The 288,358-nt window shown below is 41.3% G+C and overlaps 3 protein-coding genes, 1 long non-coding RNA gene and 1 pseudogene across 4 annotated transcripts; 2 read left to right on the top strand and 3 right to left on the bottom strand.

Annotated features, from left to right (window-relative positions):
- Window positions 1-45,976: 45,976 nt before the first annotated feature.
- Window positions 45,977-74,116, bottom strand: LOC117822148. Its single transcript, XM_034696817.1, has 28 exons — window positions 74,088-74,116; window positions 73,903-74,007; window positions 73,715-73,819; window positions 73,529-73,633; window positions 73,341-73,445; window positions 72,193-72,297; window positions 72,005-72,109; window positions 71,819-71,923; window positions 71,631-71,735; window positions 70,298-70,402; window positions 70,104-70,208; window positions 69,919-70,023; window positions 68,585-68,689; window positions 68,392-68,496; window positions 68,207-68,311; window positions 68,022-68,126; window positions 67,673-67,740; window positions 66,037-66,726; window positions 65,103-65,732; window positions 64,244-64,873; window positions 63,385-64,014; window positions 60,794-61,429; window positions 59,607-60,341; window positions 54,398-56,198; window positions 52,472-52,648; window positions 48,557-48,733; window positions 48,371-48,417; window positions 45,977-48,216 (listed from the first exon to the last, which is right to left on the bottom strand). The coding sequence occupies exons 18-28, from the start codon at window positions 66,614-66,616 to the stop codon at window positions 47,558-47,560; spliced, it is 6,702 nt and encodes a 2,233-aa protein (XP_034552708.1). The 5' UTR covers window positions 66,617-66,726; window positions 67,673-67,740; window positions 68,022-68,126; window positions 68,207-68,311; window positions 68,392-68,496; window positions 68,585-68,689; window positions 69,919-70,023; window positions 70,104-70,208; window positions 70,298-70,402; window positions 71,631-71,735; window positions 71,819-71,923; window positions 72,005-72,109; window positions 72,193-72,297; window positions 73,341-73,445; window positions 73,529-73,633; window positions 73,715-73,819; window positions 73,903-74,007; window positions 74,088-74,116; the 3' UTR covers window positions 45,977-47,557.
- Window positions 74,117-74,744: 628 nt separating this feature from the next.
- On the bottom strand, window positions 74,745-77,959 carry LOC117822106 (vegetative cell wall protein gp1-like). The gene is made up of 11 exons (XM_034696746.1): window positions 77,944-77,959; window positions 77,511-77,544; window positions 77,326-77,430; window positions 77,138-77,242; window positions 76,952-77,056; window positions 76,764-76,868; window positions 75,430-75,534; window positions 75,236-75,340; window positions 75,051-75,155; window positions 74,857-74,960; window positions 74,745-74,755 (listed from the first exon to the last, which is right to left on the bottom strand). The coding sequence occupies exons 1-11, from the start codon at window positions 77,957-77,959 to the stop codon at window positions 74,745-74,747; spliced, it is 900 nt and encodes a 299-aa protein (XP_034552637.1).
- Window positions 77,960-78,472: 513 nt separating this feature from the next.
- LOC117822149 lies at window positions 78,473-80,217 on the bottom strand. Its single transcript, XR_004633132.1, has 4 exons — window positions 80,185-80,217; window positions 78,852-78,956; window positions 78,658-78,762; window positions 78,473-78,577 (listed from the first exon to the last, which is right to left on the bottom strand). It is a non-coding gene; the product is annotated as an uncharacterized LOC117822149 (long non-coding RNA).
- Window positions 80,218-149,959: 69,742 nt separating this feature from the next.
- sema3bl (sema domain, immunoglobulin domain (Ig), short basic domain, secreted, (semaphorin) 3bl) lies at window positions 149,960-287,311 on the top strand. Its single transcript, XM_034696071.1, has 16 exons — window positions 149,960-150,288; window positions 182,725-182,885; window positions 200,196-200,258; window positions 223,595-223,714; window positions 246,072-246,162; window positions 250,708-250,824; window positions 253,438-253,580; window positions 259,411-259,525; window positions 259,650-259,719; window positions 259,940-260,084; window positions 270,304-270,535; window positions 270,657-270,748; window positions 270,974-271,015; window positions 271,107-271,332; window positions 279,183-279,313; window positions 285,765-287,311. Exons 1-16 carry the CDS (start codon window positions 150,183-150,185, stop codon window positions 286,275-286,277), a joined length of 2,367 nt encoding a protein of 788 aa, XP_034551962.1. The 5' UTR covers window positions 149,960-150,182; the 3' UTR covers window positions 286,278-287,311.
- On the top strand, window positions 247,134-247,264 carry LOC117822182 (annotated as a pseudogene).
- Window positions 287,312-288,358: the final 1,047 nt, after the last annotated feature.

Here is a 288,358-nt window from a genome sequence, read left to right as displayed (position 1 = left end):
AAGACTTTGGGTCACTTAGTGAGGGGAATGGGCAGGGTGTTGTTTGTGTTGCACTACATTTTGTGTTGTGATGTTGTGCGCATGCGCGACTCCTGCAGGTAAGCGTCTCTCGCTGTAGTACTTATGCGCATGCGCACCCACTGCAGGTTAAAACACTTTCACCTGAACCATCGTCAGGAGCACATAGCCCGTTGGTAAGTCACAGCACTGCCTAATAATGTCCGGATATGTGTGTACCTTAGTGTTGCCACGCGGTGTTAGTGTGGGTTGCTGCATTGAAGGGTACCAGCTTGTAATCTATAACTTGTAGCGTCCGGCTAATGACGTTAGCCGGGCGGAGCACTTGTTTAACACTGGCAGCTGGCAGTGATGACAGCAGATGTCTTTGTACAGTCCACTGCAGTGCCAGGTTGATGTTGGTTATAGGTTCTTTTGTGTATAATGCCTTGTTTGAGCAACACATGTAGAGTATGAGCACTGTTTACGTGTAGGCTATCGTAGCAGCAGAGAGCTGCTCTGCGCACGCTCAGTGAGAGTTAAGCACCCTGGGTGATGTAGTCCACTGTGGTTATTCATGTCAGCTCTGCTACACTTTTGGGCTTTAAAGGCTTCTTTTCAGTTTGTTGTTTGCGTGATGTGTGAGAGTAACATATTGTAATACTTTATGCATTTATTGTTTTCAGGTTTTTGACCTGTGGTCAATTAGTTTAGAAATAAAAATCAAATATAGACAAAACACGAGTCGAAACATTGTGTGCTTCCTGGCATGCCTGTTCGGAGGGCAGAATAGTAAAACATCCGAACAGTTCTGCCTTTTTGCTGCAAAAATAACTCCATAATTTTTGTCATTTGAAACATAACTACATATTACCTTTAGGTCAGGCTGTTCAATTGGTTGCATGGGGGCCACCTTTCAGTGGCCCCAGCCCAACCTGCTTACATGAATTCAACATATTAAAAATAATTGAACAGAACAAACAATGTGCATATAAGAAGCTTGCAAGTGAACCATCTTGCTTCATTCCTATCTTTGAGAGTTGAACATGCCCAGTACCAGTCTGAACAGAGATTCACAGAGGTAGTCATTTACAAAAACTATGAAGGGTTAAACAGGCTTGGTTTCAAAAATGTTGCTTCTTACACGCAGAACTTAAATAAGTCAGCGAAAAACCTGCTGCATAATATTTATTTGTTTACTGCAAACTCCAAACGCAAAACCAACATGCATTATTAAAGAATATAACATCGGTCTCGATCTTAATCCCTCACAATACATTCTCCTTAATGAAATTGTTATTATTACTCGCAAGAAGGTGTATTCTGTTTCAGTGGATTAAAGACAGACCACCAACAGGAACACAGTGGTACAGAGAACTATACAAGCTGAAAGCCTCTCTGCGAAGTTACAAGGGAACAACAGATATTTTTTTTAAATCTTGCAACCAGTCTTTGTTAATTTACCTTATGCAATGACAGACTTGTTACAGAAAAGGTGGATTGCCTCTCAATTTGAACCTTATTTCATAAACATTGGGCTCAATTGGATTCTTCTCTCCCCTTCTTCTGCTTTTGCAGGATATCTTTTGCTCTCTCCTTCTCTTAGGAGGGTTTGTGGCATGGTGCCAGATATCTGTTGATCTCTTTCCCAATGTGTTATACTACTTTAGCAGCATATGCTATGATATGTTGTTATCTGGTTGTGAGTCATGATCTGGTCAGGTCATTATATTCTTTTTTTTTCAAGGGGGGTTTTGTTACTTATTTTAATGTTTTGTCTTTGTCTTTTTGTCTTGCACTGATTTGTACTGGTTTTTTTTTGTTGATGTACACTTTGAAAAATTAATAAAAAATATATATACAAAAGAATATAACATCAGGAGGCATCATTTTCAGAAAGAGGATGAACACAGATGTACAACAGTTGTGCTGTCCTGCACGGCTAAACAGGGGGTCACAGCAGTTCCTTACGATGTGTCACGGTTCTTGGAAAAGATGAGGTGGCCATTCACAGATTCTAACATAGTAGAGTGCGTGTTGGCTGCTGTGGATGAAGTGTTGATGGTAATATTAAAGTCAGTGTGGTATCTGCTATTAAAACTGTCTCCTTGTGGGGCGCTGGTGGCCTAGCAATCTAAGCGCCCCACTAACAGGCGCTATATTCCTCGTTGCAGGGGTCGCCGGTTCGACTCCTGGCCGCGACCATGCTCTGTATGTCTTCCCCCGTTCTCTGCTCCCCACATTTACTGTCTGTCTTCAGCTGTCCTGTCAACACAAAAAAAAATGTAACCAAAAAATAAATGAAAAAAATGTAACCAAAAAAAACCCCCAAAAACTGTCCCCTTGTCTCTCAGTATATGAGGGGTCCTGCCTGTGGTTTTGTGGGTAGTCCTGGGTACCAGACAGGGTACTAGCTTAATTTGAGAAGGTCAATCATGTCCTGTTCCTTCTCCAGCCTGTGTCAAATATCCAGTCCAATATTTCAGTGTGAAAATCTGAACTTTGAAAATGATCATTTATTAAATCCAGATGTTCAGAAGGAGATTGTATTAGTTGCGGCTGGCCAATAGAGGGGGCTAGGGTGCCGCCCCACCACCCACCTTTACCTTCAATAAGACATAAAAAAAAATAATTAAAATGAAATAAAATAATATTCTGAACTATATGTATGTGTATTTTTAGATGAGCAAGATAAATACTAAATAGTTCATGATGAGTAAAGTTGTTTCGTTCATCTGTGTTGTCTGATTGGTGATGTGTTTTCGCCCTGGGCACAAAAATCTTTGGCCCTAGACTCTGGTTAAAAGTTGTACGTGCGCAGTAGCTCCTCTTCAATACAAGAGATAGGACCATGTCTGGGTGCACCTTCCCTGCACCTAGAGCTGAATGCAGCTGGATTTAGATATGACCACCCTCCCGCCATGGGGCCGACGTCACAGCCGTCTGTCATAAAGTGCAGCTGATTGAAGCTGCAGGAATTGGAGATGATCAGACAGAGATGTGGAATGGAGAAAGAGAAATTAAATAATTCAGTGAAATCACTTCAGACATCACCTTTAGAGAGGAGAACGTACCAGGAGAAACTCCATGTGAAAGAGCGCGGACCTGATCATCCAAACATCACCATTAATCAGCAGTCCAAAGACAGAGGGAGACAATACACCCGGTCTTTTTCCAGGACCTGGTCTAGCAACAAGGCTTATATGTCTATTTTGGAGTTATAGCCCCACCTGGAGAAAACTCCACCAGCCGTCACTGGATTGTGTGACCTGGAGCTCCACAGTTTTAAACAGGAATGAAGAGAAATGACTTGCTACAGCAGTAGAAGGATGAGAAGCTCCTCAGTGACACCTTGCTTGCTCTGTATTAAACAATAAAGGAGGAAACATCCAGTTTGACACAGATTTCTAAACATCAAAGAGGAAATACTGCCTGGTGCTAACAAATAAACTGATGATGACCCCAAAAAGGAGAGACCATAAATACAGACACTAACATACACACACACACACACACAAATAGACAAAGACACCACACATGCATAGAACGTGTACTCCACTTCCTGATGTTAGAAGTCTTAATCACAACTCAATGGAGCGGTCAGAGTGAAAGAGGCTGCTTGGTGTGCACAGCAGTGAGGCTGACACACAGTTTTCTACAATTCAGCCCACAAAACTCAGTCTACTAGTGGGCTCTGCAGACTCCCCGAGGACTTGCAGATTAGCCTTGGCCAAAGCCACTAATCCCCTCACATAGCACACACACACACACACACACACACACACACACACACACACACACACACACACACACACACACACAGACTTACAAAGGTGACCCAAACCCGGCCTCAATACTTCTACCCCCTGTGCTGGCCACATGCAGACTTATTCAAACAAGTCACTGAAAGGCGAGGGGATCTACTCTAGAGTGGTCTTCTGCACGTAAATACACAAACACACATACACGTACACACACACACACACACACACACACACAAAGAAGAAATGAGGGATAGAAACTGGGTGAAAGAGGTGAAGGGGCTTGTCTCCAGAGGGTTTACTGAAACCACTCTACCTTTCTAACCTTTTTAACCTTTCTGCCCTTTCCAACATCCACAGGAGCTCATGTGAGGAACCAATGGGGACCTTCGAATGCTGTCTGAATTTGTTGGAGTCTGAAGCATCAAGAAAACCAATGGTCCCTCAAGGTTTAAGGAGGGAATATATGGAAAGAGAATTGTTTTGCTGCAATACTTGTGCTTAAAAGTCATATCCAGTTTCTAAGATTCGTATGCAAAGTATATATATATAGGCGTCTTTTTGTGCATTCTGCTCCTGTTGAGAGAAATCCAGGTTATTTCTTGTGCAGAAAAGTTACCACACCCGAAAAATTCCTGCAGAGCTGTCTTTGTTACTAGAGCGTCCCAGTGTTAAGAAAAAAAAACGTCTGCATGCGGTAACCTGTGCAAAATCAACTTCAGACCAATTGGAGGCACTTAGGTGGTTAAACGACACACAATCGCTCCCAAGCTACAACTTTACCACAAGTATCTGATTGTTTCACAGCGGCTAAGCTAACCGTGCCGTAACTAAGACAAGGTCATGAGGTCAAAGGTTAAAACCACACTGGCTCCTACTGGGAGATTTGGTTTCCTAAGGTGTGTGTGTGTGTGTGTGTGTATGTTTGTGTGTGTGTGTGTGTGTGTGTGTGTGTGTGTGTGTGCGTGCCCCTTTTTCCCACTCTAGCCACTCCAGCTCACTGTAACAATCCATCTCCTCCCGCTGACCACGACTCAATATCCTGTGTGATTTCAGGATGTTGGTTCAGAGATGTTGGCTCTTTTTTCTTCTGTTTTTTTTCCTATGTACTTAATCATTCTTTCACTCCTCTCTTATTACTTTCAGCGTATCCCTCAGAACTCCTCTATCCTCGCTTCTTTGTGTCTTGTTTCCTGTATAACCATCCAGTCTCCCTCTATTCTCTGTCTTCACTTGCATTGTGTCGGTTTCTTTCTTGCTTTCTACTTCTGTTGCTTTCCTTTCTTTACAATAGGTCTTTCAGTTCATCCACTTATGCACTCAATCCATCATCCAGACCTGCCATCAGATCCCCAGATGCCTGTTGGGTTATAAACCCAGCACCAAACTAAAAGCAGATTACACTTCCTTCTTAAAACGGGGAGATGAAGAGCGAGAGAACAAGAGCTGGTCCACTTTTAAAGGATTATTGGTTTTAGCCCCTAAAGAAAGAAAGGGATACCCTTCCAATTTTAAAGGATTACCTTTCTGTCTTGAAAACTGGACAATGCCCTGAAAAAGAAGAGAAAAATGTGCCCTGTGGGTCAGGTTTTACTAACAAGACTCTGTGCATAGTGCGGGAGGATTATCATTGCATTACACCTCTTTAGCCGCCTGTTGGTGGTCTGTTTTAAAACTTGAACCCAACTCAATCACACTCTCCAAATAAATTGTTCTGCAGACCTGCCAAATTACTCAGGAAATTACACGTAGTGCTTGTTTAACAGGGAAACACCACTTACATTCAAGTACAACCAACCTGCACAACAAGATGGTCCACAGTCTTTAAGACTGACAAGACTGACATGTTCAGAAAACCTTCTTTTACTACTACAACAACCAAACGTTTCACTAAATCAACTGTGTATTTAGAAAATACTTTGGGTTCATTAAATTTAAAAATGAGCTAAAAGGCATTTTGTTCCAGTCCCAGAAAAGTTTGCAACAAATAATCGGAGCAGAATGAGAACATGTTGACAGGAAATCATAAAATGTCATCTCCCAAAACAAAAATAACTGCTTTTTAACAAGTCTGCAGCAAATGACTGAGCGTTTGAATAACTAATGACTGGTCAACCATTGAAATAACCAACTAATCAGATAATAGATCCGATGGAGAACTCAACGCTTCCAAACTCAACTTGCCCCAAATCTCTCCACCCCCACTCTGCATCCCCCAAGGCCAGGGAGTTTTTCACAGATGACCTGCATCCCACAACCGATCTGGTGGAAGTCCTGTGTAACTGTCTACCTTTGTGAACATGATAAACTTGTAACTAACCGAAAACCATACCCTTCTCATTACCCGGCTACTTACTTAACCCTCCTGTTATGTTCGTGTCTCAGGGACAGCAATAATGTTCCTGGGTCAACTTGACCCGGGGCATATTTAATTATTCAAAAGTGTCAAAACCCCCAAAAATCCCAATAAACATTTTTAAAGTCTCATTATTAACTCCATTACTAACAATGTAAATCAATATTGAGTGCAATGGTGTTCTTTAATTTGCACAGATCATGGTTCAATGAAGATAACTCACTTGTTTTTTTATGAACACAGTCACAAAGTAACATTTAGTATCGATGTAATACAAACATGCAGTGGGGGTTGTAAATGTGTGAAATTAACTATTTTTATTTGATATGTTGATTACGCTAATTAAGCCAAGCAGAAGAAGTTTCATACTGAACAAATACTTCATATAATCAACTTTTTAAAAAAATGTTTTGAACTTTAAAAAGGGTCAATTTGACCCGCAACATAACAGGAGGGTAAATATACAAACACATTGTTAAAAACATTGATTAAAGATGATTTTATTGATTCAAAGTGATTTACAGTTTTTAAAAATAGTCCCAGTGATTCCTCGTCAGTGATCGTTCCATGGTGATGGATTCTTCTCTGCCTGTTGTGGTGGATTGAACATGAAACTGTCCTCATTCAGCTCTCCTTCTTCTCTGAGCTCTGCGGTTCACACACCTTTAAAAAGAAACTAATGTCACAACTTTGAACCCTGCTGCTAACATCACCACCGCTCATGGTTTAACTTTCTTTGTAGAGATCACTAACCTAAAGTTTCTCTCATCTGCTCCGCTCCTTCATCATATTGATGGACAGGATCCAATATGGAAACATCTGTAGCCTGCTGATTTAGCATTCTAACCAAAGCTAACGTTTTAGCCACATTGTTTTGATGCTAACGGAAGCTAACAGTTTTACCTCACCTTACGGTCTATGGTGTCAACAAGCAGAAGCTATATGTGTCTGAACTCTTTTCTGTGGATTGATTTGACATGATGTGTGATCAGTTTGTCTCTGGTGTTGCTCATGTTGGTGAAAGTTAATAACCATCATCAAGGTGTTGTCGAGGGGTTTGGACCAATCATAATCAAGCATCTTACCCAACCAGAAGATCAGTAAGACAGCTGGTCCCTGTAACTTCACTGTCGGTTAGGGTTGCAAAGGGGTGGAAAGTTTCCGGTAAATTTCCAATCGGGAGTTAAGCTGGGGAATTTTGGAAATATTCCAAATTGGAAACTTTTCATGGGAATTTATGGGAATTAACTGGGAATTGAGGGTAATTTAATGGGAAGGTATGATATCCAAGTCAAAATATTTGTTTTGTTATAAGCAGAAATCCATCCAAAATAATACGATTCAAACTGATTTATTTGTAAGTAGAACTTTATCAAGTGTTAAATATTTTATTGAACAATCAATTCTTTCATTGAAGAACAAAAACAAGAATGATGAGTTAAATATTACTCTTCCCCCTGACCCAACCCATTCAAAAATTAACAAAAAATGCTATCCCAACAAAGTCCCATTCAAAATGTTAAATGAAAACAGCCGCTCTCCCTCCAACAAAGTCCCATTCAACATGCAATTTAAAAAGCATCTTTCCTCAAGCTTCTCAAGCCTAGCCTCTGCAGGATTCTAGAAATCAACTGTGCATGTGATGGAGGAATGCTTAGTGCCTGTAGGGGGCGTGGTCTCAATAGCTCTGCAGTAAGCAGTGTGCTATGAGCATGTGGTTGAGGAATAGCAGAGATATTCAACTGTATACTGTCATGAAATCTAGTTGTTTTAGTTAGAATTATGCTAAAATATATTTTCCCCAACTATATTTAAAGCTGCTGTGAGGAACTTTTGTTTTGTATCGATTCTGGCGCCCCCTTGTGGACAAAGTGATACCTCTTATCTCTTGCCCTATACATGAAAAAATAGTGTTTTCAACAAAAATCTCATCCTGTTGTCTTTTAACAGTCAACTTTATCAGGCAATGCAATTATTTTCCATGAAAACAGTCAAATAAAGGCTGTTTCTGAAGCGAGATGTCCATCAGCTGGTCTGACACCTATCCCCTCAGAGCAGTTTCCGGCATTAGAAATGACAACAGAGAAGGTGTCAGCGTTGTTACTGATGGACTTGTTTGCTATTGAAGGTCATAAAGAGGCATCAGTATCATTTTCAGTCTTTTTCTCAGCCAGTTCAAAACTCCTCACAGGGCCTTTAAAGCTGGGGTTGGCAGTCTCGGAAGACTAGCATGAATTTGAATGTAGCATGTCCTCATGACTCCGTCTAACCCCTCCCCTCCTCCCTCGGAGCTCCTCCAAAACCACGCCCCCCAGCTCACATGCACGAGCGCCGCTGACTTGCGACCATATGATGGTGACTGATTCAAAACCGGTCCTCACCAAAACATTCTCATAGTGAAAGTTAAAAACACAAACAAACATGGCTGCTGTTAGTACTCACAACTGTCATGCTAGCATTATCCAGTTGTACTGGTGACACGATATCAGGAGAAAAGTTCTAACACATATATAATACTGTAACAGCTCTACTGTTTGTTAAACGTGTTCAGTGTAGATGCTCTTAATTCCTACAGTGTTGACAGTCAGTGAAGGCATCAGGAGAGGTGTAGAGTGTGTGAGCTGGAGAGGGGAGAGACAAGAGGAGAAGTTCTTCATTAATTCAAACTTTGATTGTTGTTTTGTTGGTTGGCGTGATCACGGCCGACAGTGACCGGTTATTAAAACTCAACGTGTTCACGAATCGGCTCGTCATCACTACAGCGTCCGGACAGACGCTACAGTACATCTACATTTTCTGTAGGACTTACTAGATGTCATTCATTCTTCTGCTTGTCAGAGCCCCCGTGGTGAGAGCTTTTTAGACTCTGATCCGGACTACAGTCCTGAGCAAAGCACCTCATCGGGTCAGAGGGGACAGGCCCGAGGTCGAGTGAGAGGGGCAGTCAGTAGTGTCAGGGGAAGCAGAGGCAGGAGACGGGGACTCAGAGTGCACGCCGGGGAAATGTACGCGCAGGAGGTGGGCAGAACGGCAGGACGGGATTTGAATGGTTTAAAATTTTTGGGTCCCAAAAAACAGTGATTGGTTGGTGTTTTCCCAGGTTTACTCCGGCTGTAGATAGCAGCTTTTCTTCGCTCTTTTTTAAGAACACATTATGTATTGATTACCATCAGGACATAAAGATCATTTTAACCAGTATAGCAAAAAGTGTATCTAAATCTGATTACCAACCCCAGCTTTAAGTTTCCTATTAAGAGCCAACCTTCAATTCAGTAAATAATAAATAAATTCCCGTTAATTCCCATTGAAAGTTCCCAACTTTGAAAATTCTCAGAATTTTGCAACCCTACTGTCGGTTGATTGTTGCCACTGAGTGTCTGCTCTCTGAACCTGCTTGCAGTAACTTCTATTCTAGAACTAATGATGTCAACTGTTGTGATTATTTGTGCAGCTGTGACTTTCTGGAGCTTCTACTGGCTCCATGTCAACTTGACCTGAAGTCTATACGCTAAGCCAGCTGGTATCTAAATGAAGTTCTTGTTGCTGCATCCTCATGAGACTTGTATAACATCCTAACTTTCAACGAGAGTATTTGCAAACGTCATTGCTCTGATGTTTTATCATGTAAATCTATCATCATGCAAACATCCTGTAGTATTTGTTCAGTTTTTAAGTTCTGGACTTTTGAGCGACCACTACTCCTTGCAACCAGTGAGGTCCTTCTTTTTAGAAACATAACAGCATGACAGCGAGGATCAAAACCACTCAGGCTCATATTGCTTTACTGTGCAATGACTGTGTCCCACAGCATGGAGATGATAATAGTGGACTCCATGATCCTGGGACAAAAGGAGAGAGGAAAATAAACAGCAGGAGGTCCAGACAAAAGTTACAAAGTAAAGAAATGATCATACACAGCAATGAGGGAAGAGTTAGGATCTGGGTGGGAGGCAGAGAAGTAAAGGAGCAGAACGTCAAAAGGATGAAGAAAGAAGAATAATGGTAGAGGAGCAAAGAAGGATGGGAAAGGAGGATATAAAGACAGTGGGAGGGCTCTCGGTATCCATGGAGGTAAATAATGAGAATCTCATGACATGGGGCCTCCAGGAAAGCGTCCCACTTCTCTCTATCCTCCTCCCTTTCTCTCAGTTGTTTTTATCCGTGCCCTTCTTAGCCAACTCCCCTTTCTCCACTAAAATCCTTGCTGCCTTTTCCTCACAACCGGTATAAATTAATCTCGGTTTGATTTACATAAGATGAGAAAAGACCCAGAGTTTAATTCCTCGTGGAGCAGATGCGAGACGGTCATTAATGATTGAACAGAGATTACTGACGCGCCTGCCTTTTGACTCTCTGCTGTCTGGAATGTCATGAATAAAAAGCGAATCTGTGACACAGAACAGCTTTGCAGATATCTGAGCCTCACAGGAAGAATTTAAATGCTGGTTCCCCCTGTTTGACCTTTTACTGATTTTTATTAAAGGTGACATATCATGCAAAATGGACTTTTTAATGGTTCTTTACCTGAAATATGTGTCCCTGGCATGTCTACAAACCCCCCGAGAATGAAAAAAACCCATTCTGCCCCTGTTCTGATTTCTCCACCTTTCTGTAAATGTGTGTGAAACGAGTCGTTTCAGACTTCCGTGTTTTTGTTACGTAACAACAATATCCGGTCTGTCACGGAGTCAGAGCTCAGAGCTTGTTCAGCCCATAGACTGTATAAAATAATACTGAATCCCCCCTCCGTTTTTGGTAACAAGGAGCTTAGGAGGGAGGCATGCTAGTTGTAGGCTGTCTTAATAAACACAATGGTCGGTTTTACTCCCCACGTCTGCAGATTTGAAGATCTAGTGGATGATTTTTATTTATCATGGATGTTGCTGGGGAAACCTGTCCTCTCTTCCCTGTTCGCCCCTACAAAGACCCACAAAGCCGTGTCCTACGTCCCAAAGAGGGGGAAAACATCCTCCTCATTGGCACCAAACACAGGTTGCCGGCCATGAGCGACGGGGACAAAAATGAAACCACTGATCATCCAAGACTACAACCACTGTAAGGGCAGTGTGGATAATCTGGACAGGTATGTGATAAATAGAATTTCAAAAAAAAAAAAAAAAAAAAAGGCTATTTTACTATTTTAAATTTCGAATTATGTCCATGTCTTAGATATTTACTGTTCAATATTTATTGCATCTGTATCAGTGTACCATGAGAAAATATTTGATTCATATTCCCCTCTGTGTTTTATGTAAGTGTTGCAGGTTGTCGGCACCTATAGCTGCTGCATAAAACAAACAGGTGGCCGCAGGTGTTATTCTACAACATCATTACAGCATCGCCTCTGTCTCCTGCCCAGGGACTACAGATGTAAATTAGCTGCTAGCTAACTCTGGTACAACTAAATGGCTGTACACTATCCCTGTTGAAATAAACAAATAAAATAAATAAATCATTGATGTGAGCTCATTCGATGCGTTCATCCTGTGGACATCAGTCGACCAAACATGACAGCTAGGGAAGAGCTACAGGAGGAAGCTTTTTGTTGAGCGTATATTTTACGTTGAAATGCTCAAGTGTGCGTTAAAATCGAAAGGCCGCCGAGGATTTAGTCTGCAGAAATATGAACACACTTTGGCATCGTAAAGGCTGCATCAGAAAGCTCATGCACTTAGCACTGTGACTGGGGGATAATCATGAAGCACTCACACTTAGCAGAAGCATGCCTCAAAGTCCATGCTTCTGTGAGTGCAGAGTTGAGGATTGGGCAGCTGTAGGTGCTCTTTATGGCAAGTGGTCACACCTGTGGGCCCAGAGAATTGGAAGGTTCAAGTTGTACCTGCAGCTGCTGAAGACTTTGGCTGTTTTCGAAACTGCCTGCTGCATACTACTTCTGCATTTGAATTTAGTCTGTAGTCTGTTCTGTTTGATCTGGGCTGCTGGATGCTGGGCCAGACGTCACTGAATTTCCGGTTTTGGAAAGTGGAAGTAAGCAAAGACCAAGCTGATAGAGAAACTGCTTCTTTAGCATCACTTATGATTTAAAAAATTAATAAGTGGTTTATATGAAATTTAATAATTTTCACAAGCACCTAAAAACTGTGTTTCCCCCATCAAAAAAAGAAGAGAAATTAAAAAGCGGAAAGAGCGCTGTGCATTATGGGAAACAGTACATGAGGCAGACTGGTCCGATGCATACTGTAACATTTTCCCAGATCAGTACAACATCCAGGGAGTTTTGGCATACTGCAGATTTTGCTCTTGTTCACATACTACTTACTGAATTTCCCAAATCAGTACATACTGCTAGTATAGAAGGAGGTTTCAAAAACAGCCGTTGTTCTTTCTAATGACATGCACTCTAGCTGCTAACCCCACAGCAGCTTCCTCTAGGTTAACACATGGTTACACCCTTTACATCCCTTGCACCATCTTCACTCATTTATTTCCCACAACAGTGAATTTTGTTAAATTGGTCGAATTTTTTTATGTTGGTGTTTTTCTGCCTCTGCATCGTCAGGGAAACGACACACACACACATTCCTGTTAAAGGCTTTTTCCCGTGTGTGTTTCTATCAGCAGCTCTGCCAAAGAGGACGTCTCCAAGCATGTCCAGCAGTGTGACAACAAGCATTATCCTCCCACCACGCTACCATGTGCTACTGTCACCACGCATTACAAGCTACATATGCACACACACTCTGGGATAAACACACACACACACACACACACACACACACACACACAATGTTCATCTATGCCAGAAAATATAATCACTCTCAGTAAATGCATTCACAGATACTTGACCTGTCATTTGATGTTTGAAACACATGCACCCATCCTGAGAAAGTGTCCCATCACAACCTGCAGCTCACACTCAATCCCCCCTTTGTCTCTCATCACCTTCAGAACTAGCACCATCTTTGTTCAGTGTGTGTGTGTGTATGTGTGTTTTAAACATACTCTCCCCTGCTGAGTGACTAATCTCCCTGCCAAAGAGGCAATCCATCAAGCACACATACACACAGACACAGACACAGACACACTCTTTTACACACAGGCTAACAGTGTGTTATGAAGATTCAATATCACTGTAGCCTCACACGATCCAAACGGATTCTGGTCTTGAATTATTTTATGAACCTGTAGTCGATACACGGATCACAGCAGGAACACGTTTTTAAAGAGATCCAGACCGGAGCTATTCGTACTGTTCTCACACGGTAAAACACACATACTCTTGCACATGCTAACACACATACACATTCTAAAGTTGGAACAGAGCTGAACCTGATTTGGTCTGCTCAGCAGGGAGTCTGTTGTGACTGTGAGGTTTCCCATGGCCAGACTTTAAAGCGAAGGTCCACGTAGAAGTAGTTCACTTCCTCTGGAACAGGGGCGAACACTGAGTCTTACATACCGCCTGGCACGGACGGAAAAAATGCTGAAAGCATGCAATGTATGCCAAACATGGCTGTTCATGGTTCACATGTAGATGTAAAAGGCTGATTCCTCCTGGCCTCGCTGTGAGGACTCAGGACAGCTGGTTAGGATGAAAAGTGGAGGTGGATGGGGGATGTGGATGGGGATGGCATCGATCAAACATCAAATTGTTGCTGTCATGTTTCAAAATAGTTTCTTCCATAATATTCTCTTCTGTCTGTGTGACTGTGGGAGCTATCTGTAGAAGCGACCATTGTTCCTTGTTTAACCGAGAGCCAGATTGGTAATGCTGAACTCAACCAAACTTCTGTCGAACTAGTGTGAGCTAGAGACAAGCCTACGAAACTCATCTCTTACTCCAAAATACGTTAATGATCTACTTATGAATGTTACGAGAGACAACACTGATGAAGTGATAAAGGTTTGAAGGTTTTCACAGGAAAAACGTTTGAAACGGAGTGACAGTAAAAGTCAGGCACGACAAACAAATAGGTTATGGCGCAAATATATATGGTTGGCATTTATTTACTAAAAATAATGTGTAATACATTTATTTATTATATTTGATTATTGTGACAAAATACGCTGTTGAGTATAATAAGTATAATATTAGTTATCAATGAAATCCATGTCGTTTTACAGTGTTTGAGAAAAAGAATAACTGTAAATCCTAGTGATGTGTCGGTCGCAAACGATCCGGCTCTAAGAGCCGGCTCTTTGAAGTGAACGAAGGGAGCCGGCTCCTGACTGGGAGCCGTGTTTTTTTTTCTATTATTATTCTCGTCTTTTTCTGTTAAAGCCTCACGTGATTGGTCAAGACATGGTGGCGTTTTGACCAATCACGTGTCTACATTGAGCAGAACGGGGAGGGGAGGGGTTGCAGACACACAGCACAGTGAGCACACCAACAGGAGGGAGACGGGAGTGAGAACATGCGCAACAGACAGAATACACTAGAAAGGTGAGAAAACGAGTGACTGTGTAACCGGTGGGAATCTGCGTTGTGTTTTGTTGAAGTTGACTGACGACCAACACCAGGACTTCGTTTGTTCTGCGTTTATTCTCTGTTAATCACAGACAAGAACCTCTGAGTATATGAAGTATGCAGCCCGCCTCCACTCCTCTCCCCAAGGGATAACATACAAAAGGCCGGCGTAACAAGCATAAACATTACACTCACATAAAGGATATAAAACACAATAATCATACCTGTTAATCACAGACAAGAACCTCTGAGTATATGAAGTATGCAGCCCGCCTCCACTCCTGCACAGATGAAAGCACATTTCGACTAGCTTAAACCTTCAGTGCACGTAAACCAGCACGTGCATGTTCAGTTAGTCTGCTTAACCATGACTTTAAAAAGGAATAAAAGTAAACTCTGTTTAATATACACATAGGAACACTATACAGGACAAAAGCACACATAGAATAAGTAAATATATGGAAACATATGTGGAAACATAAAAGTAAAGTGACGGACACCTACCTCTCCCCAAGGGATAACATACAAAAGGGGAGAGGGAAGGCGGCAAATCAAATATAAAGGTCAAGATACCAATGAAGAAGAAAATGACCGGAAGACAAGGCTGCACTTCAAAATACTTTTAGAAAAAGAAATATACAAAGAGGCTCTACACACACACACAGGTATACTTTGTGTAATTATAAAGAAATAATAATTAACATTGCATTTAAACCCTGTTACAACTGCAGGAAACACAGTAAACTTCAGACACACTTCAACGGTAGAGAATGTTCAAAGGCAGAGTGGAGACTGTGCAAGGTGAAAATGTCATCAATCAGTGTCCACAAATAAACCTGAAAAGGCACATTAAGACTGTCTTTGAAGGATCTCAGTCATCCAGGTCATGGACATTAGAACTGTTTATTCATCAGTGCAGTTGGAAGAATAAAGACAGTGAAGGGAACCTGCTGTTAATGAAGGTGTGTATGAAAAGTTTATAAATAATACACATACAATCAGAGATTGGAGCTCTCTTCTAATAGAGATGAGTCTTGTTTTTGTACTTAATAATTATTATTTTTTAGAACTCTGCTCCATGTTGAGTATATAAATAAAGCCTTTTGAATAATGAACATTTGATATAATGTATGTTTTTAACATTTGTTACTCATTTTACATATAGGCCTAATTTTACATTATTTTAGGTCATACAATAATTCAAACAAGAAAAAATCTGAGGAGCCACTCAGGAGCTGAAAGAGCCGACTCTCTGTAGTGAGCCGAGCCAAAAGAACTTGCTCTCTAAAAAGAGCCAGAGTTCCCATCACTAGTAAATCCCCAGCCATCCATGAGCGACGTCTTCGTTGTGCGACAGTGATTACGTCACTGTCAGCAGCCGTCCAGAGAGCGAGTAGTGGCTGAAATGTTTTGATTTTTCTGAGTGAATGCACTATAAAGTCAACTACATCTAATTCACTATATAGTGAGTAGGGAGTAGGGAATGAGTGGGTGATTTCGGACACAGCCTTCCTCTCTGTTGTTGCCGTGATTCACCATGAGAACCTTTGATCTTCCGGCTCATTTGTCTACATGTTCATCCATAAAGTGCTTTACATTGACCGTATATGGTTGAATGTGTGCGTGAAAAGGGTGGAACACAAGGCTGAACTACGTGCGCATATCTCAAGGTGGTTTGTGATTTACAAACGGAACATTGCGTAAAGTTTGCGTGCAAACGGTTTTATAAATCAGAATTATTTTTGGCGCACGCCATTTCCGGGTTTTCAGAGTACGTACTCTTTTAGTAGGGATTCTACGCCCTGTTTTATAAATGAGACCCCTGAATGAATGACTTCTATGAGTCAGGTGACATGCTTTGTTGCAAATTCTGCCAACATACTCTTGACTGGAAACGTAGAAATACGTGTGATGACCACTTGTTGTGCAAAAGCCATGTGAAAAACAGAGTGTTGCATCAATAAATTTAAGAATTTTTGCATTTCATTAACGCACATTTTATTCACTGACACAAAAAGCACACACTTTACGGTGGTGAAATAAGTGCAAAGGGTAAAAAACAGGAAAAAATGGAATTTGGAAAAAAATAAAAGGATTTCATAGGGCCCTATTAGTCCTTGTTCTCTGCTCTTTATTTGCATTATCTGCACAAATCATTTGTGTCACATCTCTCTTTTAACATGCTTCTTTCAAAGGAAGTGACTGTGACAATCTGCAGGATCATTTTCTGAGATTCAGTCTTTGAATTAAAAGTTCTGCCAAAGTCAGAAGTTCTGATGTAAAGTCCCCCACAGAGACAGTCTGGTATTCAGCATCAGCAGAGCAGCTCCAGGTTAAACATCTTAATGACATTACATTTTTCCGCTCCTGTCCTCTGGCTTGTGGCTTTGGGAAGGAATTGTTCACGTTCACAGAAGGAGGGTAAGGGCTCTGTCCCAGAGACCACAAAACAACAAATTACAAAGCTGGCATGCGCTTGTATATAAGTTCAGCTTGTATTTGCCTCCAAGCTAAAACCAGCATTTAAATATACAAAAGTGCAGAAAGGCAGAAACCTCCCTGAGAGTTTATTTGTGTTGGAGAGGAGCAGCAGAGTCTCACGCTCACTTTATAAGCTCCGTTGATTCTATTGAGGTTCTGATTTTACACAAAAACAGAAAACCTATTCACTGTAATCTCTCCATCACTGTCCAGCTCAGAAGAACCAGACCGTGTGTGTTTTCTCTCTCTGAGGATGTAAATGGAAATAACTGCTCTTCAGCCAGCAGGTATGTCAGGCAGTGAATGGGAGTGATTTGCAGTGTGTGTTTGAACATCTTGAACATTAATCACACTCAGTAACATGATAATATTTCCCTGGGTACGTTGGTCTGTCCTGGGGGGAATTTGTAAAGCCTCTTGTGGGATTTAACTCCTGCATACCAGATCAGTGATTAGTTTAACTGATTTACATCCTCAGAGACAGAAAAGTGATGTTGAACATATGAACCTGCTGCTGCTGCCGTTCCAGATTTCCTTGGCTTCCAGGGGTTTTGTGTTGGTAAACTTTGATTTAAATCTTTGCATTTGAACCTCTTCACTTTGTACTTGGATTTATTTGATTAATAATAATAGCTGTATTTATTGTAAATGTCCTGTTTTATTGTAAGTTAAGTTATCTGTCTCTAAATTACTGAAAACCTACCTTTTTTTTTTTTTTACCTTGGAATAATCTTAAGTTGTTAAGCTTTGAAAAAGCATAAATATCAAGTTGTTTGTGCATCCATGGAAAGTTCTCTTCAACTTTTAACTGTCACAGTTCAGGGGCAGGCAAAAAAAAGATGCAGGTCCCAAAATGCATATTCAAAAAATAAAAAGGATTTAACAAACTAAAACTGACATACAACAAAACTTACTTCAAACAAAAAAAGCCTGGAAACAGGAGCTCAGGGCAAGATTAGGTATGACACATCACAATGAACTGACACAGAAGGGAGGAAACACAGAGACTGTCATGAGACGATGTTTAGTTCAGTTTTTCCTTGTTTTTCAATCCTTGGTTCCTCCCCATGTTTCTTCTGTTAGTTATTCTTTGTGTCTCTGATGTCTTGAGTGATCCATGTCTCTTGTTGTGTTTTATTAGTCTAGTCTTGTGTTCTTTGTTTTATAGTTCTGATCCCTGTGTTTCCAGGTTAGTTATTTCCTGCCCTTGTGTGTTTCCCTCCTTTGTGATTACCCTCATTAGTTTCACCTGTGTCCTGTGTTCACACCTGTGTTGATTACTCTGTGTATTTAGTTCCTCTGTTTCCCCTGTCCCTGGTTGGATCATTCTGTCACACTTAGGGAGCACTTGAAATGGTCCTCCTGGCCATTACGTGTCAAACACAAGGCCCACGGGCCAAATGTTGCCCGCCACCTCATTTTATGTGGCCCGCGAGAGCTTAAAGCTTTATGACTCTTTATTAAAAAAAATTACAATCTGCACTAAAGCGTGCAATGACCTCAAACTACATCTCCAACAATTAATTTTGATTATGTTAGCCGCGAAATGACGGCATCCCGCCAGGAGAGTGCAGCGTACTCCACAGTGGTGTTTACTACAGTGACTACAGGTTGAGTCTGTAGAAGTGTAATACAAATGACCCCAAAATGTCCAGGAAGACAAAAGATGATTCAGATGGCAGTTTCAAGAGTCAGGAAGGGGAGTACATGTTTGTGCTTCAAGGTGAAAAACCAGTGTGTCCTCTGTGTCATGAGGCAGTGTGGTTGTCAAAGAGTACAATCTACATCTGCATTTTGTCTTACGGTTACAACCAGTGTTAATTTCGTTAACGGAATTCTGACGATAAATGTTCTTCAACGACTCATTTGTTCATGATGAAAACAAAATTCTGACGATCTAAAGTGCATCACTGATAATAAAAACTCTGACAAACATATGTTTTGATTTAGTTGACGAGACGATGGCGACGACATTAGTGGCCGAGCGTCGGAAATTTAGAATTCATATTTCCCCTGCTGTGCGTCTAATCTTTAAAGATAGAAGGGATGAATTCCTGTGACAGGCTGAGTTTTTATCTGAGTGTTAGCTTGGTCTCTACCTGCAGCAGGTGTGCTTTATGAACCAGCTCTCCTCACCTCCATGCATATGTCCCATCTTCATTGATGAGTTTTACCCCTGGTGTGCGTTAGTGACAAAGACACAACCGGGGGAGGTCTATTTAATAGTTGATGTTTGCCGTTTTTGCCGCTATCAACTAGTGGTGCAACGGATCATCATTGATCCGTGATCCGTACGGATGCCTCTCTCGGTTCGGCATGGACGTGGTCCCCGGAATGGTTGATGAGAAAAAAAAAAGTTGCGTGTGTCCACTAGGGGTGCAACGATACACAAAATTCACTGTTCGGTTTGATACGTTTTTGCCACGGTTCGATACGTTGTCAATACAGAAAGAGAAATTTCCATACCTTTTTTTACTTGTAGTTTGTTGAAGTTACCAACATTTGTTTCAGCTCAAAAGCACAGTTTTTAAATTAAATGTATCATGTATCATGCATGGGGGGGTTGCATGTGTGTGTGTGTGTGTGTGTATGTGTGTGAGTGTGAGTGTTTGTGAGTGTATGTGTGTCTGTCTGCATGCGCATCTGCCATGCGCGATACAGAGAGCAGAGGAGAATTGTGAACGTGCGACCATGTAGAGACAGAAATTACATCCCTTCATGTAAATAAGATAAATAACATGATGCTACTTAGTCTGTTAAATAAAATAACATGGTATAGACCTGATCTATGAGAGAGGGAACCTTAAACCACTTCTGCTTTGACTTCCAAGGGTATATAACGGCAGGGAAAACACTGTCTGATATCAGGCTGAAGTCTTACACAGCATACAGTATAAGACCACAAGTAATGCATATACACACTTTAAAAACATATCATCCAGTCTAGCATCACTACAGGACCACGGAACAACTCTGCTCTGCAACCAAAGAGGACACTCGTGCCTCCCTCTCTGGCGGGCGCGCTCACACACATACATGAACATATTAACCCAGCAGACCGTCGTATGGTAAAATATATATTTCCATATGAAGCACAGTTAAAACAAATGTGACCAGCTTGGACTGAATGAATGTCGGAGGAGCGCACAGTTCAGTGGACCTGTGCTCCACAATGCAGCCCGGAGGAGCAGATTCACTGGACTTTCAGCACAGAGCGCCTCGTCAGAAGTTGATCAAATAAATATAAAAATGCATATCGTCTGGTTCATAGGGCGTACCGAACCGTGACCACTGCATCGAACGGTTCGTGATGACCGCATGTTCAATCCACACTCACTCATCAAGTGCAGCAGTAGTCATGGAGAGAGTGAAGGAGCAGAGGGACTTGAAAAACCTCCTGCATCTTGTAAGTCACATGTATGGGAGCATTTTGGTTTTCCTGTGAAATACAGTGAATGCTGAATGTGCTTGAGCCACGTCATGAAATTCCTTTGCACACCCACTAGACCAGATTTGTGGCCCCTGAATTGTTATTCCTTCACTCTGTGTTTTGGTACATAATTAAATTATGTACAATTTACAATTAACAACAAATTCAAATATGTACAGTTATTAGCTGAGCAGGAAGTGCTGCTGGGCTGGATAGGATGCCACAATAAAGACCCTGGTGTCTTCTGTTTGTCAGTGGGACATCGTTTGGAGGTGCATGCCTCCACTGCCCACCACATCGTCCATCAACTGGGTTTGCAGAGCTGACTTGATCGACGGCTGCCATGTCACTAAGAATGTTTTAAAAAAAGAGGCAAGAATGAAACAGTGCAAACAAAACTACTTCACAACCTCTTATTAAGATAGAAGAAATCCCTCCACAAACATTTCAACAATCAACGCTGTTTACAGAACACTTTAAATAGGAATAACAGCTTAAAAGTTATTTTACTTGCCCACTAAAGATAGTCGTGGTCAGGGTTGACCTCCTCCAGGGAAGACACCTCTGCAGTCAGCTGGTCCCGCCATGGAGCACCAATGACTGCCTCCAACTCATTCTCCCCCTCATCCTCCGGCATGTCATCCTGCAGCTCATCCTCTGGGGCCATGATGTCACCTGCCCCCAGGCAGATGTTGTGCAGGACTGCACATGCTGTTATGACCTGAGATAAAAAGAAATAATTCATTAATTTTGATTTACTCTTCTTCAGTATTAAAGATAAATCATGCTGAGTGATGACGTACCTGAGGCACAAAGGTGTGGTGCACCTCCAGCGCTTCCAGGAAGATGGAGCGAAACCTGGTCTTCATCATTCCAAAGGCACACTCAATGATAGAGCGTGCCCTGGAATGATGGCTGTTGAAGCGCTGGGCTCCCACACCTTGCACCGGCCGCTTGTAGGGAGTGATGAGGGGGAGTGGTCGTTGGAGGCAGGGGTATCCACCATCTGCGAGGATGAAGTGCCCTGGAGGAGGGTAGATTGCCCGCCTGTACAGTGTGCTGTGACGGAGTACTCTGGAGTGGTGCACCGACCCCGGACAGCCCACATAAGTGTCGACAAAGCGGCCCTGATGGTCATAAACTGCCTGAATGATTATGGAGGAAAACAGTTTTCTGTTCTTGTAACAGTGACCATCAGGGCCACTTGGTGGCTTGATCCTGACATAGCAGCCGTCGATTGCTCCTGCAGCTTTCCTGAAGGCTGCATGTCTTGTCAGTCCTGCAAACCCATGAGTTACTGCCGCCAGATCTTCAGCGGTCTTTGGGAGGCAGATGACCTTGTGGCGAACGGCCACCACCTCCGCAGTAACTCGATGAACGATGCAGTGGACAGTGCAGCGAGGCATCCCAAACACCCTTGAGACCACCCTGTACGATGCCACACTCGCCAGCCAGAATAGGAAAACCAAGGTCTCGATTGTGGCACCCCATCCATGTCTGCGCTCCTGTTGGAGGAGGTCCAGCAGCACTGCCAGAGACTCTCTGCTCAGCCGGAAGTCTGGCCTGGCGTCACCCTGGCCGAAAAACCTCTCCAGCACAGGAACCGCCAGGTTTATCCTGCAGTACAGGTGTCTGGTCTGGATTAAGAGAGGAGGGGATAACAGGAGAAGGGAAATGGTTCATTAAACAATAGCTGCATACCTGAAGTTAAGTGAATTATATAATTCTTTAATTCTATATATTTTATCGAATATATTATTTTTATATATTTATATTTTATAATTTTAGAGCTACACATGATCATTTATGAGTCGTTGTGTTTAAGCTGCGACACCTGTGCTTCAAATGTGTTGAAGTTTTGCTACCTGTGCTTACCATTATGCAACACAAGTGCATCACAGTGCAACATGGATCACAGATATGTGGATGTTTGTAGCTTACATCCATAATCGATGAGTATTTCTGATCTAAACGATCTTTAAACGGTCAGGAGTCCGTATATGATGTTTTATTTTGAGATTGGCAGATGTTGCATGCAATCCTCGTGCCTGACTTCCTGTCCAGGTCGTTCTTTTCTGTGCATATTGACGCATCCTGGGCGCGGGCTCCGTTGAAAATAGACTTGAAGCGTATCACTGGTGGAGCGGTGCGGGGGCACGCTCCTGAGACGGAGCTGAGACGCGCCGCTGTGCGCCCTGTGGACCCTGGAGCATTGACTAGAAAGGGAACGTATAGGCTGCGCCGTCACGTAACCCCACGCACCCTGTGGATCCGAGGCTTGATTCAGGAACATGTCTCAGTCTGCAGCAGACCAGTCTCCCTCACGTACTGTTTCCCACAATGCAAAGCACTAATCGCTATCTGAAACCAGAAATCCAGCAACACCTGACCCAGCATCCTGTAGACCAGATCCAACAGAACAGACAGACTACAGAGTGACTTCAAATGCAGTAAGCAGTACGTACTGAATACTACATTTGCTGGTAGTACGTAGCAGGCAGTTTCTAAAACAGCCATAGTCTCTTGCTGTTTTCGAAACGGCCTGTATTTGCAGTGAATTTACAGATAATGCAGATGTTGCGTCTTTTGTACCTTGTGTTTTTAATTTGCAGTTTGTTCCTGCTATTTCATTTGTTCTGGATGAATGCATATTTAGAAATTTGTTAGAGTTTCAGAATTTACTGTACATCTTTCAATGAAGACTTTCTGAGTTGTTGCAGATCAGATCGCCTTGTCAACCACTGCAGATAGTACTTACTAAAACCAGTTTTCCCAATAAATTGGTTTTTCAAAAAATAATCACATTAACTCAATGCAGTGGCGTTTTCTCTTCTTCCATGATGATCAGCACTTCTTTAAAAGTAGGCGTGCAAAGGAAGCCAACTCCAGCTGATCCATACAGATAGTGAAGCTGGTTTTTAATATGCCTCAATGTCCTACTCCTAGATTTTCTTACAATACTGCTTTGTGAAAGAGCTTGTGTTGATTTTGGCCTTCTCTTGCACTTTACTGTCCGTCAAAGTCTTGTTGGAACGTGCTGAGCCTGAAGAAAGTCTTATCCTACAGATCTTTATAATTTAATCAAACCTTATATTTCCAAGGAACTGGTCTTCAGCTGTCAGGTGTTTGACCTCTGCATCAACCTGTTTTATTCAGAACCAAACCAGCTGAAGAAAGAGAAAAATACACTTTGACACACAAAAAAGACACAGGCAGAGTGATGTCAATTGAATCCTGAGGTCCCAAAGGGAGTCATAAAAAGGTTGGCTCCCAAGGCGCTGACCCGCAAACCTGTTCTTCCACACCGCCTCACTTCCTCTGATTTATAACCACATCATCCATTTTTTCCACTGCAGAGGAGAAGAAGGGAGGAAACAGTGAAATATTACTGGAGAAAGTAAAATGGAAGAAAGACGGGTGAGGGAGGAGGTCAGGAGAAATGATCAGGAGTGAAGAACGAGGGTGCAATCAAACAATCGAGCACGAAGACAGAAAAGCACGGGATGCTTCTCTGTGTACGGTTGTTAGTTGTTGCCTCTCAAAGCTCGACTGAAGAACTCTGGGTGTGGATTCTGGCGCCCCCTGTGGACAGAGCAGTAACTCTTACCTCTCTGCTGATTTTGCCCTGTAAACATGCAACAGTCAAAGAGTCGCTCATTCTGCATCTTTGCTGTGGAAATTGAAACTGAGGCTGTTCCTGCTGTAACTCACTTTGTCTGATACCTCCCCAGGCAGTAGTTACAGGCATCAAATATAACTTCAAAGAAATGATCAGTTTTGTCGCTGATGGTCTTGTTCTGGGCTGTTTTATACCAACTTTGAAGAAAGGTTCAGGAGGATGATGAAAACGTGGGTTAGGAAAATTGACAAAGGAAAGAGAAATCCACACAAGGGGACAAAAAGGAAAAGACAGGGATGAAAAGAAACGTGGGCAGCGCTGGGGGAAGAGCAGCCGTTTCAGCGGTGATGAATGTTGTTTTGACACATGTGTATCCACAGGTCAGAGGGTCACAGTATAACAGAAGGAACGGAGGTCAGTTTGATGTCTGGGTCAAGACAAATATGATTCCCTGAGAGACGGGTGTGGAATTTAAATTTATGGTACAGAAAAGCACCGTCAGTGGAGCATGGCAGGAGAGGAACGCAGTGAAGGGACATCCAATAAAAGTATGTGGAAACAAAGGAGATAGGAGAGAAACCTTTTTATTGTTCCCTTATATCACAGATTAAATCGCTCTGATTTCCTACACTTTGCACAGAAGCAGTGTTAATTTTGGCAGCTATTTTAGATGAAAATGCCAGTTAGTTTTAGTCACATTTTAGTCTTTTCAGCCCATTATAGTTTTAGTCGACAGAAACTCAAAACATTTTAGTCTTTGAGTTTTGACGAAACATCTTCCCTCTTTAAATAATCCATGTAGTCGATCAGATATCGATATCAGGGTTATACTTAGTGTGACAATCGTCAACATTTCACTCTTAACCATAGACCTTTCTGGAGTCCCTGAGCTCCATTGTCTCGTAGATTCCTCTGAGCTGCCGTAGACGTCCTCCTGCTGCGGACGATCTGGACTCCAGCTGATACGGACGTGCTGGACTCCAGCGGCAACAGCTTCTACGACTCATCTCATCACTATCACTTCTCTCTCTTACTCCCCTCTATCTGTCTTTCCAGACCCAACTCGGTCGAGGCATGATGGCTGTCTAACATGAGTCTGGTTCTGCCTGAGGTTTCTGCCTGTTAAAAGGAAGTTTTTCCTCACCACTGTAACTAGCTAAATACTGCGATGTGCAATGCTCATGATGGATTAAGGTGGGGTCAGACTGAGTCTTATCCTGTCTTGGTGTTGGGTCTCTGTTCATAATTTGACATAGAGTGGTCTAGACCTCCTATGTTTGTAAAAGCGTCTTGAGATAACGTTTGTTGTGATTTGGCGCTATACAAATAAAGATTGATTGATTGATTGACTCTTAACACTTTTGTGTAATATCTTCAGTGAAATAATTTAGCATGCCCCTGCTAAGAAGTCAAAAGAAAACATTCTTGATGTGACCACTGGGACTGTATTTTGATTCTCTTGATTCACAGAAATGCCATGAAAGGACTGTATGGCACTTTTACGACGGTCCTTGAATGTTCCTGCAGTGACAGGCGCACTGGACAGACAGTCAGTTCACAGCACTCTGAAATGCATCTGCATCTTTGATGACAAGAAGTTAATCAAAACTTACTAAATGTGTCTGATGTATCACCAAACTGGATTAAATCAAGCTGTAGACAGGAGCTTTTAGGGTAATGGCAGCAAAAACGTCAAACATCAAATAGTCCTAAAACAGAAACAGACGTCCCCTTGTTGTGTCTTTGTCACTGACGCACACCGGGGGTAAAAATCCTCAATGAATATGAGACAGATGCATGGGGGTGAGGAGAGCTGGTTCATAAAGCACACCTGCTGCAGGTAGAGACCAAGCTAACACTGCTAACACTCAAATAATAACTCAGCCTGTCACAGGAATTCCTAACTTTAATCTTTAAAGACGCACAGCGGGGGAAACATGGATTTTCAATGTCCGGCGGTCCGCTACTAATGCTTTTGTCTCGTCATCATCTCGTCAACAAAATCTAAACATACGTTCGTCAGAGTTTTTATTACCAGTGATGCACTTTAACTTGTCATAGTCTCGTTTTCGTAATGAAAAAATGAGTTGTTGACGAAATTAACACTGCACAGAAGACATGAGGATGAAAACGCATCATGGCGCTGCAAGACGGACAGAAACAGAGAAAACGAGCGATAAGCAGTAAGGCACTGCGGCCAAATAAAGGACCTTTTCTTTCAGCTGATTTGACTCCCAGCCTCCATTACAACCGTGTTAATTCAACACTAACAATTCTGCACTTTTGACCAGCAGAAACAGACACCAGCACACACACACACCCACACACACAATCTGGAACCCATTACTCTATACCTGCAGGCTGCAGGCGACCCTCATCGAACATGCTGTGTTTAGACATGGGTAATCAACACTAGGCCGTGTGTGTGTGTGTGTGTGTGGGTTTGTGTGTGTGTGTGTGTGTGTGTGTGTGTGTGTGTGTGTGTGTGTGCGTGCGTGTGTGAGAGAGAGAGAGAGACTTTCTGCGTGGGAGAAAGAGAAAAAGAAGGCAGAGTTTCCACATAGAGCAACAGTGGAAGGACTGTAATTGTTAAATCTGATGTAAGCTACTTGCAAAAAGAGGACAGTGTTGATTTCTCATCACAAACTGTCCTGACCTTGACTCTTTGCAATATGTCTTATATGTGTTGTGTTTATGTATGAAGGTTCATATCATGTCTGACCCCAGGGGAGCTGAGATGTATCACGGGTACTGAACGCACGCTATGGGACTCTGAGACCGGTGCAGAATGTCAGCTCCTCAAACATGCAGACATTTCTTTGACTCAGATCGTTTCTGGGCTCTTGACTTATATTTTAATCAACTGCTAATGCAAACAATCTCCTATCACAACATTTTGGTCCATTTTAGATGTTTGACTTTAAATGGATTTAAATCTATCCGCCCTTTATTTTGGGTTCTGCGCTGCATGTCCTGACCTTGGCGGCTGAATTTCAGTCTCTAACATCCTCTGATCTATCAGACAAGATCAGGGAATAACTATTCCACAATCAGGAGTATCATAATATTATTAATTCAGACTACTTTTCAAGGTTATTGCAGTTTAAAAAACCCACGTAGTAAACTATGACTCAATATTCACAGCAGGTTTCACATAATTAAGGCCAAACCTGGTCCGCAGCAGGTGAACGTCATCACTGTACATTTGTGTTGTTTAGGAAAACATGCAGCATATGTCTTTCCTCACAGCTTTTCTCCTCAGTGACAGAGACATAACTTCATAGTGAGCCCCTCCCAGGGTTTCCTGTCCTGGGCTGCGTCTGTCCCCGAGAGACGTCTATGAGGGTCAGTTTGTCAGTGAGAGAGATCAGGATGAAGCGAGTCCAGGCAGTAAAAGGATAATCAAACAAGCTGAGAACACAAAAACAAAATATCTGTAGACATGTCATACTTTTTCCCAAAGTGCTATGCCTCTGAGGCTCATCATTGTTTTCTGTTATCGCCATCTTTAGTGAAGATTTCATTGTGCCTTATAAATAAACCGTTGTTTTGTTAACCTGCTCTCGACACAGGATCTGAAAACTCCTCTTCTCCTGAACCTCACAGTCGTTACTCTATAGACAGATATCTCGCATAAGAGCTCGGAATTTGTAGGCAAATTCAAACCTTGAAGATGCAGGAGTGGGAAAAAAAACTCCTCAAAGATCAAATGCAGCCCCTAAAGTTTGGACGTTCAAGGCTCTTTCATACCTTTGCATGATGATAAAGTCCACTACTGTCTGCATATGCGGCAAACGCTACCCTCTGCCACGCCAAACAATTTCTCTGCCACGCTGGGATGCAGCCACCGGGAAGGTGAGAGGGACGGATGGAGGGCTAGAGTGTGCACGGCAACGCCCAGTTATCAGCGCTATCCTGAAGCTGGCACGGTGCCATGCAGTGGCAGGGAGTGAGAGCCAACCAAGCGGCAACCTCCAGTCTCAAAATATGAAGCCCATGTGGAATTGTTGTAAACTGCAGTTCATTGAGTGTCCACTTGAGGCTGGCTGCAGAAACACCAGAAACCACATACACACCCATTCACAGAAGATGATCTTTACAGTAGAAATAAACATGTTTACAGCCTGGTTAAAAGAACGGCTTGGCGGGCGCAGACTTGGCCTACTGGTTAAGTTGTGCGCCCATGTAGCGGGCGGCCCGGGTTCAAATCCAGCCTGTACTGACGTAGCTGATTTCTCTATCGGCACACACTGTACAGGGGTGAATTTATTTCTAACGCAACGATTCAGAAGATATTAAGATTACGAGTTTTTGCACAAATAAGGGCACCACTGACTTGATTGACAGGCGGGAACACATAGCTGTTGGCTAGGAGGCTCAGACCCCACTTCTTTACCTCCCACTACGTTTAGTTGAGTCCAGCATCTTCAATATGGCTGTCGCCGACGATTGGCTTCAAAACAGCGCTCAGGAACAGATGGGTGACATCACAGATACTACGTCCATTATTTATACAGTCTATGGAGCCAACCCACCGCCACGCTTGTCTTTCACAGAGATTCAGAACGTATTATGTTCATTTAGACCTGATACATGTTGCTCTTTATCATACAGCAATGATAAAGAGAAGAAGAATAGAGAGGAGATGTTGGAAGAGATGAAATGCACGGCTGATGGATGGTGATTCCATTAGTGCTGTAAATGCAGGAAATACAACACCGTCGATCAGACCAATCACAGAGCTTGTGGCCCGTGTAGCTGCACTTCTGAGGAGGTGCGGGTCGGCTACCTTGGTAGGCCTCTGTGTAAGTAGGGGGCTACAAAGACCTACGGCGTAGGCTACTGCGTTGATCCTTTGGGAAGTATAAATCAGGTTTTAGTCCTCCAGAGTCCGTGATTAGAGCTGCATTTCAAGTTGTGTTCTTCATAACAACAGTTTGATATCAAGAAATAAATGACCACAGGGCGTTGGTTTGGTCGAGTGGTTAAGTCGTGCACCCCATGTACAGAGGCTATATGTGACAGTAGTAAACTAGTAGTGTTTACTAGGACCCAAAAGCAAGCGGAAGCTGAGGAAGCAGTTGAAGTGATTTTATTCTTTATAAAGGTGAGGTGGAGGATGACTGATCCAGAATCCGAGGTGAGTGTGAGATCCAAGAGAAGCAGGAGTGAAGCGTGAGGCTCGGGGTGAAGGCAGGTGAGTGTCCGGAGGGAGAGCGTGGCAGAGATAGGGTGGAGTTGCAGGAGGCTCGAGGAGGCACTGGAGGAAAAGGGAGGACAGCAGCAGCAGTTTGTCAAAAGATAATCACACAAAATATTAAGAAACTTGCAATACTTAGAAGTGCTGGCGAGCCGGCCGATGTACCACTGTAGAAGCAGGAATACACTGGCACCCGGCTCCTCTTTCCACAGAGCTTAAAGTGCAGTGTCCTGATGAGCGTGATGGGGAACAGGTGTGAAGGTGCAGGAGCAGCCGGAGCAGGAGAGAGCCAGTGTGGAGAAGAGCACCGCCCAACACTCTGTGGGGGAGACCGGGGAAAACTCCACACAGGCAAAACACAGTGATCACCAAACTATAGTCCTCATCCAGGCAGCCCCGGTTCAATGTAAACCTGCAGCCCCTTTCCTCCATGACACACCCCACTCTCTGTTTCCTGCTCTATCCACTGTCCTATCCTTTCAAAATAAAGGCATAAAAATATTGTCATTTTACACCATATAATCTTCAAATTTCACAAAGCACTTCTTAAAGCATGTTGGAAGATTTTCATTGAAGCAAAATAGCGCAGGTGAAGTGTGTGTGTGTGTGTGTGTGCGTGTGTGTGTGTGTGTGTGTGTGTGTGTGTGTTTCAAACAGTGAGTTTGTGGGATTTCCCGAGAAACATGGGTATAAATCCTTCAACACTCCTCACCGCTCTTCTCCCTCCTGACTGTCTGCACTATGTCTCTTAGCAAGTGTGCGTGTGTGTGTGTGTGTGTGTGTGTGTGTGTGTGTGTGTGTGTTAGGGACACACAGAGAGACAATAAACAGGCCGCTGGTGGATCATAAATAAAAGGTCACTGCTGTGTGTTTTTAGCGTGCACTAGACATGAAACGAGGAGCAGCTACATGGAAACACATGTTGGCTCTGTGATAACCTCACTCTGAGACTGAAAGAGAAAAGAGGACACCAGAGAAGAAAGGAAGGGGAGAGTGAGAGAGACAAGAGAGCAGATGCAGCTGTTGTGTTATGACTCAATCAGAATGTATGTCTGTACAGACATTAGATTTGTGTGATGAGTCTATAAAAATCAAGTGGATCATATAACAAACAGACAGAGACCAATCCACCACTCATTTGTTTGACAGGGTAATTGAATACACGGAGTATACTAAATCTGAAGCTTTTAGTAGAATAATATGTAACGTAATAGATTTTAATAAAAACAGACGGGGAATAGAGATGATTTATTTGCTCCTTTAAATCCTCTGACCGTTTAAGTGCTTCTCTGACTTCAACCTAAAAGTGTCAGCCATGCAGAGTTCATCCTTTTATCTGTGCACCAGGATTTACTGGTCTTAAGAATGTACCTTTTGGATGAAATATATAACACGACATTAGCTCAATTCTAGTGGATCTGCATATTTTGCACACTCAATAATAGCTTGCTGTTTAGTCTTTTGAGATCACAATGCTGGGAGTACAGCTGCTTTTGTGAAACAGAAGCTAGTGAAGGTTGTTGTGGTTACAATGCCTCCAGGTTGCTCCCTGTGGAAGTGAGTTTCATAACTTTTGTCCTAGCTGATGGGGTTTATGTTCCAATATTTTACTATGCTACCACCAGTGGTGGACAGTACCAAAGTGAATTTACTTAAATACATTGTTTGAGAAGTGTTATAAACTGCAGTTCATTGAGTGTCCACTTGAGGCTGGCTGCAGAAACACCAGAAACCACATACACACCCATTCAAAGAAGACGATCTTTACAGCAGAAATAAACATGTTTACAGCCTGGTTCAAAAAACAGTTTAGATCTGAGTAGGTCATTTCTCTTTTAGCACACACTGTACAGGATGAATTTTTCTCTAACTCTATATTTTCAAAGATGTTAAACTTATGAGTTTTGCCCAAATAAGGACATGGCTGACTTGATTGACAGGCGGGAACACTGTAGCTTTTAGCGAGGAGGCTCAAAGCCCGCCTCTTTACCTGGACAGCTGGACAGAAGTTATGTTAAGTTCAGCATTTCCAATACGGCTCTTGCCAACGATCTGCTTCCAGAACAGCGCTTCAGAAGCAGATGGGTGATGTCAGAGATACCACTTCCATTTATTATACGCATAGTTAAGGCCCTAGGTCTGCCATGAACAAGTTTTAATGCATCAAAAACACAATTAGGAAGTGATACACTGTATTCTTATTATTTATGAAAAGTGATGCTCAATTTTGTTGAAAATACTTCTGTACAGCATGTTGACTCCCCAGGTCATCACATACCACCTCTTTGTTTTCTCTCACTTACTCCCTTTGATTTTGTGCCCTTTGTCCCGTGATGAATCTCTGGTGATGTTGAGAAGTCTTAGTGAAGTTCCATCAGCGGCAGCATCCAGCCAATCAGTGATATCCAATAACGGCCAAATTCCATCAGATCCGTGTCCAGTCCATCTCAGATCGGTCACAGCACCGGATCTGATAGGTTTCTATTCTAGTCAATGTGTTAACTTCCACTGGATCCACTCCGCTGTGTTCCGGCTGCATCTCTGATCCAGCAGGTCGGAGCCCTGCGGATCAGATAACCAAGACTTCTATGTTTGCCGGATGCAGGAGCACGACGCATCGATCTCAACAGAGCAGATGGAGCGGGACAGGAATCAGGCACCAAAACAAAATGAAAACATCCGGTTAATTTTCAGAATAAAACACTCTGTGTTATCACCAGATCGTATTTCACTTAACTACAACAACAAACCGTCATGATGAGCGGAGCCAGGCCTGGAGTCAACAGGTCAGAGGTTTTCAGAGGACCAGAAAGACAACATGGATGAGGAGAGGAGGAGGAGAATCCTTGATTCACTGATTACTGCGGGAAAACCTCGGTCACATGACGGACGAGAGAGCATGGAGCTGGACCGTGTAACAGTCAGAATATAAGTATTGTAATACCTGGTAGAACCACAAGTGGTGCTACCAGGTATTACAATACTTTTATTCTGACTGTCACAACCGCAGCAGATTGGAGATGGACTGGACATGGAGCTGGTGGAGGTCCAGTGTAAGGGGGCGTGTTCAGCTGAAAAAGACTTCTGGAGAGGCTGCTCTCATGTATCTTCACTCAGATTTCCCTCCTTCCTACTCAAAGCATAAACACAAGATTAGGAACAGTCCTCAAGATAGCCGGTCTGGAGCTCCTTCCGGTTCAAGCAGGGATACAGGAAATATCAAATGAGAGACTTGGGATGTCCCTGCTATGTTTTTGAGTGTGCTCTTTAATGTCAAACTTTATGAGGACAGATTTAAGGAGGATGATCATCTCAGAGTATCTGTTGAGGTGAGAGTTTGGTTTTAGGGTTAAGTAGTGAGGAAGGTTGAGGGTTAAGAGTTTGTGTCTAGCTTTATGTTAGGCAATGCATTATGCTGTTCAGGTTTCTCAGAAGTATGTACCAGTGGCTCTGTGAGTGTGAACACACACATAAAAAAACATACAAATGCTCTTTTCCTCTCGCTGTCTTTCTCTCTTTATCCCTATCAGCTCTCATCTCATCACTGAAGTACCAAAGGGGGGTGACCTCATCACCCCAGCACCATGGTAACGCCCTACAGCCATGCACCCTGGGTCCCTGGGATCCTGGGAAGGTGGAGGAATGTGGAATGTGATTGGTCTGTGAGAGGCAGAGTGGACATGCAGGGAGAGGGGCAACTTGAGGATGCATGGATTAAATGACAGCTGAGACACACACACACACACAGACACACACACACACACACACACACACACACACACACACACACACACACACACACACACACACACACACACAGTCACACAAATAATTTGAAAAACTTGCAGTATCTGCAATGCTGCTATCAGAGTGTAATTCACTTTGTCTGTGCAGGCTGCAGGGCAGAGGTAAGGATAGGTGAGAGTGAAGGGTGCTGAAAGCTCTCATTTCTTTCGTTCTCAGAGTGAAAGTATTTCAGGTTGCACTCATTTTACTGCAGCTTACTAAATCACTGTACCATCTCTTCTTCCTGTCTTACTGTTTAAGCAGTCCATATGTGCCAATAGACGTAAATCCAGCACAATTTACTCAGCTGACCTCACTGGTGAATGAGATCCATGTCAGGGAACTAAACAGTAAAAAGAGTCCAATAGACAGAAAGGTCACAAATCACTGATCTGAATGAATGTCAAAGTTAACATTTAGAGACACTTAGAGTTCAAATATTTAGCAGTGACTTTAACGGCTGAAGAGAAGTCAAGGAGAGGAAGTCATCCTTGGAGGAGAATTCTGTGCATCTCTGTCAGAGGTGCAGTGATTTCACTCTTCTATTTTTGTCAGACCGTTGAGGTAAACGAGAGAGAACATGCAGGTGCAGCTCAAATGACTGAGACTATTGTGAAAAAGTTCAGTGTTTTCCATCAGTTATTTATTAAAGAAATAGGATATATCTGGACTCCACATGTAAACTAAGTGTTTTTTTTAATTTAATCTTGATAGTTGTGGCCTACAGCTAAAAAAAATAATTCAAAAGTTGTATCTATGAAGGTAAATATGTTGCAAAATGCACAAGCTTGTAGACTTGATGTGAGAATCTGCGGAATACAATTTGAGTACTTGTGGATAAAAAATCTGAACTTGTATTTTTCATTTTTCACTTGTAAAAACAATTCACACGCATGTGAACTGAATTTGAAGCTACAAAAACATAATTAAAGCTGCAAGCGGCGATGAACAGGGCCTCGCACACCTGCAGCCGCCGCCTATGCGAGCCACCGCCACATGTAAACCGCCGCCTGATATTTGCCATCACATGATGCAAAAGCAAGATCTGAGACTATATACTGCCTTAGGTGGTGCAAATGTTCCAAGTTTTTGGCAGATTGCCAAGAAAACCTCCAAACTTGACAGCGTGCCTCGGCCACAATTTTAGTCTGAACAGAATTCCTTTAACAATAATTTAATCTTCAATATGTCTACTGTAGAATGTGCCTTGTTTGGACTGAATCAGAGAAAAACTCTAGGAGGAGCTCTCAAAAGTATGCACCCTTATTTGGCGTCATTCTTCACATTCAAAGCTGTATGTGCGTTTGATGCCCCGCCTCAACGCCTGCCACGCCCACATTTTTTGTCTGATCAAAATTTGTTCTGATAATTTTTTCTCGTCAAGGTGTCTACTATAGGTTGCCCTTGGTTTGGACTGAATCGGGGAAAAGCTCTAGAAGTTAATAGCGAAAGTATGCACCCTTATTTTGGCCCCGTTTTTCATGTTCAAAGCTAGGTGGCGCTCTTGCTGTTGAGTTTGGGATATGGGTGCAAGAGGCTTTTTTGTGCGTCCTGATGCCATGAATATGGGTAAAATTTTTCAAGCATGTAGCTCAAAATAACCCCTATGGGGAGGGGTTTTTGAAAACTGTAGGGGGCGCTAGTGAGCACATTTTTTCGACTTTTTTTGCAAAACCCATAAAATGTCGCAAATTTCCCAAGGACTGATGAGTGTGTTGGATGAGGTGAGATTACGTGCATTTTAAAGTCACAAAAATCCATTTTCCGACGTTTTTTTTTTTATGCCCCGCCCCAAAGTCTGACACGCCAACATCTTTCGTCTAAACGAAATGCCTTTACTTTGTATTAATCGTCAATGGGTTTGCTATAGAATGTGCCTTGTTTGGACTGAATCAGAGAAAAGCTCTAGGAGAAATTAGCAAGTATGCACCCTTGTAGGGACCCATTTTGGCCCATTTTTTCATGTTCAAAGCTAGGTGTCACTCTTCCTGTTGAGTTTCAAATATGGGTGCAAGAGGTTTTTTTGTGCGTCCCTATGCCATGAATATGTGTAGGACTTTTCATGCAAGTAGCTCAAAAAAACTCTATGCGTAGCATGTTATTTTTACCTCTAGGGGGCGCTACTGAAATTTTTTTATGCGAGACCTATAATAACTTGCAAATTTCACCAGACCCGATGAGTGTGCAAAAATATCCACGCTTTCATTCACGTTCAGGGGTCCAAAAATGCGTTTTAAGTGGCCGAAGAAAGAACAATCCCTAGGGTTACAATAGGGCCTTCGCCACCAGCGGTGCTTGGGCCCTAATAACTAGATGGAAGCTTGTGGAAAAAATGTGAACTTGTATTTTGAAAATGTTCACTTGTACAAAATATTCATACAACCGTGTTCTGAATGTGAAGTCACACAAAAAATGTGTAGATTAATATTTACAACCACAACTCTGTGATTACAACCTCTCGAATCCGTCCCTGTACCTTCACAAATGTGCTTTCTCTCATTTCAAAATAACAAATCTGCATGCTTGACTTTTGCAACACTTGTTGCAATAATGTGTTGCAAAACAAGTTTGCACTTGTAGCTGTGGGGGGGGGCTTTTGTGTGATTTCACATTCAGAACAGCTCCAATATAGATATTTTTTTTCTGTAACTTCAAATTCAGCTCACATGTGTGAATTTTTTTTACAGTTAAAAAATGAAACATACAAGTTCGGATTTTTGAGCCACATGTTCTCCAATCGTATTCTGCAGGTTCTCATATCAAGACTACAAGCTCGTGCATTTTGCAACCTATTTCCCTTTATATATGTCTCACAAAATCTGTATATTTCTGTGGTGATGCGATGTGGTGCTGGCTCAGCTGCAGGGGAAGGTAGGGAGGGAGTGGTTTGTTGGAGCAGTGTCAGGGCTAATTTTGCTGGAACTGGCTCAGAGGGACACAGACAGCCAGAGGAGCAGGGCTGTACTCTTCTTGAGAACAGTTTTAGTTGGACAGTCATGACAAGAGTTAATTTTAGGAAGACTATTAACAGTGCTAGTGTTAAGGGCTGGTACACGTCGAAGCATTGCGTCTTGTTGTGCTGAGGTGAACCCTTGAGGACAGTCTCACAATTTAATTTGGAGTTTGATTAAATCACTATTTAAACAGAATATAACTCCATATACAGTGGATACCAAAAGTCTACACACCCCTGTTAAAATCTCAGGTGTTGTGATGTAAAAAAATGAGACAAAGATAAATCATGTCAGAACTTGTTCCACTTTTAATGTGATCTATAACATGAACAATTCAATTGGAAAAAAAAAAATCAATTATTTTAGGGGGAAGAAATAAAAAAATAAAAAAATATGGTTGCATAAGTGGACACACCCTCTTATAACTGGATGTGGCTGTGTTCAAAATAAACCATCACATTCAAACTCATGACAAATAGTAGTCAGTATCCACCTGTCATAATTTAAAGTGACTTTGATTAATCACAATAAAGATCAGCTGTTCTAGGAGGATTTTCATCACATTTCCTCAGTTCATCTTACAGCAAAAGCCATGGTCCACAGAGAGCTTCCAAAGCATCAGAGGGATCTCATTGTTGAAAGGTATCAGTCAGGAGAAGGGTACAAACATGTTCCAAGGCATTAGATATACCATGGACCACAGTGAAGACCGTCATCATCAAGTGGAGAAAATATGGCATAAATATTACCACGTCAAGATGTGCCATGCTAATAGACTCCTACAAAAAAACAGAGTGCTGTAATAAAATCAAAAGGTGCTTCAAACTATTATTAGTTAAAGGTGTGTACATTTATGCAACCACATTATTTTATTTTTTATTTTTTTATTCTTCCCCCTAAAAGATTTCCTTTTTTTTTTTTATTGAATTGTTCATGTTATAGGTCACATTAAAGGTGGAAAAAGTTCATGTTTCATCTTGGTCTCATTTTTTTACTTCACAAAACCTGGCATTTTAACAAGGGTGTGTACTGTAGACTTTTGTTATCCACTGTATATCACCCAGCAGGCCCAGCTGCACTGTAGTGTGCCAAAGCCAGATCTGCCCTCTTCTTATTCCCCCGCTGGCCTGCACTCACATTGCTCCTGAGCACAATCAGGTCTACCTCTTGAACACATGTCACCACCTAATAAACCTGTAGCAGAACCAGACTCTGTTGGGAAAGCCATCTGCTGCCACTGATGGGCCTAGAAAGTGTGAAAGAGGGAAAGAGAGAGATGCAGGATTTAAGAGGAACAGGAATGTTGAGAGGGTAATGTTAGATCAGTGTTGTGCAAGTTCACACTGAAAATGAAAGAGCTCAAAGTTCAGTTCACATGGATTAAAATGACCTGCTTCATGTTCAAATGTAATAATATCAAGTTTTGAGATCACGGTCCAAAAAATGAACTAGTTCAAAGATTGTTTTGGCTGCACCCAGCTTTCCTCTTTTAGTGAAGCCTCTGACGCTTCAGCTTGTAACCTTTAATCTTTGACATTTACTAAACTAACTGAATTACTGTGTGCTACCATAGAATCACAACTTTAGGTTTAAAAAACAATAAAATCCCATACACACTCCCAGTCAAAAGTTTGGACACACCTTCTCATTCAATGGTTTTTATTTATTTTAATTATTTTCAACATTGTAGATTAATACTGAAGACATCAAAACTATGAAATAATCTGGTTTTGCCATAATCTGGATTACAACAGTAGTCAAATAGGGCTATCCATTGTGTACTAACCCTACCTCTGAACAACACTGCTGATGGTCTCAAACACATTAAGAAGGCAAGTCATTCTACAAATGAACTCTTGGCTCATCTTAATTAGAAACCATTCCAGGAGACCACTTCATGAAGCAGACTGAGAGAATACCAAGAGTGTGCAAAGCTGTCATGAAGGAAAAAGGGGGCTACTTTACAGAATCTAAAATATAAAACATATTCTGCTTTGTTTAACACTTTTTGGTTCATTCAATAATTCCATATATGTTCTTTCATAGTTTTGATGTCTTCAGTATTAATCTACAGTGTTTACAATCATTAACATAAATACAAACCCTTGAATGAGAAGGTGTCTACAAACTTTTGACTGGTTGTGTATGTGTATGTTTTAACACCAAAACAATGTGCCAAAAAGCAGCATTACCTAGTAGAATAACTCACCAGGAGCAACACACAAGTGGTCTGCTTTTGTAGAAGACTTTTTAATATGCATGGCAGAGAGCAGGCTGCCTGTGGGGCTCTCACCATGGTGGATCAGGCTCCCTCATTCTTCATTACATTTTAATCAAACATTTACTCTTATTAAACTAATTCATCAAGCCAATCAGAAACTATAATCACAATACTACCAAGTGTTAAAACCATTGACAGTATAAATAATGGACGTAGTATCACCGTAGTATGACGTCACCCATCTGTTTCTGAAGCGCTTTTGAAGGAGATCATCGGCTGGAGCCATACTGGAAATGCTGAAGTCAACCTAACGTCTGTTGAGTTGAGTTAGTGTGAGGTAAAGAGGCGTGCCATTAGCCTCCTCGCTAACAGCTACAGTGTTCCCACCTGTCAATCAAGTCAGCTGTGCATCTCGTTATGGAAAACTCGTAATCTTATCATTCTAAACTGCTGAGTTATGAAAAAATTCACCCTGTACAGTGTGTGCCGATCAAGGGAGAGGTTTCCGGTGGCTGGTGGTGAGGCTTTCAGCAGTGTGACTGCCCCCTGGTGGCTGGCTGCAGTATAGGTCAAAAAATCCATCTCCCCCATTCATTTGAATGAAGCAAACTTTAAAAAATAAATACACGTCGTACGAATGTTTCTCACATCCGTATGCTGTGGTGATATGTAGTTAGTATTTGACTGTTTTGTGTTCAAGGCCTCTTTTTCCTGAAAAGTTTCTTTTTCGTTAGTTATTAGAGTTTAAAAAACGGGGTTTTACTTCCGGGTTTCCTTTGATTCACAGCCGCCGTGGAGTGAAACTTCAAAGGGCACACAGCGTCTTGTGACGTCATGCTGTAGGGCGGAGCTTATTACAGTGGCTTCACAGGCTCTGGCTGCACAATGGCGGCGCCCAGGACGGGGGATTTTTTGGCTTCAGAACTGTAAAACGGGAAGAGGCGGAGCAACGCTGTCCATTTTTATTTACAGTCTATGGTGACGATAGAGAAATTACCTATTTAGACTAAACTCATTTTTTTGTACCAGGCTGTAAACATGTTTATTTCTGCTGTAAAGTTCGGCTTTTTGAATTGGTGTGTATGTGGTTTCCAGTACTTCCAGAGCCAGCCTCAAGTGGACACTCGAGGAACTGCAGTTTTTGGCACTTCCTCATTGGCTCCATTTCTCACAGCCTGAGGTTGCTGCTTGGTTTCAACCAGTAACACTGACTCTCTCAACACTTTCACTCGGGTAGTGTGATTCCTTTCCTTGGTTGAACAATTTTGCCTGGACTCTTCCACCAATGTGATACTGCTGTGCTGTCCCTGCTGATCTACCAAGTTAGGAAAGCATATCAGTCACAGATTAGAGTTATAACATAGAGAAATAACCTTGACTTACAGATCTATCTGAATGATACAAATTCTCACAGGTCAAACCATTTAACCAACCACTTCATGCTTTAAAACAGATCTGACATCCAGAAAGTTCTTAAGTTTGAAAACAGTGACATTCACAAACACACAAAGACTATTGTGTTCATTCAGCAAACCCACACCAACCTATATTCATTCAACTCCTTGCTTGCACAGACAGCTCACTAATCACAACAGAGGCAGAGAGGCAGAAAGCACAAGGGGCGCTCTCAATGTGTTGTCAATTAGCAACAGCAGATCAATGGTACGGAGGAAAGAAGCCGCAGTAGGAAAGATCCTGAATCTATCTACTGATCTGTTGTTTGAAGGTCCTCTGATGTGGACCCAGAACTAAATCCTCAACGGAGAGTTCTTCAGCCTCTTCAAAGACTTGTTCAAGAATTAGGTTTTTAGAAACAATGGGGCGGATTGAGCAAAGAGTCTTTACGTTAGCTGGTTCCTACATTGTCCTGAACGTTTCCTTTCAGTGCTCCCCTCCTTTTCCTCTTTTCACTCTGAAGATTTCATTCAAGCCTGTTTTTCACGGGTGTAATTCATTACCGCCTACATTCAGATGCTCACACACATGCATAAAGCCTTGCACATACATGCCGGCATGCCAAAGAGGGACATTTAGTGTGTAACTAATGCTTAGAAATCTGTGTGTGTGTGTGTGACCATGTGTAGTTATGACTACTTTTGTGATCTGTTGTATGAAAATGTCCTTTTGTCTTGTGTCTCTTTCAACAATGTATTTTTGGGTCAGTGTTTGAATTGGGCAGGGACCAAAGTGTTCATTTGTGGAGCTGAAATAATTCAAAAGTCAGGATATTCAAGATATTTGACATTCTGTTTGATTTGGAGAGCGACCAGTTAGCTGTGGGAAGGCCAAAATTGGTTCCCAAATGAGTCAGAGGAAGCCTGAGTCACTTTTGTCGGTTGTGTTGTGTAACCGCAGCGGTCCTGAAGATGACAGTAGACTGGATGGAGAAACAAATCCAGATCTGCAGGATGATTACTGCAGCTTTAATCAGTCTATCATTTATTTCTATTCATTGAGCGGGATACCAAACACACACAGTATCCTTTCATTCAGAAGGAGACAGAGGAAAAATGAATGGATCATGGCTGGCAGCTGTGTGACTACTCAAAAATGGAGAGCGAGAGAGAGAGAAATAAAAACATAGGAGAAACTGAAGACAGAGGAGCGAGCATAGACTGTATAGAAAAGGACAGCATGTCTCCAGCTCCTTCCACTGCATACAATTTGAAACCAAAACACTCCTCCACAAGGTGCTAACGTCATGCACATACAGCCAGATTCAAAAAGATCAAAAAGCAGCACAAATGACATAACATACAATACAATACTGAAATACATAATTCTGATTCTGTAAAAATATTCTGTACACTAGAGTTCAGCAGACACACAAACACTTTGGCATAAATCAGCGTGATAAGATGAGACACAACAGTGTTAACTGGTCCCTTCATGTTTTCAGTCCCGACCTGTGGTCTGTTGGAGCGTCACAGCACTGCACTCCTAAAACGACTACATGAGCACACTCTGCAGTCACACACATCACCACACACTTTATGAATGATAGGTCAGAGGATATTTTTTTTTTTGGTTTGTCATTATTTATAGAAAATATCTTATTTACAGTTTTTTACCTTTCATTACTACTGATGGGGGGTTCTCATCAAAAATCATTCAATTACATGTAAAGACGCAGGTAGTGGTCTGGAGGCGAGTATTCGTTCCAACGCCACACCAGACTGATATACTTTTATTCTTAAGAAATCCAACAGCATCTTTCATGGAAGTCTCAAATCTCATTTCCAAATTCTCAAAAATATCAGACTACTCAATAAACTGGTCGAAAATGGAGCGCCGCCTGCAAGCTAGTTCAGGCGGACAACTCGAGCTGCGCTCATTCATACTGACACGTCATCATCCTCCCTATCAGCTGATCTCAACATCCTCATTTGGCGGTCTATTTAAGCTGCAAGTCTCCCCGTCTCTGCCTCTGCTTTGCAAGTGCTCCTGCTGTCCTGCTCAGTGCTGTGTGCAAACTTTGTCCCCACCTCCTCCCCGGCATCCACCTGCGGGCTCCGAGGGGGTTAGTCCTATCTCATTGCTCCTAATGTCTGCATTTAAATAATCTATGCTGAGTAATGAGGTTTGCAGCCCATACGCCAAACACAATACTGTATGCTGCAATAAACTCAATAAAATCTTAAGTAAACGTGTGTTGTCATACTGAACTGACAATTTTGTCACTCTGTGGGGATGACTGGAAGGCTGCAACAAAACAACCTTTAAAATAACAGTAGCAAACATTAAGTGTCTTGGCATAAACATTTCCACCAAGCTGTCAGAGTTATTCCCCCTTAATTTTAGAACACCTCATCCGCTGAAACAACCTACCAATCTCATTATTAGGCAGAACAGCCGTAGTAAAATTGACCATACTCCCCAAAATAAACTACCTCTTCTCAATGACCCCAGTTCAACACACAACACATTGACTCTATCATCAATACATTTTACTGGAAAAATAAACCACCTAGAATTAAATTAACAACTCTACAAAACCTCAAAATGTAGGAGGCTTAGCTGCCCCAAACTTCAGATAATGTCATTTTACAAACCACCTTCAATGCATCATAAAATGGCAACAAAACCTTAATCAATCACAGCACCAATGGATTGATTTCGAAGAGCATGAATGCCAAGAACTCTCACTGGCAGAATTACCATTTCTATCTCCATCACTCAAAAACACAATTGCTTCAAGAACAGCAACTGGTGGAAACTTAAAGGTGACATATCACGCTTTTTTCATCAATATATATTGGTCTAAGAGGTCCCCAAAACATGTCTTTAAAGTTTATGCTCAAAAAAACACCTTGAAATCAGATTTTGGCATGCCTGAAAAACACTCTTCTTCAGTCCTGTTCAGAACGGTCTGTTTTCTCTCTGACCACGCCCCCTCAGGAAGTGGATGTGGCCTCGGCTCTCCAGCACGTTGATCTAATGTTTACATGTTGGCTGAACATACACGGCTGCTCAGAGATCATGTTACTTCAACCCTCTGAATCTGATCCAGAATCTGATCCTGACGGAGAGGCGCCTGTAGCAGGACCTTTCTGAATGATTGGTCACAGATTTAGTGTTTCTTGTTGTTTTATTTATCAGTATATCGACATGTGTCTTGGTACACAGCTATAAACATGTAGCTATGTGGCTATGCTAACTAGCGCTAGCACTTATCAATGATAAATAAAAATCATCCACTAGATCTTCAAATCTGCAGACGTGGGGAGTAAAACCGACCTTTGTGTTTATTAAGACAGCCTACAACTAACATGCCTCCCTCCTAAGCTCCTTGTTAGCACACATGTGTGCAGGTAATGAAAAACAGATGGGGATTCAGTATTATTTTATACAGTCTATGGGCTGAACAAGCTCTGAGCTCTGACTCCGTGACAGACCGGATATTGTTGTTACGTAACAAAAACACGGAAGTCTGAAACGGCTCGTTTCACACACATTTACAGAAAGGTGGAGAAATCAGAACAGGGGCAGAATGGATTTCTTTCATTTTCGGGGGGTTTGTAGACATGCCAGGGAAACATATTTCAGGTAGAGAACCATTAAAAAGTCCATTTTGCATGATGTGTCACCTAATGACTGGACAACCAATGTCTCCAAACAAATTCACCCCAATATGACATAATCCAGACTTCCTTATCCATAACAAACCAATAATATTCAGCAAATGGAAAAATCTCAGCATTACACATCTAGAGCACATATTCGAAAGTAACTCAATAATACAGTTTCAAGCCCTTAAAGACAGTTATAATATCGGTGGCAGCAGCTTCCTACAATACTCTCAACTAAAACAGTGTCTCAAAGATACAATCAGCCTGCAAGATAACACTCTGGATTGAATGCACAGCTCAAACAATTCATTAAAGAAATAAAATAAAATCTCCAAAATTTACAAGATCATATTACAAATCGACAAGATAACTCTACTAACCACACACTGGGAAAATTACCTAGCTAGGCAAATCTGCAGTAACACTTTCTCAATGTCCTCCAATTCCAATTTACAGCTTATACAGTACAAAACCTTACACAGAATACACTACACACAACAGAAAATGTTCAAAATGGGTTTTATTGACAACAGCAGCACATGCAAATACTGTATCTTCAACACAACTGATAATTACTTTCATGCCACCTGGCTCTGTCCACCCGTCCAGCAGTTCTGGAAAATGGTCACTACACAATTCTCCTCCACATTAAGCTGCAGCCTTCCAGTTGAACTGCCACCTGAGGACATACAGTCAACTTGGATCGCCTTAATAATCACCAAGAAAACAATCCTACTCATCTGGAAAACAGGCCTAACCTTTCCTTATCTCACTGGCTCAACAGATCTTTGCTTTGTTAACTCAAAACAAGCTTGTTTGTTTTTTCAATTCAAAACTTCCAGGATCATGTCAATATATAGATGAAGTATCAACCGCATGTTATCTACCCTCTTTAAAATGCTTTCTCATTATTTTGACATTTTATGGAGTCTATCTCCTATCGTACTGCTTGTGTTAACTTGGTTCTGACTTCATATGGTTTATTTCATTCAGGAGGCGAGTGCTTTAACATGTTTCAGTAATCTTACACTCAGTGGTGGACAGTAACAAAGTACATTTACTTAAGTACATGTTTTGAGTATCTGTACTTTACTTGAGTATTATTTTTGGGGGGAACAAATCTCATCCTTTTGACTCCTCTACATTTCTATCAGTGCTCTAGTTACTCACTACTTTATCTTTGAAGTCAGGTGATGAATCTTTTTTTCTGAAATCAGATCCCAAAGACCGTAAACTGTTGGTGTCCTTGTGTTTGGTTTGTATCAGTGGTGTAGCCGTACCTGGGTTGAGCGTAGATCAAACGTTCTTCAGATCAGTGCGTTCATTTAGTCGTGGTGATGATGGCTATGACTGAGAAGGATGATGATTCTCTACCTGAGCACCACGGCCATATTTTAAACCCACGTTTGAGGTTTTGAAATAAAGAGTGATTGTTTGTATTGTTGTAAATCTCTGATCTGTTTACCACACAAACTTCATCACAGCAACAAAACATTAAAAAAAAAAGTAGCTTGTTCAGTGACAGACTTCTTCACCTGCGGTGTCTCACGGAGAAATACCGCAGGTCTTTTCTTCCTGCAGTGGTCAGACTATATATACTATATACTATATATATATATATGTGTGTGTGTTGTAAGATATGCTTATTTTTTACCTCTTTAATTTTAATTATAATTGCTAATAACTTTTTAATAATTGTTACTTTATAGTCTCGTTTGATTTATTTATTTATTTATTTTGCACTGTCTACTTTGCTACTGTGACACTTGAATTTCCCCATTGTGAGATGAGTAAAGGACTATCTTATCTTATCGTATCTTATCTTATCAGCATCTAACCTGAGGAAGCATGTGGAGGTCTGGAGCTAACACACTGCTTTGATTCCAGAGGAACATTGTAAACTTGTCTGTGCTTGTAGTAACTTAGTTTATATTTCATGGTAGACTTTGTAGATATGAAATCATGTTTTCTAGATAAACAGAACGGCGCAGAATGTTCACCCATGCATTCTTGATTGACCTCATGCTTTGTGAAAATATGTTTAGAGATATTTTAAAAAGTACTTTGAATACTTCAGTATTTTTAAAAACAAGTACTCCAGGACTTTAACTCAAGTCAGAATCTGACTGAACAACTTTCACTTGTATTGGAGTAATGTTTGACCAGGAGGATCTATACTTTGACTTCAGTCATGAAGACGTGGACTTTGTCCACCACTGATTATTTGACATTTCAAAATATCACATCTCAGGCTTTCTGTCACGTTTGGGGTGCAGATTTTAAATAAAAAGATTTTAATCAACAAAACGTACTTAAATGTCCAAAAACGAAATCCAAACAGTAAACGCTGGAAACACACAGAACACAGGAGAGACGAACAATGATCCAACCCAGGACAGGGGAAACAGAGGAACTAAATACACAGAGTAATCAACACAGGTGTGAACACAGGACACGTGAGACTAATGAAATTAGGGAAACACACAAGGTCAGGAAGTAAAACTAAAGTGGAAACAGGGATCAAGAACTATAAAATAAAACCACAACAGATGAGACAAAGAAACACAAGAAAATACAACAAGAGACATGGATCGCTAAAGACACAAGGAAGACAAAGGACAACTAATGCAGAATAAACACGGGGAGGAACCAAGGCATGAAACACAAGGAAAACTAAATATCAACTCATGACTTTTATTAGAAATGTTAACATCTGAACAACTTCAAGAGCTTATATATTTAAACATACAGCAAATATTTCTCATTTTTAGAATGCCCTACATATAAACAAAAAATGATACCTTTAGATACACCATGTGGTCAGTTATGAAGTGTCAAACATGACATGTTTAAACATCGATGACAGTTGGATGAGTTTTTGCAGCACTGACATTTGTGGTCAAAATGAACAACATTTGCAAACACAATTCACATCTATTACTTAACAAGACTTTGATGTAATGGTACTAAAAATGACACATTCATAGATACTGATTATTATATGTTTCAAATTGTGTTAGGATCAGTCAAACAATGAGCTTCCAGTAGCCTAAACATTTTCAGTTTCACAAAATGGGTGTTTGGACAATACTCCTGAAACCAGAAGAGTCGTGCATGTGTGTGTGTGTGTGTGTGTGTGTGTGTGTGTGTGTTATAAATGTAATGCTCAAACAACCTTTGCACTAGAGAGACCATTACCTTGTAAATGGTAAATGGACTTGTACTTCTATATCTCTTTTCTCTCTGAGCACTCAAAGCTCTTTTACACTACTCGTCACATTCACCCATTCACACCACATTCACTCACTGATGGTAGAGGCTGCTATAGTAAGGGACCATCAGTGTTAGATAATCTCATTCATGCACATTCACACACCACTGAACAACAGAGGGAGCAGTTTTGCGTTCAGTATCTTGACACTTCAGCATGTGACTGCAGGAGCTGGGATCAAACCGCCTTCCGATAGGTAGACAACCGACTCTACCCTCTGAGCCACAGCCGCCCTGCTTGTGTGGTGAAAAGTGAGGAGCGTATTTCACAGGTGCTCATACATCTGGTAAGTCCACTTATCTCAAAGGTCCAACTCCAAGAACAAAAATCACTCCTGGCAATTTAGGCAATAAAAGATGATGCTATTGCACCCAAAGGGGGCTACAGGTAACATTAAAACAATAGACTGTATAAAATATAGACGTAGCATCCATGACGTCTCCCATCTGTTTCTGAAGTGCTGTTTTGAGGCCAATCGGCGGCGGCAGCCATATTGCTGCTTTCAAGCGATTGTGAGGTAAAGAGGCGGGCTTTGAGCCTCCTAGCCAACAGCTTATGTGTTCCTGCCTGTCAATCAAGTCAGCTGTGCCTCTCATTGGAAGACTCGTAGAAAAAAGACTCGCATTAGAAAAAAATCCCCCCCCCCCCCGTACAGTGTGTGCCGATCGAGAAATGAGCTATCCATACTACACTCGTCTTTTGAACCAAGGTTGTAAACATGTTTATTTCTGCTGTAAAGATCGGCTTTTTTGAATTGGTGTGTAGGTTGTGCTCCAGGATTTAGAAAACTGTAGAAACAAACTGCAGACATCGGAGGCTGTAGTGGTATCAGTGGAGGGAGCAGATGTTCACATCCTCCAGCTCTAACAATACTGTTTCTTCAGGAATTGTCATGTTATGTTTTAAGTAATAGTAATGAGATGAAGCAGGTTAACAGATGGGGGCCTTGAATGCAGTGAGATCTTCCTGCGGCTTGAAAGGTATTCACTGTTTTTGGGGGCTAGTGGTCACTTGAGGAACTGCAGGTTTTGAAACTTTGGGTCTGAGTTTTCTTGTTGGCTTCTTTTTCACCTCTGGATGTTGAGCCTTGACTTCACTCCACCGAAGAGGGGTTTCGTCAATCTCACAGAGAGTTACAGAGCCTCTCTTAAACCAGAAGCCTGGGTAGACAGGTTCTGTTCTGAACTGTGCTTTGAAGGTGTGTATGAGACTCAGCTCCCCTGATTTGTCACAGTAGTAAGAAAGAGTGCCGGCTTCACAATCCAGATACACTGCTATCTTTTGGGAAAATGGCTCTGTAATATGTTTTTTTGTCTTTCCATGTATGGCAGTGTATCCATCCTGTGAGCAGAGCAGACTCCAGGAATTGTCATTGCACCCTAAGCCACTCTTACTGTCCCATTTTCGACCCACTCCTCTGTATGCCACTGCTATGCCAACGGTCCCTTTCCACTCCACCTCCCAGTAACACAGACCTTTCTGGCCCTCTTTACAAGACACTTGAGACCTCTTGAACCTGTCCGCATTTTCTTCACGTTGCACCTTCTCCTCCACCTTCTTTACAGTTCTCACTTTCTTGTTACCATCAGACAGGACAAGCCTTCTGCTTGCTGTATTTTCATCAAGCGTCAGAACTCCATCATCTGAGGGAGAATCAGAAAACATCGTTCCACATTCAGTAAATGTGCATGTCAGAAAATAAGCCTCACATCATCACACTGAGATACATTTAAATCTTTATCCGGCCTGATATACTGAAGTGATTCTCTATCAGGAACACCCTCGGGATAGACTCACATTTCTTTATCCCTGGCTTTAAACGATGCTCTCCACAGTGGTCCAAGCTGTACAAAAGGGAAGGAGTGTGAATTAGTTTTTTCCTGAGAGGGAAGCTTGACTAAAGAGCTTTTTCGACACAATTTAAATTCCAAACAATTAAAAAAATGTAAACTTAAAAGCACACAACATAACATCATCACCCACCAGAGTGTTTTCAAGCTCATCTTTGGATCCTCAACTATAGCAGAGAGCTTCGCTGCCCCTTTGGCTCCCGGATGGTTGTAACTTAGATCCAGCTGTTTCAGGGAGGAGGCCGTGTTGGACCTGAGTGCTGAGGCCAACGACAAGCATCCTTCCTCTGTCACCTGACAGCCTGACAATCTGCAGACCAAACACGTACAAACAGACACGTACAGACATAGACATGAACACAGGTGAGAGGTATGATGTTCCAGTAGAAGTAGGAGTGCTGGGATCGGGGTCATTGTCCTACACTTCCTCTGCAGCCATCTGTTAGGTTGTTTTAACTAATCTAAACTTTTCTTTAGCCTTACACTCTGACTATGCCATGGTTTAAATGCCAAAATTTGTTCATCATAGTGCCCCCTACCTGCAATCATAATCTTGATAACATAAACCTACCAGTCCTTGGTATCATACAATCGACAAACTGTATGATACCATCTTAGATCTTATTTGAACAGAATATGTTTGAGGAGGGATCCCTCTGGTGAGATTACTAGGCTGCCCTGTCAAAAGCACACAGGAAAGTGTCCTTGATGCATTCACAGAAAAAGTCCTTACCCGGGTAGTCCACTTCCCAACTTAGTCTGTTTACATCCAGTGCGATAGTTTCTATGGTACATCATTTCATACCAGCGGCTTATGGCCTAGCCTCCAGCCTGACTCCAAACCCCCAGGCAACCTGTGAGCCAGCTCTTTAGTGAGCTGAGCCTATCAAACGTCACAGCTTTGTGAGCCTGCAGCCTTCATATCATGATTTTGTAAGCCTTCCTGTGACCCTGTGGCCTAGCTCTGCAAAAGTTATGCCCTAAGTTAGGGTGTAAAGTCCAAACTAGATAATACGTTGAAAGGAGTTACTTTGTAACTTAAGTTCTGTCATCATTTGGTTTTCCCACGGAGCTGTAAGGTTCATCTGAACTAGTAGACCGTAATGTCCAAACTAATCTAAACATTGTTGTAGATATGACGTTTTCACTCAGTTTGAACAATCAGTGAACAGCTTTTTTCTCATTGCCTCTAAACAAGCTAATGGCTAATCATATGTGAACTACAACATACGGTACATTAATATAATGGTACTCTAATGTTGTGCATGTTGTGTACAGCGTCCGCATCACTGCTGATGCTGCCCCGATCCATTTGTCAATCTCGCGCTCCCTCTTCCCCTCAATTGTGAACAAGACCCCAAGATACTTAAACTCCTCAGCTTGGGGTAAAGACTTTCCTCTGACCTGGAGCGAGCAAGCCACCCTTTAACGACTGAGCACCATGGCCTCAGACTTGGAGGTGCTGATCCTCATCCCCGCTGCTTCACACTCAGCTGCAAACTGTCCCAGTGCGAGCTGGAGGTCACTGCTCGATAAAACCAATAGGACCACATCATCTGCAAAGAGCAGAGATGGGATCATAAGGCCACTGAACTGGACACCCTCCGCCACTTGGCTGCACCTAGAAATTCTGTCCATAAAAGTTATGAACAGAACCGGTGACAAAGTGCAGCCCTGGCAGAGTCCAACCCCAACTGGGAACAGATTTGACTTACTGCCGGCAATTTGAACCAAACTCTGGCTCTAACAATACAGAGACTGAATGGCCCGTAGCAACAGGCCATCCACTACATATTTCTGTAGCACCTCTGACAGGATACCTCCGGGGACACAGTCATAAGCCTTCTCCAAGTCCACAAAGCTCATGTGGACTGGTTGGGCAAACTCCCACGCCCCCTCCAGCACCCTCACAAGGGTATAGAGCTGGTCCAGTGTTCCACGATCAGGACGAAAACCGCATTGTTCCTCTTGCATCTGAGGTTTGACCAACAGCCTGACTCTCCTCTCCAGTACCCAGTATTCCTTCCACCGCGCGACTACACTCTCAGTCGTAGTCAGCAGCTCCCCATCCACACTGTAAACAGTGCGAACACAGGGCCGCTTCCCCTTTCTAAGCCATCGGACAGTTTGCTAGAATTTCTCCGAGGCAGACTGAATGTCTTGTTCCATAGCCTCACCAAACTTCTCCCACGCCCGAGTTTTTGCCTCTGTGACTGCCAAGGCTGCGGATCTCTTGGTCCACCAGTAGCTGTCAGCTGCTTCCGGTGTCCCACGACCTGTAGGACTCCTTCTTCAGCTTGACGGCACCCTTTACCACGACTAACAGCAGCAACCTTGCGTCCGCAGCTCCGGACAGCAGCCTCAGCAATGACGGCGTTGAACCGGGTCCATTCCGACTCCATGTCTACCGCCACCCTCGGGACATGGTCAAAACTCTGCCGGAGGTGGGAGATGGAAATCAGCCTGACAGGGTCCTCCGCTTGACGTACCCAGCAAACCCTCACTGTCCGTTTAGGTCTGCCAGGTCTGTCAGGCATCCTCCCCTGCCACCTGATCCAACCAGGTAGTGATCAGTTGACAGCTCTGCTCCTCTCTTCACTTGAGTGTCCACAACATGCAGCCGCAGATCAGCAGATACAACTACAAATTCGATCAGTGACCTGCGACCTAGGGTGTCCTGGTGCCACGTGCACTTATGAACACCATTATGTTCAAACAGGCAGGCCGTTCTTCCCAATCATGCCCCTCCAGGTTACGCTGTTATTGCCCACGTGAGTGTTGAAGTCCCCCAGTAGGACAAAGGAGTCCCCAGTTTGGGCGCCTTCAAGCACCCGTCCCAAGGACTCCAAAAAGAGTGGGTACTCTGCACTGCTGTTTGGTGCATAAGCACAAACAACAGTTAGGACCCGTTCCCCGACCTGAAGGCGCAGGGAAACAACCCTTTCGTCAACCGGGGAAAACTCCAACACAGGCAGAGAGCTGAGGAGCTATGAGCAAGCCCACCCCCGCCCTCCGCCTCTCCCCTGGTGCAACTCCAGCAGAGAAGAGAGTCCAACCCCTTGCCAGAAGGCTGGTTCCAGAACCCGAGCGGTGCGTAGAGGTGAGCCTGACTATATCTAGCCGGTATCTCTCAACCTCCCGCAGCAGCTTAGGTTCCTTCCCCACCATGTCCCAAAAGCTAGTTTCTGTAACCAGGGATCAGACCACCAAGGCCTTTGGCTGCTGCCCAATCCCTGTTGCACCCGAACCCTGTGACTCCCCTGCGGGTGACGAGCCCATGGGAAGATGAACCCATGTCACCCATTCGGCTGGGCCACATGGGTGAATGCTCGGCCACGAGGCGCTCGCTTGTGGGCCCCAACCCCAGGCTTGGCTCCAAGGTGAGGCTCTGGTGGCCCTCCGGACAGGGTACACTCGTTTGTGGTGTTGTTCATCATCAGGTGTCTCGGGCTGCACTTTGTCTGACCCATCACCTAGGACCTGTTTGCCCTGGGAGACCATACCAGGGACAATTGACCCCGACAACATAGCTCCTAGGATCAATAGGGCACTCAAACCCCTCCACCACATTGCAGTGTTGACCCATGGAGGACCCATCTCTGCTTCTCCTCATCCTTCAAATGATCCCGTCTTTGAAAACAGTGCACCATGACAACCAATCTGTTACAAATGACTTTACTCAGACCTAGGTGTAAAATTTAAGATGCAAATTATTTCTACCTGGTAACTATCGCAGCTGATACAACGCACAAAATGTTAGTAGAGTGTAAACTCCATCCTAAATTAGAAATTACGTTCAAACTAGGCTACGTTTGAATTTACACACAGCTGGTGCAACCCAGTGCTGGTCTCTAGTCAAAGGCCCAGCTGGCGTATGACCCCAGTTCCCAGCTGCTGGAATTGAACCAAGAGGGCTAGAATAAGATTAACCCTAATCCATCACCATCTCCAATCAGTATTTAAAGTTGGGGTTTTTTTGCACTTTGGAATACCTTAACATAAAAGCCCCACACCCTGTTGTGGGACAGTAAATGTAATGCACACTTACCTGAGAATCTCCAGCTTGCAGTGTAAACTGCTCAGGCCTTCAGCAAGATGCTTCACACCTGCATCCAGCAGGTCATTATGACTCAGGTCCAGCTGGGTGAGGTTACAGGATGCAGAGGTGAGGATTGAGGATTTGAGACCCTCACAAGATTCTGTAGAGAGCTCACACCAACTTAGCCTGTGAAAACATCTATAATCAGAAGCTCCACCAAAAACAGCCACAGTGGAAAAGTCACCAGTAAAGCGTCAACAAAGGGATCCCTTAATGCAAGCACATTTAATCCAGAACGGCCAAAGTTAGAAACTAAACATCAAATGCTGTTGCACTGGTGACTGTATCTCCTGCTTTGTCCCCTGGCTAAGGGAATGTGGAAGGACATTGAGAGATCATGCATTTGTTGCTACTCTCCCATCCCATTGGATGTGGTGCAGTCTATCATAAAATTGTTCCTTGCTAAAGTTGACAGATGAGGACAGGGCTGAGTGCAAATGTTAACAGACAGCTGCTGCACAGGCTAAGTCAAAATCCTAACAATGACAGGCAAAAAACAGATGTGGGGAGAGCCACAGAGCCCCGAGGCTCCATGAAAAAAGTAAAATGCTCCAGATCTTTGAAAGATATATTTATCTTTATAACAAGCTAACAAAGTTGAATAAGAGGCTTAAAGGGATTTTCTAAGTGGGATCGTATGATTTACAGTACGCTATTGCTCCTGGTAGCCACAATGAGTGCCAGTGAGCTCTTCCCCTTTAATGAGAAAATTCCCTGAGGACGGGCCGGCAAGCTAGGCTACAATTCTCTGTGGACGGGGCCGCATATTTCACGTAATTTCGCCAAAGTTAAGAAAATATGGTCCAGGCACTCATCACGGTGCAAATGCATGTACCAGTAGAACAAATTGGAGCTATTCAGTTTGCCGTCAGAAACCTCCTTTGTTTTGGCACTATTTTCAGACGCACCTCGCAGACTGGTGCATGAGCACGGATACACGCCAATCAGCTGCTTGGATCAACAAGCACGTAGCATTTTTAGCAGACACTTTTAGAGTGAACAAAAACTACAAACTGCAAAAATGAGTGATTCTGACAGCGACGATGACATGTCATTTACTGTGGACACAAGAGGATTTCTCTATGAACCAGAGTTTACAGAGGAAGAACTCCAGATGCAGACCCAACATACCAACAAAGAATAGAGGGGAGAAAGTTCTGTGCTAACGAGTGAGCAGGAGAGATCCCACGTTACCTGGTGGTGCCGGTGTGTAAACTGTGAGCTCATGCCAATGAACCCAGAGAGCTTCTGCTGTCAGGAGAGGGACTTAGTGACAACAATACTTCAGGACCTTTCTGAATCAGAGGACACCAGCGGCTCACATACGGCTCCAGTCTGCATCACTCATCATCCAGAGTTCCCTGCCTTACAGGAGGTTTGCTTGTTTGAACAGCCGGGATAAAGACAGGAATGTACCATCTTTTAAAATAGCAGAAAAGTGAGTTTAATTCACTCTGAAGACCGATACCGCGATTTGATCCTGCTACGTGCTTGTTCATCCAAACACCTGATCGGTGTGTATCCGTACTCATGGAGAACACCGGTCTGCGAGCTGCGTCCGAAAATAGTGCCAAAACAAAGAGGGTTTCTGACAGCAAATTTTTTGCTACTGGTGCATGCATTTGCACCGTGATGACTTCCTGGACCATATTTTCTTAACTTTGGCGAAATTAGGTGAAATAGGAGGCCCCGTCCACAGAGAATTGTAGCCTAGCTTGCCGGCCGGTCCTCAGGGAATTTTCTCATTAAAGGGGAAGAGCTCACTGGCACTCATTGTGGCTAACAGGAGCAATAGTGTACTGTAACTCATACGACCCCACTTCAAAAAAACTGAAATATCCCTTTAATTATGAGAGAGAATTAAAAAGTACTTACTGTGCAGTTTTGGCGACTTTGACCACTGGCATCATTCCTAGAAGTACTTGCTCTGATTTCCGGTACTTTTTCAGATCAAACACATCAAGGTTTTCATCTGAAGTCAGCAGCACAAAGGTCAGAGCTGACCACTGGGATGTGGAGAAGTTTTCAAATGTGGCAGAATCTGAGTGCAGGTACTTTTTGACTTCATCTACAAGGGTCTGGTCATTCAGCTCATTCAGACAGTGGAAAAAATTGAAATTCTGATCAGCATCACTCTTTTCTTCTCTGATCTTTTCTTTGATGTATCTAATCGTTTCCTCATTGATCTCTTTGTTATTTTCTGTCTTCTTCAGCAGCTCTCGAAGAAGTTTCTGATTTGTCTCCAAAGACAGGCCGAGCAGGAAGCGGAGAAACAGATCCCAGTCTCCATTTTTGCTACCAAGGGCCTTGTCCACCGCTGTCTTGTAGAATTCTGATCCAGGCAAGTCTGCGACCGTTGAAGGAGGCTCAGTGAGCAGGTTTTCACTTCTGTCATTGAATGTGTGAAACACATAAAACGATGCCAGGAACTCTTGAATACTCAAATGAACAAAGCAGAACAATTTCTGTTGGCACAACCCTAAGCCTTCTCGTTTAATCTGAGTGAACATGCCTGAAAAGACTGCAGCCTTGGTGATGTCAACACCACTCCCTGTCAAGGTTTCTTCAGTGAAGACAAGGTCTCCCGTCTGTAGCCCTTCAAAAGCCAACTTCCCAAGAGAAACAACTGTGCTCTTGTTCCTCGTGTTCCAGCATGAGTCATTCTCACAAGTTTCATTCTCCACACTTGTCTCATCTGTGCCATACTTCACATTGGCCTGCCGGCATTGTAACAGAAGGAAGTGTATGTACATGTCAGTCAGAGTGCTGGGCATCTTACCTTCTTCTTTTCTTTCCACAAAGTCCTCCAGCACTTTTGACGTGAGCCAACAGAAGACAGGGAGGTGACACATGATATAAATAGTCCTCGAATTCTTGACATGTGACAAGATTTTCTCAGCCAAATCCTTGTCATCAAATCTCTTCTTAAAGTACTCCTCCTTCTGCTCGTCATTGAATCCTCGCACCTCTGTAACCCGGTCAACTTTATCAGCAGGGATACTGTTGGATGCTGCAGGTCGGGAGGTGATCCAGATTTGAGCTTTAGAAAGCAGATTGCCTTGGATGAGGTTTGCAAGCAGAACCTTCACTGAGGTTTCCTGTTTCATATCTTTGCATCTGTCGCTTTCATTGAAGACGAGATCCAGGCGACATTCATCAAAACCATCCAGGACAATCAGGATCTTATACTTGTCGTAGTCTTTTATTTCTGATGTTATCATTCCTGGAAAGAAACTGTGGAGAAGTCCTTCCAAGCTGTGTGTTTCTTCTTTTCTCAAATTCAGCTCCCGGAAAGAGAGTGGAAACATGAAGAAGATGTCCGTGTGGGAACTGTCCTCAGCCCAGTCTAGCATGTATTTCATCGTGGCAAATGACTTTCCAATGCCTGCCATTCCTGTCGTCAGCACCGATCTAATGTGTTTATCTAGTGATCCAGGTTCGAAGATGGCGTGATACTTGATGGATGTTTCTTGTGGCTTGAACTTTGCTCCTTCAATCTGCCTGGCCTCATGCTGAAGTTCCACCTCTCCTCTCTCGCCCTCTATGATGTAGAGGTCTGTGTAGATGTCATTGAGAAGAGTAGAGGTTTTCTGCATGTCTATCCCCAGTGCCACATGGGTAAACTGCTCCTTCAGCTGATCTTTGAGTGCCCACTTACTTGCAAGATCAGTCTTATCTGTAAAACAAATATTACAGGGAAAACAAGCCAATTAATGTTTTAACAGGAGAGGGATAATTAAAGTGCAGTTTATAAAGTACAATCCACCATCCAGCATCCAGATTATTTTGTAGTTTGTGTTTTAAGCATGGCTTCTGTTTTACTTAGCTAGTGTGAGATAAAAGACACGAGAAGTCAGTGTAAAAAAAGGCTGAACAATCACTCAGGCCATTTGAAATAGAAATGTGATTTCTCTACCTTTTCATTCTGCTTTGATTTCATAGCAGCTGTTTATTTGGGACATGTGGATAATTTATTTAATCCCTCTTGATAATACATTAACCTTCTCTGCTGACTGTCAGCGACTGAATAAATGCGTTATATGTTACATGCTGTGCTGTGTGTTTGTTTTGTTGCCAGTCTCTCTCAGGTGCTAAACACCTGAAGCCACTGATCAGGACCAGAGGGCTTTGGGCAGCGTGTGTGAGTGCATGGTGGACATCACTCTTTCATTGAACGGGGGCGTTATCATAGTGTTGTAGTTTAAAAGTGTTTGGATTTTGTTCAAGAAAGACCAGCTTCTTCTTTGTTCATGCTTTTGACAGAAGCTTTGTTTTGAATAAATGCTTAGAGTTTGCTCAAACTCAGTTCCCTCCTTCTCTTCCTGGGTTTGATTCTTATTTACCGCCCTTCATCCCCTAACATCTTTGAGGAAGATAACATTGTGGAAATAATTGGCATGAGAGAGGATCAGAGGATGATGGCTCTTTCTTGAAATAAATGAAATGCAATTCTGATCCAATTGTTGCTTTACTGCAGTTGTGAATCTCTGTTTTATGACTATATATATACATATATATATATATATATATATATATATATATATATATATATATATATATATATATATATATATATATAAGCCGTTCAGGAAATAATATATGGAAATGGAAATAATATATGGAATGAAGTCTGAATATATTGCATGAAACTCGATATATATATGGAATGAAAGTCTGAATATATTGAATGAAACCCGATATATATGGAATGAAAGTCTGAATATATGGAATGAAAGTCTGAATATATGAAATGAAGTCTGAATATATGGAATGAAAGTCTGAATATATGGAATGAAAGTCTGAATATATGGAATGAAACTTGATATATATGGAATGAAGTCTGAATATATGGAATGAAAGTCTGAATATATTGAATGAAACTTGATATATATGGAATGAAGTCTGAATATATGGAATGAAAGTCTGAATATATTGAATGAAACCCGATATATATGGAATGAAGTCGGAATATATTGAATGAAAGTCTGAATATATTGAATGAAACTTGATATATATGGAATGAAGTCTGAATATATTGAATGAAAGTCTGAATATATTGAATGAAACTTGATATATATGGAATGAAGTCTGAATATATGGAATGAAAGTCTGAATATATGGAATGAAAGCTAAAATAAGTTATCTGAATACACCACTTATAATCGTATTGTGTCATTGTAATCAAAGAGGCAGTCAGATGATGCACACAGGTATGAGCTCCACCTGTTAACATTAAACAGGAAGCTACATTATCACAATTCATAACAAAAGTTAGTTAGCGAGCCAGAGCACTGAACCACCTGAATAAATAAGGGGCACTATCTTTAGCTTCTGTAGAAGTGTGTAACCTGTGATATTTAATATTTTCACATGTTCATTGGCTTACTACCCTGCTAAATGCTTCTGCAGCCCACTGCTCCGTGTTCCTTTTGTCTGTCTGTGCAGACGGTCCGATCATCATATTTGAATGAAACCAACTTAATAGAGAGGAGGTGTGGGTTTCTTTTCCTATACAGATTAACTAAACAGCACATGCATTACCCAAGGGGTTGATAACCCCTTCTTTAAATAAAATTTAAAACATCTTGTGCCTCCCTCATGGTTGCATTACTAAAAGCAACGTCTAACCGGAAACCTGCATCACATCCCAGGAACACAAGATGGTGCAGGCCAAACATTACGTCTTTTTTCATTCAATATATTCAGACTTTCATTCCATATATTCCCAGTTTTATTCAATATCTTCAGACTTCATTCAATATACATTAATTTCCTGAACGGCTTGCCATAATACATATATATATACACGCACATATATATATATATATATATATATATATATATATATATATATATATATATATTTATATATATATTAGGGGTGCAACGATACACTAAATCCACAGTTCGGTTCGGTTCGATACGTTTTTGTCACGGTTCGATACGTTTTCGATACAGAAAAAGAGAAATTTCCATGACTTTTTTTTTACTTGTAGTTTATTGAAATTACCAATATTTGTTTCAGCTCAAAAGCACAGTTTTTAAATTAAATTAAATGTATCAGGGGCAGCTATACCTGACACATGTTCTGCTGTGCATGGGGGGGTTGCGCGCGCGTGTGTGTGTCTGTCTGTCTGCGTGCGCGATAGAGAGCAGAGGAGAATTGTGAAAGCGCGACCATGTAGAGACAGAAATGACATCCCGTCATGTAAATAAGATAAATAACATGATGATATTTAGTCTGTTACATAAAAGAACAAGGTATAGACCTGATCTATGAGAGAGGGGACCTTAAATCACTTCTGCTTTGACTTCCAAGGGGGGGGGGGGGCGGGACCCGACGGGTGCGCCCCCGATGTAACGGCAGGAAAACACTGTCCGGTATCAGGCTGAAGTCTACAGAGCATACAGTATAAGACCACAAGTAATGCATAAACGCACTTTAAAAACATATCATCCAGACTAGCATCACTAGAGGACCATGGAACAACTCTGCTCTGCAACCAAAGCGGATCACTCGTGCTTCCCTCTCGTGCGGGCGGGCGCTCACACACACATACGTGAACATATGAACCCAGCAGACCGTTGTGTGGTGAAATATATATTTCCATATGAAGCACAGTTAAAACAAACGTGAGCAGCTTGGACTGAATGAATGTGGGAGGAGCGCGCAGTTCAGTGGACCTGCGCTCCACAATGCAGCCCGGAGGAGTCGAGCGCAGATCCACTGAACTTTCAGCACAGAGCGCCTCGTCAGAAGTTGATCAAATAAATATAAAATTGCGTATCATTCGGTTCATAGGGTGTACCGAACCGTGACCACTGTATCGAACGGTTCGATACAGATACATGTATTGTTGCACCCCTAATATATATATATATATATATATATATATATATAATTAAAGGTGCTCTCCCATTTAGCGGGGACCAGTGGAACAGACGTACCTCAGCTGGCCTTTATATATATATATATATATATATACATATATATATATATATATATATATATATATATATATATATATATATATATTTACACACACACAGATATACTGGAAAATGGAATGCGTGGTTAGCTTACATCTTATTTCCGTCCTCCTGTTCACACAGGTAACAGGAAGCTGATGGACAGCTGGTGGTCTGGAGGTGATCCAGAGCCGGGCAGAAGGAAGCAGGGTTCCTTTGATGAGGCTCGTCAGTATCACGCTCACTGAAGCTGGCTCTCTGACATCAGTCACTGCGTCATTGTTGTCAAAGTCAAGAGCAGGTTCAAAAGCATCCAGTCCATCCAGGACAAACAGAACTCTGAGCTGTTCATAGTTCGAGATCACTATTTGTTTAGTTTCCATGAAGAAATGATTGAGTAACCCCAACAGGCTGACCTTTTCTTCTTTCCTCAAATTAAGCTCATAGAGGTTCAGCGGAAAAAGAACTGCATTTTCATCTGTGCCTCCTTCCCAAAAAGACATCACTCTATCTCTTAACCGAGTATAAAGTGACCCTTCGTTAGCCCACTCTTTGATGAATCTATTCACATGGAACGATTTTCCAATACCAGTCACTCCAACAGTCAGCACATTCCTTATTTTTGTTCCACTTTTCTCTTTGAAGATATCAGATACCGCATTCACTTGAGTCACTGATGTTACCACTGTACTCTTGTCTTTCTCTTCATCATTGGTTTCACTGCTCTTCTCCTCCTTCATGATGTGTTCTGTGTCTTTTTGGTTGGAATGAGTGATGTCTCCATCTTGAATGGTTTCTCTAAATCTTTGTCTGAGGGTTGATATCAGCTTCTTCCGGCGCTCTGAGGTCTCTGATAATGAATATGAAGTTCAGCATTAATAGAGGATGCAACATGTATACACTTCTTCATCACAAACAATTACCTACTTGCTAAGTAATACCAGAACCAAAAGTAATGTTTCAAATAGTTCAGTTTTGTGGAAATGATTTACTGTATATGAAAAATAGATGACACCTCTCTAACTCCTCCTGTTGTTCATGAATAAAGCTAACAGACCCGTACCACAGGTGTTCACATTTCAGGAGTCAGAGTCTGCTCCGAATGTTTTGGCGTCACATTTTCAGACTTGTAATGTCATCTGTGTTTTTATACTGTCTGATTGAAACGGATTTCTACTTCTATGAAGCCCAGTACAGTTTGTTTTCACTTTTCAAAACTAAATATATAGTATATATAAATACCAAGAATGAAAGGGGACACAGATCACTAGCATGAATGTTCGATACGTCATACTTTCATACCTCGACACTCTGTCACTTTCAGGATATGTTCAGGAGGAATCTTCTGGGCTCCTGAGGGTTGAGTGATGATCCAGATAACAGCAGAGGGAAGCAGCTTCCCTCTGATCAGGTTTGTGAGCAGCACATCCATGGGGGCCGGCTTTTCCACATCATTCAGGTCCTCATTCTTTTCAAAACTCAGAGGAAGTTCACATTTTTCCAAACCATCGAGGACAAAGAGTATTTTGCACTTGTCATAATCGCAAACTCCAGAGATTTTCTCTGGGTTCAGAGAATGCTGAAGCAGATCTCTCATGCTCTGATCTTTATCGCTCTTTGATTTCAGCTCAGGGAAATGAAATGGCACAATAAAGTCTATGTCTTTGTTGGATCTTCCTTTGGCCCAGTCCACCATGTGCCTCATTGTTTGGTGTGTTTTGCCAACACCAGGGACTCCCTTCATTAGCACTGTTCGGACCCTCTTCTTCTTTGAATGATGAAATAAAGCATCCATAGAATGTACTTTATCTTCTTTGTTATTGGACGCATCAGTCACGTAGAGTTCTGTTTCAGTTTTCTGTTCTTCCAGTTTGCTCTTGTGCTGATGGAGGAGTCTTCTCTTCAGGTCTGCTGTGAGTCGTTGTTTGACTACTCTGTCTAAAGAAAAGACAAAGACAATGCAGAGAAATTAGAATACTTTCATTCAAATTATTTTTACTCATTTAAAAAAAACCGGCAACTGCATGAATTTTTACAACCTCATTCAGATTTTTTTTTCTGTGTTCTTGTTGCTCTTATGGCATGAAAACTCAAGATTTAAACTTTTCTTTTTTAAATAATTTTTTTTCAAAGAGATTTTCATATGTCCACTGGAGTGGACACCATGCGTTCTGGTTTACGACTGAAAATACCCTGTATCAATAATAATAATAATAATAATAATAATAATAATAATAATATTACAGTAATAACACAGTGTTACTACAGCATTCTGTAATAACACAGTGTTAAAGTGTTATTTGTGTAAACATTATATACAATTTTATGAAATGTCATGAAAACTATAAAATACATACGAAATAAAACTGTGGATTCATAAGATTTCGCTCCCAACCCATCACTGCCCCAGCACTTGACCCCACACTAGAAGTTTGACTTTACTTTTTACTTTTAGCTGTACTGTAAATACTCTAACTTTGCCCCAATATCAATACAAAGAGTACACACACCACTGGCTTCAGTTGAATCTGTCCATGAGAGCCTATGAACTGAGGGTAGGGTAACAAAAGGATCCTGTCGTGTCCAGACAAAACGTTTAGTGGTGTGCAATATGAGGGTAATATTACCTGTCCCTCAGATGTTTGTAACTCTCACCCTTCTTTACATTAGTAGTACTGTATGACTTGTTCGGGCATTCATGTCACTATCAAGCCAAGTCCTTCCTGTGGGAATACACACTGAATTATTCTCCAGCTCACCATTCATCAATGTGAGCACCTATCAATGTATAAACTTAATTTCAACTAGATTTATGTAATGGCTGTTAACTGTCAAGGTACGCTAGTATCAATGTTACTCTTTGTGTGAAGCTTCAAAAGACATTACTATCCTGTATGAAAACTTAACAAGCACCCAGGGCACAAAGCTGCAAGACACTTTATGCAGATGTACCCCGTTTTTCAGCTGCACGCAGCATCATGCACCTGTTTGCATTTGGCTGAGGGTACAGAGGGTCCCCTCAGCTCCCTCATCCTCAGCATCCTTGCCTTCACTGTCACTACTGCTAGAATCAGTTCATCCTTCTTTTTCTGGCAGCCATTCCTCCTCACTGCCACTAGCATCATCCTCACTTGACTTAGAAGGTATTTACTCCACTATCCTGTACACCTTTCTATCACACTCTGCTATTGAGCAATACAAAATATAAAGATTTACACATGACTGCAAATGATGTTTTAACAACAGCAATACATTAACCTTTGGCCAAAAAGAGTGACTGATGTATTATTTTGAAGAGCATCAGTTACAGTAATGGTACGAGTTGGAGCTGAAATATAGCCAGTGATACATGATGTCCACTTTAGTGGACAGATGATTGATCAGAATTTCCTAACAATCTAAAATCAATACTTAAGATATTTAAAAATGACATGGCTCCTTATATGGGACTTGATGCTTCAATATTTTTTTTACCTGCAAGGCTCTCCTAAAAAAGAAGGATTGAACAGATAATCAGGCGGAACTTGGCATTTCTGACTGGTAGTCGCCCATCTTGGTTTGAGGGGAAAAAATGCACATAGATGTGGCTTGTCACAAGGTGACATTGTGTAGAATGATGCTCTAGTATCCACCATAGTGACTGATGTGCAACTTTACCATCAAAACCCATGCATATGCAAGGAAATGGCTTTTGAATAGCTGTCCACTGTAGTTACCGCAATGCATGAAATGGTTAAATTTACACTGCTCTATGTTTCTGTATATGCTGTTTGCAGCACATATAAAAAAACTTTTGTTCAAACTTTTGAAAATGAAATTCAACAGGAACGAAACAGGATAAAGATCAAAGGCATGGATATTAGCTATCAAATGTGACTGTAAGAGTTTCATACTTTGACACTCTGTCACTTTCAGGATATGTTCAGGAGGAATCTTCTGGGCTCCTGAGGGTTGAGTGATGATCCAGATAACAGCAGAGGGAAGCAGATTCCCTTTGATCAGGTTTGTGAGCAGCACATCCATGGGGGCCGGCTTTTCCACATCATTCAGGTCCTCATTGTTTTCAAAACTCAGAGGAAGTTCACATTTTTCCAAACCATCGAGGACAAAGAGTATTTTGCACTTGTCATAATGAAGAACTCCACTGATTTCCTCGGGGTTCAGAGAATGCTGAAGCAGATCTCTCATGCTCTGATCGCGCTTCGAATTCAGCTCAGGGAAATGAAATGGCACAATAAAGTCTATGTCTTTGTTGGATCTTCCATTGGCCCAGTCCACCATGTGCCTCATTGTTTGGTGTGTTTTGCCAACACCAGGGACTCCCTTCATTAGCACTGTTCGGACCCTCTTCTTCTTTGAATCAAGAAATAAAGCATCCATAGAAGGTACCTTATCTTCTTTGTTATTGGACGCATCAGTCACGTAGAGTTCTGTTTCAGTTTCTTGTTCTTCCAGTTTGCTCTTGTGCTGATCGAGGAGTCTGATCTTCAGATCATCTGTGAGACGTTGTTTGAGTCCTTTGGCTTAATAAGAGATGAAGACAATGCAGAGAAATTAGAATACTTTCATTCAAATTATTTTGACTCATTTAAAAAAATGTAAAGGCAACTTTAATTTACAGTGTTCTATGTTTATGTACGTGCTGTAAACTTTTGTTTTAACTTTTCAAAATGAAATTCAACAGGAACGAAACAGGATAAAGATCAGAGGCATGGATATTAGCTATCAAATGTGACTGTAAGAGTTTCATACTTTGACACTCTGTCACTTTCAGGATATGTTCAGGAGGAATCTTCTGGGCTCCTGATGGTTGAGTGATGATCCAGATTACAGCAGAGGGAAGCAGATTCCCTTTGATCAGGTTTGTGAGCAGCACATCCATGGGGGCCGGCTTTTCCACATCATTCAGGTCCTCATTGTTTTCAAAACTCAGAGGAAGTTCACATTTTTCCAAACCATCGAGGACAAAGAGTATTTTGCACTTGTCATAATGAAGAACTCCACTGATTTCCTCGGGGTTCAGAGAATGCTGAAGCAGATCTCTCATGCTCTGATCGCGCTTCGAATTCAGCTCAGGGAAATGAAATGGCACAATAAAGTCTATGTCTTTGTTGGATCTTCCATTGGCCCAGTCCACCATGTGCCTCATTGTTTGGTGTGTTTTGCCAACACCAGGGACTCCCTTCATTAGCACTGTTCGGACCCTCTTCTTCTTTGAATCAAGAAATAAAGCATCCATAGAAGGTACCTTATCTTCTTTGTTATTGGACGCATCAGTCACGTAGAGTTCTGTTTCAGTTTCTTGTTCTTCCAGTTTGCTCTTGTGCTGATCGAGGAGTCTGATCTTCAGATCATCTGTGAGACGTTGTTTGAGTCCTTTGGCTTAATAAGAGATGGAGACAATGCAGAGAAATTAGAATACTTTCATTCAAATTATTTTGACTCATTTAAAAAAATGTAAAGGCAACTTTAATTTACAGTGTTCTATGTTTATGTACGTGCTGTAAACTTTTGTTTTAACTTTTCAAAATGAAATTCAACAGGAACGAAACAGGATAAAGATCAGAGGCATGGATATTAGCTATCAAATGTGACTGTAAGAGTTTCATACTTTGACACTCTGTCACTTTCAGGATATGTTCAGGAGGAATCTTCTGGGCTCCTGATGGTTGAGTGATGATCCAGATTACAGCAGAGGGAAGCAGATTCCCTTTGATCAGGTTTGTGAGCAGCACATCCATGGGGGCCGGCTTCTCCACATCATTCAGGTCCTCATTCTTTTCAAAACTCAGAGGAAGTTCACATTTTTCCAAACCATCGAGGACAAAGAGTATTTTGCACTTGTCATAATGAAGAACTCCACTGATTTCCTCGGGGTTCAGAGAATGCTGAAGCAGATCTCTCATGCTCTGATCGCGCTTTGAATTCAGCTCAGGGAAATGAAATGGCACAATAAAGTCTATGTCTTTGTTGGATCCTCCATTGGCCCAGTCCACCATGTGCCTCATTGTTTGGTGTGTTTTGCCAACACCAGGGACTCCCTTCATTAGCACTGTTCGGACCCTCTTCTTCTTTGAATCAAGAAATAAAGCATCCATAGAAGGTACCTTATCTTCTTTGTTATTGGATGCATCAGTCACGTAGAGTTCTGTTTCAGTTTTTTGTTTCTTCAGTTTATTCTCATGCTGATGGAGGAGTCTGCTCTTCAGATCATCTGTGAGACGTTGTCTGAATCCTTTGTCTTAAGAAGAGATGAAGACAATGCAGAGATACAGTCATTAAAATTGTTTTGTCCCTTTTAAAAATGTCAATGGCATCAAGAAATTACAATATATTGTGATTTCAAAGTAAAAGCACAGCCAAATAGCAGAAGATTGACACCTAGTACCAACTTTTGAACTGTGAGATTCTCCTTTAAACACAGAAACTTTATTTTAAAACAATAGTTAGTATTTTGATCACTTGTTGGCTTTACTTTTGGGTTTTGTTGCACCCATATTGAGACTGCTTTCTCTGACTGCTTTAATTTGCACCCATACACTTACATCTTATTTCTGTCCTCCTGTTCACATAGATGTCAGGCAGCTGATCGACAGCTGATGGTCTGGAGGTGATCCAGAGCCGGGCAGAAGGAAGCAGGGTTCCTTTGATGAGGCTCGTCAGTATCACGCTCACTGAAGCCTGCTCTCTGACATCAGTCACTGTGTCGTTTTTGTCAAAGTCAAGAGCAGGTTTAAAAGCATCCAGTCCATCCAGGACAAAGGTAACCTTGAACTTTTCAAAGTTAGAGATTTCACATTGTTCTGTCTCTTTGAAGAAATGATGAAGAAGTCCTTCCAAAGAGACCTTTTCATCTTTAAAAGAATTAAGCTTGGAGAGGTCAAGTGGAATGATGACCCCTTCATCTTTGGGATTGCTCCACATTGACTTAAATTTACCTGTCACTTTATTCAAAAGTGACTGGTCAGCCCACTCTTTGATGAAACTCTCCACATGGAAAGATTTCCCAATGTCAGCTTTACCAACAGTCAACACAGTTCTGATGGTTTTTCCTCCTGAATCTTTGAAGATGTCAGATGCTGCTTTAACCGGAGTAAATTTCTCACTTCCTGTGTCTTCTTTCATGACGTGTTCTGTGTTTTTCTGGTTACGATGATTTTGGTCTTCTTTTTTAAATTTTTTTTTTAAACTTTCTTTGAGGGTTGATATCAGCTTCTTCCATTCCTCCAAGTTTCCTGAATTAACAAAATAGCAAATCAGCACATCAATTATTATAGTACAACAAAGAACATATAGAACTAGATTATCCCTTATTTAAAACAAGTATGAACTAAATTCCATGTACATATTCTAACGTGATGTTTTTCTTTCTAAAAGTTCAACTTTAGACCAAATAATGTTCCTCAAAGTAAAATTGCAAAGAATTTGGGGATTTCATCATCTACAACATAACACCATCATAAGAAGAATAATCTGGAGAAATCTCTTGTCCTCTAAGGGGGACAAGGCCAAAAACAAAAACTGCATGGCCTTGATCTTTGAAACAGACATAACTCCGCAGTGGAAATCAATGCATGGGCACCTACAATCACCACCAAATATCTTTTGTCTGCCACAAATGTGGATTACAACGGTACAATGCAAAAGGAAACCATGTATAAACATCCAGAAACAGCAGTCGTTTCTCTGGGCCTGAGCTAACACTGAACAAATATATAAACGCAACACATTGTTTTTGCTCCCATTTTTCATGAGCTGAACTCAAAGATCTAAGCCTTTTTCTGCGTACATGAAAGGCCTATTTCTCTCAAATATCGTTTACAATTTTGTCTAAATCTGTGTTAGTGAGCACTTCTCCTTTGCCCTGATAATCCATCCACCTCACAGGTGTGGCATATCAAGATGCTGATCATGATACGTTGTCTTGGGGTTGTAAAAACCCAATCAGGACTCCGGAGCCAAACCAGGGATTCACCAAGATAGACCGACCCTCTTGATCAGGCAAAGCTCCTGAATGGCATCCAATCAAATCTAATCCACACCAACATTCAAAATAAGGTTAGATTGGATATCATGAGGACCAATTGATAGATAGGGACTCTTATTCATAACTGACTTTCTTTAAATCTGACTCTTGAAGTCAAAACTTCTTACAAAGTGTGTTTTGTTGAAATGACTTACCAGCATGTTGCTCTCCTTTGACATTTGGAGGTTCAACCCGAGATCGGTCTCCTTTCCTTGAAATGGTGCTGTTCAGGAAGAATCAGGTCTTTCTTTCAGAAGCGGTCTTTTTCTTTTACATTATTTCTTTCTATGTCTTATAATATACAAATGACCAATATCTAATCCCACTCTGCATTACATAAAGTTAAGAGGGTCATCCTCTGACCTATAACATTGTATGGAAACATCACTCAATGGAGGAGAGTCTGGGCTTCCGGACTAAAAGTGACCGTACACATAAAACAGTTGGAATGATTTTCTTTCAGTTTTCTATTATTGAGGAATAAAATATGATCAGATATCTTACCCTGATTGTCCTTTACTAAAGTTCAGAGGATCATCCTTGGAGAGGTCACTTTTTAAGGAAACGCCACTTGGTGAAGGAGAGTCTGGTCTTTCTGGCACCAGTGGTCTTAAACAAAGAATCATTTTAGTTAATTATATTTTTAAAATGTTCCTTCATGAAGAATAAAACATGATCACATATCTTACCCCAGGCCGTCTTTTCTAAAGTTAAGAGGATCATCCTTAGAGTGGTCACTTTTTAAGGAAACGCCACTGGGTGAAGGAGAGTCCGGTCTTTCTGGCACCAGTGGTCTTAAACAAAGAATCATTTTGGTTAATTATATTTTCATAAAATTCCTTCATGAAGAATAAAACATGATCAGATATCTTACCCTGATTTTCCTTTACTAAAGTTCAGAGGATCATCCTTTGAGTGGTCACTTTTTAAGGAAACGCCACTGGGTGAAGGAGAGTCTGGTCTTTCTGGTATCAGGGGTCTTTAACACAGAACCACAACAATAATTGTATTTTCCTTTTTTTCCCTCCTTTTTTCTTTATTAGCAAGAACATGATCACATATCTTACCCCAGGCCGCCTTTACTGAAGTTAAGAGGATCATCCTTAGAGTGGTCACTTTTTAAGGAAACGCCACTCGGGGAAGGAGAATCCGGTCTTTCTGGCACCAGTGGTCTTAAAGAAAGAATTGTGTGATTAATTTCATTTTCTATGAACTGAATTATCCTAGATTGTTATACACCAAAACATCTAATCCAAGTCATTCTTTATTTAAGTTTAGGAAGTTATCCTGGTACCGGTTACTGTGTGTTTTTTATCTATTTATTTAATTAAGAAAAAAACATGATCAGATATCTTATCCTGATGAGTAAAGTTAAAAGGGTCATCCTTGGAGAGGTCACTTCTTAAGGAAATCCCACTGGGTGAGGGAGAGTCTGGTCTTCCTGGCACCAGTGGTCTTAAACAAAGAATCAACTTAGTGTTTTATTTTATTTTTTCTTAATTATTTAATTAAATAATGAAACATCTAAATTAGGGGTGACCTGTAACACTCAGGGATTCGACTATTCGATTAGGATGACCCTGATTCGACTATGAACCTCATAGTTGAATGTTGTTGTGTAACCAAGATCGTACCATTCTGACTACATGGGGGTGCCCAAGGCTGCTAAGTATTAATTGTTACATAGAATGTCTTTGTTTTTGTTATAGCCTATTGTGAAACAAAATCAGCCTCATTTCTGTTGTAAAAAATTGAAAAGACGAGTGCATTTAAACAATGGGCCTCTTTCTTACTACGCATTAATAAATCACCCACTGCAGTTGCACAATCCAAAAGAGCGGAGGTGAGCACGACAGGACCGTCAGCATCTACCGGTGTATTGGCTCATGATGGCTACTAAAAAAACATCCAAAGTGTGGGAGTATTTTGAAAAGGATAAAGATGACCCCAAGAAAGTAAAGTGCAAGTTATGTCACCAACTTCTTACATATCACTCGATAACAACCAACATGACGCATCATTTAAAACGGGTCAGGCGAATTAAATTAAACAACAAACAAACAAACAAACAAAGATCAGTTCTGCCACTCTTTTGTCAATGCTGGCCTGAGATTAAAAAAAACTTGATTTGAGACCACCACTTTCAAAGAAGAGAAAAACGGAAATTACTGAAAAAATTGCATTGTTTGTGGCGCTTGATATGAGACCCATGCGTCCTTTACTAAAGTTCAGAGGATCATCCTTTGAGTGGTCACTTTTTAAGGAAACGCCACTGGGTGAAGGAGAGTCTGGTCTTTCTGGTATCAGGGGTCTTTAACACAGAACTACAACAATAATTGCATTTTCCTTTTTTTCCCTCCTTTTTTTTCTTTATTAGCAAGAACATGATCACATATCTTACCCCAGGCCGTCTTTTCTGAAGTTAAGAGGATCATCCTTTGAGTGGTCACTTTTTAAGGAAACGCCACTGGGTGAAGGAGAGTCCGGTCTTTCTGGCACCAGTGGTCTTAAACAAAGAATCATTTTGGTTAATTATATTTTCATAAAATTCCTTCATGAAGAATAAAACATGATCAGATATCTTACCCTGATTTTCCTTTACTAAAGTTCAGAGGATCATCCTTAGAGTGGTCACTTTTTAAGGAAACGCCACTGGGTGAAGGAGAGTCTGGTCTTTCTGGTATCAGGGGTCTTTAACACAGAACCACAACAATAATTGTATTTTCCTTTTTTTCTCCCCTTTTTTTCTTTATTAGCAAGAACATGATCACATATCTTACCCCAGGCTGCCTTTACTGAAGTTAAGAGGATCATCCTTAGAGTGGTCACTTTTTAAGGAAACGCCACTTGGTGAAGGAGAGTCCGGTCTTTCTGGCACCAGTGGTCTTAAAGAAAGAATTGTGTGATTAATTTCATTTTCTATGAACTGAATTATCCTAGATTGTTATACACCAAAACATCTAATCCAAGTCATTCTTTATTTAAGTTTAGGAAGTTATCTTGGGACCGGTTACTGTGTGTTTTTTATCTATTTATTTAATTAAGAAAAAAACATGATCAGATATCTTATCCTGATGAGTAAAGTTAAAAGGGTCATCCTTGGAGAGGTCACTTCTTAAGGAAATCCCACGGGGTGAGGGAGAGTCTGGTCTTCCTGGCACCAGTGGTCTTAAACAAAGAATCAACTTAGTGTTTTATTTTATTTTTTCTTAATTATTTAATTAAATAATGAAACATCTAAATTAGGGGTGACCTGTAACACTCAGGGATTCGACTATTCGATTAGGATGACCCTGATTCGACTATGAACCTCATAGTTGAATGTTGTTGTGTAACCAAGATCGTACCATTCTGACTACATGGGGGTGCCCAAGGCTGCTAAGTATTAATTGTTACATAGAATGTCTTTGTTTTTGTTATAGCCTATTGTGAAACAAAATCAGCCTCATTTCTGTTGTAAAAAATTGAAAAGACGTGTGCATTTAAACAATGGGCCTCTTTCTTACTACGCATTAATAAATCACCCACTGCAGTTGCACAATCCAAAAGAGCGGAGGTGAGCACGACAGGACCGTCAGCATCTACCGGTGTATTGGCTCATGATGGCTACTAAAAAAACATCCAAAGTGTGGGAGTATTTTGAAAAGGATAAAGATGACCCCAAGAAAGTAAAGTGCAAGTTATGTCACCAACTTCTTACATATCACTCGATAACAACCAACATGACGCATCATTTAAAACGGGTCAGGCGAATTAAATTAAACAACAAACAAACAAACAAACAAAGATCAGTTCTGCCACTCTTTTGTCAATGCTGGCCTGAGATTAAAAAAACTTGATTTGAGACCACCACTTTCAAAGAAGAGAAAAACGGAAATTACTGAAAAAATTGCATTGTTTGTGGCGCTTGATATGAGACCCATGCGTCCTTTACTAAAGTTCAGAGGATCATCCTTTGAGTGGTCACTTTTTAAGGAAACGCCACTGGGTGAAGGAGAGTCTGGTCTTTCTGGTATCAGGGGTCTTTAACACAGAACTACAACAATAATTGCATTTTCCTTTTTTTCCCTCCTTTTTTTTCTTTATTAGCAAGAACATGATCACATATCTTACCCCAGGCCGTCTTTTCTGAAGTTAAGAGGATCATCCTTTGAGTGGTCACTTTTTAAGGAAACGCCACTGGGTGAAGGAGAGTCCGGTCTTTCTGGCACCAGTGGTCTTTAACACAGAACCATAATTGTATTTTCCTTTTTTTCTCCCCTTTTTTTCTTTATTAGCAAGAACATGATCAGATATCTTACCCCAGGCCGTCTTTACTGAAGTTAAGAGGATCATCCTTTGAGTGGTCACTTTTTAAGGAAACGCCACTTGGTGAAGGAGAGTCCGGTCTTTCTGGCACCAGTGGTCTTAAACAAAGAATCATTTTAGTTAATTATATTTTTTAAAATGTTCCTTCATGAAGAATAAAACATGATCACATATCTTACCCCAGGCCGCCTTTTCTGAAGTTAAGAGGATCATCCTTAGAGTGGTCACTTTTTAAGGAAACGCCACTTGGTGAAGGAGAGTCCGGTCTTTCTGGCACCAGTGGTCTTTAACACAGAACCATAATTGTATTTTCCTTTTTTTCTCCCCTTTTTTTCTTCATTAGCAAGAACATGATCACATATCTTACCCCAGGCCGCCTTTACTGAAGTTAAGAGGATCATCCTTCGAGTGGTCACTTTTTAAGGAAACGCCACTGGGTGAAGGAGAGTCCGGTCTTTCTGGCACCAGTGGTCTTAAAGAAAGAATCATTTTAGTTAATTATATTTTTAAAAATTTCTTTCATGAAGAATAAAACATGATCAGATATCTTACCCCAGGCCGTATTTTCTGAAGTTCAGAGGATCATCTTAGTGTTTTATTTTATTTTTTCTTAATTATTTAATTAAATAATGAAACATCTAAATTAGGGGTGACCTGTAACACTCAGGGATTCGACTATTCGATTAGGATGACCCTGATTCGACTATGAACCTCATAGTTGAATGTTGTTGTGTAACCAAGATCGTACCATTCTGACTACATGGGGGTGCCCAAGGCTGCTAAGTATTAATTGTTACATAGAATGTCTTTGTTTTTGTTATAGCCTATTGTGAAACAAAATCAGCCTCATTTCTGTTGTAAAAAATTGAAAAGACGAGTGCATTTAAACAATGGGCCTCTTTCTTACTACGCATTAATAAATCACCCACTGCAGTTGCACAATCCAAAAGAGCGGAGGTGAGCACGACAGGACCGTCAGCATCTACCGGTGTATTGGCTCATGATGGCTACTAAAAAAACATCCAAAGTGTGGGAGTATTTTGAAAAGGATAAAGATGACCCCAAGAAAGTAAAGTGCAAGTTATGTCACCAACTTCTTACATATCACTCGATAACAACCAACATGACGCATCATTTAAAACGGGTCAGGCGAATTAAATTAAACAACAAACAAACAAACAAACAAAGATCAGTTCTGCCACTCTTTTGTCAATGCTGGCCTGAGATTAAAAAAAACTTGATTTGAGACCACCACTTTCAAAGAAGAGAAAAACGGAAATTACTGAAAAAATTGCATTGTTTGTGGCGCTTGATATGAGACCCATGCGTCCTTTACTAAAGTTCAGAGGATCATCCTTTGAGTGGTCACTTTTTAAGGAAACGCCACTGGGTGAAGGAGAGTCTGGTCTTTCTGGTATCAGGGGTCTTTAACACAGAACTACAACAATAATTGCATTTTCCTTTTTTTCCCTCCTTTTTTTTCTTTATTAGCAAGAACATGATCACATATCTTACCCCAGGCCGTCTTTTCTGAAGTTAAGAGGATCATCCTTTGAGTGGTCACTTTTTAAGGAAACGCCACTGGGTGAAGGAGAGTCCGGTCTTTCTGGCACCAGTGGTCTTTAACACAGAACCATAATTGTATTTTCCTTTTTTTCTCCCCTTTTTTTCTTTATTAGCAAGAACATGATCAGATATCTTACCCCAGGCCGTCTTTACTGAAGTTAAGAGGATCATCCTTTGAGTGGTCACTTTTTAAGGAAACGCCACTTGGTGAAGGAGAGTCCGGTCTTTCTGGCACCAGTGGTCTTAAACAAAGAATCATTTTAGTTAATTATATTTTTTAAAATGTTCCTTCATGAAGAATAAAACATGATCACATATCTTACCCCAGGCCGCCTTTTCTGAAGTTAAGAGGATCATCCTTAGAGTGGTCACTTTTTAAGGAAACGCCACTTGGTGAAGGAGAGTCCGGTCTTTCTGGCACCAGTGGTCTTTAACACAGAACCATAATTGTATTTTCCTTTTTTTCTCCCCTTTTTTTCTTCATTAGCAAGAACATGATCACATATCTTACCCCAGGCCGCCTTTACTGAAGTTAAGAGGATCATCCTTCGAGTGGTCACTTTTTAAGGAAACGCCACTGGGTGAAGGAGAGTCCGGTCTTTCTGGCACCAGTGGTCTTAAAGAAAGAATCATTTTAGTTAATTATATTTTTAAAAATTTCTTTCATGAAGAATAAAACATGATCAGATATCTTACCCCAGGCCGTCTTTTCTGAAGTTCAGAGGATCATCTTAGTGTTTTATTTTATTTTTTCTTAATTATTTAATTAAATAATGAAACATCTAAATTAGGGGTGACCTGTAACACTCAGGGATTCGACTATTCGATTAGGATGACCCTGATTCGACTATGAACCTCATAGTTGAATGTTGTTGTGTAACCAAGATCGTACCATTCTGACTACATGGGGGTGCCCAAGGCTGCTAAGTATTAATTGTTACATAGAATGTCTTTGTTTTTGTTATAGCCTATTGTGAAACAAAATCAGCCTCATTTCTGTTGTAAAAAATTGAAAAGACGAGTGCATTTAAACAATGGGCCTCTTTCTTACTACGCATTAATAAATCACCCACTGCAGTTGCACAATCCAAAAGAGCGGAGGTGAGCACGACAGGACCGTCAGCATCTACCGGTGTATTGGCTCATGATGGCTACTAAAAAAACATCCAAAGTGTGGGAGTATTTTGAAAAGGATAAAGATGACCCCAAGAAAGTAAAGTGCAAGTTATGTCACCAACTTCTTACATATCACTCGATAACAACCAACATGACGCATCATTTAAAACGGGTCAGGCGAATTAAATTAAACAACAAACAAACAAACAAACAAAGATCAGTTCTGCCACTCTTTTGTCAATGCTGGCCTGAGATTAAAAAAAACTTGATTTGAGACCACCACTTTCAAAGAAGAGAAAAACGGAAATTACTGAAAAAATTGCATTGTTTGTGGCGCTTGATATGAGACCCATGCGTCCTTTACTAAAGTTCAGAGGATCATCCTTTGAGTGGTCACTTTTTAAGGAAACGCCACTGGGTGAAGGAGAGTCTGGTCTTTCTGGTATCAGGGGTCTTTAACACAGAACTACAACAATAATTGCATTTTCCTTTTTTTCCCTCCTTTTTTTTCTTTATTAGCAAGAACATGATCACATATCTTACCCCAGGCCGTCTTTTCTGAAGTTAAGAGGATCATCCTTTGAGTGGTCACTTTTTAAGGAAACGCCACTGGGTGAAGGAGAGTCCGGTCTTTCTGGCACCAGTGGTCTTAAACAAAGAATCATTTTGGTTAATTATATTTTCATAAAATTCCTTCATGAAGAATAAAACATGATCAGATATCTTACCCTGATTTTCCTTTACTAAAGTTCAGAGGATCATCCTTAGAGTGGTCACTTTTTAAGGAAACGCCACTGGGTGAAGGAGAGTCTGGTCTTTCTGGTATCAGGGGTCTTTAACACAGAACCACAACAATAATTGTATTTTCCTTTTTTTCTCCCCTTTTTTTCTTTATTAGCAAGAACATGATCACATATCTTACCCCAGGCTGCCTTTACTGAAGTTAAGAGGATCATCCTTAGAGTGGTCACTTTTTAAGGAAACGCCACTTGGTGAAGGAGAGTCCGGTCTTTCTGGCACCAGTGGTCTTAAAGAAAGAATTGTGTGATTAATTTCATTTTCTATGAACTGAATTATCCTAGATTGTTATACACCAAAACATCTAATCCAAGTCATTCTTTATTTAAGTTTAGGAAGTTATCTTGGGACCGGTTACTGTGTGTTTTTTATCTATTTATTTAATTAAGAAAAAAACATGATCAGATATCTTATCCTGATGAGTAAAGTTAAAAGGGTCATCCTTGGAGAGGTCACTTCTTAAGGAAATCCCACTGGGTGAGGGAGAGTCTGGTCTTCCTGGCACCAGTGGTCTTAAACAAAGAATCAACTTAGTGTTTTATTTTATTTTTTCTTAATTATTTAATTAAATAATGAAACATCTAAATTAGGGGTGACCTGTAACACTCAGGGATTCGACTATTCGATTAGGATGACCCTGATTCGACTATGAACCTCATAGTTGAATGTTGTTGTGTAACCAAGATCGTACCATTCTGACTACATGGGGGTGCCCAAGGCTGCTAAGTATTAATTGTTACATAGAATGTCTTTGTTTTTGTTATAGCCTATTGTGAAACAAAATCAGCCTCATTTCTGTTGTAAAAAATTGAAAAGACGTGTGCATTTAAACAATGGGCCTCTTTCTTACTACGCATTAATAAATCACCCACTGCAGTTGCACAATCCAAAAGAGCGGAGGTGAGCACGACAGGACCGTCAGCATCTACCGGTGTATTGGCTCATGATGGCTACTAAAAAAACATCCAAAGTGTGGGAGTATTTTGAAAAGGATAAAGATGACCCCAAGAAAGTAAAGTGCAAGTTATGTCACCAACTTCTTACATATCACTCGATAACAACCAACATGACGCATCATTTAAAACGGGTCAGGCGAATTAAATTAAACAACAAACAAACAAACAAACAAAGATCAGTTCTGCCACTCTTTTGTCAATGCTGGCCTGAGATTAAAAAAAACTTGATTTGAGACCACCACTTTCAAAGAAGAGAAAAACGGAAATTACTGAAAAAATTGCATTGTTTGTGGCGCTTGATATGAGACCCATGCGTCCTTTACTAAAGTTCAGAGGATCATCCTTTGAGTGGTCACTTTTTAAGGAAACGCCACTGGGTGAAGGAGAGTCTGGTCTTTCTGGTATCAGGGGTCTTTAACACAGAACTACAACAATAATTGCATTTTCCTTTTTTTCCCTCCTTTTTTTTCTTTATTAGCAAGAACATGATCACATATCTTACCCCAGGCCGTCTTTTCTGAAGTTAAGAGGATCATCCTTTGAGTGGTCACTTTTTAAGGAAACGCCACTGGGTGAAGGAGAGTCCGGTCTTTCTGGCACCAGTGGTCTTTAACACAGAACCATAATTGTATTTTCCTTTTTTTCTCCCCTTTTTTTCTTTATTAGCAAGAACATGATCAGATATCTTACCCCAGGCCGTCTTTACTGAAGTTAAGAGGATCATCCTTTGAGTGGTCACTTTTTAAGGAAACGCCACTTGGTGAAGGAGAGTCCGGTCTTTCTGGCACCAGTGGTCTTAAACAAAGAATCATTTTAGTTAATTATATTTTTTAAAATGTTCCTTCATGAAGAATAAAACATGATCACATATCTTACCCCAGGCCGCCTTTTCTGAAGTTAAGAGGATCATCCTTAGAGTGGTCACTTTTTAAGGAAACGCCACTTGGTGAAGGAGAGTCCGGTCTTTCTGGCACCAGTGGTCTTTAACACAGAACCATAATTGTATTTTCCTTTTTTTCTCCCCTTTTTTTCTTCATTAGCAAGAACATGATCACATATCTTACCCCAGGCCGCCTTTACTGAAGTTAAGAGGATCATCCTTCGAGTGGTCACTTTTTAAGGAAACGCCACTGGGTGAAGGAGAGTCCGGTCTTTCTGGCACCAGTGGTCTTAAAGAAAGAATCATTTTAGTTAATTATATTTTTAAAAATTTCTTTCATGAAGAATAAAACATGATCAGATATCTTACCCCAGGCCGTCTTTTCTGAAGTTCAGAGGATCATCTTAGTGTTTTATTTTATTTTTTCTTAATTATTTAATTAAATAATGAAACATCTAAATTAGGGGTGACCTGTAACACTCAGGGATTCGACTATTCGATTAGGATGACCCTGATTCGACTATGAACCTCATAGTTGAATGTTGTTGTGTAACCAAGATCGTACCATTCTGACTACATGGGGGTGCCCAAGGCTGCTAAGTATTAATTGTTACATAGAATGTCTTTGTTTTTGTTATAGCCTATTGTGAAACAAAATCAGCCTCATTTCTGTTGTAAAAAATTGAAAAGACGAGTGCATTTAAACAATGGGCCTCTTTCTTACTACGCATTAATAAATCACCCACTGCAGTTGCACAATCCAAAGAGCGGAGGTGAGCACGACAGGACCGTCAGCATCTACCGGTGTATTGGCTCATGATGGCTACTAAAAAAACATCCAAAGTGTGGGAGTATTTTGAAAAGGATAAAGATGACCCCAAGAAAGTAAAGTGCAAGTTATGTCACCAACTTCTTACATATCACTCGATAACAACCAACATGACGCATCATTTAAAACGGGTCAGGCGAATTAAATTAAACAACAAACAAACAAACAAACAAAGATCAGTTCTGCCACTCTTTTGTCAATGCTGGCCTGAGATTAAAAAAAACTTGATTTGAGACCACCACTTTCAAAGAAGAGAAAAACGGAAATTACTGAAAAAATTGCATTGTTTGTGGCGCTTGATATGAGACCCATGCGTCCTTTACTAAAGTTCAGAGGATCATCCTTTGAGTGGTCACTTTTTAAGGAAACGCCACTGGGTGAAGGAGAGTCTGGTCTTTCTGGTATCAGGGGTCTTTAACACAGAACTACAACAATAATTGCATTTTCCTTTTTTTCCCTCCTTTTTTTTCTTTATTAGCAAGAACATGATCACATATCTTACCCCAGGCCGTCTTTTCTGAAGTTAAGAGGATCATCCTTTGAGTGGTCACTTTTTAAGGAAACGCCACTGGGTGAAGGAGAGTCCGGTCTTTCTGGCACCAGTGGTCTTAAACAAAGAATCATTTTGGTTAATTATATTTTCATAAAATTCCTTCATGAAGAATAAAACATGATCAGATATCTTACCCTGATTTTCCTTTACTAAAGTTCAGAGGATCATCCTTAGAGTGGTCACTTTTTAAGGAAACGCCACTGGGTGAAGGAGAGTCTGGTCTTTCTGGTATCAGGGGTCTTTAACACAGAACCACAACAATAATTGTATTTTCCTTTTTTTCTCCCCTTTTTTTCTTTATTAGCAAGAACATGATCACATATCTTACCCCAGGCTGCCTTTACTGAAGTTAAGAGGATCATCCTTAGAGTGGTCACTTTTTAAGGAAACGCCACTTGGTGAAGGAGAGTCCGGTCTTTCTGGCACCAGTGGTCTTAAAGAAAGAATTGTGTGATTAATTTCATTTTCTATGAACTGAATTATCCTAGATTGTTATACACCAAAACATCTAATCCAAGTCATTCTTTATTTAAGTTTAGGAAGTTATCTTGGGACCGGTTACTGTGTGTTTTTTATCTATTTATTTAATTAAGAAAAAACATGATCAGATATCTTATCCTGATGAGTAAAGTTAAAAGGGTCATCCTTGGAGAGGTCACTTCTTAAGGAAATCCCACTGGGTGAGGGAGAGTCTGGTCTTCCTGGCACCAGTGGTCTTAAACAAAGAATCAACTTAGTGTTTTATTTTATTTTTTCTTAATTATTTAATTAAATAATGAAACATCTAAATTAGGGGTGACCTGTAACACTCAGGGATTCGACTATTCGATTAGGATGACCCTGATTCGACTATGAACCTCATAGTTGAATGTTGTTGTGTAACCAAGATCGTACCATTCTGACTACATGGGGGTGCCCAAGGCTGCTAAGTATTAATTGTTACATAGAATGTCTTTGTTTTTGTTATAGCCTATTGTGAAACAAAATCAGCCTCATTTCTGTTGTAAAAAATTGAAAAGACGTGTGCATTTAAACAATGGGCCTCTTTCTTACTACGCATTAATAAATCACCCACTGCAGTTGCACAATCCAAAAGAGCGGAGGTGAGCACGACAGGACCGTCAGCATCTACCGGTGTATTGGCTCATGATGGCTACTAAAAAAACATCCAAAGTGTGGGAGTATTTTGAAAAGGATAAAGATGACCCCAAGAAAGTAAAGTGCAAGTTATGTCACCAACTTCTTACATATCACTCGATAACAACCAACATGACGCATCATTTAAAACGGGTCAGGCGAATTAAATTAAACAACAAACAAACAAACAAACAAAGATCAGTTCTGCCACTCTTTTGTCAATGCTGGCCTGAGATTAAAAAAAACTTGATTTGAGACCACCACTTTCAAAGAAGAGAAAAACGGAAATTACTGAAAAAATTGCATTGTTTGTGGCGCTTGATATGAGACCCATGCGTCCTTTACTAAAGTTCAGAGGATCATCCTTTGAGTGGTCACTTTTTAAGGAAACGCCACTGGGTGAAGGAGAGTCTGGTCTTTCTGGTATCAGGGGTCTTTAACACAGAACTACAACAATAATTGCATTTTCCTTTTTTTCCCTCCTTTTTTTTCTTTATTAGCAAGAACATGATCACATATCTTACCCCAGGCCGTCTTTTCTGAAGTTAAGAGGATCATCCTTTGAGTGGTCACTTTTTAAGGAACGCCACTGGGTGAAGGAGAGTCCGGTCTTTCTGGCACCAGTGGTCTTTAACACAGAACCATAATTGTATTTTCCTTTTTTTCTCCCCTTTTTTTCTTTATTAGCAAGAACATGATCAGATATCTTACCCCAGGCCGTCTTTACTGAAGTTAAGAGGATCATCCTTTGAGTGGTCACTTTTTAAGGAAACGCCACTTGGTGAAGGAGAGTCCGGTCTTTCTGGCACCAGTGGTCTTAAACAAAGAATCATTTTAGTTAATTATATTTTTTAAAATGTTCCTTCATGAAGAATAAAACATGATCACATATCTTACCCCAGGCCGCCTTTTCTGAAGTTAAGAGGATCATCCTTAGAGTGGTCACTTTTTAAGGAAACGCCACTTGGTGAAGGAGAGTCCGGTCTTTCTGGCACCAGTGGTCTTTAACACAGAACCATAATTGTATTTTCCTTTTTTTCTCCCCTTTTTTTCTTCATTAGCAAGAACATGATCACATATCTTACCCCAGGCCGCCTTTACTGAAGTTAAGAGGATCATCCTTCGAGTGGTCACTTTTTAAGGAAACGCCACTGGGTGAAGGAGAGTCCGGTCTTTCTGGCACCAGTGGTCTTAAAGAAAGAATCATTTTAGTTAATTATATTTTTAAAAATTTCTTTCATGAAGAATAAAACATGATCAGATATCTTACCCCAGGCCGTCTTTTCTGAAGTTCAGAGGATCATCCTTAGAGTGGTCACTTTTTAAGGAAACGCCACTTGGTGAAGGAGAGTCTGGTCTTTCTGGTATCAGGGGTCTTAAACAAAGAATTGTGTGATTAATTTAATTTTCTATGAACTGAATTATCCTAGATTTTTATACACCAAAACATCTAATCCAAGTCATTCTTTATTAAAGTTTAGGAAGTTATCCTGGTACCGGTTACTGTGTGTTTTTTATCTATTTATTTAATTAAGAAAAAAACATGATCAGATATCTTATCCTGATTTTCCTTGAGTAAAGTTAAAAGGGTCATCCTTTGAGAGGTCACTTCTTAAGGAAATCCCACGGGGTGAGGGAGAGTCTGGTCTTTCTGGCACCAGTGGTCTGAAAACAGAATCACTGCGTGTTTTGTTTATTCAGTTATTTTTATATTTCTTTTGCCCTTAAAGGAAACATGTCCTTTTATCTTACCCTGATTGTTCTGAAGTTCAGACAGCCATCTTAGGAAAGACTTCTATAAACTATCTGGTATGTGAATTTATTATTTATGTTTTTTTCTTTTTGTTCATATCTGTTTTTTTTGGGGGGGGGGGGGTTGAGCTTTTGAGTACAAAATGAGTAAAAAGAACATTTATATTCTTGCAGATGACCCTTTTACCTCTTCTGGCGTAACCATCAATGAGAACGTTCAGTTTAATGTTAATAACAGAAAATAAGCAGGCTAGAAATGTTCCCACAGAAGTTCTGTTACCCTATCTAGAACAATCTATAATGGAAATGTTCAGTTAAATTATTATTATATATGTAGGGATGTCTCGACAAGCTTTTTTGGGTCCCGATCTCAGAGTCCTGATTTGATCCTTGTGTTTGCCTAGATAAAAGTTGCAAAGAAATAAGAGAGTTGAGCTGCACAAAAGTTTTTTTCCTTTTAAAAAATAACTTAAATATGTCTTGTGTTTATTTCATTTAACTTAATCCAACTAGCATTGTTATAAAACTCACAATCTGTTTTACAAGCTCTGCTGTATGAGACCCACCAAACTGGTGTGCTTCATTACAGCACGCTTAAATCTGAGGCTGCTCTGAACCCAACTCTCACAAGACAGTATGTGATTCACAATGGCAGCATCCAGTTGTGAGATGGAGAACGCAAATACTGGGAGTGACAGCGAGATCATAACACGCCCAGTTGCATTCCACGAGCGATGGAGCAACAAGCTGGTATACAGAACGGTAGCTGCTGTTAGTTAAGGAGTGACATGCTGGTATAGAGAACGGTAGCTGCTGCTACTTTAGGAGTGACATGCTGGTATAAAGAACGGTAGCTTCTGCTAGTTAAGGAGTGACATTTCTGGTATAGAGAACGGTAGCTGCAGCTAGTTAAGGAGTGACATTTCTGGTATAGAGAACGGTAGCTGCAGCTAGTTAAGGAGTGACATGCTGGTATAAAGAACGGTAGCTGCTGCTAGTTTAGGAGTGACATGCTGGTATAGAGAACGGTAGCTGCAGCTAGTTAAGGAGTGACATGCTGGTATAAAGAACGGTAGCTGCTGCTAGTTTAGGAGTGACATGCTGGTATAAAGAACGGTATCTGCTGCTAGTTTAGGAGTGACATGCTGGTATAGAGAACGGTAGCTGCTGCTAGTTTAGGAGTGACATGCTGGTATAGAGAACGGTAGCTGCTGCTAGTTTAGGAGTGACAGGCTGATATAGAGAACAGTAGCTGCTTTTAGTTTAGGAGTGATATGCTGGTATAGAGAACTGTAGCTGCTGCTAGTTTAGGAGTGACATGCTGGTATAGAGAACGGTAGCTGCTGTTAGTTTAGGAGTGACATGTTGGTATAAAGAACGGTAGCTGCTGCTAGTTTAGGAGTGACATGCTGGTATAGAGAACGGTAGCTGCAGCTAGTTCAGGAGTGACATGCTGGTATGAAGAACTGTAGCTGCTGCTAGTTTAGGATTGACATGCTGGTATAGAGAACGGTAGCTGCTGTTAGTTTAGGAGTGACATGCTGGTATAAAGAACGGTATCTGCTGCTAGTTTAGGAGTGACATGCTTGTATAGAGAACGGTAGCTGTTGTTAGTTTAGGAGTGACATGCTGGTATAGAGAACGGTAGCTGCTGCTAGTTTAGGAGTGACATGCTGATATAGAGAACAGTAGCTGCTTGTAGTTTAGGAGTGATATGCTGGTATAGAGAACGGTAGCTTCTGTTAGTTTAGGAGTGACATGCTGGTATAGAGAACGGTAGCTGCTGTTAGTTTAGGAGTGACATGCTGGTATAGAGAACGGTAGCTGCTGCTAGTTTAGGAGTGACATGCTTGTATAGAGAACGGTAGCTGCTGCTAGTTTAGGAGTGACATGCTTGTATAGAGAACGGTAGCTGCTGCTAGTTTAGGAGTGACATGCTGGTATAAAGAACGGTAGCTGCTGCTAGTTTAGGAGTGACATGCTGGTATAGAGAACGGTAGCTGCTGCTAGTTAAGGAGTGACATGCTGGTATAAAGAACTGTAGCTGCTGCTAGTTAAGGCGTGACATGCTGGTATAGAGAATGTTAGCTGCGGCTAGTTTAGGAGTGACATGCTGGTATAAAGAACGGTAGCTTCTGCTAGTTAAGGAGTGACATTTCTGGTATAGAGAACGGTAGCTGCAGCTAGTTTAGGAGTGACATGCTGGTATAAAGAACGGTAGCTGCTGCTAGTTTAGGAGTGACATGCTGGTATAGAGAACGGTAGCTGTAGCTAGTTTAGGAGTGACATGCTGGTATAGAGAACGGTAGCTGCAGCTAGTTTAGGAGTGACATGCTGGTATAATGAACGGTAGCTTCTGCTAGTTAAGGAGTGACATTTCTGGTATAGAGAACGGTAGCTGCAGATAGTTAAGGAGTGACATGCTGGTATAAAGAACGGTAGCTGCTGCTAGTTTAGGAGTGACATGCTGGTATAAAGAACTGTAGCTGCTGTTAGTTTAGGAGTGACATGCTGGTATAGACAACGGTAGCTGCTGCTAGTTTAGGAGTGACATGCTGGTATAAAGAACTGTAGCTGCTGTTAGTTTAGGAGTGACATGCTGGTATAGAGAACGGTAGCTGTAGCTAGTTTAGGAGTGACATGCTGGTATAGAGAACGGTAGCTGCTGTTAGTTTAGGAGTGACATGCTGGTATAGAGAACGGTAGCTGCTGCTAGTTTAGGAGTGACATGCTTGTATAGAGAACGGTAGCTGCTGCTAGTTTAGGAGTGACATGCTTGTATAGAGAACGGTAGCTGCTGCTAGTTTAGGAGTGACATGCTTGTATAGAGAACGGTAGCTGCTGCTAGTTTAGGAGTGACATGCTGGTATAAAGAACGGTAGCTGCTGCTAGTTTAGGAGTGACATGCTGGTATAGAGAACGGTAGCTGCTGCTAGTTAAGGAGTGACATGCTGGTATAAAGAACTGTAGCTGCTGCTAGTTAAGGCGTGACATGCTGGTATAGAGAATGTTAGCTGCGGCTAGTTTAGGAGTGACATGCTGGTATAAAGAACGGTAGCTTCTGCTAGTTAAGGAGTGACATTTCTGGTATAGAGAACGGTAGCTGCAGCTAGTTTAGGAGTGACATGCTGGTATAAAGAACGGTAGCTGCTGCTAGTTTAGGAGTGACATGCTGGTATAGAGAACGGTAGCTGTAGCTAGTTTAGGAGTGACATGCTGGTATAGAGAACGGTAGCTGCAGCTAGTTTAGGAGTGACATGCTGGTATAATGAACGGTAGCTTCTGCTAGTTAAGGAGTGACATTTCTGGTATAGAGAACGGTAGCTGCAGATAGTTAAGGAGTGACATGCTGGTATAAAGAACGGTAGCTGCTGCTAGTTTAGGAGTGACATGCTGGTATAAAGAACTGTAGCTGCTGTTAGTTTAGGAGTGACATGCTGGTATAGACAACGGTAGCTGCTGCTAGTTTAGGAGTGACATGCTGGTATAAAGAACTGTAGCTGCTGTTAGTTTAGGAGTGACATGCTGGTATAGAGAACAGTAGCTGCTGTTAGTTAAGAGTGACATGCTGGTATAGAGAACGGTAGCTGCTGTTAGTTTAGGAGTGACATGCTGGTATAAAGAACGGTAGCTGCTGCTAGTTTAGGAGTGACATGCTGGTATAGAGATCGGTAGCTTCTGCTAGTTAAGGGCTGACATGCTGGTATAGAGAACGGTAGCTGCTGTTAGTTTAGGAGTGACATGCTGGTATAAAGAACGGTATCTGCTGCTAGTTTAGGAGTGACATGCTTGTATAGAGAACGGTAGCTGCTGTTAGTTTAGGAGTGACATGCTGGTATAGAGAACGGTAGCTGCTGCTAGTTTAGGAGTGACATGCTGATATAGAGAACAGTAGCTGCTTGTAGTTTAGGAGTGATATGCTGGTATAGAGAACGGTAGCTTCTGTTAGTTTAGGAGTGACATGCTGGTATAGAGAACGGTAGCTGCTGTTAGTTTAGGAGTGACATGCTGGTATAGAGAACGGTAGCTGCTGCTAGTTTAGGAGTGACATGCTTGTATAGAGAACGGTAGCTGCTGCTAGTTTAGGAGTGACATGCTTGTATAGAGAACGGTAGCTGCTGCTAGTTTAGGAGTGACATGCTGGTATAAAGAACGGTAGCTGCTGCTAGTTTAGGAGTGACATGCTGGTATAGAGAACGGTAGCTGCTGCTAGTTAAGGAGTGACATGCTGGTATAAAGAACTGTAGCTGCTGCTAGTTAAGGCGTGACATGCTGGTATAGAGAATGTTAGCTGCGGCTAGTTTAGGAGTGACATGCTGGTATAAAGAACGGTAGCTTCTGCTAGTTAAGGAGTGACATTTCTGGTATAGAGAACGGTAGCTGCAGCTAGTTTAGGAGTGACATGCTGGTATAGAGAACGGTAGCTGCTGCTAGTTTAGGAGTGACATGCTGGTATAGAGAACGGTAGCTGTAGCTAGTTTAGGAGTGACATGCTGGTATAGAGAACGGTAGCTGCAGCTAGTTTAGGAGTGACATGCTGGTATAATGAACGGTAGCTTCTGCTAGTTAAGGAGTGACATTTCTGGTATAGAGAACGGTAGCTGCAGATAGTTAAGGAGTGACATGCTGGTATAAAGAACGGTAGCTGCTGCTAGTTTAGGAGTGACATGCTGGTATAGAGAACGGTAGCTGTAGCTAGTTTAGGAGTGACATGCTGGTATAGAGAACGGTAGCTGCTGCTAGTTTAGGAGTGACATGCTGGTATAAAGAACTGTAGCTGCTGTTAGTTTAGGAGTGACATGCTGGTATAGAGAACAGTAGCTGCTGTTAGTTAAGAGTGACATGCTGGTATAGAGAACGGTAGCTGCTGTTAGTTTAGGAGTGACATGCTGGTATAAAGAACGGTAGCTGCTGCTAGTTTAGGAGTGACATGCTGGTATAGAGATCGGTAGCTTCTGCTAGTTAAGGGCTGACATGCTGGTATAGAGAACGGTAGCTGCTGTTAGTTTAGGAGTGACATGCTGGTATAAAGAACGGTATCTGCTGCTAGTTTAGGAGTGACATGCTTGTATAGAGAACGGTAGCTGCTGTTAGTTTAGGAGTGACATGCTGGTATAGAGAACGGTAGCTGCTGCTAGTTTAGGAGTGACATGCTGGTATAGAGAACAGTAGCTGCTTGTAGTTTAGGAGTGATATGCTGGTATAGAGAACGGTAGCTTCTGTTAGTTTAGGAGTGACATTCTGGTATAGAGAACGGTAGCTGCTGTTAGTTTAGGAGTGACATGCTGGTATAGAGAACGGTAGCTGCTGCTAGTTTAGGAGTGACATGCTTGTATAGAGAACGGTAGCTGCTGCTAGTTTAGGAGTGACATGCTTGTATAGAGAACGGTAGCTGCTGCTAGTTTAGGAGTGACATGCTGGTATAAAGAACGGTAGCTGCTGCTAGTTTAGGAGTGACATGCTGGTATAGAGAACGGTAGCTGCTGCTAGTTAAGGAGTGACATGCTGGTATAAAGAACTGTAGCTGCTGCTAGTTAAGGCGTGACATGCTGGTATAGAGAATGTTAGCTGCGGCTAGTTTAGGAGTGACATGCTGGTATAAAGAACGGTAGCTTCTGCTAGTTTAGGAGTGACATGCTGGTATAGAGAACGTTAGCTGTAGCTAGTTTAGGAGTGACATGCTGGTATAGAGAACGGTAGCTGCAGCTAGTTTAGGAGTGACATGCTGGTATAAAGAACGGTAGCTGCTGCTAGTTTAGGAGTGACATGCTGGTATAGAGAACGTTAGCTGTAGCTAGTTTAGGAGTGACATGCTGGTATAGAGAACGGTAGCTGCAGCTAGTTTAGGAGTGACATGCTGGTATAATGAACGGTAGCTTCTGCTAGTTAAGGAGTGACATTTCTGGTATAGAGAACGGTAGCTGCAGATAGTTAAGGAGTGACATGCTGGTATAAAGAACGGTAGCTGCTGCTAGTTTAGGAGTGACATGCTGGTATAGACAACGGTAGCTGCTGCTAGTTTAGGAGTGACATGCTGGTATAAAGAACTGTAGCTGCTGTTAGTTTAGGAGTGACATGCTGGTATAGAGAACAGTAGCTGCTGTTAGTTAAGAGTGACATGCTGGTATAGAGAACGGTAGCTGCTGTTAGTTTAGGAGTGACATGCTGGTATAGAGAACGGTAGCTGCTGCTAGTTTAGGAGTGACATGCTGGTATAGAGATCGGTAGCTTCTGCTAGTTAAGGGCTGACATTTCTGGTATAGAGAACGGTAGCTGCAGCTAGTTAAGGAGTGACATGCTGGTAAGGAGAACGGTAGCTGCTGCTAGTTTAGGAGTGACATGCTGGTATAGAGAACGGTAGCTGCTGCTAGTTTAGGAGTGACATGCTGGTATAGAGAACAGTAGCTGCTGCTAGTTTAGGAGTGACATGCTGGTATAAAGAACGGTAGCTGCTGCTAGTTTAGGAGTGACATGCTGGTATAGAGAACGGTAGCTGTGCTAGTTAAGGAGTGACATGCTGGTATAAAGAACTGTAGTTGCTGCTAGTTAAGGAGTGACATGCTGGTATAGAGAACGGTAGCTGTGCTAGTTAAGGAGTGACATGCTGGTATAAAGAACTGTAGTTGCTGCTAGTTAAGGAGTGACATGCTGGTATAAAGAACTGTAGTTGCTGCTAGTTAAGGAGTGACATGCTGGTATAAAGAACGGTAGCTGTGCTAGTTAAGGAGTGACATGCTGGTATAAAGAACTGTAGTTGCTGCTAGTTTAGGAGTGACATGCTGGTATAGAGAACGGTAGCTGCTGCTAGTTTAGGAGTGACATGCTGGTATAGAGAACGGTAGCTGCTGCTAGTTTAGGAGCGTCCATGGGGTGCGTAGAGCAGATGTTTTTTCTGTGTCTGGCGGTGATTTCTATAATTAAATGTAAATCACTGCTTTAATGTTAGGGGATTACTGACTTCAGATTTTTTCAGATCGACTCATCTGTCAATAATGTCTAAGTCGAGTCGACAAGTAGTATGATGACGTCATCACACTGACAGCAAGGAACAACACAGACATGTAGCAGTTCAACAATGAACAACTTGTGTTAAAGTGCACTGTAACATGAACAATGTAAAGTAAAGTGCAGAAAGTAAGTTGCACCAAAACAAAACAAAGGCTAACACCTTGAATTTTCTTTTAAAGTAAAGCCTTCAGAACGGCAAACCGGCATCACTCAGAAACAACTTCAGCTTGCAATTAAAATAAAATAAAATTCAAAACTCACCAGCCTCTAAAACAAAACGGAAAATAAATGAATCCTTCTTGCAGTAATATTCTTAGATCAAAATTAGCGATTCTGATTGTTAAGAAATTACTCGAAACATGCATTTTTGTTATCAATTTTCCGTCACGTGGAACAAACATCATGTGGTCTCATATTACATTCAGCTATCAGGGAGGTGATTTAAGTTTAAAGCATGTTTCGATGTGAATCAGTTGTTAAAGGTGTTGCTCACAGCGGAGATGCTCAGCTGGGGTCTGCGGCTGTGCGTCAGGTCTCCACGAGCGCTTTTTAAAAGAGGATCAATGCACAACTGCTGCCAACAACAACACAGACACGAAGGTTCACAACTTTAAACAGGACATTTCCCCACCTTTGGATACACAGCCAACAGATTGGTGGGGATTGCTCGTACGCTATGTTTGCAGAGCAGCAACATCAGAGCCGTCTGAGCTTTTCTGCAGCTGGACTGATTATGACCCGGTTGCGCTCCTGGCTGACACCTGACTGAATACACATGTATTGGACACTGTGAGTCTGAAGTACTTTTCTGTTAGTATTATGAGCCTTCACTTTATAAGATTATGTCCACGGATAATATTTTTATGAGCCTGATCATTGATAATCAGCATTTTAAACATGTTGTGCCTGTATTCAATCCCGTCGGTTATATGCATTTTGTTGCTATAGAAAATATAATTTAGGAGGAAAAACGTATTTAACATAAGAATAATGTTTTTTTTATTGATTAATCAATAATTGATCGTCAACATTTCCAAAAATCGATCATGGAAAATACCTAAAATGTACATTCCTAATCAAAATCAATGTAGTTATCCTCTGGGTCATTTTCTTCCTTCATAGTCTTGGCCTTGCGCTCCATGTTTTCATGCAGAAAGATGAGAGTGTCGACATGCACTGGATAAAGGCTTGCGCGCTGTCGGGTGATGGGTTTACGCGCCAAGTAACGTTACCTCCCTTTTTATGAAGTGACTAATACTATTGGTTAAATCAATGATTAGATATCTGCTTAAGCCAATCAGAGGCAGAGTCTTCACTGACTTCACAACTGCATAGAGGGAGGGAGGGAGGGAGAGAGATAATAACACATGACTTGTCGACCACAGATACCTCCAAAGTTACGTCGACTTGTGCCACAGATGTCGACACATCGACAAACCGGCTTTTCTGTTAATGCCCTAGCGGATGTAAATGATCAGATGAGATGATCGGCTCAAATGCAGATCACCGATAAATTAAAAATCGTCCATATCGGCTCTGATCTGATAGCTGAGACCGGGATTGGGACATGTCTATGTATTAGCATGCTAATATTTGAGCTTGAGCTTTAACTTAGATGTTAAGCTAAATGATTGTCTTGCTGCAAGAAGGAGGATGAGAATCCGTAACCATTGCAGCGTTACCAACTTTGGAGGGAGGGACTTCTTTTTTTATCTGTACACATATTATTTTTAAAGTAATAAAATTGTCTGTATATCAGTGTTTATTGTTATATTTGTGACCTTAATCGGTAGCCAGGGAATAAGCAGAGTAATGTATAGTTAGCCCGTGGTTACACAAATATAATCCTGACAGGATGACACCAGAACCACCAGCGAACTACATATTATCACTTACACATTTCACTTTGGGGCATGTTAGTTATATGTATTTGTAATGCAACTGAAAAAAAACAATATTTACTTACCTGAGCCTTGATGAGTCTCCACTCTGATCCCCAGACATGATGATTTTGGCACCAGTTTATTCCTTTTAGCAGAAGGACATGATCGCCAGCTTCTTGTCTTTTACCACCAGGCTGCTGCAGAGTCTCTTTGCTCGTCACATTAAAAACTGCTTTCTTTCGACACAGAGGTTGTCCATCAACTCTTGTAAAGCATGATTAAAGCAGGGTCATTCACACATCTGCATAACCAGATGATCACACATATCTCTTTAAAAACGTTGCACTTGACTGAGACACTGGGCTAAGAGGACTCACATTATAAGCCTTTAAAATGAGCAAACCAGCCCCTAACCAGAGCAGAATCCTCCTGGAAATGAGAAAAATCCTTTCGTTACGTTGACTAATGTTTATTGGAGCAATCTGAGCAAAGTCTAACAAGGACTTTTATCAAGTTATTGTGGAGGGAAGAAGTCACTGGTTAAATATTCATAGAAAAACGTTAGGGACCTTGGCCTTATGTGTTGTTTAGTACTAGAAGGTGATATATCTTTAAATTATATCACGATATTTCAAGAACATTTGCAATTACTTTTATGACAACATTGTAGTGTTCTGCTTATTGATGGTATTAGACAAACTGGTGAGCCTAACACACACATATACACTACCAGTCAAAAGTTTGGACACACCTTCTCATTCAATGGGTTTTATTTATTTTAATTATTTTCAACATTGTAGATTAATACTGAAGACATCAAAACTATGAAATAATCTGGTTTTGCCATAATCTGGATTACAACAGTAGTCAAATAGGACTATTCATTGTGTACTAACCTTACCTCTGAACAACACAACTGATGGTCTCAAACACATTAAGAAGGCAAGTCATTCTACAAATGAACTCTTGACAAGACTCATGTTAATTAGAAACCATTCCAGGAGACCACTTCATGAAGCAGACTGAGATAATACCAAGAGTGTGCAAAGCTGTCATGAAGGAAAAAGGGGGCTACTTTACAGAATCTAAAATATAAAACATATTCTGCTTTGTTTAACACTTTATTGTTCATTCAATAATTCCATATATGTTCCTTCATAGTTTTGATGTCTTCAGTATTAATCTACAGTGTTAACAATCATTACAATAAATGGATTAAATGACAGGCCTACAGCCTCTCACATATCCCTTGTCTCACTCTCACACATTTACTGACATTAGGGAAAAGCAGTAGCTGCCATAACATTAGTCTTAATTACTTGAACATTCTGTAACTAAACTCATGGTAGAAAACACCATAAAGCCAATCCGTTTCAATATTTTCTATCAAAGCTTTAATTTTTTGTCTCTGTGGCTTGTGGATTCTGATACCTATGAGCTACTTACTCTATTTATTATTCATTTATCTACTGACTGTTTTTTTAACCAACAATATTGTGTAACAGTGTATAATAAGTGTTTGACTCACTGAAACGATGGTCAGCAGTAAGCTGTAAAACCCTTTCTGTCGTTTGTAGTTCTGTTGTCCATTTCCTCTGCAGGTTTGATTCTTGTAAATCTACAAGGGAGTGGTGAGCTCTGAAGCACTTACTTTCATTTTCAGTCAAGAGCCCTCCCTCCTCCACGATGGCTGTGTTTCGGGTGGCGCAAATGAATAAACACATGGTAAAAATAAATGCAGAGTTTGACAAAATATATTTAGTGTAACTGCCTCTCATTTTCATTACATTGTAAGTTTTGGTTGTCCGTCTCATCATCATTACATTGTAAGTTTTGGTTGTCCGTCTCATCATCATTACATTGTAAGTTTTAGTTGGCCATCTGTTTGTTTGTTGTATGAAGTCGCACTGAAGCGGAACTAATGTGCGCTGATTAGTTTCAGACGGACTCTACAATTAGAACACCTCTGATGAGCGCGCTACTGGGGGTGCGTCTCAAAGCTCTAAACGTCCATCCTCGCGTCTCTTCCTCGCGTCTTAGTCCCGTCCACCAGAGATGCGAGGAAATGAAACCAGAGGAGAGAGGAGATTTGTATTTAGAGAAATGAGACGTCCTCTCCTCCGGAGTGTCACGCGAAGCGACGTCGGTTTGTGATCACGGCTTTAACAGCTGTTTGTGTCTGCACACATGTTCACTGTAATAACTCTGATTAATATAAACAGTAACAGAGCTCTGTCTCTGTGTTTACCTGTTTAACACACACTTGCACATGAAGAGAATCTGCTCTCTGTTTATTCTGTCCTGAAGCATCACGGATTGATTCATCAGTAAAATGCCTCATTATTCAATTATTTATTACTTTAAGTGAAAATGCAACTCTTTTCAAACCCTGTGCTCATTAATGATCAGCCTCGTATGAAACTTTATTAACCTGACAGGAAATATAACAAGTGTTTTTACTAACAGACAAACTTTACTGTCAGACTTCTCTTCATGAAGAAAACGAGAACAAATGGGGAAACTAACAGGAGGAATAACTGATCATTAATATATATTCTATCAATGATGTTAGACTATATTACTCTATTTCATTAGACAGTGAATCTGACAAAAACAATCAGATATAACATAATCCATCCTCTGTTATATTGAATTTATGATTTTGCGATCAGTATTTTGTTTTTAAAATTCACATCAAACACTTTTCAATCTCAGCTCATCACACACAGACTGTTTAGAAACCGACGGATGTTTATGATCTGTTTCAGGGCACCCTTAATGACTGTTTTAAGGTCCATCTTTTCTCTGTTATTAAACTCAGCTGATGTTAAGTTTCGGTTAAGTCCGAGCCGCTGCAGCGTCCAATCGGTGAGTGATATTCGATAAGGGGGCGTGTCTGTCAGAGAAAATGAGTGCATCATCTGGGAGAGACAGAGGGTTTTGCCGGTAGTGATGTTCGATACCACCGATTTCCTTTCCGATCCGATACTGTGTAAAATTCAGGCTGGTATCGGCGACACCGATCCGATACCGATACTTTGTGCAAATGCACCTATTGTATCTGGTAAATCTAAAAAAAGTAGTGTATTTCTGAGTTATTTTTTTATTTATTTTAAACTTGTAAGTATATCGAGGTAGCGGCCTCATTTACGATATAGTCGAGCTGATACAACAACAGAAAAAACAAACAGAGGACACAATCATATGAAATATGTGAAAATGGTGTTTTAAACACAAACAAAAAAGAATATAAGTAAAACAATAAAACAATTACAATAAATAATTGTTTTATTATTAAGAACTAGAACTAGTAGTTCCCACCAACCGCGTATCATTTAGACAAGATCTCAATGGTTTAGTTACTTTCCACTGTGTTCCTGTTAATGATATACACTGTCTCAAATGATTGAAATATCACAAGTATTGATATTTTGATTTAAGAATCGATTTTAGAGCATAAAGACCTGGTATCGGAAGTATCGATATTTCAGTATCGATCCGCACATCACTATTTGCCGGTCTCTGAAGACCCTTGCTCTCCTCAGTGACCCTCGTACAATCTGCGCTCCCAGCTCTACGAGGTTGTCCAAAAATGGGCATGCCATCTTCATAGTGAATAGATTGGTCAGTTGGCGGTCTTTTCATAAGCACTGATCTCTTATCCTGAACCTAACCTGCTGTGGAGCAGGTTAGGCGTTCAGCATGAGTAACCATGGTGATCTATCCAGGTAAGAACTGAGCCACCTTCGTAGTACGGAAAAAACGGAGTTAACCCTGAAGTTACCTCGATAACCGCAAATCTGGCTTCGTAGTATACCCCTCTGGCTTTGAGAAACCGAAAAACCGGAGTTTCCTTCATTTAAGGGTTTACTAACTTGGGATTTTCACTTAACCTGCTTTCTGAAATGGGCCCCAGGTCTAAGAGCTCAAGCCCAGAATGTACCAAGTCAGAGGCATCCAGAGGGTACTTTTTTACATTTTGTAATAATAATAATAATAATAATAATAATAGTTTCATTTATAGAGGGCTTTCAATCAAAGTGCTTCACAAAGCTTAAAAACAAATAACAAAGACACAACACACCATAAGAAACATCAACAGTAAACAGCAGTAAACAGGTGTCTTCAGCTTTACTTTAAATACATCAATGGAACATGCTAACCTAATGTCGACAGGGAGACTTGTACATTTGAGGGGCCTCCAGAGGACACTTCTTCATGCATTTTCCACTGAAAGGGCACCAGAGAAGGCAATTTTCAATGTTTTATCTACCCACAGCAGAATCCAAGAGGGCACTTTCGCTTGGTTTCTTTTAGAGATGAGGGCACCACTGAGCAAAATACAAAGCCTTAAGCATCCTCGTTAACAGCTACGGTGTGACCCTCTGTCAGTCGTGCCTCTAATTATGCAAAACTCGTAACTTCAATGTCTTTTAAAATATGAACTTATAACATAATTCACCCCCGTACAGTGTGTGGTTCAGAAAGTAGCTAATCAGACCAAAATTGTTTTCTGTACCATGCTGGAAAACATGTTTGGTTTTGCTGCAAAAGGACCTGCAGTTTTTAGCACTTTTTTTTCTTTTAGTACAATATTTTTTCAAAGGTTGGTAGGTTAAGCAGGCTTGTTTTTAAAGGAGTATTGGCTCAGGATGGCATGCATGATTTCAGAAATCACCCTTTTGGTTTCCTCAGACAAGGAGTGTTGTGTGATCATTTCTTTCAATCTGTATTATACAGACATCACAAGCTGGATGTCCAGTTACTTTTAAAGCTGGTCCAGGTGAGGTCTTCTGTGATGTGCACACCCAGGAACTTGGTGCTGCTCATCCTCTCCACAGCAGCACTGTTGATGGTCAAAGGAGCGTGCTGGATGCATGTTCTCCTGAAGTCCACAACAATCTCCTTTGTCTTCTCCACGTTCAGAGAGAGATTATGATATTCATATAATCAATGATGATAAAGGTTAATGGTTAGATCCAGCTAAAAGGATATCCTGTTCCTATTGCATGACTGTGTGGTATTCATAGTTTACAGTGAACCTTTGAAGCAGCTTACATTTGGTAAACAGAGCACAGCAACACAAATAAGATTACAAATTTACTTAGCTTTGGTCTATGTTCACTTCAGGTTAAGGTGAGGTTCAGACTAAGGGCTGGCACCAGGTGTGATGTTGTGTTGGGCAGGCTGTGGACTGGAGGCTGAGGAAGTCTAGAAACCTCAGTCCTCACAGGTATAGCTGTCTAAATGTTTGCTTTCCTGTGTTTGCATGATGGGTGCAGTGTGATGAGTCCTCTATCCTTTCTCTGAAGATGAGGTTAACTCTCACTGACCCAAAACTGAAGACTGATCCATTAAAGACACACGCACGCGCACACACACGCATGCGCACACGCACACACACACAAACATACACAGGAGGGGGAGGTAATTGAGAGAAAGGGAAATCAGATGAAAATGTGCATCAGGGAGAGGAATATTGCTGAGGTAAGAAAAAAAAGGGAGTAAGCTTCCAAGTTTTCTATCTTTCACTCCTCCCTTTCCCCTTCTCCCATTTTTTTGTACTGCAGCGGATTGGAACCCAGCTGCTAATGGTTATCAGAGATCAGATATGAGAAGGTGCTTGGCTGGGGATCTGGATGTCCAGACTAAATATTTGGCTCTAGATGATAAGGAGAAAGAAAGGAAATTGCTAGAAGGGACTGGAAGTGGTGCGTGTGTGTAAACATGCAGTGCAGAATAAAGTTAGGCTCTAGGAAACAGAGGACAAATTACCTCATTATAATAAGAAGGTAAGACAAAAACAGATGACTGATGGAGAAACCAGTTAAAGGAATAAAAGGAACTCCTTTGACTGTAAAGACATGCATGAGCAGCTTTTTGGACAAGATGGGAAGTAGATCCCTGATCCTTTGATTCACGTCACTGCTTTCAAAGAGAACCAGTATAATGACGTAAGGTGAATGAACAAGATCCAAACATGGTGGACCTTATTGCTGAACAAGAACACATTCTAATCTGAGATTAATCTATGGCTTTGTAATAGACTGGGCGACGACAGCGTTCTTCATCCTACAGTCCTCTGAGGCTGAAAATAGTAAAATAATTGATTGATTGATTGATTGATTGATTGGTGATGATCTGTTTGCAAGTGACAAGAATAATGAAAAACAATTAGTCAGTGCAGAATTTGGAAAATTAGTTACATCGGTTTATAAGATACAGTCCGTTTTAGGGGTCTCTTAGAGGGAATGAGGTTTTAACTGTCCTTGTGACGGAGCGGCACCGTCACTGAATGGAGCGCAGTGTGCGCAGAGACACACTGGCACACAAGCCGACAAACACACACACACACACACACACACACACACACACGCCAAACTTTCCCTCCCGTCAGTTTCCCTCCTCTCACCCACTCCTGCAGCCCGCTGTCCCTCTCCGTTATGTAGCGTCGCCGGGGGTGCACACCTGAAGGCCTATTGTTAGTGATGTTACGAGATGTGCCGAGGCTTCGAAGCGTGTGTCGAGTAACGGAGGGGGCGTTTCCGTGAAGCGCGTATCGAGGCTTGCTTCATTGAGGGGAGGAGCTGAAAATGATGACGTCCGAAGCCTCGCTGCCCAGCTGTACCACGTGACTGCTTCGGCAAGTGGTTCAGATTTTGCTGCGAGGTTTGACAGCAATATAAACCCCTCAGGCTCCGTTCAAAATCTGGGTGTTTGATGGAGAGTTGCGGTCAGTTCAGACTTCGGATAGAGTTTTGATAGTTTGGACACTAGAGTTTGGACAGCGTTTATATAGTTTGGAGAGTTTAGAGAGAGAGAGAGATGGTTTGAAGATTTAGGAGTGAAAAGAGGACAGGTAAGACGGAGCCAGCTAGAAAGAGGGGAGTTAGGTGCGGACCTGTTGTGACTCTGGTGTGGTCTTGGCCTAATGGTTAAGTTGCACGCCTATGATATAATTGGCCTGGGTTCTAGCCCAGCCTGCAGCTTTTTAATCGCATTTTTCACCCACTCTCTCCCAGTTTCTACACTGTCCTCTCCTCTATAAATAAAATGAGTCAAAGCCCAAAAAATATAACTTAAAAAATAAAGAAAGAGGAGGATTTCCCCTGTGTGGTAACATTTTGATTTAATAACTCCTAATAACACAAGCATATTCAGTGCCCTCTTCCTAGTTCCACAATCACTTTCACTGTCCTCTGTCTGCTTAAGCCAATTCCATTTTCCTAAAGTGACAGAAAAATATAATTACACAACCTGCCATATCATATGATAATAGCATTTTGGGAAAATGTACACACACAGAATACATTCAAAAATATTTTATCATACACATGTATGATAATTTATGTACAGAAATTATTTGGTCATACATTTTTTTGTAATTCATAGTCATTACCATAACAGAAACAAAAATGCAATGCATCACACATTATGTGTTTAAGATCCAGCAGCATGTAATGATAAACCTGGCCAGTAGGTGGTTTCGTGTGCACATGAAGCTTCGAGAAATTAACCCTTTCTCGAACCAATTGGCTCAAGTGGTTCGAAGCCTCATGAGGCTTCATCTCACCATCACTACCTATTGTTTTATTACGCATACATTCAGCACTCAAACACCACAGCACACATTGCATCACCTACCGCCTGTGTGCGGGGAATCCGCGGAAACGGAGCGTCCCGTTTCCGCGTATTAAGTAGGGTCTATGGGGGGCGAAAAGTGCCACATGGGTGTGGAAATAAATTGTTTGTTTGTTGGTATATTTTAAAAGTAGTTAAGGGTAAGGTAAAGTACTGCCAAGGATTGTGGTAAATATTTTGTTGTTGGGGTTTGTATTATTGTTTTTTTTACAGTTGTATTAATTGTTAGAAAGTAATTTTTGTAGAAATCCTTTGGTAATTAGTAGTGATGGTGAGATGAAGCCTCATGAGGCTTCGAACCACTTGAGCCAATTGGTTCGAGAAAGGGTTCATTACTCGAAGCTTCATGTGCACACGAAACCACCTACTGGCCAGGTTTATCATTACATGCTGCTGGATCTTAACCACATAATGTGTGATGCATTGAATTTTTGTGTCTGTTATGGGAATGACTAAATTACAAAAAATGTATGACCAAATCATTTCTGTACATAAATTATCATATATGTGTATGATACAATATTTTTGAATGTATTCTGTGTGTGTAAATTTTCCCAAAATGGTAGTATCATATGATATGGCAGGTTGTGTAATTATATTTTTCTGTCACTTTAGGAAAATGGAATTGGCTTAAGCAGCCAGGAGGACAGTAAAAGGGATTGTGGAACTAGGAAGAGGGCACTGAATATGCTTGTGTTATTAGGAGTTATTAAATCAAAATGTTACCACACAGGGGAAATCCTCCTCTTTCTTTCTTGTTAAAGTTATATTTTTGGGCTTTGACTCATTTTATTTATAGAGGAGAGGACAGTGTAGAAACTGGAAGAAAGTGTGAAAAAAACGTGATTAATAAGCTGCAGACTGGACTCGAACCCTGGCCAAATATTGCATGGACGTGCTATTCACCATTAGGCCAAGTCTGTAACAGATTAGCAAGACGTCTGCACCTAATTCCCCTCTTTCTAGTTGGCTCTGTCTTACTGTCTTACCTGTCCTCTTTTCACTCCTAAATCTTCAAACCATCTCTCTCTCTCTCTCTCTCTCTCTCTCTCTCTCTCTCTCTCTCTCTCTCTCTCTCTCTCTAAACTATATAAACGCTATCCAAACTCTAGTATCCAAACTATCAAAACTCTATCCGAACTCTGAACTGACCGCAGCTCTCCATCAAACACCCACATTATGAATGGGGCCTGAGGGGTTTATATTGCTGTCAAACCATCAAACCTCGCAGCAAAATCTGAACCATTTGCCGAAGCAGTCACGTGGTACAGCCGGGCAGCGAGGCTGCGGACGTCATCATTTTCGGCTCCTCCCCTCAATGAAGCGAGCCTCGATACGCGCTTCACGGAAACGCCCCCTCCATTACTCGACACACGCTTCGAAGCCTCGGCACATCTCGTAACATCACTAGTAATTAGTGACGCCCAGTGGGAGGAGTCAACAAGATATAAGAGGGCTGTGTTGAGTTCCCTCAGGGAAGTTTGTCTTTCGCCTGGTAAGAGAAGGAGGTGGCTTCTTGAGCAGTGTCTGTCCACTGACCCTGTTTTTGATTGTTTCTTTTGTAAATCGTCTTTTGAGTTTTTTGTTCTTTGTAAATATATTGCACTGAGGCTGGCACCAATAAATAATCACTTCAATTTTCCGACTACGCCTATGAGTTTTTCAAAACGTGAGTTAATGAGAAGAGAACCTCGCTACAGTCCTCCTATGTGACTATTCCCATTTTATCCTGTGAAGTCCATGAGAGCAGTTTCTGTGCATCTGTGTAGCTCTTTGTATTACCATCTATTTTCACTATTTGGCATAACCTTATGAACTTTCAATATGGCTGTTCATTTTAAAGACAATAATCAAAACTCTTAGCTTCCATTAAACTCAGTTTTCTTTAATATTGGCATTGTCAGTAATGCAGACCTGTGGCAGTAGACGGCATCAACACTGAGGTGGGCAGTGGGCTATATGTTGGTGGCTCTATGAGCCAGCTCTCATTGGCCAAAATGGTATGATAAGGAGCCTGCTGGGAGCTGAAAGGGAGGTTCATACCAAGCCAAATGATCTGGATCTCTAAAAAGGAGCTAGAATGCCCATCACTAGGATCGTATACGCTGAGATAGTTTATCTGAGAGAGAGAGAGAAGAAGGATCCAAACCTGCTCTTACTGTAAGGTGGGTTGCAAAATAAACTAGATCTGATGGCCTTTGTAGATATAAAGTTTGCAAGCATTAGGTTTTTAGATCTACAGTGAACCACAGTCTGCTGGGAAAAACATGCATCTAATGCATTTTTTCTTTCCTTTATTCTGAACAGACTGTAAACTCATGTTGAAACAGATGATGCCTTCATATTGTAGAACTTCTTAAGCATAATAGCTGGACGTATACATAAATAGTTTGGCTGGCTGTGGAGTTTTTTTTTCACGCATATGGAGAGTGGTTTTGATCTTTATGTTTAATGTGCGTGTGTTTTTGTTCTGCCAGGCGAACACTGACTTCAACACACACAGGGATTAAACAGGCTTTACTCAAAGGCTGTGAGTTATGTTGGCAGTGCTAAGCCAGTCCTAAAGGTGAGGTTGTTGGGGGGTTTGTGAGGGATTAAAATGATGGTCTGTGCTTCATCAGGAGAAGCAGGATCAGACACTGAAGAGGTGTCAGACCTTCAAAAAAGAACAAACGAATAATATCGTTATGAAACCTGCCATTAAACTGTATTTATGTTTATGTGAGTAAAGCTGCTCATTAAAGCACACACTCATATTTAATGATGGTTTAACTCATCTTAGCATAACAGTGGAGCTGATTTTGTTAGACACAACCATTAAAACCCTCTCATCTGGTTTTATAGGGGTTTAAAATCACCAATTAACTTTTAAAGGCACTCTGTATCAGAGGCTGCCATCAAAGTAGAAATAACCCAGATAGTTTTTCCCAAATCTGTTGTTTACCAAGTTTAAGGTAATTACACTTTCCAGTCACATTGTGGTACTGGATCAAAGACTGGTGTGACTACATGCAGCTTTGATTTTAACAGTGTTCACTGTAATGATCAAGCCCCCAAAGTCTGTGATAAATCTCCTTTCCTTTAGGAGAACGAACGAGTGGGAAAACAAGACAAAGTGGGTTAACACATTTGGTGTGATTCAAACTTGTATCTTCAGGGATACAGCAATGAAAAAAAGAAAACTCTGGTGTATTTGTGGAAGTGCAGATGCAGACCTTAGCCTCTTTCACAGATGCACTCGGCCCCCGTGTGTTACTTGTTCACATATGTCTCCCACAACGTGAAGCCTTCCCTGTTGGATGGAGGCAGGAGTCTTGGGAATGCAGGCTTACACATCAGAAGCTACAGTATAATAATTACAACATGATGGTGGATGACAGTGGTCTGTGTAAAATGGGAGGATGTGTACGAATCTTCTATGTTCTCGCCTTGAAGATGAATATCTGTCTCTAACCTTGTTTGGTTTTATTCATCCTGTTTTGCATACAGTTGCTCAGTGATTGTATAATACAGTATTCCCCGAGACTTCCACCAGATCTGTGTCCGTCTCCAATCCGTCTGCGTGCTCTCTCACCCCTCAACACCCAATGGTTGTGTTTTCAGAACGCAGCACGGAGCAGGCCTGCCTGACAGCTGGAGTCATGTGACCGAGGTTTTCCCGCAGTAATCCCTGAATCAAGGATTCTCCTCCTCCTCTCCTCATCCATGTTGTCTTTCTGGTCCTCTGAAAACCTCTGACCTGTTGACTCCAGGCCTGGCTCCGCTCATCATGACGGTTTGTTGTTGTAGTTAAGTGAAATACGATCTGGTGATAACACAGAGTGTTTTATTCTGAAAATTAACCGGATGTTTTCATTTTGTTTGACTTCCTGTCCCGCTCCATCTGCTCTGTTGAGATTGATCCAGTGGAAGTTAACACATTGACTAAAATAGAAATCTATCAGATCTGGTGCTGTGACGGATCGGAGACGGACGAAACATGGATCCGGCCGGTAAGATCATCACCCCTCCCACTTCCAGGAGATTTTTTTCCAATATTTCCTGCTGCATTTTCACATCACCTCCACTCGACACCACACAGAAACTCTACTCTGAGGCTGGCAGGAAAAAGTCCAGGTGCTGCCAGGAGTAAGTTCTTCTGCTCAGTGGAGATTAAACAACGCCAAGTTTTAAGTTGAACTTCAAGTTTACACTTTTACCTCTGATCATAAGTTTTTAGAATGGATTCAAACTAATTTTGAGTCTTTTAAAGTTGTTTCTACTTTGAGAGCAGCATTGAGACAAAATCTCTAAAAGCAGAGGAAGAATTCCACATGCTCCTTTTTTATACATCCCACCTTCATCACCTCTTTATTACACTGCTCTCATCTCTTTTTACACATTAACTTATCTTTCCTTGCATTTCCTCATCCTCTCACAGCCTCGCAACAGGACTTCCACCCTCATGACTCTTACTCTCTGTTGCTCCATCCATCTCTTTCCCTTCCTCTACTATTACCTACATTCATCTTTACTCCTATGTGCCTTTGCACTGCAGTTCCATCCCCCTTCCCTCTTTACCTCAAGCTATAAACCTTGTGACCTGGGTCTCTCAGGTGTAGAGAGAGGGGCGGTGTGTGTTTAAGGAGTGTGAGTGTGTATTTGCATGTGTGTGAGTGAGAGAGAGAGAGAGGGGGGGAGCATTGAGGTAATTGGACTGGACACCTATTGTAAATCACTGAGAGTTTAAGGTTCTCATAATGGGAGTGTATTTCTTTTTTATCATCTCACTTTCAAAGCTGATAGGTGTGAAAGAACACACACACACACACACACACACACACACACACACACACAATCACACACACTGGTGTTGTATTTCTTAGAGTTTAAGTGGATTGGTAACACATGTCAAAGATAAGTTACTTATTTAAGTGTAAAAATAGAAAAACAGACAGAAACACAACAGATACAGATCTCTGACAATAGAAACAGGAGGTTTTAGGAAAACACAACAAAGAGAGGAAACAAATATCCAACCTGTGTTCTGCTCGACAACAGATGTGTTGACAACCAACAAAAAAACAAAGTTATGGTGCATTTCAACAAAGAGTTCCAGGGTCTTTTAGCCCCAAGAACTAATTTACCCTGAACTAAAATGTTCCTGTGCCTCCATTGTTCTCTGTGTTTTGACCGCGGGCTAAAGTCTCGAGTAGATTGTGCAAATCAGGCCAGTGACGTATGGAGAAAAAAAGTAAATACACTACACCACCAGACCAGTAGAGGGCAGTAAAACAAAGAGGAATGCCATTCATCAAAGATGACACCATAGAAGCAGACGGACAGGCAGGTATCATTATGAGCAACACAACAGTTAGCCTGTTAGCATGAAGAGACTCAGCTGGTCTGTTTTAGATGGTGCTATATTTCATCACAGATGGATTCACTGAATCAACACGTGAGAGGAGATAAGCGCGAGTAGCAAAGACGTTTCAACACGGCTTTAAAATCCTTTTGAACTCAAAAAGCCGTGGCAGAGATCGGCCTGTGTTTTGGTTTAAACAGCGACCCTGTTAACTGGAGACTCACAGCCGGATGCATCCCTCATAAACGTCTTTAGACGATCATTAAATATCTGATGAGGATATTTTGAAATCTTAATAAAAACTAAACTAGTTTGCATTCCAAGGAACTCCCTCTGTGTTTCAACAGCTGTGTAAACTCCACAAACACTGACACGTTCAGCTGAAGGTCTCCAGTTTACAGGGTCACTTTTAAAACCGTAACACCGGGAGAGACGCATTCACGGTGGGCTGAGAGAAGACTACTGTTACAAGCTGCTAAATCAAGAGAATCACAGCTTCTTCTTTTGAAAAGTACACACACATACAGAAAAGATAGAACAAATAAAAACTAATGAAAGAAAGAGAAATCAAGTGAATCACAGATGTGTGTGATGTTATTGTGGACGGCGGGCGGAATAAAAACACTGCAGTTAATCTACCAATCAGACACGTTCAGCATTGCAGGCCCTGACCCCCCGAAAGTCCCGGGACCTTTGAAAAGTACTACCCCCCTAGCAGAGGCTTTTTAGGGGGGAAATTAACTACCCCTGAACTAAATTTAGACCCTGGTTCCTCCAGTCGTAACGCACGTAGTTCCGGGGTAAAGTTCCTGCGGTCGAAAAACGCCTTAAATGTAGATGCTGGACTAGAATGAAATGATGGATAACATTACTAGAAAAAATCAACAATAACAGAATCAAATCTTAATTTGAAAATAAAAAACATACAATCATGTTCACTTTTTTGGAGTGCCTCCCTTTAAAGTCTTGAGCACAAGTGTAAAAAGGAGCCATGTAACTTTTTATAGACACTCTTGGGCGGACAAGTGCAGGTTAATGTGAAAACCAAATGCTTCCACATGTTTTATACCCTAGTGTGCAGAGTGTGTATGGATAAATGTATCCAGACAGGTAGACTGAGCTGGTGGACGTTACACAGAGAGGGGGGATACTTTGAGACAGACCAGTAAGAGCACAAAAAAGGACAGAGTGGAGATTAAAGAACAAGGGGAGGGACAGACAGAGGAAGGAAGGAAATACTGACGACATCAGAGAGCCGGCTGGTGATGAAAGGAGAGTGGGAAGAGAGAGATGGATGGGGTCACACTGGGGCTAGCAGAGACAAAGAGAGACACACAGAAGGACAGAGAAAAGGGTTGTTTAAGGGAATGAAAAAGGAGACAGTGTGAGATAGAGAAGATAAACTTTCATTCTCAGAAAAGATCAGAAAAGATGAGTAGAGAAAGAGTGACATAGAGAGAGAGTGACAGAGAGAGAGAGAGAGAGAGAGAGAGAGAGAGAGAGAGAGAGAGAGAGAGCATGTAAGTGAATAAGGAGCAGAGAAGAAAGCTATACTTTGACTTGTAATCCAAACAGCAATCTTACAATTTGTTGATCACCCAAGCGGCAACCTCCGGTCTCAAAATATGAAGCCCATGCTGAAGTGTTATAAACTGCATTTCATTGAGAATCCGCTTGACACTGGCTGCAAACAAGTATACTTCCCTAATTAAGAGAGCCAAATCAGATTATTACATTTCTGAAACTACTAAAAATCTAAACGACCCAAAGAAATTTTGGAAAAATGTAAAGTCCTCTTCTGGTCATGTGTCCACAAGTGATCTTCCAGACTCCTTAGTTAAAGACTCTTGTACCCTGACTCATAAAACAGCCATGCTAAATTATTTCAATGAACACTTTACTTCGGCAGGCTTCCTGTTTGATTCTTTACACCCTGACTGACTAACAGTCAAACAGTCACTCCGGCATCTCTGGATGTCAGTAGACCCAGTCATAGTCTTTTTCATTGTATGCCTGTGTCTGCCATCAAGGTCCAAAGAGCATTAAAAAAGTTGGACTCTAAAAAAGCAGCTGGTCCTGATAAACTTTGTCCGTTCTTTATCAAACTAGCTGCTGATTTTATTGCTGAGCCACTATCGCACATTTTCAATCTGAGTCTTGTTAGTAATGAGATCCCTAAAGTCTGGAAATCTGCATTTGTCGTTCCCCTGTTAAAGGGAGGCGACCCCTCAGATGTCAATAATTACAGGCCGATCTCAAAACTGCGTATCCTGGCAAAGGTGTTTGAAAGGATAGTCAGCGACCAGTTAAAGGACTTTCTAGACCTAAATAACATTTTATCCAAATATCAATCTGGTTTTAGAAAACAACACAGCACTATTACAGCAGCATTCAGGTTTTAAACGATGTAACGGAGGCTCTTGACAGTAAAAAACACTGTATAGCTCTTTTTATTGATTTGTCACAGACACATTTGACACAGTGGACCATGGGTTACTGATTAACGCCCTCCAACGCATTGGCATACCAAGTTGTGCAGCATCCTGGTTTGCCAACTACCTGTCAAACAGAACACAATGTGTACAGGTAGCTGGATCCAGCTCTTCTTCTCTAGAGCTCTTAAAGGGTGTGCCCCAAGGTTAAGCTGTTATGCCGACGACATCCAGCTTTACATTTAATAATAATAATAATAATAATAATACCTAAGTTTTATATAGCGCTTTTAAATAACTCAAAGACGCTTTACAAATAAATAAATAAATACAAATAAAGACATACAAGACAAGCAGACGACAAGGGAAGAGGTGGAAAAATTAATGTGTGGGGAATGCCTGTTTGAAAAGGTAAGTTTTTAACTGTTTCTTAAATGAAAGGAGTGAGTCAGAAGCACGGATGTGTGGGGGGAGAGAGTTCCAGAGGGTGGGGGCGGCTATGGCAAAGGCCCGGTCCCCCAAGGTACGGTGCTTGGATTTAGTGATGGGAGTGAGGAGGTTGGAGTCAGAGGATCGGAGACGGCGGGAGGGGTGGTAGTACCGGAGAAGGTCAGTGAGGTATGGGGGGGCCAGGTTATTGAGGGATTTGTACGTGGTGAGCAGGATCTTGAAATGGATGTGCTGTTTTACGGGGAGCCAGTGGAGCTGTTGAAGGACAGGGGTGATGTGGTCTCTGGAGCGGGAGTAGGTGAGTAGCCGGGCAGCAGAGTTCTGTACGTATTGTAGTTTTTGTAGATGGGAGGAGGGAAGACCATACAGGAGGCTATTGCAGTAGTCGAGTCGTGAGGATATAAAAGCATGAATTAGGGTTTCAGCAGCGGATTTGGAGAGAGTGGGACGGAGGCGGGCGATGTTGCGGAGGTGAAAGAAGGCATTTCAACCACATCCACCACCGCTGCTTCCCACACCACCCTCACAAACTGCCTCACTGAAATAAACTCCTGGATGCAAACAAACTTTCTCAAACTCAATTGTAATAAATCCGAAATTCTTATCATAGGCCCAAAATCCCTCACTTCCACCTGCCCAGACTTCTCACTCACTATTGATAATTCCACTGTTTCAGCATCCACCCACATCCGTAACCTTGGCATCATTTGTGATCAGTCACTCAACTTTCAACAACACATTTACAATATTTCAAAAAACGCTTTCTTCCACCTCAAAAACATCGCCCGTCTCCGCCCCTCCCTTTCCTTCACTGCTGCTGAAACACTCATCCACGCCTTCATCACCTCAAGACTCCATTATTGCAATAGCATCCTCTACGGTACACCCAACACCCTCCTCAACAAATTACAATACATACAAAACACAGCTGCACGCCTCCTCACTCACTCCCGCTCCAGAGACCACATCACCCCAGTCCTCCAGAACCTCCATTGGCTTCCCATCCCCTCAAGAATTCAGTACAAGATCCTCCTCATCACCTACAAAGCCCTCCACAATCTAGCTCCCTCCTACCTCACCGACCTTCTGCAGCCATATAATCCCTCCCGCAACCTCCGCTCCACCAACGCCAACCTCCTCACCCCTCTCACCAAACCCAAGCACCGAACCTGGGGGGACAGGGCCTTCTCTGTCGCTGCCCCCACCCTCTGGAACTCTCTCCCCCAACACCTCAGATTCTCTCCCTCACTCACCAAATTCAAATCCGGACTCAAAACACACCTTTTTACAAAGGCTTTTAAACTATAATTGATTGATTTTTTTCTTGTTTTGTTTTATTTTGCTGCCTTGCTCTTCTTTGCACTGTTTTCCTTTGCTTTTCTATTGTATAATTTTATCTTATTTTTCTGTAAAGCGCTTGGAGAATCTTTTAAAGCGCTTTTATAAATAAAATGTATTATTATTATTATTATTATTATTATTATTATTATTATTATTATTAAGGTTCCTTTTTAGGACCTATTTTATTTTCAATTTATGTAAATGATCTGTGCGATAACTTATCAAATGCCTGGTATCACTTGTATGCTGATGATACCATTATTTACTGTTGTTTGTCATCAATTACTCAGGCTTTTGAGTTGTTACAGTCTGCCTTTGATGTTATTCAGTCTCGTCTGCTGAAACTAAAACTAGTCCTGAATGCAGACAAAACCAAACTGATGCTTTTCTCTACTTCAAGCTAGTCCCAAGAAAACGTCCCCTTGATCGTAACCTCACAAGGGAAACCCATAGAACTTGTCGCTAATTACAAATACTTGGGTTTTATTTTCGATCGGGAGCTTTCATTTAAAACTCATATAGCCAGCCTGGTCTCCAAACTTAGGGTGAAACTTGGTTTCTTCTTCAGGAATAAATCCTGTTTTTCCCTCAGAGCGAGGAAACTTTTAGTCTCTGCAACAATCCTGCCTCTTATTGATTATGGTGACGTTTTGTACTTGGGAGCCTCGGCTAAATGTTTGTTGTCTTTAAATAGTGTGTATCACTCTGCTCTGAGGTTTGTCACAGGTTGCACATGCCTCACTCACCATTGTGAACTCTACATCAGAACTGACTGGCCATCCCTGAGTGTGCACAGGCATACACATTCACTATGTCTAATTTATAAATGTCTTCTTGGCTTGGTCCCAATGTATTTATGTGTTTATCTTCAGAGATCAAAAAGCCACTATGCCTTGTGCTTCTGCGACACTTTACAAATGTGTGTTCCCCGTGTTTGGACAGAGTTCGGTAAGACAGTGTTCAGTTTTGCTGCTCCTACTCCTTGGATTAAACTCCAGAAGGACTTGAATCTGTCGGATCTCATCTCACTGGAAACCTTTAGGTCCATCTTAAATGAAAGACAGACCCCAGAACAGTGCCTGTGTTTTTAAATGCTGTTTTGTATTCACAAATTACACTTTACTTGAAAATAAGTTGCACTTTTAATTATTGATTGCTTCTACATACTGTCTGTATATATACTCCATGTTGTTGAGTTGTGCTATTTATTTTGACGTGTGCTGCTGACCTCTTGGCCAGGTCACCCTTGTAAATGAGGTCTTGATCTCAATGGGACTCATCTTGTTAAATCAAGGTTAAATAAAAAAAATACAAAAATAATGTTTGCTTGAGTTGGTTCTGGTTCTGTCCGCTTGAGTTTGATGCTGGTTCTGTTTGCTTGATTTGGTTCTGGTTCTGTTTGTTTGAGTTTGATGCTGGTTCTGTTTGCTTGAGTTTGATGCTGGTTCTGTTTGCTTGATTTGGTTCTGGTTCTGTTTGCTTGAGTTTGATGCTGGTTCAGTTTGCTTGAGTTGGATCTGGTTCTGTCAGCTTGAGTTTGGTTCTGGTTCTGTTTGCTTGAGTTGGTTCTGGTTCTGTCAGCTTGAGTTTGGTTCTGGTTCTGTTTGCTGGAGTTGGTTCTGGTTCTGTTTGCTTGAGTTTGATGCTGGTTCTGTTTGCTTGAGTTTGATGCTGGTTCTGTTTGCTTGATTTGGTTCTGGTTCTGTTTGCTTGAGTTTGATGCTGGTTCAGTTTGCTTGAGTTGGATCTGGTTCTGTCAGCTTGAGTTTGGTTCTGGTTCTGTTTGCTGGAGTTGGATCTGGTTCTGTCAGCTTGAGTTTGGTTCTGGTTCTGTTTGCTGGAGTTGGTTCTGGTTCTGTCTGCTTGAGTTTGATGCTGGTTCTGTTTGCTTGAGTTGGTTCTGGTTCTGTCTGCTTGAGTTTGATGCTGGTTTTGTTTGCTTGAGTTGGTTCTGGTTCTGTCTGCTTGAGTTTGATGCTGGTTTTGTTTGCTTGAGTTGGTTCTGGTTCTGTCTGCTTGAGTTTGATGCTGGTTTTGTTTGCGTGAGTTGGTTCTGGTTCTGTTTGCTTGAGTTTGATGCTGGTTCTGTTTGCTTGAGTTTGATGCTGGTTCTGTTTGCTTGAGTTGGTTCTGGTTCTGTCTGCTTGAGTTTGATGCTGGTTTTGTTTGCTTGAGTTGGTTCTGGTTCTGTTTGCTTGAGTTTGATGCTGGTTCTGTTTGCTTGAGTTGTTTCTGGTTCTGTCTGCTTGAGTTTGATGCTGGTTCTGTTTGCTTAAGTTGGTTCTGGTTCTGTCTGCTTGAGTTTGATGCTGGTTCTGTTTGCGTGAGTTGGTTCTGGTTCTGTCTGCTTGAGTTTGATGCTGGTTCTGTTTGCTTGAGTTGGTTCTGGTTCTGCCTGCTTGAGTTTGATGCTGGTTCTGTCTGCTTGAGTTTGATGCTGGCTCTGTTTGCTTGAGTTGGTTCTGGTTCTGTCTGCTTGAGTTTGATGCTGGTTCTGTTTGCTTCAGTTGGTTCTGGTTCTGTTTGCTTGAGTTGGTTCTGGTTCTGTTTGCTTGAGTTGGTTCTGGTTCTGTCTGCTTGAGTTTGATGCTGGTTCTGTCCGCTTGAGTTTGATGCTGGCTCTGTTTGCTTGAGTTGGTTCTGGTTCTGTCTGCTTGAGTTTGATGCTGGTTCTGTTTGCTTCAGTTGGTTCTGGTTCTGTTTGCTTGAGTTGGTTCTGGTTCTGTTTGCTTGAGTTGGTTCTGGTTCTGTCTGCTTGAGTTTGATGCTGGTTCTGTTTGCTTGAGTTGGTTCTGGTTCTGTCTGCTTGAGTTTGATGCTGGTTCTGTCTGCTTGAGTTGGTTCTGGTTCTCTCTGCTTGAGTTTGATGCTGGTTCTGTTTGCTTGAGTTGGTTCTGGTTCTGTTTGCTTGAGTTTGATGCTGGTTCTGTTTGCTTGAGTTTAATGCTGGTTCTCTCTGCTTGAGTTTGATGCTGGTTCTGTTTGCTTGAGTTGGTTCTGGTTCTGTCTGCTTGAGTTTGATGCTGGTTCTGTCTGCTTGAGTTGGTTCTGGTTCTCTCTGCTTGAGTTTGATGCTGGTTCTGTTTGCTTGAGTTTAATGCTGGTTCTGTTTGCTTGAGTTTGATGCTGGTTCTGTTTGCTTGAGTTTGGTTCTGGTTCTGTTTGCTTGAGTTTGGTTCTGGTTCTGTGGATATGTTTGCAGTTTTTTGTTAATTTGTGCAATTAAAAAGTTGGATTCATATACTAAACAAAAGTAAAAATGGTTTTGTAACAGAATAAATGCACAAAATTAGGCAATTATAAGGCTTCTCATAAAAACACTGTACTTAAAAGGGTTTTCAACACACAAACCATTCGTTTTTGCAAAGTTAAGGTAAAATATACGGCTACAAAAGATCCTAAATTAAGAGCCGTTCGGGTGTCGAAGAGCCGGCTCTTCTTTGGGAGCCGAGTCAAAAGATCCGGCTCTCTGAAAAGAGCCGGACTTCCCATTACTATTGGTCACATCTTACTTTAATTTTAGTCACAGATTAAAAAAACTGCCAAAAGTTTAGAAGCACACCTACACCTTTAAAGCCTCTCAGTAGGACAAATGCTGCGCTCTGAAAAGACACCAAAATAAGTTATCTTCACTTTAAGCTGCTGTTCCTTGGCTCCTCATCTGTTTTCAAAAACGTGTCTTTAAACATAACTGTGATCAAAGAATAATCTGGTCAGACATTCTTCAAATGTAGTTTCCTTTGGGGACCATTGCTAAATATTGCCAGCCTCGAGACAGTCTCACATCAGATTTCCCAACTTGTCTGCTGTAACCTTTTCCCTGAGACTGTTTGAACAGAGGAGAGGATTCATTTTTTATTCCCTGCTGGGAAAAAGTGCCAAAATGCAGGAAAAAGGTAATTTTGGCAGGACAGTCTAAGATGACGAATTTGAGCTAAGCTACACTGAACTCAAAAACAGAAACTGTTCTCATTGTATTGTTTTAAGTGATGCTGTGATCTGCCAGACAGAAACCATTGGGGGCTGTAATCTGGCTCCACTGGGCATGCTCTGAAGCACTGTCTGGGTTGGTGTGTTCACTTTAAGAGAAGGGGCTTCAGTGAGTGTCAGACTTTCAAGGGGGAAAGAGGTGAAGGAAGGTGGAAAGGGGAATATGAGATGGACTTTTAGATAACCATGAGGGTTTTTTTTCAGAGCATAAAAAGTATCTTTAAGCCAGTGAACAAACAACCTGCTAATCAAAAAGAGGGTCAAAATGAACGGACAAAAGTCAGAAGGAGTACGATTGACAGTGTTAAATTCCTTCAGTATCACAAGGGAGTATAAAGAATGTTGCTTTCACAAATTTTCTCTGTGTTATCAAAATGTACATGGGATCAAGACATGTCAAATGCATTTGATTGCCGCACTTTAAGGACAGTTCAGCAGCAAACGCTGGGAGTGTTGCAAAATGTAGTCAATGCACAGATGCTAAACACTGCAGTACCTGAAGTGTCCACTGGAGGCTGGCTCCAAAAGCTCAGGATATCCCAGTAACATCCATGTTAAAATACCAATTTTTACAGCAAAATTAAACATGTTTACAGCCTGGTGTAAAAACTGGTCTTGGTCTGAATAGATTATTTCTCTATTCATACACGTTTTAGGTGGTACATTTTTTTTATTATATGTTATATGGAAAAATGTTTTAAGACAAAAAGTTATGCAGAGATCTGTTATTAGAGGTGTGGCTGAGCTGACTTAAGGCTCATTTATACTTCTGTGTCTCCCCTATGTAGCAGGGGCTGACACAGACATGAGCGTCGTTGTATTCGTGTAAGCGCAGCAATTCTCCCCCGAAACACTTGAGGGCAGTGCGGTCTCTCTGATAGCCGGTCCCCTGCTTCCGGCCCCGCTACGATCTCTGTTTACGTTTCCACAGAGATTCAGAGCGTGTTATGTTAATCTACAGCTGATACATGTTGCTGTTTATCATACAGACATGATTACATGAAGAATAGAGAGGAGGAGATGAAATCAGGGCCCATGAGCGGGGATCCCAAAGTGCTGTAAACGCGGGAAATACAATACCGCCGAGCGGACCAATCACAGGGATTGCGGTCCGAGTCGATTCTAGGCTTAGTTACATTTTGGAGGAGGTGCACGTAAGCTACGTGCGTAAGCCTCTGTGTAGGCACGGGAGCTTTAGGACCTCCGGCGTAGGCCACACTGTCGATTCGATGCAGAAGTATAAATCAGGCTTAACAGCTGGGTGCATTGTAATTCTTTGCCATGAGGCTTAAAGCCCACCTCAGCTCCAACTCTTTATCTGTGTCTTGGCTGACTGAAAGTAAGGCAGAGATTGCTCCAAATCAGGGGAAATCAGACACACACACACACACACACACACGCACACACACACACACACACACACACACACACACACACACACACACACACACACACACACGCACACACCTGATTCTGCTCTGGGATGATTCTTTCCAAAATGAGTACCCCTCACACATCACAAATATGGGGTACTTTTAAAATAATAAGATCAGAGATGGGGAACAAAAAAGCTCAGATTATCACACATGAAACCCATACTATCTTCTTACAAACACACAGAGACATTAGTGTTTTGAAGCATGTGTTGACTGAAACAGGAGTAGAAAATTTTAGAAAGAAAGAAAGGTACTTTATTGATCCCCAGGGGGGAAATTCAATTTTTTCACTCATGCTATTTTGGACATGCTACACATACAGTTTTTTTGGTATATACACACAAATGCACACACATGCAGTGAACATGCTTAGGGAGAGATGTCAGAGTGAGGATACTGCTGTCAACCAGCGCACCCCGAGCAGTTGGGGGTTCGGTGCCTTGCTCAAGGGCACCTCGGCAGTGCCCAGGCAAGTGAACCAGCACCTCTCCAGCCACCAGTCTACTTGCCAAACTTCGTCCATGCTGGGACTCGAACCGGCGAACCTTCGGTTCCCAAGCCAAGTCCCTATGGACTGAGCTACTGCCCCCCCCCAAAATGTTTGAATGTTTATTTTTTAATTGAGAATAGAGATTAAGAGATAAAGAGAACTTAACCAGAACAACAAGAAGTATTTTTACCCAAAAAAGGAAAGAGAGTCATGGGCGTCAGACGTTTATGATCTCACACACACATTCCTCTTTCTTGTTCCTCAGCCGGGACACTGGTTAAGTTGTTTTACAGGCCCAGTGATTATTTTGATAAGCCTTAATGATGATGGATTGACTGAGATTTAATGGAAAGAAATGTGATGTCTCATTAATTTTAAGGTGGCACCTTGTTTCCTCTGGATTCAGAGGTTTGAAAACCATTACACGGTGAGGGTTATGGGACATTTAACAGCCAACCTTTAGAAGCCTGGAGCAGGACCGCAGCAGCACGGCTGGTGTTCATCATCTACTAGCTGAATTAGAAAAAATGTTAAAAAATTGGCCCCTTGATTTTCATTTGATCTTAAGTAGAGTCATTTTTAAAGTTAGTGTTTTCATTTGTCTAACACTCTGCAAGTTTGATTAAGTTGGCCGGCAACCCGAAGTGGTGTGCTGTGTCTGGAGTGTGTGGTTTTCACATTCTGCAGGTCAAGCTCTGAAGAATGTGATCTGCATCTCTGGGACAGATTATTCGAGTCAGTCCACTTAAACTGTTTCTGGAAATGTGACTTCCAGACAGGCGGAAATATACCGGCAGGGTAGAGGGTGACATCACTGCTCATTAACAACCGAGACAGTGCTGGTAGCAGACTGATCATTAAACTATTAACACCATTTTACTTACTATACCAAAATAAACCTCAAGGTAATCATGGAGACATATTGTTGGCCTCATGTTGGTAACAAATTAAGATGTTACACTACAGTTAAAGGAAGCAAATACAACCACACTCATTATCAACTGGCTTCAAAACTCTTGTTTACATCTTAACACAAACAAAACTGTATGCATGTTTTCTGTTACAGGTCAGCAGAGGGCCAAAAGCAACCACGTGTTTTGATAAACAGAGACAGACTTGATGTGGTGGAACAGTTCAAGTTATCTTGGTGTAGTTTTTGACTCCAATCTCACCTGCAAGGAACACATTAAACAAATCTCAAATATCATAAAGTTCAACCTCTCAAATTTCCGTCATATAAGACATTTCCTCATTTCAAGGTCAGCAAACGCCTAAATGCATGTAATGATATTTTCTCACATCACTTCTTGTTTTACAACTTGGTCGCACACAACAGCCAGCACGGTAAAACCATAGACTGTAAAAAATATGTATGTAGTATCGTGACGTCACCCATCTGTTTCTGAAGAGCTGTATTGAGACCAATCTGCTGCGGCAGCCATATTGCTTCTGTCGAGCCAGTGTGACGTAAAGAGGCGGGCTTTGAGCCTCCTAGCCAACAGCTGCAGTGTTCCCACTGGCATCTGTGCCTCTCATTGGAAGAATAGTAATCTCAATATCTTCGAAATTGCCAAATTAGAAAAAAATTCACCCCCCTCACAGTGAGAGGACATCGAGAAATGAGCTATTCAAACTACACTCATCTTTTGTACCAGACTGTAAACATGTTTATTTCTGCTGTAAAGATCGGCTTTTTCCCATTCATGTGTATGTGACTTCCGGTACTTCCAGAGCCAGCCTCAAGCGGATCCTCGATGAACTGCAGCTTTTAACACTTCCACATTGACTCATATTTTTAGACCGGAGGTTGCCGCTTGGGTAAAACCCATGAAGTCTCTCTTTAAGAAGACTGTCAAAATCTTAGACAGGAAACCTCTCCATTTCCATTATTGCAACATAGTCAGGTAGTTTTTTTTAAACATTGAACATTTTCATATCTACACTGACATCTGTCTTGTTTTTAAAGTTTTAAACGGGCTTGCCCCTCCATCATTGATCAAATTTATCATAAAAAAAAACACAATATGATAAATACTAGAGCACAAACAAGAGGAGACTGTGATGTTTTTGCTATTTTTGTTCCTGTGTGTCCGGAGATCCTGCGTGTATCCATGGTAACATTGTTTACATACGACATCAGCTGTTAGCAGCCCGTAGCATGTTGATGCTAAACGATGCTAGGCCCAATGTTCCCTGCGAGCTGGGGAGAAGGAGGCAAGGATGACGCTTGTACTAAGGTGCAAGCTATAAAAGACGACATCGACCGGTCCTTATGGGGAATGTAAGATCTATCTATGATAAGGTGGACAAGCTAACCCAGCACCAGAGTAGCATCACGCTAACAGAGATAACACCGGACACGCACGCCACATTGGAAGGATTTCACCTGCTGTGGGCGGACAGGATACAGGAGAGCAAAACTGAACTAACTGGTGAAGAAGGCCAGCTCAGTCCTGGACCCTGTGGAGGTGGTGGCTGACAGCAGAATTATGGCCAAGCTGTCGTCTTTGATGAACATTTCTTTCCTATATATATTCTGGTTAATATTCTTGTACTGTACACCTTTTTGTTTGCTGCTGTAACTCCATGAATTTCCCCGTTGTGGGACAAATAAAGGAGTATCCTATCTTATCTTATGAATAATCAGTTTCCTCATTTGATGCCTGTTCTCGGGGGCTTTGGCCTCACCTTCCGTTTTTATAAAGTCACAAAAGTTTAACTTTTGTATGTAAAATTGTTTTTTAAGTCAGTCCATGTAATGTCCTGTTAACTGTCCTGGGACTTCCTGTAATTTTAAAACTTGTTTTCTGTTATTACCTGCCTTACGACTACGGATTACATTTAGCTATTGTGCTAATTCCTGCATATTTACATTGAGGCATACTGCTATAAAACATAAAATGTTGATTAATGTGCATTGTCCTAGTCAAATAATCTCACATTAGTTGCTCTGACCAAAGACGAAATATCATTGTGCAGTTTACTGTGTACAGCTTTAATGTGTTAAGCCTGAATTATGCGTTTCAAGGTGAATGTAAGACTAAAAACAGAATTGGTCCCTGTGCCGTAACAAAACATGATGACGGTTGCATTCTGCTGCTGGTGTGTAAAGTTTTGCTGGTTTGTTTGGGTGCAACTCATTTGTTACAGCAGTAACAATACAGCTCATAGTGCCCTATTACCCCTCTAGAACACTACGCTCCCAACATGCAGGCCTGCTGGTTGTCCCTAAAGTCTTTAAAAGTAGTATGGGAGGTAGAACCTTCAGTTATCAGACCCCTCTCCTTTGGAATCATCTACCAGTCAGGGTCCGGGAGGCAGACACCCTCTCTACTTTTAAGAGTAGGCTTCAAACTTTCCTTTTTGATAAAGCTTATAGTTAGAGCTGGATCAGGCTCGGACCAGTTCTTAGTTATGCTGCTATAGGCTTAGACTGCCGGGGGAACTGACACTGAGATCCTATACTAATACAGATTGATTGATTGATTCCCTTGTTCTCTTGGTAAGCCTTGATTTTACTGTGTGGGATTTTGGACTTTGCTTTTGTATTTTTTAACGACATCCTTAGTAATGAACTTTGCATTCGATTACACAAACCATTTGTTAATTCTGTCTCCAAGCCTGCACTTCAGTCCTTGTTTTTGATTCAGTATTAACAGTAGGCCTTCTTAGATTATACCTGATTGCATAAGAAATGGTGTCCCGCAAGGGTCCATATTGGGTCCTATCTTATTCGTCATCTATATCAATAATTTATGTAAAAATGTAATGGATGCAAAGTTTCATTTTTATGCGGATGACACCGTTTTGTACTCTTCAGCGTCGTCCGTATCTAGTGCAATTAGCAAACTGCAAGCTGCATTCAACACAGCACAAATGAATCTTTGTGAAGTAAGGCTGGTTTTAAATGCCGACAAGACTAAGGTGATGTATTTCTCCAAGTCCAAGAAGACGGTGAAAAATGAGTCTAAGATTTTCACCTCCACAAATGAGGAAATCGAATGTGTCTCAACATTTAAATACTTTGGTTTTCTCTTAGATGAAAATCTTTCTTTTAATTGTCATATTGAGAGTCTTACTAAAAAACTGAGGGTGAAGTTGGGTTTCTTTTATAGAAACAGACGCTGTTTTTCCTTTGCTGCGCGTAAAAAGCTCATTCTAGCAACCTTTGTATCTGTTACTGACTCTGGTGATGTTCTGTATATGCATGCTTCCTCAGCCTCTCTGAAAATGTTGGACTCTGTGTACCATGCTGCATTGCGGTTTGTTTCTTGTTTAGGTTTCCGCACACATCACTGTATCTTGTATGAGAAGGTGGGCTTGTCTTCCTTATACAACAGAAGAATGGAGCATTGGTATATCTTTCTTTATAAAGCCATACTCCAGGAGCTGCCGTCTTATTTATGCTCCTTATTGACTCCTAAAGTTGTCAGTGGCTGTCATCTTCGGTCCCATGGACAATTTCTTTTTGTCATTCCTCGGACTCACTCTGTCTTTGGTAAAAGTGCTTTTCATGTCTTTGCTCCCTCTTCTTGGTTTGAGCTTCAGGGTCGCTTGAAACTGGACTGTTTAATTCGATTGGAGGATTTCAAAACTAGGATAAAGGATGATCTGATCAGCTTGTGCACATGTTTTAAAGCTTAACACTGCTAATATATAAATCAATGTAATAGTTACTTGCCACTGTATGTTTTGTCCTGTTCTATTTGTGAAACTTTTTATGCTGCTGTCTTGGCCAGGACTCCCTTGAAAAAGAGACTTTGTATCTCAATGGGACTATTCCTGATAAAATAAAGGTTAAATAAAAATAAAAAATAAGCTGTACTCTTTCTACAAAAACACTCAGTTCAGTCTAGCTTTCACAATCCTCCCAGTTGCTGACCTCAATGTATTTGAATAGTTGTGAGTGAAGCCACAAACACTGAGTATCGGTTTCAAAATGATACTGTCAGGATGGTGGGAAGTGGGACGCAATTACATCTTAAAGTTATCCCAGAGGGACGACCACAAAAAATGTGAGCCATTTGATGGGAGAGAAGAAGGACCACAATAACAAAAACAAGCTTCCGTACTAAATCACGTTTAGACAAGGGGAAGCCAAACCACTGCTGCTGAGTAGAACTTCACTTTAAGGGAGACATAGGAAACAATACTGAACTAAACACAATGACAGTCTGGGATAAAACAAATGAATTCACACAGACAGGATGTTGTGGCTTTTGCACCAGTGGACTCACACATCTCTACACAACAAGAAGAAACACTGAATGAACCTCTCAAAACCTCTGATGGTGAGATGCTACATACTACCCACGAATGTAGTGTGCAGATGTAGATGTATGTAGAATGACTGCTCTGTTCTGGATTTCCAGTTTCAGAAAGTGGAAGTAAACAACGACCAAGCTGATAGATAAACTGCTTCTTTAGCATCACTTATGATTTAAAAAGTTAAAAAGTGGTGTATATGTAATTTAATAATTTTCACAGCACATAAAAACTGAGTGCCCCTGTCATGAAGTTAGCACTGTGCATTGTGGCAAAGTACGTGAGGGAGACTGGTCCGATGCAGGCTGAGACATGTTCCTGAATCAGTACGACATCCGGGTAGTTTTGGCATACTGCAGATTTTGCTCTTGTTCACATACTACATACTGAATTTAGACCAAATCAGTACGTACTGCTAGTATAGTAGGAGGTTTTGAAAACAGCCAATGAGTCTGCACAGAGCAGGCAAACCTGGGGGTTTATATAAGCTCTCCACACCTGGTTTTAATCAGGGCTAGACTGGTCAATCAGTGCCCCCCTGTGCAGTGTGTAAAAATGACAACACTATCAGGACACTACAAGACTCCTGCATGGATTTATTTATATTACAATAGCCTGCATTCTTTATTTATTTAAGATTTATAAAAGACAGTAAAACATGAATGTTAATCCTTTGTGAATAATATTAAAACTCTACAAATATGAAATGATTGACAGCAGAAGTGATTCAGCTATATGTGGTACACTTTTGTTACAAATTTACTTATTTTATGCTTCACATTTTCCAGTTTTCATCTAATCTTTCTACAATAAACACGTTTGTTTACAATGAGTTTAAGGTAAAATCATAGACTGTATAAATAATGGTAGTATCCGTGACGTCACCCATCTGTTTCTGAAGCCCTGTTTTGAGGCCAATCGTCAGCGACAGCCATATTGGAAATGTGGAATTCAACATAACTTCTGTCGAGCTAGTGTGGCGCGCTTTGAGCCTCCTCGCCAACAGCTACAGTGTTCCCGCCTGTCAATCAAGTCAGCTGTGACTCTCATTTTGGAAAACTCGTAATCTTAATATATTCGAAATTGCTGCATTATGAAAAACAGTGGGTGCCGATCTAGAAAATGAGCTATCCAGACTACACTTGTTTTTTTAACCAGGCTGTAAACATGTTTCTTTCTGCTGTAAAAATCGGCTTTTTTGAATTGGTTTGTATGTGGTTTCAAGTACTTCTGGAGCCAGCCTCAAGTGGACACTCGATGAACTGCAGTTTTTAACACTTCCGCTTGGGTAAGAATCACATCCTTGATGTCATCAGTGATGACATGACCCCTCAGTGAGTCCAGCAGTTCAATCTGCAGCAGTGTACAGATCAAAGCAGCACAGCTGTACAAGCATGCACTGTTATTTCAAATGTCTTATTGTGTCACAGTGTGTTGCCAAGCCTCCTAGACTACGATGAAGCCTGTTGCGCCTTTGATAAACTGAGCCTTAAAAAATGATGCATGAAAAACCCAGGAGCTGGCATCACTGTCACAAGCTGAAGCAGCACAAATTGCTCAGTTTGATGACTTTATACAATTCTTGTACCAGAAACTGTTTTTTTAAGGCTTGCAAAACTTAGTACTGGAAATTTCATGCAAAATTTCCTCAGAAAATATTGTGAAAAGAACACTAGGGGCACTGCCAGTGGTAATTGTATAATTGTACATGGTAAGACCTCTCTGAGGAGGTCAGCTTTGTTTTAGTATTCAAGAAAGTTTGCACACACAAGGAACTTGACGTGGTGATTGTAACACCGGTACTTGACAACAAGACAGTAAGGACACAACAAGACAGTAACGACAAGAAATACAGAAAACTAAAATCTAATCTAAATAAAAAATAAAAATACTATCTGTACAAAGAAAGGTATAGAAGTACTTTTAAAGACATGAAATAAAGGATGGCTAAAGCAGAATCAGATGTGAGCATTTTTATATTCTAATTCTAAGTATCTAAAACAGTTTGTTGTAATTGTATGTAACCCTAATGCAAATATTAAACCTTTGGACCTCCTTTCTTTCAGTTGTTATTGAATGCATGTTGTATTATGTTATCTTTATATCTATGTTTTAACGTACTAAAAGTACAAAATGTATGAAATCAACGATCCCTTCACGGCAGTTAGAAAAACCTTGCTATTCAAATAACTGAAAATTGCAGTGTAATTAGTGCAGAGTCTTAAAGTGCTGTGCTTGTGTGTAAACCTGACCTAAACACACGCTCCAGATTAGTCCAAGTTTTTCATTCATCATCGGGGACTGGTAAAAGTTTGTGAGGAGTGTGTGTTGAGCCTTTTAGGAGGGTGTACACACTTTATTAGTGTATATGTGTGCTTTCCTCTGGGAATAGTAAAGATGGCACTGCTACATGAAATCAGGACATGCTATAATTATTCTTAAAGGTGCTGTGAGGAACTTTTGTTTTGTATCGATTCTGGCGCCCCCCTTGTGGACAAAGTGATACCTCTTATCTATTGTCCTACACATGCAAAAGTAGTGTTTTCAACAAAAGCCTCATCCTGTTGTGTTCAACAGTCAACTTTATCAGGCACTGTGATTATTTTCCATGAAAACAGTCAATAAAGGCTGTTTCTGAAGCAAGATGTCCATCACCTGGTCTGACACCTACCCCCCCCAGGGCGGTTTCAGGCATTAAAAATTACAACAGAGAAGGTGCCATTGTTGCTGCTGATGGACTTGTTTGCTATTGAAGGTTATAAAGAGGCATCAGTATAATTTTCAGTCTGTTTCTCAGCCAGTTCAAAACTCCTCACAGGGCCTTTAAATACAATAAGAGCCCAAACGTCTTCTCTTTAGGGCATTCGTTGACATGATACACTCACTGTTACTTAATGTGACCTGATTAATAAAGCTTTGAAAAAAAGCTTTAACACTAGAGCGACCACCCATGTCACCTCCTAAACTTTATTAGAGCTAAATATTGACACACAGCATTTCACTCTGCACCCATAATGCAACAGTCACACTCAAACACATAAACACACACTCCTGCTCTGCTCTGACAGTGATGATGGATGTCCTAAAGGATGGAGGGAATCAACAAATAAACATCTGGCACGGTGATCTACGGGTCAGGAGGTGATGGACCATGGCCGTTATGCGTGTGAGCGTGCGTTTGTTTGTGTGTGTGTGTATGCGTGAGTGGTAATGACACCATCATACTGATCAACCACATTAAGAGATCGTAACCTTAAGTGCAGGGTCACGACCTCGATGTGCTGCAGGAACCACACAACAGTCATCACTTTGTCCTCACAGAGTGGATGCACACGCCTGGGCTGTTTGCTTTAATTGAATGATTATTTAAGTCTCCTCTGCTTTAGTGATGACTGACAGGACAAACTGGAACCACTGGGAGAACAGCCAAATGAAATTGTAGGGTTAAAAAAAAGGCATGGTGTGATTTATCCGTCATGCAGCAGCAACAGCTGTGGACTTAATCAAACAGAGAGCTTGTTCGAGAGGGGAAATCATGCAATGGGAAAAGAGGGATCATTAAAACAGCTGATCATCGTTCCAAACAGCATACAAGATCTTGGTTGGGATTTAAAAGTTTGCCATGTCTATAAAAAGTGTATATTTATTGGATTAATACAGTGGATGTATTTAATTTAAAGTTTAGCAGGGTAAAATATTCAAAACTAGATCCCAGGATAAAGAAAGAATAATATAAAACAGCACTTATGGCAACTTTTTGTTGGAATAAAAATCTCATACTTCAGATTTTTTGTTGTTGCAGCAGAGACATTAAAACACCCAAGAAATAGTGTCACTGAGTTGAGTCTTCAAAGATGGCGGGCCTGAAAAGATGGTCTTGAAATGTGAGCATGTTCCAAAAAATGGATTCAAGGTCTTCCCGTCCATCTATCCATCTGGTAGACTGCAGGTTATATTTTTTACTTGGTGTAAAATGTATGGTGTTCATACACTGATACATGAGTGCTTCATTTACACATATGATCATGTTTTATTCCATTTAAACGTGTCCCTTAAAAAAACACAAAAGACTTGACAAAGAAACACCAGAAAATAATAATATACAATGGAATACAACAGAAGACACGGGTCACTAATAACACAAGGAAGACATAGGATAACTAATAACTATTACTGAAAACAGACAGGGAGGAAACAAAGGCATGAAACACAAGGACAACGTCCAAAAGTAAAGACCAACTCATTACTCTTGAAAAGGGGGTCGTCTTTTAATCAGGGTCATCCTTTATTTGGGACAAAACGGTAGTTATCTTTAAGCCTGAAAAAGCTGCCGACAAGTCCCTGATATTGAATTGCCTTGTTATGTTTTTTTAAATGTGTATCTCTTAAAGCTGGGGTTGGTAGTGAGATGTAGATCCACTTTTTGTTATACTGGTTAAAATGATCTTTATGTCCTGATGGTAATCAATACATAATGTGTTCTTAAAAAAAAGTGAAAAAAGCTGCTATCTACAGCCGGAGTAAACGTGGGAAAACACCAACCAATCATCGTTTTTGGGTCCCAAAATTTTAAACCAATCAAATCCCGTCCTGCCGTTCTGCCCGCCTCCTGTGCGTACATTTCCCTGGCGTGCACTCCGTCCCCGTCTCCTGCCTCTGCTTCCCCTGTCTCTATTTACTGCCCCTCTCGCTCGACCTCGGGCCTGTCCCCTCTGACCCGATGAGGTGCTTTGCTCAGGACTGTAGTCTGGATCAGAGTCTAAAAAGCTCTCACCACGGGGGCTCTGACAAGCAAAATAATTAATGACATTTAGTAAGTCCTACAGAAATGTATATGTATTGTAGCGTCCGGATACACGCTGTAGGGATGACGAGCCGGTTCGTGAACACGTTGAGCTTTAATAACCGGTCACTGTCTGTATGTATGTATGTATTATAACCAAGCGGCAACCTCCAATCTCAAACGATGAAGCCCATGCTGAAGTGCTATAAACTGCAATACATCGAGAATCCTCTTGAGGCTGGCTGCAGAAACACCGGAAACCACATAGACATGAATGGGAAAAAGATGATCTTTGCAGCATTAATAAACATGTTTACAGCCTGGTTCAAAAAACGGCTTGGCCCTACGAAGCTAATCTCTCTAATGGCACACACTGTACGGAGGGTGAATTTTTTCTAACGTGACGGTTCAGAAGATATTAAGAGTACAAGTTTTTGCCCAAATAAGGACATGACTGACTTGACTCCCGGTCAGGAACACATAGCTAATGGCTAGGAGGCTCACACTACGTCACACTCTGCCTGGTTGAGTTCAACATTTCCAATATGGCTGCCACCGTCGATTGGCTTCAAAACAGCCCTCAGGAACAGATGGGTGACGTCACGGATACTACGTTCATATTTGATACAGTCTATGATTATAACTTTTCTCCTGATATCGTGTCACCAGTACAACTGGATAATGCTAGCATGACAGTTGTGAGTGCTAACAGCAGCCATGTTTGTTTGTGTTTTTAACTTTCACTATGAGAATGTTTTGGTAAGGACCGGTTTTGAATCAGTCACCATCATATGGTCTTGTATCAGTGGCACTCATGCATGTGAGCGGGGGCGCCGTTTTGGAGGAGGTCCGGGGGGAAGGAGGGGAGGGGTTAGACGGTGTCCTGATGAAATGCTACATTCAAATTCATGCTAGTTTTCCGTGACTACCAACCCTAGCTTTAAAGGAGTGGCAGGGGGTGGGGGAGTTGTAGGTTGACTTTAAAGTGTTGTACTTTTGCCCCTAAAAATATTTATCTAATTTTGAAAAAAAAAAACACATTAGGAAAAACTAAAAACATTTTTAATCTGGCCTTTAACTTTTAGTAATTTCCCTTTAGCCCTAGACTGCATTATTACCATTATGACCATTGTTTTAGCATCATTTTTCTTTATCTTATTTAATTGTATGTTATTCTATCTTTTTTATTTTATCTATTTATTAATTCTGGTATTTATCTGATTGTATTTATTTTATGTATTCTATTTAATTTTATTTTTGAATATCTTATTTTTAAGTAATTTATTTCATTTACTTTTTAAAGTATTTTATTTCATTTTACTTTTCAGTATTTTATTTCTAAGTATTTCATATCACATTCTTCTATCTTGCTTTAGTCTTGTATCATCTTACCTATTAATGTTGTTTTTTGTCTCTGTTCTTTAGTGAAGCACTTTGGGCTCCATGCTTGAATGTATGAAAGCTGCTATAAAAATAGAAATGAGTTGAGAAATAATAAAAATACAAAACTACATTATTGTTCTTATTTTTTTATCAGTGCCATGGAAAACCACTCTCTTTCAGTAAGTCTGCTATCAATTACTGTCAGCTATAATGCTTGTATCCCTACAATGCATTCTGGGAATTGAGATTGAAATCCTAGAGAACAATGGAATGCTAAGTACAGGAAAACTTATCCCAACAAGCTGTTTAGGGAATCTATGTTGGCATGCCTGCTGATAATGTAGACATTGGAAGTTTTCCTCCTCGCTGCCTGTTTTATACATTTAGCTGAAAACCAACTGAGGGCTCAGTGCAGGGGAGAGAGGGAGAGAGGGAGAGCTGGATGATTTAGAAGAGGAGGAGGAGGGTGACGAAAGGAGAGGCAGCTTGGACGATGTTCACTGTAAGATAAAGCTATCTGTGTACGTGTGTGTGTGCAACCCTTGCATCCTTACAAGAACCAAGTGTCTCACAGCTGAAGTCAGACATGGACACTGAGTCAGATAATTTATGGTCCTAACATAAAGTGTTATTGGGGATGGGACATTCTTCTGCATGTGTCTCTGTGAGCGTGTAGGTGTTTGGCAGCAGAATAAAGATTTTGTTCATCATTGTTGACCAGACTTTGTTCCTCCTCCCACCGTAGGACACACCACCTGCAGTGAATTAGACATTAAATCAAGACAATTATGTCCCACGAAGAAGGTGAGAGGAAGTTCAGGTTTCTTTTAGTGTTGTGGTGGAACGCCACAAGAGCAAAAATGCACACGTGCATAATAAAACATCTGTTAGATTATTGGACTTTATCCCTAACCCTAACCTTCAGGCTTTCTTGCAGTCTATCACCTCACCCAAACCCTAACCACTCGGACTTCATGCCTAACCCTGACTGTCAGTATTTTTCATTGTACTTTATGCCTAACCCTAACCCTTAGTGTTTGTCAGTTGACTTTATTCCTAACCCGAACCATCAGTGGACTTCATCCCTAACCCTGACTCTTAGTATTTGTCAGTGGACTTTTTTCCTAAACCTAACCCTTGGTAATGATCAGTGGATTGTTTCTAACCCAAATATCAATTTAGACTCATGTTTTGAACATATTTGTAACACCACGCAGCCCAAAGCCTCATGTTTTAAATGATCATTTCACTTTGTAGTGGAGTTTGACATCTGCAGAAGATTATTTACACACTTTTTCTCCCTAATATTGAGCAACAACAGAATCAATCAATCACAAAATGCACGAAACAGAAACTTCTGTGGTGATGAAGTTTGTAAGAAAATGATCACGCTCTATACTGGATTGATGTTTAAATTATGTGTAAATTTGTATTTTTAAAAAGAATTGACATGATCCACGGAGAAAGACTCACACAGGAGCAACAGTGAGTGATACACCATCAGTCAAAAGTTTAGAAACACCTTCTCATTCAAGGGTTTGTATTTATTGTAATGATTGTAAACACTGTAGACTAATACTGAAGACATCAAAACTATGAAAGAACATATATGGAATTATTGAATGAACAAAAAAGTGTTAAACAAAGCAGAATATGTTTCATATTTTAGATTCTGGAAAGTAGCCCCCTTTTTCCTTCATGACAGCTTTGCACACTCTTGGTATTCTCTCAGTCTGCTTCATGAAGTGGTCTCCTGGAATGGTTTCTAATTAACATGAGCCTTGTCAAGAGTTCATTTGTAGAATGACTTGCCTTCTTAATGTGTTTGAGACCATCAGTTGTGTTGTTCAGAGGTAGGGTTAGTACACAATGGATAGCCCTATTTGACTACTGTTGTAATCCAGATTATGGTAAAACCAGATGATGTCATAGTTTTGATGTCTTCAGTATTAATCTACAATGTTGGAAATAGTTAAATTAAATAAAAAACATTGATTGAGAAGTTGTGTCCAAACTTTTGACTGGAAGTGTGCATGTTCCAGAGAGAAAGACTCACACAGAAGCAACAGTGAGCAATATAAATATAAAAATCTAACTTGGAATTTATTTAATTTTATGACAACAAATGTTAAATAGGCGTTTCATAGGTGCAAATGTTATTTTAAGAAACGTCTGATGCCGTAACAAACTGAAAGCAGACAGAGTCTGTGCAGATTAAGAAGCCTTTAATGACTTCCTCATGCAGTTCCACAGCTTAAGTTTTTCTGTTCCCCTCAATAAAAGAAGTCTCCATGTGGTCTGTCCGGTACGTCATCTGTGGAGTGTTTAGTGTCTGGTGGTCAGTGGCAGGGTCACAGCTTAATCTGGACAGACAGGAGCCCTGTGTGTTTGAATGTGTGTGTGTGCGTGCGTGTGTGTGTTTGAGTTCACTGCTAAGGTCAGGCTTTAATCAGTTTAAATTGAGACCTGGAGCAACACAGCGGTCCTAAGAGAGTCTCGCATTGTGAGTGGATGTGGACGTCAATGTGTTCACTTGCAGAAAGGTCCCAAACCACTCCAAATGAAATGTCCCCCATTACTCCACGATCGCCTGCATTTGTGTGTTTGTGTGTGTCCTTACATTCATTTTCCTCTCTTTCTTTTCTCTTTTTCTCCACTGTCTTTGTCTTCATCCATTCTTTCAGAAATCAGAATCAGACATACTTTATTTATCCCAGGGAGGGAAATTCGGTCATTACATAGCTCTTATAAACAGTATGTAAGAAAGTCAAAATATTAATAGAAGGAATAAAACAAAATATAAATGTAAAGTAAAGTAAAGCAAAGTAAAATAAAGTAAAGTAAAGTAAAGTAAAGTAAAGTAAAGTAAAATAAAGTAAAGTAAAGTAAAGTAAAATAAAGTAAAGTAAAGTAAAGTAAAGTAAAGTAAAATAAAGTAAAATAAAGTAAAGTAAAGTAAAGTAAAGTAAAATAAAGTAAAGTAAAGTAAAGTAAAGTAAAATAAAGTAAAGTAAAGTAAAATAAAGTAAAGCAAAGTAAAGTAAAGTAAAATAAAGTAAAATAAAATAAAGTAAAATATAATAAAATAAGCTGAAATAAAGTAAAATAAAAATAAAATAAGATAAGATAAAATAATACAAAATTAAATATAATAAAATTAAATAGGACAAAATAAAATAAAGTAAAGTAAAATAAAATAAAGTAAAGTAAAATAAAATAAAATAAAGTAAAATATAATAAAATAAGCTGAAATAAAGTAAAATAAAAATAAAATAAAATAAAATAAGATAAGGTAAAATAAAATAATACAAAATAATACAAAATAAAATATAATAAAATTAAATAGGACAAAATAAAATAAAGTAAAGTAAAGCAAAGTACAATATAATAAAATAAAGTAAAGTAAAATAAAGTAAAATAAAATAAAGTAAAATATAATAAAATAAGCTGAAATAAAGTAGAGAAAAATAAAATAAAATAAGATAAGATAAAATAAAATAATACAAAATAATACAAAATTAAATATAATAAAATTAAATAGGACAAAATAAAATAAAGTAAATAAAGCAAAGTAAAGTAAAATAAAATAAAGTAAAGTAAAATAAAATAAAGTAAAGTAAAATAAAATAAAGTAAAATAAAATAAAGTAAAATATAATAAAATAAGCTGAAATAAAGTAAAAGAAAAATAAAATAAAATAAGATAAGATAAAATAAAATAATACAAAATTAAATCTAATAAAATTAAATAGGACAAAATAAAATAAAGTAAAGCAAAGTAAAATTAAAATAAATAAAATAAATAAAATAAATAAAATAAATAAAATTCAATTAAATAAAATTCAATTAAATAATAGCAAAGTATATACAGAAGCGCAGAATAATTAGAATTACTTATCTACAAAAACACTGGGAATGAAACTGATACTACATGTTTATGCTTTTCTCAAACCAGTCTTTTCCCACACCCTTCATCTCACATAGAGGCTTTGCCACAAGGGTATCATCTAAAACCACTAAGTAGAGAGGGAGTGGGTTTTTGAAACCCCCTAACAGCTGTCTATGCAGATCCTAACTTAGTGTAACATGGCAAGAAAGTAGTGAGATATGTCAGTACAAACAAATTGCATTAGAATAAGAAACATTTGATTCGCTCAGATGTCCTTTTTTAATGTTTTCTTTGTATTTATGCTCTGATAAACCCTGTTCTAGGCTAAAGAAAGGTTCATGCCTTACTGTTATATTCTGAAGTGTTGTTTGTTGTTTTGGGTTTTCTTCTTCCCTGTTGTCCCTTTCCTTTCTCGGTGTTCCTTCTGTCATCCCTCCTAATCACACAACTCGTTCATCTGGGGACAGTTGGAGTGTTGCAACACAATGACTCACGGAAGAAGGCTCTCAAACTTCAGAGTTTCTTTAATCAATGAGATCCATATTTCCTTGAGTACACAGTTTGTTAAAATGTTGTTAAAAAATATAAATGCCAATGCATCATCACTACTATCACACTCCAACTTTCAGACCTGATATTACCATTGAAACAGAGGTTTTTAGAAACGTTATTTTTATTTAATCTTGCAGGAAAATGTTTGTTTCCATGTGGTCATTGGTTACTCAGAAGCTAAAATGAAGTACAGCTGAGGGTGGGATGATTTGGCTAGCCAATGGTTGTGACATTGAACAAACTCAAAAGACTTAAACCGTCTGATGAAACCAGAGAAAAGGTCTGGAGATTACTGAACTAGAGTAAATGGGATTCATCCTCTGGGGACAATGAATGTGCAAACCAAACTTCAGGGTAATCTAGTTAATATTGTCAGAGAAGTTTCAGAATGAGCCAGATGTCTGATCAACATCAGCCACTTTACCTGTTCTCAGTTAAATCATCAAATATGGATGTTTTATCCTGCTCCCTCATGTTTCATACAGACAAACTTTACAAGGTATAAGGCCATCAGGTAAATCAGATGTGAACCCTTCTGTGGTCATAACAGAGGCCCAGAACAATTTCCCTGATTTATGAAGGATACACATATTTTGCGCCTGCCTGACTGTCCACATTTAAACCTGTGTAAATGAGACAGGAGGAAACAGTCTCATCATGCATTTCTAACTGAGTGTCTCTATGCTCTGTTGCTTTTGTAAGTATCTTAATCAGTCATCATACATTCATTTAGATGGATCTTTCTGGGGTCCCTGAGCTCCCTTGTCTCGTAGGTTCCTCTGGATCTCTGCTGCTGTGGACATGGCAGACTCCAGCTGCTACACCTACTACTATCTGTCTCACCACTATCATCTCTCTGTCTCTATCCCTCTCTCCAACACAGTCTCAGTAGATGTGTGTCTAACATGAGTCTGGTCCTGAGATGGGACTGGATCTTATCCTGTCTTGATGTTGGGTCTTTGTTAATTATAGAACACAGAGGGCCCGATCTACTAAAGGTTTGCGTGTATAAAAACACGTGCAAACTTGATAGCGCGCGCAAAGCTGACGTACTAACCGGGAGCACCGAGGATTGCGTCTTTCAAATGAGCAAAATAGCACTCGCAAATCATTTAGCGTGTTTGCCTTCATGAATATGCAGAATACATGTAGATCATCAGGACGCGCAAAATACTGGGAGGAGGAGATGCAAATGTAATCATTTAGCACACGCAATGTGATCTATCAAACCTGAAGCAGATAGCGCGCGCTGTATTTGCGTCTATATTTAGCACGTTTGAAAGGCAGGTGCAAACTGGCACAGCGTTACGCACACATGGCTGCGGTCACTGTAAAGCTCATCATAACATCGCTTTACAACATGCCCGCAAAAGCTGGGCTTACAAGCATTACTAAATGTTTTAGTCAATCAAACCAAGAGAACAAAATAATAATAATAAAACAACACAAATTCAAAGCAGTTCAGCACCACGGATAGCGACCGCATCATTCTGACACCCACTTTAACTTTTTCATATAATGAGAGCACAGTAGGTCACTGTATCAACAGATATAAAGTTTAGTCAAATTGGCACAGCGGCCCACATCTTCACATACAAACACAAAATCAATATGAAGTACTCGGCCTACTCACCACTGTTTGGACGAGCCTTAAGCTCCGCGGACTTGTCCACGATGCGCTGTATGTCCATTTTCTTTGATCTGTCATTCTCAATAAATAACATGACATGTCCACTCAGTCTATTCTGTCCCATCGTGCTCATCGAGGGGTTTTTAGTTAGTTTTAACTTGGAGAATGAGCGCTCACTGAGCTGCGCCAGGCAGCTCTGCGTAACTCCTCATCTCGTGCTTGCAGCAGTGTGTTGGGGTGAATTGACTCAAACATGTTCCCAGTTCCATTTAAGCTGGTGAATCTTTGGGACAGTTGCTGGATGATGATATCAGGCATTGAAAACGTTCACCGGAAAGTTGCTCCCTGGGACAGTGAGGCGACTGTCTTCATCCAAGTGACGCCTAACTTTTCTAGAGCAAGAGTGGCAGACTAAGCCTCATCAAATCGCTCTCTAAACTCCATCAAAACACTGATTGCGTTTTGGAGAAGAGTAGATGCGTTTATTTCATCGGCAGATCTTCTGTTTTTTCTCACATCATTCACCTTTTCACAGATGGCCTCCCAAATCGTGTTTCTAACGCTGAGATGTCTCTGCTGGAGTTCACCGATGTGTTTATTTCCCTCCTCCACTAAAACCTCCAACTCCATGTCTTCAAACTTCATTTATCGCTTAAGACCACTCTGCTCTCTCAAACTCTCCATGGTGACAGCCGATAGCACACGCAAAATCCTCATTTAAGGGCGGTCCGCACCACCTTTGCACTCGTTATCATTTGCGCACGCAGTCTTAGTAGATCCCCTGCAACACGCCCAGAAATAACACGTGCAAAATCATTATTTGCACACGCAAATTAGCGCTCGTTATTTGGGATCTTAGTAGATCAGGCCCAGAGTACGGTCTAGACCTGCTCTGTTTGGAAAGAATAGAATAATTTAGAATAGCCTTTATTTGTCATTGTCAGGTGTACAATGAAATTAGAAGCGCTGCTCCTGAAGGTGCATGTGATAAGTACAAATAAAATAAAAACAGGTAGAAAATATGTATAAAAGACAATATAAATACAGTAATAATATAAAACAAATGTCAAATATATACAGTCAGGTAGAGAGAAGAGGTATTTTGATTAAGATATTGCACATTATATGAAAGTTTGCACAGTTCCCGGTATTGCACTTGACATGAATATTATTGCACAGTTATGAATATAAATATTGCACATGAGGGGATTGTTTAAGTCAGCTGTTTGTGGGTGTTTAGTGTTGTGCTGGCTCTCGGGAAGAAACTGTCTCTGAGTCAGAACGAAAACAGTATAAATACTAAGAAAAAAGTGCACCAAGCGGGAGAGCTAAGAGCTGCTGCTACTGTGCGCGCTGCCATCTTACATCTCAAAGAGTCTGAGGATAACGTTTGTTGGGATTTTGTGCTGTATTAATAATAATTAATTGATTGATTGATTTGATTTAGGATAGAATTTGCCCCTTTTGCAAATAAGTACAGTTCAAACTCTGTATAACTGAATATAGGTTTTCCATAAATACAGTCCGTAATGTAATAATTACTTTGACATTCAGGGTCAAATCAGTCCGGGTCTGTCTGGGGCTAAACTTTGGCACATATTTAAACACTTTTCCAGAGAGCACATAAAAACAGCCTGGAGCCCACAGGACGGGGTTGAGAGTTGCTTCTCCTGGCTTGTTCCAGGGAAGAAACTTTTATAAGCGATGAAACTTGTATCACATCTGTTGAGACTCGACTTTACAAATAACTGTTACAATGTGTGCCTTCCCCTTTGCAGCCTCTGCAGCTCTGTGCTGCAAACAGAGAGGAGTTTGAAACGGTTCATCTCCTGAATCAAACACAGAGTGGGACTCCTTTTCGGCTGTTTGTGCTTAAATATTATCAGTTCAATAAGATTTGTAAAATTGGACCTTGACATGAAGCAGAAAACGATGGCAATAGATGCACAATGTGGTGCTATTAGCTGTAAACCATTCAGAGTCGAGTGGCCCATGAGTCTGGTGGCAGCTGGAGGCCATGGATCAGCCAAACTAGTCCATCCAGGAGCCTGACACGGGACTTCCACCAGATCCGTGTCCAGTCCATCTCTGATCCACTACCATCTGGCTCCGCTCTCTCTCGTCCGTCAACACTCAACGGTTGCGTTTTCGGAACGCAGCATGGAGCAGGACTGCCGGACAGCTGGAGTCATGTGACCGAGGTTTTCTTGCTGTAATCACTGAATCAAGGATTCTCCTCCTCATCTCCTCATCCATGTTGTCTTTCTGGTCCTCTGAAAACCTCTGACCTGTTGACTCCAGGCCTGGCTCCGCTCATCATGATGGTTTGTTGTTGTAGTTAAGTGAAATACGATCTGGTGATAACACAGAGTGTTTTATTCTGGTAAAACTAGAAGTCTTGTGTATCTGTTCCGGAGGACTCCGACCTGCCGGATCAAAGAAGCAGCTGGAACGCAATTGAGCGGATCCAGGGGAAGTTAACACACTAACTAGAATAGAAACCTATCAGATCTGGGGCTGTGACGGATCAGAGATGGACCAGATACGGATCTGGTGGAAATTGGCCCTGAGTGTGTAGTTTGCTGTTAAGCAATCCTGAGTTATCATTCTACTCTTCACCAGGATATTTTACTCTATTTAATCATTTTGTTTACATGTAAATAACTAAAACTGACAAAATAGACCATTTAATCTTCACCACTTGTTAAACAGGATGAAAACAGTCACAAAATAGCGTCTTTGTTTGTGTGACAGGGTCAGAAATGAGGATTGTTTCTGTGTTTTTGTACTTGTGTTTTCATGTATGTTTTAGTAATAGTTTAATGGATTGCTGTGTTTTTATGCATTTCAGTCAGACAACTCACGTTTCATATTATTCATGTTTGGCGCCCAGGCTCCGGCCTCATCACTCCCTGCAGATAAGTTTACATGCAGACACTGAGGAGTGATGAGCAAAACATACTAAACACCCCCCGGAGCCTGCAGGTGGATGCTGGGGAGGCGGTGGGGAAGAAGAAAATTTCAGAAATAGGCATGCAGCAGCAGAGGCGTTGACAGGCAGAGGGAGAGATGAGAGATTTTCCCAGTTTAAATAGACCGCCAATTTGAGAGGCAGAGGGCAGGATTGGATGATGGTTATGAGAGTGGGACATGTGATGTGTACGGCATTGCAGCTCGAGTTGTCTGCCTGAACTAGCTCGCAGGCATCGCTCCATTTGTGTAATGTTTTTATGAACTGATTTTATTATGTTTTAGATGTTTTAATCAGTTGACTGTTTCTAGAAGACACTGAACTGGGACCTGGTGAGTCACACCTACATCTTTAATTAGGTCATCAGTAGCAGGTGAGGCAGAGGCTGCGGACAGGAGGAGAACAATATTAAAGGAGCTTCCACTCAGCCACAAAGTGGAATGAAACAGGACGCTGGTTGCTAAGCAAGAGACGGTGCAAACTGAGAGAAGAACGAGACACAACAGGTTCACAACGACGCTGAAAAGGAAACAGGCGACGGCGTGTGGAGACAGAGATCCATGTGATCGGCAGCCGGCTCACAAGAAGAAACGCAGCAGAGATGAGGGAGTCGGAAAACTCCAACTTAGGAAAAGTGTCTCTTTAAAGGAGTCAACGTGAGGCGCGCCGCGTTGAGCAGCATGTGAGCTGCATGGGAGCAGCCAGAGAAAGCAGTAAATAAATTAGATCATTGTGTATATTAGTTTCCTGTCTGGTTTTAAACTCTGCTCCCCCTGACTATAAGAACCTGTGTTTTTTAGAGAGTCCTATAGGACTCTTGTCGTGTCTTAACAGCCCGTGATGTGCAGATGTAGAATGAACCTCGTGACACTGCATCGCGACTGCTTGGAGGACGACCGGGCCAGATAAAGTCGCCTCTCTTCTGTTTCCACGTTCTGGCTTAAATACTATGAAGGTGTACTCAAATTAGAATGAGGGTGTCCTTCAAACATACAGTCATGGCCAAGAGTTTTGAGAATGACACAAATATTACATTTTCACAAAGTCTGCTGCTTCAGGGTTTTTAGGTGTTTTTGTCAGATGTTTCTATGGTATAATGAAATACAATTAGAAGCATTTCATAAGTATCAAAAGCTTTTATTGAGAATTACACAGAATTCATGCAATAAGTCAATATTTGCAGTGTTGACCCTTCTTTTTCAAGACCTCTGCAATTCTCCCTGGCATGCTGTCAATCAACTTCTGGACCAAATCCTGACTGATGGCAGTCCATTCTTGCATAATCAATGCTTGGAGTTTGTCAGAATTTGTGGGTTTTTGATTGTCCACCCGCCTCTTGAGGATTGACCACAAGTTCTCAATGGGATTAAGATCTGGGGAGTTTCCTGGCCAAGGGCCCAAAATCTTAATGTTTTGTTCCCCGAGCCATTTTGTTCTGACTTTTGCTTTATGGCAAGGTGCTCCATCATGCTGGAAAAGGCATTCTTCATCACCAAACTGCCCTTGGATGGTTGGGAGAAGTTGCTCTCGGAGGACGTTCTGGTACCATTCTTTATTCATGGCTGTGTTTTTAGGCAAGATTGTGAGAGAGCCCACTTCCTTGACCGAAAAGCAACCCCACACATGAATGGTCTCAGGATGCTTCACTGTTGGCAAGAGACAGGACTGATGGTAGCGCTCACCTCGTCTTCTCCGAACAAGCCTTCCTCCAGATGCCCCAAACAATCGGAAAGGGGATTCATCAGAGAAAATGACTTTACCCCAGTCCTCAGCAGTCCAGTCCCTGTACCTTCTGCAGAATATCAGTCTGTCCCTGATGTTTTTACTGGAGAGAAGTGGCTTCTTTGCTGCCCTCCTTGACACCAGGCCTTCCTCCAAAAGTCTTCGCCTCACTGTGCGTGCAGATGCACTCACACCTGCCTGCTGCCATTCCTGAGCAAGCTCTGCACTGGTGGTGGCCCGATCCCGCAGCTGTAACACCTTCCGGAGACGGTCCTGGCGCTTGCTGGACTTTCTTGGGTGCCCTGGAGCCTGTTTGGCAACAATTGAACCTCTCTCCTTGAAGTTCTTGATAATTGGATAGACGGTTGACTGAGGTGTAATCTTACTCGCTGCTATAAACTTCCCTGTTAGGCCCTTTTTGTGCAATGCAATGATGGCTGCACGTGTTTCCTTGCAGGTAACCATGGCTAACAGATGAGGAACAATGGTGTCATGCACCATCTTCCTTTTAAAGTGTCCAGTCACTCAATCATGACAGATTGATCGCCAGCCTTGTCCTCATCAACACCCACACCTGTGTTAATGTGTGTGACACCTGTGTGTCATTGAAATTATGTTAGCTGGTCCTTTTGTGGCAGGGCTGAAATGCAGTGGAAATGTGTTTATGGTGATAAAGTTCATTTTCAAGGCAAAGAGGGACTTTGCAATGAATTGCAGTTGAGCTGATCACTCCTCATAACATTCTGGAGTATATGCAAATTGCCATTATAAAAACTGAAACAGCAGACTTTGTGAAAATTAATAGTTGTGTCATTCTCAAAACTTTTGGCCATGACTGTACACAAATATGGACTCTTCAACACAAGTTTCACATTAGCTGCTATTTGACTCCATTTATGGACGCCTTGTTCTAAGTATTGACATTTTTTTTTTTGTTAGGCCCTTCCTAGAGACTTCTGGAGCCTACTATTGTAACTCATTCTTGTGGGTCCCTGGACTTATTTTAAACAACACAGACTAGCAACATATACTTAATCTTATGTGGTTGAATCAGATACTTCACGCTCTAAAACACACAGGTTCTGCTCGACATTTTAAATCCTAGGTGGCGTTGTTGGCATCTTTTATTATTATCAGCACTTTTAAATTTAAAAATTATTAGCCCGGCCACAAATGCTTCGAGACACCTCCACAAAGCAGATTTTTGAAGACTGGGATGAGAATGTGATGGCCACCTTGAGGCATCATTACAATGCTGAGCCTTTAAAATTCCTCACTGGTGTGCAAATTCAGCATGAGCGGCCTCAGCTCCTCCAGGAGTTAAGTTATAGCCTCTTGTTCTTTTCCTCAGCTTCAGAGATTGAGGAGTGAATTATTACAGCTGTGTTTGCAGAAGGATTTCTTAAATTTTATGATCCATCCCTGACAGCGCATAAAGTTCTTGAAAGGCTAGATAATCCACGGAGGGACATGATGGAGGTCTTTAGTCCATAGGGTGTGTAACCTTACCTACACACATGTGCACTGCTAACATCAAATCTGGTAGAATCATCGTTGGCTTGTTAGCTTCAATATTCCATCACATTGAAATAGCCATCTGTGCAGCCTGCTGCTTGGCTTCTGGAGAGCATTATTTCAACATGATGTTTTCTGTGACTTCAGCCAAATCAAATTGAAAAGATAATAAAGCAGAACACAAGTTAATTATGCTTAAAATCACATTAATATTTTCATTAAGGATAAAAACATCACAAATAAACAAATAAAGCCATAGAGATAACAACACAGAGTCCAAGATAGACTGTTGTGTCTCAAGTATGTGGCCAAGCATGTAGAGCTGCGTGGAAACTGGGTCAGTGCATGCCCCGGCTCACAGAAGCAGCAGCTGTTGGAGAAGTATTTCTCTCAATTGATTTTTATTTCTTTGATTGAGGGATAATCATTTCAAAGCTTGAAGGTCAGTTGGATTTTAAAAAGATCTGACAGTAACTTCAAAAAGAGTTCACAGAGTTTATAAACAGACTGATAGAAAATTGTGTTCATTTCTCTCAGAACTTATTCAGTTCTAAGAAAAGTTCAAAACTCATCACCCAGCTGTTTTAATACTTGACTCTGATTGGTCGAAACCGTTTAACAGCACTTATTTATTCTCAATACCAAAAGGAACACCATGGACCTCCTGATCACTGACATATCAAAGCAATGAGCAGAAAGGAGTCTGGAACATTTCACCTCTGCTTTCTGACACTAAAACAAAAATGTTTGTGTCCTCCTCAGCTGGTCTTAAAACTGGACACGGATCCACCAGATCTGTGTCCGGTCCCTCTCCGATCCGTCACAGCACCGGTTTGATAGATTTCGATTCTAGTCAATGTGTTAACTTCCACTGGATCCGCTCCATTGTGTTCCGTCTGCGTCTCTGATCCGGCACCAAAACAAAATGAAAACATCCGGTTAATTTTCAATTTAATTTTGAAATCTTTAATTAGAATTTTTGACACTCTGAGGTTAGAGGGAAGAGGTTCAAGGAACCCAGATACAATGGTCACTGTTTAGATGTTAAATTTAGTTCAAAGTAAGAGAGGAAGGGTTTCCAGACCTCCAGAAAAAATACTTCAGCTGAGCCCTTAATGGAGTATCTGAGTTTTTCAAGTTTGAGATGGGCCATCACACTTGCTGCCCATTTACTGTGTGATGGTGGTTCTGTGGATTTCCAGTTAGTCAAAATTAGATGTTGGGCCAGTAGCGACAAAAAGGCTAAAGCGTCACCCTGTGCGCCTGTAAGTGCGAAAACTCTGGGAACAACTCCAAACAATGCAATGATTAGGTCAGGATGATTCTCCTTTCTACAAATAGTGGAGAATGTCACAAAGATGGCCGACCAGAATGGCATAAGACTGGGGCAGCTCCAAAAAGAGTGGTACAATAATAATAATAATAATAATAATAATAATAATAATAATAATAATAATAATAATAATAATAATAATAATAATAATAATAATACATTTTATTTAAAGCACCTTTCCAAACGCTCAAGATCACTTTACATAGAGGATAAAACACAATAAAAACAACACGATAAAATAAATAAAAACAACAAGCAGAGTAACACCAAGTTAAAATGAGGCAGTGAAGTTAAACAGAGAATGTGGATTGAACAGATGTGTTTTGAGTTTTGATTTGAATAGGGGAAGTGAATCAGTGTTACGGATGTATGGTGGGAGTGAGTTCCAGAGTCGGGGAACAGAGAGACTGAAGGCTCTGCTCCCCATGGTGCTGAAACAGGCAGGGGGCACAGAGAGGTGGAGGGAGGAGGAAGACCTGAGGGAGCGAGAGGGGGTGACAATGTGGAGGAGGTCAGACAGATACAGGGGGGTGAGGTTGTGGATGGCCTTAAAAGTATACAGGAGGATTTTGAAGTTGATTCTGGACATGACCGGGAGCCAGAGGAGCTGCTGGAGGACGGGGGTAATGTGGTGAAAGGAGGGGGTTCTGGTAATGATGCGGGCTGCAGAGTTCTGGACCAGTTGAAGTTTATGGAGGGATTTGTGAGGGACACCGAAGAGGAGTGAATTACAATAATCAATACGGGAGGTGACGAGACTGTGGACCAGGATAGCAGTGGTGTGAGGGGTGAGAGACGGTTGATGTTGCGGAGATGGAAGTATGCAGACCGGGTTATGTTATTGATATGAGAGTGGAAAGAAAGTGAGCTGTCGAGGATGACACCCAGACTCTTTACCTGAGGAGAGGGGGAAACTATTGAACTGTCTTTGGTGAGGGAGAAACTGTCGGCTTTGGATAGGGTGGATTTAGTGCCTATGAGGAGGAGTTCTGTTTTATTGCTGTTGAGTTGAAGGAAGTTGGAGGTGAACCAGGATTTGATCTCAGAGAGGCAGAGGGTGAGGGAGGAGGGTGGGAGAGTGGAGTCGGGCTTACTAGAAAGGTAGAGCTGGGTGTCATCCGTGAAGCAGTGGAAGTGAATGCCAAATTTACGAAAAATATTGCCAAGTGGGAGAAGGTAGATGATGAAGAGGAGGGGCCCCAGGACAGAGCCCTGGGGCACACCTACAAAGTGGCTTCATCCTGGTGGCAGCGGGAGCAGGTCTTATCTAATCCCTTATCTTTGCCACTCTGCTCCTACTGAAGTGCAGTCTATGTATGACCTTAAACTGTAATAGGCTGTGTCTGATGCATATGGATGTAGAGTGGATTCTTGAAATTGCAGACTGCCATATTTCATCAGCAATGTCAGTCCCAAGGTCTTCAGCCCACCTCTCCCTAAGGTGGTTCAGAGAAGGGGTTGCCATTTCTTGAATTGAGCTGTATAGTTTGGATATCAGGCCTGGCTGTAGAGGGTCCAAAGCAATAAAATCATCTATCTGACCCTGTATTGGGGAAGATGGGAAGGGCACAAACAGCTTCTTGACAAAATTATGTACTTTAAGGTATCTATAGAAGTGTGAATGTGAATGCAATACTGTCGTGTCATTTTTTAAAATGGAATAAAATGATTGGCTTGATAGAGGTCATTCACACATCTTGGCCTTTTTTAGACCACAGCTGAAAGGCGGAGCCTAAGAGAGATGGTGGGAACAGGACGTTACCTGTAATAGGCATCAGAGGCAGTGCCTCAGTAAACTTAACCCATTAATTTTCAGAATAAAACAATCTGTGTTATCACCAGATCGCATTTCATTTAACTACAACATCAAACCGTCATGATGAGCGGAGCCAGGCCAGGAGTCAACAGGTCAGAGGTTTTCAGAGGACCAGAAAGACAACATGGATGAGGAGAGGAGGAGGAGAATCCTTGATTCAGGGATTACTGCGGGAAAACCTCTGTCACATGACTCCAGCCATGTAGCGGACCACTAGACGGCTCTGGACCTGCTCCGGACCTGCTCTGGACCTGCTCCGTGCTGCGTTCTGAAAACACAACCGATGGGTGTTGACGGACAAGAGAGCACAGAGCCAGACGGCAGCAGATCGGAGACAGACCGACACAGATCTGGTGGAAGTCCCATGTTATAGAGGCCATCAGTGAGCACTTTGAACCCTTTGACCACTCCTGTTACAGTTACAGTTTGAGTGTTTGTTGCTTTCTACCCTGACCTCTCTAAAATGATTCTTTCTTTCCTGAGACACTTTGTCCTTTTCTGTGTCATCAGGTTTCTGCCGCCTTCATTGCTGAGGAAGATGAAACATTTATGAACCCTCAGGCACACACACACACACACACACAAACACACACACACACACACACACACACACACACACACACACACACACACACACACACACACACACACACACACACACACACACACACACACACTCCAGCTGTCTCCTTGCCTTGCTCTTGAAAATAACTCTCCATCCTGTATCCTGCCCTTTACCTCCCACATTGTGAATTCATGAACTTCTGCCCTGCCATACCCAATCACCACTCAATGAGCACAGCTCTGATTTGTCAAAGTGACGCAATGTCAAGATGTTTGTAAGAGGTTTTAAGTTTCATCCTCACTGACGGTCTGTGCAGTATAATGCGGTCCCGGGAGGATTCTCTGAGGCGCAGAGAAGGTCCCTCCGTCAGACCCAACAATTCAATCAGACAATGGGTCGTGGTTGTTAAACAGAGGGGAAGTGGAGAAGCATGATGTTCCTGACAGAGTGAATTAGATTCTTCAGAGTTTGGATGGTGAGACTGAAACACAAAGACTTCCTTTAAGGGGTTTCTAAGAAAAAGTATCAAGTCTGAAAGCCACGTGAGTGTTTTCTGTGATTGGTTGTGACATTGAGGTTTTAGGTTTGAGACAGGAGAAGTCAAATATTTCAAAGGCAGGAAGTTCATCTTCTTTAATCAGTGCAGATCCTCTTGTCTTACTAAATGTGGCTTTAAACCCACAGTTTGTCTCTAAAGTCACTTAGTGGTTCAGAACGGGGCACATCAAACTCAGACTATGATGAGAGACCTGCAGCTTTTTTTTTTTTTTTTTTTTTTTTTTTTTACAAATTCATTGATTCAGCTGAAAGCCTGAACCATCAAATAATTGCCAGAAAATTCTAATTATTTGAAAATGGGGTGTTTTTTGGACCTTCTGACAAAAAAAAAAAAAAAAAAAAAAAAAAAAATGAAATAGCAATATGAGTTTTAATTTGTATCATATGTGATACATCAGGCATTTTGGTGCAGAAGTTTCTTCTTTTTAAAACAAACTAAAACTTAAAAACAATGTTTTTAGCCTATCAAACTTTGTGTTTGCTTCAAATTTTTCCCAAGTAATTTCAAACCTAGAAACTTTTTTTTTTCCATATTTCACGACAATGTCATACATATTTTGTAGCAAAAAAAAAGGAATTTATTTTATATTTCTTCTCTGAATTATTCAATTTTTTAGGCGAGATCAATGATCAAAAGACAATTATTTACTAGGGAGCCATGGCAACATTCAACCAGTCATCAATCATCATGATACAGCAGGTTACATATATAAAAATACAATATACATTATAAATATCCCAATTTCTACTCTAAATATACCTGATTATGTCATTTAAACATGTTCTTAAATAATAAAAAGACTGTATGTTGCTTTATGGACTGAATAATGTATGAAATTTAATACAATTATGATTGACAGGTCTGTAAATAAATGTCCTTATATACCTGCTAATACACACATTTTTCAACACGACTTGACGATAAATTAAGTCATGAAATATTAATTATTTTTACATTGCATCAATCCAGTAACTATTCCTCTTAAAGTTTCAGGAACAATTTGAAAGTTTTTTTCATCCAAACTTTTTCAAACTTGGTAAAAATATCCTGATAAACCTCGAGTGGGTCTCTGATCCAGAGCTGACATTTTGGATGTCTCAAGTGACGTCCTTCTGGTGCATGAATTACTCACACCTGGTGGATTATCCGTGCACTGCATGTATCTGATTGTATACATCAGGTTTCTACTGAAATAATATATCACACTGAAGATGTAGAGGTCTCAAAAACTGATGTATCAAATATGATACTCTTGGCGTTATAGGGTTAAACACTCGCTGCCTGTTGCCTCTCGAGCTGCTTTCCCACGTCTGTTTGTCCTTCAAAAAGACTCTGCATTTGGACAAGTGTCGTCCAATCAGGAGCCACTCACAGCTGAGAGCCCTTCACTCCCACAGACACACGGATCAGAAGCTCTTCAATCACAGGTGGGCACCAGCTCACTGAAATCAGTGGGTGCTGTTCTCATTTTGATTTCATTAGTGGGACCAACTCTAGCTTTTGTTTGTATAAATGGTAAATGCTCACTTCATTTGCAACTATGCTGACAACATACATGCAAGTTGTTTTGGGGGATTACCCCCTGCTTCAAATCACTGAGAATAATTCTTAATCACGTTTTTACAACATATTTTTTATTCATGCTTTTACAACAAAGAGCCGGCATGAGGCCACATACGGTTATTTGATTTGTTTAAAGCATGCGATATCAACAAAATAATGCAACACAGACAACATTTGTTGTGAAACGTCATGAAAACTTGAAGGTTGCAGAGATAATCAGTTCTTTGTTTTGAAATGACTAAACTTCCATTTAAAGCATTTCAGCAAGTCTTTAAATCATCTCTAATAATGCAAAACATGTATCACTGGGAGTATTTGGCACTTAAGTAACAAACAACACATTAACAGGACACTGGTTCTGATTTGGAAGAAATCTGCTTCATGGCACTCTAACGATTATCAATCAGAGATTCCGTGATGATACAAAATGAAACTGGGGAACCCCAGATGGGGAAACTCTTAAAAACATGTTTGTCCTCCAAAAGATACAAAAACATGAGCCTGAAGGGAAGAACAAGCAGCAACATCTTTGTTCCATCAGGAAGCATCAGTGTTTACAGGAAACGTTATCCTAATTTCAAGAAGCGCAATACCACTGGAATGAAACTGAGGCGAACCGTCGGTGGTGTCGTGATTTCATTTGTCCACAGTAATTATACAAAACTATTTTCATTACTCTTTGATTGAAACAGTCATGTTGACTTCTGATTGCACTGACTACTATGTTTTCCTACCATAATGGAGACCAGTAAGACAGCTGGAAGAGATCACTACTACATAGGTTTCCTTTTTTTAGTGTCTCTTCAGATAAAACATGCACTCCGTTTGTACAGGCCTGATCCAGGTTTGTGTGCAGATGCTGTATCAGTTCATTCTCACTTCCAATATGTTACTGCAGCTGGGTTAGTGGCTCCATGCTTCAATATATGACTCTGAGGAAGTGTTGTAGTACTGAAATCAAGAACTAGAGTTGCACTCTGACTTTGGTCCGACTCAAGTACTGATTTTCTCAAATTACCCCCAATTTACACAGGATGCGCCGTGTTGCGTTACGGCTGTGCAGCGTGTTTGCTCTGTCCAACAGCTTGCACCCTGCTACACAGGATGCGTGTTTGGAGTGTAGTGCTAGCTCAGAGCATCCAGGATCAGCTGGGTCCAGCATAGAGAGAACTACATACAAAAAACAGGTCACAGAGCCTTTCTGTGGTTGAATTTCTGCTCATTTGGAGAGTATTCCATTACTTTTGTGCTTTAATCATCACTGAGTATGCTGCAGGACTATAAAGTTTTGTTTTTGCAGGTTTAGATGAGTTTAAAATTAATAATTCAGCTCTATTTTGTTGTCCTGTTACCTTCTGACACAGTGATCATCTTAAAGTCCTGTTACCTTCTGACACAGTGATCATCTTAAAGTCCTGTTACCTTCTGACACAGTGATCATCTTAAAGTCCTGTTACCTTCTGACACAGAGATCATCTTCAGTCCTGTTACCTTCTGACAGTGATCTTATCTTAAAGTCCTGTTACCTTCTGACACAGAGATCATCTTCAGTCCTGTTACCTTCTGACAGTGATCTTATCTTAAAGTCCTGTTACCTTCTGACACAGAGATCATCTTCAGTCCTGTTACCTTCTGACAGTGATCTTATCTTAAAGTCCTGTTACCTTCTGACACAGAGATCATCTTCAGTCCTGTTACCTTCTGACAGTGATCTTATCTTAAAGTCCTGTTACCTTCTGACACAGAGATCATCTTCAGTCCTGTTACCTTCTGACACAGTGATCATCTTAAAGTCCTGTTATCTTCTGACACAGTGATCATCTTAAAGTCCTGTTACCTTCTGACACAGTGATCTTATCTTAAAGTCCTGTTACCTTCAGAAACAGTTATCATCTTTAGTCCTGTTACCTTCTGACACAGTGATCATCTTAAAGTCCTGTTACCTTCTGACACAGAGATCATCTTAAAGTCCTGTTACCTTCTGACACAGAGATCATCTTAAAGTCCTGTTACCTTCTGACACAGTGATCATCGTAAAGTCCTGTTACCTTCTGACACAGTGATCATCTTAAAGTCCTGTTACCTTCTGACAGTGATCATCTTAAAGTCCTGTTACCTTCTGACACAGTGATCATCTTAAAGTCCTGTTACCTTCTGACAGTGATCATCTTAAAGTCCTGTTACCTTCTGACTCAGTGATCATCTTAAAGTCCTGTTACCTTCTGACACAGAGATCATCTTAAAGTCCTGTTACCTTCTGACAGTGATCATCTTAAAGTCCTGTTACCTTCTGACACAGTGATCATCTTAAAGTCCTGTTACCTTCTGACAGTGATCATCTTAAAGTCCTGTTACCTTCTGACACAGTGATCATCTTAAAGTCCTGTTACCTTCTGACACAGTGATCATCTTAAAGTCCTGTTACCTTCTGACAGTGATCATCTTAAAGTCCTGTTACCTTCTGACTCAGTGATCATCTTAAAGTCCTGTTACCTTCTGACAGTGATAATCTTAAAGTCCTGTTACCTTCTGACTCAGTGATCATCTCAAAGTCCTGTTGTAGTCGACCTGGATCACATATATGTGGCTGTTGTAGCTTATATCCATAATCGATGAGTATTTCTGATCCAAACGGTCTTTAAACGGTTGGGAGTCGTATATGGTGTTTTATTTTGAAATTGAAATTCTGTGCAGATTGAAGCGTGCTGGGTGTGGGCTCCTTCAAAACTTGACTCAAAGCGTATCTCTGTTGGAGGGGCGCGGGGGCACGCTCCCGAGGCGGAGCTGAGTCGCGCCGTGGCTCTCAGTTCAAACATGACCATTGACTAGAATGGGAACGTATTGGCTGCAAAGTGTGTCCGTAATGCTTCACTGCGCATCCTGTATAAATTGGGGATTACGACTCGACTTGGACTGGAGCACTGTTGACTCATACTTGAACTCAGACTTCAGCATTGACTGCATCAGATCTTTGAAGATGGAGAGGAGGACTAAAGATTTTTTATTGTTTTGTTTTGTGTGTAATCCACTCTCCTCGTGCCCCGTGCCGGTTTTGATTTCAGTTTTTGATTTTTGTAAAGTTGGCAAAGTCAAATAGCCACTACGAGTGTGATAGGTCAAAACATTGCAACAGATGTCTGATTTAATAAAAGACAGAACAATAATGAAGAGCCGTTCGGGAGCCAAAAGAGCCGGGACTTATTACTGTGGTGAGCCAAATGATCCAGATCACTAGAAAGAGCCGCTTCCTTCACTGGAAACAACGTGTGCATCGCCCAAATAAGGAGAAATTAAAGGGCAGAAAATAGAGAGCTCCAATGCCCTTTATGCACAACACACAGCCCTATAACTTTATTACTAAATGAATCTCCAGACATGCAACGCCATCGGTCTAATGTTGATAGATGAAATGTGTTTACTACAGAACAGACAGGCCCCTCACAGTCTCTCCAGGTTCATACAGGGAAAAGTTATATAAACACGAATAAATTATCACAAACAATAATAAATTCACATAAAAGATGGTAATGATCATAATGAGGACTCTCCTATGGCCTTGATGTTCTGTTTATGTGGTGAGGTAGAATGAGCAGCACTCAATGTGGCAGCCACAAAAATATGTCTTTATCACGCAGTTTGTGTTTTTGATTTATCTGTGTAACAAAGTTATGCGTGCACTTTCAAAGTTGGTGACATCTTATTAAGTTACGTAACGTAATGTTATTTATTCTTGTTATTAGTTTTCATTATTTACATAACTTTCATGACTGAATACGTATCCAAGTGCTTATCAAAACATTTTCATCTTCCAAAACCTGACACAGTAATTTCATTACTTGAAAATGAGGAACTTGTTCTTTTTAACCATAACCAACTGAGATCTTTCACAATGTTTACAACGTTTCTGTTGTTCCATGTCTTAAAATAATAAAATGGGAAATTTGTTCTCAGGTGGTTTATTTGGAAGTCTTATGGGTGCTTCTTTTTAAAAACTATTACCGGTAAATGCACACGTAACATGTTTGAAGACCAATCTGCTACCTTGACAATCAAGAGTATTGACCCTGTCTACACTACTTTATGTCAAGGGTTTGGGAATTTTTTTTATTAACAAAAAACTGAGCTTGCTGAAGTCAAAAAGAAAATCCAAAATGTTGCCGAGAAAGGCAGGCCTGGTGAAAAACATTGAACTCAAACTAACATCTGGCGAGCAAGTGTGATGCAAAGAGGCGGGCCTATGTGTTTCCGCTTGTCAATCAAGTCAGGTATGTCCCTATTTGGGCAAAACTTGTAATCTTAATATCTTCTGAACTGTTGCGTTAGAAAAAAATTCTAAATTTCTAAAATTCAAATATTTTTGAACCATGCTGTAAACATGTTTATTTCTGCTGTAAAGATCGGCTCTATGAATGGGTGTGTATGTGGTTTCTGGTGTTTCTGCTGCCAGCCTCTAGTGGATGCTTGATGAATTGCAGTGTATAACACTTCAGCATGGGTTTCATAATTTAAGACTGCAGGATGCGGCTTGGCTGCAAATGAAGAAAACACACAGGTGGTCAGGCAAAAAATCTGACACCCTGAAAAACCTTCTAGCTAAATACTTGATGTTGTAGTAAAGGTCAAAGGGGTCAAAGGAATAACCAGGCAGGAGGACCAGGTATATGTAGAGGCACTGATGAGCAGATTGCTGACAGGTGTGCAGCAGCAGGGAGCCACAACTACACCACACACACACACACACACACACACACACACACACACACACACACACACACACACACACACACACACACACACACACACACACAGGAAGGAGGGGGCAAGGGCAAAGAGGAAGGGTGAAAAAAACAAACAAGGAAAAGGAGAATAAGCACCGGCACAACCTGAGTCGTGTCAATTTTCAATTAAACATTGGTTTTCTTAGATTTGCAAACCATTAAATCTGTTTTTATCAACATTTTACAGCCTCCAGCTTTTCTGGAATTGTTTGTACATGTCCAAGTCTGATTACTTAACTTACTTAATGTTTGCTAAAAATCAGTTTCATCACTGAAAGTTTTGAAATATTAAAGCAAGGGTATCCACAATCTGGTGCTTTTGAGATAATGTGGCAAAAGCTAAAAAACAAAGTATTCTAAGCATCCTAAAGAGTCTTTGTGTCACTCTGTGGATCTGCCAGGATATGACAAGTCCTTCATGAAACCTGAACTTGAAGCCCATCCCTGGCACAAACAAACCCTCGGCACAGCTTCAAGACCCTCTGTCATCTGAAGCACCCAGCATTCCTGCAATCACTCCAAGCACTCTTCTTTTCCCCTGCATGCTTTCGGCTTTTCAGTCCATGAAACATGTATGACACTCTGCATCTCCGCACAAACAAGTGTTCCCAAAAGGCTCTGGGTTGGAGTATTCCGTATCCTAACACATTGAATGGCTCCTCTTCACCCTGCAGTGACCCCTGTGTTCACATGAGGGCTGGTCTGTGAATAGATGCAAACAGGAGGGGGTTTTGAGAAGGCAACCCACAACTTAATTAAACTACAGAACACGTTCCATCAGCGCTGGAAGGGTTAAGAAAGGCCAAGTATGCACAGGAGGAACACAGCTGAGAAATAAGTGGAGATAGAGAGGGATGTTTAATTTTTATTTTGGCTGTGCCGTTTGATTCATCTGTCGTGCATGAATCAAAGCTTGGACGTGTTCCTTATCTTGAAGAAGTCAGCTGGTGCACATTTTGAGACAGTTTTTTATCAGCATGGAATTTCCCTTTCAACACAGCCATAACCAAGTCTGTAAGAAGTCTGTGTTATGAAACAGAATCATGTAATCCTTGTTCATGTTGATCTTTTAATGGCTTTACTTCTTGTAGTCCTGTTATTTTAACTTCCATAACATAAATTATTTCAAATTTTAAGTTTTCTGATGTTTCCAAAAACTTTTACTTGATCTTGAATTAAAAAATAGTCTGTATATACAACTTCAAAGCTCATGCTCCATTCAAAACATTTGAAGAGTTGAAAAAACAGATAACTCAGTTTTTTATAAAATTTCAAAAACGATCAATGTGCGTATTTAATAAAGTTACATTTTAAAGATACCTCTAAATATTAATGTCATTTTGACCAAGTCAAAGCCACACAACTCCATTTGATTGATAATACCTAAAGCTATAGAAAGAAATATGTTTTTGAAACGTTGTAAAGCTGCTGTTGGTAGTCGTGATACAAACATCAGTTCAGAGAGAGGTTTTGTCAACATTACCCCTCCCCACCAGATTTCCCCTACTTCTCATGCGGGTTATATGAGGAAGTATTGCTGGCTTCACAGCCAATCAGGACGACCTAGCATAGGCCACCACTCAACCAATCAGGACAGAGGGTCGGATAGTAGCTCTGATTGGTCCGTGATAACGGGAACAAGGCGAATAATAACATTGCTTGATACAAAGGCTTTGAAAAACACAGAGATTTGGCCATAATGTCAAATTAATTCACTTACAGATCAGTACCAATTGGTATTATTACTATTTTTCGAAACCCAGCACAAAAAAAGTATAGTTTTTTACCCCATTCCTACCAACTACACCTTTAAGTTTTTATGTGTTTTTGCAAACGAACTCTTCGTTTTTAAATTGCTTATTCATCCAGCAGCAGGGGGGCTAAAGTAAAGTCAATTTAGGTACTTAATAGAATGACTTTTATAGCCTTATAGTAAATGTGTGTAAAAGTCACATAGCATGTTACTGAAAGCACTCATTTGATGTTGAAACTGCGCTATGAATCACCCGAAGGAGCGTGCCTCTGAGTGCGCCTCACTTCGAGAGTCTGTTGTGCGTAAAGGAGGGGCAGCTCCATTGGAGCGCTACTGCGAGCCTCCTCTCTCTCTCTCTCGCTCGCCCTCTCTCTCTTCCTCCCTCTCTGCTGTGAATGCGCCACTCTCTCTCTCTTTCCCTCTCTTGCTGGAGCAGACTTCTGTTGGGCAGCTGTTCTGGAGGAGCGGAGTCTGTGAATCAGCTCATCATTCCGGGCAGAACGACAGTCACTCCGCGCAGAGGACACCCAGCTGCTCGGGCAAGAGTTACATCAAAACTTCAATGTTGTCGTGAGATTTAAGATCCCCCCCTCTTAATTTCCCTCTGGAGTACTCGGAGTGATTATTGGCAGACACCTTGAATTGATCAGTGAGAAGCCAGAGGACATCTCCAGGCAGAATGGAGGGATTAACACCTTTCTTCAACATGATGCTGGTTCTGCTACTTGCCGCCGCTGCATCAGCGACCAAGTTAAATGTGCCTCGGCTGAGACTGTCATACAAAGGTAATTGATTGATCAATAATCTATTACCTTATATTCACGCTGACGCTGTCTATCTTTACGTCTCTGTGAGCGCGCACAGGTGGCATCCATCGGTGATCTCTGGAGTCCTCTCTCTTTTTCTCTTGCAGCCTTTTATTCTGTTAACATTTAAACTGAACTCCCTCATTCTCACAAAGCTTGAAGGCTTGTGTCTTTTTTTTTAATCACGCATTTATTTCACACCACGCACTCTCTTCACGGTGGTCTGAGCTGGAAGCGTGAAATACTAGTCCATGTTTTGGCTACTGTTCTGGAGGTTTGTGTGTTTAAGAAGTCACACATATGTTAATATGCTAGTTTCCAGGTTAGAACCGCTGTGCAGAGCAGGCAGGGATCCAGCCAGAGGAGATTTTGGCGGAGGTTCATCATTCTGCGGTGGGATACACCGGGGTGTGATCTCCTCATTATAGTCGTTTAGGAGGAACGGCAACCGCAGAGACATACCTAGGAAGGTTAATACAATTACTGCTTGGCATGTTTGTTTATTAGCATTGGCCTGTGACATTAAACAGAAGAGACTCTGGGACAGCAGAGTTCATTAAGAAAGCACCATAAAGACTATACATTGAGTTATTCTTTGTCCTGCAGAGGGAGACTTTTTCATCTCAAAGGACGTCCAAACTTTGATTTTGACCTTTCACCTTCACAGAAAACATGAAGCAGTTTCTCCTGCTATTCAAGGGATGGAAATATAATGAAAAGTTTGTATGAGTTGCAGGCTTGATTACAAGAGTTGAGCTGTTCAGATACTGAATGATAAAAATGTTAAATATCTAACATCTACATCTGCTGTACCTCTCTCTCCTCTCCACCTCTCTGATCGAAACCCTGTTGTTAGCCATGACTCAAGCAGTTTTAATGATCACAAGGCGGAAAACGACCCAGTAGGTGTGCGTGTGTGTGTGTGTGTGTGTGTGTGTGTGTGTGTGTGTTTAATTGCGTTTGACTGTGTTGTTGCTTGGCTGTTCTCATTGTTTCGTTTAACTCAGGCCAGAGAGGGTCTGCAATCATCATCAGCGATATCATACAGGATTTCCTCCAGTTCAACCCAGTGTTTCATGAGAAAAAGCCCCTTTTGAGTGTACTGCTCTTCCTGTTGGCTGGACTGGAAATAAAGAGGGAGAGACAAAGAGAAAGAGAGAAAGAGAGAGGGGGAGAGATGATAAAGAGGGCAAAGCTTTTTTATTCTACAATATATTAGCTGAAGACTCTTGAATGTCAGGTTTTGGTATTTCTGTGGCTTTTACAAAATCGGCTGCTGCTTTTATTATCTTTACCAAGAATTGAAAAGTTGTGTGGTTTTAAATGTACACTGTTGAGACTCCGTCATGTTCATGATCTGCAGAGGATGAACCCTTATACTTGTATTGACATCTAACCTTTCTTTTAGTAACACCATCAAGGCAAAATCATCTTTTGCATTATCCATATAAAAATTAGAGGTGTCACAAGAAGCATTAATTGCTATGTGATTGAGGTACGAAGTTAACACTTTTTTAAGTATGGCATGCTATTCTGTCCTCTTCAGTAGGTGCATTTTGACCAAGAGTTCCAGGGTCTTTTAGAAGTACTTTCCCCAGAACTAAGAGGTTCCTGTGCCCCCATTGTTGTCTGTGTTGCGACTGCGGGCTGAAGTCCTGGGTAGTTTGTGCAAATCAGACCAGTGATGTATGGAGAAGAAAAAAGTAAATGCACTACACCACCAGACCAGTAGAGGGCAGTAAAACAAAGAGGAATGCCATTCATCACAGATGACACCATAGAAGCAGACGGACAGGCAGGTATCATTATGAGCAACACAACAGTTAGCCTATTAGCATGAAGAGACTCAGCTGGCGCTGTTTTAGATGGTGCTATATTTCATCACAGATGGATTCACTGAATCAACACGTGAGAGGAGATAAGCGCGAGTAGCAAAGACGTTTCAACACGGCTTTAAAATCCTTTTGAACTCAAAAAGCCGTGGCAGAGATCGGCCGGTGTTTTGGTTTAAACAGCGACCCTGTTAACTGGAGACTTTCAGCCAGATGCATCCCTCATAAACGTCTTTAGACCATCATTAAATATCTGATGAGATATTTTGAAATTGCAGAAATTTATGTCGCTTAAAAAAAATCTAGGAAAAGAGGAGACTTAGTTTACTCAATCTTATATTTCATAGAAAATGTATTCAAGGGGAATCCTCCAACATAACAGAGAGGAAGATGCGATGAGGAGAAGAGATTTGCTATTAAACAAACAGACTCATGCTCCATGCAAACACTTGGAAAAAACACTGCCAAAGATTTTGAGTCACAGCTACGTAGAGCCCGTCTTTAAAAGTATCACACAGACCCAATTTAACTTTGGTCTCTTAATAAAAAACACAAAATAAAAACACTTTTCCTTTTTTACTCTCCTCTGAGAAACACGGATCTCTCTTTGCAGGTACCAAAAAAAGTGTGGGAAGAAAGTCGCTCAAGATTTTCATTAGTGTCCAACTACTTTCAGACTTCCTGCCTCTTTGACCCCTAATTTGATCCCACAGTTTGACCTGTTTTACTGAATATCACTTTCATTCTTTCTCTAAACATATATCAGAAAATCATTGTCTCAGGATGACCCATCTTTATGTTCTTTTGCCTAATGTCTCACACCTCTGTCACACTAAATGGTCCTTCTTTCTCCTCTGTTTGTGTGTCTCTTCCTCCATCAGCCCTTTTTCTCATTACAACCCGGAAAAGCCCAGAGGGTGTTTGTATTCCCAGGAGGATGTGACGGTAATTTGGCGACAGGAAAAGCCATCATTATCTCATTTCAATCAATTAGTGGGCAGAAGTTCAAGCAGGAAGAGGGCGGTTTTTACCTCCAAATTAAATACCCCCTCCTCTCTTTAGGTTCATGTCAGGCATCCCAGTCCACAGAGGTCGTCCAGACCTGGTATTAACATGGATTCAGGGTGATCCAATCTCAAAGTTTTGAATACAAGTGTTCACACTTTGCACAATCATGGCTCTCCAGTGACTGCTTGTGATCGGATCTCTCCTTCCTGCTCAGTATGCAAATAAACACAGAGCCTCATTCACCTTCACTGGACTTTAAAAAAACACAACATTACAGAAACCTGTGATGCAAGGAGAGGAAGACAGCTGCACAGAGAAATATTAAATCAGTCACATATGACAATGAGGTGGTCTGATACGCCACATGATCATTTCCTTGGACACAAAGCGGGAGGTCCATAATGTAGCCCAGGACTCATGAGCGTACTGCCAGACCACTGTGAACAAATGAGTCCCACACCACCTCAGTATGAGGTCTGAGAGATCGGATCCTCACTGAGGTCGCATTGAGATGTGTTTGTATCTGTAGTGAAGGCTGTTCACTTGTGATCACTCAGGACAGATGATAGTATGAGGTGTAAACAGATTCTTGGTGATCTCCTGGAATATTTAAATCCAGTATAGCTTTGTGAAATGTACTTTAATCAAATTTTGTTGAAGCGTCTACTTTTGCGGTCAGATACAGCATTCAAGTAAGATTTTTCAAAGCTTTCAAAGCTTTTTATGTCAATTTTCACTGTATATACGAGACATACAGGAAAAACGAGATGCTGTTTCTCTCTTCTAGCTTTTAAATATCTAAAATTTAAATATAAAATACAATAAAATACAGTTTTATAAAAACAGCCTATGTACACAGTGCAGTGACAGTTTAAAAATGGGCAATGAAAATAGATATAGGTAGCTGAGGTAGAGTCCTTGTATGTAGTGTGTGCGTGTGTGTGTGTGCGTGTGTGTGTGTGTGTGTGTGTGTGTGTGTGTGTGTGTGTGTGTGTGTTACAGTCCAGGGGGCAGAGGGGGGAGGTAGTGAGTGGTACATAAATTCAAAGTCAAGTATTCAGGTTTTAATTCACTCAGTTTAAACGTACAGTACCAGTCAAAAGTTTGGACACACCTCATTCAATGTTTTTTATTTATTTTAATTATTTCAACATTGTAGATTAATACTGAAGACATCAAAACTATGAAATAATCTGGTTTTGCCATAATCTGGATTACAACAGTAGTCAAATAGAGCTATCCATTGTGTACTAACCCTACCTCTGAACAACACAACTGATGGTCTCAAACACATTAAGAAGGCAAGTCATTCTACAAATGAACTCTTGACAAGGCTCATGTTCATTAGAAACCATTCCAGGAGACCACTTCATGAAGCAGACTGAGAGAATACCAAGAGTGTGCAAAGCTGTCATGAAGGAAAAAGGGGGCTACTTTAGAGAATCTAAAATATAAAACAGATTCTGCTTTGTTTAACACTTTTTTGTTCATTCAATAATTCCATATATGTTCTTTCATAGTTTTGATGTCTACAGTGTTAATCTACAGTGTTTACAATCATTACAATAAATACAAACCCTTGAATGAGAAGGTTTCCAAACTTTTGACTGGTAGTGTACATGCCTGACTACTTCCTATATGTTATTTACCTCATATCATTTTCTCATCAAAGGTCTCTGTAGTTTTCAAACATAGGCTGTGTTTCTCATGCAGGACATTTTCCCCAGGGACTTGGTACTTTTGGGGGCTCTTGGTAGGTTTCCACTGCATGGACAAGGACTAAATAAAGTTCCAGGAACTCTATTCAACTCCCAAAAGGTCACTGCTCTCAAAAGGGCAAGGAGTTTTAGGGTGGGTCTTGCAGCAATGAATATTTGTGATTGATCGGGTTCTCACAGTATTCACAAAACAAGCAGAAAGTAGATTGACCATCTAGGGGAGTTGTAAGATCATGCCTGAATATTTACGATCCTAATACGCTAGGAAATAACTTAAAAAATGACATAGGTGTTCAAGAAGTGTGGCTTTCAAACGTCAGATGAGTAATCTGATTAATCCTTGTGTGTTTTGGGGAACAATGGGCTGATTAAAACCTTTAGTTCCTTGAAAAGAGAAGCTCCTGGGACTTCAAGTTCTGGGTACTTTTGATGGAAATGCAGCTTTTAATATGTTTGGTGAACATCCTAGTTCATCATTTTTTAACAACTCAATTTGCAATTCAAGCTCTCAACTTCAAATAAAAGACTGTGTGAGTCTCTGGAGGTGACACTGAAGCACTGGCATACGTGATGTGTGGTTGGCTGGACTCCAGGCCCTTTACCCAACTCCCATCATGCATTTCTTCCTGCCACTCTTTTTCAGCACTGCATGTCTTTCATTTGTCTTCCTCTGCCTTCAATCTGCCGCCTTCACTTATTCATTTGAATTCCCTGTGTGTATATTTGTGTGCGAGACGCACTGACTTTACTCACTCAGTCTTAAACAATATTCACTTTGTCTGGCTGCAGGCAGGGGGGCTCTTGAAAATGCCAACGCACACATCAGCGTCCCTTTTTTGATCAGATTGCATTAGCTCTCAGAGTGAAGGCTTCTGTTTGTTTTCACTCACAGCCTGTGAATTAATGAGTTTGTTTTCTCCACTGGCGTCGCCCACATGCACACATAAAGACGGGTGTTGCTTGTTCAGAGGCAGAGGGGGTAATCTTTCACCGGGACTCTGTTGGAGGCTTTGGCACTGCTGGAATGTAGGGCGTCTCTCATCCTTTCATCTTTCAAACTTTCTTCCCTTCCTTCTCCATACTGTTTCATCTATCTTTCCACTTTGGATCCATCAGTCCATCACTCCCTCCCTGCTTCATGTATTAGCTTGTTCATTCCAATTTTCCTCTCTGCTGCTTTTCCAGAGTTTAGTTTAAGTGCTCCCAGACCTCTGGAGCGATGTACTAAATGAAGCAAAAGAGAAAAGGAGGAAACAAAAGAGAGCAAATTGAAGGTTCGGTAACCTCGCCAACTGGCTTGTCAGGCGTGTTGTTTTACTGGGCTGTATATAAACTCCAGCTCTGAGGAATATTTTAAAGAATGAAGAGTTTCAGAGGTTTGAACGTTTTAGTAACGGTCGACATATTTATATTTATAAAGATTGTGCAAGTTCTTATCATGTTGTCAAGAAGGTTCAAAGCTACAGGAAAATAGCCAACATTTAAGTTTACAGTTCATGAACAACAGTCCAAATGTTTGGTCCAAAAAATAGAAAGTAGAGAAGGAATGCAACGGTCTAAAATGAAATCAAGGTCAAGGGGAATATTGTAATCTTGAACTGATTTTAGCTGGAAAACCCACAATATCTCCATCAAGACAGCCCATGTGTCTGTAAAAGAGAGTCCTCGAGTACACTTAAATGTTGAGCAAACGGCTATGGACATGCCAGCGGCTGCAACTACGACTATCCATCTCACCACTATCATCTATCTCTTTTCATCTCACTCTATCTCTCTTTCCAACTCTGTCTCAGCAGATGTGTGTCTAACATGAGTCTGGTCCTGCTGGAGGTTTCTGCCTGTTAAAGGAAGTTTGTCCTTGCCACTGTAACTTGCTAAATGCTGCAAAGTGCTCTGCTCATGGTGGATTAAGATGAGATCAGACTGAGTCCTGACTGTAAGATGGGACTGGATCTGATCCTGTCTTGATGTTGGGTCTTTGTTAATAATAGAACATAGAGTACGGTCTAGACCTGCTCTGTTTGGAAAGAGTCTGAGGAGAACATTTGTTGGGATTTGGCGCTTTATAAATAAAGATTGATGGATTGAGATCACTGCTCTTTAAAGGTGACATATCACGCTTTTTTCATCAATATATATTGGTCTAAGAGGTCCCAAAACATGTCTTTAAAGTTTATGCTCAAAAAAACACTTTGAAATCAGATTTTGGCATGCCTGAAAAACCCTCTTCTTCAGTCCTCCTCAGAACACTCTGTTTTCTCTCTGACCACGCCCCCTCAGGAAGTGGATGTGCCTCGGCTCTCCAGCACGTTGATCTAATGTTTACATGTTGGCTGAATATACACGGCTGCTCAGAGATCGCGTTACTTCACCCCTCTGAATCTGGTCCAGAATCTGATCCTGATGGAGAGGCGCCTGTAGCAGGACCTTTCTGAACGATTGGTCACAGATTTAGTGTTTCTTGTTGTTTTATTTATCAGTATGTTGACGTGTGTCTTGGTACACAGCTACGAACATGTAGCTATGTGGCTATGCTAACTAGCGCTAGCACTTATCCATGATGAATAAAAATCATCCACTAGATCTTCAAATCTGCAGACGTGTGGAGTAAAACCGACCTCTACCAGAAAGGCAGCAGGACCTTTCTGAAGGATTGGTCACAGATTTAGTGTTTCTTGTTGTTTTATTTGTCAGTATGTCGACGTGTGTCTTGGTACACAGCTACAGCTACAGCTATGAACATGTAGCTATGTGGCTATGCTAACTAGCGCTAGCACTTATCCATGACAAATAAAAATCATCGACTAGATCTTCAAATCTGCAGACGTGGGGAGTAAAACCGACCTCTGCCAGAAAGGCAGCGGTACTTTTTCTGAAGGATTGGTCACAGATTCTGTGTTTCTTGTTGTTTTATTTGTCAGTATGTTGACGTGTGTCTTGGTACACAGCTACAGCTACGACATGTAGCTATGTAGCTATGCTAACTAGCGCTAGCACTTATCCATGATAAATGAAAATCATCCACTAGATCTTCAAATCTGCAGACGTGGGGAGTAAAACCGACCTTTGTGTTTATTAAGACAGCCTACAACTAGCATGTCTCCCTCCTAAGCTCCTTGTTAGCACACATTTGTGCAGGTAATGAAAAACGGAGGGGGGATTCAGTATTATTTTAAACAGTCTATGGGCTGAACAAGCTCCGAGCTCTGACTCCGTGACAGACCGGATATTGTTGTTACGTAACAAAAACACGGAAGTCTGAAACGGCTGGTTTCAGCACACATTTACAGAAAGGTGGAGAAATCAAAACAGGGGCAGAATGGATTTTTTTCATTCTCGGGGGGTCTGTAGACATGCCAGGGACACATATTTCAGGTAAAGAACCATTAAAAAGTCCATTTTGCATGATATGTCACCTTTAAGGACAAAAGCACTAAACAATGCACATATATAAGTTCTGACATTTATTAGGACACCATAGCAAACTTTATCTTCTTGTTTTTACTTATGTATGTAGTTGGTGTCCTTGGATCCATGAATGAATGAATAATTTTTTAACTTAACTTGACATTTTGAACGTCATTTTTTTTGTGTAACACCCTACATACTGTAATAACAGCAGAACAAGGAGTTGCTTTGTCGAGTCCATGAAAAAAAAAAGTCACCCATATTTATTTTGGAGGCTGTAGAGCCACTGTAGAAAGGTTTTCGTTCTGGTATGTGGACCTGCTGACAGAGGGAACACATTACATGTTTCTGACACCGCCTGCATGATGTGAGGGGTGAAGAGCAAGTGTGTGTGTGTGTGTGTGTGTGTGTGTGTGTGTGTGTGTGTGTGTGTGTGTGTGTGAGGCACATGTGAGTTTGTAGGATATTGATTGCTTTGGTGTGCAGATGTTTGTTTTCTAACCATTTGTGTTGTTGTGTAAGCTTCACTGTGCAGGTGTGTATGAAGTGCTTCTCAAGTAGACATCTGTGTGCAGTTAACTATTCAAAGTTAGTGTGTGTGTGTGTGTGTGTGTGTGTGTGTGTGTGTGTGTGTGTGTGTCTGTTTGACGTTCACTGTGTGATTGTGTGTCTGCACCAAAGAGAGAGAGAGCCATTGCATCTGATGTAGACATCTGTGTGTCTGAGGGTGTCACTTGTGTGTCGTGTCAACAGCACGTCTCTTGTGACATCCCTCAGATGTCGGCTTGGCGAGATCACAGACGACACACAGAAGGAGGAATCAGAGATAGTGGGAGAGGGAACTGACTCTGTCAAGCCTTTTTCCTGCTCTCTGTCTCTCAAGTTGTCTGACACAGATCAGAGAGGGACAGATGGAGCGGAAGCTTCTGGGATGTTTGAGGGAAAAGACAAAGGAGAGATTGAGTAAAGAAAGAAGAGAGGAACACTAATGAGTAAATTCACATGTCGGAAAGAGGCTGAGAGAAGTTTCAATACTGTGGCTAAATGAGGTTTGTTGAGAGAAAACTTCTGTTCCTTTTTTACTGGGACTGAAACAAAAGTTGTTTTTCTATTAAAAAATGATCCTATGGCTGTCCGCTCACACTGCTTCTTCTGGAGAAGGTAAAGTGAGATTTAATTCATTTGTGGGCAGAAAATTTGTGAAATGCACCTGAATCAGACTTACAAACCCAATTTATGTCGCAATCAACATACACAACCAATCAAAAGTTTGGAAACACCTCCTCATTCAAGGGTTTGTATTTTTTTAATTATTGTAAACACTGTAGATGAATACCAAAGACATCAAAACTATGGAAGAACATATATGGAATTATTGAATGAACCAAAAAGTGTTAAACAAAGCAGAATCTGTTTTATATTTTAGATTCTGTAAAGTAGCCCCCTTTTTCCTTCATGACAGCTTTGCACACTCTTGGTATTCTCTCAGTCTGCTTCATGAAGTGGTCTCCTGGAATGGTTTCTAATTAACATGAGCCTTGTCAAGAGTTCATTTGTAGAATGACTTGCCTTCTTAATGTGTTTGAGACCATCAGTTGTGTTGTTCAGAGGTAGAGTTAGTACACAATGGATAGCCCTATTTGACTACTGTTGTAATCCAGATTATGGCAAAACCAGATTATTTCATAGTTTTGATGTCTTCAGTATTAATCTACAATGTTGAAAATAATCAAAATAAATAAAAGCCATTGAATAAGAAGGTGTGTCCAAACTTTTGACTGGTAGTGTATATACATTATACATGTAAACTGCGTTTCTTGTGAGGAGTTCACTGTTGATTTCAGTCTGTCTCATATTCAGTTAAAAACTCCTCACAGCACCTTTAATGGTTGCTGAAATCTACAGTGCTCAGCTGTTTTGCACACAAATTAGTCTTTTCAGATTTGGGTTTAAGCACCAGAGACAACCATAGAGGACACCAATGATGGGCCAAAATGGCTTACACCAGTGCTGTCCTGTGGGGCCCTTCTGGATAACCAACATGGGGATCCAGCCAATTTTCGTATTTTTCGTGGAGGCCCCACAGAGGTTTGTCCAGATTGGTTAATGAAGTACCCATACAGACTATAATGTATGAATGTAGCCCACTTGGAACTCATCCAGGGTTCATGTTTGCTTTCTAAATGGTATGCCCAATTCTCGCCCATGCATTGCCTATGTGTTCCCAAACACCCACCCACATATATCCTCATTCTGAGTGCATCCTCAGTTCAAGGCCAAGTAAGACTCATGTGGCACCAAGTTTGACATGTTGGCTGGGGAGGAGGGGAAGCTGAAAGTACTGAGATCATAGATGGTACCAAACATGGGTGTACTCTCAAAGACACCACCCATTTGGGTGTAGTCTCAGTGACATCACCCTTTGGTTTCTGGGGCAGAGTTTTGAAACCCAGAGATGGAGGTCGCCATATTGGGGATGTTGACGCGACCTAACTTTCAGTTAACCCAGCAAGAAGCAAAGAGGCAGATTTCAGGCAACCATCAATCAATCAATCAATCAATCAATCAATCAATCAATCAATCAATCAATCAATCAATCAATCAATCTTTATTTGTATAGCGCCAAATCACAACAAACGTTATCCTAAGACGCTTTTACAAACAGAGCAGGTCTAGACCACTCTATGTTAAATTATGAACAAAGACCCAACACCAAGACAGGATAAGACTCAGTCTGACCCCACCTTAATCCACCATGAGCATTGCACCTTGCAGTATTTAGCTAGTTACAGTGGAGAGGACAAACTTCCTTTAACAGGCAGAAACCTCGAGCAGAACCAGACTCATGTTAGACAGACATCTGCCTGGGTCTGGAAAGAGGGATAGAAGAGAATAAGAGAGAGAGAGCGAGGTGATAGTAATGAGACGAGTAGTAGAAGCTGTTGCCGCTGGAGTCCAGCATGTCCGTATCAGCTGGAGTCTGGAACGTCCACAGCAGGAGGACGTCTACAGCAGCTCAGAGGAACCTACGAGACAAGGGAGCTCAGGGACTCCAGAAAGGTCTATGGTTAGTAACTTTAATGGGACAGGGAGATTTAAAGTAAGTGATGAAGGGGTTGGGGGGAAGGGGGTGAGATAGGATCCCAGTGTGTCAGTGTGCCAGTTCCTCCTGGCAGTAGCGTAGTGTTCTAGATGGGTAATAGGGCACTATGAGCTCTTACAAAGATGTCTGATCATTAAGAGCTTTGTAGGTCAAAAAAAGGATTTTAAATTCTAGTCTAGATTTTATTTGAAGTCAGTGAAGAGAAGCTAACACTGGAGAGATGTGCTCTCTCCTCCTAGTTCTAGTCAGTACTCGAGCTGCAGCGTTTTGAACTAGCTGAAGAGTCTTTAGTGACTTATTAGGGCAGCCTGATAAAAGGGAATTACAGTAATCTAACACGGAGGTAACAACCTTAAGCCTCCTGCCAACAGGTATAATACCTGACATGCCTTATAATGCAAAACTTGTAGCCTTAATATCTTCTAAATGAATGAGTTATACAAAAACCCCAGACCCCATACGGTGTGTACGAATAAAGAAATGGCCGACTCAGACGAAAACCCCTTTTTTATTCTTAAAACACATTTATTTCTACCTTAAAAATGTGCATTTTAAAACAAGAGTAATATCCTTAGGTATCCTTGTCTTTTGGGGGCAGTTTCAAGTGGATACTTAAGGAATACGTAAGGAACATTTGATACAGCTGAGGTCTGAGCTTGTCCACTGTACACAGTTAATATAAGGCTGGATAAATCTTACAACCCATTATGTTAAAGTCCAAGAATGGTCTGGTACTCCCTTGGTTGATTTAAACAGCTTTGCTTTGCTGCAAAAACATGTCAAGATAAACCGTGCATTAAACCTCTCAGAGGTCACAGGCCCCCATAAAGCCCAACTGCCTGAACCAGGACCGAACTGTGAACTAAAACATGTGCCCCTAATGCTGGCATGAATCAGTGGGCTGAGAGATGAATGGAAGGAGGGAATGTGTGAAAGAGAAGAAACCTCAATGAAATTCAAATAACAGAGAAAGAAAAGGACAGAGGACAAGACCGGGGAAGCGATGAATAAAAGATCAGGAGCAGAGACAAACGAATGATGGAGCCGTGAGTGAATTTAAAGGAAATGGAAGAGGATAAGCGAGAATTAGGAGGACATGGAAATTCCAGAGTAAGCCAGATAAAGAGAGGTCATGCTACCGTGGTGGAGGGAGACAAATGGATGAAGAAAAGAAAGAGAGGGGCCGAGATAAAAACAGTCAAAGTGGAGAGAGATGAGGGAGATGGAAGAAAATGAGATAGGTGGATAAAAAGAAGAGAAAAGCTAACCTGAAGACAGACACTGGCCCCTTTGAGAGGCAAAGGTTGAGGGTTCAGGTCCCAACAATGTGGCTTTGACCATCTGTCATGTAGATTACTGAGCACTCCGCTTACAATGATACGCACACATCTCCAATAACTCCTGTGTGTAAGTGTGTGTCCTGGGTGCATGGCGGTAGTATCCTGTATCTCTCCCCTTTGTTCAATCTTTATCCCTTTTCTCTATCTTTATACAATGACCATGTGTGTGTGTGTGTGTATGTGTGTGTGTGGTGTGTGTGTGTGTTGTGTGTATGAGTGTGCGTATGTGGGTGTAGGAGTACTTGTCTGCACTTAGTGGCAAGCCAAAACCTACCCCAGTGTTGACAGCGATGGCCGTTGTTTAAGCATGACCGCTACAAATCTCAGCGGTGGACGCTCACCGGGGGAGGGGGGGGTTCAAGTCCTGAAAAACTATTTATCTAAACTGTCTCCAGTCTCCCACACCCTGAAGACTGAGTTCACACTCCTCCCTGCTGCACTCAAGAGGTCTGACCCAAACGTCTGCTGTGTATGATCTGAATTGTTCTGTTTTGGTCTTTTCATGTTATTTTTGTTTCCCAGCAAGAGATTTGATTTCTTGATATTTGATGGTTACTATGTTCTTTATCTTATTATAGCATGATGATTTTTCTTTGCTAATGAACACCAAGTGGAACTGAGGCTGATAGAAGAGTTGTTAGTTTTGAAGAATGGTCATCACAAGTCCAAATTTGGACTTGATGATATTAAAAGTGTAAAATGTCTCTTCAGTAACGAGCTGTGTCCACTAACAGCATTGACTGTGCTGGCAGCACCCATAACCTAATTTTCAGACTGCTTCTCACTCGGGGTCAGCGTTGAGAAGAAGTGATAACCTCCGGTCTTAAAATATGAACTGCAGTTCATCGAGTGTCCACTTGAGGCTTGCTGCAGAAACACCAGAAACCAAACCATCGATCCCAAATTTTGGACAACCCAAAGGGGATGGAGTTAGGGCAGGCTTTCTTTTGCCCCCTGTCAAACAGCAACAACACACCTGACTGTCAGTCAAATCAGTCATGCCTCTAAAATACAAATCAATGCATTAGCCTTAGTCTTAGAAAAGTAAAACAAGTATTTGGAAGAATCAGGAAATGAACTGTGTTTTGTAACGGGCTATAAACATGTTTCATCCTGCTGTAAAATTAGGAATTTTAACCAAGAAACCTCCCTTTGTGCTAAAAACTGCAGTTCATTGAATGCCACTTGAGGCTGGCTGCAGAAACACCAGAAACCACATACACACCAATTCAAAGAAGACGATCTTTACAGCAGAAATAAACATGTTTACAGCCTGGTTTAAAAAACAGTTTAGGTCTGAAGAGCTCATTTCTCATCAGCACACACTGTACTGGGTGAATTTTTCTATAACTCTGTATTTTTGAAGATATCAAACTCACAGGTTTAACTAAATAAGGGCATTGCTGATGTGTTTGACAGGCGGGAACACTGTAGCTGTTAGCGAAAAGGCTGAAGGCCTGCCTCTTTACCTCACACTAGCGGACAAAGTTAGATTGAGTTCAGCATTTCCAATATTTCCAAACCCTACTTCAGAGAAAAAAGAACTCTAAAGTGTGTTCTCAAATGCTTTACATCCGGGCTGTCAAACTCATTTCAGTTCAGGGGCCACATACAGCCCAAGTTGATCTGAAGAGGGCCGGACCAGTAAAATCATAATAACATAATAACCTATAGAGAAGGACAACTCCGAATTTTTCCCTTTGTTTTAGTGCAAAAAAGTACATTCTGAAAATGTCCACATTACATGAACTATCTTTTTACAAAAACAGCTGTTGTATTTTTTCGCCATGATGAGTCTCATAGTGGGGCCCGAATATGATATTCTTTGACCCCTGAAACCTGCTGCAAACACACCAAACACACAGGTTACCCATTCACCTGACACACAGAGTGTAATGGTTACAGTAAAAGAAAAGATAGATTATAATAATGAACAAGGTAAAATTGACTATTTTGGAACCCCCTAGCTCCAGCATGAACAGTTTGCTTGCTGGACAGTGTTGTATGCAGGGGTCCAAAAAGTCTGAATTTCTGCCGATTATGCAAACTGCAAATATTCTTTTTCCTCACTTTGAAAAAAAAAGTTTCTTAGTGCCGTTCAGGTGCCCTCTGTCAGCTGTTTGATTGTAGGACAAATTTGAAATAGTAGGTACTTTTATTGAAAAATTGCAGTTAATGAAGTCATCCTCGGGCCGGATTGGAACCTCTGGCGGGCTGGATTTGGCCCGTGGGCCATATGTTTGACACCCCTGCTTTACATGCTTCATATTAGCTTTGTTTCAGGGGAAATTACAAAGTAAAGGTAAAAATATAATTGACAGAAATTGTGTCATGGCATTATCATTATTTTTTTTAGAAATCCAACCCCTTCTTGATTTTGAGTGGTTGATCATGGAAAACTACCATTGTGGAGCATGATTGTGTTCTAAAAGTTGGGCTATCTTTTTGGGTTTGTCATTTCAAGCCAAAATACTATTTGATAATAATTGGAATCTATTCCACGATTATTCGTCTGGCGGGAATATCGTATAACAACCAGGCACCAGTAAAAATAATGAAAAATTGTACTTTTAAAATTAGAAAATATTCAAAGTAACTCTTCAATTTTTACAAAGTGAACAGAAATTTGAATATTTGAAAATCATTGCCCATCCCTATTATTTTTAACTGAGAGTGCAGGGACCAAAATATTCTGTAAGCCAAGGGCATTTAGCTCTTGGGATACTTAGCACTGAAACACTGAACTGCATTGGTTTTGTGTAAAATTAGGTGCTGCTGGCACATCAAAAAAGAATGCTGCTATTGGACACAGGCCCTAATTATTACCACTTATTGTTGGAGAGGCCAAAATGACTGAACCAAATCCAATGGCAACCAGTTAAATAGGCTTAAGTTAATGCAATATAACATGTGCTCATGGTGGAGCTAGAGAAAAGTCAGGGGATCATGCATATAACTTATATTTTTCATCTTGTAGCTTTAAATCTATTAAAAAAGTTAATGTAAGTGTAGAAGTCCACAGCATATTGGTTTGTATGAATGTGGTTAGCGTTTGAAAAGTTGACTCATGGGCTTTAATTGCTGACACTTAACACTGTTACACTAATTCCATTGAATCAAGCTGGAGGAAATCATTGCGATTCCATCTTTGAGCCAAACGATGTAAATACTGGAGCACATTCAATCAAATTTACATGCAAACTGAAACTTTCCAAATGACATCATTGTCTTATTGGCTATATCACTGATATGATTCACTTGTCAAGACAAAAAGCTTAAATGAAATACGGGCAGTGCTTTGTTAAAGTGTGTATGTGCTTCAGCGCCTCTGACCTGCCAACAAACTTTTGGATGATGTAATGTCTCCATATTTAAAATCCGGTGCAAACACAGTTTTAAAATGAGAGTTGATTTAAGTTACGTATGTGTCTACTGCACATGTCAACCCAAAGCTGTTAATACTTTCAACAGATCACTCTCACAATAACAGCTAATGAAAACTTTGTGCTCACTTAGACTAATGTTGAACTTGGCCTCCTCCTGTGCATCACGGTTGGCCAAGTGCATGCTGGGTCGTGGTGTTGGAATGACAGATTCCTTGCCAGTGTTTTATAGTAAGTGTTATTGTTCCAACCTGAGACAGAAACAATCCTCCAGAACCCTCTCCCTATGAGATAGATAAACATCCTCAGCTCTGCTTGTGTATTTTTTTTTACTGGAGACGTTTAAGAATTATGAGGCATTCCTCACAGAGCAGCTGGGTCTTCCTGCAGAGAGCAGCAGGCATGCAAGAAACGAAAAAGAGGGAGAACAAACCTACTGGGATGATTACAAACACACACATACACACACAAACACTCGCCAACCCAAGCAAACACAAAGGGGGTTCTTCTTGTCTTTTCATGTCAGTTCAGTGTCCTACTATTTGGCACATTGGCGCAGAGCCAATGCAAAGTGATAGAAAAAAAGGTCAGAGGTGATGGGAACCCTCTTTAATGCAGAATGGGAGACATTACATGTAACACACACTGAGGTGATGCACCCCCTGCCTTTGAAACAAACGCCCCCTCTCTGGCAGCAATCATTCAGTTCCACCGGAGCTGCTGACAAGAAGAGCTGAGCACAAGGGCCCACTGTGGACTGATGGATCTATTAGACAGCAGCTGACAAACATGAACTGATTCCAGTAGACAGGCTGTGGATGTGCACCTACTTGGGTGCATCTTTGGGTTTGTAAATCACCTGACAAAGAGTGCAAATTTGTGCAGAGCTGTCACATAAATTGAAAACTGCAGTTCATTGAGTGTCCACTTAAGGCTGGCTCCGGGGGTACTGGAAACCACATATACCCCTTTTGGACCAACACCAACCGGGTTGTATTTCTAGGCTGGTGTTGGCGCTGGTTCGTAGCTGGTTGAACTCGCGAACCAAAACGGCACCCGTTTGTTTTCCACCCACTCGAGCACGTGGAAGAGGCATGTCATGATGTCAGATTTACGTGGCCGCTTTTCACAGCAGCACTAGCACAAACTTTCCCTCGCAATAACAACAATAGTGGACAACGTAGCATGCTTGTTGGTGTTGCTCCTGGCTTTTTCATAATCAGATGAGGTCCCGAAGAGAACTTACCCAACTTTACCAACACTTCTGTGCTACTCGTCATGCTTTACATGGATGGTGAATTCATATGAGAAGAAAGGTCATGAGATCCCGCCCCCACGCCCCTGGGGTTCACGGTTCTAGACCAGCAAAGAGTTGGAGCCACTCTGGAACCGGTTTTCCCGGTCAGGAGCTGTTTTACTCACAGTCAATTGAGCGCCGGCTCCGACCCAGCCCTGAAACTGCCTCAGTGGAAAAGGGCAAATACACAAATTTTAAAAAAGACGTTCTTTACTGCAGAAATAAACATGTTTACAACCTGGTACAAAAGACAAGTGTAGTCTGGAAAGCTTATTTCTCTATCAGCACACACTGTACGAAGGGTGAATTTTTTCATAATGATGCAATTCGAAGATACTGAGATTGGAGTTTTCCATTATGAGAGGCACAGCTGACTTGATTGACAGATGGGAACACTGTAGCTGTTGGTGAAGAGGCTCAAAGTCCGCCTCTTTACGTCACACTCACTCAACAGCAGTTATGTTGAGTTCAGCATTTCCATTATGGCTGCCGCGAATGATTAGCTTCAAAACAGCAGTTCAGCAACAGATGGGTGACGTCACGGATACTACGTCCATTAGACGTCCTTGCAGTCTATGGTTTACCTTTACAGCCTATTCAAAGTCTAAAGCTGTTGAGTACTGATGCTTTGACAAAGCCCTTAATGTCTCATAAGCACCTTTCACACATTCCCAGCATTCCTCAGAAAAATTCTACAAAATGTCCTGGAGGGGAATGTAAACCGCAAAATCAGTTTAGCCCGACTTGTTGCAGATTTTGATCTACTTGCCCTGCAGCAACTTGTTACTAGCCCCTCCTAAGAACAATCCGGCATGAAGCTGGGATGAGCTGAGGTCAAATGCAGCAGATAAATGCTTAAGAGTCTGATAGTGAGCTCGCTGCTGGAGAGTGAGATGGTGAATAGTTGGATGAGAAACAAAAATACAAAGAATGAAGTCGAGGGATCGACTGCTTGGAAGAAAAAGGGCAAGTTTGTCCTCAGAGAGAAATATCTGGTAGTATGTGTAGGATGGATGAAGTGAAACAGAGTAAGAAGGAGGGAGAAGTGAGGAGGGAGGATGACAGATTTCTGAGAAATGGGGAGGAAGGCTGAGATCAAGAAAGAAGAGAAGCACATGTGAGGGAAAGGACTGAGGAAGAAAGAGTGTGTGTAAAGAGAAGTTGAGTTTGTCATGGATCATTCTGGATGAAAGATAAAACAAGAGAGAGAGATATGTGTGGTACAGATGATTAATGGAGTTACATCAATACATCAAAAAAGGAGGAAAAAAAGATGAAAGTGAGCGAAAGAGAAAGAAGGATCAGGGAAGCAACCGGCTTCATTGGAGGGGGGGGGGGGGGGGGGGGGGGGATGACGAAATGAGGAAGGAAGGGGAGGCAGAGGAAAGTGAGGGCTGATGAGAATCAAGGGTGATGAGGTAACACCCAGTGCTGTGTTTTGATTGGCCGGCAGGGACAACCGTGTAACAGGGTCTCTGATAGGCATCCTGGGACAGCTGGGAGGGAAGAGGCCTTGAGTTTGTCAGTGAGTGTGTGTTCGTGTGTGTGTGTGCACTTTATCTTTGAGGCTTCTATCAGTTCTCATGGTGTTATCACACGACCAAGTGTGTAAAAGATGAGCTGGCTGTAGAACATGACATGGACAGTGAGGAGCAGTAACAGGTTGGCAGGAAATCCCTGGATTTACTCCGTCATGACTGATCAGTTCTGTGGTATCTCTGCCAACATTAATCTCCTTGAGTTTGAAACACGTTGAAGCATCTAATAATTGATTTTACTCTAATATAGAAGAACATAAACACCTGAAAATACTGTCTTTCTTTCCATTAGTTGGACTATTGTGTTATTGCACTCTCAATGGCCCTGTCGCACCTTGACAATTTAGCCAACATATCAAAATGCCTCTAAAATGCTGACATAAACTCATGTTTTTATCAGTGTTGGGCATCTACATATCATATTCATAGGGGTGCAACGGATCAAAAAACTCACGGTTCGGATCAGATCACGGTTTTGAGTCACGGATTGGATCATTTTTCGGATCAGCAAAAAAAAAAAGGAAAAGAAAAAAAAGAAGACAAGACAAATATAACTTTGTCCTCCATTTATTTTGTAAAACACTTTGCCCATTAAATAAAAACAACATTCAACTCAAAATGTACTGCATGTGCAAAGCACCCTATCTGTGGGCCCAGTCCTGCCTCATTCACTGCATTTCATGTCATGGCAAGTGAAGGAGCAGAGGAACTTCTAAAGTTTCACTCTATTCTTCTTTCAATCGCTGATTTTCACTGTCCACTTTTCTTTGAGCTGCAAACTTGGAACACACGTTTTATGCTAGGGTCCTACATCTGGCAAAGTGCAAACATGTGAACTGCTCAATAAACTAAAGTGAAAGCTAAAAATTGCACTCGCAGCAGTGGACTCTAAGTGACCCAGTAACAGCATGTCTGCGTATCGTTGGCATGGAGAAAAGTCCCGGTAAACACGGGGTGACCAGACCAAAACACAGAGTGAGTAACAGTTCGGGGACCACATATCGGCGGCCGGATGCGGTCCGCGGGCCGCGTATTGACGGCCTCTGGTGTTGTGGTTGCGCAACGGAATTTCATAACGTGGCTCAAGCACATTCAGTATTCACTGTATTTCACAGGAAAACACAAAATGATCCCATACATGTGACTTAAGAGATGCAGGAGGTTTTTCAAGTTCCTCTGCTCCTTCACTTGCCATGACTACCGCTGCGCTTGACGAGTGAGTGTGGATTGAACATGCAGTCATCACGTGAACATGCGCAACTTTTTTCATCAACCGATCCGCGGACCACGTCCGGGCCGAACCGTGGAGAGGCATCCGTACGGATCACGGATCAACGATGATCCGTTGCACCACTACATATTCATAACTTATGCCCAACTATAGTCCACTTGTGCAAAGTGCTTGGTAGCATAATAACACAGACAAAGTGTATAAAGGCTGCTGTTCGTTAATGACGATGTATACGTTTTAAAATGAGATGCTCTTCATTGGTGATTAAAAAAGGTGTGTGTTATTAAAAACTCTGCAGTCTCTCTTTGTAAGAACATGATGAGCCGTGGAGAGTGTCAGAGGAGTGAAACCAGCAGGAACACAGCCTCTCCTCTTTACAACAAGTTACACTTATCGACTGCAGTGCTTTCAAAAACATCACATCTTGAACTTTATTTAAAGCTGCTGTTGGTAGTCGTGATATAAACATCAGTTCTGAGAGAGAATGTCAACACAGATTGTTGTGCGTGTTCAATGAGGAAGTAGTTGCTTCCCAGCCAATCAGGGCGACGTAGTGGGACCACCACTCGACCAATCAGGAAAAAGGGTCGGGGAGTAGCTCTGATTGGTCCGTGATAGCAGGAACGAGGGGAATAATAACATTGCTTGATACAAAGGCATTGGAAAACACAGAGATTTTGTAATTATCTCAAATGACTTCACGTATGGATGAGTACAGATGGGTATTATGACCTTTTCTCCAAACCCAGCAGAAAAAAAGTACAGTTTTTGACACCATTCCTACCAACAGCAGCTTTAATTCAACAACAGCAGCTTTATCATTGAACACCAGCAGACTCCAACATGCTGGCTGCAGCTTCTGTTTCAGAGGCTCTGCTGTTTGACACTGAGTGAGGGCTCCAAGGCTTCTCACACTCACACACATGCAGACACACAGCTCTACGTGTGTGAACGTGTGTCAACCATCGCAGAACTTACCTACAACTTATGGCAGGCGTATGCCGGACGTATGATCCATCCGCTGCACACTCGCCGTACTATGACGTATGCCAGCGTGCTTCAGCATGCTCTTAACTTATACAAAACGTACCAATAACTTATGCAACGTACGCCAGGGTACTCGCCAATTCTTTTATACCCCGGCATACGCTGGCTAAATCGTCATGTTGTGACAGGGCCATTACAGAAAGGAAATTTGGAAAATAGTTGCAAAGCGTTGATAATTTGTCCAGTTCTGATATAAATCTTGTAAAAGTTCTCCAAGGAGTCACAAAATAGAGGATGCGAAGGAATACGAGACCTAGGAGAGACGGATGAAGAGAAGGAGGAATGGGAGTGGTGAGGAGGAGAAGAAGCGCTCTGAGATTACTTTTTGTGCATGCAGCAGATTCCAGAAATACTTGGCACACTGTAAAAATATACACCCAGATCTAATGATACCCTGAGAAGCCTGTCAGGGGTGTAATAAGTCTAATGAGTCTGTGTTTGCTTGTACGTGTGTGTGTGTTTGTGTGTCAGAGCTCATAAAAAGCAGATTCTTTAGAGCAATATTTAGAGATAGAGTGTGACAGCAAGTTTGGGATTTGGTGGGATTGAATCAGGGACTTATTGATTCATGATGGTGCATACGTGTGTGCGAGCTTGTGCAATAATTGTATGCATTTTGCAGCACAGGGGGATCTAATATGCTTCAGATGTGTCCCCCACTTCCACAGCCAACAGTAAAATAGACACAATTGCGTGTGTGTGTCGTGCCTGCATGCATCACTGGGCGTATGTGTGTGCAGCTTAACATAGCTTAAACTCTGCCTGTGCTCAATTTGTACATCAGAGATGTAAGCATGAGATATGGAGGTGAAGTTTTTTCATCCTCACCTCAGTCTCTCACCTCTTGAACCCTCGTTTCCAGACCTGTCATTGCAAATCTATTCAAAACACTCTGTTGTACTTTTGTCTGTTATCACAAAACGCAAGTATGCAGTCATGAATTCACACTGCCCTGTTTTTCGTCACCAGATATTTTCTTTGTATCTTAAATCAGAAGTTTGATTACATTGCATTGGACCATGGGTGATGAAAGACGGGTGCAAGCTCCCAGATCAAACAAAAATATGCAAATAAGTAAATGTTCTTCCAACAGCAGCAGGAAATTAAACCCCACAGTCTACATGTGGGGCGCTCAGGCTTGACTGACAGTGGGGCATTCCTCATCCTCACTGAGCGGAACATTGACAATGCACACAAACCTCAGAATAGATTATTGCATACGTATCTTTGAAGTGGTTGACACTGCATCATGGGATAGCTGGGGTTTGACACATACAGTGAAACCAGATGCTCATTCGCGTGTCGCTTTGGTTTGGCTGGCAGCCTTTAGGGAAACAAGACACATTAGAGACAGATGTAAACGTTTCCCTATGGATGCTGGAAGGACTTTGGTCGATGTATAGGGTCGGAGCATTGGCTGCGTGAAGAATAGAAGTAGTCATGAGAATGTCACAAAAAGGTTTGTCAAGTGTCCTTGTGCAGCCAAAGTTTTCTACCATCACCACATTCGTCTCTGGAGCCATAGTTAACATTTTTAATTGATGCACAACCCTCATTAGCAGAAACATGCAGCTAATTCTGAAACAATTGAGTTAAAAAACGTATGCAGTACAAAACAAAAAACACCAGAGATGTGCTGCATCTCCACTGAGCACACATTCAGGTTTGCACTACCTACTTTGACATGTCTCAGTTTGCAGCATTTTGCAGTTTTTCAATATGTCTCTGAATTGCATTGTTTCTGTATTTGCTGCATGTTTCACCCTAATAAAGATCAGGCTGTAAACTTCTGTAATTGTGCTGCATATAGGACCTAAAGGTGCATTTGGACCAAGAGCTCCAAGGTCTTTTAGCCCCCAGAACTACTTTACCCTGATTTAAAAGGTTCCTGTGCCCCATTGTTGTCTGCGTTGCGACAGTGGGCTGAAGTCCCGGGTAGATTGTGCAAATCAGGCCAGTGACGTATGGAGAAAGAAAAAAGTAAATCACTACACCACCAGACCAGTAGAGGGCAGTAAAACAAAGAGGAATGCCATTCATCACAGATGACTCCATAGAAGCAGACGGACAGGCAGGTATCATTATGAGCAACACAACAGTTAGCCTGTTAGCATGAAGAGACTCAGCTGGTGCTGTTTTAGATGGTGCTATATTTCATCACAGATGGATTCACTGAATCAACACGTGAGAGGAGATAAGCGCGAGTAGCAAAGACGTTTCAACACGGCTTTAAAATCCTTTTGAACTCAAAAAGCCGTGGCAGAGATCGGCCGGTGTTTTGGTTTGAACAGCGACCCTGTTAACTGGAGACTTTCAGCTGGATGCATCCCTCATAAACGTCTTTAGACGATCATTAAATATCTGATGAGGATATTTTGAAATCTTAATAAAAACTAAACTAGTTTGCATTCCCAGGAACTCCCTCTGTGTTTCAACAGCTGTGTAAACTCCACAAACACTGACACGTTCAGCTGAAGGTCTCCAGTTTACAGGGTCACTTTTAAAACCGTAACACCGGGAGAGACGCATTCATGGTGGGCTGAGAGAAGACTACTGTTACAAGCTGCTAAATCAAGAGAATCACAGCTTCTTCTTTTGAAAAGTACACACACATACAAAAAAGATAGAACAAATGAAAACTAATGAAAGAAAGAGAAATCAAGTGAATCACAGATGTGTGTGATGTTATTGTGGACGGTGGGAGGAATAAAAACACTGCGGTTAATCTACCAATCAGACACGTTCAGCATTGCAGGCCCCGCCCCCCGAAAGTCGCGGGACCTTTGAAAAGTACTACCCCCACTAGCACTATTTAGACCCTGGGTCCACCGGTCGAAACGCACGTAGTTCAGGGGTAAATTTCCTGCTGTCGAAAAACGCCTTAATACGGATCAGCTCACTTTGGGCAACAGAATATGAAATATCCATGCTGGCTTCATTTTTCTGACCCAGAGTGTTGGCTATAAGACACTCAATGGATGAAAACAGATGACAGAAATTTCAGGTAGCAAAGAGGAGTGAGACAAGAAGACGGATGGATAGGCATGTGAGATGAAAGTGAAGACACCTTTAGAAGTGACTTAGAGAGAGGTAAAATAACACCAGAGAGGAAGTCAAGTATGGATGGACTGAAGAGACTGAGTGTGATGGAAAGAGGAGGGATGTTAAATTGATGGATGGAAGAGAAGTGAAGATAGATAGGCAGCAGGAGAGAGATGTCGTTGAGAGGTGAGACAGTGGTGTGGTTTCCACAGTGAGGCGATGAGCTGTTAGAGTGATAACAAGCTGCAGATGGAAGCTGTTAGCTCACCTTTCCCCTCTGTTCCAGTGTGTACGTGTGTATATGTGTGTGTGTGTGTGTGTGTGTGTGTGTGTGTGTGTGTGTGTGTGTGTTGTGGTATTTATGTTCTACATTTTTCCTGTAACGTTGCAGAGATTTGTGTATTCTTCTGAGTGATTAATGGGACTGAAAGGTGGAGACATCAGGAGTCTGCCTTCCAGCTGGAGTGTGTTTGTGAGTTTGTGTTTACAGCATGAAGGGGTGAAACAGGGTACACAACGCAAACAGGTCATGAGCTTGACATGGATAATTGTTCTATTTCAAGGATGAAAGTCCAGGAAACAGGATCTTTGACGCCATTTTCCACAGCATAGAAAAGTGATCAAAGAGCTTGTCAGAATGCACGGAGAGACACCTTCAGCTGCCAAACAAACACTGACGGAGATGAGATGATGTCACTGTGCATCTAAAGCAACTAGTCATCATTGTTTAGAACAAAGAACTTTAAGAACTTTTGTTTTCAAACTTTAAACAGGATAGGCGTGTGCACATAAATCTCCCAAAGAGGAACACGAGCACTGACTGTACCTGTATTTTTAAAGCCATGCTACAGTCTTTCTTTCAATTGTGTCCAGACTGGAATGATATTGAAAAGAAAAGATTGCAATGAACTTCTGTACTAAGTGAATTTTTGAACCTTGGAGTTGGCCGTCACTAGTCAATGCTTGTGCTTCCACAGGAATCCCCACAGTGCGTCACAAATCCGTCCCAATAGCGTCTCTCTATTCCGCTTCACTAAAGATCAGACTGTATAATTAATGGACATAGTATCTGTGACGTCACCCGTTTATTCCTGAGCGCTGTTTTGAAGCCAATCGTTGGATGAGAACGAAGAGACTGGAGTAAAGACCCGCCCAACGTCAAGAGAACAATTTTCTTATAAGAACAAGAGGGAGAGGGCAAAGTGCTGGAGAGGTTTTTGTGAAGCTTAGGCAACAAACAAGAGAACATGCAAGAGATCCACTCAGTAACTCAGAGGGAGAGCTAATGAGTCAGCACAGAGAGTCCAAGAGTATTCAGACTGGACTATTGCAACAGCATTCTCTACAGCCTCCCCTCCACTGACCTCAAAAAACTTCAGTATGTCCAAAATTCAGCTGCCCGTTTACTCACCCACTCCCGCTCCAGAGCCCACATCACACCCATCCTTCAGCACCTCCACTGGCTTCCCATTCAGCACCGAATCCACTTCAAGATCCTGCTCATCACCTACAAAGCCCTCAACAACCTCGCCCCCTCTTACCTGACCGACCTTCTCAAACGCCACTCCCCATCTCACCGCCTCAGATCATCAGATGCCAACCTCCTGTCCCCTATCACCAAGTCCAAGCACCGCACCTTGGGGGACAGAGCCTTTGCCATCGCTGCCCCCGCTCTCTGGAACTCTCGCCCTCCACACATCCGTAACTCTGACTCTCTCCTCTCTTTCAAAAACCACCTCAAGACCTACCTGTTCCAAAAAGCATACCACACATGACCTCTCCCCCCGCCCCACCTCTGTCCCTGTTTTGTTTGTTTTTATTTATGTGTTTTATTTTCTTTCTTTAGTTTTCATCTTATGTAAAGCGACTTTGAGCACTAAGAAAAGCGCTATATAAATTCTATCAATTATTATTATTATTATTATTAGTATAAACTTCCCCCACCTGCTCCAAATCAGGAGCAATCAGACGCTTTGGGATAATTCCTTAACTAAACTCTCTGGCTGTTTTTGAAACCTCCTACTATACTAGCAGTACGTACTGATTTGGTCTAAATTCAGTATGTAGTATGCGAACAAGGGTAAAATCTGCAGTATGCAACAACTACCTGGATGTCGTCCTGATTCAGGAACATGTCTCAGTCTGCATTGGACCAGTCTCCCTCACGTACTGTTTCCCACAATGCACAGCGCTAACGTTCTCCTTCTTCTTTCTCAATATATGATGGTGCACTCAGTTTTTAGATGCTTTGAAAATTATTAAATTCCATATGAACCACTTCTTAACTTTTAAATCATAAGTGATGCTAAAGAAGCAGTTTATCTATCAGCTTTGTCGTTGTTTACTTCCACTTTCCGAAACCGGAAATCCAGAGATGCCTGAGCCAGAATCCTGCAGACCAGATCCAACAGAGCAGTCAGACTACAGACTAAATTTAAACGCATTATGTACTGCATAATACATTCGTAAGTAGTATGGAGCAGGCCGTTTCGAAAACAGCCTATGAGTGGCCAGACTGAGCAACCCTATTTAATCACAATAACCGGAGCTATCATTTAACTTTCTACCCAGAACCATCTATGTGTTTTTGTTTTATATTTGGTAGCATTCGCCCACATTTTTTTGGCTAAGTACAACAATGTTTATAATAATAATAATAATAATAATACATTTTATTTATAAAAGCGCTTTAAAAGATTCTCCAAGCGCTTTACAGGAAAATTAATTATACAATAGAAAAGCAAAGGAAAACAGTGCAAAGAAGAGCAAGGCAGCAAAATAAAACAAAACAAGAAAAAAATCAATCAATTCTAGTTTAAAAGCCTTTGTAAAAAGGTGTGTTTTGAGTCCGGATTTGAATTTAGTGAGTGAGGGAGAGAATCTGAGGTGTTGGGGGAGAGAGTTCCAGAGGGTGGGGGCAGCAACAGAGAAGGCCCTGTCCCCCCAGGTTTGGTGCTTGGGTTTGGTGAGAGGGGTGGGGAGGTTGGCGTTGGTGGAGCGGAGGTTGCGGGAGGGATTATATGGCTGCAGAAGGTCGGTGAGATAGGAGGGAGCTAGATTATGGAGGGCTTTGTAGGTGATGAGGAGGATCTTGTACTGTATTCTGGAGGGGATGGGAAGCCAATGGAGGTTCTGGAGGACTGGGGTGATGTGGTCTCTGGAGCGGGAGTGGGTGAGGAGGCGTGCAGCTGAGTTTTGTATGTATTGTAATTTGTTGAGGAGGGTGTTGGGTGTACAGTAGAGGATGCTATTGCAATACTGTACAATATGTACAATACTACTAATACTGCAAATAAGTAATTTAAGATTCATGTTAGCATGCCAATGTTGGCATTAATCTCAATCCTGTCAGGAGTTATAGTGCAGGGAGCAGTATATTTGTGTCATTGACGTGACTGTCCTGAAACACCAATGTTTACCCACCTCTGTGCATTTTTGATTTAATCTTAAAAGACATATTATTCTTATTGTATTGTGTTGAAAGACATACAAACATTTAATGCAGAAATAGAGGAAGAGAAGTAAAAAATGCAGCAAAAGTGATGAATTGAATCTGGGAAATTGCCATCGAGTGAAATGCGTTCTAACCCCCTACACCACCTGACACTGCAAAGTTTAGAAAGTTAAACTTAAGTCTTTTTCTCCCCTTTTTCTTCTCTTCATATTTTACTACATTTGTGATTTGTACAGAAATACATACAAGTTCCAAAACTCAACTGAGCTTTATTTATATAGCACCGTTCATACATATAAACATGCAGCCCAAAGTGCTTCACAAAATAACACAGACAGAAAACAACACAAATGGTAAAATTATAAAAAGCGTGATTATAAATAAAATACTTCAATAAATAAAATGAAATCAATACAGTTAAATTAATAAATTAAGTAAGAGTAGAAAGAAAAGTTAAAACAAGATCAGATGAATACAATAAATAAATCGGCATTGCTAAAAATAAATTACTCCGAATTAAAAAGAAGATTAAAAAGGTAAGCCTTAAGTTTACTTTTAAAAAAGAGGAAAAAGAATGCCCTACTTCTCTAATGGAAATCATCTTCTGCAATCTTTCATGTCCAAATAAGGAGGTGTGGTGTGAACACCATAATACAGTGATATCTGTAACAGGTCTCAGCACACACCTCCAGTTTCTCTTCATCACTCACTCTGCAGCTCGAGGTCATCTCTGGGCTCGCTGCGACGTGGAAAGAGTTGAACTTGTGGTGACAGACAGTCAGGGTCTGACAGCGTGTTGAGCTGCAGCGTGTTCGGCTGATAAACTGTCAGGAGAGTGACGGATGCAATTAGAGCGTCCTGCTGAGGCGTCTACATGTTTGTGCTGCTGACTGAAAATAATGAGAAATCAATGAGGAAAAAAAACCACTACTTTTAAAAAACAGAACAAAGAAGATATAAAACATATGGAGTGCATATCATACAATCTCTAGTATCTACAGCTATCTTCTCCTCCGTCTCCTCATCACATTTTTCAGCTTACAGAAGTCAATCCTAATAAATCCATCATCCATCACTGCAACCTCTGTCTGTCTTGTGGTTTACTCTGTCTGTCTCTCTGCCTGCTCATTATTTTCTGACTCTAACCAGCTGCTAAAAGCCACAACCTAACCCTCCCTCCTCCCCCCTCCGACTTTATCTATCAGTCTGTAACTCCCTCAGACTCCCTGCAGTTCATCCCTCAGCTTCTCCTGCTCGAGTGTCGTCTCATTAGTCCCATCCAGCAGCTTTTATATCAAGTTTTATTACAAAAATTCTCCTTGTGACTGTCTGCAGATAATCTTTGAGGTAACTTTTGACAGGCTTCACTCTACAAGTGCTCTGCTTCTCTCTACATCACAGTAAATTGGATCTCTCTGGGTTTTTGGGATACAGAATACGTACAGAAAGTGATTCTAGCACCCAGCACAACTAGAGTTTGAAGATTTCGATACGATACGATGTCATACGATGTCCTTTATTGTCCCCGTAGAGAAATGTGTCTTTGACATCAGTGCTTCACGTTACCTGCTCTTTAAAAAAAAAAACACAATGACAACAAGAACACACGTAAGCAATACAATAAATAATACACAGTCGTACATCACACAGCACACTCTTAAAGAGCACCATAACACTGTCCTAACCGTAACAGGCGATTTACTATTTCAAATTCGAATAGAGATTGGCAAAAGAATACGTTTTTAAAACAATTCAGTTTACATTTGGGGACTCTGTACCTTCTTCCAGATGGTAAAAGTTCATACTCAGAGTAAAGGATGTGGCTCTGAAAGTACTCTCTGAGCCTGCCCAAGAGCAGACTGCTCATAAATGGCCTGTAGGAAAGGGTTGCCAGTCTTTCCAATGACCTTCATGGCAGTCTGCACGAGGCGAGAGAGCTTGGTTTTAAGCTGAACAGAGAGGTTACCATACCATGCTGTCATCCCATACCTGATAATACTCTCCAGAACAGCCTGATAAAACAATAACATAGCCTGTTGATTAACGCCAAACACCCTGAGCCGATGTAAAAAGTACAATGTTTGCTGGACGTGGGAACACAGCTTATCAATGTGGGTCTCCAAGCTGAACTTAATATCTAGGTGGACACCTAAATATTTGTAGGAGCCCACCTGACAGATGCTTTTGTTGTGAATATGGACTTAAGTGTGATCACCCACAGAGCGGGCGTCAAACACCATCTCCTGTGTCTTTTTCACATTGATTAAAAGGTTGCTATCATCGCACCACTGAGCAAAGGTCTGAACCTCAGAGAAGTAGGATGAAAGATTCATTAGTGAAGAGTGTAAAGAGGACAGGGGAACTCACTCACCCTTGAGGTGCTCCTGTACTATTAGATTTAGTGTCAGAGAGGGTTTGGTTTATTTTGACATTTTGGGATGCATTTGTTAGATTAGAATAAAACTATTTAGTAATGATTTACTGTCATCTGAGACTATTTCTTTATCAACAGATGAGGCTGCGAGGTGTTAAAAGCAGAGCTAAAATCAATAAATAAAAGACGTGCATAAGCTTTAGGGTCTTCAATGGGCTTTAAAGTTAAAGCTAGGGTTGGTAGTCACAGAAAACTAGCATGAATTTGAATGTAGCATTTCCTCAGGACTCCGTCTAACCCCTCCCCCCCTCCCCTCGGAGCTCCTCCAAAACGACGCCCCCGCTCACATGCACGAGCGCCGCTGACTCAAAACCATAATGATCTTGACTGATTCAAAACCCGTCCTCATCACATTGTTTGTGTTTTACACTACATCAACTCATGTCTCACTCAGCGGTAAGAAAACACCAAAACATTCTCATAGTGAAAGTTAAAAACACAAACAAACATGGCTGCTGTTAGTACTCACAACTTTCATGCTAGCATTATCCATTTGTACTGGTGACACGATATCAGGAGAAAAGTTATAACACATGTAATACTGTAACAACTCTACTGTTTGTTAATCGTGTTCAGTGTAGATGTTCTTAATTCCTACAGTGTTGACAGTCAGTGAAGGCATCAGGAGAGGTGTAGAGTGTGTGAGCTGGAGAGAGGAGAGACAAGAGGAGAAGTTCTTCATTCATTCAAACATTGATTGTTGCTTTGTTGGTTGGAGTGATCATGGCCGACAGTGACCGGTTAGTAACGACTGGCTCGTCATCCCTACAGCGTCCGGACGGATGCTACAGCACATCTACATTTTCTGTAGGACTTACTAAATGTCATATATTCTTCTGCTTGTCAGAGCCCCGTGGTGAGAGCTTTTTAGACTCTGATCCGGACTACAGTCCTGAGCAAAGCACCTCATCGGGTCAGAGGGGACAGGCCCGAGGTCGAGTGAGAGGGGCAGTAAATAGAGTCAGGGGAAGAAGAGGCAGGAGACGGGGAGTGCACGCCGGGGAAATGTACGGGCAGGAGGCGGGCAAAACGACAGGACAGGATTTGATTGGTTTCATCATTTGGCTCCTGATGGCAGGGATTGGTTGGTGTTTTCCCAGGTTTACTGTATTGATTGCCATCGGGACATAAAGATCATTTTAACCAGTATAACAAAAAGTGTATCTAAATCTGATTACCAACCCCAGCTTTAAATGAGTGATGCTATTAATTGCATCATTAGTGCCTTGTCTTTGTTGGTAGGCAAACTGAAATTGATCAAGTAGACAATTAACCTCAGATTTCAGTATCGACACAATATACTTCTCAAAACATTTCATTACAATTGAAGTCAAAGCCACCGATCTGTAATCATTATTCTCAGAAGGACATGGTTTCTTAGTTACAGGTATGATTGTGGATTTTTTCCAAAGGTCAGGTACAGTGTGTTTATCCACAGACAGCTGAAAAACAGGGCCCCAAGCTGGAGTAAGTTCCTCTGCGCAGGTCTTAAGTAGCACTGCAGAAATGCCATCTGGGCCTGCAGAATTAGTCTGTGTGCATGTGAGCTTGTGAGTTTCTGAAACTGAGATCTCGTGTGTGTTTTTTTATGTGTCTGCAAGGCCCCAGTGATGGACAAGGTGTCACTGGTACGTGAGGCCCAAGTGCTTCACTCCGTCAATGCCCTCGTTGAGCGGTGACTGACTGACTGAGCCTACTTTCTTACCATATATGTATGTTTTCTGTGTGTGTGTGTGTGTGTGTGTGTGTGTGTGTGTGTGTGTGTGTGTGTGTGTGTGTGTGTGCAGGTAAGAGTGTGTGTTAAGAGCAGAAGAGTGAGGAATAACGGGTGTGACAGTGGAGTGATGAGAGGTAGACAGAGGCCGACAGAGACTACTCCACTGAGAGTTTGGCATACCAAGTAGGTCTTCTCACACATACATAATTCCCTCCTCATCTCGTTACAGAGAGGGGGAGAGAGAAAGAGAGGTGATAGAGGAGAAAAGTCAGGTTAAAAAAAGAAAGGTAAAAGAGGCAGATAGAAGAGGTGTTTGAGTGAGAGAGTGAAATATTTTGAGAAGTGAGAGAAGAGACGGTGGTGCCTCATGAACTTAAACTCAGCCTGATCTCTGCCGCTCCTGCAGAGTGGTTGCATCAACCTTTTGACTTTGAAGTTGCTGCCAGATCAGAGAGGAGAGCCAGGTGCAAACAGCTATGTTCAGTCTGCTCTCTCACTGATGCATGTTTACTTGTATCAGGTGTGTGTGTGATCTCACAAAGTCAGGCACGCTTGAATTTGTATTTTAGCCTAGCTTGATCCAAATCTAGTGGTTACCCTTAAATGACACATTGACTAACGTGGGACTTCCACCAGATCTTGGCCGTTAGTCTGTCTCAACTTTTATGTTTTATTCTGTCTCGATTGTACGTTAGGATGCTTTCTTTAAAATTAAAAACTGCCTAGAATCTAAACTCCTTCCTCACACCATCCTTTCCCCTCCATTCCCATCTCCCTATCCTGTCATATTTACTTTTTCCATCTCTCTGGAGATTGTTTTCGTAAAGCAGCACTGCTAATTCTTTCCTTTCCTCTCCCCGTAGACCTGCAGTCCACCAACAGGTCGTCCATCTTCAGCGGTCATCACGGCCAGCTCTCACTCACCGCAGTCTTCCTTGATGAGTACCGTGACCGCCTCTTCCTGGGAGGGAAAGACGTCCTGTACTCTCTCCTGCTGGGACCCACCAGCAGCGAGTCCAAAGAGGTAAGAGTGTTTAAAACCGTCTCAGTTTAAGGATTGTAATGTAGTCTGCTTTCCCCTGATGATGGAAGCTAGATTCATTGTTCTATCTTCATGTAGGTTGATGGTTTCAATCTGCCCAATATGATGAACAGCTTATGTTGTAGATGTTGTAAAATGTTGTCTGTTTTTCAGACTTCCCTTAGAACATCTGTCAAAACACTCATGTAATAAATCAACCTTGAGAGTTGAAAACAAACCTGGACAGCCTGTTTTTTATACCACTGAAAAAGTAAGGTACTGAAAATATTAATCCAAGCTTAGAGAAAGCTCAGTTAGAAATATAAAGAATTAAAATGAACAGTATCACGCCTGTTCTTCAGATAATGATCTATGATCCTTTAATTCTATGTTCTATTTTGGGGGTTTGATTTCACCTCTCCCTCTTTCTTTAAGCTTAACAATCAAAATCCACGTCTTCTTTTGTCAAAACATGTCTCTGAACTCTTGCCCTTCCTGTGGAGAACACCTGTAAAAGAGCAGCTGGTCATAAATCAAACCATATCTCTCCGTCTATGTCGCTCTTCATCAGCACAATCATTTGTCAGTAGGGCTTGTCAAACAAAGGGGATGTGCTGTGACAGATTCTCTGGCTGACTAGAAGACATGAGCATGAATTATGACCCACAAGGCAGGACTATTAATATGTTGCAGGTTTTCATGTCTCATTGTGTCTGATGTGTTTATGAAATGTGTGTCAGGATAAATCCCTACTTCAAGATTAAATCTACTAATGTGTAAATAAGGTTCCCTGAACATCATTAAAACCAGAGTTTTACAAACAGAGAGGGGGAAAGAGCTGGAATAATGCTGCTGTGATTTTAAGCTTAGTTTTTTCTTTTATAAAATGTAGTCAATATGTAGAAAATGTTTATTTGGGGAGACTAAATGAGTATTGAATGCATCATTAATCCAGTACTTCTACATAAGGTGGACACATAAGGGATAATTTATAATAAAGGTTGTTATGCAAATTAGACAAAATCAGGCTATTGCCTGGATTGCCTGACACTCCACTTTTCTCCATCAGAGAAAAAATAAAAAATAAATAAAATAAAATGAACAGACACAAAAAAAAAAAAAAAAAGTGAACTTAGGGGAAGTGGAGGGACTTCCGGGTGAAGGGAAGAGGCAGAGATGATGATGGTTAAGGTTAATGTGTAAATGATACTAAGAATTATGATTAGTACTATGGATATTATTACCATTAGTATTATCATGACTATGATTATTTACTATTTAGTTATAAGATTTTTACTTATTGGTTTATTTATTTATTTTTAATTGTTATTAAATCAAACTAATTCCTATTCCTATTATTATTATTATTATTACTATTAATACTATTATTAGTATTATTATTACTATTAATACTATTATTATTAGCATTGTTAGTAGTAGTATTTGTAGTATTATAGCCCTTTATTTTTATCAACTCAACTTATTACTTGCCCACTGAACTAGTTCACCCCCCTTCTATTTGTATTTTATTTATATTTATTTTGTTTCATTTTTTTTTTTAATTGTGTTTATCTATTATTATAATTATTTATTTTTTGATATCCTCCCCCAGCCCCCCTCCCCCGAATTGCCTTCTCTACCCTCTCCCACCCAGCTTATCTCAAACTACTGTCCTATTTCGATACAATTATACATTCAAAGAGACAAACGCCCACACCCACACATGTGCGCACGCACACACACTCGCACATTAATTTCTGTAATGTTCACTTGTTGTCTTGTCTTTCACTTTTTGTATATTGTGTATGGTATTGTAATGTCTCTCACCCGTCTTGTATCATTAAGCAACACTTTAATAAAAAAAAAATAGTATTAGTATTAGTATTAGTATTAGTATTAGTAGTGTAGTGTCTTTAAACAATATTGAAATCAGAGACGGGTTATAAATGAATTGGTAAAGTTTATAAGATGTTGCAGAAATCATATTCTGTTGAAACCATGTTGCAAACTAGAATACATTCATGGAACCAAGATTTAGGGAGGAAGGATATTAAGTAGAGATGGAAACACTGTTGGAATTTAACAAGAGATATCACAGTCAACAAAAATTTGCCTTTGATCCAATATTAAATAATGTACAGAATTTACTGTACAAGGGATGAAATCAAACAGTATGATCAAAATGCTTCAGAGAACTGTCTAAAATGCAGACTCACAGATTCATTGATTCATGCATTTTGGAAAGTTTGGCATTAAATAGAGCGTTGGTTGTCTGAGGTTTTGGGAGTGGAAATACATTTCAATATTTCAATTAGCATCTTTCAAGATGTCTCACATGTAAGAGTCAGGTATCCACAAAGCTGGGTTATTCTTTTTTCCTCTGTTGTGTTTAAGAAAGTTCTTTTAAAACACTGGAAAGCTACATATCGTCCCTCACTGTAACACTGGAGTAACGCACTGGGATATTATTTGAAACTGGAAAAATCCTTAGCCCTTGAAAAGAACAAATAATAAAGAAACATTTTATTTATAAAAGCGCTTTAAAAGTTTCTCTAAGACACTTTACAAAAAAAAAAAAAAATACAAAGGAAAGCAAAGCAAAAAAAACAAACAAACAAAAAAAACCCAATCAATTATGGGTTAAAAGCCTTTCTAAATAGGTGGATTTTGAGTCCTGATTTGAAGGTGGTGAGTGAGGGAGAGAGTCTGAGGTGTTGGGGGAGAGAGTTCCAGAGGGTGGGGCCAGACAGAGAAGGCCCTGTCCCCCCAGGTTTGGTACTTGGGTTTGGTGAGACGGGTGAGGAGGTTGGCATTGGTGGAACGAAAGTTGCGGCTGGGATTTTATGGCTGCAGAATGTCAGTGAGGTAGGAGGGAGCTAGATTATGGAGGGCTTTGTAGGTGATGAGGAGGATCTTGTATTTTGGAGGTGATGGGAAGCCAATGGAGGTTCTGGAGGACTGGGGTGATGTGGTCACTGGAGCAGATGTGAGTGAGAAGGTGGTCAGCTGAGTTTTGTATGTATTGTAATTTCTTGAGGAGGGTGTTGGGTGTACCGTAGAAGACAAAGTATTTCATTGCAGTATTACATGCACTTAGCTCATACATTTTAGTGAGAGTATTAGTAGTGTCTGTTTAAGTCCTTTTTTTGTTTGTTTGCTTGTAGATCTTGATTGTTTGTTGTTTTGGGTTACTGTTAACTTAATTGTCCCCTGTGGTTTATTGTTTTTTTTGTTTGTTTGTTCTGGTGTTCATGTGTATAATGTCAAATGAGAATAAAAAAAATTATAAAAAAAAAAAAAAAGGAAATAATGACAGACAAAGACCAGCCTGAGACCAAAGCTAGCTTTTTGCATCAAGTTTACAAATTACAGTGGTAGCAGATATTAACATATTTGCCACAGGGTCAACAGACAGTGGTGAAATATTCTAGACTCCTTTCTGCTGATTTGTTTGATACAGCATGTCACGCATGTTGTCCCTACTGTCACTTTTGTTGTTGAGGATTAATCCCTGTCATAATGGGGTTGTGACCAATCAGAAACAAGTATTTAAAAGAGCTGGATAATTGCGTTATTTCACAATCCTTCAAGTGTTTTATCATTATTATTAATTATGTAAAAATACACTACTAGTCAAAAGTCTGGACACACCTTCTCATGCAATAGTTTGTAATTATTTTACTTATTTTCAACATTGTAGATTAATACTGAAGACATCTAAACTATGACATAATCTGTTTTTGCCATAATCTGGATTACAACAGTAGTCAAATAGGGCTATCCATTGTGTACTAACCCTACCTCTGAACAACACAACTGATGGTCTCAAACACATTAAGAAGGCAAGTCATTCTACAAATGAACTCTTGACAAGGCTCATGTTCATTAGAAACCATTCCAGGAGACCACTTCATGAAGCAGACTGAGAGAATACCAAGAGTGTGCAAAACTGTCATGAAGGAAAAAGGGGGCTACTTTACAGAATCTAAAATATAAAACAGATTCTGCTTTGTTTAACACTTTTTTGTTCATTCAATAATTCCATATATGTTCTTTCATAGTTTTGATGTCTTCAGTATTAATCTACAGTGTTTACAATCATTAACATAAATACAAACCCTTGAATGAGAAGGTGTTTCTAAACTCTTGACTGCAGTGTATGTACTGCATATGGGAAGATGATTGTCATTTCTTCAGATTAAAGTCAAAGATATGCGTTTTGCTGTGATTTTGTAGTTACTTTATTCTCATCAGTGTTTAAGGTTTAATTGGAAGGCTTTTTTCACAAGGGAAATAAACTTATTTAGAATTTAAGTGGGATTTCATCCTCTCTCCTTGGAACTGTGTAGGAGTAGTTTATGGGAAATATGCAGCCTTGTCATATTTGTCCTCAATATTATCCACAGTAATATGCTCCAATAACTGAGTTTTTTTTCTAAGCCAAACAGAACCCAAAAAGAAAACCTCAGTATGCTTAAATAGTAGCTGAGAGCAGCAGAGTGTACATGTGAATCTCTGATATGGGTCAAATTGAATGGATGCTCAGGGAATTTATGTTCACAGAGAGCCAGTTATCGCCCACCTTATCCACCCTGTGCTTCCTCTCTCAGCCTCCTCTCATCGCTCTTTGTCTCTGGCTCATAGCAGCGCATGAAGCTTGCTGATACTCTCAGATGCTTCAGGGTGTTGAAAGCCAGCCGATGTGAATTCTATCAGTGACGCCAGTTCAGTTTAACAAATATTTGTAACACGGCATGGGCCTGCCAAGCACATCACAAACCAACGGTCTTCAGAACTGAATGAACATGAACAGTTTCAGCCTCCAAAAGGAGAGATTATCACTCCAAGAGAACATGGGCATGTTGAATCAATGTTGCTTTGACATTAGTGTGGAAACCTTCAGGGCCCTGTACATGAACTGAGGCCAGGGGTTGATCAGCCTAGCTTAGCAGTTGCAAGAGAAAAAAAGCTTGTTAGGTTAAATCCCCGACAGGATCTCAAGGCGCAGCCGGGGGGAGGAGGGTCTCCAGTTCGGGGAGCTTGGAATCTCATCTCTGCTTTTTGCAGACGATGTGGTTCTGTTGGCTTCCTCGAGCGGGGACCTCCAGCGGGCATTGGGGCGGTTTGCAGCTTAGTGCGAAGCGGCCGGGGTGAGAGTTAGCACCTCCAAGTCTGAGGCCATGGTTCTCTGCCGGAAAACGGTGGATTGCTCTCTCTCGGTGGGGAGTGAGACTTTGCTCCAAGTGGGGGAGTTTAAGTATCTCGGGGTCTTGTTCGCGAGTGGGGGTAAAATGGAGCGTAAGTTTCACAGGCGGATTGGTGCGGCGTCAGCAGTTATGCGGACGTTGTATCGGACCATTATGGTGAAGAGGGAGCTGAGCCGGAAGGTAAAGCTTTCGATTTACCAGTCGGTCTACGTTCCAACCCTCACCTATGGTCATGAGCTGTGGGTCATGACCGAAAGGATAAGATCGCGGATACAAGCGGATGAAATGAGTTTCCTGCGAAGGGTGTCTGGGCTCGGCCTTAGAGATAGGGTCAGGAGCTCGGACATCCGGAGGGAGCTCGGAGTAGAGCCGCTGCTCCTCCGCGTCGAAAGGAGTCAGCTGAGGTGGTTCGGGCATCTGATAAGGATGCCTCCCGGACGCCTCCCTTTAGAGGTGTTCCGGGCACGTCCAACTGGGAGAAGGCCCCGGGGTAGACCCAGAACGCGGTGGAGGGATTATATCTCCCGCCTGGTCTGGGAACGCCTCGGGATTCCCCAGGAGGAGCTGGAAAGTGTCGCCGGGGAGAGGGATGTCTGGGTCAATTTGCTTGGACTGCTACCCCCGCGACCCGACCCCGGATAAGCGGAAGAAAATGGATGGATGGATGGAAGGTTAAATCCCTGTTCAATAAAGTTAATTTTGTATCTATAGGAAACATTTTTCTAAGTTTGAAGTTCTTGGCAGAATTTGAACCTTGGTTCTCAATTGAGGCTATCTATGTTTCCGTCCAGTTCCGAACTTATTATTCATGAAATGAGAAACTTGGTCTCTTCAGCACACTGTTGGAGGAAAAATGAACAAGTGTGTGTTTCACAAATGCCAGGGTGATAGGAAGTAGAACACAATTGTTTTAAATTTTCCTAGAGGGTGAACCACAAAAATTATAAGCAATTCAATGAGGACAGGGAAAATAAAATAAGCTGAACACGAGCTTCCTTCACTAAACAAAGTTTGGATAAGGGGAACAAAACTACTGAACAGCTGACCAGAAACTAAACCTCCCCAGCACCAACAAACCACACTGATGCCAGTGTTAGACTTTACATCTTATGGCCCTGTCACACCTTGACGATTTAGCCAGCGTTTTCCCGTGTTTCAAAATGCCTCTAAAACGCTGACATACACTGAATTACTGATGTTGTTTTCAATTTTGGGCGTATACATATCATATTCATGACTTAGGCCCAACTATAGTCCACTTGTGCACAGTGCACGGCAGCGTAATAATGCAGACGAAGTGTATAAAAAGGCCGCCGCTCATTAATGACGATGTATACGTTTTGAAATGAGATGCTCTTCATTGGTGATTAAAAAAGGTGTGTGTTATTAAAACCTCTGCAGTCTCTCTTTGTAAGAACATGATGAGCCGTGGAGAGTGTCAGAGGAGTGAAACCAGCAGGAACACAGCCTCTGCTCTTTACAGGAAGTTACACTTATTGACTGCAGTGCTTTCAAAAACGTCACATTTTGAACTTGATTGAATTTAACAACAGCAGCTTTATCGTTGAACACCAGCAGACTCCGACATGCTGGCTGCAGCTTCTGTTTCAGAGGCTCTGCTGTTTGACACTGAGTGAGGGCTCCAAGGCTTCTCACACTCACACACATGCAGACACACAGCTCTACGTGTGTGAACATGTCAACCATTGCAGAACTTACCTACAACTTATGGCAGGCGTATGCCGGACGTATGATCCATACGATGCATACTTACTCACCGTACTACGACGTATACCAGCGTGCTTCAGCGTGCTCTTAACTTAGACAAAACGTACCCATAACTCATAGTGATGTGTCGGTCGCGACGAGAGGAAGAACATGCGCGACACAGAGAACGCGCTGGAAAGGTGAGAAAACGAGTGACTGCAGGAAACGCAGTAAACTGTGGACGTATTTCAATGGCAGAGATAGTTCAAAGGCAGAGTGTAGACTGTGTGAGATGAAAATGTCATCAATTAGGTTCTACAAAAAACCTGCAAAGGCACATTAGATCTGTCTGTGAAGGTTCTCAGTCATCCAGGTCATGGACATTACAACTGTTTCTCCATCAGTGCAGTTGGAAGAATAAAGACAGTGAAGGGAACCTGCTGTTAATGAAGGTGTTTAAAAGTTTATAAATAATACACATACAATCAGAGATTGGACCTTTTTGTCTAATTGAGATGAGTCTTGTTTGTACTTTATAATTTAATTTCTGTAACACTCTCCTCCATGTTGAGAATAAAAATAAAGTCTTTTAAATGATTAAAATTTTATATAAATGTATGTTTTTTTACATTAGTAATTCATTTGACATATAATTTAACATTATTTTAGGTAATACAGTCATTCAAACAAGAAAAAATCTGAGGAGCCACTTGGGAGCCGAAAGAGCCGGCTCTTTGTAGTGAGCAAAGCCAAAAGAACCGGCTCTCTAAAAAGATTTTTTTTAAAGAAATTTTTTTTATACGCCGGCATACACTGGCTAAATCGTCAAGGTGTGAGAGGGCCATTAAGCACAATTAAAGCCCAATTTTGCAGATTTAAGATGTTGGGACTCGTCAGCGTAATGTGCTGTATTGAATGACAATCAAGGCCCCATCTGGGATGCATTACAGCCTCCTGACAGAAAGTCTAACAGGTTGGATTTTTGTCTCTGCCTTCTTCGATTGGTTCTGTTGCGTCAGTGAGGTTTACCAATGGGTGCACAGAGAGCTCTGCACGTGCAAAACATTCCAAGTGTACAAAAACAAAAAAGGAAAAAGTATGATGAAGTTGGGGTTGGGAGATGGACAGAAGAAACTTTCTTTTGTTTGTTTAGACCCATGGCTCTGTGATCGCCTATCTAACAGACAAAGATGGTGTAGTCTGACCTTGAGAAACAGAAAGGGTGAGGAAGCACACAGAAAGATTCATGTGGTGTTTTTTAGACTCACACACCTCCAACAATAAGAGAAAACACTAAAAACAACCTCTCCTTACCTCTGATGGTGAGATCATGACTCAGCAGAGTGCGCTCCACACCTGGTCTTTATTAGGGTGATTAGAGACACACCTGACCTTGATCTGAGATGATTACATCAGCATCTCACTGAGTGGCAGCTTGAGTGCTTTTTTGAAGTGTTTATAACAATGACGGATTATGTCTTTTTTAAGATGTGTGTGATTAGTTTGAATGCAGGATCAAAGGCTCCTTTTTATAGGTTATAGATTTATAGTTTAAACTCTGCCCACATGACCTCACAGTCTGCTGTTTGGCAGAACAAATATAATATTCCATCCAAGGTGTAACCTCCGGCCATGAGACATGAAGCCAATGTGGAAGTGCTAAAAACTGCAGTTCCTCGAGTGTCCACTTGAGGCTGGAAGTACAGGAAACCACATTCACACTCATTCAATAAAGCCGATCTTTACAATAAATTAAACATGTCTACAGCCTGGTTCAAAGAACTATTTCAGTCTAGTTAGCTAATATCTCTAACATCACACACTGAACAGATTTATTGTTTAATAAATCTGTAGTTATTAAGATATTAAGATTACACGTTTCTCATAATAAGAGTCTTGGCTTGCTGGACTGACAGGCGAGCACACTGTAGCAGTTAGTAGGGAGGCTAAAGGCCCGCCTCCTTGCTTTATTCTAAGACAACCGAACTTTAGGATGAGGTAGCATTTCCAACATGGCAACAGCTGACGATAGGCTTCAAACAACAACCTCTGGTCTCAAAATATGAAGTCCATTCGGAAGTGTTATAAACTGCAGATCATCGAGTGTCCACTTGAGGCTGGCTGCAGAAACACCAGAAACCACATACACACCCATTCAAAGAAGACGATCTTTACAGCAGAAATAAACATGCTTACAGCGTGGTTACAAAAACATCTTGGGTCTGCCTCACTACACACTGTACTGGGGTGACTTTTTTTATAACGTCATAGGTTCAGAAGATATTAAGATTGCGAGTTTTTGCCCAAATATTGACACATAGCCATTGGCTAGGAGGCTCAAAGCCCGCCTCTTTACCTCACACTAAGGCTGTTTTTGAAAAACTACCTCCTAACCTACTATACTAGCAGTACGTACTGATTTGGCCTAAATTCAGTATGTAGTATGTGAAAAAGAGCAAAATCTGCAGTATGCCAAAACTCCCTGGACTTTGTACTGATTTGGGAAAATTTCACAGTATGCCTCGGACCAGTCTCCCTCGCATACTGTTTCCCATAATGCACAGCGCTAACGTTCCCCTTCTTCTTTTTTCTTCTTTTCTGACAGGGGGAACTCAGTTTTTAGGTTCTGTGAAAACTATTAAATTCCATTTAAACCACTTCTTAACTTTTTAAATCATAAGTGATGCTGAAGAAGCAGTTTATCTATCGGCTTTGTCGTTTTTTACTTCCGCTTTTCAAAACCAGAAATCCAGAGGCCTCTGGCTCAGCATCCTGCAACACAGATCGAACAGAACAGACAGACTACATACTAAATTCAATCGCAGTATGTACTGTATACTACATTCGTAGGTAGTAAGTAGCAGGCCGTTTTGAAAACAGCCTAAGTTTGGTTGAATTCAGCATTTCCATTATGGCTTCCGCTGCAGTTGGCTTCATAACAGCGCCCAGGAACAGATGGGTCACGTCACGGATGCTATGTCCATTATTTACACAGTCTATGGCTTCAAAACTCTGCTTCAGAATCAAATGAGTGACATCACGGAGACTACGTCCATATATTATACAGTCTATGATTTCACCCTTTCCACTTCAACTATCACTGACAGGGTGGTGAATGGTGAAATGGGATTAAGGTGAAATTCTAAGCTCAAGCTTTTGGGCGAAAAAATGTCAGACGACATTAAATCAGTGCAGCCAAAGAATTTCTTACTAAACTTGATCCAGTTCTTACTGAATCAGTGTTGATTAACAACAAAATATACTGGTTTACTTTAATGTAAATGTTCCCTGCGAAGGAGCACACTTTCACTTGATACTTAAACATAAACAGGTCTGTAACTTGTATTGTTTGAATCGGGTATGTGGTCGGTACCAAGAACTACTCATGGTCCGCTAAGAGCACTGGTTTACTCTGCTGTGTTCGCTGACACACATCAAGTATCGAGTGTTGCTGTTCTTCTTTGCCAGCCAAGACCAGCTTTATTCCAGCGTATCCCTTCTGCCTCATAACAGAATAAGGTTTAAGTGTTGATAAAACAGATGTTTTGAAATACAAACCGTCTCCCCACAGGCTTCATTCTTTGTCCAGTGTTATTTGTAAGATTAAGAGTGCAAAGACCCTACAATGTTATATTGTTTCAATAAGGCAACTCAGGACTTTCTGCATCCTGATGAAGTCAGAAGTAAACTCATCATCCTGTGATTCCAGCCTCCTGCCTCTGCCAAATGTTGCTTTGGCTCAGTGACACCAAGCTGACAGGAAGACAGATGGTTCTCTGCGTGGATTTACAACTGAGCTCACCCAAACTGAAAAAGTGTCCACTTATATCAGTATGTAGCTGCATGATGTCGCTGCATCTGGTAGCTTGCATCCCTACTTCTTCACTGCTTTTAATAAGAAACAGAATCACATATCCACAAAAATATGTTGACAGGTAATCTTTATTTTACGATTCAATGAAAAAATGATACAAGTAATGAATTCCTCAGTGGTTAAAACACTAATTGGAATTGTTTGGTAGAGAAAATAAGTACAGTCAGCACAGAAAATGCTGAAAGTGGACACAGGCTCTAACTCAGCTTCTACACATTTCAAATCTAGTGTACATAGAGTCAGCTGGATCCTTTTTAATAAAACTCTGTCTTCTTTTTATTTTTTTGTGAGGTTTTTTTTCTGATTTGAAATGTATTCATTTTTACAAACACTTCAAGACACACAAATAATGATACTGTACAAAAAGAGACAAAAATGTAACGAAACAAAACAAAAAAACGAACAAAAAAAACAAAATATCAATTAAAAATAAATGAATTAAAAAGGGGGGAATAAAACAAAATACAATCCAAAATATATATATAAAAAACTAAATAAAATTATTTTAAAAAATCCCAAAACAAGCAGACAAAAAGAATAGAATTTACAGTGTTAACATAATCAATCAGAGTAGCATCATGCTAACAAAGCTAACACCGGACACGAACGCCACAATGGAAGGATTTCACCTGCTGTGGGTGGACAGGATACAGGACAGCAAGACTGAACACACTGGTGAAGAAGGCCAGCTCAGTCCTGGACCCTGTGGAGGTGGTGGCTGACAGGAGGATTATGGCCAATCTGTCGTCTTTGATGGACTTTTTTTTCTATATATATTCTTGTTGAAATTCTTGTTCTGTACACCTTTTTGTTTGCTGCTGTAACTCCATGAATTTCCCTGTTGTGGGACGAATAAAGGAGTATCTTATCTTATCTTATCTTAATCAATCAATCTTTATTTGTATAGCGCCAAATCACAACAAACATTATCTCAAGACACTTTTCCAAACAGAGCAGGTCTAGACCAATCTATGTTAAATTATGAACAGAGACCCAACACCAAGACAGGATAAGACTCAGTCTGTTTCAAACATGTTTTTGTGACACCATTTAGTTTCTATCAGCAGCTGCCGTCAGTTTCTGGCAGTAAAAGTTTGGAATCTTATTGTGAGTGCTGACATTTTTCACTTGTATTGAACTCTATCTTTACCAAATTCCCTGTTTAGTGTCTACTATTTTTAAATCAGCTCCTCACAAGATGAACATCCAACACAAGTTCACACAAAGAAAAAAAGGACATCAGTGGATTAATGAAAGCATTGAATCAATCAATCTTTATTTGTATAGCGCCAAATCACAACAAACGTTATCTCAAGACTCTTTTACAAACAGAGCAGGTCTAGACCACTCTATGTTAAATTATGAACAGAGACCCAACACCAAGACAGGATAAGACTCAGTCTGATCCCACCTTAATCCATCATGACCATTGCACCTCACAGTATTAGCTAGTTACAGCGGAGAGGACAAACTTCCTTTAACAGGCAGAAACCTCGAGCAGAACCAGACTCATGTTTGACAGACATCTGCCTCGACCGAGTTGGGTCTGGTAAGAGGGATAGAGGAGAATAAGAGAGAGGGAGCGGTGATAGTGATGGGACGAGTAGTGGTAGCTGTTGCTGCTGGAGTCCAGCAGGTCCGTATCAGCTGGAGGCTGGAACGTCCACAGCAGGAGGACGTCTACGGCAGCTCAGAGGAACCTACGAGACAAGGGAGCTCAGGGACTCCAGAAAGGTCTATGGTTAGTAACTTTAATGGGACAGGGAGAGTTAAAGTAAGTGATGAGGGGGTTGGGGGGAAGGGGGTGAGATAGGATCCCAGTGTGTCAGTTCCCCCAGCAGTCTAGGCCTATAGCAGCATAACTAAGAGCTGGTCCAAGCCTGATCCAGCTCTAACTATAAGCTTTATCAAAAAGGAAAGTTTGAAGCCTACTCTTAAAAGTAGAGAGGGTGTCTGCCTACTACTTTAAGAGACTTTAGGTAGGACCAGCAGGCCTGCATGTTGGGAGCGTAGTATTCTAGAGGGGTGATAGTGCACTATGAGCTCTCTAAGATATGAAGGTGTCTGATCGAGCTGCAGCGTTTTGAACTAGCTGAAGAGTCTTGAGAGAAAAATATACACATAAAAGTCTATCTTCTAAAATACAAATGCTCACTTTTGAGATATTTTGGTCAGGACTGGGTCGGTTAAATTCAATGCGAGTAGCCTCTTTGCTCTGTTTCAAACATTTTGAGGGTTTTGTTCTTTTGCATGTTGATGGAACACGAACAAAGACCCCAACCCATAACTTCTATCTTTATTAATGATTTTGGATGACTTGTAAATGACTGTGCTCAAAGTTACTGACATATTTTAAGATCCTGTCTAGTCTCCAGATTTCAAAACGAAATGGTCATAACTTTTGATCGGTCTTAAAGGCAGCCAGTGTTCAGCACCTTTCTCCCTGGCCTGCTTGTCTCACACATATTCTTTTGCAGTTAAAATAAACACAATTTCAAAGTCCTGAGATCAAACACTTCAGAACTTTGAATTATGTTTGAGGGTGAATTAAAGAGTAGAGGAAGGATCACAGTGAAGGAGTGTGAAGAAACCGTCAAACAGAGGAAGAAACATTATGATGGATGGAGGTCAGCCATGTTTCCTTGAGCATGCAGAGAGAGACTCTTGGACAATGGATGAAACATTTCTGACTCACATCATTGCCAGCCAGGTCTACGGCTGGGCCTGATTTCACAGTATATCATTATCAGTGAGACACGCGATTAGACTGTTAGAGGTCAGAATGTGTGTATGAGCCAGGCCTTTCCACAGGCACGCTCTCATATCAGCCCAGCCTGCTGCCAAAGAAACCTGCTGAGCCAAGTCTTAGACCGGTCCTCATGTATACAATCACTTCTTTGATGCATGAAATAAAAACACTTTCTTTCTGATGGATTCCCACTAATGAAAACCAGCTTAAGACAAAGGCAGGCTGGGTGTCAGGCTAACCCACCAATCAGATGGTGTGACGGTGGAGAGGTCAATCAAAAGCAGGGTTGCATGTAAAGCTGAGATAAAAATCCTCATTCCATTATGTAGGGATATTTCTGTGGCTTGGAACAGTTGTCAGGCAATCAAATGAGAAATAGCTGGGTTTATTAAATGCCCTTTAAAAAGACCAATTGTCGTATTTTACAGTTGTGGTTTTGAATTAAATAAAAACTATGACTAGCCAACTGGTAACTGGCTTCATATGTTACACACAAATAAGAATGCTGTCAGGCTTCTTATCTAACTCCTGACAAGAAAGTAAAGCAGATGTTGTTGGTTGAAATGATTGTTGTGTTTTTTTCAGATTTTCAAAAAATATTAAGTTAAAGTGTTGGCAATTGATACTAAAAGTGGGCAAAGTTTTAAATTGTGAGGTGATGGTGTGTTGCTGTAATCCCCCAATGAGACCACAGGCTGCTCTGAGTGGCTTGTTCAAAAAGTCACACAAGACTTCAGTGAGTTCACCCCAAGATGTGCTCAAATGGTGACATCACCTGTTGGTTAATGTCCTTTAAAGGGCAAATTCGTAATTTTAAAAAAGGAAACACAACTGTGTTACATGGCAACATGGGGTGGTGTTCCAACAAATTGAGCAAGGGGGTTGTACTTGGGAAGCTGAGAGGTGAAAATACTTGTCTGCATAGTTTGGTAAAAAAAAAAATAGGCACTGCCAGCACAGATCCTAACTCAGTTTCATCAAATTTTAAATATAGTGTTCATAGAGTCAGCTGGATCCTTTGTAGCAAAAGTCTATCTACTTTTTTTTATGAGTTTTTTTTGTTTCTGAGTTGAAATGTATTAGTTTTTACAAACACTCAAGACACGCAATTAATGACTATACGATACAAAAAAGAAACAGACAAAAATTTAACAAAACTAAATAAAATAAAGGATTAAGAAAATCATAATAATAATTGAAAATAAATTAAGAAATAAATTAAAAACATAGAAAGTAATAAAATGAAAAATAATATTATAGAATGTATAAAATATGAAATAAAAATAAAATCAATAATGAAAATAAAAAACCCAAAACAAACAGACAAAATATAGAACTGACAGATAATATACAGTAAGGACCAATTTACATAGAGTCAGCTGGATCCTTAATAATAAAAGTCTATCTTTTTTTTTCTGATTTGAATTTTTTTAGTTTTTGCAAACACTCCAGACACACAATTCGTGACAATATGGTACAAAACAAGAAACCAGACAAAAAAGAAACAAAACATAATAGAATAAAATAAAATAAATCATAGTATTTATTAAAAATGTATTAATTAATACATTTAAAAAGGGGACAAATAATACAATAAAAAATACAAAAATAATACAAAAATATGCACACAAAAAATTAAATAAATTAAGATTAAATAAATTCCCAATACAAAAAGACAAACATAGAATTGACAGATAATTTACAGCAAGAAATAGTGTGAACATAACTAATCTAATATATATTAAAAAAATATACACAAAATTCTATCTCCCAAAATACAAACGTTGTCACTTTTACAAAGACTTTATATTAAGGTATACATGTGCACATGTAGCTTTTTCCATTGATACTGTTTCAATTTGGTGAATATCCTAACTACACAATAACAAAACTTTACTTTGACTTTATAGACAAAGATTATAACTTTTGTCATCCTTCATATTTAGCACATCAGAGGCTCTCTGATGTCACATCTTTTATTCATACAGGACTCAGAGAGAATCCAGAGACTCTGAATCCTTGTGAGCAGTTTTAGTCCACCGTGCTTGATGTGATTAGTTGGTATTCATGAGAGAGGAGATCAAATCTGTCTAAATCCAGGATTTGATGAGGATAAGACGGGATGTGGTTCCGTTTTTCAGCTAAAGAGACGGAAAGTGTTCACTTAAATTGTCAGTTTCATTTCTACTCTTTCAATAACTTGATCTCCTCCTCATTAGACACTTAAAAAGCTACCACGGTGGTCCATCGACGCACGCACACACAAACACACACACATTCAAGTTGAACCGACGTTTGTAATGCAAGTCAGGCCTGTTTGTTTCCCTCTCTGGTTTCTATTCTCCCTGTTAGCCAAAACAAAGCCGGTTTCATAGGGGACCAGACAAAGACCTATTGTCTCAGAGAAACCCCTCGTAGTGTTCAAAAAGCTGCAGTCTGAAACACGTCATTGTCTCAGAGCTCAGACTTGGTGTTTCCACTTCTAATGAGATATCGTTTCTTTGTCTGAGTTTTATTGAACGCTTATCTGGGATCCTCCTCTGAGAACTTGGGGACTTTTCTTCCACTCTTTCTTCTACCACTTTCTTCTACTCTTGGATGTAAGCTATGAGAAACAGAGTCAAAAAAAAATTTACGACTAATCATGTTCTCTCTTTTTAAAGCTCCTTATAGTCAATAGAGGATTCTCTCAGCGATCGGGTCACCTCTTTCCTGCTTGGGTTTGATTTCAGTTTCAAAAACAGACCACTGACACTAAAGGACACTGAGCAATGAGTTTCAGGAGCCTACTGGAGAACAAATTATCCACACTGAGTAATATGAGTAAAACCAGAAGAAATAGTCACATCATTAATTGTGGGAGAATTTGGTAAATCAAATCTGAGAAATGTTGCATGTTTGGAGGAAGGAATCCAAAAAGCATAGAGCTAGTTCTACTTGCCTTAAGGGTTTTTTCCTAACCCAACAAAGAAACAGTTCAACCTACGTTTAAAAAATAAAACATGCATAACTTTCATGTCGTGGCTTTCGCTGATAGTTATGGTTCAATCTGTAAAGGTTAAGTTACGTGTCTGTGCTGAGATTTACAACCTCATTGAAACACAATTGGGTGGAAAAGATTTGGTTTCTGGTGTCCAAAGCATTTGAAAAATTACATTTAAACAAATATACTCCCACTCTGAATAACCCACAGGGCATTTTTCACCAGGACTATTTATAACACAGTCGGTGGTTCCAATGAAAAGTGGTCATTTTAGACTTGATGGGTTTTGCAGGGCTTTGTTTCTGCCCGCTGTTTCTGCTCTTTTCTTTAAATGCATTTCTCTGTGTGAGCACCACAAGTGACATTCCTTTGACCTCCATTGTTTTGGAAGCAGATATATAAGAGAAATGTTATTTCAAAATGTGGGTTAGATGTCGGTAAATAAGACACTATTTTTCTTAATTTGGGTGAATCAAATGTTTATATAGTTTGAAGAAGTGGAATGATAAATGTGTCGGTCATGGCTCAATCAAGACTTCAGCTCTACAAGCCAAACATCAACTCCCAAATTCACTGGCTTCAGATTGAATAGCCATTGTTTCAACATATGCAGAGGACCTCCTTCGCTCAATTTGACTCTTATTGTTATAAAGTTACATTTAAGTTAAATACTCTGCAAGCTTCCCATACCCATTACATTTCCCACCATGGCTGAAGAAGATGGTCGTTTGCACTGTTTCAGAGTTATGAGGTCATTAAACATCCTCCATCTTTCTCTGTTCCTCCTTTGTAGATCTTCTGGCCCCCATTACCCGGCAACAGAGAGGACTGCATTCAAACTGGGAAGGATCCACAGGTAGGCAATTTATAGTTCATTACTTCTTTTAACACACTGCCAAAATGAAGTTATGCCCGTGTGTTTTGGTTGACTCATTTCACTGAAGTTGAGCCAGGTCCAACAGTTCAACTTCATCACAGCAACCTGGAATAGATACAAACCCCAGTGATCCTTTATACCTTTAATGTTTTGGCTCCCACTCATGTCATCCTAGTTCACATCCTCCAGGGATCACCAGCACTGGGTTGCACCAGCTGTGCGTAAGTTCAAACGTAGCCTAGTTTGAACTTAATTTCTAATTTAGGATGGAATTTACTCTCTACCAACATTTTGGGCGTTGCACCAGCTGAGATAGTTCCAACGTAAGCATAAGTTGCGTCTTTGGTGTAAAGTCCTCCGTAACGGACTGGTGTTCATGGTGCACTGTTTTCAAAGATGGGATCAAGAAGAAGAGTTTCTCTGCGGAGAAGCAGAGAGTTCAACCGGCTGTGATGTGTCAGCAACATGTTTCATTTTAATTGATAAACTGGAACCGGTTCTAAATCGGATCCGGTTTTTGATTCCCACCCCTAATGAAAACACAGAGTGTTTTATTCTGAAAATTAACCAGATGTTTTCATTTTGTTTTGGTGCCTGACTTCCTGTCTCGCTCCATCTGCTCTGTTGAGATTGATGCATCGTGCTCCAGCATCCGGCAAGAATAGAAGTCTTGTGTATCTGATATGGAGGGCCCCGACCTGCCGGATCAGAGACGCAGCTAGAACGCAACGAAGCAGATCCGGTGGAAGTTAACACATTGACTAGAATAGAAACCTATCAGATCCGGTGCTGTGATGGACCGGACACGGACCAGACATGGATCTGGTGGGATTTGACCGTTAGCTTAAGTTACAAACTTGTTTCAACATGTGGTTTAGTGAAGACTACATCCTAACTTAGGACTGAACTTATGCAGAGCTGGTGCAACAGGCCTCTGATCTAGACACCAACATAAACAGCATAACTGTCAGAGGGTTTGATTTGTAGCTGTGGCTATTAAGACCTGTTTCCTGAGTATCTGTTCTATTTTTGTTTTTTTGTGACTACCTCCAGAGTTAAAGTCCTGACTCCTGCTGATTTGACTTTCTGGCCTGATTTTTGTCCAAACCATTGAATCTATCTTCTTAACCTTGGTGTCTGCATTTGGATTCCTCTCTCTGTTTGCGGTGACTTAAACTTGGACCGTGACAAAAGTGGTCAAAAGATGAACCCATTGGACTGGGCTATTTTTAAAACTGAGGTGACTGCACTGACCTGTGCTGTTGAGCAGCTCTTTTCATATTCAGCCAAAAAAGCTCCCAGTGAAGGGCAGAGAAACGGCTCTCAGTGTGGCACTTATCCTGCAAACCCCGGCTTGTCAAGTCAGTTTTAAGGGCTTTCTGTGATTTTGGCTGCTAAGTGGCTGACTCCTGGGGCCATGTCAGTCACCTCTCTTTCTGATTACTGCTTGTGTTTTCCCATATTTTAATGAGCAGTCCTCGAATGGCACTTACTCTGATGGGAAGTGTTGGATTTGTCCATAGCAGCCCAAAAAGCTAGGTATACTGTGAAAGACTTGCATGTTAAGTACCTTATTGGAGTTTTGCCTGCTCTTCAGTTTCCCACCCTACAGCAAATGGCACTCTAGACTCCTCCATATCTCCCCAAAGAGCCAAAAGTATTGATTAATTATAAGGAACCTTGGAAGTGTCCTCGGTTATTGTTATTAGAGACAGTGCAAAGGTATGCAGGAACAAAGAGAGCTTACTAAAAAGGAGTTGTCAAAAAGAAGTTCAGGTTCAGGAGTTAATGAAAAGCATGCATCATTAAAGGAGTACTCAACATACAGAGGGATGATTAGATTTAATTAAGGAAAACAGAGAGAGATAGGGAGGGAAGTGCCATGAAGGAGGGAGAGGAGGAAAGAGGGATATCAAAGAAGAGGAAAACAAAAAGGAAGGACATTGATACACATTTACAAAAGGAGAAAAGTGAACTTCGAGCAGAAGCCATAATGTCAAGAAACAGTTTCATAAAACCTCAAAACCTGCACACTAATGGATCCACAAAGTACAGAATGAAATGTGTCAGCACCTTTAGCTGTTTACCTCCTCATACGCTGACTCAGCACTCTCTTTGTAGCCCAGGGAGGTTAAAAAAAACTTCACTGCAGATGAAAGACGAGGAAGTGGATTAAAAGGGGAGAGGAAAGGAGAAGGAGAAAAAGATCAGAACCATGATGATTACAAGACTATCATGAACAAGAGGACAGAAAGGCCATAGCCAAGCTGAGGGTGAACATGCCAGTCTTATGGATGGTCCACAACTTTTAAAGTATAAGGCCAGGAACATGTTTGGTATCTTGTTTATGAAGAGTTTTGGTTCCCTCTTGTTGTCTGTTTTTTTTCCCCAAGTGATATCAACCAATCATGTTTGATTTTGCCTAAATGCAGGACAAACCGTCAGGATTGATAGCACCAAAAGCAAGATCCAGTCCCAGAGCTTCTAAGATTTTTACTAAAATACAAATGTCAATTGGTCTTAGTGGGAACATATAAGTGAAAAGGGAACATAGGAGGCTGTCCTGGCTGTTATCCCCAGTGGATAAAACCAGAAATTTGGGCTCCTGCCTGCAGGGGATAAACCATAGACTGTGTAAAATATGGACGTAGTATCAGTGACGTCACCCATCTGTTTCTGAAGCGCTGTTTTGAGACCAATCGTCGGCGGGAGCCATATTGCTGCTGTCGAGCGATTGTGACGTTAAGAGGGGGGTTTTGAGCCTCCTCACCAACAGCTACAGTGTTCCCGCCTGTCAATCAAGTCAGCTGTGCCTCTCATTGGAAGACTTGTAATCCCAATATCTTTGAAATTGCCGCGATAGGAACAAAAAAATCACCCCCACATGTATATGTGGTTTCTGGCGTTTCTGCAGCCAGTCTCAAGTGGACACTCAATGCACTGCAATCTTTAGCACTTCGGCATTGGATTGCATATTTTAAGACCGGAGGTTGCCGCATGGGATAAACACAGTAACATCGTCTGTTGCTCTTCAAGAATTTACCAAGGATACAAGCTGATAAATTTGCCATCTTTACCACATTGATCATCCCGTTTTTTCTTCCACGAAATCATGAGGTTGGTTTAGTCGTAGGGTTAAATTCTCAGCAGCTTTTTAATGGATTCTAGTGAATTTTATTATTTGTTTATTTTTTTGTTATATTTTTGGGGGGCATTTTGGCCTTTAATGGACAGGACAGCTGAAGAGAAACAGGAAATGTGGGGAGTAGGGAGTTGAGGAAGTCATGCAGCAAATGGTAGAGGCTGGAATCGAACCTGCAACCTCTTTGACGAGGGCTATAGCCTCTGTATGTGGGGCGCGCTTAGACTGCAAGGCCAACGGCGCCCCTAGTGAAATTAAGCACAGACATTTACATCTCCCATGCAATTAACATAGTGTACCCTGAGCCTGACATTTCCATCATCCCCAGCCGTACAACTACAACTTTGTTGAGAGCCAATTAACACATGTTGGCATACCAACAAATATCACTTAATATCAATCAATCAATCAATCTTTATTGTATAGCGCCAAATCACAACAAACGTTATCTCAAGACGCTTTTACAAACATAGGAGGTCTAGACCACTCTATGTCAAACTATGAACAGAGACCCAACACCAAGACAGGGTAAGACTCAGTCTGACCCCACCTTGATCCACCATGAGCATTGCAACTCACAGTATTTAGCGAGTTACAGCGGAGAGGAAAAACTTCCTTTAACAGGCAGAAACCTCGAGCTGAACCAGACTCATGTTAGACAGTCATCATGCCTCGACTCAGTTGGGTCTGGAAAGACAGATAGAGGGGAGTAAGAGAGAGAGGGAGGGGTGATAGTGATGAGACGAGTAGTAGTAGCTGTTGCCTCTGGAGTCCAGCACGTCCGTATCAGCTGGAATCCAGAACGTGTTTGCAGCAGGAGGACGTCTATGGCAGCTCAGAGGAACCTACGAGACAAGGGAGCTCAGGGACTCCAGAAAGGTCTATGGTTAGTAACTTTAATGGGACAGGGAGAGTTAAAGCAAGTGATGAAGGGGGGTGAGTTAGGATCCCAGTGTGTTAGTGCGCCAGTTCCCCTGGTAGTCTAGGCCTATAGCAGCATAACTAAGAGCTGGTCCAAGCCTGATCCAGCTCTAACTATTAGCTTTATCAAAAAGGAAAGTTTGAAGCCTACTCTTAAAAGTAGAGAGGGTGTCTGCCTCCCGGACCTTGACTGGTAGATGATTCCAAAGGAGAGGGGCCTGATAACTGAAGGTTCTACCTCCCATACTACTTTTAGAGATTTTAGGTACAACTAGCAAGCCTGCATGTTGGGAGCGTAGAGTTCTAGAGGGGTTATAGGGCACTATAAGCTCTTTAAGATACGAGGGTGCCTGATTTTTAAGGGCTTTGTAGGTTAAAAGAAGGATTTGAAATTCTATTCTACATTTTATTGGGAGTCAGTGTAGAGAAGCTAACACTGGAGAAATGTGCTCTCTCTTCCTAGTTTTAGTCAGTACTCGAGCTGCGGCATTTTGAACTAGCTGAAGAGAATTTAAAGACTTATTGGGGCAGCCAGTTTTTCTGCGTCGCTCTGAGATAGGAAGTGTTTAATTTTAGAAATATTGCGCAAGTGAAAATAGGCTGACTTTGAGATTTGTTGAATTTGAGAGTTGAAGGATAAATCTTGATCAAATAGGACTCCTAGATTCCTAGCAGAGGTGCTGGATGCCAGACTAATGCCATCTAAGATACTTATATTATTAGAAAAAGTCTCTCTGAGGTGTTTGAGGTCAATAACAATCACTTCAGTTTTTTCTGAGTTTAGCAGTAAAATATATATATAATATAGTCTCCAAGAGCAGCTTGGCTCGGGCCTCTCTCTTTTTTTAGTTAGCTACATAAACAAGGATTCAAGTCAATATATGATGGCGAGGAAATAGACAGAATTGTGCACGTAGGGAAGACGTGTTGTAGAAAAGAAGGAATTATTCTAGTAAAAGAGGAAGAGTTTTGCTCATGAAGTCTCTCGTCTTTGATGTGCTGAAACGTCACTGAATGTCTCAACCCCAACGAGCTCTCTAAGGCTTCGGTGGAGTTCAGATTACAACATGCAACCACACACACACACACACACACACACACACACACACACACACACACACACACACATGCCTTGACACAAAATGAAGACACTGTTGTAAGAGTTGCAGAACAAATTTAGCGGACTGTGACTTTTTGTTCTTCTTGCAAGAAGACTTTGAGGCCACCTCCATCTGGAACAGGTTAGAGGATGTGTGTATGTGTACTTATGTGTGTTTGTGTGTGTGTGTGTGTGTTTGTTTGTGTGTGTGTGTGTGTGTGTGTGTGTGTGTGTGTGTGTGTGTGTGTGTCTAGGTATATATCCTCTGTGTTTGAAGTGACAGGTGGGTCTTGGGTGTCTTATATCAGTTTTATTAGGTGTTTCCTCTTCGAGCTGCTCACATGGCTTACACAGCAGCAGGCGTGTGTGTGTGTGTGTGTGTGTGTGTGTGTGAGTGAGTGTGTGTGTGTGTGTGTGTGTGTGTGCTACTGTACCGTCTGTACAGTAGATGAAAAGAGGAACCACACAGCGTTATTATTAAACAGCTCTTAAAACAATATGTTAGTGTATAACTCTACCTTACTTGTGCCAGAGGAGTCATAAAGAGTGTGTGTGAGATAGTGTGAGTGACAAATTGAGGTGTTTGTCAGCTGATATTGAGCTACACAGACGTATATCTGCATTCCTGCACGCCTCTGGTTGTTTCTGAGTCTTCTGGTGTCACAGTAGATGGATGACTGCTGTACGGCATCGACCAAGCAAGAGGCACATATAAACATACACTCAAATATTGACACATGTTCCATCTCTTACGTCGAGCTGTCTGCGTCTGCTAAACATTACTGAGTTTGACAAAAAGTGGTGGAGGTTGAGAGGTGAAAGGTCATCGCTGAGGTTTGTGTTTGGACACTAGTGTTTGAGTTGAAGTGTGTTTTTAACGGTGGAAGAAAAAGATTCACAAATCATAAAGAGACGGGTAGACAGAGAAAGAAATGAATTGTAAATAAGAAAAACATGTTGACATGATGGCTTTTGCTGTCATCGATCAAGTTCAGTTCTCCAACATAAGAAGAACACAAGATTGTTAAATAAGTCTGAAGTTGCTCTAGCTATATTGACATTATTATCTGTGCATCGTTTTGCATTTAGGCTAGTTTTTCATGTTTTTATGGATTTAATGAATGTGGATCACAGTATTGTTAACGTAGGGAAGAAGATCCTCAATGAATGTTTATTTAATAGAAAAGGCTTGAGAGTCTTCTTGCTTGTTAAACTCGACTAATAGCACCTTCATAAACCAGTTAACACTGCATGCAGCTGCAGCATCTTCCCTGACTTTCAGAATTTCTTTGTGATAAACAAACTAGCCTGAAATCAAAGCAGCCAAAATACTATAAAAAGTGTCGTGTTCTTTACATCTACGACAGTCATATTTAAGTTTTTATTGAATGCAGCTGTTGAGTATTGTTAACATTGGATGTGTAATCAAGTTTCAACAAAAATCTGAGTGAAAATAAACATCCACAACTCTGAAAAAAACTCTGTTCAAAAACATCTTATTTTACAGGTCAGAGCATTTCTCAGGACTGTGTGGGCGTGGCCTAACTCTTTGATTGACAGGTCAAGAGAGAGTTCACAGCCTGCATGTTTGAGCCGTCTGACTCTGAATCTAAAGACATCAAAACTCCAGAATCTGAAAATGATTCATTTAAAATGGTCTCTGAGTGCTGAGTCACCAAATCCTTCAGAATCAGGACTTCTATCATTTATTAGTTTTATCACTCCGCAATCTCCGGGCAACAGGACCATGAGACGCCCAGAGCAGAGGAGGCTGAAGTGTAGTATGTGCACACAGAGGAGCTCGGCTCCGGGTGTCAGACAGAGCTGTTTGTCTAAACTCTGAGCTGTTTGGGGAAAGTTAGTGAACCGGTCCTGAGGAAAGTTAGTGAACCGGTCCTGGGGAAAGTTAGTGAACTGGTCCTGGGGAAAGTTAGTGAACCGGTCCTGGGGAAAGTTAGTGAACTGGTCCTGGGGAAAGTTATTGAACCGGTCCTGGGGAAATTCAGTGAACTGGTCCTTGGGAAAGTTATTGAACCGGTCCTGGGGAAAGTTAGTGAACTGGTCCTGGGGAAAGTTAGTGAACTGGTCCTGGGGAAAGTTAGTGAACCGGTCCTGGGGAAAGTTAGTGAACCGGTCCTGGGGAAAGTTAGTGAACCGGTCCTGGGGAAAGTTAGTGAACCGGTCCTGGAGAAAGTTAGTGAACTGGTCCTGGGGAAAGTTAGTGAACCAGTCCTGGGGAAAGTTAGTGAACCAGTCCTGGGGAAAGTTAGTGAACCAGTCCTGGGGAAAGTTAGTGAACCGGTCCTGGGGAAATGCGGATCATATGCGGGACTGCTTTAGCCCCTCGGCCGCGGCTCAACTCAACCACATCCTTAAGTTTCCTCAAATCCACCACAGTTAGGGAAGCAAGCTGTCATCTTCAGCGGTGGAGGTGCAGACAGGGACACACGAGCACAGTGGGGCAAAGAGCAGAGAGACAGCTATACAGACAGATTACAGGCAGTATGTGATTAGCAAACAAGCTAAAAGCTAAGACAACACTGAAGGGAGCTGGCTGAGACGTCAGGAGACGGTCTGAGCAGGAGCAGAGTAGTTTTGTTGAAGATATGTGTGCACGTGACTCAGTGTTTCACTTATGATTGGTTGGATATTTATTTTGCCATAAATGTCCAATGTAAAACAAGTGTTAGAACATTATCAAAAACTTATACTATAATAATATTTCAAAAATGGAATAAAGTTCAGTTCCAATATTTTGAATATATATAATATTGTTTAAATGTGTCTATAAATATCATAGGTAGAAGGTTTTTGTTGATTTGGGTTACCACAGGCTTTAAATGAAGGCAGAAACTAGAAACACAAGCTGAAACAGCCCGGTGTTCAGGTCCTTAGGTTCTTGAACTATGTGAAATAATGGAGCAAGTGCCGGAAGAACAGAAGACTTTGCAGCTGTGCCCAGTTTGCCCGGAGGCACGGAGAACACAAAGCAACACCAGCAGGCTTTATCAACATGACATAACTCTAATGGATAAATTAAAGTTTTGAAATGCAACTTTAAAGTGTGATAGATCATAGAGATTCATAGGTTCATCTATTTAATGAAAGCTTCTGTCTCCTTCTACTAACAAGTGTTCTCCACCTTAAACATGTTTTTACTGATAGCTAGTCCTCCCGGAGTCACGACCTCATGGCCTTCACAGTCATTAATTACAGCTCACACAAATAAATAACAGGCTGAGAGGAGGCACTCACTGACTTCAGCCAAGCATGTCGTGTCTTGCTCTTGCTGTTAACACATTCCTCTGGTTCATCTATCTGCATCGTCTGCTTGCAGATGGACTGATTATTAAATCACTAGCTACTTCCTGATTCTCCAATGTGCAATAATTATAACATAGGCCACAACATTCACAGAGAATAGACATCTCCAGTGCGTGGATGACTCAGGTTTGAGGAGCTGCATGTTGTGAATGCATGCCAGAGTTTTCAGTCTGAGTGATGTGTGTGCTAAGTTCTGCGCTTTGTTCTTTCCTGACAGGCTTGATAATGTGAGTGTTTGGATCAAGTCTTTGGCATTTTCTGTCTGAGTGTAAGGAAGTAAGAGACTGTCCTGTCTCAAACATGATTTACACTTGAGGTCAAAATGATTAGCCCCCCAGCAATTCTGGAACATTTTCCTTAAATTCTGCCCAATGTTTCCATCATTGATACAACTTGATATAAGTAATCATTCACCAGTGTTCTTTAGTAGATTTGGTACATTTTGGAATGTAAAATACATTTTCAGTATAGCTTTATATCAAATATAGTGAAAAAAGGTGGTGGTCAAAAATATTAGCCCCCCTGTGAATATTTGCTTTTAAAACACACCTGAGCAGTCAGCTGGTTTCCTAACAACACCTGAGCATTCAAACAGCATTGAGATTTACTTAAGGGACTCCAAACAGGGAACTTGAACACGTTATTGAGAGAGACTACTCATACTAACCATGCCAAAGACAAAGGAAATCAGTCTTGAGCTCAGAAAGAAGATAATTGAGGCTCATAATAAGGGGGAAGGCTAAACTGTCATTTCCAGGTGTTTTACAGTGTCTAGAATAGCTGCATGTTGCATCATTGCAAAGTACAAGGAGACAAACTCTGTTAGAAACAAACCTAGGCGTGGTAGAAAACGCAAGATTTCATGAACTTTGGAGAGGAAAGTAGTCAAAGATGTCAACAAGAAGCCCCGGACATCTGCCAAGATGATTGTTGCTGACCTGACCTCCATTGGAGTTGATTTTTGAAGGAACACAGCTATAAGGGATCTTCATCGTAGTGGGCTTCAGGACCATCGTCCGAGAAGAACCCCTTTACTCAAAGAGTGGCACATCAGAGCCAGACTGAGGTTTGCCCGATAACATTTGAAAGGTAAAGATGAGTTTTGGAAGTCCATCCTTTGGTCTGATGGAACTTTTTGGGCACATGGATGTTGTTCATGTTTGGCCAAGAAAGGGAGAGTCCTTCAACCCTTAGAACACAGTCCTCAGAATTAAACATGGAGGTGGGAGCATCTTACTGTGGGGCTGTTTTGCAGCCTCAGGCACAGGGAGCCTTGTTTGGGCGCATGGCATCATGAAAAAAGAAAGTTATGTTGACATTTTGAGGGATAATGTGAAGAACTCTGCTCTTAGTCTAGGCTTAGGTCGGTGCTGGGTCTTCCAACAAGACAGTGACCCAAAGAATACTTTAAAATTGGTCAAACAGTTCTTAAAGGACACCAAAACCAAGGTCCTGGAGTGGCCCGTACAGAGCCCAGATCTAAATCCTGTGGAGAATCTGTGGTGGGTGCTCAAAGTGAATGTCCATGCAGAAACCATGTACTTTGGACCAGCTGGAACAATTTACATTAGAAGAATGGGCCAAGAGGCATGTGCTAACCTTGTAAAGAACGATTTGAAGAGGTTGTTGTCTGGTGTGGCTCAGAAAGGGTGAACTATTGACTACTTATGGCCAGGGGGCTAATAATTTTGGACATGTCTTTTTACTTTTTCTTGTTTCAATTCATTGCATCAATAAGTCACCAAGTCAAACAAAGTGAAAATTTGTCTTTGTTATTTTGGAAACACATAAACTATAAACACTTGTTTTTAATGGTCATTTTCATGGAGAAATCAAGGGTTTTATCTAATTTCACAAGGGGGGCTAATCATTTTGACCTCAACTGTAGGTCAGGGTTAGGATGTACATTTTTAAGTGTTTTCGGTGACTGATCTTTGGAAATGTTAACGGCCAATTATTCAATTATGGTTGAAGCAATAAAAACATTAAGTTTTCTTTTGTCATAAACAAGACCAAATACGTTGTTTTTCCCCTAAATTATATCTCCCACAACAACAAAATGCGTCCGTGTCGTTGTTGGCAGCAGTTGCTTATTGATCCTCTTTAAAAAGCGCTCAAGGAGACCTGTCGCACAGCCGCAGCCGCCAGCTGAGCGTCTCCGCTGTGCGCAACACCTTTAACAGCTGATTCACATCTAAACATGCTTTAAACTTAAAACACCTCCCTGATAGCTGAACCAAATATGGGACCACATGATGTTTGTCCCACGTGATGGAGAATTAAAAACAAAAATGCGTGATTCAAGTAATTTCCTAACGAACAGTCCCTAGTCAGGGTTGTTAATCTGCTGCAAAAGGTTGTGTATAATTATATTTCAATCAGGAGAGACACAATTTGAATATTAAAGATTATTTATTACAACTGAATGAATGATGAAACTTGACAGAAATCTTTGGCGAAAGGACTCTATGGGGATAATTTAGTGAGCGTAGGATGCATGAATTTGGCAGCTGAAGAAATCCCCCTAGAGTCCAGACACTGGTGGTGGTGGTTGATGATCCTAGGAATTGAAGACTTGCAGAGACCAGGTGGAGATGGGGAGGTGGAGGGGTGCGCACCATAAATGCAAGAGGAACTAGCTGGAGAGAGAGACGCATTTAAAAAGACAGCAGAAAGTTGATAGGCTGACGATAAGGGCGTGCCACTGAGCTATTGGATGACGCAGCTGCTGATTAACCAATGACAGCTCCGGAGCGTGCAGCTGGAAGCGGGTGAGCTATTGAACGAGGGAGAGGAGAGTTAAACAACTGCTGTGATTGCTTTATAGTCTTCCTGTCTGAACTTTCGCTAGAGCTACATTTGATCTTCTAACTGTTGATATAGTTAACTCATTCTTCATACCAACTTTAGCACAAGAAAAACACGTTTAAGTTTGAAGCTGAAAAGACTTTGAATCTCATAAGTCTGAAATTGTACCCAACTTTCTACACTAACTATACACATGGGCTCCTGATTTTGTGCACAAAAGCACACATGCTCATTATGGTGTAATGACTTGTTGTGTTTAGTTTAATATTAATGAGAAAAAGATGCTTTAAGGCCAGAAACACAGGGACAGAGTGGGGTCTGTGCCTTGCAGCCTGCCAAGAAGCCAAGAAGGTGACTGTGGTTTTATATCATAAAAATATTATTTGATTTGTTGCATCATGGGAGGAATTGGGAGATATTTGGAAAAATCCTCTCATTCACTTTGGCGCGAGCTTCTTGCCTTCCTGGATGTTTTCAGGGCTGACTGGAAATCAATCAAGAGTACTTAGAGAACTGGTTTCTTTGAGGATCAAACGGCTACTGAGACCAAAGGCTTGGAGGAGCCAGCATATCCAGCTGTCCGGCTTTGAACTGCTTTCATGATGTTTGTGTGCGTCTGTGATTGTGTTTATGTATGAGGTCCTGCTCACTGTAGTCCTGTACATGTTCATATTTATGTGTATGTGTTGCTCCTCATTTCCTGTTAGTATTACAGAATCTGACTTCTTTCCACTCAGGATTGACTGTTTATACTGGAAACAGCTCTCCATGTCCAAACTCACTGCTCCCTGCCCGGGTCAGTCAGCACAGAGTGAGTTTGGCCCGCTTTGCTGTTAGCTTTATGTCAGTTCTTTTACCCTTCTCCAAGGACTTTGTTAATAAACTGGCATTAACTATGAAAGTGAATTTAAATCAAGCTAAATTCTCCAAGCAGTGGAAGATGTGCCCAAAGTCCTCAGTTTCTCTTCTGTCGTTCTTCAATGACAGTCTGTCTTCTAGCTTGCAGATTCATCATGTTAGGCAGCTGGAGCCCTTCTTGCTTTGTTAGATAGTTTTTTTGTTGAGTTTGGTAAAAGAGCTATGAATATCCGAGTTAATTCATATTGTCCACTAATGTAAACTTCCTCAGTTTCTCTTGCTTTACTCTTTCAAAGAAAAACTCTCCACAATGTAAACCCGAACAGTACTTCTAACTCACCACGATGAATTATTGAGTTATCCGAATGATTAATGTTGTTTTAATTATATGTGGATCCATTTTCTTGAGTTAATATCCATGTCCAAATAACAACTTTAGAGTGTACAGAGGGATGCTGAGTATGACGTCATCAATGTCACCAAGTAAGTCTTCACACACTTGAAAAACCACAATGGCTGTGCTTCACGAAGCGGTGAGTAACGAGGAAAGACAACGCCAAAGTGCTGTACCGGTACAGGGAAGACCAACAATGATCCAACAAGGGACAGGGGAACCAGAGAAACTAAATAAACAGAGTCATCAACACAGGTGTGAACACAGGACACAGGTGAGACTAATGAGGGACTAAATACACAGAGTCATCGACACGTGTGTGAACACAGGACACAGGTGAGACTAATGAGGAACTAAATACACAGAGTCATCAACACATGTGTGAACACAGGACACAGGTGAGACTAATGAGGAACTAAATACACAGAGTTATCAACACATGTGTGAACACAGGACACAGGTGAGACTAATGAGGAACTAAATACACAGAGTCATCAACACAGGTGAGGACACAGGACACAGGTGAGACTAATGAGGAACTAAATACACAGAGTCATCAACACAGGTGAGAACACAGGACACAGGTGAGACTAATGAGGGACTAAATACACAGAGTCATCAACACAGGTGAGGACACAGGACACAGGTGAGACTAATGAGGGACTAAATACACAGAGTCATCAACACAGGTGAGGACACAGGACACAGGTGAGACTAATGAGGGACTAAATACACAGAGTCATCGACACAGGTGAGAACACAGGACACAGGTGAGACTAATGAGGGACTAAATACACAGTCATCAACACAGATCAGAACACAGGACACAGGACACAGGTGAGACTAATGAGGGACTAAATACAGAGTCATCAACACAGATCAGAACACAGGACACAGGTGAGACTAATGAGGGACTAAATACACAGAGTCATCAACACAGGTGAGGACAAAGGACACAGGTGAGACTAATGAGGGACTAAATACACAGTCATCAACACAGGTGTGAACACAGGACACAGGTGAGACTAATGAGGGACTAAATACACAGTCATTAACACAGGTGAGGACACAGGTCACAGGTGAGACTAATGAGGGACTAAATACACAGAGTCATCAACACAGGTGAGAACACAGGACACAGGTGAGACTAATGAGGGACTAAATACACAGACTCATCGACACAGGTGAGGACACAGGACACAGGTGAGACTAATGAGGGACTAAATACACAGAGTCATCAACACAGGTGAGGACACAGGTGACTGAGACTAATGAGGGACTAAATACACTGAGTCATCAACACAGGTGAGAACACAGGACAGGTGAGACAAAAGGAGGGAAACACACAAGGACATGACATAAAACTAAACTGGAGATACAAGGATTCAGAACTACAAAATAAAACAGGAAACACAAGACTAGACTAAGAAAACATAACAAGAGACATGGATCACTAAAGACTCAAGGGAGATTAAGGATAACTAATACAGAATAAACACCGGGAGGAACCAAGGCATGAAACACAAGAACTAAACTAAACTAACCAAACCATGACATGGACTCAGTTTCATCTAGTATGTATGAAATCGTATTTTATAATTTCAAAATTGTATTTCTGCTACTTAAAAACTCTGATGTAATCAGTTACCACAAACATTTAGAGTCATTTCCACTTGTTCGGGTTTACAGTCCAGCATCAGGCCGGTGTTTGAGTCAAGTCACCAAAATATAATACATAAGTGGAGTCTGCGTTGACTCCTCATTATTAATAGTATTTATAATAAGAAGGACAACTGATTCACTCTAAAATATTCCCTGTGTGGACCATGACTGACCTCTTGGATGTGTAGAGAACACATTCTGTCTGTTTTTGGGTCCTAGAATTACCAAACCTGACAGAAGGCACAGATTTATTCTAGTGCTGCATGTGAAACTGGACACTCTGGTGAAGCCTGGGTAGAGATATTACAGGAGCTTGATTAGTAGATGGGTATCATGTGTGCGGATTGATTGGCAGCAGGAGTGTGATTGAGGGACAGGCAGAACAGATGGGAAACCACTGCCTGGGACACTTAGGATTAGGGAGGGGCAGAACCAAGACCATGACGATTTCATTTCTCAGTATTAGGGTTCTGACTGATCCTGTCTGGATGTTTGGAGTTATACTCATTGATTCTGCAGCAATGGGATATTATTCTGCAGGTGTCTTCTAAACTTAAGAATACCTCAAACAAACCCATATTAATCAGAATTTTGACAAACTAAACATCTTAGACCCAGTGAGTTGCCTTAAGTCTGACTCCATCAAATTATTACTTGAGTTAAAGTCCTGGAGTACTTGCTTTTAAACGCACATGTAGGTGAACATGTTGCAGCTTTCACTCAAAACTAAAGGATATATTAGGGCTTTATACTAAAATGGTAACAAAAACAATACAACAGTCTTTATCACCTTATAATAATGTATCTGGCTGCACGGTGGTGCAGTGGGCAGCACTGTTGCCTCACAGCAAGAAGGTTCCTGGTTTGAGTCCCCGGTCGGGCAGGTGCCAATCTGTGTGGAGTTTGCATGTTCTCCCGTGCATGCATGGGTTCTCTCCGGGTACTCCGGCTTCCCACAGTCCAAAAACATGAACAAAAACATGCTCACCAGGTTAATTGGTCACTCTAAATTGCCTGTAGGAGTGAGTGTGTGTGAATGGTTGTCTGTCTCTCCATGTTAACCCTGTGATAGGTTGGCGACCTGTCCCGGGTGTACCCTGCCTTCCGCCCAATTTCAGCTGGGATAGGCCCAGCCCCCCGCAATCAGGGATAAAGGATAAGTGGTCAAGATGATTGATGGATGGATGGATGGATGGATGGATGGATAATCTATCTTCCAAGTCCTAATGCAGTCAGTCCGCAAGTCTTAGCTGGCTTCTGTCACAAACTCTAGGAACACAAAAACAAACTTATCTTCCAAATTCAGACAAAAACATTGGCATCTAAAAGTATGCAGAGTAAATAACATGTGTTTCTGATGCAGCACATTAGATACTGCACTTCACCAATGACACACTTTGGCAAAATCCTTTTGAGTCCCAGAAAATGTCAGCAACATGAATTCTGAATTATTCTGCAGAGAGTCCAGAGCTCAGACTTTGTACCCTGTCCTGGAAAAGAAACTTTTAATACTCTAAGAAAGAAAATGCTATGGTCCTGACTGCATCTTTGTGTAGCATAATTTAATATTAACACAGCATCACCATGTTGTGATGCTATGATATACTACCTGTTAACATACACGACTTTGATTCATACATTTTGTGCTGTGCGGTGTTGTTAACACTCATATTTCCCAACACCATTTAGCCATAAAGCCTTTTCTTTCTGACATGCACCTCCACTCCCACTCTCAGGAGTCGTCTTTTCTGCATTTCAACCCAACTTTTTCTCTTTTAATTTGCTGGAAAGACACACTGACAGAATCTGCCAATTTTTCATCACCCAAGTCGTGAAACAGACCTCTAATAAAGACGCAGGACAGGACATGGTTCCTCAACCACTGGGGTGATTGTTTGACTATTGCAGAACTTGTGGGAAGAGCTGCGCTGTAGCTGTTTCACACATTTATCAACTGACTTTCTTGGAAGCGCTGTGCCCTGCTTCAATATTACCACACTTCATGGGAAAGTCATAGTATTGCAAAATGTGAAGGCTGTGGGACGCTGCCAGAGGTCTTGGCAATGCCCTTGTTTGTATATGTTAACAATACACATCTCTCAGAAAAAACTGCGATTCTTCTCATGTCTAAAATCCTACACATGCCTTTAAAACCCCCAAAGACACCAAACAGTGGTTTCTGTGGGCTGCTTCAAAGTTTGACCTGTGTGAATGAGCAGCTTGTTGAAGCTGGGAAAGAGTACTCGTGGTCAACCATCCATCCCTTGATGATCACAGCTTAATAAATGAACACTGCTTACTTTTGTTTTCACTAAATAGCCGTGACCCTGGCTTTGTCATGTAGTCATTACATCTCTTCATTTCAAATCTTGGCTAAACGTTAAGAGTACTCCCCGAGATCCCCCAACGAGCAAAAACCAGATTTAGTAAGCAAACCACTCCACTCTCTGTTTGACACCACTCCCTTTATTGACACTTAATCTCAGAAAGACCACACAGATATGTTAAACCTCAGGTCCTGTGGTGGGAGAGCAGAGACATATTTCTTCTTTTCAACATTTCATTCCTCTCTTCACTCTGCTTGGCCACACAGAGGTGTAAGTTGAGTCCCTGAGTAGAGCAGAAACTCAGGGGAGACAGATTTCTAGAGCTTATAATAAAAACAGTGTTAAGTGGAGCTTTTCACTTTATCCCTGCAGAAGATGATTCCAGCAGACTGATGATGAATGCTAATCTGAGATGGATAACAAGAGAGAAACATCACGCCAGATCGTCTTTAGGATTTTCCCTTTTCCCTCGATGCGCTATCATATGCAGGTTGAAAAATGACCTGCATATTCAGATTCATTGAATGTTTAGTAACACAAATGTGTTTCTGTTTAATCCATAACTGGTCTGGATTTGTTTGGATAAGGCAGAATGTGTTGGTGTAAACTGTGGGCCGTTCTGCAGCAACATGGTTTACATCATGTTAACAGAACTCGAGAAAATCATCAACAGTGTTTAAGTGTCTGAGTGAAACTTTGAAGAGGATACAGGCCACACGCAAAAGCAAAATGGTAGATTGATTTATTATCAACACGTGCACCGTGTATTACTCCAGAACATGAGAATACTTGTAAATGATGCTGCCACCAAATTTGAGAGTAAAAATACAGGAATGAATTCAATTAATTACATTTAGCTTACTCATTTTACATTTAGACATTTAACACACTATGATGTGTCTGCATCTTTTCTTTTTCTGTTATATTTTTGCCTTTATTAGATAGGACAGCTGAGGAGACAGAAAAATGTGGGGACTGAGGGGTGACATGCAGCAAAGGGTTGTGGCTGAGAGTCAAACTACCAAGCACTGCAAAGAGGACTGTAGCCTCAGTACATGGGTAGGCCAGGCTTCACTGCGGGCCAGATCAGGATATAGGCTGTTTTAGAAACCTCCTACAATACTAGCAGTATGTACTGATTTGGCCTAAATTCAGTATGTAGTATGTGAACAAGAGCAAAAAGTCTGCAGTGTGCCAAAACTACCCGGATTCAGGAACATGTCTCAGTATGCATCGGACCAGTCTCCCTCATGTACTGTTTCCCACAATGCACAGCACTAACGTTACACTTTTTTTTCTTTTAACTTCTTTTTTGACGGGGCACTCAGTTTGTATGTGCTGTGAAAATTATTAAATTCCGTATAAACCACTTCTTAACTTTTTAAATCACAAGTGATGCTAAAGAAGCAGTTTATCTATCAGCTTGGTCGTTGTTTACTTCCACTTCTGAAACCAGAAATCCAGCGACGTCTGGCCCAGCATCATGCAGACCAGATACAGTCTATGGATCCAACAGAACAGTCATACTACAGACTAAATCCAAACGCAGGATGTAGTAGGCAGTACATACTACCTACCACATTCATAGGTAGTATGTAGCAGACTGTTTCGAAAGCAGCCCTAGTGACCTCCCCGGATCTGGGCCTGATGCTACATTTCGTTGAGCTTTTCTGTTCTTACAACTGTATCATGTCACAGCCTTTGCCACCATTGCAATTTTAGCAGCCCAAGAAAGTCACTGACTAATGCATTCTTTTTAAATCCACACATGTGACACTTAGCAGCCAATCACATATTTTACTAATATAATTTTATTGAGCAATACAGAGAAACCAAGCGTCAACATCCGTTCTTGAGAAATAAAGCTGACGCGGAAGGTCTAAAATCTGCAGTTTCTGGAGTGTCAGGCTGTAAACATGTTTAATCCAGCTGTAAAACTGGGAATTTTAACAAAGAAATCTCCAGTCTTGTGAAATGTAGCTGATGTAGAATTGCTAAAAACTGCAGTTATTCGAGTGTCCACTTGAGGCTGGTTGCAAAGGCAAACGAGGCCACATATACACCCATTCAAAATGTCCATACAGCAAAAAAATAAAATAAAAACATGTTTACAGCCTGGTACAACATTTCTCTAACAGAACACACTGCATAGCTGTGATTTTTTTTTATAGGTCATTAGTTTTGAAGATATCAAAGTGAAGAGGTTTGTATGATCAGGCGGGCACACTCTAGCTGTTCGCGAGGAGGCTAAAGGCCCACCTCAACTCTACCCCTTTGCCTCTTGCTTGGTCAACCGAAAGCTAGGATAAATCATTATTTCCACCACGGTGGCCACTGTTGGAAGGCTTCAAAACTCTGCTTCAGTAACCAATGGGGGACGTCACTGAGACCATGTTTTATACATTCAATGCAAGCGTCAAGTGTTATAAACTGCAATATATCGAGAATTTGCTTGAGGCTGGCTGCAGAAACACCAGAAACCACATAGACATGAATGGGAAAAAGACGATCTTTGCAGCATTAATAAACATGTTTACAGCCTGGTTCAAAAGATGGCTTGGCCCTACGAAGCTAATCTCTCTATCAGCACACACTGTACGGGGGGGGGGGGGGAGAATTTTTTTCTAACGCGACGGTTCAGAAGATATTAAGATTACCAGTTTTGCCCAAATAAGGACATGACTGATGTGACTCCCGGTCAGTAACACATAGCTGTTGGCTAAGAGGCTCACACTACGTCACACTCTGCTGAGTTCCGTATTTCCAATATGGCTGCCGCCATCGATTGGCTTCAAAACAGCTCTCAGGAACAGATGGGTGACGTCACGGATACTACGTCCTTATTTTATACAGTCTATGATTCTATGAGAGAGACATACAAAGGAGCTCTGAAATAAGAAAGGTTCACAGCTAAAGCAGAGCTTTATCAGGAATTGGCTTACTTGTATCATTCCCATGGGCAGTTCAAAACATTATGTCATTGTTTGATATTACAGTGAATACTGATAGCAGCTGTGTCCAGCATCACTACGGGTCAAAGAACAAATTATTTGCTCATCAATCATATCCACTCGAATCCAAACTCAGAACACAGAGAATACATGAACTAGAGCCAAATAAAATCCATCCAACAGACTCCTGAAACAACCATTCACTGCCCAACTACATGGAAATGTTCACTTTCTGTGCCAATATAGAATCTATTATATGATTCAGGGGCTGCCTGAGACAGCTCACGTCCAGATTTAACATTTTTAATCTGAAGCTCATTGCTCTCACTTGACAAGAAGAAAGGTAAGCGTGGGAAAGAAAGAGAGATGCAGGTGTTAAAGTTGAAGAAGGGAAAGTCAAACTGTGTCTTATGATTCAGTTTTTAAAGTTTGGGAATTTAATTTTATATGCCTACCTCAAGGGGATAAAAAACATAGATTTAATCGTCAGTTAAAATAAGATATTCCTTTATTGGTCCCACAACGGGGAAATTCACTGTGTTACAGCAGCAGTAGATAGTGCAAACAACAAAGAGCATATAAAATAGTAATTATTAAAGTTATTAGCAATTAAAAGTAATTAAGCATTTTCTATGTAGAAACTAAATGAGTAAATTTATAATATATTTACAAAAAGTTGCTAAATTAGTTGATAGATGCTTACAAGTGTTAACCAAGCAGCAACCTCTGGCCTCAAAATATGAAGCCCATGTGGAAGTGTTATAATCTGAATCAGAAATACTTTATTTATCCCAGGGGGGGAATTCAGTCATTACAGTTGCTCTATTCACAATAAGTTCTACAAAAACAATAATGAGCTCTGTAGAAAATAAATACACGGTTGAAGTCCCCGGAGATCAGGAAGTGGGCACTCTGGTGGTCTGTCTGGAGATCAGGAAGAGGGCACTCTGGTGGTCTGTCTGGAGATCAGGAAGAGGGCACTGTGGTGGTCTGTCTGGAGATTAGGAAGAAGGCACTCTGGTGGTCTGTCTGGAGATCAGGAAGAGGGCACTCTGGTGATCTGCCTGGAGATCAGGAAGATGGCACTCTGGTGGTCTGTCTGGAGATCAGGAAGAGGGCACTCTGATGGTATGTCTGGAGATCAGGAAGAGGGCACTGTGGTGATCTGTCTGGAGATCAGGAAGAGGGCACTCTGGTGGTCTGTCTGGAGATTAGGAAGAGGGCACTCTGGTGGTCTGTCTGGAGATCAGGAAGAGAGCGCTCTGATGGTCTGTCTGGAGATCAGGAAGAGGGCACTCTGATGGTCTGTCTGGAGATCAGGAAGTGGGCACTCTGTTGGTCTGTCTGGAGATCAGGAAGAAGGCACTCTGTTGGTCTGCCTGGAGATCAGGAAGAGGGCACTCTGGTGGTCTGTCTGGAGATCAGGAAGAGGGCACTCTGGTGGTCTGTCTGGAGATCAGGAAGAGGGCACTCTGATGGTCTGTCTGGAGATGAGGAAGAGGGCACTCTGTTGGTCTGTCTGAAGATCAGGAAGAGGGCACTCTGGTGGTCTGTCTGGAGATCAGGAAGAGGGCACTCTGGTGGTCTGTCTGGAGATCAGGAAGAGGGCACTGTTGTGGTCTGTCTGGAGATCAGGAAGAGGGCACTCTGGTAGTCTGTCTGGAGATCAGGAAGTGGGCACTCTGGTGGTCTGTCTGGAGATCAGGAAGAGGGTACTCTGGTGGTCTGTCTGGAGATCAGGAAGAGGGCACTCTGGTAGTCTGTCTGGAGATCAGGAAGTGGGCACTCTGGTGGTCTGTCTGGAGATCAGGAAGAGGGCACTCTGGTAGTCTGTCTGGAGATCAGGAAGTGGGCACTCTGGTGGTCTGTCTGGAGATCAGGAAGAGGGCACTCTGGTGGTCTGTCTGGAGATCAGGAAGAGGGCACTGTGGTGGTCTGTCTGGAGATCAGGAAGAGGGCACTCTGGTAGTCTGTCTGGAGATCAGGAAGTGGGCACTCTGGTGGTCTGTCTGGAGTCTGGCTATGGCAGCGTTGAGAACGTTGGACGCCGTAGTCGGGTTGGCAGAGGGGGGATGTAAACAGCTACCAGTATGACATGTGAGATCTCCCTGTGCAGATAATATGGTCGGAGGCCCACAGCGCTCTCGCTGCTATCGCGGTCTACCCGGACAGTCTGGAAGCCGTCAATGGAGACGTTGTGGTCGGGAATATCCTGATGCAGCCACGTTTCCTTGAAGCACACCATGCTACATTCCTGAAACTCCATTTGACTCCTGGCTAGTCCTGTTAGCTCGTCCATCTTATCAGCTAGAGTTCTCACATTGTCCCGCAATGGGGAAATTTACAGTGTTACTGCAGCAATAGATAGTGCAAACAACAAAAAGCACAAAGAATAGTTATTATTAAAGTTATTAGCAATTAAAAGTAAATTAGCATTTTCTATGTACAAACTTTTATGCAGTTATAAACTGCAGTTCATCGAGCGTCCACTTGAGGCTGGCTGCAGAAACACCAGAAACCACATACACACCCATTCAAAGAAGACGATCTTTACAGCAGAAACAAACATGTTTACAGACTGGTTCAAAAGACAGTTTAGGTCTGAATAGGGACATTGTAGCTGTTGGTGAGGAGGCTGAAGGCTCACCTCTTTACCTCACACTAAGTTTGGTTGAGTTTAGCCTTTCCAATATGGCACCTGCCAAAGATTGGCCTCAAAACAGCCCTCAGGAACATACGGGTGACGTCACAGATACTACGTCCATTAATTATAAAGTCTATGGTGTCAATACAAAGACATAGCTGCTCTGAAATATATGTTAAACAGTCATTAATGAAAATCCCACATCACAATGATGAAGATTTTTTTCTCTCACAGTTTGAATCTTACTAGAGCAGCTGTCCCCCAGGCCTTGTCCACATTGTATAAACAGTGACACCCCAGACGCTCATTCTGCAGATATGAGTTTGACCTTTTCCAACTTGAGAGACTGACACACATCGGATCCCTTCTTTCTTAGCGCACATCCTCTCTGTCAGCTGCTGTTGCAGACAGGAAGAAGGAAGTATTGGTGCCCTCTGTTTCCTCTGCTCCTGTGTTGAGTGCATTCACTTCTGGAGACTTGTTTCCTCAGTCACCACGTCTTTTGTTCCTGCACTCGTCTGACAGTTTTGGATTACTTAACAGTCTTTGTTCCCTTTTATACTTCTGCTGCCAGATGTTCAGAACAGCACTTTGCTAAATGTGAGAGTTTATAGAATCATAAAGTGCTGTGGTTAGGTCAGACTTAACTTTTATAAAGTATAGGCTATTCTTAGTGTCTTTTCTGTGGATACAACCCCTCACTTCACATTGATATGACCCCTTACATTCTTATTTCGACTTGCAGGCATTTCTGAAGTTTTTACAAATCTTGTGCTTTTGACCCGAACGTGATGAAACATGTTTTACAACATCAGTTCGTCTGTTTGGCTAAAGTCCAAAAACAAGAGATACGAGTGCTGGGCTATCAATTTCATCTAATAAAGCTTTTCCTTTGGCTCTGATCACCAACATGTGGGATCAATGAGCACCTTTAAGAAATAATTCTGGATCTTTCAACACCGAAAATCAACTTATGTGCATCTAGATGATAGTGCTTTGATATTTGGTGTGTGTCTGTGTGTGCTGTAACAAAGTACGGTGCGTTCAGGAATTCATTTTACATTAATTAAAATTATACATGGTTCATTATTTACACCATCAGTTAAAGGAGTCAACCCTGCCTCTACAACATACATTCCTGTGAGATACAGAGTCTAACTCTCTGTGTGTATCTGTGTTTTGCAGACGGAGTGTGCCAACTTTGTCCGCCTCCTGCAACCCTTCAACCGCACCCACCTCCTGGCCTGTGGCACGGGTGCCTTCCAGCCCATGTGTGCTTTCATCTATGTGGGCCACAGAGGAGAGGTAAGCCCTGGTTAAGTAAGACAACATGTGTGTATGTGTGCATTTGTATCTGTGTGTGATGGAATGGTCTGCATGGGGAAGCTGTGGGGGCCTCGATAATATCTTCAGAGGGGAAATGTCTGAGCACATCACTCATATAGAAAAACACACACTTAGACACAGGCGCACAAACACATAACTCATTTGTGTTGCTAACCACATGCAATAAATAACAGACCAGAAAACTCTGATATACAGCTGTCACAGTTGTGCAACACTCATATTTCTCTACATGCATACTGAACTACTGCTGCACTCTGTCTTCATTTCCTAAAGGGAATGTTTGGAAACCATAAATTAAATTGAATTTTAATGCGGCGTGAAGCAATTAGAAGGACTGCTCAGCTTTGACGATGCAGCTGACCCCAATATCCACAGGCTTTCAGCTGAGTTTTCCTACAACACGATCACAGGCTTCGGAAAATATGTATTTCCCAACCCACATTATGATAATAGAAATTTCCATCAAGTAATTTAAAAATAAATATGAGTTAATACTGAAACAGATTGTGCTCATGAAACAGAGGTGCCAGCTTTTGCTAAAGTTGCAGGAGGTGATTTTTGGCCACTAGGGGGCAGAATGAAAGAACAAAGTCTGTGTTGCTTACTGTTTGAGTAGATCAGTCTAAAAAGTTCTCTATTTGTATTTTCTATCAATAACCATACAATAAGAAAGACGGCTGCTGAAGTTGATCATTTCAGTTTTATTCTTAAATGTCTGAATAATAAACGTTAGCATAAAGCTATAGAATCTGTAAACATATGCTAGTTGCCGAAGTGTTCTTATTGTTCTTATTGCTAGACCAGTGTGTTTTTCTTTTTTACCTTGACATGTTTCAACTCAGGATGTCAACAATTAATTAAGTATTGATTAATTGATTGTTAAGAACCTACTCAAACAAAAATTTTTGTTTGGATTTTCTATCACATGGAACAAACATCATGTGGTCTCATATTTGGTTCAGCTATCAGGGAGGTGTTTTCAGTTTAAAGCATGTTTCGATGTGAATCAGCTGACTGAAGGTGTTGCACACAGCGGAGACGCTCAACTGGGGGCTGCGGCTGAGTGACAGGTCTCCACGAGCGCTTTTTTTTTTGTGCAGATGCTGCCGGACTGATTATGAATCATTTGCGCTCCCGGCTGACACCTGGCCATGTTTACATGCTTATTTTTCTCAATAAGAATGAGTGGACAGAAAACTGGACACTGTGAGTCTTCAATATGTTTCTGTTCAGTTCCCTTGTTGAAGTCTGAGCCTTCACTTTTATGATTGTATGTCCGCGGAGACTATGAGCCTAGAATTTACATCCCTAGTTTCAACCACAAACTTCCTGCAGTCTTCTTTAGAGGAGTCACGTGATGTTGTTGTGACTAGTCTGTCAGCTTATTTGTAGAGGTTTGGTCGTCCTACCTGTAACAGCAGGACGACCAGGAAGTTTGTAGTCGAAACATGTCGAGGTAAAAAAGAAAAAACACTGGTCTAGCAACAAGAACTGCCCTACAGTAATGTACCATCTCAGAGCTAATAAACCTTTTGGGTTTTGTTTACCTCATTTGTAAATGATCTGTATTAGCCCATTAATTATATTAGCTAAGCTAGCATGTTTTACTAGTTCAAACCTTAAAGCCTGGGTTGGTAATCAGATTTAGATACACTTTTTGTTATACTGGTTAAAATGATCTTTATGTCCTGATGGCAATCAATACATAATATGTTCTTAAAAAAAAAGAGTGAAAAAAAGCTGCTATCTACAGCCAGAGTAAACCTGGGAAAACACCAACCACACCGTTTTTGGGTCGCAAAATTTTAAACCAATCAAATCCTGTCCTGTTGTTCTGCCCGCCTCCTGTGCGTACATTTTCCCGGTGTGAACTCCAAGTCCCCGTCTCCTGCCTCTGCTTCCCCTGTCTCTATTTACTGCCCCTCTCGCTCAACCTGGGACCTGCCCCCTCTGACCTGATGAGGTGCTTTGCTCAGGACTGTAGTCCAGATCAGAGTCTAAAAAGCTCTCACCACGGGGCTCTGACAAGCAAAAGAATTAATGACATATCCAGTTTGGTACTTTAATCTTTGTTTTGGTGTTGGGTACCTGAGGTGAACTGTTACTGGATTTATGGTTTATAAGAGAAACAGAAGACTGAACCTCAAAGGCGAGAATGTTTTTCTAATTGCTTTTAGAGTAAATTATAACTCGATGCGGTTCAAAAGATTTCATCAAGTTTAAAGTAATGATTTCTAACTACTTCAAAGTATGAATGACTCATTGATAAACATCTGTATTATCAGGCAGCAGAGTCAGGAAGCCTCTGTATCATGATACATATGAGTGGTACATATGAGATGATAAGGAATCAATGGTGGGCCCCCGGGGAGTCCTGTGGAGGAAACCAGGCTAATGAAACAAATATGGTTGATGCCAAGATGCTAAAAAAAAGACAGGGCCCAGACTGGCCTTTCTCTGTGCTCACATCCCCAGGGTTCGAGGTTAAGCCTCAGCAGGCAGCTCTGCCGTGAGGCTTTCTGTAGGGCTACTCAGCCGCAGCGTCAGGCCCTCTATACATCTTTTCAGCCGCACAGGCTTGCTCTGCACACAGCCACTCAGCTCGCTGGGACCCTCTGCAGAGCCTCACACTTGGAGCCATTTGAAAGACACAAATCAATGAATGGAGCTATTAAAGCAAGCTCGTAGCTCGCTGTTTCACGGCGGTCTTCCAAATGGCAGCCCTGTGTGCCGCCCTGCCGGGCTCAGCAGGAGGGGGTCACACTGGGCATGAGGGAGAGGAAAGCTGGATGTTGGTAAAAAGTAGAGAAAGGGAAATGAGACAGCGGGGTGGGAGAGTGCCAACCCTTTAGTGGAAAGAGTGTGTGGTTGGTGGATTGTGTGTGGGTACAAAGTACAGATGGTTCGTTGCTACATTTCGTTTTCCTGGTAGATTTAGGTGTGTGTGTGTGTGTGTGTGTGTGTGTGTGTGTGTGTGTGTGTGTCACTGTGTGTGTTCTCTTGGTGCAGTTTTCCACCTCACCCTCAATCTGTCATCCTCAGTGTGGTTGTTGGACTCTGGGGTTTTATGGCACATCATAAAAACAGTACATGTCCTCTTTTGCTTGCACTGAATAACTTTCAGCTCAGCAAGTCAGTGGTTCACTTATAAGGTGGTTTCTGAAAAGTAGGTCGCTGGTTTGAGACCTGCTGGAAACACAGAGGTTAGTTTCCAGGAAACATTTAGTAAATTCAATTAATGAAGTGCCAGCAACTAGTCAAACATTATATTTGTGTTGTAGTACAATGATTATGTTGAGAGAAGTAAATGGAAATGTTGATAGCTTCAGGAGTGCAAAGGGGGACTGGGACACAAAATTAAAATGTAAGCGACATGTAACAGCTAGGGTGTGCATTTGAAGCCAAAATACTATTTGATGATTCTTGGCATCTATTCGACGATTATTCAAATAATCACCCCCACACAAACAACTGTCCTGTTAACAGCCTGTTTGTGTGGCAGTCACGTTAACCAGCAGCAGGACGAGGTGCTGCTAGTAGCGGGCAGTCAGCACCTGTCTCAATCTTTATGTTGGTTTTTCTGTGACGCAGCGTGGCGTGTGTGTTTACATTTCACAGCCATGCTCAGTCTCTGGAAATACATGTGTAGTAGTGTGAGATTCAAAAATGGAGAAAATCACTGGCTGTTTTCCGAAATCGCCTACTATACTAGCAGTACGTACTGATATGTCCAAAATTCAGTATGTAGTAAGTAGTATGTGAACAAGAGCAAAATCTGCAGTATGCCAAAACTCCCCGGATATCTACTGATACGGGAAAATATCTCAGTGTGCATCGGACCAGTCTGCCTCGCGTACTGTTTCCCATAATGCACAGCGCTCGTTCTGCTTTTTCTTTTTCCTCATTTTTTGACGGGAGGAAATCCGTTTTTGGGTGCTGTGAAAGTTATCAAAGTACATATAAACCACTTCCTAACTTTTTAAATCATAAATGGATAGCGGCCTTAAAACACTTAACGACCTTTATGAAAATGGAACCTTCTTATCTTTCACATCCCTGTCATCAAAATATAATTTGCCCAGTACTCACTTTTTCCGATTCCTCCAAGTAAGACACTTCATCCAAAAACAGTTTCCTCATTTCCCAAATCGCCCCCCAGAGGCAGAAATTGATCAGTTCCTCTCTACAATAGGATTGGCCTCCTGAACCCAGCCACTACCACATTGGTTAAGGAATCCTGGGAGCATGATCTGGAAACAAGTATTTCAGACAGCCAATGGAGAGACATTCTAAAATTGGTCCACTCATCGTCTATATGTGCCAGGCATGGCCTGATGCAGTGCAAGATACTCCACAAAGCCCACTTCACCAATGCTAGGTTGGCTAGAATATACCCAAATCATAGTGATGCTTGCAACCGTTGTAAAAGATCTCCAGCTGACCATTTACACATGTTTTGGACATGCCCAAAACTTACCGACTTCTGGTCCAATATTTTTGATACACTTGGTCAATCTCTTGAAATGTCTTTAATACCGGATCCTCTGACTGGTCTGTTTGGTCTCCCACCGAAGGAAAATGTTCCCTCTACTTTTCAGCACGTCATTGCATTCACCACCTTACTGGCCAGGCGCTTAATCCTTTTTAAATGGAAACTTGTATCCCCCCCGACTCACAATAGATGGTTGCAAGATGTCTTAAGCTGTTTAAAACTAGAGAAACTAAGGTTCTCACAGAAAGGGTCTCTAACGTCGCTAATGTTTTCTTCTTCTTTTTGTTATTTAATGCAGTTAGCATTCTTCTTCTTCTGTTACTTAATGCGGTTAGCAAACAGCTTTAAGACGCTCTATAGCCACCGTCTGGCGGGAATACTGTATTACAACCAGGCACCAGTGAAAATGATGAAAAATTTTACTTTTAAGATATGAAAATATTCAAAGTAAGTCTTCAATTTTTACAAAGTGAACAAATTTTAAAATATTCGAAAATGACAACTGATTCGTAGATGGGGAATAAAAATGTGTCTAAAGACATCTATATAAAATAAAAAGGTAGTTATCCAAAAATTATTAAATTTATGAAGCAATGAAATATATTTTGTGGGGAATTCACTTAAAATGGATGATTGAAGAAGGTGATTTTCGGATTTTTTATGACATACTTTTTTTGTCGATATGTTTTGATTATTTCCAGAAAGAAAAACGAGATTGTTGTGAAAAAAAGAAACACTAGAGTCCACATATAAATAGCGTTTACTGCTTATCAAACTACAACATGCACATAAACACCAACACTCTTATAACTGCGTACACACATTCAGAATCCCCCTTTATAAATCTCTCTTCTTCCTCTCCTGAACAAATCTTTTTTCTCTTCTTGTCTTTATCTTCTCTTTCTATTTTGTTTTTGTCTTCCTTTTTTCGTTCTTGTCAATCAAATTTAGTAATCGTTTTTCTCCCTACCTTAAAGTCTATTCTTTGTTTTGTTCTGTGATCATCTTTTATGGACAAACCTTTTTGTGTAACACTTATGTAGTCGATACCCAGTGGTGGACAAAGTACACAGCTTCATTACTTAAGTCAAAGTGTAGATACTACTGGTCAAATATTACTCCAATACAAGTGAAAGTTTCTCTGTCAAATTATCACTTGAGTTAAAGTTAGTAAAGTACTTGCTTTTAAAAATACTGAAGTATTCAAAGTACTTTTTAAAATATCTCTAAACATTGTATTTTCACAAAGCATAAATGCAGTCAAGAATACACAGGAGTACATTCTGTTACATTATGTTCATTTAGAAACCATTACTTAAAATCTCTAAAAACTATACCATGGAATAAAAACAGACACTAAGTTACTCCAAGCACAGACACCTTTGAAATGTTCATCTGGAATGAATCAAACGTTACATAGCTCAACACGCTCTCTCAGGTTGGACAGTGAATGTTTGTGTGTTTGGGCAGAGTGGGAAACAGGGAGAACATTTCAAACCATAGGTATCATTCTTCATTTTAAAAACCTCTAACACGGGCTGAAGATATGACCATGGGTGCTCAGGTGGAGAATTATAGCCCTCATTACCACCTCTACATGAACTGCCTGATCTGAGTGAAATCTGCTCTGTGTTTGCTCCACGTTCAACCGTGGAGACGCACGATATACAGGTACGACTAAACCACTGAGACAAACAGAACTACACAAACACAGTTTACTGTCTTAGAGATCAGATTTCAGAAAAGAGAAGGAAATTCATGAGCTGACTTCAAAGATAAAGTAGAGAGTAACTAGAGCACTGATAGAAATGTAGGGGAGTAAAAGTAATAAGTATCCCCCAAAAAATAATACTCAAGTAAAGTACAGATAGTCAAAAAGTTGTTATGATTGTCACTAGGACTGGACCCAAATGCAGAACTCAGGCAAGCTGGATTGTGAAAATACAAGTGTTTTATTTAGAGTGAACTCCGTGGTAATGGCACCGTGGGTAACGAGCGGAGCAGTCCCTCTTTCCAGTGTCCTTCCACAGAGGGTAACTGGAGCTCAGGCAAGGGCAGGCAGGTTCAGCAGCAGACAGGGAAGCGATCAGCACGAGAGCGGGAAGCATGCACGGCAAACTCTGAATCAAGATGAAAACACACAAGGACATCAGCTTGACACACACAAAGACAAGCAAAACAAAAACATGCTTGAGGAGCCACGGATTCAGTATACCACTGAAAACTGAAGTACAATCTGGCAACGAGTAGGAGAGAATCCGGAGTCTTTATAGGAGAGGGTTGATTATTGAGTGGCTTCACCTGGTGCTGCCTGCAGAATGGAAACCCCGCCCACATTCACCCACAAGACACAAACAAGGGGAAGAGACACAGGAGGAGGAGCAACAGACAGGGAAATGACAAAACACACACACAAAGAGGGAGAGGGGAGGGCTGCCATGATGAGGATCATGACAAAAGTGTACTTAAGTAAATTTCTGTTACTGTCCACCACTGTCTATACCTGATAACTTTATTTGATTATTATTTTCAAACACTACTTTTTCCTTTCTTTAATGTTCTGTTTAATGTCTAGAACTTTGCAATGATGTAAGATCGTCAACAGGGGGCACCAAAGCCATCACAAACTGAAAGTGATTCCAAGGTTTCGAAATACATTTTGAGAAGGATATAACTAAAATCTGCATAAGCAAATATTATATAATTACATTTAAATAAATAAACGTGTGGATTCTGGCATCTTCCGTCCTTGAAAAAGCTCTCTTTACAAACATCCGGCAGATTAGCCAGCAGAACACCTGAAGGCGCTAAATAAAGGGTCATTGTTGTACACCCAGGTGTGCATGAAATGACCCCCAGGTTTTTTTAAATTGAGTGTTTTTTAAAACCAGCCCAGAAGTACTGACTGATGTTAGGACACCAGCGATCCTCCTGCGTGTGTCTGTACTTGTGTGTTTGTGTTTCGCACCATCACTCAGACCCCAACCTGCGTCATTTCAGTTCATCAGTGTCTGCCTGGAGGACTCCGCAGGGATCCTGTCCATTTATTTAACCAATCGTTAACTGGTGGAGAACACACACCCGTCTGTTTGTGTGACCTCTCCGGGGTACTGAGGCCTCGATCCCTCGGACTGGACTCTGGGTGGGATGACCTTTGACCTTATGGGTGTTTCATCTCAGTTAGAGGCAGACACTCAAACTCTTTTCTGTCTCTCTCATGCCACCTTTCAGTCTCTCGATCGTGGTCTCATGATGCCGTCTTTTTTTCAGGCAGAAATGTAGCAAGAGGAGTTAGAGTCATTAAACATCAGCTGTGTTGAAGTGAAGAAACTTTCTTACTGCTTTGAAACATTAAACTTCTCCTTGATACTGGAAAGATGTTATTACCCTTTTGTATCAGCAGTTTATATTTCATGCTTTTGTCCAACGACATAAACAAAGAAAAGCATTCACAGTTATCCTTTCACTGCAACTCATTCCAGAACTGCCAAAGATCTTTTAAAATAGCTGTGAAATAAAACTTAATTTCATCAAGGCTAAATTACGTCATAGCTAATGGAATAAGTCGCCGTTTCTTTATTAAATATGTCGCCATTTTCTATTGAATCTGTCAGCAGCTCCTTTTTATTTTTTTCTCCTTGCAGTGTTAACACTTTGTTTAGATTGGCTCTCAGTACACCGTGTTCTTAATTCAAAGATGATAACAACCTGTAATCTGTGCCTGAAGTCTTTGTGTTTCTGTCTAAACTCCCCCACGCACACACACACACACACACACACACACACACACACACACACACACACACACACACACACACACACACACACACACATACAAACCAGGGTCCCTGTGGTGAGTGACACGGCTGCATGAACAGCGTCATAGATGTGAAAATAAACCAGCACACTTCAGTGACGACATACAGAGGACCAGACCCCACACACATGAACACACACACACGCACGCACGCACGCATGCACACACACACACACACACGTGCAAACATGCACAGTTAAATTAAACAAATGACAGAAACTTGAAGATTTAAATATGCTGGGATACAGACAGTAACACACATAAACATGATGAAAGACATGCACATTTAAACATAAATATGTAAAAACAAGTGTGTAGAATGACACACACACACACACACACACACACACATAATCCAACATGTACACTACCAGTCAAAAGTTTGGAAACACCTTCTCATTCAAGGGTTTGTATTTATTGTAATTATTGTAAACACTGTAGACTAATACTGAAGACATTCAAACTATGAAAGAACATATATGGAATTATTGAATGAACAAAAAAGTGTTAAACAAAGCAGAATCTGTTTTATATTTTAGATTCTGTAAAGTAGCCCCCTTTTTCCTTCATGACAGCTTTGCACACTCTTGGTATTCTCTCAGTCTGCTTCATGAAGTGGTCTCCTGGAATGGTTTCTAATTAACATGAGCCTTGTCAAGAGTTCATTTGTAGAATGACTTGCCTTCTTAATGTGTTTGAGACCATCAGTTGTGTTGTTCAGAGGTAGGGTTAGTACACAATGGATAGCCCTATTTGACTACTGTTGTAATCCAGATTATGGCAAAACCAGTTTATTTCATAGTTTTGATGTCTTCAGTATTAATCTACAATGTTGAAAATAACTAAAATAAATAAAAACCATTGAATGAGAAGGTGTGTCCAAACTTTTGATTGGTAGTGTGTGTGCAATGTGAATTACAACTGACAGATTGAAAAAAGGGAATCAACAGAGCACACATTAGCACAGACTGCCCTCTGAACTACAGAGGCAGGGACAGATCCGCCTCTCATGCCACCTCAACAACCTAATAATTGGCTTTTTGCTTTGTCAGACAGACTTATTTGAGATAACATTTACAGCACTAAAAATCTGTGCTACATTTAGATACAAGTACAGCTACTAGCAGCTTGTATGGTGCCATATTGGAAATGTTGAACTCAACCCAACATCTGTCGAGCTAGAGTGAGGTAGAGAGGTGGAGTTTGAGCCTCCTGGCTAACAGCTACAGTGTTCCCGCCTGTCGGTCATGTCAGCTGTGCCGCTCGTAATGGAAAACTTGTAATCTCAATATCTTCTAAATTGCAGCGTTATGAAAAAATTCACCCCCCGTACAGTGTGTGCCGATTGAGAAATGAGCTATCCAGACTACACTCGTTTTTTGAAACAGGCTGTAAACATGTTTATTTCTGCTGTAAAGATCGGCTTTTTTGAATGGATGTGTATGTGGTTTCCGGTACTTCTGGAGCCAGCCTTAAGCGTACACTCGATGAGCTGCAGTTTATAACACTTCCACATTGGCTAAAATTTTCGCGGCTGGAGAAAGGGTCATGATATTAATTTATGTATATGCACGCACACATACTTCTTGATGTTCCTGCGAATGTCGATGCACTAGTGGGTAAATGGTGAATCAGTCAATCTATATTTGTATAGAGCTAAATCACAACAAATGTTATCTCAAGACGCTTTTACAAACAGAGCAGGTCTAGACCACTCTATGTCAAATTATGAACAGAGACCCAACACCAAGACAGGATAAGACTCAGTCTGACCCCACCTTAATCCACCATGAGCATTGCACCTTGCAGTATTTAGCTAGTTACAGCGGAGAGGACAAACTTCCTTAAACAGGCAGAAACCTCGAGCAGAACCAGACTCACGTTAGACTGACATCTGCTGAGACCGAGTTGGGTCTGGAAAGAGGGATAGAGGAGAATAAGAGAGAGAGGGAGCGGTGATAGGGATGAGACAAGTAGTAGTAGCTGCTGGAGTCCAGCACGTCCGTATCAACTGGAGTCCGGAACGTCCACAGCAGAACCATCAGTGTTAGCTAATCTCATTCATACACACCGCTGAACAACAGAGGGAGCAATTTGGGGTTCAGTGTCTTGCCCAAGGACACTGAAGGATCGAAGGAGCTAGGATCGGACCGCCATAGACGACCCACTGAACCACAGGCCCAGGCCACCCAAGTCGACAAAAGTCTGCTCAAAGGAGCTGTATCAAGGTCTGAAACAGGGGGTCCCTTCAAAGTAAAAGCCCACTTCCACATCACAGGCCTTTGTGGCTCTTAAGAAAAACATGCTAACTCACTAACTTCCTGTCACCATAACGGAAAAGTCCACATCAACCACATGTGCAACACACTTTATAGTCCAGTGGGTAAATAGCTCTTCAGCAGGGTCAGTGGTGCAGCATTAATGTGGATAAAACAGAGGACTAAAAGATTGAAAGCATAATAAAAAAATGATTGCTTGTAAATCACCTCGTCATTTTTCTCATGTATGTTGCTTTTGGAGTAAAGCCTTTCAAACTGGAGATGAGTGAGGCCTCTTATTTTATAGCTCCTGACTTTTTAAGTCCTTTTGCTTCAGTTCCAGTCCATTTACTTGGCTTTTAAAAAGGGTAATTATGACCACAACTCTTCATCAGTTCTTCTCCTGCCTCACCAGCCTTTTCTACTTTATGTCCGATTCTTTTTATTCAATCTTTTCTTGTAAAAAGAAAAGAAAGAGGCGATTAAATTAGATGGAGCTTCCCATCCTCTCTCTAAAGTGAGTCTTGAGTGTTGACAGATGGAGTCCTGCCATTGACTTTACTGAACAGTGAGGAAAAGGCCGAGCCAGCAGTATTCCAATGACATATGTTAGCTGGTCAGATGCTCAAAGCTAATCCAAACTCCAGAATTGTTTTCGAGTTGCATATTTTAAAAATTAGCCCATAAACCTAAATGTGTTGTTTACTTTAATCCAGTGTTCAACAACAATAAGGCAATAAAAATGGCCCGTTGAGCATTAGAGATAAATCCTGGGACCCTGAACAGATGTTTCAAATCATCAGATGTATAAAGAGCAGCCCGTGTTATTATTGCAGACCTTTGTGCACTGTGGGACATGAGAGTACAAAAGGTGGATGTCTGCTTTGTTTGACTTGTCTTACTGGGTTGTATGATATGATTGAAAATGAAAGTATCACTTATCCTCCCCTTTGCATCTCCTGCATGCACTCTCCTTTTTGTCTCTTCCACTAGAAAGTCCACTCTGCTATGTTAACATAACTCTGGGAGTTTTTCTGTGGCTTTATATCAAGGTTACATTTAGTGGTTATCCTCAGCATGTACACCCTCGACTTTTACTTCTGATACACTTAATTTTTTTGAGGGGAATTTATCAAAAAGACGCTTCTGAGCCATATCCAGCTGCTGCTGTTTCAATCCTAATATCTGGGTCAGCTCTGTCCACAAAATAAAAAAAGTTCAGGTCATTTTGGTGTCACAGTTTTGTCTTATTGCGTTCCATGAGCTCCAAAAATCTAGAAACTAATCTTTGGCCTTTGTTCGATGGCTTCCAAGTGGAAACCTACAGTGTAAAAAAATATAGACAGTGTGGAAGTGCAAAAAACTGCAGTTCCAAAAGTGTCCACTTGAGGCTTACTCCAAAAGCCCAGAAAATTCCATTAGCATCCATGTTAAATAAACTGTATACAATATAGATGAAGTCTCAGTGACGTCACCCATTGGATTCTGCGGTGGAGTTTAGAAGCCTATTGAGAGGGTTGCTGACTTTACCTTACTTTCAGTCGACTTCAGAGGAGGCAGAGAAGGGGAGTTGAGGCATGTTTTTAGCCTGCTCACTAACAGCTACAGTGTACCCCGTCAGTCCAGTCAGGTGTTCCCCTACCTATGCAAAACTCTTGACCTACATTTTTTCAAAATTGACTGATTCAAGAAAATGCCCCCCCCCCACCCCCCTCTACAGTTTATGCACATAGAGAAATTAGCAAACCAAAACCGTTTCCTGAACCAGGCTGTAATCATGCTTATGTTTGCTATAAAGATTGTCTTTTTGAACGGGTGTGTATAAACCTTTTTCGACCAACGTGAACTGGTTTGTATTTCCGGGCTGTTGCTCGCGCTGGTTCGTAGCTGGTTGAACTCACGAACTAACACGGCCCCTGTTTTTTTTCCACCCGCTCGAGCCCGTGGAAGAGGCACGTCATGACGTCAGATTTACGTGACCGCTTTTCCCAGCAGCGCTAGCGCGAACTTTCCCTCACAACAACAACAATGGCAGATAACGGCAGCTTGTCTCCTCAGCCGACCACTACTTTGCCTTGGAATCCAATTTGTTCGCTGCAGGACACTGGCGGATACACGTTTGGTTTGTGTTTTTGATCACCTCAACCTCGCCCCTCACCCCTGACGTAAGCAGTCCACGATTCTAGACCAGCAAAGAGTCGGCCGGGAGCCGGTTAACTTGCAGTTGAAACGGGAAAACACTGTTCGAGAAGGGGTATATGTGGCTTCTTGGGCTTTTGCAGCCAGTCTCAAGTGGACACTCAAGGAACTGCAGTTTTGAGCAATTCTATATTAGCCTAATTTCTCAAGACCTGAAGTTGCTTTCTTAGAATTCCCAATTTTGCACACGATGAAACATGTTTACAACCTGTTACAAAACACACATTTGATCTAAACTGTTTATTTCTTGAATCGCTTGTTTTAATTTTTTAAAACTATGTCTAGTACATTTATTTGTATAATAAGGGGCATTACTGATTTGACTGACAGGCAGGTGTTTGACAGGGGACAAAAGGAAGCCTGCCCTAACTCCTATCCACTTTGGATAGTCCAAAAGTTGGGAACGAGTCATCATTTCAAATATGGCGGCTGCCATCTTTGGGCTCCATAACACCTATCACTTTGGACTATTTCCATGTTTTATACAGTCGATGCTTATAACTAATCATTGTTGCAATAGCTCAATAGTGGGCCCCAAAAAAGAGCAAAGAAACGTTTCAAGTTCTTAAGTTTCAAAGAGCTGGTACCAAAAACGATTATTACTGTTTAAAGGGTTCTTTTTAAAACACATTTTGGGATGGACTGTTCCTTTAAAAAGAGCCTGCATGGTTCCTGAGAGTGACCACTTTGTCCAAATATGACCAAAAATAAGTTAATTCTTAATCAGTAATTAGAATCTGCTTCATTCGCCAAGTTCTTGTACACAAATCTTGAAGTTGTAGTCACTTGTCTCAGTGGTTTTGTATTCAGGGTCTTGATGTGTTTGGTTTGGCACAGCTGAGAACAAAGTGGCCTGGATGTCTCTCACTCTCTGTATTGCAGCTCTTGTGTGTATTTGTCTTGGCAGAGTGACTCTGAGAGTCTAATCAGCTGCACAGGCCGCCGCACCATTCCTCTGGATCATAATGAGATAACACAGACACACACACCCTCACAAAAACAACCCGGTGTCTTATACCTACAGTATGTCAGTCCGCCCAGATAACACACACACACACACACACACACACACACACACACACACACACACACACACACTCTGAAGGAGAATACAGAGATGCTGTGACGTTATCCTCACCAACAAGAGAGGGAAGAGGTGCTGAGAGACGAAGGATGACAAACGAGTTGGCTAAAAGTGGTCGGCAGAGAAGAACTTCTTGAGAGAGAAAGAATGAATGCTTGAGTTTGATCAAAAAGAGGGCAAAGGTTCAGCGGGCCACAGAGTGAACCAACAACACATTTACAAAGAAGGAAATGTCTGTCCCAAGAAATATTTTCCCCTTTTAAGTATCTGGGAGAGAAATCCAGAGGCAGCACACATTCTTCACTCTGCTTGAGTAAGAAAATGCTCTGATTTTCTACTTTTTCAACTTCTTTAATGAAGTAAAAGTCAATAAACAGGCTCTGAAATATACTCAGTAAAGAGTAATCCTCTGGGGTTTGTTAGATTTTTTAAAGTAAATGTGACATTAAAAAATGCAGTGGTGTCATTTTCCATCACGGCTGCAGCAGGAAGCAGGAAAACCCTGCAGCAGCTGAACTACGGTGTGCAAAAAGGGACAAAATAGCACACCATAAATTAAGTTTTTCAATTAATGTGTTGACTCTGACAGCCCTAATAGATAGTTCTAATAGTGTAAATCCAGAAACACTTTTACTTTCTCAATAACATAGACTGTATAAATAATGGATGTAGTCTCTGTCCATCCATCCATCCATCCATCCATTTTCTTCCGCTTATCCGGGGTCGGGTCGCGGGGGTAGCAGTCCAAGCAAATTGACCCAGACATCCCTCTCCCCGGCGACACTTTCCAGCTCCTCCTGGGGAATCCCGAGGCGTTCCCAGACCAGCCGGGAGATATAATCCCTCCACCGCGTTCTGGGTCTACCCCGGGGCCTTCTCCCAGTTGGACGTGCCCGGAACACCTCTAAAGGGAGGTATCCGGGAGGCATCCTTATCAGATGCCCGAACCACCTCAGCTGACTCCTTTCGACGCGGAGGAGCAGCGGCTCTACTCCGAGCTCCCTCCGGATGTCCGAGCTCCTGACCCTATCTCAAGGCCGAGCCCAGACACCCTTCGCAGGAAACTCATTTCAGCCGCTTGTATCCGTGATCTTATCCTTTTGGTCATGACCCACAGCTCATGACCATAGGTGAGGGTTGGAACGTAGACTGACTGGTAGTAGTCTACCAGTCTACCAGTCTCTGTGACGTTGCCCATCTGTTCCTGAGCGCTGTTTTGAAGCCAATCGTCGGCGGGAGCCATATTGGAAATGCTGAACTCAACCTAACTTAGTGTGAGGTAAAGAGGCGGGTTTGAGCTAGGGCTGAACAATTTATTGTTTTCTGATCGAAATTGCGATTTCAGACAACGTTATCATGTGATCGCCAAAGCTGCGTTTTTTTGCAGCGCTCCTGACTGACCCAGGATCTGTTGTGTCAACTATTTTACACAGACATGCCACCATCCTGCCAAGCTCACCAATCAGAAGTGGCATGATACTCATGGACAGGTCACGCTAACCAATCAGTATTAACCAAGCAGCAACTTCCGGTCTAAAAATATGAGTCAATGCGGAAGTGTTAAAAGCTGCAGTTCATCGAGGATCCGCTTGAGGCTGGCTCCAGAAGTACCATAAGTCACATACACATGAATGGGGAAAAGACGATCTTTGCAGCATTAATAAACATGTTTACAGCCTGGTACAAAAGATGAGTGTAGTCTGAATAGCTAATTTCTCGATGTCCTCTCACTGTGAGGGGGGTGAATTTTTTTCTAATTCGGCAATTTCGAAGATATTGAGATTACCAGTCTTCCAATGAGAGGCACAGCTGCCTGTGGGAACACTGCAGCTGTTGGCTAGGAGGCTCAAAGCCCGCCTCTTTACGTCACACTGGCTCGACAGAAGCAATATGGCTGCCGCAGCCGATTGGTCTCAAAACAGCTCTTCAGAAACAAATGGGTGACGTCACGGATACTACGTCCATATTTTTTACAGTCTATGATATTAACCTGCTCCTCATGCTTCGTAACATTAACCTGTTTTGAAATGGCTTCAGCAGAACCAGAAGCAGATTTAGGGGATTTAATCCCAAAGAAAAACAGCACGTCAGTCATTTGGGAGTATTTCGGTTTTGAGGCTGCAGACGTGCACAAGAAACAGGTACTGTGCAAAACTTGCCGCGCTAAAGTTGCAACATCCAGCGGAAACACAACCAACTAATACCGGCACTGGAAAAATCACCACATGCATGTGCATGAGGAGGGCATGTCGAACAAGTCTGGTGAAAAGTGGAGTGAAAATGATGCTCAGGCCCATTGTAGCAAACAGACAACAATTACAATAGACTGTTCCTTATTTTATTAAAACAAAAAAAAACCCTCTTTACTTTTGTGCATTGTCTTTACACTGCTTGGCAGTACCTGCACCCAAATTGACTGTAAGCACTTTGTTACTCTTGCTGATCTTGTTTCCTCTTGTCTAGATCTTTGCTTGTGTTGTTCTTGTTCTCGTATGTACGTCGCTTTGGATAAAAGCGTCTGCTAAATGACATTGTAACATTGTAACATTGTAACAGCATGTTTTGCCAGTGTAACTCTGTATGACAAGAGCAGCCAAAATACACAGCTCTTAAAGTGGTGGATTTCCAATTAAGGCCTTGAGATTTGCATGTTGTACAATTTAGTAACAAATGAATAATGATCCCAGCATGCATAGACTGGTAAAACTGAGTAAAAACATCATCATACATCACATTTATTTATAGGACTGGAGGGATGTAGAGGGAGAGAAGATACAGGGCACTTCTGAAACACTCCTCATTACCTTGAGTTTTATTAAGGTGAGCGTGCTTGAAAGCCTTTACATGTTTGCTGTGACACCTGTGATCTCATTCAGAGCTCTTCACGAACATCCACAAAGCAACATCTGGATCAAACATTACACCCACTGTCTCTACCTATTTCCTTACACATGGTGGAAGTATGATCTTTAGAGTATGTCTGACACTTGTAATTAGCTGCCTCCGTGTTTCTCAGCACGTATTCTTGTTTTGGCTTCTGCGAGAATGTGTCGTGCACGTGTGCGCATTGTCCAATGTGCTTCTTACTTTGTTTGTATCCTGCTGACTTCAATGTCATCATCTCCCCTGTGATCTCAGTTCAGTGGAAGACTCACCCTGACTGTAACAATACTCCATTGTGTCAGAGGAACATGGAGTCGTGGACTCAGGTCACTGTGAGGGCACTTAAATCACTCATACGCAGTCAAACATGAGGTTTTGCTGGAGGTCCTTTCTCCCTTTATTCCCTGTCTGTTCTTGGATAACATTTGGCTTCACATTGTTCACACCCACCCTCCTCTGGCAGAGACAGGCCGGTGCTCTGATGTGGCTTTGGTGGGAGGAGGAGAGCTAAAAGAAAAGGCTTTTGACTGTAGTGTTGATGACAGCGACCTTTGTTGACCTAAAAAAATAATAAACACACAATTCATGGATGTGGCCTGATTTGTTCATCTGCTGAACTCAACTAACTGTTCAATGACAAAGAAACAGCAAATCTGAGATTTGAATAGTTTCTTACTTAAAGCTGCTGAAAAGGTCATAATACCCATCAGTACTCATCTGTAAGTGAAGTCATTTGAGATTATGGCGAAATCTCTGTGTTTTCCAATGCCTTTGTTTGAAGCAATGTTATTATTCTCCTTGTTCCCTTTATCACTGACCAATCAGAGCTACTCCCCAACCCTCTGTCCTGATTGGTCGAGTGGCGGCCCCACTACGTCGCCATGATTGGCTGGGAAGCAACTACTTCCTCATAGAACCAGCACAACAATCTTTTGTGGGCGGGTTACGACAGCAGAGAGGGGAGGGGGTAGTGTTGACATTTGAAATCTCTCTCAGAACTGATGTTTATGTCACGACTACCAACAGCAGCTTTAATATTCTACTCCAAAAAAGGAAAAAGAAAAGAAAGACAAATAATCAAAGCAGAGTTTGAGGTCAAATGGTGATCAACAAATTCCTTTTTGTTAACATTGGGGACAGATTCTTAGTGTTGTGCATGAATGCCCTAAATTGAACATGCTCATATTTTGGTGAATGGTGACCTGAACCGCTCAGTTTGCAGCTCATGAAAGTGGACGTCGTTCACTCTGGAGGCAGAGAACGACCGCTCACACTCTGGCAGCATCTGAGAAGTGTCGAGAGTTAGTGACTGCTGTGTTTGGCATTGCATACCTATGCAAAACTCTTGATCTACATTTTTTCAAAATTGACTGATTCAAGAAAATGACCCACCCTACAGTTTATGCAAATAGAGAAATTAGCACACCATAATCGTTTCCTGAACCAGGCTGTAATCATGCTTATGGTTATTGTAAAGATCGTCTCTTTGTTTAGATGAAGTCAGTTTTATGGCACCCGACAGGCATTTGGCATGGCTCTAGTAATCCGGATGTAGTGTGCGGTACCTGTGAAGCAGCTGTTGTGAACATTTTAAGGAGTTTAATGAACAAATCAGGACAGACCCCAATGGGCTGGGCTGGTTTTTGAGAGTTGGAGCTTTTAGAGAATGAGGAATAGTCCAATTAAGTGTTTGTTTGTTCAGTGTTTCTTTTCCCTCAGCTCCTCTATTTTAGGGGATGCTCCCCGTGTATTAGACATTAAAGTCGGATCCTTTATCCAAATATTCAGCTGACAGGTTGGAGAGTTAGATGTGTGTTTCTAAATTTTCATAGCTGCAGATTTTCTTGTCTTTTACTCTTAATACCTGTCTTTAATTCTACAGTAGAATACAGTAATTCACGTGGTTTAGTAAATGTCAGTGATTAAGGGCTGGAGACTAAAGTATAGGAGGCTCTGCTGGAGAAGATTATATATATATGGAGCTAAATAGTTCATTTTTTGGACCATGAACTTAGTCCAACATTAAATAAAAAATGGACTATGAATATGAACTTGTTCATTCTAGACTGTATGAACTGAGCTGGTTCATTTGTTGTGTCAACTTGCACAACACTGCAGATTCTATGGTGAAAGTACAAGTCTTCACATTTCTTCCTCACATGCACGAGCGCCGCTGACTTGCGACCATATGATTGTGACTGATTCAAAACCGGTGCTCACCAAAACATTCTCATAGTGAAAGTTAAAAACACAAACAAACATGGCTGCTGTTAGTACTCACAACTGTCATGCTAGCATTATCCAGTTGTACTGGTGACACGATATCAGGAGAAAAGTTATAACACATGTAATACTGTAACAGCTCTACTGTTTGTTAAACGTGTTCAGTGTAGATGTTCTTAATTCCCACAGTGTTGACAGTCAGTGAAGGCATCAGGAGAGGTGTAGAGTGTGTGAGCTGGAGAGAGGAGAGACAAGAGGAGAAGTTCTTCATTCATTCAAACATTGATTGTTGTTTTGTTGGTTGGTGTGATCACGGCCGACAGTGACCGGTTATTAAAGATCAACATGTTCACGAATCGGCTCGTCATCCCTACAGCGTCCGGACAGACGCTACAGTACATCTACATTTCTGTAGGACTTAGTAAATGTCATTCATTCTTCTGCTTGTCAGAGCCCCCGTGGTGAGAGCTTTTTAGACTCTGTTCCGGACTACAGTTCTGAGCAAAGCACCTCATCTGGTCAGAGGGGACAGGCCTGAGGTCGAGCGAGAGGGGCAGTAAATAGAGTCAGGGGAAGCAGAGGCAGGAGACGGAGACTCGGAGTACATGCTGGGGAAATGTACTCGCAGGAGGCGGGCAGAACAGCAGGACGGGATTTGAATGGTTTAAAATTTTGGGTCCCAAAAAAGGCTGATTGGTTGGTGTTTTCCCAGGTTTACTCCGGCTGTAGATAGCAGCTTTTCTTCGCTCTTTTTTAAGAACACATTATGTATTGATTACCATCAGGACATAAAGATCATTTTAACCAGTATAGCAAAAAGTGTATCTAAATCTAATTACCAACCGCAGCTTTAAAAGTTATTTACTTGCATTTTTACTTGAAAAGTTGAAGTTGCAAGTTTAAAAGCATTTTGTCAACCTAAAACTGTTCCTTTTAAAGCCACAACACTGTAAACTCTGTAATAAAGGATCAACAGTAAGGCAGGATGTACAGGACTTTTAGTTTTTAAATGGCCTTTCAGATTTGTCTGAGAACATTTATCTGTAGATGTCTCCCCTTCTCACAGGCAGACAGAAAGACTTGAGCTGGTAAGAACACTTAATTGAGCAGTATTAAAGAAAATTGTTTCTGGCGCTCTTTGTTGAGGGACACAGAGTGTGGAGCGGCTGCAAGCTGAGCTGCCAATAGCTCGTCTGTAAGTGCTTATCTTGAGCTTGTTTTTAGGTCAGAACCCTTCAGTGGTCAGTGTTCGCAGGGACAATAATCAACTTTCAGACATACAACTCTTCCAATTTAACTGTTTAAAACAATGAATGAAAAAGTATTCCATCACTGTCTCTGACTGTCTCGTGCTTTGGGGTCTGCAAGCTGAGCTGCTGCCAACTTCTAATTCTTCATCTGGTGGAGTTATAAAGTGGCATGACATGAAACACAAAGGAATGTGAACGTTCTGTGAGTCTTACAGGTAAAACATGAGATTCATTTGGGCTTATATTGGAGTTTAGGGTGTTGTTAAACTAGGGGGAAAAGTGCAAAGAGCTTAAAGCTGAGGAAAAGGAAGCCAAATCTGATTCAATCGTCAACACTTCAGGACATCAATCCTGAAGACAGATCATCAATCAATCTTCCATCCATCCATCCATTATCTTGATCACTTATCCCGTTAGGGGTCACTGGGGGCTGGAGCCTATCCCAGCTGGCTTCGGGCGGAAGGCAGGGTACACCCTGGGCAGGTCGCCAGCCAATCACAGGGCTATCAATCAATCAATCAATCTTTATTTGTACAGCACCAAATCACAACAAACGTTATCTCAAGATTATTTTACAAACAGAGCAGGTCTAGACCACTCTATGTCAAATTATGAACAGAGACCCAACACCAAGACAGGATAAGACTCAGTCTGACCCCACCTTAATCCACCATGAGCATTGGACCTTGCAGTATTTAGCTAGTTACAGTGGAGAGGAAAAACTTCCTTTAACAGGCAGAAACCTCGAGCAGAACCAGACTCATGTTAGACAGACATCTGCCTTGACCGAGTTGGGTCTGGAAAGAGGGATAGAGGAGAATAAGAGAGAGAGGGAGCGGTGATAGTGATGAGACGAGTAGTAGAAGCTGTTGCTGCTAGAGTCCAGTACGTCCGTATCAGCAGGAGTCTGGAACGTCCACAGCAGGAGGACGTCTACAGCAGCTCAGAGGAACCTACGAGACAAGGGAGCTCAGGGACTCCAGAAAGGTCTATGGTTAGTAATTTTAATGGGACAGGCAGAGCTAAAGTAAGTGATGAGGGGGTTGGGGGGGAAGGGGGTGAGATAGGATCCCAGTGTGTCAGTGTGCCAGTTCCCCCAGCAGTCTAAGCCTATAGCAGCATAACTAAGAGCTGGTCCAAGCCTGATCCAGCTCTAACTATAAGCTTTATCAAAAAGGAAAGTTTGAAGCCTAATCTTAAAAGTAGAGAGAGTGTCTGCCTCCTGGACCCTGACTGGTAGATGATTCCAAAGGAGAGGGGCCTGATAACTGAAGGTTCTACCTCCCATACTACTTTTAGAGACTTTAGGTACGACCAGCAGACCTGCATGTTGGGAGCGTAGTGTTCTAGAGGGGTTATAGGGCGCTATGAGCTCTTTAAGATCATATTTTAGTTCAGGTGCTACTCCCAGTATATTAAAGAGAGCATAATGAATATGGTATTAGTTGAGTAAATTCTAACACTTGTCAAGACATAATTGAAACATAGTTCCATGTAAACACCATTGGTATTGACATACATTTTCTTACCTAGTTGCACAGTGTGGAACAGTTCATGGTGATACGTTTAGGACTTGAAACCAAGCAATCAAAATACTTCCTCTTAATAAAGTTTGGAATGTAAGTGTGGATTTTCCTTGATAGCAGCATTACGTCCTTTAGTATCCTGCTGTCTTCTCAATACACAGTTGGGCTCTTGGCTTGATCTGCACATGGAATTCAGTGGGGAATTCGTCTGAGGTCTGGCAACGCCACTGATTCAGCATTTCCCTGTTTCTCAGACGGTGACTTAGTTCTCAGACAAACGCAGAGTTCAGTGAAAGGACAAATAAATGTGTAACAGGCTGGGACTGAAAACAGTTCCTGTCCCCTTTTTATGTAAACAATGAGGCAGAGCAGCAGAAGAGTGGCCTTTCAGCTGGTTAAAGTAACCCCTCTCTCTAGGGCTGGGTTGGTCTACAGTGTGCCCATACTTGGTAAAGTTTGAATATCAGGTGATCCAGTGAGCTGACTCTGTTTGCAAAGTAAAAAGGAAGGATTGATGAAGAAGGTTAGGGTTAATGAAGATATATTTATTATACTTTTATCAATGAATCTTCTCTTTTCACAGCACGTGTTCACGATGGACCCTGCCAACGTGGAAAACGGAAGAGGGAAAGTTCCACATGACCCCAGCCTGCCCTTTGCAAGCACCTTCAGTGGTATGTCCCATACATGTTGAATTCATCTCTAAACTCTCATGTAGACATAATTGTATTCATATTGTTTCAGTGCATGCAGAATAACCGCCACGTCCACAGCTGAATTCAAGCCGGGGATTTGTTTTGCATGTCATACCTCTCTTCCCTTTCTGTTTCCTGTCTGCCTCTTCTGTAAAATGTCAAAATAAAAGCACAAACCCTAACACAAAGTCTAAGAAAGTGAGGTGTAGGATCCAGAGAGGTGGGTGTTTTATTCGTATCCCTTTGCACAAAGTCTCTCGTAACAATTTGACAAGTTGATCTGCTTTGACAAAGCTGTCAAATTAGCAGCTTTGTATTCTCCATCTGCCACATCTAACTACCTGAAATGACAAACACGGAGTCTGTTTTCTGCCGCTTTCAACTCCTTACACAGATCTCTGCTGTTTGCTTGATGTATGATTCCCAAACTGATAATAAGAAAAGCCAAAAGGGAACTTTTTTTTGGCACTGACACACACACACACACACACACACACACGAAAACACACACACGCCAACACACTGGAGTTGAGCTGACTTTGTTCAAATGTTCTGGGTGTTTCCCTCTGAATGTCACAAAGCATTTAGCTTGTGAAATTAGCCTGATTTATAGTAGCTGCAGACTGTACAGTACGCCACCGACAGTGACGGTGTGTGTATACGTGTTGGCATCTACCTATGCAATCCTCTGTTCCACCGTCCTCACTCTGCAGCTGGGTGTTTTTAGGACCAAATTTTCCCCATAAGACACAACATTTGGCAAGAAAACATTCAAATGGTGTCAGTATGTTGGACTTCAGCTGAGATATAGTGCAGGAGCATATACCAAACAGCACATAGGGGACTTACAGCTTGTAGAAATGTATTTTAGAAAATGTATTTTCAAAATAACTTGTGGAGAGAGGGAAGTGGAGGTTTGTTCATCTGCATTAATTGATTTCACTTTGAAAATACTTACCTGGCAGGGGAGATACCATGATCAAGAAGGTGGTTCACCCAGGGTTCCCCAAATGTGGGAATCTTCACTGCATAATTTGCAGTGGTGGACAGTTACAGAGTAAATTTACTTGAGTACTGTACTAAAGTAAAGCTTTTGTGTATCTGTACTTTACTTGAGTATAATTTTTTGGTGAACTTATTACTTTTACTCCATTTGAAAGAGAATTATCATACTTTTGACTCCACTACATTTTTATCAGTGCCCTAGTTACTCACTACTTTTGCTTTGAAGTCAGCTGATGATTGATGATTAACGATCTGATTGACGATCTGATTGACAATCTGATTGACGATCTGATTGACGATCTGATTGACGATCTGTTTGACGATCTGATTGACGATCTGATTGACGATCTGATTGACGATCTGATTGACGATCTGTTTGACGATCTGATTGACGATCTGTTTGACGATCTGATTGACGATCTGATCAATGATGTAATCATTGCTTTGATTGACGATCTGATTGATGATTTGATTGACGACCTGATTAATGAGTTGATTGACGATCTGATTGACGATCTGATTGATGATCTGATTGACGATTTGATTGACGATCTGATTGACGATCTGATTGCTGATCTGATTAACGATCTGATTGACGATCTGATTGACGATCTGATTGACGATCTGTTTGACGATCTGATTGACGATCTGTTAGATGATTACATCGTTGATCAGATCGTCAATCAGATCGTCAATCAGATAGTCAATCTGATTGACGATCTGACTGATGATTTGATTGACGATCTGATTGACGATCTGTTTGACGATCTAATTGACGATCTGAGTGACGATCTGATTGATGATTTGATTGAGGATCTGATTGACAATCTGATTGACGATCTGAGTGACGATCTGATTGACGATTTGATTGACGATCTGATTGACGATCTGATTGATGATCTGATTAACGATCTGATTGACGATCTGATTGACGATCTGATTGACGATCTGATTGACGATCTGTTTGACGATCTGATTGACGATCTGTTTGACTATCTGATTGACGATCTGATTGACGATCTGATCAACGATGTAATCATCGATCTGATTGACGATCTGACTGATGATTTGATTGACGATCTGCTTGACGATCTGATTGACGATCTGATTGACGATCTGATTGACGATCTGAGTGACGATCTGATTGATGATTTGATCGACAATCTCATTGACGATCTCATTGACGATCTCATTGACGATCTGCTTGACGATCTGATTGACGATCTGATCCACGATCTGATCCACGATGTACTCATGGATCTGAATGTCCTTCTCTTTTCTGAAATCTGATCCTAAGACAGTAAAATGTGTTTGTGTTGTTCTGTTTTTCTCAGTGGTTTAGTCGTACCTGTATATCATGCGTCGGTTGAACGTGGAACAAACACAGGGCAGGCAGTTCATGTAGAGGTGGTAATGATGGCTATAATTCTCCACCTGAGCTCCCATGTCCATATCTTCAGGCCGTGTTAGAGGTTTTTGAAATGACGAATGATACATGTGGTTTGAAATGTTCTCCCTGTTTCCCACTCTGCTCAAACAAACAAACATTCACTGTCCAACCTGAGAGAGCGTGTTGAGCTTGTTTGTTTCATTCCAGATGAACATTTCTACTAAGCTGTCTGTGCTTGGAATAACTTAGTTCCTGTTTTTATTCCATGGTATAGTTTTTAGAGATTTCAAGTAATGGTTTCTAAATAAACATGATGTAACAGAATGTACTCCTATGTATTCTTGACTGCACTCATGCTTTGTGAAAATACAACGTTTAGAGATATTTTAAAAAGTACTTTGAATACTTCAGTATTTTTAAAAGGAAGTACTTCAGTACTTTAACTCAAGTAATAATCTGACTGAACAACTTTCACTTGTTTTGGAGTAATATTTGACCTGGAGGATCTATACTTTGACTTAAGTAATGAAGCTGTGTACTTTGTCCACCACTGATAATTTGCTGTAGTGAGGGACGCCGTTCATGCTCTCCCCTGACATTTGGGGCAGCAGTAGCTCAGTCCATAGGGACTTGGCTTGGCCCAGTATGGACAAAAGTTTGGCAGGTGGACTGGTGGCTGAAGAGGTTGCCTGGGCACTCCTGAGGTGTCCTTGAGCAAGGCATCAAACTCCCTGCTCGGATGGCACTGGTTGATAGCAGCCTCCTCACTCTGACATTTCTCCTCAGTGCATGTTTGTGGGTGATGCATGTATATATCAAACTATGTGTGTATGTAGCATGATCCAAAAAAGAACACAAGGGAAAAAACTGAATCTGCCCCCGTCAGGATAAATAAAGTATGTTTTACCTTACCTTGAAAAAGGAGGCGTTGAAAATGCTGACTCAGCAGATCTGTAATGCCTGGAGGTCAGCAGGGTTGTGAAAGGTTATCAAACAGTTCCTGTTACATGCAGGTTGCTGTTCTAGGTCTGACCGTGACACCTGACCTCTCCATGGATTTTTCCCATCAGGGATCAATGTTGCACAAAAACAAAACACGGACACTCACATACATTCAGTCTCTGATGTGATTCACACAAACACACACAGACATAAAAATAGAGCTTGACCAACCAGTTAAAGAACATGATCGTAAAATAAATCAGACCCAGCAGGAAAGATACAGTAAGAGATGATGAAAGCCTCATTCATCAGTTGTCTAAGCAATAAAGTGTCCTAATCTTTAATTTCAGGAGTTTCTTCCAACAAACACAAAGCTTAATAAACTCTGTCATCAGCAATCACTGTATGTGGTTGTGACTGTTTGTGTTTGCAAAGACAAACATGTGTTCAAACTGTGTGTATGTGTTATATCAAGAACAATGAGGGCTTTTATTGTTTCAGCTAAAGACGATAAGAAGGGATTAATTTACACCCATGAGATCACTGAAACAGTCCCCATGTGCATGTCCACATTATGTTCAGAAATGTAAGAAGAGCGGTGAGTTTGTAAGAAGTGAAGTAGGACTACTCTCGAAATAATCTCACATTAATCCTCATCATTAGAGAGGTGATGAAGTGATTTTGGTTTTGAGCGTTTTCCAAGCTCGCTGCGGTTGTGGCCTCGTCTAAAGACGGATGACCCTGACTGATTTCACTCATGTAATGTGCTCGCAGTGCTTTAATACGGAAAAGGTTTCATTTCCGTTTGTACTGAAGTCAATTTTCTGAGTTGCTGAAATTCAGAATGAGTCTGTGTTGAAGGTCTGGGTCTCTGTGGAGGAGGTACAGTCCAGAGTGTGTTTGAGTTTAGGGCTCAGGTTACACTCTCGGTGTGTTCTTTACAGGATTTGTTTGATTTCCTTTTCCCGTTGCCCTCCTTTTCCTGAACCACAAAATCTCTCTCTGTCACCCATGATTTCCTCCCTAGTCACCTTTTGCATAGATTTCCTTTTCCCTAATCTCCTTTCCTTTTCACTGCTGCTCCTATAGAGTCTAATAACCTTTTAACACTGTTCTTCTGTTACTCCTTTAGACGTACTCCCTGTTCCTCTGTTCCTCTTCTCACCTCTGACCCCTCCTCTCTACAGGTGGGGAGCTGTATGCCGGACTGACAGCAGACTTCCTGGGCAGAGACTCTGTGATCTTCAGGAGTATGGGAGGTCGCTCCACCATGAGGACGGAGACTGACCAGAAACTCCTCCATGGTAATGTGTCACAGCTCTGTTAATCTGACCTTTGAAACAGTGGTAAGATATTTTAAAGTGGCCTTTGTTTCCCAACCAAGGACATCTTTAAATTAGTGAACTTGGTTATTCTATTGTGGGGTTGAAAGATAGGATATGTTGAAACCATCTTCAGTGATAGAATCATGATGATAAGAGCCATTTTACCACTGAGAGCTGGTTAACAATAAAACACATCTATGCCATGTATGATACTTTTAATGTAGATTTGACAACCAATCAGATTGTTTGTGATTTTCTGGGCCATCCTACTTCCCTTACCAATTCACCTCTATCTTTAAAATATGAACTTTCAACATAAACTGATGCATTTAAGAGTTTTTTACTGTAAGATTTGCATGTTAAAAGACAATTAACATGTTAAATGACCATAAAAACAAGCAATTAACTGCTGTGGTGTATGTGAGATTATGTCTCACAAATAAATATTCTTGAGCCATTCAACAAAAGTCAAATATGCAGAGTTTCCTTGTTTTTTTTTTGTTTTTTTTAATTTAAAAGTTATATTTTGGGGCTTTTTTATACTCTGCGACCTCTGCGACCTCTGCGACCTCTGCGACGAGGGCTGTAGCCTCTGTATATGGGGCGCGCGCATATGCCGCTAAGCCAAGGTGCCCCAGAATTTCCTTGTTAAGGGATGTGAAGACAATAACTGGGGATGTTCCAAAGTTACAACCTCCCAGTCGTTCAACAGAAATTTAAATTCTGTCTAGTAAACTTGTCTGAAGGTTACAGCACACTCAGAAAACAGTCAAAATATAGCACAATTTATCATAGTTAAACACAGAGTGGCCAAGTGTGGCTACCATTAGCAGAACTAGCATCCCTATAGCTTTCAGTGCTCCTTGCAGGTTAATGTGCACATAACAGTGCTAGTTACGCATTGCTCTGGACCAAGCGGCAACCTCTGGCCATGAGAATTGAAGGCAATGCAGAAGCTTAAAAAACTGCAATTCATCAAGTGTCCGCTTGAGGCTGGCTCCAGAAGAACTGGAAACCACATACACACCCGTTAAAAGAAGACGATCTTTACAGCAGAAATAAACATGTTTACAGTCTGGTTCAAAAAAACAAGTGTAGTCTGGATAGATCATTTCTTGTTTGGCACACACTGTACAGGGGGTGAATTTTTTCATAACGCAGTCATTTCTAAGATATTAAGATTATGAGAGGCACAGCTGACTTGATTGACAGGAAGAGATCAGCATTTCCAATATGGCTCCCGCCGACGATTGGCTTCAGAGACAGATGGGTGACGTCACGGATACTACGTCCATTATTTATACAGTCTATGATCTGGACAAGTGGTTGTGTACCAGTTTAACCAGATACAGCCTACAAACAACTTTATATCCATTTGCTAGATCAACATACTGACAAACTGCACCGCAAAGAGTGTTTACATTCAGATAGTTGAGTATTATAGCAGTATGGCTCACCAGAACTAGTGGCTGCGCTGCACCTTAGTCACTACTTATGATCAGCATTTCTGGTTTACATTAAAGGTGACATATCATGCAAAATGGACTTTTTAATGGTTCTCTACCTGAAATATGTGTCCCTGGCATGTCTACAAACCCCCCGAGAATGAAAAAAATCCATTCTGCCCCTGTTCTGATTTCTACACCTTTCTGTAAATGTGTGTGAAACGAGCCGTTTCAGACTTCCGTGTTTTTCTTACGTAACAACAATATCCGGTCTGTCACGGAGTCAGAGCTCAGAGCTTGTTCAGTCCATAGACTGTATAAAATAATACTGAATCCCCCCTCCGTTTTTCATTACCTGCACAAATGTGTGCTAACAAGGAGCTTAGGAGGGAGGCATGCTAGTTGTAGGCTGTCTTAATAAACACAAAGGTCGGTTTTACTCCCCACGTCTGCAGATTTGAAGATCTAGTGTATGATTTTTATTTATCATGGATAAGTGCTAGCGCTAGTTAGCATAGCTACATGTCGTAGCTGTAGCTGTGTACCAAGACACACGTCGACATACTGACAAATAAAACAACAAGAAACACAGAATCTGTGATCAATCCTTCAGAAAGGTCCTGCTGCAGGCGCCTCTCCGTCAGGATCAGATTCTGGATCAGATTCAGAGGGTTGAATTAACGTGATCTCTGAGCAGCCGTGTATATTCAGCCAACATGTAAACATTAGATCAACGTGCTGGACAGCCGAGGCACATCCACTTCCTGAGGGGGCGGGGTCAGAGAGAAAACAGAGTGTTCTGAGGAGGACTGAAGAAGAGGGCTTTTCAGGCATGCCAAAATCTGATTTCAAAGTGTTTTTTTGAGCATAAACTTTAAAGACATGTTTTGGGGACCTCTTAGACCAATATATATTGATGAAAAAAGCATGATATGTCACCTTTAACAGAGATATACCTTTTTTTTTTATCTGATTAGTAATTCTGGTGCCAACATTTCATCCTGTGGTCAACTAAATGACAGAATGAGGCACACAGGACCTTCTCTTGTTTTAAATTGTCTTAAGATAACGTGTTGTGGATCGGCGCTCTCCAGATAAACTTGATTGACACATGACTATATCAATGTATTTTCATGTCTCTCTGTAGATCCTAAGTTCATCGCAGCCCACCTCATCCCAGACAACGACGACAGAGACAACGATAAAGTGTATTTCTTCTTCACTGAGAAGGCATCAGAGGCAGGGGACAGAGAGGGGGCCATACACACGCGTATTGGACGAGTGTGTGCGGTGAGACACATTTCATTTTAAATACAGTATGTAATGATGTCCATCTTTAAAACATCTTTCTTACATTGAAATTTCGGCTGCAGGCAATCTTGTGGCTCTTGATAATAAATTTGTTGGGATAAACTTCACCAACAAGATGCATTGTGGGATTTATCAGTTGCGGTCTTACCAAAATTACAGATAAAGTAAAGATCAGGCACGCTGCACTTTTGATTGTTGGAGCAATGGGACACACTTAGCACATGAACACTCATGCCAAGCACCCAAGCATCCTCCTCGACCTAAGTGCAGCCTTCGATACCATCTGTCACACCGCCCTCCTCACTAGGCTATCCTCCATTGGTATCACCCACACTCCGTTAGACTGGTTCACATCTTACCTCTCTAGCCGCACACAGTTCACTCAGCTCAAGTCCTTTAAATCCACTCCTTCCTCCGTCACTACAGGGGTGCCCCAGGGCTCTGTCCTTGGGGCCCTCCTCCATCATCTACCTCCTTCCCCTCGGTAATATCTTCCGCAAATTCAACATTCACTTCCACTGTTACGCAGATGACACCCAGCTCTACCTCACCACTAACCCCTCGTCCACTCTCCCACCCACCTCCCTCACTGATTGCATCTCTGAAATAAAAACCTGGTTCACCCTAAATTTCCTTACATTAAACAGTAATAAAACTGAGGTTCTCCTCATTGGCACCAAATCCACTCTATCCAAATCCAATAGTTTCTCACTCACCATTGATAACTCCTCCGTCTCACCCTCCCCCCAGGTTAAGAGTCTGGGTGTCGTCCTTGACAGCACATTATCCTTTCAATCACACATCAATAACATCACCCGGACTGCCTACTTCCATCATCGTAACATCAATCGTCTTCGCCCCTCCCTCACCCCTCACACAGCCTCCATCCTTGTCCACAGCCTTGTCACTTCCCGTCTGGACTACTGCAACTCTCTCCTCTTCGGCCTCCCTCACAAATCCCTCCATAAACTCCAACTGGTCCAGAATTCAGCTGCCCGTATCATTGCCCGAACCCCCTCCATCCACCACATCACTCCTGTCCTCCAACAGCTCCACTGGCTCCCTGTTCAGTTCCGTATTCAATTCAAAGTCCTTCTGTTGACATTCAAGACCATCCACAACCTCACCCCCCCCATATCTGTCCGACCTCCTCCATGTTCCTACTCCCTCCCGCTCCCTCAGATCCTCTTCCTGCATACACCTGTCTGTCCCCTCCGCCCGTCTCACCACTATGGGGAGCCGAGCATTCAGCCGCTCTGCTCCCCGTCTCTGGAACTCATTGCCACCTCAACTCAGAAACACAGATTCTTTCCCCCATTTCAAATCACAACTCAAAACACATCTGTTCAAAACCGCTTACTCCGTCTGACTCCAATTGCTCTGTCATTTTGTTATTGTTTCTATTTTTTCTTACCCCTTGTTAGTTTATATTGTTTTCATTTTTGACTCTGATTTTGTTTCCTTTAATGTAAATTTGTGAATGTATATATTTATATCTGTGCGGTGTCCTTGAGTGCCGAGAAAGGCGCCTTTAAATAAAATGTATTATTATTATTATTATGTAAGTGTCATCAAGTGTGCAGAATGGGCCAGCCTCAAAGAGACCTCAGCCTCCTGACACAGACTCTCTCAGCTGATAGCGACGAGCTGAGTGAGATCACAGGCACTTTCAAAAGCTGCTGCTGAGAGAGGCAACCTGTGGACCAGACTCTGATCTCTTAACAAACAGAAAGACTTTTATTTAATTTAACATACAAGGTCCATAACAAAATTCACAAAGCAGCGATTTAAATACAGCAAATGTGTGCAACTCATGCAGATACGTTCATTTGATCTAGTTTTGAGAGAGGTTTTGATTCTCTAAATTCTCAGAAGTCATTTTTTTGTGAGCTCAAAGTGACGAAAATTGAAACATGGCAAACTAGACAGAAATGTGTCTCTACAGAAAAGCACCTCCCGGATTATCCAGTTAACAGAAGCTCTCAAAGAGATAAAGAGATTATCTGAATACACGGAGGGATGAGGAGTGAGAACAGATGGTCATGAGAGCTTTACATATCTTCATGGCCACACAAGTGAAAGGAATGAGACATCTGCAGCGATGTTCCAGTCCAGCAGTGATGATCTGTGAAAGTCAGGGAGTTCTTGTGGGGTTTCATATTCTGTGGGGGATCCATTATGGGTTTCAACTCTTTTTAATCGCTTGGTTTATCAGTCCAACGTATCAATTCACACTCCAACCAAAGCAAAGTGGAGCTAAAAAAGAAGGGAGTTGACTTGATTTAGATTCCTTTGTTTTCTGTTACATTCAGTCTCAGAATGACGCTCCCAGGACAGGAGGTTACGGTTTTACGGGGAGGTAACATTTCCAAACCCTCCCGTGTAAAAGACAAACATCTTTGGGAGTGATCAAATATTTATATTTCCCCAAAGGGCTGTGAAGGCATCATGATCGTCAGAATCTTATGAGTCCTTTCCCTTTCCAAAACACACACAGCTGTCGAATCGTCAAACTGATCCCCATCTGCTCTGTGAATTCTCTCACATTATTCACGCATTGCTTTGTGCGCTGTGTGCTGCGCATGCAGGTATGGCATGAAAGAATACACTCCAATGCTGAAATACACTCACACATCCAAAGACAGCTGCAGGATTTCCTCAGAGACTGTTCCACTGTGCCAGAAAAGTTTGCACAAAGTAGAAAATCCCACGTAAACCTTCAAATTAGAACGTTGTCATACTTTTCTCCATCTCTCTTCTCTCTCCATCCGTCTCTCCCCACAGTACATTCAGTTTTTCTACAACAGCCTCTCACAGTGCTTCTTGCCAAGAGGCAAATTATTACTGCTGATACTCATCACTTACATCAACGCACACACACGAAACTGTGCCTGCAAAATGAATCCAATTCTGATTATTTAAGGTCTCAAAAACACTCACGCCTGCACACAAACTGTGTCTAGCGTGACTCCTAGCCAAGCGGCAACCTCCGGCCGTGAGAATTGAAGCCAATGAGGAAGTGCTATAAACTGCAGTTCATCGAGTGTCCACTTGAGGCTGGCTGCAGAAATACCAGAAACCACATACACACCAATTCAAAGAAGAGGATCTTTACAGCAGAAATAAACATGTTTACAGTCTGGTTCAAAGAACAAGTGTAGTCTGGATAGCTCATTGCTCGATCGGCACACACTGTGTGGGAGGTGAATTCGTTCATAATGGGCGATTTTTTAAATATTAAGATTACGATTTTCCATAATTGGAGGCACAGCTGACTTGATCAACAGGCGGGAACACTGTAGCTGTTAGCTAGGAAGCTCAAAGCCCGCCTCTTTACGTCACACTCACTCTACAGCAGTTAGATTGAGTTCAGCATTTCCAATATGGCTCCCGCCTACGATTGGCCTCAAAACAGCGCTTCAGCAACAGATGGGTGATGTCACAGTTACTACGTCCATTATTTATACAGTCTATGGTCCTAACACATTTATATTCGGCAGGAAACACCCTTGTTACACCCTTCAGAAGATGCATATGTTAGTTTCTCAATGATTGCTTGTGTGTATGCAACTGATGCACAGTCGCAACAGTTTCATCGGGTGTAATGTGATTTGTACTCAAGCAGACTGGATTGAAATGAAATAATAAGCATGTTAAAGTTAATGTCAGCTCTACTTAACGGTGATAACGATCCAGATAGAGCACACATTGTAGGGTGATTCCTTTCTTATATCTGCTGTCTTGATGTTAATTTAAAATACATAGTTGTAGAGCTGGGCGATATTGAAAATGATGTTATCACGATAAAGTATTTCATATCAGTGGATATTGATAATTATCACAATAAATATTAAATCATTATTTCATGTAAATTTAAAGTCAGATTATTGCTCCTGAGTGAAAGTTGAAGACAGTTTGTTAGTTTGTATCTGGATTTAGTTTTCTGATGAACTTCTTGAATCCATCATTTCTGACGCTGCTAACAGGAAGCAGGTCTTTAATGTAAGATGAGATTTTTGTGATGTTTCAGTTTGTAGATTCTTATTTTTCTCAGGTTGAGATTATTTCCATAATTTAAATAAAATATAAACTAAATAATATTCTGTGTGTCAGTTTATAGAGTATTGTTTTGAGTTGTGCTCTCCCCTTTGAGATTACTAAGGGTTACAGGCAGAGTGCTGTTGTTTCCCACAGTGCAGTGAATGCATCACGGTTATTCAGTGTTCAGTTGTCCGACAGAAGTTGTCTCTGTGCTCTTCCTTTACCCACATCCTGAAAGTATATTTAATGAAGTGTATGAAGTTAATAGTTAACACAGAGTCGACACAGTGTCAGACTAACGACTCTGCTTTGAGCTGCTAGGTTTTGAGTTTTCTTCAGTGTCGCTCATTTCAGCTGTGTTTACATTCTGCTCCGAACGTCTTTAAGCCCCGCCTACCTCTCACCCTGCAACATGAACATTTTTATATTTATATCGAGAAAAATTATACTGACACACTGCAGATTCAAAAGATGGCAGAAAATCTGTGTTGAAAGTGATGAATTCAACCACCTTCTCTGTTATCTTCTTGGCCTTTTGCTTTCATAAGGATGTTCCTCCTTCTTCTGAAGTCCAGGGTTTGTGTCTTTGGCACAGCAGCGTCTCCTTTAGTTCTTTAGAGAGTTCCTGTGCGTGTTTGGATGTCCTATGAAATCCACTGCTACTGCCTCACCTGGGACTTCCACCAGATCCGTGTCCAGCCCATCTCTGATCCGCTGCGGTCCGGCTCTGTACTCTCTCGTCTGTCAACACCCACTAGCTCAGGAGTAGGACCACTAGACAGTTGGAGTCATGTTTCCCAGGGTAATCACTGAATCAAGGATTCTCCTCCTCCTCTCCTCATCCATGTTCTTTCTGGTCCTCTGAAAACCTCTGACCTGTTGACTCCAGGCCTGGCTCCGCTCATCATGACTTTGGTTTGTTGTTGTAGTTAAGTGAAATACGATCTGGTGATAACACAGAGTGTTTTATTCTGAAAATTAACTGGATGTTTTCATTTTGTTTTGGTGAAACCTGACTTCCTGTCCCGCTCCATCTGCTCTGTTGAGATTGATGCGTCGTGCTCAGGCATCCTGCAAGAGTAGAAGTCTTGTGTATCTGATCCGGAGGGCTCTGACCTGCCGGATCAGAGACGCAGCCGGAACGCAACGGAGCGGATCCAGTGGAAGTTAACACATTGACTAGAATAGAAACCTATCAGATCTGGTGCTGTGACGGATCAGAGACGGAGTGGACACGGATCTGGTGGAATTTTGCCGTCATGAATCCATTGCAAGTGGCTGTTGAACTGTTTTCACTTTCTGATTTAAAATATTTCCACAATGCTGACATTACAGCCCCTGGGTTCTTGATGCTAATGCAACATACGTCTGTCCTGTGTTATTTCCACTTTTGAGCGATGTGTCCCTGAAGAGTTAGCCATAAAGCGGTTGTTGTTGCTGTGCACATAAAGCTTAAGCCGTGGCTGGAGTTCCACATCAGTGTCCCATTTATTTATTGCCCGGCCCTACGTAGTTGGTTATAGTTTATTGGATACATTTCTGTATTTGCCTCTCATATCTAATATCTTTATGCTGTCCTTTTATTTGGGAAAAACGTGTAAACTTTAATGCCCCGCTTCACCTCCTTCAAACAGCCTTCAAGTTGATTTAACCTCAGAGCTGATTCCACCTCAGATCCAGCGTGCTGCATTTGAAAGCCAACACAATGAAAATGGGGTTTTGGAATTGAAAACACTGTTTTATAGACGTATTTGTCTCTTTCTGCCAGAATGATGTCGGAGGCCAGAGAGTGCTGGTGAACAAATGGAGCACTTTCATTAAAGCCAGGCTGGTGTGCTCGGTACCAGGACCTCACGGCATTGACACACACTTCAACCAACTGGGTGAGAAAACACAGACCAGTATCAAAGTCCATACATGCTCATGTTTACACACGGTCTTTAGCATTCTCTGCATAGAAACAAATAGCTTGTGCAATCCACTTAATTATGTTTTGATGTAAAACAGAGGACGTTTTCCTGCTGAGGACAAAGGATGAGAGGAACCCGGATGTGTACGCCATCTTCAGCTCCATCAGGTGAATAATCATGAAGTCCTGTGTGTTTTTACAGGTCATTAAATATTACTTCTCCACGTGGATATTTTGTACCTTGCAGATTTACGGGAGAGTAAAAGACGTATTACTTTATATTGATTGTGATCCCATTAATCCATACAAATAACTAGTGTTGATGTGTTTAATCCAGATGATGAAGTTGTTTATATGTTCATCAGTGCATCTCTCTCCTCTTCCACAGTAATGTATTCCAAGGATTTGCTGTGTGCGTTTATCGTATGGCTGACATCAGAGAAGCCTTCAATGGACCTTTCGCTCATAAGGAGGGCCCAGACTACCAGTGGGGAGCCTTTGAAGGCAGGGTTCCTTATCCAAGACCTGGGGTGGTGAGTGAACTCTAGACTTGTAGGTTATACACTCAGCGAAATATAACCTGGCGTTGTCAGACCGATTCACTTTGGGGCTGTGTTCAGAGTGGTGGCTAAGGGTGGCAATGGCCCTCCTTGAAATCTGATTGGCCACTCCAGTAGCCACTTCAAAAGTTTGGAGCTATGATTAGCTATTTGCCTTGTCAGAGGTTGTTGTTTGAATAGACTATTTGGTTTTTGTTAGTCGTTGCAGCTATGACTTTACACAAACATATTTTTGAGCCAACCACAGACGCAGGCTTTAGCATGTATTTGGAGACAAAAAGATTTAGCATGTGTATGACAGGCAGGGTATGAGGAAGTACTAGGTAGTACCTGCTGCATACTAAATTTGTAGGTAGTATGTAGCAGGCCGTTTCAGCGAAGGTTCTTGACTTTAACAGTTCAGGGGCCACACACAGCAAGGCGGGTAAATCCACAAAACCAAAAACCAAAGATCCAAGCAAAGGTCAGAAAACAGGAACGCAAACACGATAAAAACGAGGCTTGATTGCATGAACACACTTGCATGATAATGAAAATCTAGCAGAGGGAAGGTGGGAGGACAGGGGTCTATATACAGGCCAGGCTAATTTCAAAAGAGGAACAGGTGTGTATGGAAAAAGGCGGGAAACAGAACAATTGGAGGAAGTAGCCTCGGAAATAATACCACAACACTTGGAACACAAACTTAAAAAGGAAGTAAACACAAAACACGTGAAAACGTGATTACGGACTAAGCATAACTCATGAATAATACGTTTCACACAAGGCTCAAAGTGATTCATAAGAAAGTTAAAGGGATACAGTCGAATCAACAGCTTTCAAAGAGTTTCAAGTCAAAAATACGAGGCGTTTTTCGGCCGGGGGAACTTTACCCCTGAACTACGTATGTTACGACCGGTGGACCCAGGGTCTAAATTTAGTTCAGGGGTAGATAATCTCCCCCCTAAAAAGCCGCTGCTAGGGGGGTAGTACTTTTCAAAGGTCCTGGGACTTTTTGGGGGCAGGGCCTGCAATGCTGAACATGTCTGATTGGTAGATTAACCTCAGTGTTTTTATTCCTCCCTCCGTCCACAATAACATCACACACATCTGTGATTCACTTGATTTCTCTTTCTTTCATTAGTTTTTATTTGTTCTATCTTTTTTGTATGTGTGTGTACTTTTCAAAAGAAGAAGCTGTGATTCTCTTGATTTAGCAGCTTGTTTTGTTTTTCGGTTTTATGGTTTTAAAAGTGACCCTGTAAAGTGTAGACCTTCAGCTGAACGTGTCAGTGTTTGTGGAGTTTACACAGCTGTTGAAACACAGAGGGAGTTCCTGGGAATGCAAACTAGTTTAGTTTTTATTAAGATTTCAAAATATCCTCATCAGATATTTAATGATCGTCTAAAGACGTTTATGAGGGATGCATTCGGCTGAAAGTCTCCAGTTAACAGGGTCGCTGTTTAAACCAAAACACCGGCTGATCTCTGCCACGGCTTTTTGAGTTCAAAAGGATTTTAAAGCCGTGTTGAAACGTCTTTGCTACTCGCGCTTATCTCCTCTCACGTGTTGATTCAGTGAATCCATCTGTGATGAAATATAGCACCATCTAAAACAGCCCCAGCTGAGTCTCTTCATGCTAACAGGCTAACTGTTGTGTTGCTCATAATGATACCTGCCTGTCCGTCTGCTTCTATGGTGTCATCTGTTATGAATGGCATTCCTCTTTGTTTTACTGCCCTCTACTGGTCTGGTGGTTTAGTGCATTGACTTTTTTTTTCCTCCATACCTCACGGGCCTGATTTACACAATCTACCTGGGACTTCAGCCTGCGGTCAAAACGCAGACAACAATGGGGGCACAGGAACCTTTTAGTTCAGGGTAAAGTAGTTCTGGGGGCTAAAAGACCCCGGGACTCTTGGTCGAAATGCACCTTTAGTCCTACATCTTTTAGTGTTGATATGAATGACTATGCTTTAGTTTGAGCTTGGTGAACTCAAAGGGAAATGGGAAACCACTCAAAGAGCTTTACACCGAATGTCAAAGCCACCTATTTATTTACAGTATCTCACAAAAGTGAGTACACCCCTCACATTTCTGCACATATTTATTTATATCTTTTCATGGGACAACACTGCAGAAATGACACTTTGATACAATGTAAAGTAGTCAGTGTACAGCTTGTATAACAGTGTAAATTTACTGTCCCCTTAAAGTAACTCAACACACAGCCATTAATGTCTAAACCACCAACAACAAAAGTGAGTACACCCCTAAGTGAAAATGTCCAAATTGGCCCAAAGTGTCAACATTTTGTGTGGCAACCATTATTTTCCAGCACTGCCTTAACCCTCTTAGGCATGGAGTTCACCAGAGCTTCACAGGTTGCCACTGGAATTCTCTTCCACTCCTCCATGAGGACATCACGGAGCTGGTGGATGTTAGAGACCTTGCGCTTTTCCACCTTCCATTTGAGGATGTCCCACAGATGCTCAATAGGGTTTAGATCTGGAGACCTGCTTGGCCACTCCATCACCTTCACCCTCAGCTCCTTTGGCAAGGCAGTGACCGTCTTGGAGGTGTGTTTGGGGTCGTTATCATGTTGGAATACTGCCTTGCAGCCCAGTTTTTGAAGGGAGGGGATCATGCTCTGCTTCAGTATGTCACAGTACATGTTGGCATTCATGGTTCCCTTAATGAACTGTAGCTCCCCAGTGCCGGCAGCACTCATGCAGCCCCAGACTGTGACACTCCCACCACCATGCTTGACTGTAATGAAGACACACTTGTCTTTGTACTCCTCACCTGGTTGCCCCCACACACGCTTGACACCATCTGAACCAAATAAGTTTATCTTGGTCTCATCAGACCACAAGACATGGTTCCAGTAATTCATGCCCTTAGTCTGCTGTCTTTAGCAAACTGTTTGTAGACTTTCTTGTGCATCATCTTTAGAAGAAATGTGAGGGGTGTACTCACTTTTGTGAGATACTGTATATTGGAATATAGTTCTGTGATCATGTCCTCAGACCTACTGTGGCGTGTGTGCTGTAACAGAGAGGGAAAAAAGCACCAAATAGAGCAGTGTTCATCAAATAAAGAATGAGGTGTGGAAGTTTCCATATCAGTAAAGCTAACTACTGTGTGTGATCGTGCAGCTGTAATGACTGTACAGTACACAGTGCAGAGCCTCCTCCTGGTTTACATCCTGACTCTCTGAGGAGACCTGTCATGTTCTCCAAACCAGATCACTGTAAATTAGACATTTACACACAAACACACCCGCGTAGGAAGCCCAAAAACACACGCTCACATCGCGCATGTAATTCCACCTCATTACGAGAGTGAAGTGGAGCATATGGAGGCAGAAGGAACATGAATAATGTGAGAACAGCGCAGACACCTCTGTGGTTACCCTCTCTGGCTGACTCCCTGATTAACAAGAATGTTTTGGCCTAAAAACAGAGAGAGGAAGGGAAGGAGGGATGGGAGGGAGAGAGGAAACAGGGGGAAAGATGACTACAAAAGGAAGGGTGAAACGGGATGAAGGAGGAGAGGGATGTGAAATATGGATCAAAAGTTATTTGATGAATGATGGCTCTAAATCCTGGCTGCATGTTTAGCTAAGGTTAAAATATTTATCTGTTTCACTGCAAAACAGTTTAAAATTCATGCTAATGACCTAGATTCTCCGCTCTCACTCACACAACACAGAATAGTAAAACTCTTTCTTCATTTTCTTGGATTTTGGAACAGATATAAGCTTTATACTGTCGACTATCCATCACGTCTCCTCACTCACTTGTCAAAATTCGCCGGAGGATGAAACTTTAAAGTTCAGTTTTTGTTCTGAAGGAGTTCATATGAGAAGGATTTGGTGGTTTTATCCTCCCTGGATATTTATCCTGGATTGAAATATCACCACATATTGTTTGAATTTGTGTCAGAACTCATTCTGCAGCGGAGGAGAGGATGAGGTAGTTGCGTCATTTTAGATTTACAGAGCTTTGATGGTAATCTCACCCGGACTTAATTATTCAGTCTCAATCAGATATGATCTGTGGGATGTGTTTGTCTGCCTGTGTCTCTGCTAAAATCCATTTTCATCAAAAAAAGCTCTTTTTTTATACTAAGACACTTTTAGGTTACTAACACTCATACTGTATCACTGCTTATCTGTACATCGTTTAATCCACATGGGTTGATTCTTTTCAATTAGTTCCTGACTTTCATTCCTGTCCATTTAAAACCAGCCGTGTAACAATGTATTATCTTTTAGCTGCGTTCACAGAGGTAAAGCAGTTTGTCTTCCAATCAGTTTGAACCCTAGAGTCTCCTGCAGTCCACATGTTAAAGTGTGTCTAACTCATTTCTTTTTTCTTTTTTTTTTCCCTTTTCTTTTTCTTTTTTTTTTTTTTTCTTCTTTTCTGTCTCTTTCTCTTTTCTCTTGTCTGCATATATATTTCTGGTTTGTGTCATGTTTGTCACAAACTGTCAAATATTAATGCAATTTATTCTTGCAGCAAAAGAAAAGAAAGAAAACCTTTTTCTTCTGTGCTTGTGACTGTGTGCATGCAACCATCACCATCCCTCTTAGAACTCTGGCCTATCTTTTATTGGCAGCTAATATCATGTTCTGTAAAAGAGGGCGTGCACACCTAGGTGGACCAAAAAATTAAAAATAAAAAAATAAGAGAAAGTGAAAGAAAGATTACATAAGGATATACAAAGGGACAGGGAGAGAGAAGGAGAGAGAGACCTAACACACTTAGATGAAGAGGGACCATCTCACCATGATGCCAAAAAAAAATCTGTGGGGTGATACTAATGATTAAGCAACCCTTAGTGTCCACAATCATTACTGAAGCTTGGGTCGCAGAGGGTTGCCACCGTGCTGTGTTCTATTTGTGTAACAAGACCACCACTGGTGCAGATGAAACCACTTGGGTCAGATCAGCCGAGCGGTACGGCCCGGCACCCGGGCCGCGAGAACAGTCAGACCGAAGGACCCAACCCGCCGCGGGAGACCCAGGCCAGGGGACAAGCCAAGGACCCAGACCGGAAGCAAACAGGTACCGCCGGAGCACCCAGGGCGACCCCCAGGTCACCCAGTAGGAGGAAAGGGGGGCGAGGGGGGAGAGATCCCGCAGCCCCCCCAAGGGACACCCCCACAACACCGCCCCCACAGCCCCCCAAGACGGAGCCAAAGGAGCCACCAGGGCCGAGGGGGCCCGGCACCAGGAGCAGACAGCCAGGCAGACGGGCAGGACCAGGACCAGAGCCCGCCAACCGGCGCGCCGGAGCGGGGGGAGGGCGGAGGCGGCAGGGCCAATCCCCCCCGCCCCCCCCCCAGACGGCCCGACCACTCACCCCAGCCACGCCCCCCACCCACGCCCTGCGACTGATGGACCAGGCCGCGGGGGCATGGAGGGACACCCCAATGGCTGCCGTAGTAAAACCCTCCCCAGCTGCGCACCACCCCACCCCCCAAAGAGGACCGCGAGGGAACCCCGGGAAACCCGGCCCCGAGGGCAGCCGCGGACCAGGCCCCCACAGGGGAGGGGGCAGCAGGGGGACGGAGGGTGACAGGGACACCATCTAACTCATTTCTGAACTCATGCAATCACACAGGGCTGGTTATATAAATGTATATATGATTTCTACCATCAGTGAATGAAAGGGGACATAAAGGCATGCAGAGTAAAGAGTTTTGAGGTCAGATGAGCTGTACAGGTGTCCATTTACCATCTTTTCTGTTCTATTGGCCTATGGATTTACAGCTGCCCACATTGATTTGAGATTAGATATACCAGGATTAGTACTGCAAGTTTTAAGTATTCTCCATGATCGTTCTTTGGAAACGTTAACAATCAAATATCGACACTCAATTAATTGTTAACATCTCAAACCAGGATACAAGTTGGGTTCTTACTTTTCCTCTCACCATTATTAATAAATGAGGCAAATGTTGCAACTTTTAACACTGGGGCTTTCACTTCTACTTAAGGTTTGAGTTATTTGGTATGATCTGCAACTTAGGAACACCCCCACCAGCGCTCCACTGCCACTTTCTGAATTTTAGGACAGGAACTCATACCAGAAATATCCTCCATGTTGTTTAGCCTAGCAATGTAGAATGCCTACAGAGACTAACGTTTTTTGTCACAGCGTCAACAGGCAGAGATGCAGTGTATCGGATTCTTTCCATTTTTGATTTGACCTGACTTGTATGATCAGTATGTCCATAGCGTTGCTTTTGCTGTTGAGATTTAATCCCTGTTAACATGCAAACTTGATTTTTATTTGACCAATCAGAAAGTTTCCAACACATCAGGGTAATAAAGAGAGTTTAGAGGTTGATAGTATGACATCATCAGCAGAAATGAGTTGCTGGAAAATAAGTTTAAGACCTTTTTTATTAGCTTCTTGATACTTGATGGTTTCTGTTTATTCCACTGCAAGCTGCAGGACTTACTGAGTTAAATAGTTAACAGCAGCTACACTAAGAACCAGTTGGCTGTTTAAAAAAGCTATTAGTGGATTTCAAAACACTTTTATGTAAAACTTTTGTTTTTCAGCAAGATCAGTAACTCCTGCAGCTGGCAGTGACATAAACAGAAACCTTCAAGTATCAATTAGCTAATAAAAGGGAGTCAGGGAGCCCTCGTGGGGTTTCGTGTTCTGTGGGGGATCCATTATGGGTATCAACTCATTTTAATTGGTTGGCCTATCAGTCCAACTCCAACCAAAGCAAATATACTAGCAAAAAAAATGAGAGTAACTTGATTTAGAGGGCTTTTTCCAGCCCAGTAAAGTCCAGACCCCAGAAAAACTTTGGTCTTACATGTGTTATTTGATCAAACCTTTCTACATTTTAAAAGTACAAGTAAAATCATCAAAATCTGTTTCTCTATTGGGATTTAAATCAAGCTTTTTAATGTAGTGCTCAACCTGGAACACCGAGACTAACATTGTGTGACTGGAAAAGCAGCGTTCTTCTGTTGCATGTGTTTTAAGGTTTTGTTTTCGTGAGCTTGCATCTTTTGCAGCGTGCATGCTGTTCAGATATTTTATGGCTTTTTGCATTTCTTGTTATTTGCAGCATGCTCCTGGTGATTTTATCATAAGTTCACCATATGTTATTTAATTGCCTTCTTTGTGAGCTGCAGCATGTTTGTCCAAATGTTAATGTTTATGCTGTAGTAATGTGATTGACGTGGTCAGCCGCCAATAGCTGAGAGGTGAACAGGTCTCTGGCTGGAACTATAATGAAATCTTAAGACCTAAAGCACTTCTGGAACATAAGCTTTACCACTAAAAGCTATTTTGAGATAGAAAAGGAGAGAGGAATTTTAACTTACTCTGTCTCGACTTTATTTGATATAAAAAGGTTGAAGCAAAGGCTACTGTGTTTAAAACTCTGCATGCATACACACTTAGAAATGATAGTAATGAGCTAAAACACATCTGCCAAGTACTCAACGTATCCCTTTCACATCTAGTCTCACTTGGCACTTAGCTGAAGCTCAGAAGCGGGGGACGTGCTGCAGCAGAGTCTGGATGAGTTGATGATAGATGTTGGATTGAGTCCAGTCAGAGTTCTATACGCCGTGCAAACAGATGAGAAACAGTTCAGTAGGAAGTGTCAAACAGTCCGTCATTTCAAGGATGTGCATTGCTTGATTTTGTGTCAGGTCCAAATTCCTGCAGATTGCGAGCGTTGCAGGAAAGGTATGCTCTGACTTGATGCATATGAACATTGTTATGCACATGTTTCTTATTATAAATAATCATATAGTAAACAAACGTGCATTTTAAAGTCAGCTGGTTTCAAACTTCAGCTTGGATTTACTCACACATTCCACACCTTCTGGAATAAATTATAATTATTGACGTTTGGTAAACCGTACTCAGAGGAATGTTCCATTATACATCAACCGTTCTTACATTTTGAGTCAGCACAGTTCAGATCTCCCTCTGAAATTGAATCCAGACTATTACAGGGCTGTTGTGTGGATCAGGTTCTGTTGTGATAAGCAGAGTAACAAAGTTTTCACTATATGGATGTACAGTCTGGAAGAGCAATATCAGGAACTGGGATTTATACAGATACCATAGATTTAATGGCTAAGTGCTCTTTCATGAAGTTTGTCTGTGTACTAAACTCAATATCAAAGCCAGCCTGTTTTGACCACAGCTCATATTTGGCAAATTGTCCGCCTCATGACTCTGACACATGCTTTTATTTAAGTCAGTCTGTAGTTACTTTTCAATCTAAATCAACCCCCACCTTCACAGAATGATCAAACTTCCTCAGTTTGTTCTCTCAGACTGTCTGGTGATCTCTTTACTGTCAGTGCTTGTTATTCTTAAACTTGATTTTAACTGCATCTGATCTCATTTTTGAGCTGCATGAGACAGAAGAGAGGCACTGACCATATCTCAACTTTCTATGGTTATTATTAATATCTCTTGACAGTAAGTTACATGCACTTCTAAAGGCTGCTGCTCTTAACAACAAAAAGGTTCTAAATCAATGGAAACCCATCCAATAATTTTGCATGAGCATGTCAGCATTCAGATGTGTGTAAGACTGCTCATGAGATTTTGTTTGCAGCTAAGGACAGCTCTCTCCTTAAGAATAAAAATGTACTGATGGCATATCTGTTAAAGGCAATATTATTTTTAACATTGAGTAACATTCAAATGATGTAACAGCTAAACAGTACTTAAAATTATGGCATTTCAAATTCTCAAATCATGTATGCAGTCAAAAAATGAACATATTAAAAGTCAACAATCTTAAAGGAGTTTTCCCTTTTGAGCAGCAGCCACTAAGGCTAACTTCACACATGTTTAAACATACTAACATCAAGTGTTCATATAACATTGTTATTGGTACAGCTTCGTACTGGGGTTCAAACTGATGGGTAAACAATAAATAAATCTGTCCTAAAATACAGTTCAAAGCTACAAACAAACAAAAAGTCAAATAAATAATTTCCATTACGATGAAAAAGAAATGGATAGTAATAGCTTTAAAATGATGTATTTAAGCCTGGTGATACTTCTGCGTCAAATCAAGGGTTAGCTGACGTGCACCTCCTCCAGATTGTAACTACGCCTTGAATCAAAGCGGACCGCAAGCCACGTGATTGGTCCGCTCAGACGCATCGTATTTCCTGCATTTACAGCACTTCCAGGATCCCCGTGGCTGCTATTTGATAAACAGCAACATGTATCAGCTATAAATTCTGATATTACGTTCTGAATCGCTGTGAAATAGTAAACAGAGATTGTAGCAGGGCCAGAAACAGGCGACCGGCTATCAGAGAGACCACACTACCCTCAAGCATTTAGGCGGATTATTGCTGCACGACACGGACACATCGACGCACAAATCTAAGTATAAACCAGGCTTTATGCTGCAATCATTGATCTTTATTGCACCAAACTGAAAACTACACCCTCCTTAAAAGATGGAGGAGAAAAGACTGACCAGCTTTCAATGAAGGAACTGAAAGGAAATCTGGTCTTGGCCACCAGCAGGGACAACAGACTCGATTAGTTCTGAAGAGCGCAGCTGGAAGTGCTGCCATTATTTACCCATAATTTCGTTGGACATGTAAAACAGTTCAAGTCAAAACTGCGTGACAAAAACCTTGGTTTATTTGCAAAGACTTGCTGATCTGAACCACGAGCAAACTAAAGGGTCACTGGTTTGCGTGAATGCTTTTTATTTGGACGTGTAAATGAGTTTACTGGATGGCGTTCAGCCATATTAATGATCTGAGTTCTACAGTATCTCAGCCAAGAAAAGGCACAATCATTTTCTGAGTGACACAAATTGGAGCACTTTTAACAGTCAGCAAATTCCTTTTCTATAGAGTTGTTTTAAAATTCTACAGCCAAAACTCTACAACAACAGTTTTCAACTTAAATCCAGCATTTAAGGCCCAATAAAACTGCTAATGAGGGTTTGTGAGGAGGCGTCAGGGAAAGAAATGCCACAAGTCTTTTTTAAAAAGTCTACAGTGGAGTAAAGTGGTCAGAACAAAGTGACAAAGGGGAGAAATGACTCAAATGTTGCTCTTCTCTTCGTCTCTTCCAGTATCACATTATTATTTAGTCAGCCAAGGACTTTACCAAAGCAGTTCTGTGTGACTAACCATTTCTGATCTTTGTTTTCATCCCTTTCTTCTATCTTCCCAGTGTCCAAGCAAGATCACCAACCAGCCAGGCAGAGAGTTTGGCAGCACCAAAGACTTTCCAGATTCAGTTCTGCAGTTTGCACGCAACCACCCGCTGATGTGGCGGCCAGTGTTTCCTGCTCTGCGCCAACCTGTGCTCGTAAAGGCCAACATTCCTTACAAGCTGAAACAGATCGTGGTGGACCGAGTCGAGGCAGAGGACGGGCAGTATGATGTCATGTTCATTGGCACGGGTGTGTGATTGTATACCTTTCTGAACATTAACACCTGAAGTCTAAATTTGGATACACTGATGATGTTTAGTCCCATCTCTGGAACCTTTTCACTGACGGTGTGTGTGTCCTCCTCTTTCAGACATTGGCACTGTATTAAAGGTCATTGCTCTGCACAGTGGAAACAGTTTGGAGACAGAGGAAGTTACACTGGAGGAGCTGCAAGTCTTCAAAGTAGGTTTTACTCCCTAGTCTAACTTATTCCTGTTTCTCTCTGCTGCTTCTGTTCTTCTCCAAGTTAAGACCAAGTCAAAGAAGCTACCATTAGAGATAGCTATCTTTTTATAAGGTCCTTTAAACCCTGTGTAGTTGACGACCATCAGAGAGTTCTTGGAAGAAAAGCTCTTTCTCATTTTTTCACATTTAAAGACCTTGGGTACATTTATGTCATTGCTGCAGGTTCCAACACCAATTACATCAATGGACATTTCTGTGAAAAGGGTAAGTTGTTGTAAATGCAATTCAAGTCATAACTTTGCAAACATACAATAGTGTGTAATAGCCCTCATCATTTCTGTCTCCTTTCAAACAGCAAGCCCTGTATTTAGGTTCTCCTGCTGGGGTGGCGCAGGTGAAGCTCCATCGCTGCGAGACTTATGGGAAAGCCTGTGCCGAGTGCTGCCTGGCCAGAGACCCTTACTGTGCCTGGGATGGATCGCTGTGTTCACGATACATGCCTAACAGCAAACGGCGTTTCCGCAGGCAGGACATCAGACATGGAAACCCCACGCTGCAGTGTATGGATCAGAACCTGAGTGGTGAGTGTGACTCTTTGTTCAGACATTGATGTGCTTTATCTGCTCACTAAAGGGGATCATTTAAGAATAAGAGGGTTGGGATCTTTGATTGGCTAATGCACAACCATTACCCCACAACTTGTCATTAAGGGTGACATATCATGCTTTTTTCATCAATATATATTGGTCTAAGACAGGGGTGTCAAACATGCGGCCCGTGGGCCAAAACCAGCCCGCCAGAAGTTCCAATCTGGCCCGCGGAACAACTTTGCAAAGTGAAAAAACTACAGAGAAGACATTAACTGCATTTTTTCAATAAAAGTAACTACTATTTCAGATTTGTTTGCTGGGGGTCGCATAAAATCATAGCGCTGATGGAGCGCACCTGAACAGCGCTCCGGGACTTTTTTTCTCAAAGCACTATAAGATGACCCAATTAGCACTAAAGTTTACATATATGTAAACTTTATATCTAAACTTATTACAGCAGGAACGGTGGATCCACAATCTTCAAAAGGAGCCACAAATTATACGCGTGCTTACCATACATGTGCATGCCTCACAGGTGCACTCAGTCACTACTAACACTCGCACTATCCCTTCATACAACACTGTCCAGCAAGCAGACTGTTCATGTTTGAGCTGAGGGGTCCAAAATAGTCAACTTTACCTTGCTCATTATTATAGTCTCTCTGTTCTTTTGCAGTAAACATTACACACTGTGTGTCAGTTGAATGGCTAACCTGTGTGTTTGGTGTGTCCGCAGCAGGTTTCAGGGCTTCAAGAGTAAAATATTTGGCCCCACTATGAGACACAGCATGGCAAAAACTACAACAGTTGTTTCTGTAGAAAGATAGTTCATTAAATGTGAACATTTTCCGAATGTTCTTGTACTTTTTTTGCACTAAAACAAAGGAAAAAATGTAGAGTTGTCATTATTTATAGGTTATTATGTTATGATTTTACTGGTCCGGCCCACTTCAGGTCAACTTGGGCTGTATGTGGCCCCTGAACTGAAATGAGTTTGACACCCCTGGTCTAAGAGGTCCCCAAAACATGTCTTTAAAGTTTATGCTAAAAAAAACACTTTGAAATCAGATTTTGGCATGCCTGAAAAACACCCTTCTTCAGCCCTGTTCAGAACGGTCTGTTTTCTCTCTGACCACGCCCCCTCAGGGAGTGGATGTGGCCTCAGCTCTCCAGCACGTTGATCTAATGTTTACATGTTGGCTGAATATACACACTGCTTACAGACCGCGCTACTTCAACACTCTGAATCTGATCCAGAATCTGATCCTGACGGAGAGGCGCCTGCAGCAGGACCTTTCTGAACCATTGGTCACAGATTTAGTGTTTCTTGTTGTTTTATTTGTCAGTATGTCAACGTGTGTCTTGGTACACAGATACTAACATGCAGCTATGTGGCTATGCTAACTAGCGCTATCACTTATCCATGATAAATAAAAATCATCCACTTGATCTTCAAATCTGCAGACGTGGGGAGTAAAACCGACCTTTGTGTTTATTAAGACAGCCTACAACTAGCATGCCTCCCTCCTAAGCTCCTTGTTAGCACACGTGTGTGCAGGTAATGAAAAACAGAGGAGGAGTTGAGTTGTATTTTATACAGTCTATGGGCTGAACAAGCTCCGAGCTCTGACTCCGTGACAGACCGGATGGTGTTATGACGTATGAAAAACACTGAAAACTGAAACGGCTGGTTTCACACACATTTACAGAAAGGTGGAGAAATCAGAACAGGGGCAGAATGAATTTTTTTCATTTTCGGTGGGTTTGTAGACATGCCAGGGACACATGTTTCAGGTAGAGAACCATTAAAAAGTCGATTTTGCATGATATGTCACCTTTAATGCACTATGGTTTTATCAGACTATATAAATAATGGACATAGCATCTGAGGCGTCACCCATCTGTTTCTGAAGCGCTGTTTTGAGGCCAATCAGCGGCGGGCGCCAAGCGAGTGTGACGTAAAGAGGCGGGCTTTGAGCCTCTGAGCTAACAGCTACAGTGTTCCCGCCTGTCAATCAAGTCAGCTGTGCCTCTCACAATGTAAAACTTGTAATCTTAATATCTTTGAAATTGCTGCATTAGAAAAAAAATCATCCCCCACAGTGTGTGCTGTTCAAGAAATGAGCTATCCATCCTACACTTGTTTTTTGTACCAGGCTGTAAACATGTCTTTTTTGAATTTGTGTGTATGTGGTTACCGGTACTCTCGGAGTCAGCATCAAGCAGACTGCAGTTTTTAGCACTTCATCATTGGCCTCATATTTTTAGACCGGAGGTTGCAGCTTGGGTGTTATATGAATAGGAGAAACAGAGACAATGCTTTTTAGAGGTGCTGTATTTGTTCAAGCTAACGTGCCAACCTCTATGCTTCCAATCTGTATGCTAAGCTAAGATAAACAGCTGCAGCTTTATACTTAACACAAAGTCTTGCAGGTAATTGTACACATGCTGGGACGGTTAGGGTTAGGATCCTCTTTTAGTTCGTCTATTTAAATATATAAAGGGGAAATTGTAACAGGAACAAAAAGCTAAATACTCCCCATTTAATTCAGTATTCTAAACATCGTTAAAAACTCATTTCACAGTGTTTAAGACCTCCCACTGTCTTGTTTTTAAATTCATGTTTGAAATGTTCTGCGTACCTGAAGCAAAGTCAGATAAGCGTTTCTTCTTTCTAACATCTGGAGGGTGGTGCTTTCCTTGCACTCTCTAAACTGTTTAGCTGTGGACGGGAGGGAAGTCCATCGAGGCCCTGCTCTTGTGTAAACTGTTCATGAGTCCCAAAACTCTTCAAGTCCAGGGGAGATGCTGTTGGACGTTTGCCAACCCTAATGAAAATTGTCTGTGTTTGTGTCTGTAAGGGTCAGTGTATGCTTCATGCCTCTCTCTCAGGATGAAAGCCAAAGGGTATTTACATGAGACGTCTGATTTGGACAGGTCAGTTTCTCCAAACACTCAGAAACAGATGGTGTACGGTGTAAGAGACAGAAGACATGTTAGCCACTCAGAAAATCACATCTGTTTAAACACTACATATAAAACTCATGTAGAGCATGCTATGGTACTTGTTTCACACCAACTTTAACCTTGTTGGACGATGTGAGACATGTGATTTTTTAAGGAAATATACACTAAGACATCCTATAAACGTTTCACCTCATTTTTCTCATCATAAACAGTGTGTGTGTGTGTGTGTGTGTGTGTGTGTGTTTGAGAGAGATAAAGACGGACTGAGAGCTCAAACTATGAGCTATCAGATTTTATTTGAAAAGTAAGAACAAACAAAAAGTAAGAAGACATAATATTTGGAAGAATTGATAAATATATGAGGAGATCTGATGGTGTGGTATATTAGAGATAAGCGAGGATGTGGCGAGGCAGGAAGAAAGAATGTGTTCATGTGTTGGATTGAGCTCACCTGATTACTGAGCTCTAATGCAGAGGTGTTGAAGTATGTCTCCCTGAAGGCCCTTGGAAGAACTCTGATTTTACAAGCTTTCTTTGTGCCAAGGTGTCAATCCCCGGAGGCATGTTTGTTTTCTTAGACTTACATGTCATCTTCTCTTACGACTTCGACTCTATGTGAGAGTTATTCTAAATGTTAACTCACAAGTTGCAACCTGGATGTAACAAAGCAAATAGGTAAGAGCCTTCCATTGGATAATTACTGCAGTGATGAATATGTTTCAGCTAGCAACATCTTGTTGAACCCTACCTGATGCGGTGAGTAGCTTCTTATTTATTAAACAAATATGTCAGAAGACATATCCTCTTGTAGTAGGAAAGGATGTTAATCTGTTTCAGAAGGATCAAATTATTGTCCTGCATCAAGCAAAGAAAACAACTAAGGAGGTTTGCTAGGAAGCATAAAGGTTGGACTCTGGAGCAATGGAAGGAGGTCATGTGGTCTGACCAGTCCAGATTGACCCTGTCTACAGTCATGGCCAAAAGTTTTGAGAATGACACAAATATTAAATTTTCACAAAGTCTGCTGCTTCAGGGTTTTTAGGTGTTTTTGTCAGATGTTTCTATGGTATAATGAAATACAATTAGAAGCATTTCATAAGTATCAAAAGCTTCTATTGAGAATTAAACAGAATTCATACAATAAGTCAATATTTGCAGTGTTGACCCTTCTTTTTCAAGACCTCTGCAATTCTCCCTGGCATGCTGTCAATCAACTTCTGGACCAAATCCTGACTGATGGCAGTCCATTCTTGCATAATCAATGCTTGGAGTTTGTCAGAATTTGTGGGTTTTTGATTGTCCACCCGCCTCTTGAGGATTGACCACAAGTTCTCAATGGGATTAAGATCTGGGGAGATTCCTGGCCAAGGGCCCAAAATCTTAATGTTTTGTTCCCCGAGCCATTTTGTTATGACTTTTGCTTTATGGCAAGGTGCTCCATCATGCTGGAAAAGGCATTCTTCATCACCAAACTGCCCTTGGATGGTTGGGAGAAGTTGCTCTCGGAGGACGTTCTGGTACCATTCTTTATTCATGGCTGTGTTTTTAGGCAAGATTGTGAGAGAGCCCACTCCCTTGACCGAAAAGCAACCCCACACATGAATGGTCTCAGGATGCTTCACTGTTGGCAAGAGACAGGACTGATGGTAGCGCTCACCTCGTCTTCTCCGAACAAGCCTTCCTCCAGATGCCCCAAACAATCGGAAAGGGGATTCATCAGAGAAAATTACTTTACCCCAGTCCTCAGCAGTCCAGTCCCTGTACCTTCTGCAGAATATCAGTCTGTCCCTGATGTTTTTACTGGAGAGAAGTGGCTTCTTTGCTGCCCTCCTTGACACCAGGCCTTCCTCCAAAAGTCTTCGCCTCACTGTGCGTGCAGATGCACTCACACCTGCCTGCTGCCATTCCTGAGCAAGCTCTACGCTGGTGGTGGCCCGATCCCGCAGCTGTAACACCTTCAGGAGACGGTCCTGGCGCTTGCTGGACTTTCTTGGGCGCCCTGGAGCCTGTTTGGCAACAATTGAACCTCTCTCCTTGAAGTTCTTGATAATTCGATAGACGGTTGACTGAGGTGCAATCTTACTCGCTGCTATAAACTTCCCTGTTAGGCCCTTTTTGTGCAATGCAATGATGGCTGCATGTGTTTCCTTGCAGGTAACCATGGCTAACAGATGAGGAACAATGGTGTCATGCACCATCTTCCTTTTAAAGTGTCCAGTCACTCAATCATGACAGATTGATCGCCAGCCTTGTCCTCATCAACACCCACACCTGTGTTAATGTGTGTGACACCTGTGTGTCATTGAAATGATGTTAGCTGGTCCTTTTGTGGCAGGGCTGAAATGCAGTGGAAATGTGTTTTTGGTGATAAAGTTCATTTTCAAGGCAAAGAGGGACTTTGCAATTAATTGCAGTTGAGCTGATCACTCCTCATAACATTCTGGAGTATATGCAAATTGCCATTATAAAAACTGAAGCAGCAGACTGTGAAAATTAATAGTTGTGTCATTCTCAAAACTTTTGGACATGACTGTAGAGTGATGGACACATCAGGGTAAGAAGAGAGTTGGATGAAGTGATGCACCCATCATGCCTCGTGCCTACCGTACAAGTCTGTGGGGGAGGTGTTATGATCAAGCGGCAAACTCTGGTCTCAAACTATGAAGACCATGTGGAAGTGTTATAAACTGCAGTTCATTGAGCATCCGCTTGAGGCTGGCTGCAGAAACACCAGAAACCACGTACACACCCATTCAAAGAAGACGATCTTTGCAGCAGAAATAAACATGTTTACAGCCTGGGTCTACGTAGCTAATTTCTCTATCAGCACACACTGTATGGGGGGGTGAATTTTTTCTAACATGACGGCTCAGAAGATATTAAGATTACAAGTTTTTGCCCAAATAAGGACATGACTGATGTGACTGACAGGTGGGAGCACATAGCTGTTGGCGAGGAGGCTCAAACCCCGCCTCTTTACGTCACACTGTTTTTGATGAGTTCATCATTTCCAATATGGCTCCCGCCGACAATTGGCCTCAAAACAGCACTTCAGAAACACATGGGTGATGTCACGGATACTACGTCCATTATTTATAAAGTCTATGGTTATGATTTGGGGTTGCTGCAGTTGGTCAGGTCTAGGTTCAGCAACGTTATGCACCCAAAGAATGAGGTCAGCTGACTACTTGAGAACTGAACCAGGTCTTTCCATCAATGGAGTTTTTCTTCCCTGATGGAAACGGGCATATTCCAAGATGACAGTGCCTGGATTCATCGGGCTCACATTGTGAATGAGTGGTTCAGGGAGCATGAGACATCATTCACATACGAATCGGCCACCACAGAGTCCAGACCTCAGCCCCATTGAGAATCTTTGGGATGTGCTGAAGAAGACTTTATGCAGCAACTCTCTCATCATGAATACAAGATCTTGGCAGAAAATGAATGCAACTCTGGACAAAAAATAAATGTGACATTGCAGAAGCTTATTGAAACAATGCCATGGTGAATATGTGCCATACTCAAAGCTAAAGGCGGTCCAATGAAATATGAGAGTGTGCAACTTTTTGGAGGGATGGGCAGTGTGTGAACTGTTGCAGCCTTCAATGGTTTGCATTTCAGATTGTAACATTTCTTTATAAGAGAAGAAATATTTGGAATTAAAGTCCTAGAAGAAAAAGATGCTTTCAAAAATAAACTATTCTTCCCTCTTGAGATAGAAACTGTTTTCATGCCTGTACTCTAAATATGGTAGACCAGCAGCCAGTGAGCCACACCATGCATAAACACAACAACCACAGGAAAGAAACACGGTCTATCTTTGCCAAAAGGTTACAGTAATCAGCCCAAGACATGTCTGAGACACACAGACAGGTACAGACAGATGCAGAGGTGGATAAACACTGAAACAAGCATGGCGAGCACTCCAGAAGAATCCATACAAGTACACTACACATATGACATTAAATCTGACCCTGAACAGGAGGAGGCTACTATTGAAGTGTTGCAGCTATGGTTACATCAGCATCTCTTTTAGTGGTGTGTTGAAATTTGATTGTTTACTTATGTGTAACTTCATGTGGTTTGGTCTTGTTGTTGAAGCAGTCGGAGGTGAAGTGGTTGCCAGCTGTAGCTAGTGCATTGTTGTTAAAAATAAACCACTGATTTCTTTGGTCCTCAGATGCTGGGACAGTAAGTACACATTGGTGATGGATTGTTTAACCAACATCAGAGGAGTTTAGTCTTGCTCTAACTTTGGACATATTGACTCTGCAAAAACAGAAGCAAACCATTACGGTGGAGGAGGAAGTGGAATCACTCGAGGAGTGAGTGATTCGAATGGATGTATATGTAAAATCATTCCTGTCGTTACATCACCACAGGAGCCATTTTCAATCAACTTGTAGAAGTTACTTTTTTCCCAGCAAAGTTCAGATTGGGCAACAGTTTTTACAATTTACAGCTTTTACCCAAAACCCTACAAGTGAAAAAGTGAATCGTGGTTAAACTACACAAAGAGAAAGCTGCCTTGTATAGGCAATATGTGTGCATTCAGGGATGGCAAAATATTAACAGTAAATATAACATTGCTAAACATTATGGCGAAAAATTAGGAGAATAGACGAATACATCTTAAGTGGAATGCAAGGATTACTGTAAATGCATCTCACATGCACCTTCATCAATGTGTGAAATTAAGAGGAATCTAAGGCTTACTTTGTGGTTGCTATCTTGCATCTTTCACAAATTGTGCAACAAGTGGACATCAAGGGAATCTCAAATATAGCCTTGTACTTTTGTAGAGTTCTGCTCTATGATGCACATAAAAACATGAATGTTTCACTCTTTCATTTGATTCCTTTTTCAAGCAGAAGACCTCGATGTTACAGAAGACAGGGTTGTGTACGGGACGGAGAACAACAGCACCTTCCTGGAGTGTGTTCCTCGCTCTCCACAAGCTACTGTTACCTGGCTCATCCAACGTGACAACCACAAGGAGGAGGTGAGATGACGAGTTAATCTATGTCAGTTGAAAAATATAAACATTCCAGCTAGGGATGCAAATTTTAAGTATTCTTCGTGATGAATCTTTGGAAATGTTAACGTTCAATTATCGATTAATCATTACATTTTTTTTACTTTTTCGATGTCAAAAACAATGCCAAATGTGTTTTTCCACTACATCAAAATTTCCTTAGCTACACAATGTATATAACTGATGGTATTGAATAGCTACGGATCATATTGAGGCATAAAAAAATGTTAAACATGCTGAATATTGGGGCGGCAGAAGCTCAGTCCATAGGGACTTGGCTTGGGAACCGAAGGTTCGCCGGTTCAAGTCCCAGTATGGACGAAGTTTGGCAAGTGGACTGGTGGCTGGAGAGGTGCTGGTTCACTTGCCTGGGCACTGCCAAGGTGCCCTTGAGCAAGGCACCGAACCCCCAACTGCTCGGGGTGCGCCGGTTGATGGTAGTATCCTCACTCTGACATCTCTTCCTAAGCATGTTCACTGCATGTGTGTGCATTTGTATGTATATACCAAAACTGTATGTGTAGCATGTCCAAAAAATAGCATGAGTGAAAAAATTGAATTTCCCCCCTGGGGATTAATAAAGTACCTTTCTTCAAGAATATCAATGTGTGGAGCAGGCTCATAATCTCTGCGGACATACAGTCATAAAAGTGAAGGATTGGACTTCAACTAGGGAACTGAACAGAAACTTACTTCAGACTCAGTGTCCAGTTTTCTGTCTACTCGTTCTTATTGAGAAAAATAAACATGTGAACGAGGTCAGATGTCAGCCGGGAGTGCAACCGGCTCATAATCAGGCAGCAGAGAAAATAAGCACTCGTGGAGACCTGGCGCACAGCTGAGCAACACCTTTAGAATCAGAATCAGAATCAGAATCAGAATCAGCTTTATTGGCCAGGTGTGCTTGAACACACAAGGAATTTGACTTTAGTAAACTGTGCTCTCTTTGTACAAGGCATAAGAATAAGACCTATAAATAAAAATAAAATAAAAATAACAATAACATCAGCTATAAATACAAAAGAACAACAAATAGGCTTGACTAATATGTACAGGCTAAAATAATATTACTTTCTTGCCTGTACTTGATTATGGCGATGTTGTGTATATGTGTGCTTCATCCAGCTGCCTACAGACCTTGGTTCCGGTCTACCACTGTGCTCTGAGGTTTATCACTGGTTGTAGGCGCCTCACCCACCACTGCGAATTGTACGCTAAAGCTGGCATGCCTTCCTTAAATGTAAGGAGATATACACACTGGATGACTCTGGTTTATAAGGCTCTTCTTGGCTTGGCTCCTACTTATTTATGCACTTTTCTCCAGAGAACTGGAAGCCGTTATGCCCTACGATCAAATGACATTTTGCATCTTTCTACTCCTCGTGTTCGAACTGAAACGGGAAAAAAAGCATTCAGTTTCTCTGCCCCCTCTGCTTGGAATGCCCTCCAATCTGAACTGAAACTGTCAGCATTTGTTTCATTGGAAGCTTTCCGCTCTATCTTAAGAAAACGACAACGGAAATCCTTCCACAGTGCCTGTGTTCTTAAATTGTAACTGTAAAATAACTTCTGCACTTTATTTTATCAAATTGCTTGTATTTTATATTTTAATGTTTGTTGTCATTGTTATCTGTCTGTTTTATTTACTATGAAGTGTGTTGCTGCCTCTCTTGGCCAGGTCACCCTTGCGAAAGAGGTCTCGATCTCAATGGGTCTTTTATCTGATTAAATAAAGGTTAAATAAAAAAATAAGATAATATGATAAAGTGCAGTGGTGACTAGCAGAGGTAGTTTTACATTATAAAAATAGTAGTTAAATAATACAAAAAATAGAAATATGGAATTCTGCTTGGAGAATTGTTGCATTGTGTATCTACATGTATATTTACAGAGAGTATTTATCTGACAGGTATGACACTGTTATGGTTTAGTGTTCATCAGAGTGACAGCCTGGGGGAAGAAACTGTTCTTATGGCGGGTTGTTTTGGCTCACAGTGATCTGTAGCGCCTGCCAGAGGGGAGGAGTTTGAAGAATTTGTGTCCAGGGTGTGAGGGGTCAGCGGTGATGGGGACCGGTACAAGTCCTAGATGGGGGGCAGGTCGAAACCGATGATTTTTTCTGCAGTCAGCTGATCGAAATCACATTGAAACCTGCTTTAAACATAAAACACCTCCCTGATAGCTGAACCAAATATGAGACCACATGATGTTTGTTCCACATGATAGAAAACTGAAACAAAAAAAACATGTTTGAGGATGTTTTTAACAATCAATTAATCAATACTCTCTTAATTTTTAACATCCCTAATCCTGATCTATCTCAATGTATCTGTGATAAAGGGAAGGAAGGGAAGCATTTGCTGTAAGATGGGGGAAGGAGACATAGTTGTGCCAATGGTGGCTTGAGTCTCTACCTTTAAAAGTGAGCTTTAAGTGTGAATTTGGCACGTGCTTGACACATTTGACAGCCATTCGGCATATGGCTGAAATTAAGCAGTTACATTTCAAAGGAAAACGCACAGCCACTCATTCTCTTAGATAAACAGGGAATTCCTTTCAAACCTTGACCACATGCCACTGAAAGCTGAAGTGTCACTTAAAGTCTGCCGGTTGCTCCGACTTAAACATGGTGTAGCAAAGTACTTAGAAAATTACATCGCTGTGTTTATCCACACCCACAGTAATCATTCATTTGTTTGAGGATATGTGTCTCCAAGCTTAGCCGAAAGCCTCGGCCAGCCGTGTAAGTATTAAAGCATTACCACCCCTCTCCGTTTCCTTGCAAATAAACATTTGGCTGCCAATCTAGCAGGCGAGGCTGCTGTGTTTGTGTTGGCGTGGAGGGATGGTTGGACAAGCAGAGGGATGGAATCTGAAAAAGAGGAAGGATCAGGAGGTGTATAGAGAGAAAAAAGAGGTAAAACTGAAGAAAGAAAAACCTGGTGGAGACAGGAGAAGGTATGAAAAAGAAAGGAAAGCAAAAGTAAAAACTAACAGTGAGTGGATTTCATGGTGCATTCTTGCTGTTGAATTTCAGGCTGAGAAAACAGCACAAAGAGCCCTTTACTCCCTCTTTCCTTTCTCACGCATAGAAGTGGATTACATGCTCTTTACTCCCTGATTCCTTTTTAAAGTGTTTGTTTCAGCCAGATGAATTAGTTCACTCATTGCTGCGCACCAAGTGTCAAATATAACCAGCTGTTTTTCTTTTATACATTGCAAAAACAAATGATCAGTCCAATCTAAGACAAATGGCATGCTTTTACCACCAAATTAAGATATCCTCCTCTGTGCATCTTCTCATACATCCCCCCAAAACTGTGAGGCTGTGTAAAATGCTGATAAAAACAAAATGTGATGGTTTGCAAATCCTTTAAATCCTGTATTCAATCACAATAATCCAAAAACAACATGAAATATTGAAACTGAAAAATGTTGTTTATGAAAAATATAAGCTTGTTTATAATTTGATGCCAGCAACTAATTTAATAAATGTTGGGACAGGGACAAGAAAATACTTAAAAGTTGTGTAATGCTTAAAAAAGACCTGAAGGAGAATCTCCATGCTTGTTAGGTTAATTTGCAACGTTGGTGTAATTTGGTACAAAATAGCATTTCAGAGAGGCTGAGTCTCTCAGGAGTAAAGATAGAAAGAGGTTAACCACTCTGTGAGAGACCGGGTGAGCAAGTGGTTCAATAGTTGCACAATAATGTTCTTCAGTATGACACTGCAACGGCTAGGGGGTTTCATTATCTGCAATACTGCAATATCTAATACAATTAAAAGGTTCAGTGAATCTGGAGAAGTCACTGTGTAAAAGGGACAAAGCCAAAAACCATTACTGGATGGTCAGTATCTTTGGGCTCTCAGTGCCATTGCTTTAAGGCTGATTGAACCTTCTGCGTCGCCCCTATGCAGCAGTGGTCCACGCGGACATGAGCACCACATACTTGTGCGTCGATGCAATCCTCAGCAGAAATGCTTTAGGGCAGTGTGGTCTCTCTGATAGCCTGATAGTCCACGTTGATTCTACAGGTAGTTACATTTTGGAGGAGGTGTATGTCAGCTACGTGTGTAGTCCTCTGCGTAGGTACAGAAGCTACGTGGACCCCCGGCGTAGGCTTCATCGTCGATTCAACGCAGAAGTATAAATCAGCAAAAACAGATTTGACTGTAGTGGAAACAACTGCATTGGCTCAAAATCATTTTGAAAAACTATTGATTGTGTACAGTTTGTTGCTGCATCCACAAATGCAAGATGAAACTGTCCCATGCAAAGAGCAAACCTTCTATTCATTGCTGCTTCCTGATTGTCTTGCTCCATGTATTTTATGTCCATGGACACTTTCTCCAAAACTGTCATATCATGTCCTTATGTTGCTTTTAGTCATTTTTAATCGTATGGTACTATTTGTACTTTTCTTTTCTTCTCTTTGTTGTTTGTTTGTTTGTTTGTATGTTTGTGTTTTGGTTTCTCCTCTACCTTCTTACTTTGATTTTATTTTACTCAATTGTATCTTTGTTTAATCTTGATAATTTTAGGGAGCCTTTTTAACATCTGGCAAGGGACTACGGATGTAAACTAGCCTTTTGGCTAACTCTGGCATATTTACAGAAATGTTAACTAATATGCATGGTCCTTTTAAATAATAAATACATTTAAAAAAAAATTATATAAACATGATCCAGCAGTCGCCAGCTCTTTTGGAACATGATTGATAAGTTTCATAAACAATAAAATATTTCAGTGCTAACATTTAATGTTTTGTCTTTGCACTGTTTTCAACTGAATACAAGATTCTTATGATACGCAAATCTCAGTCCCTCCAGGAAGTTGCGATTTCGCGATCGCAACTATCAACGCAAATTCAACCAATCAGCGCGATTTTTCCGCGGCCAATTATCTTAATCTCAGCCCCTGTACGTCATCGGTTTTGTCATCAATTTGACTTCATTGGAACATAAACGTAAGTCCTCACTTGATCGGCACTTTTCAACAATAAAACACGCAGAGAGAATGGGTGAAAAGAGAGGACAGCAGGCAGGACAAGTGACGATGACAACGTTGTTATTTATAGATACTAGAGTAATTATTTGAGGGCCACAGTGTTAGCTTGCTCTCTACCTGCAGCAGGTGTGCCTTATGGACCAGCTCTCCTCACCTCCATGCATCTGTCTCATCTTCATTGATGATTTTTACCCCCGGTGTTAGTAATGTTTGATACCACCGATTTCCTTTCCGATCCGATACTGTGTAAAATTCAGGCTGGTATCGGCGATACCGATCCGATACCGATACTTTGTGAAAATACACCTATTGTATCTGGTAAATCTAAAAAAAGTAGTGTATTTCTGAGTTATTTTTTTATTTATTTTAAACTTGTAAGTATATCGAGGTAGCGGCCTCATTTACGATATAGTCGAGCTGATACAACAACAGAAAAAACAAACAGAGGACACAATCATATGAAATATGTGAAAATGGTGTTTTAAACACAAACAAAATAGAATATAAGTAAAACAATAAAACAATTACAATAAATAATTGTTTTATTATTAAGAACTAGAACTAGTAGTTCCCACCAACCGCGTATCATTTAGACAAGATCTCAATGGTTTAGTTACTTTCCACTGTGTTCCTGTTAATGATATACACTGTCTCAAATGATTGAAGTATCACAAGTATCGATATTTTGATTTGAGAATCGATTTTAGAGCATAAAGATCTGGTATCGGAAGTATCGATATTTCAGTATCGATCCGCACATCACTACCCGGTGTGCGTTAGTGACAAAGACACAACTGGGGACGTCTGTTTACTATTTGAGGTTTGACGTTTTTGCCGCTATTACGGTAAAAAGCTCCGGGTCTACAGCTTGATTTAATCCAGTTTGGTGAAACATCAGACACATTCAGTAAGGTTCGATCAACTCCTTGTCATCAAAGATTCAGATTCGTTTCAGAGTGCCGTGAACTGACTGTCTGTGCCTCTGTCACTGCGAGGTGCATTCAGGGACCGTCATAAATGTGCAATACGGTCCTTTCATGGCAATTTTCTGAGAATCAAGAGAATCAAAATACAGTCACAGTGGCCACATCAAGAATGTTTTCTAAAAACAACTATTATTTAGTGTATTTACTTGCCCCTGAGATGTTATTGGGGGAAAAAAGAAAAAAAAACGCAACTTTCACCGCAATTTTTTCAAAAAGCTGTCGCAAATTCAGGCTTTTTGGGCCGCAACAATCACAAAAAAATCCCTGGAAATCCTGGAGGGACTGAAATCTTTTGATTTTGTTTGTAATCAACATTTGACACAGCACACTAGCTTTTTTGAATTTGGGGATGCAGAACTGTTGTAATTTGTTGTTTTATCTTTTATAACAGTGAATAATAACCTCAATCTTTGCCTCTTGTAGGTGAAGCTGGACGATCGTGTGATGTCAACCGAGCAGGGCCTCCTGTTCCGCCATCTCTTCCGCCAGGACGAAGGCGTGTACATCTGTCGCTCTAGAGAGCACGGCTTCACACAGACCCTAGCCCGCCTTACCCTTGAAGTCCTCCAGGGGGACACTGTGGACGAGCTCATGGCACGTGACAACATGGCCGGCCTCTCTGAGTCGTTCAAAGACCGGTCCACAGGGAGCTACAGGGCTTGGATGCCTTGTGCTGCATACAGCAGGGGGTCATCAAACCAAATGGGTCAGTCCCGCACATGGTTCAAGGACATCATGCAGCTGATCGGCCCGTCCAACCTGCCGCACGTGGAGGAATACTGCGAGAGGATGTGGTGCAATGACAAGCTGAGGAGGAAACACAAGAGCATGCTGGAGAAGTATCGGCAGGCGCAGGAGAGTGCCAGGAAGGCTCGTAGCAAGAGCTCCGGGGAACGGAACCGGACACCCAGGGATCTGAGCGCATGGGACGAGTAACAAAGAGAGCAGAAAGGGAAGCAAAGGAAACAGAAAGAGACTTTACAGGACAAGATATGAAAAAAAGAGTCAGGACCATCATAAAATCCTCATGGTCAGAACTTTCTGACTCACATTTGAGAGAATGAGCATCAAAACGTTGTCTACTCTTGCCACAGGAGGGATTCTGTGAAATGTTGTGAACCTTTGCTTGTATATAAAGGTGAGATTCTGGGGTTTGGATCTGAGCATACCACCCAGAACGACAGTGTTCAGTTGCCTGGTGAGACTTCACAGACATAGACTGCTGCTGAACTGAACTGTTTGCTGTTGATGTAATTGTGTTGATAAAAAACAGACAATCTTACAAATACTCTTAGAGGATGCTTGTTTGACGATTCTGACTACAAAGGACTCTTTCCCTCTCACACCTAACCCGAACCCTTGTATTCATTTAAAAAAAAAGCTATTTACACGACATTCCCATCCAAAACTTTTGAAACTTCTCAAACTTCATGATGTATGTATGCATGCTTATGACTGACTTTACAGACAGTCTCATCGTTTCGGGCCAGACAAATGTGAATTGTTGAACACTTTCTGTTTATGTTGTGTTCCAAAAGTGGGAGTGATTCTAGGTCTTTAAACCCTGAGTGGTGAGCCTGTTGAGGAAAAGGTCAACTCCCAGCACGAAATTAACCCTAAGTAACTTGAATATTTGCCGATTGGTTGATTGGGAGGACAATATTTTTATGGTAAATTGCAAGACTTGCAACAAACACCTCTCACCAAGGAGTCCTCAATCTCTCAATGCTACATTATCTGCTGTTTGGCTAGCATCTTTTAAGCCTTCGTGTCTGCAGGGCATTGCAAAACATTTAAAAATGTATGAATTTCTTTAGGGGGGAGTGCAGAGTTGGAAGTTTCTCTCAACGCACACCCAATTCTTCATGGTTCAAAAACACCTATCAAGTCTTTGATGAACAGTGTGGGGCTCCAAAAAGAGGAACATAAGATTTTATACTCTTTGCATATGTACAAAACCAGTCAAAAGTTTGGACACACCTTCTCATTCAATGGGTTTCATTTATTTGTATAAATTTCAACATTGTAGTTTATCACTGAAGACATAAAAATTGTGAAATAATCTGGTTTTGCCATAATCTGGATTACAACAGTAGTCAAATAGGACTATCCATTGTGTACTAACCCTACCTCTGAACAACACAACTGATGATCTCAAACACATTAAGAAGGCAAGTCATTCTACAAATGAACTCTTGACAAGGCTCATGTTCATTAGAAACCATTCCAGGAGACCACTTCATGAAGCAGACTGAGAGAATACCAAGAGTGTGCAAAGCTGTCATGAAGGAAAAAGGGGGCTACTTTACAGAATCTAAAATATAAAACAGATTCTGCTTTGTTTAACACTTTTTTGTTCATTCAATAATTCCATATATGTTCTTTCATAGTTTTGATGTCTTCAGTATTAATCTACAGTGTTTACAATCATTACAATAAATACAAACCCTTGAATGAGAGGTGGTTTCCAAACTTTTGACTCGTAGTGTACACAAAATATTGCCATATCTGACACACATGTACAGGTTTACTAACTCTCCATTTGTTTTCTACTCTACCATGTTGGACAGAGTCACTCACTGCTATCACTGGATTCCTCTCCCTCCTACTTTGTATCTAAAGCTTCAGGTGTCATATTTTTATCCACACATAGCATTTCAGCTCAAGACATAACTGACTTTACAGTTCACAGAAGCTATAGTGATTGTATTTAAGAGGCACATGCAGCCAATGAACACCAGCTTAGACGCTTACTGTCACAGATCTTGCCAGTGCACAAAGACAAAGTGGGATTTTGGTTGTGTATACACACTCTCTCCCAAAAAGCTCACTCCTGCTCGACGGGATAATGAACATATAAGCTTAACTTGCTCGAACTGACCATGAGACGATTGTTGATGGTTCAACAGACTTAAGGCACATTGCTTTATTTAACAGCTGTGGGGTAAACTTTCCATTGAACACCGGCTACAGATCATAATGTTCCCTTCAGTTCACGGACCCTTACAGAGATGTCT

The sequence above is a fragment of the Notolabrus celidotus genome, chromosome 11, assembly GCF_009762535.1.
Source record: "Notolabrus celidotus isolate fNotCel1 chromosome 11, fNotCel1.pri, whole genome shotgun sequence".
NCBI classification, from domain to species: domain Eukaryota; kingdom Metazoa; phylum Chordata; class Actinopteri; order Labriformes; family Labridae; genus Notolabrus; species Notolabrus celidotus.
Note: the sequence above shows the minus strand (reverse complement) of the source record. Positions and strands in the feature narration are given on the sequence as shown.

What these genes read in the sequence shown, in the direction of transcription:
- LOC117822148 (XM_034696817.1), bottom strand. Translation starts at nt 66,616, where the DNA reads ATGAAAGAAGACACAGGAAGTGAGAAATTTACTCCGGTTAAAGCAGCA. An exon ending in GAAAGTGACAGAGTGTCAAA is followed by an intron (nt 64,874 to 65,102) that starts GTATGAAACTCT and finishes TCTCTTATTAAG; the next exon opens with CCAAAGGACTCAAACAACGT. An exon ending in GAAAGTGACAGAGTGTCAAA is followed by an intron (nt 61,430 to 63,384) that starts GTATGAAACTCT and finishes TCTTTTCTTTAG; the next exon opens with ACAGAGTAGTCAAACAACGA.
- LOC117822106 (XM_034696746.1), bottom strand. An exon ending in TTCAGTAAAGGCAGCCTGGG is followed by an intron (nt 75,341 to 75,429) that starts GTAAGATATGTG and finishes TCTGTGTTAAAG; the next exon opens with ACCCCTGATACCAGAAAGAC. An exon ending in TTTAGTAAAGGAAAATCAGG is followed by an intron (nt 75,156 to 75,235) that starts GTAAGATATCTG and finishes TCTTTGTTTAAG; the next exon opens with ACCACTGGTGCCAGAAAGAC.
- sema3bl (XM_034696071.1), top strand. Translation starts at nt 150,183, where the DNA reads ATGGAGGGATTAACACCTTTCTTCAACATGATGCTGGTTCTGCTACTT. An exon ending in AAACTGGGAAGGATCCACAG is followed by an intron (nt 200,259 to 223,594) that starts GTAGGCAATTTA and finishes TGTGTTTTGCAG; the next exon opens with ACGGAGTGTGCCAACTTTGT. An exon ending in TATGGATCAGAACCTGAGTG is followed by an intron (nt 271,333 to 279,182) that starts GTGAGTGTGACT and finishes TTTTTCAAGCAG; the next exon opens with AAGACCTCGATGTTACAGAA.